The sequence below is a fragment of the Panthera leo genome, chromosome B2 (assembly GCF_018350215.1).
Source record: "Panthera leo isolate Ple1 chromosome B2, P.leo_Ple1_pat1.1, whole genome shotgun sequence".
In the NCBI taxonomy this organism is placed as follows: Eukaryota; Metazoa; Chordata; class Mammalia; order Carnivora; family Felidae; genus Panthera; species Panthera leo.
This window is the reverse complement of record NC_056683.1, coordinates 25,256,796-25,473,019: the sequence shown is the minus strand read 5'-3', so window position 1 is coordinate 25,473,019 and position 216,224 is coordinate 25,256,796. Positions and strand designations below refer to the sequence as shown.

General features: G+C 41.8%; 6 protein-coding genes, 2 long non-coding RNA genes, 1 other non-coding gene and 3 pseudogenes across 23 annotated transcripts; 7 read left to right on the top strand and 5 right to left on the bottom strand.

The window, feature by feature from the left end:
* The first annotated feature begins 27,895 nt into the window (after window positions 1-27,895).
* NQO2 (N-ribosyldihydronicotinamide:quinone reductase 2) lies at window positions 27,896-43,695 on the top strand. 4 transcript variants are annotated; one of them, XM_042938074.1, is made up of 8 exons: window positions 27,896-28,074; window positions 31,710-31,814; window positions 32,882-33,024; window positions 35,204-35,368; window positions 37,492-37,622; window positions 40,028-40,141; window positions 41,114-41,215; window positions 42,919-43,695. In XM_042938074.1, the coding sequence occupies exons 3-8, from the start codon at window positions 33,018-33,020 to the stop codon at window positions 43,093-43,095; spliced, it is 696 nt and encodes a 231-aa protein (XP_042794008.1). In that variant the 5' UTR covers window positions 27,896-28,074; window positions 31,710-31,814; window positions 32,882-33,017; the 3' UTR covers window positions 43,096-43,695. The 4 variants fall into 4 exon arrangements, with proteins under 4 accessions (XP_042794008.1, XP_042794007.1, XP_042794010.1 ...); XM_042938073.1 differs by lacking the exon at window positions 31,710-31,814; XM_042938075.1 differs by lacking the exons at window positions 27,896-28,074; window positions 31,710-31,814 and adding an exon at window positions 28,149-28,211.
* Window positions 43,696-43,962: 267 nt separating this feature from the next.
* On the bottom strand, window positions 43,963-48,326 carry HTATSF1 (HIV-1 Tat specific factor 1). The gene is given in 10 exon segments (XM_042940357.1): window positions 43,963-44,087; window positions 44,138-44,208; window positions 44,340-44,506; window positions 44,557-44,721; window positions 45,021-45,274; window positions 45,277-45,353; window positions 45,355-45,459; window positions 45,461-45,547; window positions 45,549-45,896; window positions 48,181-48,326. Coding segments are annotated over 10 exon segments (1,545 nt in total).
* An 11,088-nt stretch (window positions 48,327-59,414) lies between these two features.
* On the top strand, window positions 59,415-134,633 carry RIPK1 (receptor interacting serine/threonine kinase 1). 5 transcript variants are annotated; one of them, XM_042938069.1, is made up of 11 exons: window positions 59,415-59,718; window positions 106,180-106,400; window positions 107,445-107,601; window positions 111,210-111,347; window positions 112,701-112,932; window positions 114,967-115,116; window positions 125,756-125,832; window positions 127,201-127,291; window positions 128,158-128,724; window positions 130,129-130,281; window positions 131,877-134,633. In XM_042938069.1, exons 2-11 carry the CDS (start codon window positions 106,249-106,251, stop codon window positions 132,161-132,163), a joined length of 2,004 nt encoding a protein of 667 aa, XP_042794003.1. In that variant the 5' UTR covers window positions 59,415-59,718; window positions 106,180-106,248; the 3' UTR covers window positions 132,164-134,633. The 5 variants fall into 5 exon arrangements, with proteins under 5 accessions (XP_042794003.1, XP_042794006.1, XP_042794005.1 ...); XM_042938072.1 differs by lacking the exon at window positions 59,415-59,718 and adding an exon at window positions 91,908-92,474; XM_042938071.1 differs by lacking the exon at window positions 59,415-59,718 and adding an exon at window positions 91,908-92,770.
* Window positions 95,335-96,203, top strand: LOC122219620 (annotated as a pseudogene).
* Window positions 115,711-124,975, bottom strand: LOC122219621. Its single transcript, XR_006202494.1, has 2 exons — window positions 124,441-124,975; window positions 115,711-115,858 (listed from the first exon to the last, which is right to left on the bottom strand). It is a non-coding gene; the product is annotated as an uncharacterized LOC122219621 (long non-coding RNA).
* Window positions 134,634-136,767: 2,134 nt separating the features above from the next.
* BPHL (biphenyl hydrolase like) lies at window positions 136,768-175,676 on the top strand. 8 transcript variants are annotated; one of them, XM_042938064.1, is made up of 8 exons: window positions 136,768-136,876; window positions 140,679-140,822; window positions 145,218-145,321; window positions 148,638-148,804; window positions 150,113-150,266; window positions 160,886-161,017; window positions 164,512-164,635; window positions 175,365-175,676. In XM_042938064.1, the coding sequence occupies exons 2-8, from the start codon at window positions 140,818-140,820 to the stop codon at window positions 175,450-175,452; spliced, it is 774 nt and encodes a 257-aa protein (XP_042793998.1). In that variant the 5' UTR covers window positions 136,768-136,876; window positions 140,679-140,817; the 3' UTR covers window positions 175,453-175,676. The 8 variants fall into 8 exon arrangements, with proteins under 8 accessions (XP_042793998.1, XP_042794000.1, XP_042793992.1 ...); XM_042938062.1 differs by lacking the exon at window positions 136,768-136,876 and adding an exon at window positions 137,426-137,512; XM_042938065.1 differs by lacking the exon at window positions 136,768-136,876 and adding an exon at window positions 137,434-137,512 and having other exon boundaries at window positions 140,699-140,822.
* On the top strand, window positions 141,393-141,499 carry LOC122220801. Its single transcript, XR_006202983.1, has one exon. It is a non-coding gene; the product is annotated as a U6 spliceosomal RNA (small nuclear RNA).
* An 889-nt stretch (window positions 175,677-176,565) lies between the features above and the next one.
* On the bottom strand, window positions 176,566-180,538 carry LOC122219617 (tubulin beta-2A chain). The gene is made up of 4 exons (XM_042938057.1): window positions 180,379-180,538; window positions 178,986-179,094; window positions 178,520-178,630; window positions 176,566-177,833 (listed from the first exon to the last, which is right to left on the bottom strand). Exons 1-4 carry the CDS (start codon window positions 180,433-180,435, stop codon window positions 176,773-176,775), a joined length of 1,338 nt encoding a protein of 445 aa, XP_042793991.1. The 5' UTR covers window positions 180,436-180,538; the 3' UTR covers window positions 176,566-176,772.
* A 1,210-nt stretch (window positions 180,539-181,748) lies between these two features.
* LOC122218968 lies at window positions 181,749-183,257 on the top strand. The gene is made up of 3 exons (XR_006202201.1): window positions 181,749-181,829; window positions 182,399-182,461; window positions 182,835-183,257. It is a non-coding gene; the product is annotated as an uncharacterized LOC122218968 (long non-coding RNA).
* Window positions 183,258-191,607: 8,350 nt separating this feature from the next.
* LOC122220638 (tubulin beta-4B chain-like) lies at window positions 191,608-192,767 on the bottom strand. The gene is made up of 3 exons (XM_042940356.1): window positions 192,718-192,767; window positions 192,467-192,606; window positions 191,608-192,111 (listed from the first exon to the last, which is right to left on the bottom strand). The coding sequence occupies exons 1-3, from the start codon at window positions 192,765-192,767 to the stop codon at window positions 191,993-191,995; spliced, it is 309 nt and encodes a 102-aa protein (XP_042796290.1). The 3' UTR covers window positions 191,608-191,992.
* A 439-nt stretch (window positions 192,768-193,206) lies between these two features.
* On the top strand, window positions 193,207-213,197 carry LOC122220637 (annotated as a pseudogene).
* A 2,160-nt stretch (window positions 213,198-215,357) lies between these two features.
* On the bottom strand, window positions 215,358-215,870 carry LOC122220636 (annotated as a pseudogene).
* Between the last annotated feature and the right edge of the window lie 354 nt (window positions 215,871-216,224).

Here is a 216,224-nt window from a genome sequence, read left to right as displayed (position 1 = left end):
GACATTGCTTTGGTGATTTTGGCATATTTTTTGTTTTTAATGTAGTCAAATTTAATGATTTTTCCTTTATTGCATCTAGATTTTTGACTCATAGTTAGAAACTCGTTCTCCAGATTATACAGTTCACCAATGTTTTCTTCCAGTATTTGTATAGTTTCAATTCAGTCCCAGCTGATGGCTGGAGGAAGAGAGGGCAGTAAAGTGGAAGGCAAGAATATCCCAGACCATTTGCCAAAGGCTAGTTGCTCAGGAGTACTCAGTGATTCATTGGTGTCTAATGTTTAGAAAACTCAGTTCAGATACGGCAATGATGTCAACAAATAGATCTGGCTCCAGAGAATGTCTTTTTCATTCCAATCCCAGTTTAATTGCTCTCTGTTGTTAACCCTGCCTGAAACCATATAGCTCTGACTCTCAGCAACAGCATGGCCTTTCATCTCCCAGGACTTCCCTGGATGAGGACTGGGACTTTGGTACTCCAGGTAAAATAAAAGTCAACAGAACCTTTTAGGTGTTTATAAAGCAGTCTGAATTTACAATCAGTAAATTGGAAATAAAGATTGACCAAGAATCTTGATTATGATACTAACACAGCTCATTTTACTTAGGAATCTGGGACTGTCACAGGTAAATATTTTGTTTGGTTGTGTTTTATTTTTGAAAATAATTCCCCTTTTAAATGTTGGAAATAATAGATTGACAAAAACCCATTCAAAAAGCATTCAGCAACTTGTATTCAGCTCATTGAACACAAGTTGGTTTTGACATTAGCACAGTAACTCACCCGTGACCAGAACAGTGACTAAAACATCACCCTGAATAAATTCATTCTATTCTGCTGACGTTTCAACCCTAACACAAAAAGAGAAGAAAGGATGCTCCCCTTTTAACTGGGAACATTTCACCGTGACATTTATGTTATGTAATTCTATTGTTCTTTATGTATATTCTCAGTGTTATGTAGGCTAACTGGAACTAATTTCCATAAAACTGGAAGAGCATTTCTACCTTGATCTAAGCAGTAGAGATGGATTCGTATTGATTTAACTATACCTTTTAAAAATCAGATCACAGAAAATGAGCCAAATGTCTAAATAGACACCTGAAGCCTTAAGTGATTAAAAAAAAAAAAAAAAAAGAACCCTAATGGATGGAACTATCCCGGATGAGGTCAATTGCTTAGCAAACTCAATTTAATTAAATGGATATTTACCACACATCTGCAATGCAAAATTCTGAGACTAGCCCAGAACTAGAATCTCTGCCCTTCCATTAAAGGCCATAAAATAAGTTCCCAGGCAACTATCTAACATCTATTTGGTTTTCGTTACAGATAGTAAGCATTGCGATGTTTCCTATGAACAACATTATTCAAATGACATGGCAATCCTGTTAGCAATATTACAGTACTTAATGGTTCTTCATATCTAATGTTCTTTCAAAGAAATTGTAGCCACCTCTCCCAGACATTCACTGGACAAACAGGTTGGGTTCATGAGTCACTTCTGAAAGACAGACCAGGTAGGTAAGACACTGAAATTGGGGTGCCTGGGTGGCTCTGTCGGTTAAGCATCTGACTCTTGATTTCAGCTCAGGTCATGATCTCACGATACATGAGATTGAGCCCCGAGAGTGCAAGCCTGCTTGGGATTCTCTGTCCCTCTCTTTCTGCCCCTCCCCCCCCCCAAATAAATAGACTTAAAATAAAATAAGACACTGAAATCAAAACTGCAACGAGACAACCTCACACCTGTCAAAATGGCTAAAATCAATAACACAAGAAACAACAGGTGTTGACGAGGATGTGGAGAAAAAGGAACTCTCGTGCACTGTTGGTGGGTATGAAAACTGGTGCAGCCACTCTGGAAAACAGTATGTTTGAGCAGGTTCCTCAAAAAGTTAGGAATAGAACTACCCTATGATCTGGTAATTGCACTGCTGAGTACTTTCCCAAAGAATACAAAAACAGTAATTCAAAGGGATATATGCACCCCTATGTTTACAGCAGCATTATTTATAATAGCCAAGACATGGAAGCAGCCCAAGTATCCATTGATTGATGAATGGATGAAGAAGATGTGGTATATATATACAGTGGAATATTATTTGACCATAAAAAAAGAATGAAATCTTGCCATTTGCAATGACATGGATGAAGCTACAGTATAATACTAAGCCAGATAAGTCAGAGAAAGACAAATACCATATGATTTCACTCATTTGTGGAATTTAAGAAACAAAACAAAGGAAAAAGAAGAGACAAACCAAGAAACAGACTCTTAACTATAGGGAACAGTCTGATGGTTATGGGGGGGGGGGGGGAGGGGAGAGGAGGTTGGCTGGGGATGGGTGAAATAGGTGATAGGAATTAAGGAGTGCACTTGTGATGAGCACTGAATGATGTATACAATTGTTGAATATATTGTACACCTGAAACTAATATAGCACTGTATGTTAATTAACTGGAATCAAAATAAAAACTTAAAAAAGATAAGACCCTGCTCAAAGTGGGCAAAATGTGAGAAGCAGAGATCCAATGAGTCTGCAGGTAGTGGGTGGACAAAGGATGCATACTCCCTCCCTCTGGGAGGTGGTGACACTCCCAGGAGGAAGCCATTTGGAAAACTGAGGTCTTGATTTTTTCTACCCCAGAAAATCTTCTGGCACAATATCTAAGAAGCTGAAAGGTAGATGCCAGGCTTTTCTGGGTTTTCTCTTTAAGGAAAGTTTGGGGAGTATCCAAGACTCTGAACCTTGCACAATCCAGCTTGTGAGGGCTGGCCAGCAGTGCTCCCACCATTCTCCCTGTTCCTGCACTCACTGCAAAGAGCTGGGCCTCCTCCCAGTGCTTTCCAGGTACCTGGGACTGGGGCAAAGAACCTGTCTTAGAAAGGGGAAGGAAGGGAGGGAGGGAGGGAGGGAGGGAGGGAAGGAGAAAGAAAGAAAGAAAGAAAGAAAGAAAGAAAGAAAGAAAGAAAGAAAGAAAGAAAGAAAGAAAAGAAAGGGAGAAAGGAAAGGAAGGAAGGAAAGAAAGCAAGAGAAAAAGAAAAAAAGAAAGGAAAGAAAGAAAGAAAAAGGGAGGGAGGGAGGAAGGAAGGACCTACCTGCCTTCTTTTTTCAAATACCTTAGTGGAGGTTTGGGCGCCAACACTGGGACATGTTTCTGGGTGATCACCCCCAGATTTCCTTCCAGACTCATAGGGACCACGTGCTAGAGAAGATTCCTTATCACACTGGCTTTCCTTCCCTAAAATGCAAGGTAAATCCATGGTCATTCAATATAGACCTAACACTGACTTTTCTTTGCCCTTACTGGAATTCTTGGGGAAATCCAGCATGGATTTTCCTCTTTTACTCTCACAATTAAAATAACTCATTTATGAGGGTAAGGCACCGAGAGATGCAACCTGGCAGGGCTCTCCTACTCTACTTTACACTTTTTTACACTTTACACTTTACACTCTACTTTACACTTTACACTTTTTTATCTTACGATTTTTAAAAATGAGAAAGGTGACTTTTTTTTTTTTTTTAACCACAAACCATTTTCACATTCAGATGCTTGGGTTTTGTAAATCTTCCCTGGCAAATTCACACCCTCAGAGCCACACTAGATAGAAGAGCTGGAAAGCCCCAAACTTCTTTTATTAAACATTTATTCTACTGAGTGTGGGACTGTGCACTAAAACTGCAATAGGTAACTGGTCACAGGAGGTTACAGCCTCCAGTAACTGACCTCAATGAGAAATCAAAACTGGGAAGAACTGGAAAACCAGTCAAGCAGAGGCAGGCAAGCAACATTGTCAAACAATCATATATAACAGAAGTATAATGTATTTAGATGACCTAAGGGTCTTTCTCAGGTCTACATGTAAATCAGTAAACCTTACTTTTTACAACCATAGCAAATTATACCTTGTAATGTGCAAGTATTTGGAGTACTGATTGAAAGCAGGTCCCCCTTTCCTCTTGTAACAAGCTTTGGAGCAGCTCTTCAGAGCAATCAGAAAGACCACCTCCCAAACTATAGTCCTCAGGAAGACAATGAATAAAGCATTCACTAACCTACTTTGAGGTTGGTTTTCTTTCAGTGGACAGGATCAGGTCTCAAAGAAATGGAAAAATAAAACTGAATAAAACATGGCCCTTCCCTTTTTTTTTTTTTAGCAGTTCAGATGGATGCAAAAGAGAGATTGTGTTTGCAATATTCAATCGTGGGGAGATCTGTTCCAAGATCCCCAGTGGATGCCTGAATCTGTCTAGTACCAAACCCTATGCATATTATGTCTTTTGCTGTACATACATGCCTATGATAAGGCATAATTTATAAATGAGGCACAGTAAGATATTAACTAATAATAAAATAGAACAATTATGGTAATATATGTAATAAAAGTTATGTGAATGTGATGTCTCTCTAACAGAATAAGTACAGTTAAATGGGCAAGTTAGGGCTGGCCTGGAAAGAGTTCTTACACCAATCTAAGGAGTTTGGGATTTATTGGTCAGGCAATGGGGAAGCATTGTAAGATTTTAACTAGAGGATTAACCTGATTCATTCATTCGCTCCTTTCCCTACTTTCCCTTCCTCTCTCTTCCTCCCTCCCTTCCTCCTTCCCTTTTTTTCTGACTTTAGCATCAGCCTTCAGGATGGTTTGGATGCAGAAGAAAGTGCCCAGGGGTTGGTTAGTTAAGGAGTTGGCTTTAGGCCATTTGGGCCTAAGCCTAAGTAGTGGCAACAGTGAAGCAGGGAGCTAATCAGGAAGCAGAACCCATAGGATCTAATGTGCAAGTGGATTTAGGGGGAAGGGACAAGGAAAAGAATGGAGTTCCAGCGATGTTTCAGTATTCTAACTCAAATAATTAGACACAAGATGATATGATTAACTCAGAGAATATGAGAAGAAGAGGATAGGTTCGGGGTCAAATAATTAGTTTGAGTCAAAAGCGCTTTATAGTGCTTGTAACACATTTAGGTGAAGATGTCCAGGACACAAGTAGAAACAAAGACAAAGCTATGGGATACAGGAGCTAGAAGCCAGAAGAGGGATGCACTCAGCCCAGTGGAGCTTCCTGATCAGGAAGGCATCCGTCTGATGACAGAAGCCCAGGCAATAGCAACCAACATTCTAAAAGGTTGCTAGGGAAAAAAGCACAAAAGCAGATGGAGAAGAGCAGAAACTGGACAATGGAGAGCAGCTCGCGTTAGAGGAAGTGGAGAGTTAAAGCAGGGAGAGTCCATTTGACATTCCCACGTCAACACTTACCTTGGTGACAGTTAAGACAACCATCAAAGTGAGTGGGATTTAGGATGAAAAGAGACACGTGGACGTGTCTAAGAAACTCTTTGAAGAATCTTCACTGTGATGAATAAGAAGGCTAGGTAGAACTGGAGGTCAGCTAGAAGGACTGTGTTTTAAGGCCTGAACAGAGTTGAGCATGCCATTTGCTTTCTGCATAGTCACAGTCAGAAGCATCCAGGAAAATACTAGGAAATTGTCTGATTTAAAGGAAAATCTAATCTTTGTCAAGAGTATGATGGTGAAGCAAAGCAATGTTGCTGCTATCTTAATGGTTATTCTTTGTTATTTTAGGCCATCTGTAATCCAGGGGCTCAGGTGAAATTTGCACTTTCTGGCCCAGCAGGTTAACCTAGTACCTGAAAGCCAGGTGTCCATAGGAAGAGGCTTAGAGCTGGTTCTGTGTGAACACAGAAGGTGTTTTCCAGAATCTATGTTTGTTATTTTATTTCATGCATTTTTTTATTCACTTATTTCTTTTGAAACCATGCTCTCTTATTTAAAATCTGAGTTCAATTAAGAGAATCTTATTACTCTGGAGATTTTTTTCATATTCATGATCATATGATTTTAAGAAATAGCTAAATCACTAAATAAAGGTTCCTCTCTCGCTTTTTTTCTCTTTCTTTTCCCTCATCAAGAGAAGCTTGTCTTATTTGATCTGGAATCACGTGGGTGGTCCATTTCAGAATGCAAATAAAAAGAAACGTGAATGGAAACCCATCTTCCTGGGATAGGGTGCCGCCAACTCTGGGCCGTGTCACCCTGAGGTCCAGGCCACTGCTGAAGCGAGCTGGATGAATTTACATGAGAAGCCCAAGGAAACTGTTTCCCCAAATGCAAAGTTAGAGAGACTTAGTGTGCTTGACCAGATCAGTCCTGACCAGGGCCCTGTGGTAACGAAACTCCTAAAACTTAAAAAAGCAAGCAAACAAACAAAAACTGTTGAGAGAAGGGCTCAACCATCAGGAGGCTAATTTCAGTCCGTCCATGGCTTGTGCTGAGATGTAAAAAGTCCCTCCAGACCCTACCATTCTGTCTCTCAGAAGGTGCTAAGGGAGGCAAGGGGCTGAAGCTAGGACTCACAACACTGAGTGGTCACCTTGGAAACCCAGAAGGGTGCCTTCTTGGCCAAGCTTAGTGCTCAAGGAGTGCGAAACCCTTGGTGATGCACTAGATTTTGCACAAAGGGCATGAGTTTTAATTTCAAAATGCAGGCTTGGGTATCGTAGAGTGAAAGCAAACAGGGACACACGACGTGCATTTTCAATACTCCTACTTAGTGAAAGCTGGTGAGAACATTTTCATTCTTTTTAAACAAAGGCAAGCAGTTCAACTACTTTCTGGGTGTCCATCCACCTCAAGGTAGAGAACCTCAGTCCCTCATGAGGGAGGGAACTATTCATTAAGCCCTGAAAACAGCAAGGGCTGAGGGCGGGGCTCTATCACCTGGCCACTACTATGCAACATATACACTTTCTCCCCGGGCCATCATGGATTCCAAAGGCAATATAAGATCCTCACAAAGACAGGGAGTTCTTATCTTGTGAGTTATTTAAGCAATATGATGAGCAAAGTCTTTCAGATCATTTGCAATGTTATTCTTGGATAACTTGATGTTTGTTCATCAGCCTTAATAACTTTATTATATGAACTCCTGGCATTCATGAAATGGTGCGTGACCTCCTAACCGGTGGTATGACCAATTATTTCATTCACGCCACGAACTTTTATTGACCACCTACTACAGGCCAGGAGCTACACTAGGGTCTGGCAATATAATGATAGAAGACAGGTCCCTGACCTCAAGATACCTAATAGATATTAAGAGATAATAGAAAAAATATATATTGGTCTCTGCCCCGGCTCCTGACGCAAGGCTCCCGAAACCTTTGTAATTTCCTAAGTGATAAGAACACTAGGAACTTCCTTTGTTGTAATATTTGGTCGTTGACTTGAGCTACTGACATAGGATTTCTGAAACCCTTGTATTTCCTCGGTTAATAATAGTGTCTTTTTTTCTCCGTGGGGTCCTGGATGGCTCCTGGATGAGAGCTGGTATTGGAAAGAGCAAGCTGTGATTAGAAACTTGGAATTTTCAGCCCTTCCCCTCCCCCATTCTCTTGAGATGGAAGAAGGCTGAAAGTAGAATTAGTGACTGATTATGCCTATATTATGAAGCCTCCACAAAATCCCAGTAAGATGGGATTCGGGGAGCTACTCCATTGGCAAACACATCCACCCTGGGAGGATGGTGAACCTCCAACTCCAAAGGACAGAAGCTCCTGCACTCAGGACCCTCCCAGACCTCGCCCTATGTATCTATTCATCTACATCCTTTATTTATATTTTAATAAACTGATAAATGTGTTTCCTTGAGTTCTGTGAGTCACTCTAACAAATTAATCAAACCGGGGGGGGGGGGGCATAGGAATCTCCCATTAATAGCCAAATTGGACAGAAATTGTGGGTAACCTGGGAATCCTATTATTTGCAACTGGCATCTGAAGTTGAAGGTGGGTGGGGAGCAGCCTTGTGGGACTGAGCCCTTAACCTGTGGGACCTGACATGGTCTGTAGGTAGAATGTGCTAGAATTTAATGAAATTATAGGACTTTAGCTGGTGCTGTGAAGACCTGCTTGATGTGAGAAGTCCCCCACATACATTTGGTGACGAGAAGGGTCAGAAGTAAAGTGTTTTGCATGAGAAGTAAAGGAGACACATGGGAGAGAAACACAGGAGAAGGAAAGGACTGAGTTTTTCTCTATTCAAGAGAAATACTGAACTGTGGCTTTTCCTTATACAGATATGCAAACAAATGAAATAGTGATATGTGCTCTAATGGCCCTTAGTATAGGGGTAAGAAAAAGTAGAAGCAGCAACAAGGAGTCTGGCTGGGGAAATCAAGAAAGGTGTCACACACTCTGTAACACTTGAGCAGAGATCTGAAGAATGATGCTGAGCTAATCAGAGGACAGTATTCCAAACCAGGAGTCAAAGAACTTTGCAAAAGTATGCCTGTTGGAGGAAACAACAAATATTGCAATATCATAAAATATGAGGCAGTTTAGACTAGACATCTATAAAGGGCTTTATATGTCATACCAGTAAATTTTTATTCTATCTTATAAGCTGCAGAGACTCTCTGAAGAATTCTGGACTGTGGGTCACATAAGCAGTTATGTACTGGGAAGACTGCTCTGCAGGAATGCAGACAAGTGGGATGGGAAAAAACAGAAGTATCAGAGCTGCGATACTTGAAATGAAAGACCCCAATCAGGGCAGTGGCAGGAGGGGTAGAGGGGATGGAAGTATTAAAAAACAAAATTCAAGTGAGTAAACCTGAAGATCTAATTGGCTGTGTTAAATGATTCCTGAATCAGGCAGCATCCCATCTAGCAAACAGAGGGGCTCTCTGAGGAATTGTACAAAATGAAAACTCTCAAAAAGGAGTTGTTTTTATGGCAAGGAGGGTAGGGCCAGAAGGTTACAAGCAAAAGAAAGGGATCAATCTGGACAAGGTCACTCTCCCTTAGGGGGAAGCACAGGGAGTTTTATCAGATTTACCCACTTCTTTGTGGGAGGGGCGGGTCATGGAGAGGGCCATATGACAGACTCACTGACACCCATCAGAAAATTCCAGATCGACCTGTTAAGACAACATTTCTGGGGGAGTTTGAAACTGCAACTGTATTAAGCTGTGTTTCGGTAACCTGGTCTGGCCTAAGTAACACCATTTTGGGCCTATGGTTTTCTTTTTAACAGAAAGAAAAGCTGTTCAGGGAGAAGGTAGGACAGGACCTGGAAATTGTTGGATGAGTGGACGAAGGAGGAATCTTCGCTGATTTTCAGATTACACTAGGAAGAGCTAGTGAATGGCAACGTCAGTGAACAAGATTGGAAGTTTGGAAACAGGAAGGCAAATGACTTTGGAGAAGGGAATGAATTTTGCTTTGGTTAGGGTAGGTTGAGTTTCCATGGAAGGCTCAGGTGAGAGGTCTAGGTGCCAGAGGTCAATGTAGGGGTCATCAGCAAATGGATGTCAGTGCAGTTACGGGCTGGAGAGGTTTGCCGGGGACAGAATCCAACCCTCAGGAATACCAATACATAAGGATGAAGAGAGGAAAAGAAGAGCCAAAAAAAGACAAAGGGAAGCCAGAGGCATGAAATGAATCTGGAAAGAGAATTACTAAAAACAAACAAAAGAGAAGAGAGTTTTAAAGAAGGAGGCTAACGGTCTGTGGTTGAGTGGCAATGTCGTCGTTAGAACTGAGTAGGTGTACAGATAAACACAAGGGAAGGGAAGCAAAAATAATATAAAAACAGGGAGGGGGACAGAACATAAGAGACTCCTAAATATGGAGAACAAACAGACGGTTACTGGAGGGGTTGTGGGAGGGGGGATGGGCTAAATGGGTAAGGGGCATTAAGGAATCTACCCCTGAAATCATTGTTGCACTATATGCTAACTAACTTGGATGTAAATTAAAAAAAAAAAAAAAAAAAAAAAAAAAGAACAGAATAAGTATAGGGTCTGATGCAGACCCTAAAGGCTGCAGAAGTGTGAACTTGTGATCCTAGAGGGATGGGTCGTGAAGAAGGTGAGTCAAATGCTGAAATGCTCAGCCTGTGGGGATGTGGGGACTGAAAGGAGGGGGTAGGTTGGTAACACTTGGTGGCTTGGGAGGGGCCCCATCCGTTCTTCCCCAGCCTGGGCTGAAGGGATCAGAACCTGCCGCGTCTGCAAGAAAGGCTGCAGGGAAGGCCAGGCGGGAGGGGGTTGGGACGCCTCGGTTATGGGTAACCGAGAAGGCGACAAAGGTGAGTCAGCGGGTGGAACTCGGGGTTGAGTCATCGAGGGCTGATCACGATGCTCCCGGAAAAAGAGGAGACGCAGGCTGGGAAGGGCTCGAGTCGGCCTGGGAGCTGAGCTGGACTGGGCGATAACGGAGGTCTGAGTTCCGAAAGCTGCAGGCAACTGCCCAGCCCCCTTGGCGACCCCAGCCCGCTTCCTCCCCCCCCCCCCCCGCCTCTCTCGCCCGAGAGCAGAGCGTGCGAGGCTGCGAGGCTGAGAGGCCGGGATCACTTGCCTGCCGCCCACTCCCGACGCGCCCCTTCCTCCCCGCCACGCCCGTGGCACCCCCTGCACCCGCCGAGCCCTTCCGGCCGGCCCTCCCGGGTTCGCGTCCGGGAGAGCACATCCCGGGGTCTCCGCCGCCCTGCGCCCAGTTGCAAGCCGAGCTCCCAGAGGTCCCGCTCACCGCGCCTTGGAGGGGCCGGGGGATCCCAGGCGGAACCCGGCTAGGGCCGAGGGTTGGAGGGGAGGACCTGGGACCAGGGGGAGGCACTTGGGCGCCGCTGCAGCAGGGCCTGGAAGGAGGATCACATGGGGTGACTCACCTGGGGCCCAGGCCAAGTAGAGGAGGGTCAAGTGACACGTCATACATCCTGAGGAGGCCTGTTAGTTTCTACCACAGCTCCCTGTGTATTTCCTACACGGTACTAGCCACCGTCTGTAATTAGTTGTATTCGCTCGTTCTTGGTTTCTATTAGAAGGTAATTTCCAGGAGAGGCGGCCAGGTCTCCTCGAGTTCTCCGCGGCTGCAACCGCGCCAGAGGTGCCTCGGCCAGGGGGGAGGGGAGTGTGGTCAGGCCGGGGAAGCTGGAGTACCCGCAGAAGAGGAGGAGACTGGCGTTCAGAGTGAGCTGAGCTGACACCTGCCCTGACCAAGGGCGGCATGGGGTGCTGGCATTGACTGTGTCCACCGTCCAGCCTAAGGGGAAGACTTCCACACATTACGCCAGAGGACTCGCGGGTCGACCTTGATGCCTTTCAGACCTCTGCCAAGGTCACGTCCTGTGTGATTGTATAAAATTTCGTTCCTGGACAGGAACGACTCCGTTTTGAAGCTCTATTTCCTTTCTAACTAATGAATTCTTGAACTGTACCAGAAGCGGTGATTGTTTTACAAGCAGTTGCTCATAAAATCCAACAGAATAACTGGCATTCGGGCCATAAAACTGTTAATATGAACTTTATGAAGACATAAAAGTTAACGCATACCAGGTATAGTTCTTTTGATAGCAGCAATAAAATAATTGATTAGATAATAATCAAAATTAGCACCGAATTGGGGGTTTGTCTTCTTTTTCTCTAAATCATAAAATGACCCCTTCTTTCTTTCTCATAAAAACCCCTTGCTTTCCCACAGGAGCAGGACACTTTTCTGATTACTCCAGAATCGGTTCTCCCCAAATTGCAATTCTGAGACCCTAAATAAAGACCTTGTTCTGTTTTAGTTTGACTTCTTTTCTAAGTTAACAGCCCATAGACCATCAGGTCCTCTCCCAAGTCGCAGGGCGACTGGGACTGAGTGTACAGTCTGTTCATGGAAGTCCTGAGGCCCAGCTTTATATTGTCGCTCTAATTTCTAATTTGATATTTGAGATCTTAACTATACCTTAGACTGTTTTTATGGCACTTTCCAAAACAAAAACAAGGTATAAATAATTGAACTTCAACGCAAAAGTTGAGTTTCCATTATCCTATGCAAATTCTTAAAATACTAGATGAATCTTGCTGGTCACTTACCTTAGTGTACTATGCTCAAAGTAGCCCAAATAGGAATTGTAAAGTTTTGCTATTCACGTGGGTGGGCGAACAGCACTGTTGTTCAAGAGCTGATCTTCCTGATTTCTCCTGCTGGGGTCCCTAAATCAGTCACCTGAAGTGAGTTACCTGAGATTCAGGGTACTGTACCTGTATCCCTGTCCCCCTCTGGGGTACAGGGCAGGCCTGGGGCTTTCTTGGAGCTGTTCCTACCTTCTATAACCAGATGCTCCTGTGAATGTTTTTATCAGTGGTCTTTGCTAATCCCAGATTTCTTTTTTTTTTTTTTAAGAGCTTTTTCTGATCCACCAAGGGTTCTCTTGTTTTCCAGTGGGACTAAGGATTTATTCGTTTTTGAAATATTTTTTTTCTATTTGTAGGGATGTGGATGTGAAGACCTCAGCATGAGCTCAGTTTGCCCTCCCCCAACAGAATGTTTTCATCCTATTTTAATTCTGCAAATGTTAGCCTCTCCCCTTCCACTCCAAGTTCAGCCCAGATTGTTCTACATACACTTTACCTCTGTAAAGTTGCAAAAGCAACATGTCTCTATAACAACATCAAGCAATCCAGGTAAATAGAAAGTAAAAAATGAAATATTCCTCTCCTTTCTCCCACAGACACCCTTAGGTATATTAAAATATGTATATGTGGAAACATCTACATTTATATAATATTTTTACAAGAATAGAACCATACTATCAGTAAAAGGTAATATGCAAAAAAACAAAAACAAAAAAAACCCCCAGAAAACAAAAAAAAAACCCTAACAGAAACTGAGACCCCTTCTGACACTACTATGAAATTGTTTTATTTTTCCCTGGGAACAAATGAGGTTAGCAGATCATGAATATTATCTGTTCCTAAGGTCTGTGAAAAAGACAGACTATATACATTTGCACTTAGGGAAAACATGTAATATCAGCAAATAATTCCTTCCTTAAAGCCTCTTTTAAAATCCTGACATGAATTAAAAATACACATACACACACATGCATACACACATTAATTTCTTTTGCAATCATTCTTTGTATTAGCTCCTGTTCCAATCCATTACCCCATTGGTTTGTACACTAGGGTACCAGGGAACCAAGGGATCAGTTGTCTGTTTTTGCTCAGAATTGAATCCCTCATGGTGACTGACACAGAAAAGGTGGATAGTAAACACTTTTTGAATGAATGAATGAATGAATGAATGAATGACTATTACCAATATGAAGCTTCTAGAGTCAACCTTTACTTTTATTGTTTTTTTTTTTTTTTAATATATTATGTTTAAGATCTAATTGTCAGCCTTTGAGATAGTGTTGTGCTCGTCCTCCTTTACTCTGCTTTGGTTTCTATGTTCTCAGTTCACTTGTTATCTACTTGTTTTTTGAGTTCACAACAATATACAACAGTTAAAGACTTTTAATTTACTAGAACACAAAAATAAAAGATTTCTTCCATTGATACTTAATGTGAGATATTATGATAGAGGCAAACTGTTTCATAAAGACATGATAAAATGCCATAATTTTCTACCTTTGGTAGTAAGGCATAACACCATTCTTTAATTCTGTATTACAGGACCAAGATATGATTCAGAAAACAGATTTTCTTGTACTAATTCATACACTGTTCGTGTCAGATTTGATCTTTCTTTTTATTAGATAAATATGGGAAAAAAACCAACCTAGAATAACAAACCAGTCTCTAAAATTAGAATAATGGCTGCTAAGCAGCTGTGGAGTAGGGGTTTCAAAAGAAATTAGAAAAACACATTTTTTGGAGATCTTAGTATTACTAATAACATCTTCTTATAATTTGTTTCATATATTTGTGAAATTTACTCTTCTAGCCCATAAGATTTTTTAAAAGCAGGGATGTTAGTATGTGTAAACTTTTACATATAATAATTTTAAATACAAATTTTATTTTGATTCACAAAAAAGTTGCAAAGGTAATACAGAGAGGTTTCCATACACCCCCAACACAGTTTTCTCTAATCAGTCTTAAATTACCATGGCACATTAGTCAAAATTAAGATACCAGCATTGGTACCTTACTATGAACTAAACTCCAGATATCATTTGGATTTCACTAGTTTTTCCATTAGTGTCAGTATACATATTTTAAAAATAGGTAGCAGAGAAGGGGGATTTAATTTTATTTCCTTTTTTGAAAATTTTAAATGTTTAATCATTTTTGAGATGAAGAGAGAGATAGAACGCAAGTGGGGTAGGGGCAGAGAGAGAGAGAGGGAGACACAGAATCTGAAGCAGACTCCCGGCTCTGAGCTGTCAGCACAGAGCCCCACACAAGGCTCGAACTCACAAACTGTGAGATCATGAACTGAGCCAAAGTTAGTTGCCCAACTGACTAAGCCACCTAGGCTCCCCAAGGGAGACTTAATTTTAGAATGGTAATTTATAAACTATCAAATATATTCTTGAGAAACTTTAATAGCATACCTTTAGCTATATATTATATATTTTCTTTATGATAAAACCAGTAAGTTTGGGGTTTTTTTAATGACACATTTGTATCAACATGAATCTACATGAATCTACAAATCCAAGAAGCTCAATGAACTTCAAGTATGGACTCAAAGAGACCCACACTGAGACACATTATAGTAAACTGATTATATGACAAAGAGAGACTCATAAAGACAGCAAGAGATGCAACTTTTCCCATACAAAGGAGTGTCAATAAGATTAACAACCAATTTCTCATCAAAATTATGAAGGCCCAAAGGCAGTGGGATAACATATTTGAAGTGCTGAAACAAAAGCTGTCACTCAATACCCAGAGGCTCCTGGGTAGCTCAGCCATTTAAGAGTCAGACTTTGGCTCAGGTCATGATCTCACGGTTCATGAGTTTGAGCCCCGTGTGGGGCTCTGTGCTGACAGCTCAGAGCTTGGAGCTTACTTCAGATTCTATGTCTCCCTCTCTTTCTGTCCCTCCCTGCTCACACTCTGTCTCTCTCTGTCCCAAAAATAAATACACATAAAAAAAAAAAAAAGAATTCTATATCCAGCAAAACTGTCCTTCAAAACTGAGGGAGAAATTAAGACATTCCCAGATAAACAAAACCTGAGGGAATTTGTTACCACTAGACCTGCCATAAAAGAAACACTAAAGGGAGTCCAAGTTTAAATGAAATGACATCAGGCAGTAACTCAAAGCTGTATGAATAGAGATTACAGTAAAGGTAAATACATGGGCAAATATAAAATCAAGTATTGTATTTTTATTTTGTAATTACACTTTTTATTTCTACATGCTCAAAAGACAAATGTATAAAATATAACTCAATGTTATTAGGCCCAAAATGTATAAAGATATAACCTATGACAACAATAAAGGACAGAGCTATGTAGAAAAGAGTTTAACTATTGAAATTAAGTTGGTATCAACTCAAATTATATTGTTATAAGTTCGGATATTAAATGTAATTGCCACAATAACAACAAAATATCTAAAGAATATACACAAAAGGAAATGATATGGGAATCAAAATGGTTCAGACAAAAAAAAATCAACTAAATGCAAAGGAAGACAATTACAGAGGAAATGGGGGACAAAAGCCTGTAAGACATACAGAAAACAAGTAGCCAAATGGCAGAAGAAATCTTTCCTTATCAGTAATCACTTTGCATGTTAATGGATTAAAGTCTCTAATAAAAGGCAGAGGTTGGCAGAATAGATTAATAAAACATGATCTAACTGTATTCTATCTACAAGAAATTCAACCTATATCCAAATACACAAATAGATTGAAAGTGAAAGGTTACAGAAAGATATACCATGGAAAATGTAATAACAGAGATCTGTGGTGGCTATACTAATATGAGAAACAATAGACTTTAAGTCAAGAACTGTAACAAGACAATGAAAGACATTATATATTGGTAAAAGTTTCAATACAGCAAGAAGATACAATCATTTAAAACATTTACACACCTAAGAACAGACCCTCAAAATATAAGAGGCAAAAACTGACAGAATTTAAAGGAGAAATCGATTATTGTATATTAAGAGTTAGAGACTTTAATACTCCACTTTCAGTAGTAAATAAAACATCTAAACAGAATATCAATAAAGTAGTGGACATGGGGCACCTGGGTGGCTCAGTTGGTTAAGAGACGGACTTCAGCTCAGGTCATGATCTCATGGTTCATGGGTTCAAGCCCCACATTGGGCTCTGTGCTGACAGCTCAGAGCCTGGAGCCTGCTTCAGATTCTGTGTCTCCCACTTTCTCTGCCCCTCCCCCACTCACACTCTGTCTCTCTCTTTGTCAAAAATAAAATAAAAACATAAAAAAAAGTAGTGGACATGAACAAAACTATAAACTGACAAGACCTAATAAACATACTGTACTCAACAACAGCAAAATATATATTCTCTAGGATAAGCCATATTTTAGGGTACAAAAACAAGCCTTAATAAATTTTAAAAGATTGAAAACATACAAAGTATATTCTCTGACCACAATGGAATGAAGCTAGAAACCAATTTTCTTTAAAAAGGAAATTGAAAAACACAGTCTTAAACAGAAGAAATCACAAGGGAAATTAGAAAATACTTAAAGATGAATTAAAAAAAAAAATACCAGGGCACCTGGGTGGCTCAAGTCAATTAAGTGCCTGACTCTTAGTTTCGTCGCAGGTCACGATCTCATGGTTTGTGGGTTTAAGCCCCACATTGGGCTCTGTACTAACAGTGGGATTCTCTCTCTCTCTCTCCCTAAAAATAAATAAATAAACTTAAAAAAAAAAGATGAGAGATCTTAAATCAAAACCTTAACTTTACACAAATGTTTTCTAGTTGAGGAACTAGAAAGGAAAATGAAATTAAACACAAAATTAGCAGAAGGTAGGACTTAATAAAGACTAGAGCAGAGATATATAAAATAAAAAATATAAAAACAATAGAATCAATGAAACTAGAAGCTGGTTGTTTGAAAAGAACAACAAAATTGGCAAAACATTACCCAGACTGACAAAGAAAAAAAAGAGAGAAGATATAAATAACTAAAAGCAGAAGTGAAAATGGTAACATTACTACTGATTTTATAGAAATAAAAATAATGGCAAGAGTGTACTATAAACAATTGTATGCCAACCAATGTAATTACCTACGCAGGACAAACTCCTAGAAGCTCAAAAAGTACATAAACTGACTGAAATTAAAAATAGGAAATCTCAACAGATATATAACAAATAAAGAGATTGGATCAGTAATTGAAAACCTCTCAACAGGATGCCTACTCTCACCACTTCTATTCAACATCATATTAGGACTCCTAGCCAGAGCAAATAGGCAAGAAAAAGAAATAAAAGACACCAAAATTAGGAAGGAAGAAGTAAAACTGTCACTATTTACAGATGGCATGATATTATATATAGAAAGTTGTAAAGACTTCACCAAAAAACTGTTGGAATAAATAAATTCAGTAAGATTGCAGGATGCAAAATCAGTGTACAAAAATCTGTTGCATTTTTAAACACTAATAATGAACTATCAGAAAGAGAAAAAAAAACACTCCCATTTACATTTGCATCAAAAACATATGTAGGAATAAATATAGCCAAGGAGGTAAAAGACCTGTACACTGAGAACTATAAAGACATTGATAAAAGAAATAGAAAAAGACAAATAAATGTAAAGATAATCTATGCTCATGGATTGGAAGAATATTGTTAAAATGTACATACACCCCAAAGCAATCTATAGATTCAATGCAATCTCTATCAAAATTCCAATGGCATTTTTCACAGAAATAGAATAAACAAATCCTAACATATAGATGAAACTCTAAAAAGCCCTGAATAGCCAAAGTAATCTTGAGGAAAAAGAACAAAGCTGGAGGCATCATGCTCCCTAATTTCAAACTATATTACAAGGTATGGATATCAAACCAGTATGGTATTGGCATAAAAACAGACACATTGATCAATAGAACAGAATAGAGAGCACAGAAATAAATCCACACATATATAGTTAATTAAGAATATACAATAGGAAAAGAACAGTCTCTTCAATAAATGGTGTTGGGAAAACTGGACAGCCACATGCAAAAGAATGAAATTAGACCACTATCTTACATATTACACAAAAACTAACTTAAAATGTATTAAAGACTTGAATGTAAGACTAAAACCATAAAACTCCTAGAAAAAAAACATAAAACTCCTGGTAAGCTCCTTGAGATAAGTCTTTGCAATAAGTTTTTGAATCAGACACTAAAAGCAAGAGCAACAAAAGCAAAAATAAACAAGTGGGACTACATGAAACTAAAAAGCTGTACAGAAAAGGAAAGCATCAACAAAATGAAAAGACAACATACTGAATGGGAGAAAATATTTGCAAATCATATGTCTGCTAAGAGGTTAATATCCAAAATATATAGGAACTCATACAACCCAACAGCAAAACAAACAAATAATTAAATCAAAAAATGGGCAGAAAATCTGAATAGACATGTTTTCAAAAAAGACATAGAGATGGTCAACAGGTATGAAAATATGTTCAGCATCACTCATCATCAGGGAAGTATAAATCAAAACCACAGTAAGATATATCACCTCACATCTGTTAGAATGGTTAGTATCAAAAAGACAAGAACATAGTTCTAACTGCAGTAGAAGCAGTTATTTTATTTTATTTTATTTTATTTTATTTTATTTTATTTTATTTTATTTCATTTCATTTCATTTCATTTCATTTATTTTTTAATAAAATTAACATTAATAATTTTTTAAGTTTATTTATTTATTTGGAGACAGAGAGAATGGGGAGGTGCAGAGAGAGAGAGAGAGAGGGAGAGAGAAAATCCCAAGCAAGCTCTAAGCTTTCAGCACAGAACCCAAAGTGGGGCTTGATCCCACAACCCTGGGGTCATGACCTGAGCCGATGATATCAAGAGTCTGAAGCTGGACCTACTGAGCCACCCAAGATGTCCCAAAGCAGTTTAGTTTGGAGCTTGGGTAAGAAATAGCCAAAGCGAATATTAAGTGGAAGGCTAAAAATTTTTTTTAAATCATTCTCTAAGCAATAGAAAGACATCCAAGCTTTTTGAGTATTGTGTGACAGGGAAAAGCAATGATTTAGAAAACTGAATTATCCATGATATTTAGAATAGCCAGGAAATGGGAAAGTGTATCACAGGGAAGTAAAAATTAAGACTGTAACTTATGAGGTGGTGAGGACCTGATTCAAGTATATAAGTTTCTTAGCCCCTCTCTTGCCCCTTGACTACTCCCCACAAACCAAATATCCCAATTTAATGTTAACTTAAAAAAAAAAAAAAAGAAAGAAAACCTCTCAACAAAGAAATGTGCAGAACCATATGGTCTCACTGGTGAATTCTATCAAACACTTAAAGAATTAACACCAGTCCTTTTCAAACTCATCCAAAAAATTAAAGAGAGAACATGCCCAAACTCATACCTTGATACTAAAGCAAGATAAAGACATTGCAAGAAAATAAAATTATAGACGAATATTCTTATAAATATTGATACAAAAATCCTCAAGGAAATACTAGCAAACTGCATCCAACAGCATATTCAAAGGATTATATATCATGACCAATTGAGATTTAATCCAGAAATGCAACATGAAAAAAATCTCTTAATGTAATACATACATTAATAGAATGAATACAAAAGAAACCACATGATTATCTCAACTGACACAGAAAAGGCATCTGACAAAATTCAACACTCTTTCATAATCATTTTAAACACTCAGAAAACTAGGAGTAGAGGGAACTTCCTCAAAATGATAAAGGGAATTTATGAAAAAAAAATTTAAATCATTCTCTAAGCAATAGAAAGACATTCAAGCTGTTTGAATTTATGAAAAACCTATTTCTAGCCAGAGCAATTAGACAAGGGAAAGAAAACTCATCAAAATTGGCAAGGAACAAGTAAAACTACTGCTACTCACAGATTACATGATCCTATACATAGAAATATATAGAATATATAAAATATCTAGAAAATCTCAAATATATAGAAAATTCCAAATACATAAAATATATAGAAAATCCGTAAGAAAGCTACTAGATCCAATATACAAAATTTAGCAAAGTTGCAGGATACAAGATCAATGTGCAAAAATCAGTTGTGTTTCTATACATATGTAATGAACAATATGAAAAAGAAACTAAGAACGATATTCTATTTGTAATAGCATCTAAAATAATAAAATACCTAGAATAATAAATCTAACCAAGGAAGTTAAATGCTTGTGCATTTAACTGAAAACTACAAAATATTTCTAAATTTAAAAAGAGCTAAATAAATAGAAAAACATCTTATGTTAGTACATAAGAAGACTTTATTGTCAAGATATCAGTACAACTCAAAGCAGCCTACAGATTCAATGCAATCCCTAACAAAATTCCAACAGCATTTTTAAGGTTTTTGCAGAAATATAAAAGCCAGTTCTCAAGTTCATATAGAATTAATTGCAAGGGGCTCTGAATAGCCAAAACAATCTTGAAAAGGAGAACAAAGTTGGAAGACTCCCACATCCTGATTTCAAAACTTACTACAAAGCTACAGATATCAAAACAGTGTGGTCCTGGCACAGGTACAGACATACACACTAATGGAATGGTATTGAGACTCCAGAAATAAACCCAAACATCTATGGCAAATTGATTTTGATAAGGGTGCCCAGTCCATTCAATGGGGGAAAGAGTAGTTTCTTCCATAGATGATGCTGGGACAACTGGATTTTCTCATGCAAGGAAATCCCTTACTTCATACCATATATAAAAATAATCAAAGTCAATCAACAATCTAAATATAAGAGCCAAGACTACAAAACTGTTAGAAGAAAACCAGGAGTGTTTTTCATGAACGTGGATTTTGCAATAGGTTCTTAGCTATGACACCAAAGTCCAAGGCCAAAACAACAAAATGAATAAAACAAGATAAATTAGATTTCATCAAAACTAAATTATTTTTGTGTATCAAAGGACATTATTTAAAAAAGTGAAAGACAATGGAAACCAAGCTTGAATGAAGAGCCAACCATGCAGACATGGATGTGCAATATACTTACACCACACAATTACTTTGAATCAGGTTAAAGGCTTCTGGGGCATAGAGGTTGATGAGCTCTTTTTATGGTTGCTGTTGCCCTAAAAGGTGAAAAGTTAGAAGATATAAAGAGTTGTCTTCAATTCTCAACTCCTTTGGAAATAGACTCCATTTTTATAGGGTTTGTGGTTCTGATTTTTCTTTGCTTTAATCTTACAAAAAATGAATAACCTCCTACTTTCCCACAGCTTCCTTTTATCCCATTGGGTATACTTTAATTCATTATCATCATAAAAGATGGGCTCTGGATCCAGGCAGCTTTGCATCTTTACTAAACTCTTTGGACCTTAGTTTTGTCATCTGTAAAATGGAAATTATAATAGAAACTGCATCCTGGGTGCTGCTGTGAGGATGTAACACACAGTAAATAACCCTGCATACTGCCAGTACATGGTAAGCCCTCTGCAAATGCTAATGATTATTATCACACACTATTCTTATTTCTAATAATTACGCAGAATATTAAGTTGCTTTCTCAGCTTAACTTTAAATAGCAGGGAGCACTTACTGAATTCACATTCCCTCATCCAAGTTTCATTACTCTGAGTCATGAAGAAAGTGGGAAAAAAGTCATAGAACAGAATTTTGGCCTAATTATATTTGCAATTCCAATGGTATAATCTTTAAAGTACCATTTATCTCCAATGTTTCATCAAAATTTTACCCATTATACATCAGTGTGTACTGTGAAAGCCTAATACCTCTATTCATACAATTGCCAAAATGTTCTGATTGATTTGGGGTAGTGATAAAATGTTGAAGATTTGGTTGGGTCCAAGTATATGCAAAAGTGATTTCTAAAGGCTTATTGAATTTGCCAGTATTTGGCTGTCAACTAAATCCTTAGTTAAAATAAGATGAAAGGTTTGTGTTCTCATATTTGAGTAGTCAATTATGCACGGTATGAATGGCTACTTAACATCAAAAACCTATTTAATAACAAAATGTGAATCTAGTCTCTACCATTTTATCTAGAGCTATCCACTTGACACATTATTAATGCAAAAAGCTAATTCATACCATGTTGCCATTAGAATTCTACCCACAGCTTTTGAGGAATCAAGACTGACCACTCTTGACAAACAGCAGACCTTTCCAAAGTACCATAGGGAGAGAACCTTCTCAGAAATCAGGGGTATTATAAGGAGATGGATGTAATGGCTCATTTCCCAATGAAACTGGCAGGGATCAATGACTTCCAGTTATGTTTGAGGAAAAAACCATTAGATTTCCTCATGACATTTCAGAGTTTGGATGATCTTCAATTAGAGACAAAAAACACCCTGAAAACTGTAGCATCTGCTCACCCCGAAATGTCCCAAGAAACCTGAAAATATTCAAAACTACCAGTATGTTCATTGAACAAATGTTATACCTCCATCCTACCTGCAAGATTGATTTCCTGAGACCTCAGCAGCAAGGTAGAAATAACAATAAAAGGGAATTAAGAAAAAGAATATCTAGTTAATTGCTTTCAGAGGAATAGGACTCCCCCACCAAAAAAAGTGAAAGACAATGTACAGAATGGGAGAAAACATTTGCAACTTCTTTACCTGCTAATATAGAGAATATATCAATAGCTACAATTCAACGAAAAATAGACAGACAATCCAATTAAGTAATGGGCAAAGGACATGCACAGACATTTCCCCAAAGAAGATATATAAATGGCCAATAAGCACATGAAAAGATGCTCACCTTTGTTAATCATCAGGGAAATACAAATCAAAGCAAGGAGATACCACTTCACACCTATTAAGATGCGTGAAAATTAATAAAGGGGAATCTCACTAAGAGTCCTGAGGCTAGAAAGGGGAGCCATACTGAGGCACTATGGGGAAAATGAAAAGGACTTAATTCCTGCAAAGTCACTGGTGGGAAGCAAGGGTGAAAAGTTTCCATATGCTTGGAGATAAATACCTCCTTCTCTGAAAGAGAACAAAGGAGAGAGAACAAGTCATCAGGGAGTAATGCTTGTTTGAGCAAAAACCGAAGAAACAGTTTGCACAGAAGTAACAATATTAAGCCTGCCTGAACAAGTATTTGTCTTTCAGGCACCCTAAAAATGTCTGCCAAGAAGAAAAGCATCCTGTGATTGTCTTGTGACCTCTAAAGAGTAATGACCACAAAATAATGATCCCATGACTGAAGGACATTGTCCCACTCCTAGCCCCTCACCCTTTGCAAAAGTACCTTTTTAAGCTATGCACACCTGCCTCTTAGGGGAGAAACATTCTTCTTGTCAGGTCCCTGGTATACAAGCTTTCTCTAATAAACTCCACTTGCTTGCTTTCTCCTGAGTTCAATGTTCATTTCTATGACATTGAGACTCAGAACCTGGTCTTGGGGTCCCCTAACAATACCACTCAATGCCAATTACAGGCAGAATTATCAAATACAGACCCCAAAAGAATAATCATCAATTACAAGCTCCCAAAGGGGAAAGACATAGATTGCATCTCCTACAAGAAATTGACCACCCCTGCAAATTCAGCCAATGAGAAATCGTCATCACCCTGAACTCTTGTTCTTCTGCAGTGGCTTTCATTCAAAATAATCCCCCCCCCCCAAAATAATAATAATCCCTCCCAATTTTCTCCTTCCTCTTCATAAAATAACATTCCCCTCCTTCATTTGTTGGACTTGCCTATGGTTTTGCCATCACTTCCATGTCCCAAATTACAATTCTCTGCGATTCCTAAATAAATCCATTTTTGCTGGTAAAATAACTGACTTTTATTTTTAAGGTTAGCAGATGGTTATTATAATCATAATTTTTCAAAGGGACATAACAAATGAGGTGAGAATGTGGAAAAATCAGAACCCTTGTACATGGCTGGTGAGAATGTGAACCAGTACAGTCACTGTGGAAAACAGTTTACCAGTTCCTTACAAAGCTAAACAGAATTACCGTAAGAGCCAACAATTTCACTCCTAGGTGTATATCCAAAAGAATTGAAAACAGGGACTCAGATACTTGTACACCAAAATTTTTAGCAAGATTATTCACAACAGCCAAACAACCCAAGTATCCAACAGATGGATAGGTAAACAAAATGTGTTACATATGCAAAATGCAATATTATTCAGTCATAAAAAGTAATGAAGTTCTGGCTGGAGCTGAGACCTTGCAGAGAGGGCATCGGGAGCCCACGCCTATCATGAAGCTTTGGCCTCAGCTGGCCTCTTGCTTGGTGACTCATCCTGTGACTCATTACTGCCTCAAGTACTGCCTTAGTGCCTGCCAGTGTCCATGGATCACAGTTCATCAAGCCACATGCACGTTCCATCCACGTAGCACCCTTCAAATGCCCCTTCTCATCACGGTAGTCAAGGGCAGGAATATCATTAAAAAAAAAAAAAGTAATGAAGTTCTGATATGTACTATGATATGGGTGAACCTTGAAGATAAGATAGAGAAACTGAGGGGACTCCAGTTTTAGAAAGGCTCCCTCTCTGCTGTTTTTCTGTTAGGCCCCTCTTACTCTTGTTCTATATTTTGCATGTAAGTGAACCAAAGAAGCTACGTTCCCACTCCAAGGGGGAAGCAAAAACAGTTAATCATTCTCTGAGTTTTGCCTAGGCCCCCAAATATCTGATAACATCTAAGAAGAACCATGTCCCAAACATGATTCAGGACATTAGATTGAAACAAATCCCAGCCATCAATAGTCCCTACCTTTGATGATTTTTGAAATAACACTTATTACTCACCTGTCATTCCTCTTTGATCAGACCATACTCTGGACCCCTTTCCAGTATAAACCCCTAACTCCAAGCAACAACAAGACTCATTCTCTTTTCCTTTACCAGTTTCCCAGACATTCCTTCTGTCATAATCTATCACTATTAAATAAATTCTGCTTTTACTTTCTCTGACTCATATTTGGTTTCTATCCTGTGGAAAGCCAAGAACCTCTTGGCTGGTCCTGTGGGACCCTCCTCTGTGTCCTCAGACCCAGCTTGCCTGCATCAAAAGCACTATGCTAAGTGCAAAAAGCCAGACACAAAGGGCCACATATTATATGACTCCACTTGTACAAAATATCTAGAACAGGCAACTTCATGGAGGCAGAAAGTAAGTAGGTTACCAGCACCTGGGCAGAGGGGAGAGTAGGGAGTTATTGCTTAGTGCTTATTGAGTTTCTGTTTGGGGTGATTAAAAACTTTTGGAAATATATAATGGTGGTGGTTACACAACATTGTGAATATAATTAATGCCCCTGAATTGTGTGTTTGCAATGGTTAAGATGGCAACTCTTACATTTCACTACAATAAAAAAAAAAAAAAAAAAACCTATTTATTAGGAAGAATTTGTTTCCCAAAGGAAAAGGGATGCTGTTAGCAGAAAGAAAAGTCATTAAATAAAACCAAAGGTAACTACTCCCCTAGGAGAGAGTTCAAGCTGCTTATATTAGCTTTAATGAAGCCCTCGATATTCATTTTCATCCGAACTGGGGACAAGAGGAAGCATATAACTGGCTTAGCTGCCTCTTTGCCTAGAATGCCTAATTCGATTCTTGCATTTCTTTATAGCAAGGGGTGAAATGAACATGGAAATCTGAGAACCCCTAGAGGTGACGTTTATTGTTTCTGTTAAGTGTATTTATCTTGTTTTAATAGCACCACCTCCTCATTAAACTCGGAATACAAATATGGTCACATCTTACTTGTTTGCTATAAATGCTCAGTCCTCAATACCAGATTAGCAGGAAATTCTGTTATTTCCTCTTTGCAGATGGGCTCTTCCTGAACTGTCCTAGAATCCACCTTGGGTATACACACTGCTCAAAAGGGCAAAGGGAGGCCCCTCCATTCTCTAGGGAGTGGTTTGCTCAGTCCACATCTGTGATTGCTCCTCACTACCACAAGATGGTGCTGTCAGATCACACAGATGCCTAACCAAGGCGCAGCTGCCAATCCTCCCCTCTACCTAATGTTTTCAGAGATGTGTCGGTCTCCCTTAGAGCACAACTCTTTCAGTTCCTACACCAAGGACTAAGCCTGCTCCTAGACAAGTGCTTAGTCTGGCACTTGCTATTCCACAGTTCGCTGACCTTCCCACAGGATCCATACAACCCAGAAGTCTCAGAAGTCCTCATAGCACAAGACACCTGACAATAGTTATTTGCCCTCCTCCCAGGGAAGTATACCTTGAATTATTCTAGAGGGCCTGCCACCTACCTTTTTAGGATGACTCGTTTCTTTCTGTGACACAAAGATGATTGGAGGACATCCCTCTGGTGAGTCTCAACAGAAAGGGGGATAAAACAAAACAAATTCCACCTTTGGAGACATTCTAGTACATTCGAAAATGCCTCAAGCACTTTTTCCTCTGACAAAGGTCATTCTAAAATGAAAACTGCCTCCAGGATCTCCTGGGCTCACAAGACATGGTGGCTCTGTTTCCTGCTGGCATGAGAGCATCTCAGAGAGACCATATTCTCACTTTTTTTAAAATTTATATTTATTTTTTTGTTTTTTTAATGTTTATTTATTTTTGAGAGAGAGACAGAGAAACAGACAGTGTGAGAGGGAGAGGAACAGAGAGAGATGGAAACACAGAATCCAAAGCAGGCTCCAGGCTCTGAGCTGTCAGCACAGAGCCCAACATAGGGCTCAAACCCACAAACCAGGAGATCATGACCTGAGCCAAAGTCAAATGTTCAACCAACCCACTGAGCCACCCAGGCACCCACATATTCTCACTTCTGAATACATCAACAGCAGAAAACATCAATAGCAAGCCAACACATGGGTCTACAAGCAGCTGTGGTTGTTTTCATTAGGAACATTGTGAACACAGAGGAAACCTTCCTTCTGCTTTATATGGTCATCTGAGGACACCAGAAATCAAAGCAGAGTTTGGGGAGAGCCCTTGGGAAGGTCACAGTGGAAGGGAACAGGTCCCTGTTGCCCCTATAGCCATAGCACAGAAAGTGCTGGAAAAAAAGAAAAAGAGATAATTAGCCTAAACTGCTCTCTAGCACCTCTCTCTCTCTCTCTCTCTCTCTCTCTCTCTTTCTGTCTCTGATACACACACACACACACACACACACACACACACACACACACACAGGCTCTGGTTCATATACCTTTCTGACTTCTAAGGGCTATCCTAGGCCTTAAATCTCCTCAATCTCCTCCTTGTTCTCCCCCCCCTCCCCTTCCCACCCATCTCTCTCCTCCCCATCCCTCCTCCCCATTCCCCCTTCTCCTTTTTTTTTTTTTTTATTAAACTTTTTCTTTTGAGAAACATGCAGACTCACATGCAGTTTAAGAAACAACACAGAGACATCCCTTGTGTCCTTTTTGAGAATCCTTCAATGAAAACATCTGGTCAAACTACGGTACAATATCACCGGATGTTGGCAATGATACAGAGAACATTTCCATCATCACAAGGGTTCCTGTTGCCCCTATAGCCACTCCCTACCTAAGCCCTGGCCAGCACTAATCTGTTCTCCATTTCTATAATTTGTCATTTCAAGAATGTTACATAAATTAAATCATGCAGCATGGAACTCTCTTGGGATTGGCTTTTTTCACTCGGCATAATTCTCTGGAATCTCACAGGCTGTTGGGTGTTCATTGCTTTTATTGTTGTGCATGACGCCATGGACCTTCATGTTTTACTTGGATACTTGCCTAGAGATGGAGAAAGGAAGGGACACAGGGCAGGAGGGCTTTCCCGCCACCTACTACCTACGTCCAGTTCGGAAGCCAGAGGTCTTCCGAGGGTGGGGAGGGGCACCCGCCTGGGCCATCCAGGCGGGGCCCGGACGAGGGCGGGGCCCAGCGTGGGGCGCGCGGGGCGGGGCGCCGGGAGAGGGCTGGGATGAGGGAGTGGCGGGCTCGGGTGAACTGCGGGGCCCGCTCCAGTCCACGCGGTCCGGGCAGCACAGAGCGCAGCCGCGACTCTCCGCCCGGCGGGCGCGTGCAAGTGCGAGTGCGTGGCCCCACGCAGCCGGAACCTGGGCGCGGAAGCCCAGAGCTTCGCTCCGGGAGGCGGAGGGCTGAGTCCTGCCGCTGCTTCTCCGAAGTCTGCGCTGCCCGCAGAGTGAGTTGCCTTCACTCGCCGGGGTGCGGGTGTTTGGGAGGGGCACTTTACAGGGTGCTGCTGTCGGCTTCGCAGGCCGTTCCTCGTTTCCACCCTGGGATCGTACGAACCTCTTCCTGAGCCCTACTGCATGATAGGTCCGTTTATAAATGCTTAGCAGAATCGTTTTATATAATCTCTCCTCTACTCGAGGAGGTCCGTGGTGTGATTACCTAAGGGTCCCAAATGAACAGGGTCAGTTTGGACGGGGGAGGGGGGAAGGTGCCATCATTTAGGCCAAAGGGGCGCCGCCTGGGGCTGTGCTGGCCGCAGGGAGCCCGCCTCTATTTTGGCTTGGCCTTTGCCAAGGGTTTCTTGGCAGTCTGTAGCAGAAACTATTAAAGTAATCTTTAACTTTTTGTTTTTCTGAGATTAGCCAGAGAAGTGCGTGAAGAAGAGTGTGTATGAAACAATACCTCGGCTAGCAGTGCTATTTATAGTTGGGGTGAGGGGAGGTAGGAGAAATTACTTAGGTGCCCAGGGAGAGAAATAATCACAAATAGGCATGCATACATAATGAAATGTTATGTAGCTGTTTAACAACCGGCGCTGGAGCCTGTCTAAATGGAAAGAGGCATGTAGGAAATACTAAGTTTAAAAAGAAACATGATAGTTATTTTACCAGCAAAATCGCCTTTGGAGGCGCCTGGATGGCTCAGTTGGTTAAGCTCCCGATTCTGGCTCAGGTCATGATCTCCTGGTTGGTGAGTTCCAGGGCTGGTAGTTGAAGCTGCTTCTGTCTCCATCTCTCTCTCTTTCTCTCTCAAAAATAAATAAACATTAAAAAAAAAGAATAGACTTTTAAAAAATGGGTTTATTTGGGAATTGCAGAGAATTGCAATCTGGGACAAGCAAGCTTAGGCAAAGTCATAGACAAGTCCCCAGAAGAAAGGGGAGGAAGGCTGGGAGAGCGCAGGTTGCCAAGGCTGTTAGAAACAGAAAGTCCATTGGCAGAAAGTGGGAGGTCCAAGAATACTGGCTTCTCATTGGCTGGGCTGTTGCGGGGGCAGGAGGAAACCTTTCTTCCTCCTGCTAGGGCAGTAGATACCTGTGCAAGGTTCATCGCTTCCTCTTAGGTCTGCAGTTGCCCCAGCCTTAGGTGTGAGGGCTACTCCTGCTGGCTTCCAACTGCTTTCTAAATGACGTTTGCTTTTATTAAACATCTCAAAAATCAAGTGAAAACATTATCAAATAGATTCTGGGTGCTGATTAAAGTGAAATAATATACACAAAAAATATCAGAGGTGGGTATACCTAGTTTTATAACGTGTTAGCCTAAAAAAGAGCTAGTTATTTTACCAGCAAAATGACTTTATTCGGGAATAGCAGAGGAATTGCAATTTGGGACAGGCAAGCTGTGGCAAACCATAGGTCAGTCTGGAGAACAAAGGAGGGGCATGCTACTTTACAAAGACAAAGGAGGAAGTTGGGACGGGCTGCTTTTCCTCTATTGGAAGAAAGTGAAGAGTTCAGGATGGCGATGGTTTCTCATTGGCTGAATCGTAGCAGTTTCTCACTGGCTAGGCTGTTGCTCCCCAAAGAGAAAGAAAATCATTCTTCCTCCTGCTGGGTTGTAAAGAGAACTTCTTCCTGTCCAGGAATGTAAGCTGTGAGGGAAAGTTTGTGGGTGAGAGGCCCCTTTATAGGGTGTCCTGATTCCATTTTAGATGAGGTTTCCCTTTATTAATTTTCACAGACCACAGGGTTCCTTTTTCCACTTGGGTAAGTGCATCATTCCTAACAAAGGAGAATGCTACTGCTGTTGAGGGGGGTGTTAAGGGAGTTGAGTGAGCCGGGAGTAAAGAACACTGACTAGCTAGTAAAAAGTCTGGTTTTGAGTCTTTTCTGTAATTTGGGACAAGTTGCTTACTTCTTGGGCCTGTTTCTTAATCTGCACAAATAGGAGAATGGATGAGAGGAAGGTCACAAACAGGTTCCTCAAGTGGCTGGGCATGTGATGTAAATACATAAACTGGGCCAAGCAAAACAGCAGGGAATGGTGAGGCCTGGGGATACAGAAGAAGGGATGCCTTGCCATGGGCATTGAAATTAAAAGCATTTTATCCAGACCAAAATGAGATCTCAGCATAAGGTGTTCCCTGAGCTTACAGTGACACAGATGACCTTGTAAAAGGTACTCAGTTCCAGTCATTCTCCTGCTTAAGGTGCTCTGATGGCTTTCTGTTAGCCTTAGAGTACAATCCTTGCCCCTGGTCTACAGACCCTACCCCACCTCTTTGACCATGTCTCCAACTCTTCCTTTCTTTTTTTTTTTTAAACCACAGATGAACACTCCAGGCCATTTCCTACTTCAGGCCTTACACTTGCCATTTCCTCTGCCTGAACCTCTGATCTTTGCATGACTGAGTCCATATCACCATCCCTGTTCAGAGATACTTTCCTGGACCATCCTATCTAAAATAACAAATGTACCCCTGCCATTTTAACCACAAAAGTACTTTATTTTCTTATCGCTGTCACTTAGCATTATTATTAGTACTTACCACCATCTAGAATTTTATGGTTGCTTTCCTTGCCTGCTTTTTTTTTTTTTTTTTAATGTTTGTTTATTTTTTGAGAGAGAGAGAGAGACAGATCATGAATGGGGGCAGGGCCGGGGAGCAGAGAGAGAGGGAGACAGAATCTAAAGCAGGCTCCAGGCTCTGAGCTTCAGCACAGAGCCTGATGTGGGGGGTTCAAACTCACAAACCACGAGATCATGACATGAGCTGAAGTCGGATGCCTAACTGACTGAGCCACCAAGGTGCCTCTCCTTGCCTGCTTCCTTTGTGTGCCCAGCCCTCCCCCCCCCCCCAATAAAGTTCCATTCTCCTCACCTATGTTGTTCACAGCTGTAGCCTCAGCACCTAGTGCAGTACCTGGCCAGAGGGTAGGTCCAAGCTGAATGAATGCATATGCTGGAATTGTGTCCCATTCACTGCTATTAATGGAGAGTTAACTCCAACGGCTTAAACAGGATTCAGAGTTTGATCTCCCATGTCTGAAAATTGGCAATTCAGAACCATCTCGTGGCTCCAAGAAAGGATCTGGAATCCAGGTTCCTTTCCTGTTTTTCTGCTCTACCATCCTTAGTCTATAGCTTCTACCCCCATGTACCAAGATGGCTAATTGAGCCCTAGCTGTCATTCCACAGTCTAGCTCAGATGAAGGCCAATGGCAGGGGCAGAAATGGTACCTCCACCCTCCCCACCCCTGAGGCAGCCCCTTCAAGGATATGTCCTAAGAGCCACCCCTAATGGCTTCTGCTTCACCTCTTTCGCCACCCCTAAGTGGAAGACCGGGACATGTAGTCATTAGCTGGGCACATTGACACATGACTAAATTCAGGGACTGTTCTTAAAAAAACAAGAGGGGATGTTGGGTAGCCAAAGAGGCAGATTTCCAACTGTTCAGTCAGCAGTCAATTTAAGAAATGGGCAAGGATCAAACTTACCATTGAGTTTATGATGGTGTTTGGAGTTCCCACCCTCTGTCTGATCAGAGCTGTTTGCCCACTCTCCAGTTTAAGTGCCCTGCCTGCCCTCAACTCACCTCCAGCCACAATTATTTAAACTTCCTTTCCTTTCTGTCCCCAGGACACCCAACCTGGGGCAGAGTTCATCCCCCTGCAACCCACTTCCACTTCTTCACAGTGTTCTGCATATCTCAGCCCTTTACCTGGGGCTCCTGGACAGCTGAAGGTATGGTATGCAAGGGCCGGGAAGAAGCTAATTCAGGCTCTGCTCCAGATTCCAGTTGTAGCCATGGATAAACCTGATTTCTGTCTCTCTGTTCTTTTTGTTATACTATAAAGATGCACTGAGGGGCACCTACGTGGCTCAGTTGGTTAAACCTCTGACTCTTGATTTTGGCTCAGGTCGTCATCTCCGGGTTTCGTGAGATTGAGTCCTACACCAGGCTCCGTGCTGACAGTGCAGAGCCTGTTTAAGATTTTCTGTCTCCGGCTCTCTCTGCTCCTCCCCCACTCATGCTGTTTCTGCCTCTCTCAAAATAAATAAATAAACTTTAAAAAAAAGATGCACTGATATGTTAAAATTGTCATGTGGATACAGCACGTATCATACAGCATCTCCACACTGACCTTGACTCACAGGCTGTGGACTGTTTGTTTGTTTGTTTGTTTGTTTGTTTTTTGGGGGCAGAGGGAGTAAGTTTGTTGGAGATACCTTGTCTCTCCCAGAGTGAAGCCAGTTATTTCAGAGTTGGCTAGCCAGGAGTAGGATTCAGGTCTCTCTTGTGCCTTTGAGGCTCTCTGGGGAGAACTGACATTTTTCCACAGTCTTGTTCTGTGCTGGCCACCATGTGTGTGTACTGTCTGTCTGGCACTTTGCAGACCACGGTAGACATGGTAGCTGTGAATTTCTCACCTGTACTCCTGACCTTTGTCTGTTCAGCTGTATTGATTATTTGTAGTAAGTGGAAATGTGGGAGAGGGGGAGGGAGGAAGGACACAGGGCCCGGCCTCCTGCTTCTTGTCATTCTCATTTTCTAGGACCCGTTCATTAGGGCTGCCTTCACGGAAGGTTCTGGGTCCTCTCAAAAAAAAAAAAAAAAGTACTGGTGTTGACACCCTGCATGATTTGTCCTCTGAGGCCTAAATCTCCAGGTGGCCCCCTGCTGAGAAGGCTTTTTTTTTTTTTTTTTTTTTCCAGACACATTTGCATGTCCTTCATGAGGCCTGGAGTTGGTACATGGACCTCACCACTACCTCTCCCCATGTCCTTCAAGTGTTTGTTTTCTCTTCCAGATTGTCGGGGTCACTGAGAAGAGTGACTACAGCTGAAAGCCTGGGGCTTGCCACAGTGAATCCTTCTGTGCCCAGGATTAACAGCAGACCCTCCCTTTGGCAGTGGTCAGAGGGGAAGAATCCAACTTCTTAGAACATGGCAGGTGACTGTTAGTTATGGGGGAATTAAACATTTTTAAATACAAATTTTAATTAGAAATTGAATATGTATAAAAATCCAAACAAGACTGAAATGTATAAAACTTGTTTCATGTTTTAACATGAATCACTATTTGGAATTATCTTGTTTTGTATTTTCTTCCTCGTTTTACTGCCCATTTCAGCCCCACTAGAAGTGAGGGCCATGTTTATCTTGTTTACTCTGCTTCTAGCCTCTGGAATGATCCCCAGGCTGTAGTAGGCTCAATAAATACTTTTTTAAAAATGTATTTATTTAATTTGAGAGGGGGAAAGAGGGGGAGAGAGAGAATCCCAAGCAGGCTCCACACTGTCAGTGCAGAGCCTGACACGGGGCTTGAACTCATGATCTGTGAAATCATGACTTGAGCCAAAATCAAGAGTCAGACCCTTAACTTACTGAGCCATCTGGGACCCCTCAATAAATACTTCTTGAGTGAATGAGCCCCAGGAGTAACTGTGGTTTAAAATGCAATATGACCAGGGGCACCTAGGTGGCTTAGTTGGTTAAGTGTTTGACTCTTGATCTCAGCTCAGGTCATGATCTCAAAGTCCATGGGATTAAGCCCCATGGGATTCTCTCTTTCTCTCTCTCTCTCTGCCCCTCCCCTCCTCAGTCTCTCTCTCTCTCTCTCTCTCTCTCTCTCTCTCCCAAAATAAATAAATAAGCACTAAAAAAGTAAAATAAAATTCAGTATGACTTAATTTTTACTTTTGTCCCTGCTCATCACACGCAGACACACACACACCATTCTGCAACTTTTTTTCTGTCAACAGTATGACTACAAATCTTTTCAGAACGTAAAAATTTACCTTATTTTACATCTTATGGCATAGATTAGGGTTTCTTAACCTCAATACTACTGACATTTTAGGCAAATAATCCTTTGGTGTGGTGCTTTCCTGTGCTTTGTAGGATATTTAGCAGCAGTTTCAGTGTCTCTCTACTACATGCCAGCAGCACCTTCTTCCCTCGCTGTGATGACACAGAATGTCTCCAGACATGGCCAACTGTCCCCTGGGAGCCAAACCTGCCCCTACTTGAGAACAGCTGATGGAGATTATTTTGTTTGGATCCATTAGTAGAATTCCTGTGTAACAATAATGTTAACCATTAACCTAACTCATGGAATTCAACCTTTACACCCAGTTAAATGCCCCCAAACTGTCTGCTTCAAATAACATTTGTATCTGCTCCTTAAGGGCCTAAACTGAAAAACTTAAATCAGGAGTTCAAACATTTTTGTCTTAGACATTACCAGGCCAAAGCTGTTTCCCAGAAGAAACCAGTACCTAATCTCACAGAATCTTCTGAATGAAGGAAATATTGCTTCAGAGGGTATTGGTATTAATGACACATCCAGGACCTTTAAGACCTGACTCTCCTTCGAACCTTTTTGTCATCAGTTTAGCCACCCAGAGCAGATTCCATATAGGCCTTGCCTCCCTCTGGGATTAGGGGTCCGATTTCCATACCTTGTTTACATGTCACATTTCAGTGGCCGTGGAGGAGAAAGAAGCAGAACTGTGTGTCAGTAGCTGATGCCAGCCCAGTAGGGTTAGCGTGAGAGGTTAGTTATGGTAGCTTTCTTCTTTTTTTTTTTTTTAATTTTTTTAATGTTTATTTATTTATTTTGAGAGAGAGAGTGAGCAGGGAGAGAGGTAGAGAGAGAGAGAGAGACAGAGAATCCCAAGCAGGCTCCTCACTGTCAGCACAGAGCCTGACTCAGGGCTTGCTCTCACGGATCATGATATCAATACCTGAGCTGAGATCAAGAGTCGGCACTCAACCCATTGAGCCACCCAGGTGCCCCCAGTTATGGTGGCTTTATTTTGATGTTGGAAAATAGGGCTAAAACCTCTTATAGAGGATAACCACAGTAGATTGGGCTTTTAAATTTGTGGTGTTATTTTTGAGGAATCATGACCCATTTTATATCTATGTATTAGCAAGCTCAAGCAATGACGTTAAAACTGGATTTTTTTAAAAAATGTTCATTATTTTAAAACTGTCATCCATTAAAAAAGGTTGGTATTTCTTAACTTCAGCCTGTATTGCACATATACATTTCGTTTTTGTCTTAGTCTTCATGGAATTTTGACAAAGAGGAATTGTTCTTCAAGAGAAACCCTTCTCCAATTTAGGCAAGAAAGTTCTCATTGTCTATGCGCACCAAGAACCCAGGTCTTTCAATGGATCCTTGAAGAAAGTGGCTGTGGATGAACTTGGCGCGCAGGGCTGCACTGTCACCGTTTCTGACCTGTATGCCATGGACTTTGAGCCGAGGGCCACCAGGAAAGATATCACTGGTGAGTCAGGGGCTAAACGTTTTAACTTTCTTCTATTTTGTTAATTGAAAAAATGTTCTGAAAAAACTTACCATTGCCCATGATACCCAATTCTCAAGTCTAAAGAGTCCATGTGGCAGGTCTTCCCATCCCTGGCCCTGACCCACCTAGTTTCACTGCCCTCAAGGTCACCAGTGTACCCACTTTTCTCTGTATCCCTCCAGAGATGGTCTGTCCTGTATAAGGCAATTACGGGCATATTCTCCATTTTCTCATTGACTTGTCTATAAAATCTTTTGAATTAATTTTCCAGGTTCAAAAAGTAATCAGATGATATTTTCATTGAGATCCCAATCCAGTTACAGGTGAACTTTTATTTATCCAAGAGAATGGTGTGCCTTTTCATTTCCTCACATCTTCTTTTTCAACCCTACAGATCTCTATAAGTTTTCTTCATACAGACCTTGCACAGTTCTTGTTAGCTGGTTTTTGTTTCTCTGCATGAAGAAAGTGTGCCTCTCTGTGTGCCTCTGTGGTGTGTATCCAACCACTACTAATTTTCTCGCTCTTTGTAGTAGATTTTATTCTCTGGAGCTTTCCCAATATACAGTCAAATCATGTGCAAATAATAATTTCACCTCTGTTTTTCTAGTAGTTAATATTAGAATATATTTGGCCTGTGCACATTTTATCATCTCTGTTTACCGTTATCAGAACCGCCCCAGTGTCTGCTATAGGTTCCACATACTGTGAGTGGCCAAAACCCTACCCGGAACCTGCCTGAGAGAACACAATCTCTTCACTAATAGCAGTTACCATCCTTGGGTTTCTTGTCAATACAAAACCTTATACATAGGACACACCCAAAGTGTGCTTTTTAAATGAAAATCAAATACAAGTAGGTTAAAAGAGGAAACAAAGAACACTGAAATATTTCTGAATTACAAATCTGTTGGAGGACTGTGGGTTCAGTTTTCTTTCTGGTTCTTTTCCACACGGCCAGGGGTCTGTCTGCCGCTCTCCAGACTCCATGTGGTGGAGTGGTTCACACCTGGTCTCGTCATCCTACCTCTGCTGGCTGCTAAGACCTCTGTAGTGTTGAACGAGTCGCTCAGCCTCTCTAAAGTCTCAGTTTCCTCTCTGGTAGACTGGGAATTACACTTAATGGTTATTATAAAGATAGAAAAGGTAATGTGTGTAGAGCACACCACTTGATAGGTAGGAAGTCCTCAGTAAATGGTAAGCTACTGTTAATTCTGATTCATGCCTCCAATGAATCTTTTTGGCTGCCAGATTTCAGCTGAAGGTGTAGATCAGAATAACTCCTCCTTCATGTTAGCTGTCACGGGCAGTGCTGTAAGTTCTAGCCCAAGGCCCCTCCTCGTACCCACTGCTGCTGCCCGACTGCCTGCTGCCCACCACACTTGTTCTTGAATCGCTGCTGCTACAGTGAGCTTTTCCAAACTGAATTTGGAGTATTTATTTATTTTCCCTGCTTAAATTGTATGGCCTCCCGTGTGCAGGAAAAAGTCAAGCTCCTTAGCCAGGCTTACGAGAGCTGACCTATCTCTCCATTCAGGTTACCTGCAGCCCTCCTGGCCTCTCACCCATTTCCCGAGAGGTGCTCCTGGTGGCCCTTTTCTGGGCTGGTGTGGTTTTTGGACACGCTGATTTCTCCCTGTCTTTTGCCCAGAGTGTCCTCTGTCTTCCCTCCAGTGCTCCAGACTGCCTGGTGAACTCCTACTCCATCTTCAAAGCCCTAAACCGGGCTCATTGACAATGCACCCAAGGAAAGCCAGCCACTGCTGTCCTGAGTTAGACCACGTACATCTTGATTATAAGATGTGAGGCTTATCCTACCACAGCTTTAGGCTAAGCCAGCTAACTGTTGTTCTGTGTGTTGATCATTTGGTTATTTATCTACTTCTCTTACTGGACTTTGAGTCCCCTGAAGGTAAGAACAGTAGCTTCCTCTCTTTTTATTTCCATAGCCTGGTCCCAGGGCCCAACGCCTATTGGAGTCTCCGTAAATGCCTGGTGACTTGCTTTGGGGAGTCCAGGTGGCAGTGATGCTGGTGGGATTGGCCAGGATGGGCTGTGGGTGCATACATGAGAGCAAGAACATATCACCTGTTCTTCTCCAGGTGCTGTCTCTAATCCTGAGTTCTTCAATTATGGGGTGGAAGCATATGAAGCCTGTAAAAAGGGGGCTCTGACCAGTGACATAATTGACGAGCAGAAAAAGGTTCAAGAAGCTGATCTAGTGATATTTCAGGTTTGTGTTTCGTCTAATTATTATAATGAATTAGAGTCCTTCTGTGTACAAGCTCTTTCCAGGTATGGAGTTTCACACTCCTAGAAATGGTATTAATGTTTTTAGCACATTCACACACTTATTTATGTCTAATTGGGTAAGGACATTCATGTAGCCACTATTGGTCACTCAAAATCTCGACTCCCAAGTAAATAGTAATTTCCCGTTAGCCCGGTGGCCCAAGAAATGCCTGCATCATGCAGGTGGCGCTGCCTTCCTTCCCTTCTGATGCCCACCTTACACGTGCAGAGGCTGCGTGAAAACAAGATTTGTCTACATGAGTGTTTGTCAAGGTAGTTCAAGCCAAATGCAAGTCCTGCCTTAAACATCCTGATTATTAAGAGGAAAATCTTTTAGTTCCTTCCTGTCACTGGTTGCCTCACCCACCCACCTTCCATGTATTCACTCACAAACTGTCCCCAAGCCATGACTCACTGCAGACAGAGCCAGGACACTGCTTCTGTGGGCTCTCACTCGTCAAGGCTGCTGCCCACCACAGCCTGACAGGCATGCACTCGTGGAGCTCACCAAGAGCCTGGCAGCAAAATAAACCTGTGCTTTCCTGGAGCTGTTGGGTTGACAGAAATCCAAGTCCACTAGAAAGAAGGAATTTATTCTAAGGGCCCTGGTCATTCGGGTCTCCTGGAACTCAGGGACAGGCAAGCCAACTGGGCTTCAGGGGCGGTGAAACTGGGTGCTGGGACCCCTCTGGCCTTTCCCTCTGATTCTTATCTGCTGTTGTGTGCATGCCGCCTCTGTTCTCCTCTCTCACTGCACATCAGGACTGAGGTCTCTAGATCCAGAATCTCCAAGATGGATCTGATTGGCCCACATTGTCTCTGTTAACCCTGCTTGAGGGCGAGGAGCAGGCGGGAGAACAAGACAACCATGTGAGGGTGAGGGGCAGGGATGTGATCAGTTTGCAGGTGAAACAGCATGTCCTTTATAAAAATCACCCTGCACATATGGGAGGAGGGGATGCTTTACCTGTCCCCTTCCGCCCTGCCCAGGCTGCCTCCATCCACCCCTTCCTGGCACCGTCCCTTCCTTTACTGGGCAACCTGGAGCTGCTAATCTGGTCAAAGTGCAAGATGTTCTTCCATCCTAATTGCATATGGCTGGGTCCCAGTGCCATATACTTCGGTTGCCATGTGCTTTAGCTTCCAGAGTAATAGCCTTGCCAGGACAGGAGGGCTCTATCACAACTGGCTGAGCAGTCTGGGCACATGGACTAGGCGGAACCATACTTGGCTCTCGCTCTTCTCTTCCTATCTCCCTGGAATCGGGTAACCACACAGAGCCCGTTTCCCCTCCCCCGTCTCCTCCACTCCTGTAGCTGGATAGCTAAAGCAGTCCAGAGCTTGTTCTTTCTGTACTGGTCTTTCTTTTTCCCTACTGCATCTCACCGCTCTTTTCCCTCTGCTTTTCCTCTTTCCTGATAGTTGGCCCAGAGGGTCTGCATTGTCATTCAACACTGAAAAAATTTCATTCATCACTACTGCTTAGTCATGATCTCAACTCCCCTTCACTCAGCATTGACTCTGTTCAGAGCACTGTAATGAGTCATTGAATCCTTCCCACAATGCTGTGAGCTAGTAACTTGTACTAGCCCTATTTGCCCATCAGGAAAAGGAGGCACAGAGAGATTAAGTAACATGTCAGCATCACACAGCAGTGGGCTATGGAGCTTAAATTTCAATGTCAACTCCTGTGTTAGACTTACAGCAAAAGTGCATGAAGCATGGGCTTCCTTCTGCCTTTGGTAACAGATTATTATCTGTGTTCATCTCCTTTCATTGATAATGATATTGGATATAGTGTTAGGGCTTCCATGAGGACCAGAGAGGACTTTAGGGACATCTTACCACCGGTGTGTAGAATCTAAGGATAAAGCTTTAATTTGTATCAAAATCCGAAGCTTCTCAGAACTTAACTCAGCGTGACTCCTAGACGGCAGCAATTCACCCCCAGCACATAAAGGGACAAACTCTTCTCCACACCCTCTTGTGCCCCCTGATTGGGTCGGTCACAGGACAGCTGCCACAGAGCCAGTGTCCATCAGCGCCCCAGTGCCTCCCCACCTGCCTAGGGACCAGCCCAAGGGTCTGTCCCTGGGGACACAGAGCCACCTGTTAACAGCAACCAGGACCCTTGTCAGCTCTGGCCTGCTCCACCCCACCATCATCCTGTCCACACTGGGTGCGTCAGAGTGAAAGGGAAGAAACACCCTGCCTGTGCTGCCCTCTTACTACACTCGCCTGCCCAGCCATCTGGGAAGAGGAAGACAGTGGGGTTCCTTCTGAAGCATCAAATATGAAGCCCGAGACTGCCCGAAGCATTCGTTTCTCCCCGTGTTGTGTCCCCAGTTCCCGCTGTACTGGTTCAGCATGCCAGCTATCCTGAAGGGCTGGATGGACAGGGTGCTGTGCCAGGGGTTTGCCTTCGACATCCCAGGATTCTATGATTCCGGTTTCCTCAAGGTATGTACTCCGGGATGAGGACCACTGTGTACTGCTGGGGGCGCGTCTCATCAGGTTCTATTTCTAGTTTGCTTTTTTGTAAATAAACACTGATTGAGCACCAAGTATGTGCAAAACCCTATGTCCTGTACCTGGGTAAGAAAAGCAAAGTTTGTGAAGTCACAGGGCTTCGTCTAGTGAGGGGTACATGCGTGGCCAAGAAGGGCCTGGAATTAGTGTGGCGGGAGGGCTGGAGGACTGCACGGTGGTCAGCTCTGGCTCAGGAGAGGGCGTCTTCTCTGTGCTGCAGAGGTGAGCCATGACCTCACACCAGTTCACCTCTCTGAGCTTCACATTCGTACCACGAAAAACAAGATGATGTAACACCCGTGTTACAGGGTGAGGATTGCATGGAACCTAGTAGATGCGCAGTGCACGGTAGCTATGAATTTCATACTAAATAATTTACTGAAATTAACGATGTTTTAAATTCTAAAAGCCTCAGAAGATGCTTTTATAAGTGTTTATAAAGAAAACATTGAGTCACAAAGATTCATCTTAGTTGGAAATAGTGCACCATTTAGTGAATGGTCCTGTAGGTCAGGGACCTCTATGTCAGGGTCCGGTGTGCCAGGATCCCTTGTGTCAGGGCCCCAAGTGTCAGGGTCCTGTGTGTCAGGGACCTCACTCGCCCTCACAGCAGCCCCTGATGTTGGCAGGTGGGCCTTACCCACCTCCCACACGGTGACCCAGGCCTGCTCTCTACCAGAAGTCAGGTCATATCCAAGCCCTGTGTCCATGTGGTCCACTCCATCCCTGTTGGACATGGTTGCCACTTGTGGCTGGGCTTGGCAGATGAGAATGTTATCATTTGTCCATCCCTGCAGGGAACTGACCTCAGGCTTTCTCTCCCAGTGGTTATGAACCTTGGTGCTGGGGTCACATTTGTCTCCTCTGGAGGCCACACAAATGCATTTGCTTTCTCTTCCACAGAATAAGTTGGCCCTCCTTTCATTAACCACGGGGGGCACAGCCGAGATGTACATGAAAACCGGAGTTAGCGGAGATTATCGATACTTCCTGTGGCCCCTCCAGGTACCTGCTGCACCCCCACTCCCCTCCGTTCCCCCTACAACTCCCCCAGATGTAGAATAAGATGTGATGTAAGCCTGAAACCCGGACCATTTTATCTACCACCTGAATACAAGAAGTTACAACATTTTGCCCTTTTCAGTTTCTTACTTAGCACTGAAAAAGTTGGCCCGTGGGGAAAACACATAATGATAGCCTTTGATACTGTTGGGTAGAAGCTAAGCCAGACCTGGTTAGCTCATGTCTGCTCTATGGTAAATAGAACTGCCCCAAGGTGGCCCTGTGTGTGTGCGGAGCACGGATGGTGGGGGTGGGTAGCTGTCCACACTGACTGGCAGTGCATTGTGAAGGGGGCATCAACCTTGAACCCAGGCAAGAGGTGCCCCAGGGCCAGCATTCCAAACAGCCTCACACCCACCACAGGTGATGGGTCCATGAAACCGGGGGCTGTGCCCTATCCCCAGAGCCCCACCCTTCTCCAGGTTTCCAGGACTCTGGGCCTGCCCTCCCAGGTAGACATCATCCTGCCTCCGCACACCCCTGGGCAATCTGTGAAGGGGAAGGCAGGGGGCAAAGCATAAGCAGATGAGGCACAGAGCTGGGGTGAGGAGGAAGAGAGCAGGCTCTGGGTCAGGTGGCTACATCCTGGCTCTGAGCTCCCAGGAGACTGAGAAACCTAGATGCAAACCATTCTTCCAGGATGTTATGAAGGGACCTTTGTCTCTTTGTCCAGGGAGGAGGAGATCACATATTCAGCAGTTTGCAAGCTTACTTTAAAAATGTAGACAGGCGTGTAGGCCCCTCATCCCCTGACCTACCCCTGATAGGGCAAGTCTGGACAAAGGTAGGGTTTTAAGGGAAGGAATGCAGAGGGGGGAGAGTGATATTTCTAGAAAAAAGTTGTCTTCTTTGAAAGACAGGATAGTGATTCCATTTAGTGATGCTTTGCTGAAGAAAGAGAGAACTTAAGGCCTAAACTCTAATCCACAGGTCAACTGGTCTCTTAGAGGTTATTAGCCAAGCTTAAATTCTTCTTGTTTTTAAAAAATCTTTGTATATGCTTTCTCAGTTTTCAAAAGTACATATTATGAAAAAAAAAGATGAGACTATAAAATATAAAACAGAACATCCTCTTAATCCGCCTCTTAAAAATAATTTCTTTTAATAATTTGATATATTTCTTTATGGCCCATACATATTTTTATATGTATGCTTTTTATTGTGAGGGTTATTATGCTTATGTTTTTTACATAAATGGTATACTACAAATACTGCTACAAATTTCTCATTTTTATTTAACACATATCTCGAGCAACCATCCATGATTATACACTATAGCTAGAATAATGTCACATCATTCTAGAATAATCCATTGTATGACTATACCGTAATTTGCCTAATCAATCAAAACCATAAAGTTTACTATCGGAGTCAGAAGCAAAGATTACAGATTAACCTCAATTAGGATTTGAAACTTCCAACCATCCACCAAAGTTCTTCACATCACTTGTAAAGGCCCACGTTGTAAGGTTATAGGGCAGCTCAGTTGTTTTCGGCTACCTGATAGTATTAAGTTGTTCTAATATTTTTTGAAGGCTTGTTTCAGGCCATCAACCCCCCACCTCCCAGCCCGCCTTTGATTATTTAACTGAATGATACGTAAAGGGTGTCTTCTAATCACTTCCTTGCTTTCTTTGTGGCTGTAGCATGGTGCCTTGCACTTCTGTGGATTTAAAGTCCTTGCCCCTCAGATCAGTTTTGCTCCCGAGATTGCATCAGAAGAAGAGAGAAAGGCGATGGTGGCCTCCTGGGCCCAGAGGCTGAAAACCATCTGGGAGGAAGAGCCCATTGACTGCACGCCTCCGTGGTACTTCGGGCAGTAATGCTTCGTGCCACGTCCACATCACAGGAACAGCACACGGGGAGCTGCAGGCATATGCACAGGGAGCAGGGTCCTGTAATAAAACAAGGTCACAACCAAGCGAACTGGATGTATTGAAAGACGGGCAGGACCGAGTGTCGTAGCCAGATCTAGCATTTCAGCCATCAGCAGGCTGTACTTGGGGGTGCTCTCATGGATGACATTATTCACCCAGGCTTGCTTTTCTTTGCCAGTAGCTTTCCATCTCCCTGTTTTCAACCTTCATGGGTATCCTTGTGTTCAAACAGTTCTCCTGGAATGGCATAGTTTTTTTTTTTTTTTAATTTCATAACTCAACTTGGAAATTTCTATTTTTTCATACGAAAGTTTAATCTTTCATAGCTAGTGTTTTAGTGCTGCGTTTGGACTTATTTCTTCCTTTTTTTTTTTTTCTTTTTACTTGCATGCATGATGGCTATGAAGTTTTCGCTGAACAGCTGTTTCGCATGCATTTAAAATCATTGAGTGCAGGTTACAATGAAAATCTCCAAGGAGCACTCCTGGGTGACTCAGTCAGTTAAGCGTTGGACTCTTGATTACGGCTCAGGTCATAATCTCATGGTTTGTGGGATCAAGCCCCAAGTTGGGCTCTGCACTGGCAGTGTGGAGCCTGCTTGGGATCCTCTCTCTCTCTCTGCCCCTCTCTTGTTCTCTCTCTCTCTCTCTCTCTTTCTGTCTAAATAAACTTAAAGGAAAAAAAAAAGAAAATCTCCAGGTGTCACTCTGAGCGCCCTACCCCTGTGCACGTGTTATGTAACACTACTAGTGATTACCCTGAAGCGTAGGCACATGTAGCTGGAGGGGTCTCCCTAAAAGCAAGTTGAAGAGATTAAATCTCTTCCTCACTTCTGAGGACCGAGCTACTGCCTATGCACAGGGGCCCTCCCTCCTTAGCGTCCCCAGTCCCACCCACAGTCCCCACATCAGACTCCCCACACCACTCCTCACCGGACTCTCCTCATCACACTCCTTGTTGGCACCCTCATCTCTGAGCAGCCTGTCACCTGCTCCGCCTCTTTCTTCCTCAGCATCTTCAGACCCTTTTCCATCTGCATTTTCTTCTTCTTGTTTCCGTCTGGTCCATCATCAACCAAATTCTCCGTGTGTGTCTCCTTTCCATCTGAATCTTCACACACAGCCTTCCCCACCAACCACTCAGAGCCGCCATCCCCAGATTCTCATTTCTCAGGATGGTTCCTTCCTAACTCCTTCTCAACACCATTTTCTGCTCGTTATTTCTTGGAGTCTTCCTCAAAGCCCTTTTCAGAGCAATCTTCAGATTCTCTTTCCAAGACGTCTTCCTCTTCAGTTTGCTTTTCAGGGTTGCCTGCAGACTTTTTTGTTTTTTTCTCTTCAGAGTCTTTTTTGAAGGTCTTCTTTCAAAACTGTTCTCTTCAGACTTCTGGAACTGCCTTCTGCAGACATTTTGGGGGCCATGTTTTTTAGCATCTTTTTCGGAAGCATCTTCAAAATCTCTCCCGTCTTCCCATTTTTCGAATATCTTTCCATGGATAGATTCTTCAAATGCCATGTTAGTTGTGGCTTCTTGAGCATTCATCTTGGATGTGCTAGGGTGCTCTGGAAAAGCCTTACCTTAGAAGGCCTTGCTTTTTGAAGCAAAGGTAGTATTTGAACATTGAACACCTCTGTAGGTCTCAGGATATGGAAGGAAGACTTCCACAAAGCTGTTCTGCTCTTACACTTGGGGTCTTCTCAGCCTGGTCATCTATACCCCCACCCCATGTCTGTATAGGAATCCCATGGGTCTTCTCACCCTGGCCATCTGTAGCCCCATCCCATGTTTAGACGGGTCCTGTGACCATCACACCACCTTCCATCGAAGGTTTGAGTACAAAGATAGCTTCCTCAAAGACACCGAGGTTATGCCATCTGGTGTCTTTTAAAGAGAAGGAGATTCCTGATTGACCCAAGCTTTGAACACTCTCAAAGGTTTTCTCTGACCCTGATCAGCACCAATGGACCATCCTCAAAATCCATAGGATGAAACACTTTGGTGATGACCATTCCCTCATGGGGCACTAAACTAAGGATGTTCCAGCAGTCCAGGTGCTTTTATTCTAGAACCAGATCCTTCCTGTGGGGCTTGCACCTCTTCCTTTCTGATGCCTCATATTCCCCTCCAGTTGAAACTTAGCTACCTCAGTATGTGATTTCTAGCTTCTAATTTCATCTTCATGCAAAAGCATTATTGCACAATCCAGATTCCCTCTTCAAATAACTGCAAAGCCCATCTGCTTTAAGATTTCCTTGTTATCTTTGTAAAACTTGACCATAAAGTCTCTCTGAAGATCTCAGAATCATGCCAAGTCAGAAGTTGTATAAATGCCTCCACCATAATGTTTGTAGGCAAACCAGTTGCATTTATATTTATAGCTCTGTCTTCCACATGAAGGCTTTCTTTTTTCTCTCCTTTTTGAGATTGGTGGATTGGGGGTGTTTCTCTGCAGAGGTTTTTTTAGCATTGGTGACAGATTTGCCATCACTGAGAAACCGTCATTAGCCTGATATGCAGGCATGAAGTCTCCAGTGATCTTAAACCAAGCCTTCTTGCCTGCAAGGATGTCAGCCAGCTGCTCCTCGAAAGGCTGGGTTTCTCCACTGGAATTCTTGGTGTCTCTGTATAGTTCTCGAATTTGCAGTTGCTCATTTGCAGATTCCTCATCCAAGCACAGCTGACCCTTGAACAACACAGGTTTGAACTGCACAGTTCCTCTTACACGTGGATTTTGTTCAATAAATATACTGGAAAAATTTTTGGAGATTTACAACAATTTGAAAAAACTCACAGATGAACTGTGTAGCCTAGACCTGCTGAAAAAAAATTTTTTGAAGTGATACCTTATTGTTTATTCTTTCTTTTTATTTTAAAATTTATATCCAAGTTAGTTAACATATAGTGCAACAATGATTTCAGGAGTAGATTCCTTAATGCCCCTTACCCATTTAGCCAATTCCCCCCTCCCATAACCCTTCCAGCAACCCTCTGTTCTCTATATTTCAGTCTCTTATGTTGTTTTTAAATTTTTGTGTTTAGTGTTACTTATTTTTGAGAGAGACAGAGACAGAGTGTGAGTGGGGGAGGGACAGAGAGAGAGGGAGACACAGAATCCGAAGCAGGCTCAGGCTCTGAGCTGATAGCAGGGCTCGAACCCATGAACCATGAGGTGGTGACCTGAACCGAAGTCAGATGCTTAACCAACTGAGCCACCCAGGTGCCCCTAGAGTCTCTTATGTTTTGTCCCCTTCCCTGTTTTTATATTATTTTTGCTTCCCTTCCCTTATGTTCATCTGTTTTGTATCTTAAATTCCTCACAGGAGTGAAGTCATATGATACTTGTCTTTCTCTGACTGACTAATTTCGCTTAGCATAATACCCTCTATTCCATTCACATAGTAGCAAATGGCAAGATTTCGTTCTTTTGATTGCTGCATAATACTCCATTGTATATATATACCACATCTTCTTTATCCATTCATCCGTTGATGGACTTTTGGGCTCTTTCCATACTTTGGCTATTAGACATACTGAAAATTTTAAGAAAAATGTATTATTGTAAGAATGTAGTAAATACAGACAGAAAATGTGTGTTAATAGACTATATTTCTGGTCAACAGTAGCCCATTATAGTTAAGTTTGGGGGGTCAGGAGTTACACGCAGATTTTTGGCTCCCTGGGGGTGGTGGCTGGTGCCCTAACCCCTGCATTGTTCAGCTGTACTTGCTGCCCATGCGTCCTGCCTAGATTGGGAGCAGCTCCAGACGAGCAAGGAGGGGCTGGCTTACTCCGCCCGGACTCAGTGTCGCCAGTTAAGGTCCGAGGCCTGGCATCATTTTTGTATTTTCACTGTGCCTGGCTTTCTTTCGTGGTGCTATTTCCCAGTCAGACTCTGCCTCCAGAATCCCTCAAAAGTTTCTGATGCTTGGAGAATTCTACTTGATTGTCTTCCAGGCACCTCCAATTCAACAGTAATCAAGTCTCCTTCCCACACCCCCTCTACCACCTCTTACTTCAGTAAGTGGCAGGAACATTCCTCCAATGCTTGGGGCCCAAACCTGGGCCTCACCTGGGCTCCCACTCAATCAAGCTTCATGTCTTGCTGACTCCAGCTTCTACCTATATTTCATTTGCCCAGTATTTCCATCCATGATTCTACCATGCTCATCCAGGATGCTGCTTTTTCTTGCCTGGATTATTGCAACAACCACCTAGATAATTTTCCCTTATTCATGTTTGTCCCTTAGAACCCATTTTCTACAAATGCTTAGAACATTCTTTTAGTACACACACATACACACACACACACACACACACACACACACAGCTTGTGCCACTCTTGAGGCCTATTAATCCCTCAAGGGCTTCTCATGGCTCTCAGAAAACATTCAGAATCCTTGAGCTAGTCTATGAATACAGTATGTGACCCTGTCTCCTTTCCAGGCACTCTGGCTACTCTGTGTCTCCATCCCAGCCATACCTGACTTCTTACTCCCACCAAGAGCCCATCTCCATCTTATGACACAGGCTGCTCCCTCTGACAGGAATGCTCCCCCATCTTGTCACCCAGGCCACCTCCTGTGTCACTTGATTAAGGAAACCCACCACAACCTCTTGCATGGAGTTGGATATCCTGTCTGATACCCTGTACTTCTGGCTTAAAAAAAAAAAATCTCTGTGGTGTTTTGTTTACTCGGGAAACACATGAGGATATTTTCACATACACGTCAAACACAGGGACCATCTGATTAACGTTTGTGTCCATCACTAGGCTGTTGGCTCCATGAAAGCATGGATGGGACCAGTCTTGTTTAAGCTGCGTCAGTATGGGGAGCCCCCATCCCAGGAGGTATTCCCTAAGTATTTGTCAGAGGAACAAGGTCTGTACTGCACCCACTGGGGGCCCCAGGCTTGGTCACAAGCAGCAGTTTGGCTCTCTGCAAGGCTGTGGTTTCCCTGTGCTAAGAGTATATCCCTGTGCACGCCAGGTGGACAGAAAGTGTGGACACGTGACTGGACCTTATTGCTCACTTCCTGGTTTCTCTCCTGGTCCCGTGCTTGCTGAAACTGGCCCCTGGCACTTGATGGGGGCTGTAGTTTGGGGACAAGAGGCAGCCCACGGAGAAATTCCCTGAACAGCTGTCTTCCTTCTTTTCACGGATCCCTCTGAGATCCATTTAGGCAGCATGAACTCTGCTCCTCCTCCCTCCTGCCCAGCGGACTGCAGCTGCCACAAGTGTGACAGGTGGACAGGAAGCACAGCCGCCTTTGGAGCCTCATCCTGCAGTCCGTGTGGGGTTGCTGGGCCCCCTCAAGGCAGGAAGCAGGTGCCACATCGTGTGGTCTATGAAGTCACCAACTCTTAAATGTCACAGGGGTGGAGTGTCTGACCAGCCAGGGGATGCTGCCTCTTCCCACAAGGGAGTTAGAGGACCGAAGTTAAAGGGGATGACTCCTCACCGTTTCCCGAGTTCCTGAAGCCCAACTTCCATGAGAAAACTTGGGTTTCCTGTATGCCAAAGATGTTAATTCTGCCTTCCAACCAAAGTTGTTTGTACTTCAAGGGCTAGGACCTTATTATAGCTCAGTGTAGCTCCCATAGCACTGAGTACCCTTGTACATTGCTGAGATTTAAAATCTCATTGCCAAGGGGCTCCTGGGTGGCTCAGTCGGTTAAGCATCTGACTTCGGCTCAGGTCATGAACTTACAGTTCATGGGTCTGAGCCCTGCATTGGCCTCTGTTCTGACAGCTCAGAGCCCGGAGCCTGCTTCGGATTCTGTGTCTCCCTCTCTCTCTGCCCTTCTCGGCCCACCCCCCCAAATAAACATTAAAAATAATTAAGATATCATTGCTGAAAAACTTAAAATGAAAACAGCATTGGCAGGGCTGCAGGAGTTGCTGTCAACAGAAAAAAAAAAAATAATAATAACTGCAGTCACATGTAAGGCAATGACAACATTTTTCTTAGGAGCATGAAGCCTATTTTGGATTCAGAAAGTTCTCTTTGGTTATGTAGTTAGGTCCCGCACCTAGTTTGGGTGGAGGTTAGTAAAGACGAAAGAAACTTACGTTGCTCAATGTAAGAAAAGTCTCAGGATATTCAGGGTAGTTCCTGGCAGCTGGAGAGTGTAGGAGAGGGAAACAGGCACAGGTCTCGAGCGGGCATGGGCCCCAGGATACCGTGGCAAGATGGGGAGGTAGGAAAGAGATGGCTTATGAGCATTCAGTTTGGGGAAGACGCAGGAACCGTGGGTCAGCCCGGCCAATCCCAGTCAGCCTTCCAGCTATCTGATGTGTGCTCCAGATATTTTGTTTTGCCCTTAAAGGAAAGTGCTACTCCAGGCAAGACTAGAGGGCTTGAGATCACTAGGATTGCAACAGCACCAGGACACTCTGCCTGTGACACTGTTCATTGGCTCTGTACTGCTGAGAGCGCCTGGAGGTAAATAACAGGAACTAGAAACACAGCTGGAGCTTTGCCCAGGAAATTCCAACTATGGGAGGAAGTATTCTAAGGAAGTGCCTGAGAGTGAATGCCATTTTCTAAATTAAATATTTGCTTTTTTAGTAATGCTAGTTATGATGGTGAGTAATAATAGCTAATGTGCTGGATGTAATATATGCCAGGGACTGATATAAATTCATCACGTGTATTAGCTCCTTTAATCCTCCTAACACCCCTGTGAACAAGTCCTATTACTGTCTCCACCTTACACATGAGGAAACTGAGGCAGAGTTAGATTAAAACACTTGCCCAAGGGTCACAGCTACAGAGAAGCAGATGTGGAATTTGAACCCAGAGCATCTGGTTCCTCTCTGGGCAACCTAAGTGCCTGTGATGGGGGTAATGACAGAATGCCATGGTCATTCACTGAGCTATTAGGATGGCAGGGGTTGTGAACAGCCACCTTTGCTGTCCCACATCTATTTCTGTTTCTTCTGATGGTAACACCCGGATTTTCCTTTGGGAATCATGCCCTTTCACCAAGCCATGTGGTTTTGATAGGTGTGACATATCATTAGTACCCAGGAGTGGCACTTGACAGACCTGATCAATCAGTGTTCCATGCCTCACACAAGCCCAGCCCAGCAACTCAGGAATTCACTGATCTGCCAGGAAAGGAGACACTTGTCTGGACCTGGAGCTGTGACCATGTGACATGGCCAAGTGCCATGACGGAGAGAGCATTGGCCTGCAGGGAAAGCCAACACTGAGGAAAGTTCATCCACACTATATAAAGAGACAGCTTTCCGATGACATCCTTTGAACATCTGGAACCATCGTTGCCTGATGGTTCCTTTCTTCAGTTCTTCAGCCATACAAGGCAACATATCACCCTTTTTTGTTTACATGGTTTTATAACAATTGCAATTAGAGCAATCCTAAATAATCCAACAAGCACAGTTAGTATCTCCATGAAAACACAAAATACTCCAGGGAAAACAAAACACAAATTCCTTTTGAAATCTGATTGTGATCACATAGGAACATACATAGAGGTATATAAGATTAGAATAAAATTTATACTAATATATTACATTCTTTTTCTCACCAAATGGGTTAAGTATATAGTGTTCAATGAACAAAGGAGGAGAAGGTGGAAAATCTGACATTATGGAGATGCAAGAGAGGCAGCAGAGGTCAGTACAGAGACTTGAGTTCAGTCCCAATTCTGCCAGTAATTGAGTGATTTTTTTTTTTTTTTTGGACTGAGTAACTTTGAACAAGCTGATCAACATGTTTGGGCCTCAGTTTCCCCATCTATTAAATAAGGGGAATCTGGCTTCCATAGTTACCCCACCTGATGTGCAAGATTCCAATAGACCCTTAGCCTTGTCATATTGTAATTTTTTTTCCTAAGGTCCCAGAAACAGTCTGAAATACTATCTGGGCCCAAGAGTCCTGGGGCTGATCCAGACTCAGAATGGTATGTCTGATTTCTATTCATCTCTTACTGTTTCGTTCTGTAAAGTGGGATGGATGCATTGAAGTATAAATTTATTAAAATGAATTAAGGACAAAGTTTATCAGGAATCTGATCACATGTCACTTGAATTCCTATATCATTGATGAGAGAACTGCATTTTGTCTGATTCCCCCCAGCAAGAGCTGGTAGTATAGAAGATTTTCTTATTATATCCATTTTACAGATGGGTAAACTGAGACTTATAGAGTTGAAGTAACTTGGCCAGGGTCCCACCACTGCAAGGGCAGAACTGAGGCTCAAACCAAAGCAGCCTTTTTCAGACTTTATGATCAGAACCACTTAGGTTAGGGACCTCTGCCCCAGGGGGTGGGGGTGGGAGGGAAATCAGCTCTGAACAGAAGCCATTTTAAAGAAATAACCCTCAAGACCCTATAGAGAAGATCATAGTGGAAAAAGAAGTCTGAGCTGAGGCTGCTTGCTCAATAAGGGCCTAATGTTTTTTGGGTCAAGGATTCTTTTGCTAAGATTGAGGTTGAAAACCCCACTGAGGCTTTCATTTCCTGCTGTGTGGCAGATAAGATGTCTGAAGAACCCTCCTGCAGCAAAAACTTCTAGAGGCCAGAAAAATCATGACAAACTTTTCAGTGCATTGCTGAGATCATAAGAAACTAAGGGAAATGTTCAAGTGTGTCCCCAGCCCTTTCTCCCTGCCCCCACCAACTTTGCCCCACAGCAACAAAAGACCTAACTAGTTGCTAAAAGCAGAATGATAAGCAAAGGCAGAACCTTAGGCTGCCTCAGGGTCAAATGCTGCTATCAATACTCTAGCAAGAAGGAGCAAGAGACCAGAGTTGGGGCTGTGCAATGCAGGCAACTGAACTGAGACCTAACATAAACGGGGCCACTTGTGAGAAGATGGGAAGATTACATCTGCCCTTAAAGGGACACAGGAAACAAATCTGTCTATCTCCATCGCAGCTCTGGGTAGGAGAAAAAAAACAAAACAAACAAAAAACAAAAACAAAAAAACTCTCCTGTACTATAGAGTTTGGGAATGAAATTTACTCTACCCACATTTACAAAGTAGGGGAAATCCATATAAATAAGGTGGCCCCAAATGATGACAACCCTCAGTTCAGGAAGAAGTAAACATAAATTTGCTCTGTAGAAAAAAAACATCTCATGCCCATCAGGATACTCCCTGATTCAGCCTAATACAAGCCCCCCAAGTTGCCAAACACATGAGGAAACAAAACATCATGACTGAGAACAAGCAGAAACACCAAGCAATAGATTTTACCGCCTGTGAGTTTCAAACATTAGTATTATGAGATACATAATGTAAAATGACAATGTATAAAATCTTTAAAGAAATAACAATGGAATCAAACACTGAACGATATATAAAAGGCATTCAAAAGTGACTAGATAGATTGAAAAATAACTCATTGAAGAGGTTAAACAGTAGATTAGACCCAGATGAAGAGAGATTAGTGAACTGAAAGATAGATGTGGATGAATAAGGAATGAAATGGAAAGGATGAAAGATACATTAGAAGGCATAAAGAATACAAAGACCTGCTGTATTTTTACTCGGGTTTCTAGAATGAGAAGGTGGGAAAGTGCCACATTTCAAAATATACAATATCTGGGAGTGTCTCAGAATTTATGAAAGATATTAGAGCCACGGATTTAATAAGTACCACACATCTCAAACAGGATAAATAAAAGAAAACCTATACACCGAACAGCATCATGAAACTGCTTGACACAAAAGAAAAATGGAAAGAATAGACAGATCACCTATAAAGGAACAATAATTTAAGTGACAATTGATTTCCCAATAGCAGCAACCGAAACCAGAAATCAGTGACATTGTATCATCAACACATTGCAAAAAAGATAACTATAAATCTAAACCTTTATTTCAGTTATTAGAGTAAAAGAAAGACATTTTACAAAATCAAAAAATATAGTTTGCTGTGCATAGACATTACTGGAGGAATTTCTGAAAGCTGCATTTCTTTCAGAAGGACAATGACTCCAAAAGGGAGGAAGACCTGAAATGCAATAGGAAATGGGAGCAAGGAAAATGTAAACATGGGGGAGTCTAGACAAACAATGACTATATAAAACAGTAACTATACATACAGTTAGTTCATAGAGTTAAAAAGCAAGTAGAACTAAAATTCTTGGCAAAAATAGCAAATAGAGACTATAATCTAAATTAAAACAGCCAACTTTAGAAAACTCACTGTGTAAAATAGAGCATTTACTCATTTTACTACCCATTAAAAAATTAATTACAGGTACCCACATCAAGGTGTATACATTTCATAATCATAAACTGAGTGGGGGAAAAAAACCAGGTCACACTATCACTTAAACTAAGTAAAAAAACATGCCAAATAAATTATTTGGGGACACATACTAAAGTGGTAGAATTATAATGAAATATTCAGAATAGTAATGTAGTGGAAAGGGACACACAAGTCTTTAAAGGCATGTTAATGTTTGTTAAATTACATGGTGGGTACTTGAGTATTCATTTAATACATATTTATTTAACATTTACTTTTACATATGTGAAGTTGTTTGTTTTTAAAAAGGAATAACACAGTAAATCTAGGTGCCAACCACTCTCGCAGGATGTTCTGCTTTGGGGACAATGGCTGAGTGAATGAAAGCTGAAAGAGTTACCCCTCAGGAGCCCACTGTAGGGAATCTGAGGACCATGAATGCTCTGATCCATCTAGGGCATGACTATCCCAGTGAACAAATATCGGTGAGGGCTGCAGGCCATATACTCTACAGTAACCCCCAAACATCAGGGTCAGAAAAACACCGGTCCTGGTAGAGCAGACTTTTCAAGTCTCTCACATCTCAAGGTTTGGAAGAAAAAACCCTGCGAAAGCCCCCAGGGTTCTTGTGCAATTTAAGGGTAGTAGGGGGGAGCCCGACTAAAAAAGGTATTTAGGGACCCATGGATTAACAGGAAGAAAATGAAGGCTTTAAATGTGACAAGCCGGTGCCGCAGATGACTACTTAGGTGCGGTTGAGGTAGGGCTGACTCTATGGCGCCCTCGCGCGGGCACGGGCAGCAGCTGCAGCAGGGCCACCCACAACCTCTGGACCTTCTGCGCCTCGTTGCCCGGGAAGGGCCACGTCAGGATTGAGGGGTTAGGGCTGGCAGATAATCCGGAGCTATGACAGGATCCTTGTTTTTGCAATATCCAGGTTGGAGCCATAAAATCTTCAGGAAAACATAAAAATAAAAAGGACACCTTTCCAAGACATGACAAGTAAGAAACACGGGTGTTAGGACAGGGTTATAAACCTCAACAATAACATTGCTTGATTCTCAAATTCCTATTCTTGGGAAAATGACCTGAAACCGATAATTTTAGCATTATGTACATATTCTCTTTTTAGGGCTTGAACTAGTCATTCAAAGTCAAGAGTTTATAATTTTAATTGTCGTTGCCTGGCTCACACTTCAGCATTTGGCTTTTGTTGAAACCCATCCTGCACAGAAGGGATCTGCCATTTTGCCTTCCAGAAGGGTGAAAACTCTCACAGGGGCTTCTAAAATGCTAGCACCCCATACCAAGGGTGGTGAGGTGCAGGACATAAGCAAAGCCTGTGAGTCATTACCAGTTTGGATTTCTCTCTGCAACCTGTATCACCATCCAAAGCATAGGCGATCTCAGGCTTGCCGGATCTTAAGTCAGTTCTTTCCACTGTGGGTTGAGTGTGGCTTGGAGAAGAAAACATAACTCCATTCTTACAATCAGGTTGATATTTGTCAGGGTGTGGCCATGGCCGAAGGCCCCTGTCATTCAGCATACAGCATGAACTATTTTTATTTTCACAAGAACAGGGTTAAAACCTCTCACCTAAAATAACTGAAATATATGAGACTTTTTGATAAAGTTTGCTTGCTTCCTCCTGAGAAGACATGATTTATTCCACTGTATTTTCTAATTGTAAAATCCTATGAATGTGAACCTTGCAAATACCACTTAAAAGAGTGTAAACTGATCACTATTTTCTTTTTTTATTTTTTTTTAATTTTTTTTTCAACGTTTTTTATTTATTTTTGGGACAGAGAGAGACAGAGCATGAACGGGGGAGGGGCAGAGAGAGAGGGAGACACAGAATCGGAAACAGGCTCCAGGCTCCGAGCCATCAGCCCAGAGCCTGACGCGGGGCTCGAACTCACGGACCGCGAGATCGTGACCTGGCTGAAGTCAGACGCTTAACCGACTGCGCCACCCAGGCGCCCCATGATCACTATTTTCAAAAATTATGCACTAAAAATCATATTTCTCTGCTTTGAATGTGGTGCTGCACTTAAATACAGTATTTGCTAATAGTTTTCTTCTTCCTTGAATCATGCCCAAGAGGATTTTTTCCCCAGAAAGTTTTATTTTCTTCTTCAGATTTAGGTGAGAAAGTGCCCACCAGTGGAATTAATCATGGGGATGAAAGGTCCAGCATAGGGAACAGAATCAATTGTATCATCATAGCGTTGGATGGTGACATGGTAGCTACATTTGTGGTGAGCATAGCATGACATACAGGGTCGTTGAATCACTGTGTTGTACACCTGAAACTAATTAACACTGTGCCAACTGTACATCAGAAAAAAATAGGAAAAAACAGACAGTGCTCACCATCTATGTGCATAAGAACCCGGGTCTTTCAAAGGATCCTTGTGGCAGGGGATGAACTCAGCAAGCAGAGCAAAGTCATCACTGTTTCTGATCCATATGCTGTGGATTTTGAGCTGAAGATCACAGGAAAGATATTACTGATGAGTTACTAGATCAGTGCTTTAATCCAGTGTTTAAAGGTTTCCTTTTTTTTCTTCATAAGAAGTCAACTATGACCATATATTGAATGGCAAAATAAGGTTAAGGAATGGGGCTTAGGGAAGGGAACTAGTGGTACCCCCTTAACATGTCAAAGTTATAAACAGACACCCACAGTCCAAGTGCAGACAAATGAGCCCTTTGAGCCACTGCCCAAGAGATGACCAGATGAGTTTATGAGCCTGAGAAGAGTTTTCAACATTACTAGACTATAACAACCCCATTTGGCCCCAAAATTTGTATTGGTTTTGGCCTTTCTCAAAGATTCTCTCATTGTCTAGTAGAGATATCTAAATAGAATAAGTGCACAAACATTTTTTTGATTGACTAATGCGACATTATCTGACATCATTAGCTAATAAGTCATAAGTTACCTAAAGCAATTACACTGATGGGTTTTCTCATAAATATGCTCTTATATACCATTGCTCTCTCCCTCTCTCTTTTCCACCCAAACAATAGTAGGTTAAGAGAGAGAGAGAGAGAGAGAGAGAGAGAGAGAGAGAGAGATGGCAAATAAAGTTTGAAAACAGTTATGACACCAGGACATATTGCTAATTTTTCTTCCCTCAAGACATCAGTATTTGAAAACTCCTCTTCTTTTTTCTACAGTTTATTTTTATTTATTCTGAGAGAGAGAGGGAGAGAGAGGAAAGCGAGAGCAAGCAGGGGAGGGGCAGAGAGAGAGAGAGACCGAACCCCAAGCAGGTTTCTCTCTGTCAGTGCCCAGCCCGAATCAGGGCTTGAACTCATGAACAGTGAGATCATGATCCAAGCTAAACTGAAGAGTCAGACGCTTAACCGACTGACCCAATTTGAAAACTCTTAAATACTCTGTAGCTTAATGGTTTTGATCTCTGACACTGTACAGCTTTGCATTTGAGTCCCAGTTCTGCCACTAATTCTGTGACATTAGGGAAGTCACCTATCATCTCAGTGCCTCAGTTTCTTCATCTGTAAGACATAGATAACAGCGACCTCACAGGGGTTATGTGTATGATTTAAAGAATGTTTTGGGGGCACCTGGCTGGCTCAGTTGGTGGAACATGTGCCCCTTGATGTCAGGGTTGTGAGTTCAAGCTTCACGTTGGGCTCATTTAGCTGGCCCAGAGGCATTATTGTAGTATACTGCCTGGCATGTATTTATGCTGGGATTCATGGTGGGTAATTCTATTACTAACTTTTGTGGCCACATATGTGGCCATATGTGTTCAGGGAATAAATCAGAGTAGTCCTTCTTTTAGTCATGACGACACTCCAGCTTTCTAGTCTACAGGGAGGCAGAACTGCAGAAGCTTCTCTATAACATTGGTCCTAGCCATTCTTGCTTTCCTCTTCATTACCAGTGCCTGGGTTTAGGTCCTCATCACCTCTCACCTGGAATATCTTTCCTGGGACGGACACATAAATCATTTATTTAAAAAAATTTTTTTAATGTTTTTATTTATTTTTGAGACAGAGAGAGACAGAACACAAGCAGGGGAGGGGCAGAGAGAGAGGGAGACACAGAATCCAAAGCAGGCTCCAGGCTTTGAGCTGTCAGCACAGAGCCCAACTGGGGCTCGAACTCATGGAGTTTGAGATCATGACCTGAGCTGAAGTCGGATGCTCAACCGACTGAGCCACCCAGGCGCCCCCTCATTTATATCTAAGTGTTCTCGGCCTCTTTCCCACAAAAGGATCTCATCTTTATCCTCAGAGCTTTACATCAGCCTCCAAGCAGAGCAGACTGTTAGGTGAGTTCCTAGGCTCATGAGGTGCAAAGAAAGGAAGCCGGAAGAAGGACACAGGAGTCAAGAGTGGGAAGAACTGGCTTTGGAGTGTGAGAAGCTCTGCAGCAGAGTCAAAAACTACCGACACAGTGTCTGTGAAGCTCCAGATGCTATTCTAAAAACCATGGATGCAGAGAATAAAATGGATAGACTCCCTACTCTCCAGATGCTCACATTTAAGGAGTGTGAATTGCTAAAGCAGAAGAACTACCCACATGTGTTGCTATGTGCTTTGAATTGTATTCCCTTTAGCAATTTTTTAAAGCATAAGGAAAGACTGGAATTGCTTTCTGTTGTTGTTCCTTAGACTATGAAACCCTGAGGTTTCACAAGGTTGGGCCATACATTGCCCTGGAATTTTTCATTATTATATAATCATCTCTGGACTGGTTGCCAGACCTCCCACCTTGCCCTTTTCTACACTGCTACCAAAGGTTGTCTTTAAAACACAAATCTGATCATGCTCTAAGTTAACCTTGCAGCTTAATCACCTCCAGTGTTGCCTCTTGCCTCCAGAATAACGTGCAAGACATTATGTGATATAACCCTACTTCCCCCAAGTCTGCTTTCTTGCCAAAGCTCCCTACCCGTCCCGTGGTTGCCACAACCTCAGGCATAGCCCAGCCCTGGCACACACGGACCTCATGCTCCAGCAGAGATCTCTCAACACAATCAAATGCTTTGCCCACAATGACCTTGTTCTGGCAATCTCTCGGACTCTTCTCTCTGGAAAATCCTAGGCATCCTTCAAAATTCCATTCAAAAATGTCCTGTTTGAGAAGTCTTCCTGGCCCACCCCAAATGGGCCCTCCTACACTTGCTGTACCTGTTAAATACACATATTATTGCCTTGGATTTTGATTATTGATTGTGAATGATTCTGGCTGAGAACTCTGTTTTCCAGGGTTGATTGGGCAGATCTGTTCCCCCTAATACATTGTGCACATCACGAACATGGGAACCAGGATTGGAAATCCCACAGTGCCAAGCACATACTAGAACTCCAATGAATGAATGTATGTGGAATCAAAGAGACAGGATTATTCTAACCCCTGTCTGATGGGGATGATCTCTGATTTGCATGAGCTGTCCACTAGGCTTGGGAGTGAGAAGACCTGGGCAAGGCATATTTCTCCCCAGGATCTCTCTGGAGCCCCAGACTCTTCAAGTATGAGTTGAAGCAGGTGGAAGCTATAAGAAGAGGTCTCTGGTCAGAGCTGTAATTGAGAAGGAAGAGAAGATTCGGGAAGCCATTCTGGTGATATCTCAAGTTTGTTGTACCTTCTGATTGCAGTGTAGTGTAAGACACATAGAAATGGTACTCACACAACTGACTGCTGTAGTCAGAACCACAAAAGATCACAAATTTTAAATTGAGACTCCAGGTTAAATATGGCTAGAGGGTCTTTTGTCCCCTGTGGCTATCTTCATGTTATCCCTGCTCCTTCCATGACCAGGCTGCAAACCAACTTGGACCTGGCACTGCCAAGACAAGATTATCAAGGGTCATTTGAGTTCACAGCAAGCAATCTACATGACGAGTCTGGAGAATGAAAGGAAAATCTTCACTGTCTTTGTTTACTCTGATGATTGTCACATGCTCCTTTTTTTGTTGTTGTGGCCTGAGTGAGTCAACACTTCCCCAAAGTATTGACTAATCACATGGCTTGGCCGGGTCTGAGCGGTGAAGCCACGCAATGTATACTGCAGGATCCTCGAGCACTGTGTGTGTGTGCTTGCAGAAAGTGAACGGGGCCCCCAAGCCCTTCTCCATCTAAACCAGCACCTGGTGAAGCTCCTAGAGCTGACAATTTGATGCTCTCAGGTACTGTGGTCTCAACTGGATCTGCGAAGACAGCAGGCTGTGCATTTGCTTCCCTCTGGTGGTAGGTCCTGGAGTGAGCCTGGGGACTCTGTGTCTTCCTCTAACACTGGATGAATGGGTGCCTTCCAGCTTCACTCCCAGAGGGTTCCCAAACACCTAGCCCAGAAGGTAAGCTCATTGTTTCATTGGCCACTGTTCATAACAGTGTCTAACATTTATAGAATGCTACTCAGTGCTCTACGCTGTGGTACAGACTCTATAGAAGTGTGTCATTTGAGCCATACAACAGGGTTAGGAAGTAGGGACTGTTAGTAGTATTCCTGTAGACAGAAGAGGGGTGGGGCCATGCTAGAGAGAAAAAAAATAGCCCAGTTAATGAATTTGGGAACTAGGATCACACCCTGGGTCTGCTGCCAAAGGGCCCAGGCTCTTAACCTCTGTGCTGTGCTGCCTCCCACACTGCAAGTGGAGTCTGAGATATGTTCATATCCACACACATGGCCCTCACCCACAAACAGAGTACCTTGCATGACCGACTCCCAGTATTGAAGCTGTAGGCTGGTCAGTGTGAATGCTTAGGTGGAGGCATCTGTGGGCATACAGGAAGGTCTCATACAAGTATATAAACCCAGTATAGGAACATAGCCTTTAACATAGCACTTTAGAACCTTACTCAGATCAAGTCCAGGATAGCCAGCCACCTATTATTCCAGGCATGGAAAAGGAAAGACCATTTTGCACTCTATTGTGGTCCCTCCCTTGATGGGATCCTTGATTTGTCCTGTGCTTGAGCAGAGGACAGCCCCCCCCCCCCCCCGCCGGCCCAGAGCCAGTGCCCAGCGCCAGTGCCCAGCATAGCTACCGACAGCCTTCCCTGAACATCTGATAAAGAGGCTCTTGCTAGGGAATCCCATTACTATGACCACATTGGATGTGGCCCCTTTAGAACAGGGGGAAGGGAAATAGCCTAATTTCTGGCAAATCTGTCTGATCTGCTTGGTGGAAGAGGATGGCTGGACTGATTCCGAATAATTATCAGTTCATCTTTAGATAAAGTAAAGATGAGCTCTGTGTACAGGGTTTCCACCAAACTCAAGTGTTCATATCTTTTTGGTTAACTGGGTCTCTTTGGTGTTGCCATTGCCAGGGCTTGTGGGCTTTCTTGCTCTCGCTCTCTCTCAGAAATAAATAAATAAACATTAAAAAAAAAAAAAAAAAGCTGATTCTGAATATAGAGATAAGACCAGGTTTGGGAGATGATAGCCTGTCCTGCCCTAATTGTTCTCTTTCTGGCACCTGTGAAAAACCTTGATGCTCCCTGACAATGCCTTCTAATGAGGTCCCTAAGAGCTGACTCATTGAATCCTTTTGGATGGAGTGGAAGGCAAACCTTTTGCACTGTGTTTTCTGCTGTATGGCAACAGGATATACCCATGCTGAGGTTGCAACCCAGGCGATGGATACCAAGGAGAGTCTGGTCCCTCAGGGGATCTAAAGCAAAGTGCACTTATCCTACAATTGCTTTCAGGAAGGCTGGTCTTCACATACACAAGGTAGAAGACAGGCATTCTTTCTAGGAGGAGAGTATGCATGCTTAGAAAGGAGGTTGGTTAATGGTTTTAAGAACTGAAATACAGAGTGAAGAGCCTTAGGCTTCTCACCATAGAACAGTCCTCTCTCTTTACTAATACTTACACCACAATTTGTCCCTGCCACAATCAGAAATCAAAGCCGTAGGTGTCTTAATTACAGGAAACATTGTATATCCAGTGCTTCTGACCTTACACTGAAGGGGAGTTTATTTTTAGCTAACAGGCATTTAACCTTTCTGGAACGTCTTTGGGGTGTTTGTTTCTCAGAGGACATGTGAGGAGTGGCTTCTAACCAGTTATTTTCTGACTGACTTTAGCACCATGTGCTGCACTTGCATGGATTTGAAGTCCTCACCCCTCAGGTGTTGCTCCTGAGGCCACATCAGACAAAGAAAGGCAAGTGATGGTGGCACTGCGGGCCCAGAGACTGACAGGCATTGGGAAGGAAGCGCCCGCCCACGGGACACCTCCCTGGTACTTTAGGTGATAACCTGCAATGCAGTCACCCCACCAAAGAGTGGTGGACGGGACTGGAGTTAAATAAAACTTACAGAAAAGTTGGTTGAATATACTTAATGTGTCAGTCATCAATTTATTGCCTCTTGGCCACAAATGCCACCTTTAACATCTGCAGCATGATGAACAGAATCCCTTTAAGCATTTCTCCTTTAAAGCAAGCTTCCGGGGTAGAGGGCTCTGGGATGACAGGCCAGGACAGGGGAAGAGGCTCTCGGGTGGTTTATAGTGACGGCCGACTCTATGCTGGGCTGGCGGGAGCCCTGCCACAGGCCAAATAAGCTGCCATAGTTCTCTCTGCAGGGAAAGCAGAGCCCCCTTTTGCAGATGCTGCCCATTTGCCTGCATCCCCCAGGGGCCTACTACTCACCCAGCAACTTCAGTCCAACACCAGCGTGAACAAACCAGCAAATTTCTTTGCCATGTGTGGGCTGAGCCATACTTTCTCCAACAGGTTTGAACCAACCACTGTCTGTCCTTCTGTGGCACTCTCTCCCTCAGCCTGAAGGAACCTTAAAGAGTTGTCTTATATCTTGTGGTCACTCTTTTCTTGTAGTTAATAGTTCTTTATATTATACTCCTGTTTGCGCTACTGTGTGCTCTCTGTCTCCTGATTAGAATCAGACCGCTACATTTAATGATGTGGGTAAAAGTTTCATAATAAATAAGTAGCCCAAGGGCACCTGGGTGGCTCAGTTGGTTAAGCGTCCATCTTCAGCTCAGGTCATAATCTTGAGGTTCATGGTTTTGAGCCCTGCACCGAGCTCTGTGCTGATAGCTCAGAGCCTGGAGCCTGCTTCAGATTCTGTGTCTCCCTCTTTCTCTGCCCCTTCCCCACTTGCACTTCTGTGTCTCTCTCAAAAAAATGGAAAAATGTTAAAAAAAAAAAAAGAAAAGAAAAAATGTTTAAATGAACAACTTAACATGACACTACAAGGAACTAGAAAAAGGAGAAACTTAACTGAACTTTAGTAGAGGAAGGAAATTACAAAGAAAAATCAGAAATAAATAAAATAGAGACCAGAATAAACAATAACATAACATTGAAGGTAATGATCAGTTTTTCCAAAAACATAAATTGGTAATGCTTTAACTATATTAACTAAGAAACAAAAGAGAGAAGACCCAAAAACCAAAATGAGAAATGGAAGAGAAAACAATACAACAGATAACCAACCACAGAAATATACAGTGTGGTAACTTACTATAAGCAATTATATACTAACAAATCAGATAAGTTAGAAAAAAACCCACATAATTCCTAAACACACACAAGTCACCAAGACTGAATCATTGATCTTGAATCCAAGAAATAGGAAATCTTCTTAGACCAATAACATGAATGAAAGTTGAATTAGAAATGAAAAATCTCCCAGCACATAAAAGCCCAAGACCACATGGTTTCACTGGTGAATTCCACCAAACATTAAACAAAATAATGAAAATCTTTATCAAAATCTTACAAATAATAGAATAGAGGAGACACATTCAAAATCATTCCATGAGGCCAATACTATCTGATACCAAAGCAGGATAAAACAAAAACAAAAAACATCTAGTTTGTCTGATATAGGTATTGCTACTCCAACTTTCTTTTGACATCCATTTGCATGATTAATGTTTCTCCATCCCCTCACTTTCCATCTGCAGGTAGGTGTCTTTAGGTCTAAAATGACTCTCTTATGGGCTATATTTTCTATTACTAATTTTTTCTTTCAGGAAGTAATGGGACAATTTGTGAAGAAGATATTCATTACATTTAATACTTTAACTTCATTCTTGAGAATTTATCCTAAGAAATTATTTAAAAAATACTGTTATAGATTTTTTAATGAAAAGAATCATAAATATGCATTTGATTAAGCAAATTATGTTGTATCACTTTGATGTAACATTATAAACTTAACAGGAAAATTATATGTCCTTATGCACAACCTATAAAACCTGGTCATGGAAAGTGTTGCACACAAGAAATAAGTAAACCAGGGCAATATAATTGTCAAGAGTTGTGCAAGTTCTAGGATTTTACCTTACTTACAAACTAACAAATTATTTGTCTGTTACATCCTATTTCATGGATGCTGGCAGAAGACATTAGACTTTTGGCCAGAGACAGAGGACTTCATTACTGACAGAAAAAGCAGTAGGTAGAGCTTATCATATTCTTTTGTGTTGGTTTCCCATGCCACCCGTGTCCTATGAAGGCACTGCAAAACGTACTTCATGGATGCCTTCACAACCAGAGCGTTGAAATTTAGGAGAGGAACACTGAGCTTGGGGGATTTAGTGCTTTTACAAAAAGCAGATACAAGCTTGCTCTTTCTTGGGGAGAGATGTTAACTCATCTATTGAAGCTGCCCACTGCAAACACAACCCTGAGAAATAGCCCAGGCAAAGGGCATTCAAGCATTCTTGGCGTACTCAGAAAGAACGTGCAGGGAGCAATCCACCCTTGATGGATTGCCTTTCCCAACAACAAAGTAACAACTAGGCATAAAGCATGAAGACTTTAAAAAGGCATGAAAAAATAAATATAATTTTGTTAGTGTGGCAATGTTTTCTTTAGTATCGTTCTGTGCTCTTGTCGTTTATGTATGTATGTTCATATATTCACAGATAGGCACTGGGCAGAAAACACATTCCAATATCAGTTTTTGGAAATTTAAGGAGGAGAATTCTCCCCTCTTCCTGCTGGTTTATTTCCTCTGTTGGCTTCTTTCCTTTGTCAGAGATGCCTCCCAAATCCTCCCATACTTCCTACAAATCACAGGGAGTGCATTGGGAGCTTTTATATCCATTAGGCATCACTTGTCTGTGAATAATGATCATTTGTGTCTTTTTTCTCAATTCTTGTCCTATTTTTGCCTTTTTGTGTAGTAAGGGATACCTCCTGTATAATAAATGGTCACCCTTACTTATCTTGTTACTAATCTTACTGTGAAAACTTTTGAGGACTCACTATTAGTATGAAGAATGGTTGTTGACTTTATCAAATACTTGTAGGCATATATTGAAATAATCATGTTTTAATTTTTATCTGTTGATGTTGTAAATTTTAGTGATTGTTTTCCTAATTTTAAATGAAACTTGCATTCCTAGGAAACTTACTTTGGCCATTATGTATTATCTTGTTTTCATTTTGATGAATTCTGTTTGCTAGTAGTTGGCTTTGAAGTTTTACATTTATGTTGATGCATTAGATTAGCCTGTAATTTTCTTTCTGCTTCTGTCCTTGTCAGATTTTAATATGAAGCTTAATCTCAAAAAAGTGAGTTTGGGAGTGAAGCCTCCTTCTCTACACTATGTATTAACTTGATTAAGAATGAAATCATTTGCTCCTTGAATGAAATCATTTGTTTGGTAAAACTTTCTAGTAAAACAATCTAGACATGAAGTTTTGTTTGGCTTTGTGGTTTTGGATTAGATAAAATAAGCATGGTCCACCCTGTGTCTCCCACTGAATGTAGTATAAAGCCTGGAAAAATGCTTAAAGCAACTATTACAGGAGTCTAAAAAGTAAACAGTAGCAGGTGGAATGGGGAAGACCAGAATTCAAAGTACTACCAACCTGACAATGTTTTGTCCTTTTTTCCCCTTCAGTATCTCTCAGCCTGAACTCAACACAGCCAAACATTCTGAGTTGTCGGTTGAAGACAGAAACATCTCCAGGGGAAGCCCTCTAGTTCTGGCTTGATTGGAAGGATAGGGAATTGTTAATGTTCAGGGAAACTGCGAAATCTCCCATTTTTTTCTTTTCTTTTTTCTCTGACATTCCAGCCTGCAAGCAATCCTGAAATGGCAACAAAAGGAGCTTGCAATTGCCCAAACCCTGAAGAAATAAACCCTTCCTGTCAAATCAGTGACTCTGTGGTACCAAGACACAGGAACCAAATCCTATCGCTTTCTTCTTCTCCCTGTTCTCCCATTTCTTGGCTCCAGACAGGGGTGCACTTGGAGAAGCATGTGGCAGAATGGGGCAATTAAAGTGCCAGCTTTCTGCCTGAAGTCTGGAAACAGAAGTCCTATAGAAACAGAAAATACTGCGGAGGGCATGGAGAGGGAGAGGGGAGTGCAGGGAAACCACACCGTAAAGTTGTGTTTGAACTCCTGGGCTCACCTTTAAGCTGCAGACCTGGGGATCTGATCCCAATCAGCATACCAAATACTTTGGGAACTGAACTATAGATAGACAATTGCTCAGATCACAGATTGGTCATGGGTGGCATACACATGAGACAAATCCCAACAGCGTTGCAAAGGATGTGAGAACTGAAATGGCATAGAAACCACAACCCACTGAAAGCATGTTGAAACAACTGGCCCGAACCTAACTGGGTTGATTACCTGCTAAAACAAAAATAATAACATTCTTGATGAAATTCAAATAAAACCCAGAGTTTCATAACATAATCTTCAAAGTAGCCGGAATAGAATCCAAAATTGAATATTGGGTATTCGAAGAACCAGAAAAATCTCAACTTGCGTGGGAAAAGGAACTCAAGAGATGCTAACACCAAGATGACACAGATGTTGGAGTGATCTGACAATGACTTTATAGTAGCTCCAGTGACCAGTCACAAATACTCTAGAAAGAGGTGGAAAAGTAAAAAGTCTCAGTAAATAAATGGAAGACAAAAAAGAAACAAATGGAAATTTTAGAACAGAAAAATACAAGAGCCAAAATACTATCTCAGTATCAGAATGGAAACACAAGGGGGAAGGTCAGTGACTTTGAAGATAGATCAACAGAAAGTATCCAATCTGAATAACAGATAAAATGATTTTTTTTAATTGTCAAGTTAGCTAACATACAGTGCAGTCTTGGCTTCAGGAGTAGATTCCCATGGTTCATCACTTACATACAACACCCAGTGCTCATCCCAACAAGAGCTCTCTTCAATGCCCATCACCCGTTTTCCCCACCCACCAATCCCCCAGCCCTATCAATCCTCAGTTTGTTCTCTGTACTTAAGAGTCTCTTATAGTTTGCCTCCCTCTCTGTTTTTATCTTTTTATTCCTTCCCTTCCCCTATGGTCATCTGTTAAGTTTCTCAAATTCCACATAAGAGTGAAATCATATGATATCCATCTTTCTCTGACTGACTTATTTTGCTTAGCATAATACCCTCCATTCCATCCACATTGTTGCAAATGGCAAGATTTCATTCTTTTTCATCACTGAGTACTACACACACACACACACACACACACACACACACACACACACACACACACCAGTTCTTCTTTAGCCATTCATTGGTTGATGGACAACTGATTTGGGCTCTTTCCATAATTAGGCTATTATTTATAGCGCTGCTATAAACATTGGGGTGCATGTGCCCCTTCAAATCAGCACTCATGTATCCTTTGGATAAATTCCTACTAGTGTTATTTCTGGGTTGTAGGGTAATTCTATTTTTAATTTTTTGAGGAACATCCACACTGTTTTCCAGAGTGGCTGCACCATTTTGCATTCCCACCAACAGTGCAAGAGGGTTCCCCTTTCTCCACATCCTCACCAACATCTGTTGTTTCCTGAGTTGTTAATTTTAGTCATTCTGACTGGTGTGAGCTGGTATCTCAATGTGGTTTTGATTTGTATTTCCCTGATAATGAGCAATATTGAGCATCTTTTCATGTGCCTGTTGGCCATCTGGATGTCTTCTTTGGAAAAGTGTCTATTCATGTTGACAGGGTCCTTGAGCAAACAGCTAAGAAAGAATTCTTGAGATGTCTTTGGTGCAAAAAGGTGATTTTATTAAAACTTGGGGACAGGACCCATGGGCAGAAAGAGCTGCACTGAGGTTGTGAGGAGTGACTGATTATATACTTTTACGTTAGTGGTGGTTAGGGATAGGGTAAGTCTCTAAGGAATTTGAAAGCAAGGCTTTTAGAACCTTAAGGGGCTAGATACTGTTAAGATAAGGTTACTTTTAGTCTTTAATGAAACAAAAACATTAAGGAAGTAAGCCAGCCATGAGTTTTTGAAGAAGGTCATGCTCTGCAGGTTTCAGGTGTGTATCAGTGGGCTGCAAGCTGTAAAGAGATTTAATTTAAGCTACATTTCTCTTCCCTTTGTTTCCCTCATCAATATCGTCTGCCCATTTTTTACTGGATCATTTGTTTTTCGGGTGTTGAGTTTGGTAAGTTCTTTATAGATTTTTGATACTAACCCTTTATTTGATATGTCATTTGCAAATATCTTCTCCCATTCCATCAGTTGCCTTTTAGTTTTGTTGATTGTTTCTTTTGCCATGCAGAATCTTTTTTATCTTGATGAGGTCCTAATAGTTCATTTTTGCTTTTATTTCCCTTGCCTTCAGAGACAGGTCAAGTAAGAAGTTGCTGCAGCTGAGATAAAAGAGATTGCTGCCTGTTTTCCCCGGTAGCATTTTGATGGCTTCCTGTCTTAAATTTAGGCCTTTCATCCGTTTTTAACTTATTTTTGTGTATTGGGTATAAAAGCAGTCCGGTTTCATTCTTCTGCATGTTACCGTCCAGCTCTCTGCACCATTTTCTAAAGAGACTATTTTTTTCCATTGGATAATCTTTTCTGCTTTGACAAAAATTAGTTGGCCATATATATTTTTGGGTCCATTTCTGGGTTCTCTATTCTACTCTATTGGTCTATGTGTCTGTTTTTGTGCCAGTACCATACTGTTCTGATGATTACAACTTTGTAATACAGGCTAAAGTCCAGGATTGGGATGTCCCCAGCTTTGGTTTTCTTTTTCAACATTACTTTGGCTATTCAGGGTCTTAAATATAGATTTTAGGATTGTTTGTTCTAGCTCTATAAAGAATGCTGGCGCTATTTTGATTGGGACTGCACTGAATGTGTAGATTGCTTTAGGTAGTATTAACTTTTTAACAATATTTATTCTTCCAGTCCATGAGCATGGAATGTTTTTCCAATTCTTTGTGTCTTCTTCAATTTCTTTCATAGGCTTTTTATAGTTTTCAGCATATAGATCTTTTACCTCTTCGGTTAGGTATTCCTAGATATCTTATGTTTTTGGTGCAATTGTAAATGGGATCGATTCCTTGATTTCTATTTTTTCTGTTTCATTATTGGTGTATAGATATGCAACCGATTTCTGTACATTGATTTTATATCTTGCAACTTTGCTGAATTCATGGGTCAGTTCTAGTAGTTTTTTGGTGGAGCCTTTTGGGTTTTCCATGTATTGTATCATGCCATCTTCAAAGAGTGAAAGTTTGACTTCTTCCTTGTCAATTTGGATGCCTTTTATTTCATTTTGTTTTCTGATTGCTGGGGCTATGACTTCCAATACCATGTTAAACAACAGTGATGAGAGTGGACATCCCTGTTGTGATCTCAGGGGAAAAAACTCTCAGTTTTTCCCCATTGAGTATGATCATTAAGTGTGGGCCTTTCAAATATGGCTCTTATGATGCTAAGTTATGTTCCTTCTATCCCAACTTTTTTGAGGGTTTTTATTAAGAAAGATGCTATATCTTGTCAAATACTTTTTCTGCATCCATTGACAGGATCATGTGGTTCTTATCCTTTCTTCTACTAATGTGATGTATCATGTTGATTGATTTGAACCAGGCCTACAGCCCTGGAATGAATCCCCTTGATCATGGTGAGTAATTCTTTTAATATACTGTTGAGTTAGATTTGCTAGTAACTTGTTGATAATTTTTGCATCCATGTTCATCAGGGATATTGGTCTGTAATTCCCCTTTTAAGTGGGGTCTTTGTCTTGTTTGGGAATCAAGGTAATGCTGGCTTCATAGAATAAGTCTGGAAGCTTTCCTTCCATTTCTGTTTTTTGGAACAGTCTGAGAAAAATGTTAACTGTGCTTTAAATGTCTGGTAGAATTCCCCTAGGAAGGCATCTTTCCTAGTACTCTTATTTGTTGAGAGATTTTTAATAAATGATTCAATTTCTTTGCTGGTTATGGGTCTGTTCAAATTTTCTATTTCTTCCCGTTTGAGTTTTGGTAGTGTCTGAGTGTCTAAGAATTTGTCCATTTCTTCCATATTGTCCAGTTTGTAGACATATAATTTTTCATAGCATTCTTTTTTTAAAATTTTTTAATGTTTATTTATTTTTTTGAGAGACAGTGAGTAAGTGGAGAGGGGCAGAGAGAGAGGGAGACACAGAATCTGAAGCAGCCTCCAGGCTCTGAGCTGTCATCACAGAGCCCGACGTGGGGCTTGAACTCAAAAACTGCAAGATCATGACCTGAGCCAAAGTCGGATGCTTAACTGACTGAGAAACCCAGGTGCCTCAATTTTTCATAGTATTCTTAATAACCATTTGTATTTCTGGTATTTCTATGGTGTTGGTTGTGACCTCTCTTTCATTTGCGATTTTATCTAATTGGGTCCTCTCTCTTTTCTTTTTGAGAAATCTGGCTAGGGGTTTATCAATTTGATTTACTCTTTCAAAAAACTGGCTCTTAGTTTCATTGATCTGTTCTACTATTTTTTGGATTCTATATTATTTATTTGTGCTCTAATCATTAATATTTCTCTTCTTCTCCTGGCTTTGGGCTTTCTTTGCTGCTGCCTTTCTAGTTCCTTTAGGTGTGGGGTTAGGTTGTGTATTTGGGATCTTTCTTGCTTCTTGAGATAGACCTGAATTGCAATGTATTTTCCTCTTAGGACTGCCTTTGCTGCATCCCAAAGGGCTTGGACTGTCATGTTTTCATTTTTATTTGCTTCAATATATTTTTTAATTTCTTCTTTAATTTCCTGGTTGACCCATTTATTCTTTAGTAGGATGTTCTTTCACCTCCATGTATTTGGGGGCTTTCCAAATTTTTTCTTGTGGTTGATTTCAAGATTCATAGCATTGTGATCTGAAAGTATGCATGCTATGATCTCAAACTTTTTATATTTTTCAAGGGCTGTTTTGTGACTTAGTATGTGATCTATTTTGGAGAATGTTCTATGTGCACTCAAGAATGTGTATTCTGCTACTTTTGGATGAAATGTTCTGAATATATCTGTTAAGTCCACCTGGTCCAATGTGTCATTCAGAGCCATTGTTTCCTTATTGATTTTCTGCCTAGATGATCTGTCCATTCCTGTAAGTGGAATATTAAAGTCCCCTACAATCACAGTATTATTAACTATATATTTATTTATGTTTGTGATTAATTCATTTACATATTTGGGTGCCCCACATTGGGGGCATAAACATTTACAATTGTTAGCACTTCTTGATGGATAGACCCCTAATTATATAATACCCTTCTTCATCTCTTCTTACAGTCTTTGTTTAAAAATGTAGTTTGTCTAATGTAAGTATGGCTACCCAGCTTTCTTTTGACATCTAGTAGCATGATAGATGGTTATCTATCCCCTCACTTTCAATCTTAAGGTTTCCTCAGGCTGTCTCTTGGAGGCAGCATACAGATGGATCTGTTTTTTTATCCATCCTGATACCCTATGTCTTTTGATTGGGGCATTTGGTCCATTTACATTCAGAGTGATTACTGAAAGATATGGATTTAGTGTCATTGTGTTAACTGTAGGTTTTGTGCTTGTGGTGATGTCTTTGGTCCTTTGTAGTCTTTGCTGCTTTCCACTCAGAGTCCCCCTTAGGATCTTCTGCAGGGCTTGTTTAGTGGTCATTAACTCCTTTAGTTTTTGTTTGTCTCAGAAAGCCTTTAGCTCTCCTTCTATTCTGAATGACAGCCTTGCTGGATAAAGGATTCTTGGCTACACATTTTTCCTATTCAGCCCATTGAATATTTCCTTCCACTCCCTTCTGACCTGCCAAGTTTCAGTGGACATGTCTTTTATTGCTCTTATGTGTCTACCCTTGTAGGTTAAGGTCTGTTTGTCCCTAGCTGCTTTCAGAATTCTCCCTTTATCTTTGTATTTTTCCGGTTTCACTATGATATGTCATGGTGTTAATCTGTTTTTGTTGATTCTGAAGGGACTTCTCTATGCCTCTTGGACTTGGATGCCTGTTTCCTTGCCCAGATTAAGGAAGTTCTCAGCTATAATTGTTCAAATAAAGCTTCTTCCCCTTTCTCTCCCTTCTTCTTCTTCTGGAACTCATATGATATGCATATTATTTTGATTCATTGAATCTCTTAGGTCTCTAATTCTCCCCTCATGGTCTAGTAATTTCCTTTCCCACTTTTTTCAGCTTCATCATTTTCCATAATTTTGTCTTCTATTTCACCTATTCTCTCCTCTGCTTCTTCCATCCTCACTGTCACTGTATCTCGTTTATTTTGCACTCATTTATAACATTTCTTTATTCATTGTGACTATTTCTTAGGTCTTTGATCTCTGCAGCAATAGATTCTCTGCTGTCCTCTATGCTTTTTTCAAGCTCAGCTATTTGTCTTATGACTGTTATTCTAAATTTGTGTTCAGATATATTGTTTATATCTGTTTTGACCAATTCTCTGGCTGTAATTTCTTCATGGATTTTCTTTTGACGAGAATTCTTCTATTTCATCATTTTGGCTAGGTTTCTGTCTTTTATGTGTTTTAATAGCTTGTTATGTGTCCTTCACCTGCAAGAACTACTATACTAAAAAGCAGTCATATAATGTCCAGGGCCTGGCACATCAGGAAGTGTTTTTTGGAGTGTGTTGTAGGCACTCTGTTGTTGCATATTTGGCTGCACTAGCCCACTGGTTAGTGTTCTACAAAGCTTCTCCTTGCTCATATTGGTGGATTCTTTGGACCTTCCACCAAGAGTACTTTGACTTGTTTGTTGAAGTAACCCTGGAAAAAAAGGAAAGGGCAGGGCACCTGACACCATACAAAGAGAAAAATGAAAGGGGTGGGAAAAAATGACCAAATAGAGAATCAAAGAAACTATAAGGATTAATCCAGAGAGACAGAGAGAGTGAAATGAAAATAAAGAAGAGGGAGATACAGAAAAGGTGTAAAAAGAATAGAGTAAAAATGCCTGATTAAAGCAATAAACAAACAAAACAGAGAAAGAAAAACATACCAAAAATCAAATCAGAATCTATGAGCCTGATTCCAAAGGGGGAAGGAAAAAAGAGGAGGATAGAAAGAAAAAGAAGGGAAAAGAGAAGACAAGGAAAGGAGAGAGAGAGAGAGAGAGAGAGAGAGAGAGACACTAATATATAAAAAAACAAAACAAAACAAAACAAAAAACCACAGGACAGTTGTCTCTTGGTGCCTGGGACTGGTGGCTGTGCTGGTCGGGAGGAGAGGCTGTCTGGTTGGGTCAGTGACAGTCCCACTCCGGTAGATAAGCAGTTACCAGGCACAGAGGGGCTGGGGTTGGTGTAAGCGGTCCTGCCTCCACTGGGAGCTGCTGTCCTGTTCCCTGAACCCTGCCTTCTGTGTTGGTGATGGGGAGAAAATGGCGACAGCCCTATCTCTCCTCCCCTGACAAGTGTCTCAAACCATGTTGTTCAGGCCGCCCTCACAGAATAGTGCTGGCGGTCAGTCTGCCCTGCTCCACAGTCTCCCAGTGCCTCCTAGACACTCAGCTGGGATTCAATACTGATGTGTTAAAGGATACCACACCTCACAGACCCGGATCTGGGGTAGCACCACTCTGTCCTGCCAATAAAGGACCACAATGGGCTGGTGCCTGTAGGGTCTTTTGTCCTTGTGGGGGCAATATACCCTTGTTCCACAGTACTCAAGGGAAGGGACTGTTCTCTCCCAGTGCCCCCCTGAGATTGTTATTGAGCCCTGGGCTCGTTCCCCTCCCTTCCAGGCATGTGCACAATGGTGGCTTCGGTCGGGAGAAAGTTGTGCACTTTTGAAAACTCCAATCTTGGCTCCTAAGGCTGTTTGCAAAGTAGAACTTGGCACTCTTCATATTTCTTGTTCTCCAGTCCATGGTCCGGAGAGTGTTTTCTCTTGTCCTAACACAATACTGCACTTCTACAGCCTCTCTTTCTCTCCCTTTTGTCTCTTCACAGAAGGGGTTTCCTCCCCTCTGTGCCTTCTGCCACCATTGTCTCCTCCAATTTGCATACATGCACCTCTGTCCCACCAAGCTGTTTCCCTCCACCTGTGGAGATTTTTCTATCATTCCTTAGACTGATTTCCTGGGTGTTCCAAGTGTTCTGACCTCAACACAGCTGTGTTTGAAGGACGATGGAAATTCACATCCCTCTACTTCTCTACCATCTTAACTTCCCCAAGAAAAAATGATTAAAAAAAATGAACACAGCCTCAGCAACACAACCACCTATGACACAATAACAAAAGGTCTAAGACTGGTGTCACTGGAGTCCCAGATGAAGAGGAGAATGAGTGCACTGCCAAAAAATATTTGGAGAGGGGCACCTGTGTGGCTCAGTCAGTTAGGCATCTGACTCTTGATCTCAGATCAGGTCTTGATCTCAGGGTTATGAATTCAAACCCCATGTTGGGCTCCATGCTGGGCATGGAGCCTACTTAAAAAAATTTTTTTAGAGAAATAATGACTGAAAACTTCCCAAATTTAGTGAAAGACATAATGCAACTAATTCAAAACCAAACAGCATACACTGCAATTCATACCCAGATATACCATAATGAAACCATTGAAAACTAAGGAGAAAAAAAAATCTTGAAAGCAGCCAACAGAAAAAAATGTATTACCTATAAGGGAAAACCATTTCAAATAATTGTAGATTTCTCACCAGGAAGCATTTATCTCAGTAATAGAACTAGAGTTTGAAAATCAGCAAGATGAAATAAATGCAAAATACATCAACCAACTAGATGTAATCTACACATATAACACTCCATCCAACAACAGCAGAATACATATTCTTTTTGAGTATACATGGAACATTAACTGAAATAGACCATATCCTGAGTCATAACAAATTTAAAATAATTGAGGGGCACCTGGGTAGCTCAGTCGGTTAAGTTTCTGACTTTGGCTTAGGTCATCATCTCATGGTTCATGGGATCAAGATCCGAGTCAGGCTCAGGCTCTGTGCTGGCAGCTTGGAGCCTGGAGTGTGCTTCAGATTCTGTGTCTCCCTCTTTCTCTCCCCCTCCCCCACTCATGCTCTGTCTCTGTCTCTCAAAAAAATGAATAAACGTTTAAATTTTTTTTTTTAATTTTAAATAATTGAAATCGTACCAAAATATTCTCTGACCATAATGGAATTAACTAGAAATCAATGAGTCCCTAGGTGGCTCAGTCAGTTAAGTATCTGACTTTGGCTCACGTCATAATCTTAGGGTTCGTGAGTTGAAGCTCCAAGTTGGGCTCTGTGCTGACAGCTCAGAGCCTGGAGCCTGCTTCGGATTCTGTGTCTCCCTCTCTCTGCTCCTCCTCTGCTCATGCTCTGTCTCCCTTTCTCTCTCAAAAATAAATAAATGTTAAAAAAACTAGAAATCAATAGAAGAAAAAAATAATAAATCAATGCTTTGAAATTAAATAACGTTTATAAATGATTCATGATTCAAAGAGAAAGTCTTGAGAGAAATTAGAAACTATTTTGGACTGAGTGAAAATGAAAACACAACATATAAAAATGTGTGAGATTCAGTTACTGAAGTGCTTAGAGGGAAATTTTTAGCATTCAATTCTTATATTAAAAATTAAGAAAGGTCTTCAGTCAATAATCCAAGCTTCCACCTTAAGAAATAATAAAAAGAAGTACAAAATATACCCAACAGAATAGAAGGAAGAAAATAATAAAGATAAGAATAGAAATCTATGAAATTGAACACAGAAAATAATGGGAAAAATCAATTAAACTGCTTCTCATGAGGCAGAAAAGGAGAAGAAAAATCATTGATATAATTAGTAAAGAGGAGAGATCACTACAAACCTGTAGCTATTAAAAACTAGTATAGCAATAACATACTACAAACACCTCTGCACGCATAAACTTTAAATGAAATGGCCCAATTGTTTGAAAATACAAACTACTAAAATGTGCCCAAACTGAAATAGACAACTTGAATAAAATTGAATTTATAGTTAAAAGTCTTCTGAAAAAGAAATCTCTAGGCCCATGTGATTTTACTGGTAAGTTCTACCAAGTATTTATATGATAAAAAAAAAAATCTCTCCATGTCTTTCTGTGACTTGATAGCTCATTTCTTCTTGCTACCAAACAATATTCTATTGCATGGGTATACCATCATTTATTCTTCACCTATTGAAGAGTATCTTGGCTGCTTCCAGTTTGGGGTAATTATGAATCAAGCTGCTATAAACATCCCATGAAGGTTTCTGTGTGTATATAAGTTTTTAATTCATTTGGGTAAATAAGTAGGAGAATGATTAATGAATCATAGGTGAGACTGTGGTTAGTTTTTTAAGACACTGCCAAAGATTTCAGTTGTTTACCAGTGAGTATCATTTTCATGTGGGCTTTTCATAAACACAGTTTATCATGTTGAGGAAGTTTCTTGCAATTTCTAATTTCTGGGTGTTTTTGTCATGAATTGGTGCTGGACTTTTTCAAATGCCTTTTCTACATCTATTGATATGATTACGTGGTCAGTTCCCCCCATCTTTCATTCTATTAATGTGTTGTGTTCTGTTGATTAATTTTTAAAATATTGAACTATGCTTGCATTTCTGGGCAAAATACCACTTGGTCATGGTGTATAATCCTTTTAACATCCTGTTAGATTAGGCTTGCAAATATTTGTAATGATTTATGCATCAATAGGTATAATGATTTTGGTCTATAGTTTTCCTTTCTTGTGATATCTTTGTTTGGTTTGGTACCAAGGTAATCCTGGCCTTCTAGAATGAGTTAGAAAGTGTTCCTTCCTCCTCTATTTTCTGAAAGAGTATGAGAAAAATTGGTGTGTGTTTTTTAATATGTTTTAATTTTTTTTCTTTTTCAAGTTTTTATTTAAATTCCACTTAGTTAACATACAGTGTAATATTAGTTTCAGGTGTAGAATTTACTGATTCATTACTTACATACAACATTCAGTGTTCATCACAATATTTAATACCCATCACCCATTTAACCCATTGCCCTGCCCACCTCCCTCCCAGGAAACCTCAGTTTGTTATCGATACATAAGAGTCAATTTTCTGGTTTGCCTCTCCCCCCACCCCCATGTTCATCTGTTGAGTTTCTTAAATTCCACATATGAATGCAATCATATGGTATTTGTCTTTCTCTGATGGACTTGTTTTGCTTAGCATAATACACTAGCTTTATCCACGTCATTACAAATGGCAAGATTTCATTATTTTTTGTTGCCAAGTAGTATTTCATTATAGATGTGTGTGTGTGTGTGTGTGTGTGTGTGTGTGTGTGTATACACATATTGAACCACCCCTTGCATCCCAGGAATAACCACCCCTTGCATCCCCTTGATCATGGTGGATGATTTTTTAATATACTGTTGGATTTGATTTGCTAGTATTTTATGGAGAATTTTTGCATCCATCTTCATCAGGGATATTGGCCTGTATTGGCCTGTAGTTATCTTTTTTAGTGGAGTCTGTGGTTTTGGAATCAGGGTAATTTTGGCCTCATAAACTGAGTTTGGAAATTTTCCTTCCATTTCTGTTTTTTGGAATAGTTTGAGAAAAATAGATATTAACCCTTTAAATGTTGGTAGAATTCCCCTGGGAAGCCATCTGGCCCTGGACTTTTGTTTGTTGGGAGATTTTTGATTGCTGATTCAATTTCTTTGCTGGTTATCAGTCTATTCAAGTTTTCTATTTCTTCTTGTTTCCATTTTGGTAGTTTATATGTTTCTAGGAATTTATCAATTTCTTCTATATTGTCCAATTTGTTAGCATATAATTTTTCATAATGTTCCCTCATAATTGTATATCTGTGATGTTGGTTGTGATTTCTCCTCTGTCATTTGTGATTTTATTTATTTGGGCTCTTTCTCTTTTCTTTTTGATAAGTGTGGCTAGGAGTTTAACAATTTTATTAATTTTTTCAAAGAGCTGGTTTCACTGATCTGTTCTGCTTGTTTGTTTTTTAGTTTCTAGTTTCTGTGTCTTTTATCTCTGCTCTAACATTTATTATTTCCCTTATTCTGCTGACTTTAGTCTTTGTTGTTCTTTTTCTAGCTCCTTTAGAGGGAAGGTTAGTTTAGTTTTGTTTTGTTTTGAGATTTTTCTTGCTTCTTAAGGTAGACTTGTATTGCTATATACTTCCCTCTTATAAAAGTTTTCATGGCATTGTGGTCATAAAATATGCATGGTATGATCTCAGTCTTTTTCTACTGGTTGATGCCTGATTTGTAACCTAGTAAGTGATCTATTCTGGAGGATGTCCCATGTGCACTTGCAAAGAATGTGTATTTTACTGCTTTAGGATGAAATGCTTAAAAAATTTTTTTAAATGTTTTTAGTTATTTTTGAGACAGGGAGAGACAGAGCATGAGCAGGGGAGGGGCAGAGAGAGAGGGAGACACAGAATCCGTAGCAGGCTCCAGGCTCTGAGCTGTCAGCACAGAGCCTGATGTGGGGCTTGAACTCATGGATGTGAGATGATGACCTGAGCTGAAGTCGGACGCTCAACTGACTGAGCCACCTAGGATGAAATGTTTTAAATATATCTGGTCCAATGTGTCATTGAAAGCCATTGTTTCCTTGTTGATTTTCTACTTAGATGATCTGTCCATTGGTGTGTTACAGTCCCTTACTATTGTATTATTATCAATAAGTGATTTTATATTTGTTATTAGTTGTTTTATATATTTGGGTTCTTCTAAGTTGGGGACATAAATATTTACAATTGTTCAATCTTGTTGGGATAATCCCCTTTATTATGATATAGTGCCCTTTTTCATCTCTTTGGTCTAAAATCTAGTTTGTCTGATACAAGTATTGTTACTCCAGCTTTCTTTTGACATCCATTCGCATGATAAATGTTTCTCCATCCCCTCACTTTCTATCTGCAAGTGTCTTTAAGTCTAAAATGAATCTCCTGTAGGGAGCATACAGATGGGTCTTATTTGTTTATCCTTTCTGACACCCTTTGTCTTTTTATTGAAGCGTTAAGCCCATTTACATTCAGAGCAATTATTGATAGATATTATGTAGTGCCACTTTATTACTTATGTTGTCATCATTTCTGGAGTTTTACTCTGTTCCTTTCTAGTCTTTGTCAGTTTTTGTCTTTCCTTCCCACTCAAAGTGTCCCCTTTAACATCTCTTGCAGGGCTGGCTTAGTGGTCACAAACTCCTTTAATTTTTCTCTGGGAAACTATCTCTCCTTTTATTCTGAATGGTAGCCTTGCTGGATAGTTTTCTTGGCTGCATATTTTTCCCATTCAGCATGTTGAATATATCATGTCACTCCTTTCCGGCTTGACAAGTTTCTGTGGAGAGATCTGCAGTAACTTTATAGGTCTTCCCTTGTAAGTTAGGAACTTCTTTTGTCTTATTGCTTATAGGATTTTTTTCTTTATCACTATATTTTGTACTTTTAACTACAGTATGTCTTCGGGTTGGCCTGTTTTTGTTGATTTTCATGGGAGCTCTCTGTGCCCAATGGATATGGATGTCTGTTTCTTACCCCAGATTAGGGAAGTTCTCAGCTATTATTTCCTCAAATAAACCTCCTTCCCTCTTTGCTCTCTCTTCTTCTTCTGCAACTCCCATGATATGAATGTTATTACTTTTGATGGTGTAACTGAATTCTCTAAACCTACTCTTGTGACCCATAATTCTTTCTCTCTTTTGTTCAGCTTCATTATTTTCCATTACTGTATCTTCTATAACACTTATTCATTCCTCTGATTCTTCCATCCTTGTGATCATTACATTCAGTCTATTTCGAATCTCAGTTATTGCACTGTTTATTTCTGCCTGATTTTTTTTTTTTTACTTCTTTCTGTCTGTGGTAAGGGTCTCCCTGATGTCTTCATTGCTTTTCTCAAACCCAGCAAGTATCCTTATGATTGTTGCTTTATTATTTATATCTGTTTCAAGTAGATCTTTGGCTGTGATCTTTTCTTGTTTATTTGGGATGAATTCCTCCATCTTGGATTTTGTCTAGGTCTATGTGTTAGAAAAGCCTGCTCCTATGTCTCCTGCTCCTAAGAGTAATGGCTTTATGAAGAGGTCATATAGTCTCTAGGGTCTGGCATTTCAGGGAGTGTCTCATGTGTGCTGCATGCACTCTGCTGTTGTGTTTTGGCAGCTCTATCCCAGGTCAGTCATCCACAGAGGCTCTTCTTGCCTGCGGTGGACAGTGTTTAGACCTAGGCCAGAGTATGGTGAGTTTTAATTAGGTGTGCTCTGGTCTACTTGTTAAATGAGACTTGATGATACTTCCACTAGAACTGAAGCCTTGCAGAACTCTATGGTCGGTGGATGTGGTGCATGCAGGGTTTTTTGCTGGTTTTCTGGGGAAGGAACTCACTACTTCACTTGGTCTTAGGCACATTTGCCTAAGAAAAGAATTACAAGCAGAGTGCAAGGGGATGGGGCTTGGTGTAAGCAGGTTAGGAAGCCAGCGTGCTATTTACTGAAGTGGGTTTATACTGCAGGGTGGGGAAGAGACATGGCACCAGCCAGCTCCCTTGTCCCCAGAGAGGGGACTCCATGCTTGCTGCTCTCAAGGATCCACTCTCAGAAGAGGGAATCATTTCCCCTCATGCATCCCAGCATTTTTCAGATCACTGTTTTCATGCTGTCTCCAGGTTGCTTGCCTGCCTGGAGCAGTGCAGTGCTCTTTGGGCTCTATCCCAACCAAACTTGCTGACTTTTAAAACTCCAAATTTTAGGGACTTGATGTGGTGTGGACTTGCACTGGTCTTCTGGGGGAGTCTTGCCATGCAGGTTTGACCCAGAAAGGCAGTTGCACCAGAGCACAGGGGCATGGGACTTGGAGCATGGAATTTTGAGCAAAGCAGGCTAAACAGCCAATGTGCTGGTTAGCGACCCTCAAAAGGTGTCTCTACACCTATGCTGAGGAATGGGGGATGGAAATGGAGCTCACTGGCTCTTTTTTCCCTGGAGAGGCAGCTCTGTGAAAGCCATCTCTAATAGATGTGATCCAAGAAGAGTGAACAGTCTCTCTTCATGCAGCCTAAGTGATCCTCAGATCATGCTGTCTGCCCCAGGTTTGTTTGTATGCCCTCTCTCCAGGAGTAGGGCAGTGCCCTCAGTTCACTATTCTAGCCAAGCCCACCATCCTCTAAAATTCCAGGCTTTGAGTCCTGCTCATTGCAAAAACTCATGAAAATCAGCCCCTCTCATCTTCCAAAGCCAATGTTCTCCTTGTGCATATCTCTGTGCACTCCAGTATCTCTCACCTTTCTCCAAGATCAGGTCTCCCTCCCCTCCATAGCACTCAAGATCTCTTTCTCCCCCAGACCATATATCTACATTTCTTACATATGGCCTTCTTAGAGAAGATATGGCCTCTTCTCTCCCTCTAGTTGTAGAGTTTGTTCTGACAGTCCTCAGGTTGATTTCTTGAGTATTTAGAATGATTTGACAGTGATCTAGCTGTTTAAGTGACAAGACACACCTAGGGTCCTCCTACTATGCCACCATCTTAGCTGCCCCTCATTAATCTTTTCTATCATTTTTTAAGTCTATTTCGTTTATTTATGCTCTGCTCTTTACTATTTTGTTCCTTCTACTAACCTTAGGTTTTATTTCTTCTTTTTTTTTTTTCTGGTTCCTTTGGATATAACGTTAGACTGTTTCAGATTTTTCTTATTTCTTGAGGTAAGCCTATATTAATATAAATTTCCCCCTTAGAACTGTTTTTGCTTTGTGCCAAAGATTTTGGACCATTGCATTCTCTTTTCTTCTTCTTTTTTAAAAAAATATTTATTTAGGGGCGCCTGAGTGGCTCAGTTGGTTGAGCGTCCAGCTTCAGCTCAGGTCATGATCTCACGGTTTGTGAGTTCAAGCCCTGCATCGGGCTCTCTGCTGACAGCTCAGAGCCTGGAGCCTGCTTCGGATTCTGTCTCCTTGTCTCTCTGCCCCTCCCCACTTGTGCTCTGTCTCTCTGTCTCTCAAAAATAAATAAATGTAAAAAAAAATTTAAAAAAATATTTATTTCAGAGAGACAGACAGAGTGCAGGCAGACAGAGAGAGACACAGAATCCGAAGCAGGCTCCAGGCTCTGAGCTGTCAGCACAGAGCCCGACGTGGGGCTCGAACTCACAGACTGTGAGATCATGATCTGAGCTGAAGTCGATGCTTAACTGAGCCACCCAGGTGCCCCGTCACAGCCCACTGCTGATGGAAAACACTTTTATCTGAAATTTAACTTCATTTTGTTAATTGTTTTCTGGTTGTTTTGGTAGTTTTCTGTTCCTTTCTTCTTCTCTTGCTCTTTTTCTTTATGATTGATGGCTTTCTGTAGTGTTAGGTGTGGCTTTCTTTCTCTTTATTTTTTGTGCATGTATTATAGGTTTTGGATTTGTGGTTACCATGAGGTTCATATATAACATTGTAAATAGGTAGCACTTTATACTTAGTCAATGGTCACTTAAGTTTGAACCTTTCAAGGTTTTCATTTTGTCTTTGTTTTTTACATTTGAATATTATATGTGTATGTGTAATTTTTGGAATTCTCTGAGCTTCCTGGATATGTGGTGTGGTGTATACAATTAACTTTGGAAATATTTCTGTCATTATTAGTGAAAATATTCCTTCTGATTTTTTCTCTCTTTTCCTTCTGGTGTTCCAATTACATATATATTACAACTTTTATCATTGTTCCACAATTCTTAGATTTTTTTTTCATCTTTTTTTTTTCCCTCTTTGCATTTCAGTTTGGAAAGTTTCTATTGATAGATCTTCAAGCTCACTTTCCTTGGTCATGTTCATTCTGATGAGCCTATCAAAGGCATTCTTCACTTGTTAGTGTTTTGATTTCTAACATTTGTCTTTGATTTTTTTCATAAAGTTTCCATTTCACTACTTAAATTACTCATCTGTTCTTGCAAGTTGTCTACTTTACCCATTAGATCCTGTAACATATTAAGCATAGTTATTTTAAATTCCCTGACTGATAATTCCAAAATGTTTTCATATCTGACTCTGGTCCTGCTGTTTGTTTTATCTCTTTGGACTGTCTTTATTTTTGACTTGTAGCATGCCTTACAATTTTTTATTCACAGTGCACATGATGGACCAGGCATAAATTATGGACAAGAGGAAATTATGTAATCAGGTCATTAGTAAGAGGTTTTATGTTAATCTATAAATTGGGCCATGTTTAATGCTTGCTATAGCTGTTAAGTTCGAGAGGCTTCAGCTTCCTCTAGTTTCCTTTTTTTCCCTTTCTTCTATTGATTTTGGGTTTCCCTAACTATTCCATCTCAAATTCACCAGTGAAGTCATTTGGGTGTGGTGTTTTCTTTGATTTTTAAAGATGCATTCAACTTATTCAACAGATATAGGACTATTCCAATGTTCTATTTCTTCTTAGATCAGTTTTGGCAAGTTGTGTTTTTCAAGAAATTTGTGCATTTCATCTACACTGTTGAATTAATGGCATATGGTGGTTAATAATAATCTGTTATTTTCTTTTTAATGCTTTAAAATTCTGTCTTGATGTCATCTTTTTTCATTTCTAATCTCTCTCTCTCTCTCTCTCTCTCTCTCTCTCTGTCTCCACTGGGTCAATCTTGCTCAGGGATTATTGATTTTAATCTTTATAAGGGATCAACTTTTTTCTTGATTTCCTCTTTTGTCGGTTTGTTTTTTATTTCAATTATTTATTCTTTTATACATATTAGAACCTTACTATATTTTCTTTAATTTGCTGTTGTATTTTTCAGCTTTTTGAGATGAAACTCAAGTAATTGATTTTTAACCTTTCTTATTTTATAATGCACACATTTAGAGGCCAAAATAGTCCTCTTAGCACTGATTTATCTTCATCACATACATACAAAAATTTGTTGTATATATTTTTATTATTATTTAGTTCAAAACATTTTCCGATTGTTATTTTAATATTTTCTTGGTTCATTAGTGATTTAGAATTGTGATGCTTAATTTCTGAATATTTGGGGATTTTCTAGTTATCTTTCTGTTAATGATATCTAGTTTAAATTTTACTGTGGCCAGCAAATATATTCTATATGACTTCAATCCTTAGTAATTTGTTGGGACTTGATTTATCATGCAGGATATTGTCTGTTTTGGTAAATGTTTCATGTGAACTTAAAAGAATGGCTATTCTGAGGTTGTTTAGTTTTCTATATGTCAATTGGGTCAGTTTGTTTGGGTTATTTACATAGTTCTAGATCTTTACTGATCTTTTGGTCTGCTTTTTCTATCTATTACTGACAAGTTTGTTAAAATAACCAACTATTAATGTGGGTCCATTTCTTTTTTTTGTTCTGTTAATATCTTCTTATGTTTGTTAGGCACAGATTTAGAATTGTGATATAATCTCATGGAATTGACCATTTTATTGTTATGCAACATCTCTTGCCTTAAATTCTACTTTGCTTGGTATTAGAATAGTTAGGCCAACTTTTTTCTAGTTGGTATTTACACTACATATCTTTTCCATTATTCTACTTTCAGACTTTTATTCCATATATTTAAAATGTGGGTCTTTTGAACAATGTATAATTGGGTTTTGTATTTTTCTTCACATGGCATGTCTTTTAATTCCAGTGCTCTGTTTACACGTAATACTATTATTGACATAATTGAATATAAGTCTTTTACATTGTTATCAGCCATCTATTTGTCCCATCTGTCTTTGTTCCTTTATTTCTCCTTCCTTGCCTCATTTTGGATTAGTCAAAAGTTTTATATTATTGTATTTCCACCATAGTAATTTTTTTTTAAGATTTTATTTTTAAGTAATCTCTACACCCAACATGGGGCTTGAACTCACAACATTGAGATCAAAAGTCACATGCTCTTCTGACGCTCTTCTGACTGAGCCAGCCAGGCACCCCTCCACCATATTAGCTTTTTACTTATGCATTCTTTTTTTTATTATTATGTTTATTTATTTTTGAGAGAGAGTGATAGAGTGTAAGCAGGGAGGGGCAGAGAGAGAGGGAGACACAGAATTTGAAGAGGGTTACAGGCTCTGAGCTCTCAGCACAGAGCCTGACACGGGGCTTGAATTCATGGACTGTGAGATCTTGACCTGAGCTGAAGCTGGATTCTCAACTGACTGATACACCTAGGCACCCCTTTCCTTATGCATTCTTATATTAATCTTGTAGGAATTAAACTATTTATTTTAGGGTATGTCTTCCAGAAATTAGATTTTTACCACTTCACAAACATTGCTAGAAATTAAGGAATCTACTCCTGAAATCGTTTCACTGTATGCTAATTTGGATGTAAATTTTAAAAAATAAAAAAATAAATTAAAAAAAGTTTAATTATATTTTCTGAAGTCTTGCCCTTTTGTACTAATTATCACATATTTTATCTCTACATAGATTTAAATTTTTTTAATTAATTAATTTTAAGAGTGAGAGCACAAGCAAGAGAGGGACAGAGGGAGATGGAGGGACAGAATCCTAAACAGGCTGTGCACTGTCAGCACAGAGCCTGACTCGGGGCTCAGTCTCACAATTGTGAGATGCTGACCTGAGTCAAAATCAAGAGTAGGACTCTTAACTGAATGAGCCACCAGGCACCCCTCTACACAGATTTTAAAGCCCACAAGTAATCATCATAATTGTTTTTAACATTTAATATTTATTTATATTTATGCACAGTTATTTACCCTTTCCAGTTTGTTTTCCTTTGTATCATTCTATGCTCCCTCTGAGATCATTTTCCTTCCTATAGAAATTCCTTTAGTATTTCTTGTAATGCAGTTCTCTGGCAAGAAATGCTCTAAGATTTAGTTGTCTGAAAAAAAATGTGTATTTTCTTTCATTTTTGAAGGACACTTTAGTTAGCTACAGAATTTTAGGATGGGATATAAATATTGTTTTCCTATCAGCACATTTATTTATTGAAATTTATTGTCAAATTGGTTTCCATACAACACCCAGTGCTCATCCCAAAAGGTGCCCTCCTCAATACCCATCACCCACCCTCCCCTCTCTCCCACCCCCCATCAACTCTCAGTTTGTTCTCAGTTTTTAAGAGTCTCTTATGCTTTGGCTTTCTCCCACTCTAACCTCCTTTTTGTTTTTTTCCTTCCCCTCCCCCATGGGTTTCTGTTAAGTTTCTCAGGATCCACATAAGAGTGAAAACATATGGTATCTGTCTTTCTCTGTATGGCTTATTTCACTTAGCATAACACTCTCCAGTTCCATCCATGTTGCTACAAAGGGCCATATTTCATTCTTTCTCATTGCCATGTAGTACTCCATTGTGTATATAAACCACAATTTCTTTATCCATTCATCAATTGATGGACATTTAGGCTTTTTCCATAATTTGGCTATTGTTGAGAGTGCCTATCAGCACATTTAATGTTCCTCTTAAGAGGACAATTCACTGGCTTCAATTTCTGCCGAAAAACCAGCCATCTGTATAGCTGTTACTGTCTTTAACATGTCTTTTCTCTCTGGCTGCTTTTTTCTTTTATTTTCAGCTGACTCTTCTGTGTCTAGGTGTGGTTTTCTTTGTATTTATCTCGTATGGGTGTACAAAGTTCTTTGTTTGCTTGTTTTGTTATTAAAAAAAATTTTTTTAATGTTGATTTATTTTTGAGGGGGGGGAGGGGTAGAGAGAGAGAGGGAGACAGAATCTGAAGCATGCTCCAGGTTCTGAGCTGTGAGCACAGAGCCCAATGTGGGGCTCCAACTTGTGAACCATGCATGAGATCATGACCTGAAGTTAGATGCTTAACTGACTGAGCCACCCAGGCACCCCATTTACAAAGTTCTTTGAATGTGTTGTTTAATGCTTGGTATCAAATTTGGAAAATTTTTGGCCAGTAATTTTTCATATATTTTTCGTCCCATTGTCTCTGGTATTTCAATAGCATAAATATTTGACATTGTCATCATGTTACATATATCTCTTGTACTCTCTTTTTAAAATTAAAAAAAAAAATTATGTTTATTCATTTCCTGAGAGAGAGAGAGAGAGAGAGAGAGAGAGAGACAGAATGTGAGCAGGGGAGGGGCAGAGAGAGAGGGAGACACAATCTGAAGCAAGCTCCAGGCTCTGAGCTGTCAGCATAGAGCCCGACGTGGGGCTCGAACTCATGAACTGCGAGGTCATGACCTAAGCCTAAATCGGACACTTAACTGACTGAATCACCCAGGTGCCCCCTCCCCCTGCCTTTTTTTTTTTTTTTTAATTCTATTTCTATCTATTTTTCCTTCTGTTCTTTACTCTGGATATTTTTTACTGCATTATCTTCCACTTCCCTTAATCCTTTGCTCTTATCTAATATCAAACCCATCGTTTGATTTCTTCAAGTATATTTTTTAGGTTCTAGAATCTCCATTTGGCTTTCTTTAAATAGCTTTCAGATTTTTCGTGAGATTCTTCATTTTTTCATCAATTCTGTTTAAAACATTAATCATCGTTTTTTTAAGTTTTTAAATTTATTTTGAAAGAGAGAGAGCAGAGGAAAGGCAGAAATAGAGAGAGAGAGAGAGAGAGAGAGAGAGAGAGAGAGAATTCCAAGTAGGCTCTGCATGGTCAGCATAGAGCCCTAAGTGGGACTTGATACCCATGAACCACAAAATCATGACCTGAGTCAAAAGCAAGAGCCAGACACTTAACCGGCTGAGCCACTCAGGCACCCCTCAGAATTATTTTAAGTCTCTGATTATTCAGTATCTGAATCATCAATGATGCCATTTCTCTTGTGTTTTTTCCTGTTTTTTTGATAATTTCTATTACTTTTAAAGCATGTTTCATAAAATTTTATTAGATGCCAGATATTATGAAAGAGTGTAGAGGTACAGAATAGTGTTGTTTACCTTCAAAAAGTGTTGTTTCCTCTGTCAAGCACATAGTTTACCAGCAGATTCCTGTGGTCCAGTTTAGGTGGGTTAAAGCTGTGCTTTATTAGGGCTGGGTTATTATTTTTTTTAAGTTTATTTATTTTGAGAGAGAGAGAGAGAGAGAGAGAGAGAGAGAGAGAAAGAAATCCCAAGCAGGGTCTGCACTGACAGCAATGTGAGGCTCAGTCTCACAAACTTAGAGATCATGACCTGAGCCAAAATCAGGAGTTGGATGCTTAACCAACTGAGCCATCCAGGAGCCCCTAAGCTGGGTTATTTCAATTTTGACCTGATTCTTGGGTCATGTTCTTACTTCAAGGGCATTGCTATAGACTGAGTTGTATGTTCCCCACCCCAAATTCATATATTAAAGGCTTAACCCCCAATCTGATGGTATTTAGAGGTGGAGCTTTTGGGAAGTAATGAGGTTTAGATAGATCATGAGGATGGAATCTTCATGATGGGATGTGTTCCCTTATAAGAAGAGACACCATAGAGCTTGCTTTCTCTCCACATGTGCACAAAGAAGAGATCATGCAAGCACGCAGCCAAGATGATGCCCACAAACAAGGCAGGAAGAGAGATCTTTACCAGAAACTGACCATGGTGGCATCCTGATCTGACTTCCAACCTCCAGAACAGTGAGAAAATAAATGTGCATTGTTTCAGCTACCTGGTCTAGTTATAGCAATCTGAGCAGGCTAAGGCAAGCATAGCCTGACTCCTAGGGACTGTCCCTTCTAGGAGATATACCTAGGGTATTTTCTGAGGCCCAGTTTGGCAGAACTTGAACTCTAACCTCCACCTCCTTAATAGTTTTAAGTTGCTGAAAATCCTGCTCAGCTTTTTTGCCTCTGGTCTGCTCTTGCCTGCTGGGTTTCTTGGATTCTGTTCCTACATATGCATGGTTTAGTCATCAGCCAATCACTGGAGTGTAACATCTTTGGATAATTTTGGGGTCACTTTTTTTATAGTTCCCTCCTTTCTGAGACTTTGCTCTTCAAGTTCCAAACTCTGATGTCCTCAGCGAGACTGCTACTTTCTGCTTAGGTTCTATTATCCTTTGCACAAAATTAGAAATACCCTCAGTGAAAAAGGAAGGAAATTAACTCTCTAATACCTTAAGTCATTTTATATATTTTGCCCATTTTCCATTATTGTTTTCAATGGAAGGGTTCATTCTGGATGTTCTGTAAAAACCAGAATACAAAGTTCTGTACTCATATTTTGTGATTCAACCTAAATGTGACTTCCTTTGTGAAGTTTTTCCTGATTCTTTTGCTCTAGAGTAGAATTACACTCAAGTGGAACTTTCTCTGGTTGCCATAGAACCTGGCACATACCTCTATCATTACCCTTACTAGATAATGTTCCCATTTTTATGTAACAGTTGTCTCTCTAAGGGACTACCCTATTAAGTTCATTACCTTTTTCTGAAAAATTCTTTAAAGACCTAACTATACTCAGTCTCTCATTTTTCTCTTCATCTCCTCCAACTTTTCCTTGAATCTACTCCAAACTTGCTTTTGCTCTCACACCATACCACTAAAACTTACATTATCGTGCCCATTGACAATTTCCATGTTTTCGAATCCAATGGTGAACACATCTTACTTGACTTATTAGCCACAACTAATGTGACTTAGCCACAAGTAACTAACTAATGTGACTCAGGCCACATCTTACTTGACTTATTAGCAGCAATTGGAACAACTGATCACTCTCTTAAGGATCCCCCCCTGACCTGGTTTCCCTCTACTTTCTTAGTGGCTCCTCTTCATCTCATCAACATCTAAAAATTGTAGGACCTCAGGGCTCATTCCTCAGATCTCTTCTCTTTTCTATCAACATTCCCTCCCTTGAAGATCTTGCCTTAGTTCTAGATACCATCCATGTGTTGATAACATTCTAATTTATATTTCCCATCTGTACTTCTTCCCTGAACTCCATACTCATATATCCACCTGCCTACTTGACATCTCACCTGGATGTTTAATAGACCATCTCAAATTTTAACATGTTTAGAGCTCCTCATATTTCCACAAATGTGCTTTGACACTACTCTTTCCCTTCTCCATCAGCAAATCTGTCCTTCCAATTACACTGAGAACAGAAAACTTCTGGTTTCTTCATTTCTTACATCCAGTTTCTGATCTACAAGCTAATCATCACTTCCACCTTCATATTTTACCCAGAATCTGACAATTCCTTGATATCCCCATTGCTATCACTCTCATTGAAGCCATCCTTACTTATCTTGTCAACATTGCTGTAATAACCTCCAAACTTGTCTTCCTACTTTGTTCTTGTTCCTTTTAGTGTATTTTCAACTCAGCATCCAAAATGATCCCAATATAAGATAATTTAGAACATGCTTCTCTTCTGCACAAAATCTTTCAATGACTCCCTAATTCGGAGTAAGAGGCAAACTTCTCTAAATCACCTACAAAGCCTCACATGATCTCCCTGCTCCCGCCTAACTTTTCTGACCTCATCCTCTATTACTACTACTTTCTTGCTCCTTCCACAGGCACCTCCTTGCCGTGCCCCCATCTCTGAGCCTTTGTCTTTGCTTTTCCCCAAAATACCTCATTGCTTCCTCTCCCCAAAATATCCTCATGGCTTCATCCCTCACTTCCTTTAGTTATTCACTCAAATATTACCTTTACAACCAGTCATCCATCTAATACTGTGATACACTCCCCATACATACATGCACATCTCCTATCTAACATCGGTGCTTTTTTCTCTTAGCACTTACCACCCACTAACATACTACATAGTTTCCTCATTCATTCATTCATCTTCCTCACTAGCATGTAAGCTCCATACGGGTAGGCATTTTTGATTTCTTCACAACTGAGTCTTTAGTGTCTGGAACAGGTGCTGTGCAAGTATTTATTGAATGAATGAGTGCCTATTTGTATCACTTGTATCTACCATCAGATATTTTTGTAGCTGGTACCTGCTTACCATACATTAGTCAGAAATGTTTGTGAATGAACAGGTACCCCGTATATATACATATTTTTAAAATAAAGAAAAATTTTTAACAGTTTTAGTTTCAAAGCAAAATTGAGTGGAAAGAGAATACTCTCACATATCCTACCTGCCTCCCAACCCCAAACACACAGCCTTTCCCACTATGAACATCCTGCACCAGTGCGGTACATTTGTTACAATCAATCAACCAACACTGACACATTATCAACCAACACTGACACAAGCAAAGTCCCATTCACATCTGGTCTCACTCTTTGTGTTGCACATTTGTGGGTTTTGACAATGTATAATGTATTCATCATTACAACATTATACAGAATAGTTTCCCTGCCCTAAAAATCCTCTGTGCTCCACCTCCCTACAAATCTGACAACCATTGATTTTTTTTTCCCACTGACTCCATACTTTTGCCATCTCCAGAATGTCACATAGTTGGAATCAGATGTAGCTTTTTCAGATTGGCTTTCACTTAGAAATAAATAATCATTTAAGGTTCTTCCATTCCTTTTCATGGCTTGACGGCTTTTTTTTTTTTTTTTGTGCTGAGTAACATTCCATTGTATAGATGGACCAGTGTTTTTGTACATTCACATACCAAGAAGAACATCTTGGTTGCCTTCAAGTTTTGGCAATTAGGAATAAATGTGCTATAAACATTCATGTCAGATTTTTGTGTAAATATAAGCATTCAACTTTTTTGGGTAAATACTAAGGTATGGGGTTTCTGGATCATATAATAGGATTATTTTCAGTTTTCTAATGCCCAACTTTCTTCCTAAGTGGCTCTACCAATTTGTGCTCACAGCAACAATGAATGAGGATTCCTGTTGCACCACATCCTCATCCACATGTATTCTCAGTGTTTTAGATTTTAGCCATTCCAATAGGTATGCAGTGGTATTTCATTGTTGTTTTAAATTTGCAATTCCCTAATGACCTACAATGTTGAGGACCTTTTCATGTGCTTATTTGCCATCTGTATGGTGAGGTGTCTGTTCAGATCTTTTGCCCATTTTCTAATGGGGTTACTCCTTTTATTGTTGAGTTTTTAGGATATTTTGGATAACAATCCTTTATCAGATGTTCTTTGCAAATACTTTCTCCCAATCTGTGACTTCCCGTTCTCTTGAAGAATGCATTTGACCCTTGAATGCAGAGGTTAGGGGCACCCCTAACCCCACAGTTGAAAATCCACATATAACTTTTGACTCCCCCCAAAACTTTACTAACAACCTACTGCTGACTAGACGCTTTACTAACAGTCTATTTAACATATATTTTACGTGTTATATATTGTATTCTTACAATAATCTAGGTAAATGTAAATGTTCAAAATATGAGGAAAATATTTACAGTACTCTATTGTATTTATTGGGGGAAAAAAATCCACCTATAAGCAGTACCCCCATAGTTCAAACTCCTGTTCTTCAACGGTCAACTGTGTATCTTTTTACAACATGTAATCATAGCTATGAATAATTGCTTTCTAATATAGCACTATAGCACTTCCCATTTTGCGTGATCACCATTCTAAAAGTCTGCAAGATAAGTATCACATTTCTTCCACCACAGAGAGGATTTTATTATCCTCACTTCACGTGTGAAGGGAGATAAGAGAATGGTAATTTGCCTAAGGCTGTAGCGCCGATAACCCGCAGAGCTCAGAGTGGGAGTTGGAAGGAGCGGTGTAGTGCTTACCCCTAGGCCAAGGTGCCCCTCCCCGACCGCGGAGGTTTCTATGACTAGGTAACATTTCCTCTTTTGGCTTCCCACCGACTTTAAAAGCCAAGATTCTCAGGGTGACAACTCCGGGATTTAAAATCTGGGGGCAAGGCCAGTTGGCTGCGGGGCGGGCGCTCTCCTCCTACACGGCTTTGGAGCCCGCGGAGGCGGAGCGAGCAGTCCACGCCCTCTCGCCGGTCCCAGCGCACTTAAGTGACACGCAGAGGGCGCGGACACCGGACCTAGCCTGCAGGAGCACGGCGGTCCTGCCGGGCCTACATCTCCAGGTGCGCGAGCCCGCTGTCCCGCTGGGGCGAGGGAGCCGGGGCCGCGCGGCAAGACGCGCACTGACCAGCGGGACCCACGGCGCCGGGCGCGGCGAGCCACTCCGCGACCCGGCCTCCCCGAGTCTGACGGGCTTTGTCCCCGGTGACCACCTTTGTCAGGCTCGGGCGTCGGCTCCCTGCTCGCCCCGGCTAGACTGTCGCGACGTCGGAGTAATTCCGGAGTCTCCCACCGCCGCTTCTTCCCTTACCCAGGCCTCGGGAAATTTGCCGCGGAAACGAAAGTAAATTAAGTCTGGGTGCGTCTGCGCGGAAGGAGCGGCTGCCACATCCAGGTTCTTTGGTGAGAGAGGCTTGCAGGCGGGGGCGGGGCTTCCTGATTAGGCCGGCGGGCGGCGGGCGGGGTCGGCGTGCACAGGAAGTCGAACTGTGAGTGGGCCTGTCGGGTGGTGGGCGGAGCTCGCGGCTGTCGAGGAAGTAGAGCTGTTTGCAAGCCTTCCGTATTCCCTGAAATTGGGTGGTGGGCAGGGCCCGCGGAATTTTCTGGGGTCCTGTGCAGAATTGTCAAAGGCTCTGGACCTTTTTCATCAGATGTACTCGGTACAAGGGCGGAAACCTGCCCTCGGGCCAGGATGACGGTGTGGCGTTGCGTTGTTGCTATCATTTTGTAGCGTTGATGGGTTTTTATTGCAGTATCCTTAAGGTACAGTGGTGCATGCTCTGGTCACTATAGGATTACGTAGCTGTTCCAGGGTGGGACTGCTTACCAACCCTTTTACTCTTGCCCTTGGGGCTGCGCTGGTTGCAGAGATCATCAAAAGCATTTCCGAATAATCTTAGACGTGAGCTTGTAAATGGAAAAGAAGGGCCAACTGCCATAGCGACAAAAGGGACGAATATCATAACCTTAGGAGACCTCTTAGGTAGTCATGGCAAGTTTGCTTTTACGAAGTACTGCAGAATCTCTTAAGGATTTTGAAGAGGTTAAGCTACAACCTCCTTTCCTAAGCATTTGACAAAACCTCAGGGATTGGAGGAGGAGCAGTTATTTCTTTATTTCTTGCTGATCTTTGGCTCTTCCTTGTCCAGAGCTCCAGTTTATCTTGGGCAAAGCCTGAGGCTGTTACATTCAACCACTCTTCTGAAGTCCTTTGGTAAATAGATAGGTGACAGAGTAAGGAGGAAATTGTGATCAAGTAAAAATGTAGAGGGGCGCCTGGGTGGCTCAGTGGGTTAAGCATCCGACTTCTGCTCAGATCATGATCTCACAGTATGTGGGTGTGAGTCCCGCATTGGGTTCTGTGTTGACAGCTCAGAGCCTTGGAGCCTTCTTCAGATTCTGTGTCTCCCTCTCTCTCTACCCCTCCCCCGCTTGTGCTTTCTCTCTCTCTCTCTCTCTCTCTCTCAAAAATAAGTAATAAACATTAAAAAAAAGTTTTTTTAAAAAAAGTGAAAAATGGGGGAGCCTGGGTGGCGCAGTGGGTTAAGCATCCAACTCTTCATTTCGGCTCAGGTCATGATCTAAGAGTTGGTGAGATCCAGATCAAGCTCCTCTTGCCTTCCGCTATCCGACTCTGCAGTGACAGTGTGGAGCCTGCTTGGGATTTTCTCTGTCCCTCTCTTTCTGCCCCTCTTTCTGCTCCTGCTCTCCCTCTCTGAAAATAAATTAAAAAAAATTTTTTTTTAATGTTGAAAACCGCAGCTCTTCTAAACACAAAAAGTGAAGACCAGGTTTATTTAAAATTTAGGATGTGTCATTATTATTGCTAATAAAACAGCAATAGTGATTAACTTTAATTTTCATTTTCCTCTGTCTGTACTATATTGAGCACCAGAGATATGTTACACTTTTAAGAATGTGAATATTAATGAGGTTAAGAAAAATGCCTTAAATATCAACTTCCAAAATGGCAAACTATTATGTGGTGCTTATTAATCCATAATATATCAATACCACAAATATGATCTGGAATTTGAAAAAATATATGTGGATTCCTGTGCTTTGGTTGGATGTTGTACTCTGGCAAAAATGATTCCATCAGCCTGTAGAGTATTGATTTTGAATCACATATTTTATGTTCTAAAAATTTAATCTGTGTTTTCCCTATTTCTGACTGTAACATACTCATTTAATATAGGTGAACAAGGCTACAATATTAGGTTTTTGCATGGAATTTTAAGAAAGAGTATAGTTTACTATCTAGAGAAGTAGCATGTGTTAGTGAATTGATGGTGGAGGTTTGAATGAAGAAATGAAAGTTCAGTTCCAGGATCTGCCACTTTAGGTGAGTCATTTAACTCCAGATTTTAGTTTGTTTATTTCTAAATTGGAATGATAAGAATAAAACGTACTCATGGGGTCATAATGTGCTAATGTACGTGATAATACTTGGTTAAACACTTTCAGTCTTGTCCTTTGCTTTTCATTTGGTTCTTCCTTACTCAGGGCTTTTGTTTATCTGGGGCAAGACATTAAGCTGTTATAATTATAAGAACATTAGAGAAGTCCATGTTGGATACTTGAGTAAAATCAGAGTTCTATTAGCAGGGAAGAGGGGGGCAATGATAGGTAGGCAGCTGACATTTTCTGACTCTTTATGTATGGTCATCATTGAAAAATTTTTAAAAAATAGTCTTCTACCACTGAAAGGTAAATATGAGTATTTTTAAGTCTTTTTAAAACTTAAAAAAATTTTTTTAACGTTTTTTATTTATTTCTGAGAGACAGAGAATGAGCGGGGGAAGAAGCAGAAAGAAAGGGAGACACAGAATCTGAAGCAGGCTCCAGGCTCTGAGCTCTGAGCTGTCAGCATACAGCCCGATGCAGGGCTTAAACTCATGAATCCCCAGATCATGACCTGAGCCGAAGTCTGATGCTCAACCAACTGATCCACCAGGCGCCTCTTTTTAAAACTTTTTTTTATTAAAGTGTAACATTAAATGTGAAGTGAACATTTCATAACTGAACAGCTCTATGAAGTATCACAAAGTGAACATTACACAGATTAAGAAAAAGAACATTGCCAAGGCACCCTCACGATGAAGCTAAACATCTCTTTCCCAGCTATTGGCTGCCAGAAACTCATTGAGGTGGACGATGAATGCAGACTTCGTACCTTTTATGAGAAGTGAATGGCCACAGAAGTTGCTGCTGAGGCTTTAGGGGAAGAATGGAAGGGTTACATGGTCCAGATCAGTGGTGGCAATGACAAACAAGGCTTCCCCATGAAGCAGGGTGTTTTGACCCATGGCCGTGTCTGCCTGCTGCTGAGTAAGGGGCATTCCTGCTACCGACCACGGAGGACTGGAGAAAGAAAGCACAAATCTGTTCGGGGTTGCATTGTGGATGCCAATCTCAGTGTTCTCAACTTGAACATTGTGAAAAAAGGGGAGAAGGATATTCCTGGACTTACTGATACTACTGTGCCTCATCCCCTGGGGCCCAAGAGAGCTAGCAGAATCCGCAAGCTTTTCAATCTCTCGAAGGAAGATGATGTCTGCCAGTATGTTGTGAGAAAGCCCCTAAACAAAGAAGGTAAGAAACTTCGAACCAAACACCCAAGGTTCAGTGTCTTGTTACTCCACATGTCCTTCAACACAAACGTCGGCGCATTGCTTTAAGAAAGAGTGCATGAAGAAAAACAAGGAAGAGGCTGCAGAATATGCTAAACTTTTGGCCAAGAGAATGAAGGAGGCCAAAGAAAAACACCAGGAACAGATTACCAAGAGACCGAGGTTGACTTCTCTGAGAGCTTCTACCTCAAAGCCTGAGTCTAGTCAAAAATGAGATTGTTGTAAGAGGAACAAATAAATAAGATCAAACATCAAACCAAAAAAAAAAAAAAAAAAAAAGAACATTGCCATGATTCTGAAGTAAGAGGTTCACTGTCTCCTATCTTCTGTCATAGTGATCACTGTCCTGCCTGTTAATATCATGAATTAATTCTGCCTTTGTTTTTGGCATTATTATTTGTTATTTATTTGTATTTCCCCCAGTTTTAGTGAGGGACAAAATTGAGTACAGAATATGAGTATTTTCATATAAATATATATAGATTTATTTTGCTTTAGGAGAAATTTTAGAAATTTGTGAAATTCCTTGAAATTTTCAGTTAATCTCAGTGGACAAAATTTGCTTTCCTGAGTCCGTGAATTAACATCTGTTTATGAAAAAAACAGTAAGAAATTCCATTAAAATGGACATAATTACATTATTAGTTGAAATTAGTTATCATCAGGTGATGTAAGAGGGCAGTGTGCTTTCATTAGTTACTCTGTAGCATGGCCTTATAATGTGGTTTTCTACCTGCCTCCATTCAGTGTTTTTGTGACTCTTGGGTATCTAAACTACTCACAAGACCTTTCTAAGATATTCAGTGCTTATAAAGTTGAATTGTTCCATGGAAAAAAAGGAGGAAAAAAACCCAACAACAGTGAAAACAAAAGAAATGCCTGGAAACCATGCAAGAGGTGCACAGGATTAAGTAAGGCCAGACCAAACCAACAAACTGCAAGACTGGAAGGAGAACTGACTTGGGTCTGGAGCCGGCCTCACAAAGGGCGGTGGAATCACCTGGAGGCCTCCTTCCCCTAAGATTCATCATGCTTGCAGGAGGCACTGCAAATCCTAGTTGGTTCTGGCAAATTTGAGGAGACAAGATCTTGGCTGAAGGAGAGAGAGCTAGTAGAACTCAAAAGAAGTTGAAATCTTATACCCAAATGGCATATTTCAGGGTTAATAATTCCTTCCTGTTTCTTTACTCTGTGAGCCTTTTTTTAAAAAAAATTTTTATTAAAAAAAATTTTTTTAACATTTATTTTTCAGAGACAGAGCAAGACAGAGCACAAAGTAGGGGAGGGGTGCAGGGTGGGGGGGGGGGCAGGCAGGGGCACACAGAATCCAAAGCAGGCTCCAGGCTTTGAGCTGTCAGTACAGAGCCCGATATGGGGCTTGAACTCACCATGAGATCATGACCTGAGCCGAAGTCAGATGCTCAAATGACTGAGCCACCCAGGCACCCTGAGCCTTTTTTTTTTTTTTAAGGTTATTAAATATTCATATACATTATTTTTGAAAACTGCTAGATATATTTCAGAGTATGGATATGCCATTATTTATTCTTTCTTCTGTGTGTGTAAATTGTTTTGTATGCTTTTGACATTCTATGTAATGTTGCCAGGAACATCCTTGTAAATAATCTATCTCAGCAGCTCTGATTTAATTAAAGAAATACTGAGTGAAGGAATTATTCTCTTTAAGAAATACATTTTATTGGGGCGCCTGGGTGGCTCAGTTGGTTGAGTGTCTGACTTCTGCTCAGCTCATGATTTTACAGCCCATGAGTTCGAGCCCCACGTCGGGTTCTGTGCTGACAGCTCAGAGTCTGGAGCTTGCTTTGGATATGTGTGTGTGTCTCTCTTTCTTCCCCTCCCCTGCTCACACCCTCTGTCTCTCTCAAAAATAAATAAACACTAAAAAATTAAAAGAAATACATGTTGTTATAAATGTATTTCATGTTTATTGAAGGAAATTTGGAAAATGTAAGTGTACAGAAGAAAGTAAAAATCACCCTTCTATCCAGATATAATCCTTGCTAACATGTTGATGTCTTTTGTTGTCTTTTTTTTCTGTATGTGTATCTATATATCTATACATCTACCTGTATGTATAGATTTTTTATTTTTACCTGTAATTTTGAATGATTATATAATAGTCCATCTTATGAATGTCCTGTAATTCATTTAACTGTATCTTTTATTTTTGGACAATTAAATAGTTCTTTTTAAAAAATAATCATCCATTTAATGATCAACTGCCATATGCTAGGTTTTGTCCTAGACATTGCAGATGGTGTGCAAGGTAGTTTCCTGCCTTCTGTGAAATTAATTAGAAATAATTCTCAAATTAGAGCTGTCTTAACTGTTTCAAGGGAGAAGTAAAAGGTGCTGTGAAAATGTCTAATGGGAAGACCTAGGATGGCTTCCTTGAGGAAATGACATTTCATTGAGACCTGAAGGATGAATAGGATGAGCCAGGAGAAGAATACGCCCTAAGAGGGTTATAGGGGAGAGTGGAACAAATTACTCTGTCTCCTCCCACTCTACCATTCTTAAAGGGATGGGTCAGTAGAACACTGCTGAGCAGAGGATCTCAGCTGCACCCTGGCATTCTCAAAACCCACTGAAACGGGTTAAATATGGATAAATGTGGGTGGCTGGGCCAATCATAGCCAAAATCATAAAGTAGGAAATGTGTTTTCCTTTCAGAAATGAGGAAATTGAGGCTTATGTAAGTTACCCAAGTCACGGGACTAACAAATTTTAGAGCTAGAGTTCATACTCACAAGAGAAAGGTCTGTGCTCTTTCCACAGCATTTATGGCTCTGCTACCTCTCCTTCTATGCCTGCCCCAGCTCCATCACCACCCTCTACCCCTGGTCTTCATGCCCTTTATTTAGGTAGCCTCCCCCACTCCCTGTCTACCTGATAGATGTGCATCTTTCCAGAGGGTGCTTCCTCTTGTTTGGGGATGTCTTATGTTACAGAAATAGTGTTGTCTACTGTGCTGCTATGTGAGCTATGTGGCATGGTCTACCCACAGCCTTTGTACAAGGTGTAGATGGTAACCTGAAGCAGATGACCACAGGCCACTATACAAGACCACTATCAGCCTAGGCATTTTCAGAAACACCTGAGGTAATTTTTTTTTTAAATTCTCTGCCTCACAATATTCTATTATGAAAAATTTCAAAGTGTAAAGTTAAAAAGATTTTACACCCACAGCTAACATAATATTCAATGGTGAAAAGCTGAAAGCTTTTTGTCTAAGATCAGGAATAGGACAAGGATGCCCAAACTTGCCACTTTTATTCAACATGATATTGGAAGCACTAGCCACAGCAATTAGGCAAGAAAAAGAAATAAAAGCATCCAAATTGGAAAGGAAAAAGCAAAGCTGTCACTATTTACAGAAGACATGATATTATCTATGGGAAACCATGAGGATTCCATAAAAAAACTGTTAGAAGTAATAAATGAATTCAGTAATGTTGTAGGATACAAAATCAATATAAAAAATCTGTTGCATTTATAGACACTAATAATGAACTATCAAAGAGTAATTAAGAAAACAGTTCTGTTTTTCTTTCTTTTTTTTTTTTTTTAATTTTTTTTAACGTTTATTTATTTTCGAGACAGAGAGAGACAGAGCATGAACGGGGGAGGGGCAGAGAGAGAGGGAGACACAGAATCGGAAGCAGGCTCCAGGCTCTGAGCCATCAGCCCAGAGCCCGACGCGGGGCTCGAACTCACGGACTGTGAGATCGTGACCTGAGCCGAAGTCGGACGCTCAACCGACTGAGCCACCCAGGTGCCCCAACAGTTCTGTTTTTCAATTGCATCAAAAAGAAAAAAAAGTGCCTAGGGGGGGTCACCTGGGTGGCTCAGTTAAGTGTTCCACTTCCACTCAGGTTATGATCTCACGGTTTGTGAGTTCGAGATCCACATCAAGTTCTGTGTTGACAGCTTAAAGCCTGGAGCCTGCTTCAGATTCTGTGTCTCCCTCTCTCTCTGCCCCACCCCTACTTGTGCTCTGTTTCTCAAAAATGAATAGATGTTAAAAAAAATTAAAGAAAAAATGCCTAGGAATAAATTTAACTGAGGAGCTGAAAAATCTGTGTACTGAAAACTATAAGATATTTTGGAAAGAAAATGAAGAAGATATAAGTGGAGAGATGTTCCATGCTCATTGGAAGAACTAATAACGTTAAAATGTCTGTACTACCCAAAGTAATGTACAGATTTAATTCAATCTCTATTAAAATTCCAATGTTAGTTTTCACAGAAATAGAACAGGCAACCCTAAAATGTATATTGACCCACAAAAGACCCTGAATCAGCAAAGCAATCTCCAGAAAAAATAAAGCTGGAGGCATCGTGCTTCTGATTTCAGACTCTATTACAAAGCCATAGTAATTAAAATAGTGTGGCATTGGCATAAAAAGAGACTGATCAATGGAACAGAATAGAAAACCCAGAAATAAACTCACACCTGTATGGCCAGTTAATCTGCAACAAATGAGCCAAGAATATACAATGGGAAAAGGACAATCTGCTCAATAAATCATGCTGGGAAAATTGTATAGCCAAATACAAAAGAATGAAACTGACCACTATCTTATACATACAAAAAAATTAACTTGAAATGGATTAAAGACTTGAACATAACATCTGAAACCATACAACTTATAGAAGAAACCATAGGCAATAAGCTCCTTGACATAGGTCCTGGCAGTGACTTTTTGAATCTGACACAAGTAAAAGCAACAAAAGCAAAAATAAACAACTTGGACTACATCAAACTAGAAGCCTTCTTCACAGCAAAGGAAAACTGTCAACAAAATGAAAAGTCAACCTACAGAATGGAAATCAATATTTGCAAATCATGTATCTTAAAAGCTTGATATCCCAAATATATAAAGAATGCATAGCAACTTCATAGCAAAAAAAAAAAAAAAAAAATTCCACTAAAACATGGGCAGAAGATCTGAATAGACATTTTTCCAAAGAAGACATACAGACAGACAACCAGTAAATGAAAGATCAACATCACTCATCATCAGGGAAATGCAAGTTAAAACCACAAAGGAATATAACCTCCTACCTGTTAGAACTGCTGTTACCATACAGACAAGATAACAAGTGTTGACAAGGATGTGGAGAAAAGGGAACCCTTGTGGACTGTTGGTGCGAATGTGACGTGTAGTCATTATGGAAAACAGTATGGAGCTTTCTCAAAAAATTAAAAACAGAACTACCATTTGATCCAGTAATTCCACTTCTGGGTATTTACTCAAAACAAAAACAAGGACACCAGGGTGGCTCAGTTGGTTAAATGTCTGACTTTGGCTCAGGTCATGATCTCATGGTTTGTGGGTTTGAGCCCCATGTTGGGCTCTGTGCTGACAGCTGAGACCCTGGAGCCTGCTTCAGATCCTGTGTCTCCCTTTCTCTCTACTCCTCCCCCACTCACACTCTGTTTCTCTCTCTGTTTCTCAAAAATAAACATTAAAAAATTAAAAAATAAAAGAAAACAAAAACACTAACTCAAAAAGACATATGCAGTCCCATGTTCATAGCAGCATCAATTGCAATAGCCAAGGTATAGAAATAGCCTAAAAGTCCATCAATAGATGAATGGATAAATAAGATGTGAGATATATATATATATATATATATATATATATATATATATATATATATATATCTTTTTCTTCTTCTTAGTCTCATCATTATTCAGTCATAAAAAAGAAGGAAATCCTGCCCTTTGTAACAACATGGATGGACCTTGAGGGCATTATGCTAAGTGAAGTGTCAGCAACACAAATACCGTATGATCTCACTTATATGTGGAATCTTAAAAAAGAAAAAAAAGAAGAAGAAGAAGAAGGAAAAGAAGATCATAGATACAGAGAACAGATTGGGGTTGCCAAAGGCAGGGGCTGGGAGAAATGGGTGAAGGGGGTCAAAAGATTTTTAAAAAATTAAAAAATCAAGAGCTACAAAAGGCAATGTGGTATTCTGGATTGGATCCTGGAACAGAAAAATGTCATTAGTTAAAAAAAAAAAAAAATGTGTTAATCAAGTAGGGTGTTTAGTTAATAGTAATGTACAAATTTGGTTTCTTAGTTTTGTTATCTGTACTATTAGAAACTGGGTGAGGAATATATGGGAAAAATTAGTAAAAATAGAAATGTAGAAACAAATTTAAAAAAATTTTACACTGAACTTTCGTGTGTCTACCATGAATATTATTTTATTCTGCCTGCGGTATCACAGACCAGCTATTTACCACTCTTTCTACCCACCAGTTTGTCTGCAAAGTAAATTACAGATACCAGTACACTTTTTTCAGCATGCACTTCATTAACAAGATAGACTTCAGTATGTTTACAGATTTTTCTTTTGTTGTAAGATTTACCTAGAGTATATTTACTGAGTATTGACAAATGCTTATGCGTGTGTAACCCTAACCCCCAATGAGATGACAGAACATTACCATCACCCACAAAGTTTCCTCATGCCCCAAACCATTCAGTCCTCACCCTGCCCGCGGGCAACCAGTGTTCCCTTTCCAGTGTAGATTACCTTGTTCCAGAACTTAATATAGATGGAATTATACAGTATGTATTCTTTTGTACAAGGCTCCTTTTACTTACCATGTTTTGTGACTCATTCACATTGCTGTGTGTATTAGTAGTTCATTGCTTTTTATTACTGAGTAGTAATCCATAGTATGAATATACAATCCTTAAAAAAAATTTTTTTATCTTTATTTATTTTTGAGAGAGAGAGAGAGACAGAGTGTGAGCTGGGGAGGAGCAGAGAGAGAGGGAGACACGGAATCTGAAGCAGGCTCCAGGCTCTGAGCTGTCAGCACAGACAGAGCTGACGCAGGGCTCAAACTCACAAACCACAAGATCATGACCTGAGCCAAAGTTGGACGCTCAACTGACTGAGCCACCCAGGCACCCCTACAATCCTTTTTTAAAAATCCATTTCCTATTGATGCATAACCGTTTCCAGTTTGGGGATAACATGAATAAAGCTGCTGTGAACATCATACTAGTCTTTGGGGACATAGGACGCATCTTCATGTAGTGGAGAGAGAGAGAGTGAGAACTCTCATATCTTTTATAAGGACCCTGATCTCATTCATGAGGCCTCCACTTTAATGACCCAATTACCTCCCAAAGACCCCACCTCCTAATATTATCACAATGGAGTTAGAGCTTCAACAAATGAAGTTTGGGGCAGACACAAACATTCAGTCTGTAGCAGCCACCATGTGGGTCATTGCCCTGCGGCCAGTGCCCTGTTCTTTTTTAGTCCCTGGAGTTATTTTCCTTTCCATGGGCCTACCTATGCATTTGAGTGTATATTTGTGTTATGCTATCCAACACACATAGGTCTTTTTCAGCAGGAGGGTTTTAAAATTTTTCTAGTCCTCCATGTTGCCAGAAATGGAAGTCTAAAGGAATACAAATTGTGGTTTTCACATGAAAAGATGCTCAACATCACTCATCCTCAGGGAAATGCAAATAAAAACCACAATGAGATACCACCTCACACCTGTCAGAATGGCTAAAATTAACAACTCAGGAAACAACAGATGTTGGCAGGGATGCAGAGAAAGGGGAACCCTTTTGTACTGCTGATGGGAATGCAAACTGGTACAGCCATGCTGGAAAACAGTACAGAGGTTCCTCAAAAAGTTAAAAATAGAACTACCCTATGAGCCAGCAATTGCACTACTAGGTATTTGTCCAGAGGATAAAATACAGATTCGAAGGGGAACATGCATGCATCCCAGTGTTTATAGCAGCACTATCAACAATAGCCTAATTATGGAAAAAGCCCAAATGTCCATCGACTGATGAATGGATAAAGAAGATGTGGTGTACACACACACACATATATACACACACACACACACACACACACACACACACACAATGGTATATTACTTGGCCATCAAAAAGAATGAAATCTTGCCATTTACAACAACATGAATGGAACTAGAGTGTATTATGCTAAGTGAAGTAAGTCCATCAGAAAAAATATATGATTTCACTCATGTGGAATTTAAGAAACAAAACAGATGAACATAGGGGAAGGGAAAGAAAAGAAAATAAGATACAGAGAGGGAGGCAAACCATAAGAGACTCTTTTTTCCCCCATATTTTTAATGTTTATTCAGTTTTTGAGAGATAGAGCATGAGTGGGGGAGGGGCAGAAAGAGAGGGAGGCAGAACCGAAGCAGGCTCCAGGCTCTGAGCTGTCAGCACAGAGCCTGACTCAGGGCTCAAACCCACGAACCTTGAAATCATGACCTGAGCTGAAGTCAGACGCTTAGTCAACTGAGCCACCCAGGTGCCCCAGGAGACTCTTACATATAGAGAACAAACTGAGGAGCTGGAGGGTAGGTGGTTGGGGGGCTGGGCTAAATGGATGATGGGCATTAAAGAGGGCACTTGTTGGGATGAGCACTGGGTGTGTACATATGTTATGTGTAAATTCTAAAACCAATACTACACTATATGTTAACTAGAACTAAAAAAAAAAAAAAAAAGTAAAGCTGGAAAATGAGATTGGTAGAATACCAGTAAGAGCTTTAAATGTGAGGGTGAGAATTCTATGCTTAATTTGGTAGACAGGGTTCAGTTATACATGGCCACACAAACCTTGTAGGTCTAGAGTTTTTGAATTATATGACTAAATATGAACTCTCATAAGATTAATCTGGCATCCTGTATGTTGGATGGCTAGGAGAGAAGGAAACTTATTAGAAGTTTTCTGTAAAAGTCTGGACAAGAGGCAATGAAAGTCTTTATTAGGAGAATGTCTGTGGGCATGGAAAGGAGTGGGTGAATCCAAAAATACGAACTGTCTGACTTGGTAAATGATTAGTTTTAGGTTGGAAAAATCAAAGAGGTAGCCAAAGGTAGAGTGGAGGAACAGATCACATTTGTACATTAGCTAAAGATTTAACCTTTGTAGATAAAGTTTATTTTAACTTCTGGGTGCTTTTTGGAGTGTTTATCATTTCAGAAAGGGCTCAGCAATGTTTAAAATAAGTTGGGGGTCCATTTAATCCATGTATCTATGCGTATGACCTTGTTCAGTTCAAACATGTTTATCGAGCATCTGTTATATCCTAAGCAGCCTTCAAGGCACTGGGGCTAAAATTCTGAAGGAAAATAGGCATGGTTCCTGCTCCTAAAAGCAATAGTGTTTTGAAATATAATAATAAATTAGTTATTGATTCAATATTAATATAAATATAAAGATGCATATTGTGTAATGAGTGTGTACTTGTTCCATCTCTGTTCTAAGTGGTGAAAATACAACAATGAGCAAAACAGACAAAAATTTCTACCTTCATGGAAGTTATATTACAGTAGAGGAGACTGACCCCTTGAAAGTAAACATATAAATGAGGTTATTTCAGATAATGATAATTGCTACAAAAGTGGAACTAGGTTAAAAAGTAAATATATATTGACAGAAGGGGCTTACTTTAGACCAGGAGGCCAGTGACGGACTTTTTGAGGAGAGAGCAAATCATGCAAAATATCCAGGGAAGAGCACTCCAACCAGAGGAAAGAGTAAATGCCAAGGTCCTCAGAAGAGAAAGAACATGGCAAGTTCAAGACACAGAAACAAAGCCAGTGTGGCCAGAGTCGAATAAGCAAGAGGAAGAGAGGTAGGCAGGGGCAGGCTCTTGGAGGGTTCTGTAGGTCATGGTAAGGAGTTTGGTCTTACCCTGAGTGTGTGGAGGGTTTTAGAAGTAACACAATTTAGTTTACATTTGTAAAAGGATCCTTCTGGCTGCTGTGCTGAGAGTAGAGGAATAGGGATAGAATCAGGGAGACCCATTAGGAGGCTATGGATACACATGTCTGTCCGTATATATGTCTCTTGTCTTTTAATGGCAAAACACAATGTTTCTCCCTTTACAAAAAGATAACCTATAATATAAAGACTTTGTCATCACTCATCATTTTTTGTTCCAATATTGGTCAATAAAGCAATCTTTTAAAGTAAAAAAATGTGGTTTTCTGTGATTCCACCGAACATATGGTAGAATTTCATATGTTTTTTGAATAATGATTTTGTGCACTAAGATGTCTTTTTGTCTTTCTTACAGGGCACATCTCCGAAGGGGGAAAAAGTGGTGCATTTTTGGACATTCTGAGGATTCACAAGGAAACCAGACATGTCCTTGGATGACATTAAGATGAAATCTAGTGACTTTTTGGAGAAGGAGCATCTTGACAGCGGGGGCTTTGGAAAGGTGTCTTTGTGTTTACACAGATCCCATGGACTCGTAATCCTGAAAAAGGTGTACACAGGCCCCAAGCGTACTGAGTGAGTTGGGATCAGAGGTGGGTGGGCCAAATTACAGGCTGGCCATGGGAAGAGTTACCGTGGAGGAGCAGGGCAAGGCAGTGGATATGCCATGGCCCAGGCTTTAGAATGAGACAGACTGTGGCATATCAGCGTGTGGGCTTTATGTCAGATAACCCTGAAAGCTGGTTATTATTATTCTCCCTGTGCTGCTGATGAGGATTCTGAGGCTGGTTAGCAAAAAGCTTGCAGTAATAAATGATGAAAGACAAAGAGAAGGAAATAAAGAAGGGGAAGGAGATTAAGGGTAATGAGGGAGGCAATGAGAAGAAAATGGGGAGGGGTCCTTGAGATAGACTTAAATACTTGCTTCACCATTTTGGTAAGGACCAGCCCTAAGTCTGGGGGTGGGGGAAGTAGCCTATTAATTAGAAGTTCCAGAAGCCCTCTCTTTAAAGCAACTGGTGGACTTGTTTTACCTCCCTTTGTTCCTGCCAGAGTGGTTACCAAGAGAGGCTGCCTTATTTTTTTTAATGTTTATTTTTGAGAGAGAGAGAGAGACAGAACGTGAGTGGGGGGAAGACAGAAAGAGAGATGGAGACACAGAATCCGAAGCAGGTTCCAGGCTCTGAGCTATCAGCACGGAGCCTGACGCGGGGCTCTCATGAACCATGAGATCATGACCTGAGCCCAAGTCAGACGCTTAACTGAGCCACCCAGGCACCCCAAGAGAGGCTGCATTTTTAATTATCCTGTCCAACGCAGCCCTTTTCTCAGGCTGCTTCTCCTTGCTGCTCTTCATTTCCTCTGCATTCATTCGTTATTGACCTACTGCCTCTTGAGCACTCACTACCTGTAACTGGGAAGGAGGAATATGAAGATGAGCAGGAAACGCCTCTGCCTCTGGAAGCTTGTAGCCTGGACCCAGAAGGGATCAGTACATACACAAGTACCAACACAAGCCTATGTGATGTGATGCATTGGAGCCATATGCTGTGTTTCTTGGGGGAACAAGGACAAGGGCACTAACTGTGCCCATCTTAACAGCACCTTTCTCTCCTGCAGGTACAATGAGTCCCTCCTTGAGGAGGGCAGGATGATGCACAGGCTGAGACATAATCGGGTGGTGAAGCTCCTGGGTGTCATCTTAGAAGAAGGAAACTACTCCCTGGTGATGGAGTACATGGAAAAGGGCAACCTGATGCACGTTCTGAAAGCGGAGGTAAAGAGGGCTTTGCTGTGCACCGTACAGGCACAGCGGCTCGGGGGCTGCCTGTCTGTGATGGTTATTGCCACTGTGTTCTTTTGTAGCTTGTTGGTGTCAAATAACCCTTGTGTGAGTGGCTAGATACTTTGGATTTTCTGAAGTCAGTCCCCTTGTTAAAACATCCTGGACTTTCCCTGCCCCAGAAGGTGGTCTTGCCTTCCCGTCAATCCTTGCAGACAGCTGTCTGTACCCCTCACCTGGGGAGGTCCCCCCCACCCATGTCTTAGTCTTATAGTAGGTTTTTGTCAGCCACCCGAGCATCCACTGTTCAGGGACAAGCACTGTCTTCATGATGTGAAGTATATGCCTAATAGGTAACAGTAAACACTGACTGATTGGTTAAAGGATGTACACTCTCAATAACTGTGTGTGGAGATGGGATATTGATGATTGCCCTTTGATACCATTTAAGAAACTTACAGGCTAAATGTAGAACACTAGAGGCAACAACACTGGATAAGTAAGACTTAAAATAGGAAAATAAAAATTGATTTATGAAAACCAAATCACATTGATAAAACATTTTGTAGAGTTTATGTTAATGTTAATGTTAATGTTATGTTAATGTTTATTTATTTTTGAGAGAGAGAGACACAGAGCACTAGCAGGGGAGGGGCAGAGAGAGAGGCAGACACAGAATCCGAAGCAGGCTTCATCCACACTGTCAGCACAGAGCCCGACATGGGACTCAAACCCACAAGCCATGAGATCATGACCTGAGTCCAAATCCTGTGCTTAACCAACTGAGCCATCCAGGCACCCCATAGAGTTTATTTTTCTAAAGGTATTTCATTTTGTTTTGTTTTTGTTTGTTTTGAGAGAGAGCTCAGGGGAGAAGGGCAGTGGAAGAGGGAGGGAGGAAGGGAGGGGGAGAGAGAGAGAGAGAGAGAGAGAGAGAGAGAGAGAGAGAGAATCCCAAGCAGTCTTCACGCTGAACTTGATCTCACGACCATCAGATCATGACCTGAGGTGAAAACAAGAGTCAGACACTTAACCGACTGAGCCACCCAGGTGCCCTGAGTTTATCTAACTAGTAAGAGCAAGGTCTTGTGCTAGTTAATCAAGAAGCAATAGCAAATATGACACACATAAAAGGGACAGATAAGGAAGTGAACAGTATGGTGCAATTGTGTTTTGATAGACATCCTCCTAGTGTGCTGTGGGAACACAAAGGAGCAGCAGTCACTTTAGTGTGTGATAAATAGGAAGGGATTCCAGGAGGATGCTTGGGCCAAAGCCCGAATGACAAGCAGATAATTAGGGAATAAGGGTTCCAGGCAGAGACAATGGCATGTGCAAAGGAATGAGAGTATGCCATATCTGGGAAACTTACAAGTAACTGGATTTGGCCAAAGCGTAGATTGCATGAGACAGTGGTGGGATGTGGCTTTCTTTAGGGCAGATGTTCCCCCTTTTCCTGTCTTCTCCCCCCGACCCTACATCTGCCCAAAATTATGTCTGTTCTTCAATTCTTTTAAGTCCCAGACATCTCTCACAGATACCTGTGGGAAGGGGTAAGAGAGGTTCACCTATACACATTGTGTTGTAATTTGATCAGATTGCTCTTCTCCCCAAAACTGGGTAAGATCAGCTGCTGCATGAAGTAAATAGTCATTTTGATTGGGAGGTAAATCTTTTGGGACAAGGGGGCATTCTCCCGGATCAGGCAAAGATAAGGTAGACTAGTTTGGGCTCCAGAGGGAACTCAAGAGGACATGAGGGAGAAAATCAGGAGGGGGAATAAGAAGGTCTTTCCTTTCCTTGCTCAGAACTTTTTCCTAAGTCCAAAGGTATATCAAGGAAGAAAGGAAAATCTCTGGCTATTTTTTGTATGCTGGTGATCAGGTGACTAATTCATCTCCATTGTGGGTTTTAAATATGATTTGGGGGGTTGACTTGGGAATCTAACTTCCATCATTTAAATTTTTTTCCTTGGGGCGCCTGGGTGGCTTGGTTGGTTGGGCGTCCCACTTCAGCTCAGGTCATGATCTCACGGTCTGTGAGTTCGAGCCCCGCGTCGGGCTCTGTGTTGACAGCTCAGAGCCTGGAGCCTGTTTCAGATTCTGTGTCTCCCTCTCTCTCTGCTCCTCCCCTGTTCATGCTCTGTCTCTCTCTGTCTCAAAAATAAATGTGAAAAAAAAAATTTAAAAAAAAAAAGAAAAAAAAAGAAAAAAAAAAAAAAAAAAAAAAAGAAAAAAAAAAATTTTTTTCCTGTTTACCAACAACCAACATATATCTAAATTTTTAGGAATCAGCCTAAACAGCCTTGTTTGTAAACTAGAGACGGTGCACATATACACGTACACACACATAGAAACAGTTTGCGTTTTTCAATGTTAAGCAAAACTAATGTTTAGCTGCCATCATAGAAATTGGAGTTGTCTGTATTAATGTTGGTATTTATACAACTAGAATACAGTCATAAGTAAGAGTGACTTGAGAATTTACAAAGATCTAAAATAGATGATACCAAATCACCAAATAGATACTAAACCCACTTCAGCATTGTTTTAACATCATGTTATCCCATAGATTAGTCTTTACATATTTGTAATAAGTGTGAGCATGTTCTCTTATATTCTTTTTTTCTCAATGTTCATCTACACATTTCTGTGACACTGTTCACCTATTTAATATATAGTAGCACATAGTAATGTACTATAGAAAAATACTTGTTTTTTGTTTATTTATCCATCATTCAACAAACATTCCAGGCACCATGCCAGATAGTCAGGATGCATTCTAGAATGATGATGATGATGGTGGTGGTGGTGGTGATGTTTTGCTCTCAAGGAGCTTAATTTTACAGCATTTTAGTATATTGCCATATTGGCATGAATATTTTATTTTTACATGACAGAGCACAACATTAGTACCCTTAGCACCTGGGATGAGATCTTTCTTTAAAAGGGGACTTCTTTTAAAATGACAGCAGTGCTGAACAGCATAATAGAAGGAATCCTGGTAACTGCAGATGGTCCCCAACTTATGATAGTTGGACTTACCAATTTTTTGACTTTATGACAGAGCAATAGGCATTCATTGGAAATGATACTTTGAATTTTGAATTTGGATCTTTTCCTGGGCTAGTGACGCACAGTACCAGCCTGTCTTATGATGGTGGGCAGTGGCCATGAGCCGCACCTCCCAGTCAGCTATGTGATCACAAGTAAACAGCCGATATGCTCACAACCATTTGGTTAGTCACACAGCGATTCTGTTTCTCACTTGCCATTTCGTATTCAGTCAGTTACATGAGATGTTCAATGTTTTATTATAAGATGGGCTTTGTGTTCAAGATTTTGCCCAACGAGGGCTAATATAAGTGTTCTGAGCATTTTTAAGATAGGCTAGGCTAAGCTATGATGTTCACTAGGTTAGTTTAAAACACATTCAATTTAACGATATTTTTAACTTATGATGGGTTTGGGATGTAACCCCATTATATGTCAAGGAAGATCTGTCTGTTCTAAGGTTCAGACCCCAGTACTCTTGAATAAAACAGTCGGTTTGGCCTGTTTGATTACCTTTCCATTTCATAGACTTAACTATCACTGTTTTAGATCAGTATCCCCCTTTCTGTAAAAGGAAGGATAATTATGGAAACCATTGAAGGAATGTGCTACTTACATGGAGAAGGAGTAATACACAAGGACCTAAAGCCTGAAAATATCCTCGTTGATGATGACTTTCACATTAAGGTAAATCATAATCTAAAGGTTTCTAGAAGATTGGGGTGATTTTAGTTTTAATTCTCCACTATAGATCCATTTTTTCACATGGTAGACCTTAAAGGAAGACCTCACTCAGCTTATAACTGGTGGTGGTGGTGCTGGAAGGTTCTGCCAAGGATTGAAAAGAAAGATACGGACTTGATGGAGTCCATATTATTTATTTATTATTTATTTATTTACTGACTTTAATCTATATTTTGTATCAGTTTGTTTGTTTTTTTTTAATTCTAACTTTTTCCATTGTAGTAAAGGGAACAAAGGGAAAGGATTTTCCTTTTGTTCACTCAAGAGCAAGATTTAACTAGATGGAACATCACGTCTAATTGGCTTTGGCAACAGGAATCCAAGTGCGAGAATCTGAAAGGGGAAGCAGCTTTTGGGGGAGAACTCAGGAACTGCTTATGCAGGCATCCTTCTACTACAAGATTGTGCTTCTAACACTTCCTTCTAATCTTGGACAGATTTTTAATCCTACGACTTTAAAGGAAGGTTCCTTCTTTACAATAATAACTTACCTCTAATATATCTCTTATGTTAGAATCTCTGGATTTTAGACAATCCCGTGCTGGAATTCATACCTATATGCTTGGATTCCTAGAGGCAAAAGTAAAACTGTCACCTTTGATTTCTTCTTAACCGTGTGGTTCTGTAATTTTATCCGGCCATCTCCCTCTTCGTTCTGTGTCTGACCTTTGTATTTTTCTCTTTGCTTTCTTGTCTGTTTTTCTCCTCCTTCCCATCCTGTCATCTCTTAGGTTCAGACTACCAGCTCAAAACAAGTAACACTACCATCCTTTTCCTCAGTGTCTTTGGAATCCTTAGACTCTCGCATCCATGGGCTTTGGAACACCGTTGGGGAAAATTGAAGGTGCAGTACCTACTCACCATCTGCTCTACAAATCTGCTGGGAAGAAAATACCTTGTATTCCTAGCCCCAGAAGTCGTTGAAAAAAATATGCAGAGTAAATGAGGAATTAGAATAAACATGTTTTACTGTAGTTCATGTCAGAAATGACTTCTGCTTTTCCTCTTTCCTCCCCCTCCCCCAACCCTACTAGCAAATTCCCTGGGTTTATTGCATAAGAATTGAGATACCAGAATTTCACATGAACATTTCTTAGGGGAGATTTTCTTAGATGGCTGAAGAGACACAAAATTTCTGTGAGTCTGTTCAGAAGTAGCTGTTTTAAACCTATCTAGTGTAAACACTTCAGGAAATTCACTATAGCTTGCATCTATTAGATAAGCCCCAGAGTTAAAGACAAGTCTGATTTGCTTATAGCTTTCACAGAACACTCCCATTGGCTTGATCTCTTGCAGATAGCTGATCTTGGTGTGGCTTCCTTTAAGACGTGGAGTAAACTGACTAAAGAAGAAAATAATGAGCAGAGAAAAATGAATAATAGCGCCCCCGAGAAAAATGGTGGAACCCTCTGCTACATGGCCCCTGAGCATCTGAATGACATCAACGCAAAACCCTCAGAGAAGTCAGATGTATACAGCTTTGGCATAGTACTTTGGGCAATATTTGCGAATAAGGAGCCATATGAAAGTAAGATGTTTATAGAGGAGTAAAATCTGTGTGTTAATCAAAACTGCTGAGTGAAATAGTGGCCTTCAATGACATCAGTTAAGATTTATAACGTCTTTTTACCTACTAGACCATAAGCTATACCAGGGCTGGGATGGTATCTGATTGAGTCAGTGCTATTTCCCCAGTCTCTACACACACAGTGCCTGGAACACAGTTGGTGTTCAGTACATTTGTGGTGAATGAATGATTAATCTCAGTTTAGGAATCAGGGATCACAGGAAAAATAGGAGCCTTGATGATGTATCTGAGCTTGGAAGGTATTGTAGAATTCCAGGATTTTTCCTGGACAGGAAAGCTTGCTTGCTTCTGCTTAGGAGACATATGCCTCATACTTTCATTCATTTGCTTGCTCCTTCACTCAAGAATTACTTCTTTTCGGGGCACCTGGGTGGCCCAGTTGGTTAAGCTTCTAACTCTGGAGATTGTACATCTCAGGTCATGATCTCATGATTCGTGAGATCCAGCCCTGTGTTGGGGCTCTGTGCTGTTAGGGATCCCTGATTGGGATTCTCTCTGTCCCTTCTCTCTCTGCCCCTCCCCTGTGTACACTCACACTCTAAATAAATAAATAGACAAACAAGCAAATAGATAAGAATTATATCTTTTCAGTACTTACTATGGGCACTTTAATTGGAATTAAGAATAAAAAGATGAGAAAGACATTCATGCAGGAGAAGATACAGTACTCATTCCTCAGTTTGTTAAGTGCCTAAATTACTGGACATTTCCTGGTCCCCTTTTCTTGGGTGATTATTGGCTCCTCTGGTTTAATGATCACCACTTTGCCAAGGCCTCTCAAATCTCTTATCTAGAGCCCTGGCCTGGATATCCACTTATCTGTTGTATCTATTACACATACCAGAGGAACCCCAAAGCAACATGCCCTCAAACAGATTCATCTACATGTTCTCTGTGTAGTCCACTTGGCTCTGCTCTTCTCATGTTCAGAAAATGGCATCACCCTCTCTCCTCCCACCCCCTGTACCCTACCTAGTTGTTGGGCCAGAAGCATTTCACGTCTAAGTCTTAGCTTTGCCTCTTGTCTCCCACATGCAATCCCACATTTAAACCTATGAACTCAAGATTATATGTGATTCAGGCTACATCTTGAATCCATCCACTTCTCTCTATCCCCACCAGACTCTATGTAGTTCAGACCCTCCGTATTTCTGCTGATGGCTGCTCATGCCATTCCCCATTCACACTTCAGCCACGCTGGTTGTCCTAAAAGGCAAGTATGACCATCTCACTCATATTTTTGAAATCTTTCCAAGGCTCACTGGGCCTTCAGGATAAAGTTCAAATTCTTCAGTATGGAATACAAAGCCCTCTCTGATTTAGCTTTTCCATCTTTCTCTAGCCTCATTCCTTACCTGTCTTTCTTTAGTCATTTTGCCCAGTTATGGTGAGCTACTCATAATTCCTGGGCTACATTATGATTTGGGGGACTTCCAGTCTATTCATATCCTGCTTCCCTAGCCCAGAATCCTCCTCTCTGAGTCCTCCTTCCTGATTCTTTACATGGATAAATCCCACTTATGTTTCTAGACTCAGCAAATCCTTCTCTGACCCTCTAGTCATGGTTGTGTTAGCAGAAACCTTTGTGCTTACTTTTTAAATAGCAATTATCACTCTATATTTTATGTTACTCTCAATAAACTGAGCTCCTTACAGGTAAGAGCTGTACCTTATTTGTCTTTATAGTAAAATCTGAAGTATGCCATTGGTTTTAGTCACATATTCTATTTGTTCTACCAGGAGACCTCTTTGGTGTGAATTCTGTCTTTCATCTCCAGAGGTTAAGATGTTGTTTGATCATCTGGGCGGTGGACCATGTCAGAGGGTCATTCTGCCCCTAAGGAATGAGACAGCCCTACTGAAAACACACCCCAGGCAGAGAGACATCCAGCCTTGTCCAAACCCTGTGATCTTCCTGCCTAAGACATTTAGGACCTGAGAAAAAGTCAACTTAAATCCCTCTTTGCTTTATAGATGCTATCTGTGAGCAGCAGTTGATAATCTGCATTAAATCTGGGAACAGACCAAATGTGGAAGACATCATTGAGTACTGCCCAGAGGAGATTATCAGCATCATGAAGCAATGCTGGGAGGCAGATCCAGAAGTTCGGCCAACATTTGCTGGTAAGAGCAGCTTTTATGGCTATATACATTGCCTACGAGGCCATTTTCTTAGTAAGACGTTATCAAAAAGTTGCTCTAAGTTTTTAAAAAACTGAGCTCTACTTGTGATTTCAGATTGCTTTTCTAGATTTCAAACATTTTGTTCAATTAAAAAGGCCTCTCAAAAAGCATGAAGGCATATAAGGCCCTCATTTCTTTTTTTTTCATAGAACTTTTAAAAAAATTATGTTAAAATATACATAACACATAATTTACCATTTCAACCTTCTCTAAGTGTACAGTTCAGTGGCATTAAGTACACTCACAGTGTTGTGCAGCCATCACCACCGTCCATCTCCAAAACTTTTTTGTCTTCCCAAACCAAAGCTCTGTACCCATTACATACCAACTCCCCATTCCCCTTCCCCCAGCCCTTGGCAACCAACCATTCTCACTTTCCATCTCTAGGAATTTGACCTCTCTGGGTATCTCATATAAGTGGAATCATACAGTATCTTTTTGTACGTGGCTTCTTTCAGCATAATGTCTTTAAGGTTCCTCCATGTTGTAGCACATGTCAGAATCTCCTTCCTTTTTCTTGCTGAATGGTATGTATATACCACATTTTATTTATCCATTCATCTGTTGGTGGATACCTGGGTTGCTTCCACTGGCCTTCTTATTTCGTAGCTTCTTTTCTTTCTTCTCCCTCCCCTTGTGTAGCTGACATATTTGAAGATGTATGTTGTCATTTTGATTGGGCCTGTAGTGGAGGGAGAGGGCAAGGGATATGGATGTTTGCCACATCTTGTACCTCCTCTCATACCCCTAGGTTACCTAGGATCTTGCTAAGATCCTAGAGGCAGAGGAAAAATGGAAATCAGAGGAAAGAAAATCAGGTGAGGACAAAATAAATAGTAAGAAGTCACTTAGGAGCCTACAAAGCATTTTACTTTCATATTTCTGCTATGAGGAAACAGAATTAAAGCCTCATCTACCACTACTACCAAGGATTAGAGTGGTACTTTAATTTACTTGCTTGTTTTCTTATTCTCTTAGTCAGCCTGAATTTTCTCCTGGCTTGGTCTCTTCTCTTCTTCCATGCCTTTTTCTTTTTTTTTTTTTAATTAAATTTCTTGAGGCAGCTCATTCTTTTAAGCATCCGACTCTTGACTTCAGCTCAGGTCGTGATCTCATGGTTTATGGGTTTGAGCCCTGCATTGGTCTCTGCATTGACAGTGTGGAGCCTGCTTGGGATTCTCCCCCTCCCCCCCTCTCTCTCTGCCTCCCCACCCTTAAAATAATTGAATAAACTTTAAAAAATGAAAATTAAATTATATTTCTTGTTTTGAGATAATTATAGATTTATGTGTGGTTGTAAGAAAAAGACAGAGGGGAGTCTGGCTTTCTCAGTTGGTAGAGTGTGCGACTCTTGATCTCGGGGTTGTAAGTTCAAGCCCCAGGTTGGGTGTAGAGATTACTTAAAAATCTCTTCTTTTTTTAATGTTTATTTTTTAGAGAGAGAGAGAAAAAAAAATCACACAAGCGGGGGAGGGGCAGAGAGAGGGGAACAGAGGATCTGAAATGGGCTCTGGTTTTGACAGGAATGAACCTGATGTGGGGCTTGAACTCATGAACTGAACCATGAGATCATGATATGAGCTGAAGTCAGATGCTCAACCTACTGAGCCACCCAGGTACCCCTACTTAACAATCTTAAAAAAAAAAAAAAAAAAAAAGGAAGAACACAGAAACATCCCTTATGCCTTTTACCTAGTTTACCCCAATGATAGCATCTGGCCAAACTGTATATAGTATAGTATCACAACTAGGATACTGACATTGATACGGTCAGATATGGAACATCTCCATCACCATAAGGGTCTCTTATGTTGCCCTCTTATAGCCAACCCTACTCTCTCCCCAGCCCCACCCCTCTCCTTCACATTCTGGTGATCATGAATCTGTTCTCTATCATTTTGGTCATTTCACAAATATTACATGGATAGAATCATAAACTACTTTTTGGGATCCCTTTGGATTGGCTTTTTGCCACTCACCATAATTCCCTAGAGATTTGTCCAAGTGGTTGTTTGAATCAATGATTTGTTCCTTTTTGTTGCTGAGTAGCATTCCATGGTGTGGATGTACAACAGTTTATTTATTCACTCCTCAAAGGAAATCTGGTTTGCTCCTAGTTTTTGGCTGTTATAACTAACAGTGCTGTAAATATTCATTGTTACATGTTTTTGTGTGGATATATGTCTTTATTTCTCTGGAATAATACCCAGGAATGAGATAGCTAGGTTGTATGGTAGTTTCATGATTGCTTTTTTGTGGGTTTTCTAATGGCTAAGGACATTGAATATTTTTTTATGTGCTTTGGTGCTTTATGTCTTTTGCCCATTTTCTCATTTGATTGCTTTGTTTTTTACTGTTGAATTTTGAGTGCTCCTTATATATTATATATAGTATTTCTTCATTGGATACGTGGTTTGCAAATATTTTCTTCCAACGTATAAGGGTTTCTTTATCCTCTTAGCAGCATCTTTCATAGAGTAAAAGTTTTTGAAGTCTAGTTTATTGATTTTTCCTTTTTATGGATTGTACTTTGATGTCAAGCCTAAGAACACTGTCAGTGTTAGATCTCAAAGATTTTCTCATGTGTTTTGTTCTAAAATTCTTACAGTTTTACATTTAATTCTGTGTTAAGTATATTTTTTTTCTATATATTTTTTTTCTAATTGTCCAGGAAAATTTTTAATTGCTAACCAAAGAACAGTAGCACAGAACTAAATATTTGGTTGTCCTTCTTGGCAGTTTTCAGTTTATATTTTATTGGAAAAATACCACATCCGTTTTGAATTAATTTTTGTATAAGGTACATGGCTTAGTTTGAAGTTCATTTTTTGCTTATGAATATCCACTTGTTCAGGCACCATTTGTTTGAAAGTCTATCTTTCCTCCATTGAATGGCTTTTTCTTCTTTGGCAGAAATCAGTTGGGATGTTTGTATGGGTATATTTCTGGGTTCTGTATTCTGGTGTATCTCTATTCCATGCATCTCCCCTCTGTCAGTACCCACAGTCTTAATTAATATAGTGATATAAGTCTTAAAATTTAGTAGAATTAAATAAATTCTTTATTTAAAAAATTCTTTCAGCTCCTCTAGTTCCTTTGTCTTTCCATATAAAATTTAGAAAAATCTTGTCTGTACCTACGAAAAAAAAAATCTTACTAGAATTTTGATAGAAATTGTGTTAAATCAGTATATCAATTTGGGGAGAACTGAGGTCTTTACTATATCAAGCCTTCAAATCCACAAACACAATATGTCTCTTTATTTATTTATATCTTCTTTGATTTATTTTATCAGGGTTGTATAGTTTTCAGCATGCGAGTTCTATATATTTTCTTTTTTGACAAATTATAAATAGTTTGTATTTTATTAAAAAAAAATTTTTTTTTTTAACATTTATTTATTTTTGAGACAGAGACAGAGCATGAACGGGGGAGGGGCAGAGAGAGAGGGAGACACAGAATCGGAAGCAGGCTCCAGGCTCTGAGCCATCAGCTCAGAGCCCAACGTGGGGCTCAAACTCACGGACCGCGAGATCATGACCTGACTTGAAGTTGGACACTCAACCGACTGAGCCACCCAGGCGCCCCTAAATAGTTTGTATTTTAAATTTAGGTGTCCATTTGCTCATTGCTAGAATATAGAAATATAGTTGATTTTTTTTTTGTATGTTAATCTTGTATCTTATGACTCTGTTGAACTCACTTATTAATTCCAGGAGTTTTTTAGAGATCTTTTTTTAGATTTTCATGTCATCTCCAAATAGGGACAGTTTTATTTCTTCCTTTCTGATCTATATGACTTTTATCTCCTTTTCTTACTTTATCATATTGTCTAGAATTTCTAGCATTATCTTAAATAAGAGCAGTGAAATCAGATATCCTCATCTTTTCTCAGTATTTGGGGAAAGCATTTGGACTTTCACTATGAAGTATGATGTTAGTTATGGGTATTTAGTAGATACTCTTTATCAGTTGAGGAAGTTCACCATATTTGTTCTTATTTTTCTGAGAATTTATCATGAATGGGTTTTGAATTTTGTCAACTGCTTTTTCCGCATTGATTGATATGGTCATTATTTCGCTTCTTTAAACTGTTAGGATGGGGCATTAACACTGATTTTTGAGTACCAAACCAGCCTTGCGTCTCAGGAATAAAACCTATTCAGTAGTGGTGTATGATTCTTTTTATTTATTGCTAAATTCCATTTGCTAGTATTTTTTAAGACTTTTGCATGTATATTGATGAGGATATTGGTCTATAGCTTTCTGGTTTTTATATTGTCTTTTTTTTTTTTAATTTTTAAAATCTATTTATTTTGAGAAAGAAAGCACAAGTGGAGGAGGGCAGAAAGAAGGGGAGACAGAATCCCAAGCATGCTCCACACCATCAGCACAGAGCCCAGTATGGGTCTTGAACTCATGAACTATGAGATCATAACCTGAGCTGAGATCAAGAGTCAGACGCTTAACTGACTATGCTACCCAGGTGCCCCCCTTTGTCTGGTTTTGCTATCAGGGTCAATATTGGCTTCATAAAATAAATTGACAAGTTTTTCCTCCTATTTTCTGGAAGAGAATGGATGTAATTGATGTCAATTCTTTAAAAGTTTGATAGAATTCTCCCATGAAACCATCTGGGCCTGGAAATTTCTTTTTTGGGAGTTAAAAAAATTTTTTTTAATGTTTATTCCTTTTTTGAGAGAGAGAAAGAGAAAGAGAGTCTGCATGTGCGTGTGTGGGGGAGGGACAGAGAGAGAGAGGGAGACACAGAATCTGAAGCAGGCTCCAGGCTCTGAGCTGTCAGCACAGAGCCCGATGTGGGACTTGAACACATGAACCATAAGATCATGGCCTGAGCCGAAGTGGATGCCCAACTGACTGAGCCACCCAGGCACCCCTCTTTTTTGAGAGTTTAAAATTGTGAAGTTAATTTCCTCTAATAGTATAGGAGCTATCCAGATCTGTTTTACATCAGAGTAGTATGTTTTATATCAGAGTAGTATACCAAGTAGCTTGGTAGTTCTAGTTGTGATAGTCTGTATTTTTTGAGGAAATTATATATTTCATTTAAGCTGTCAAATTTATATATGTAAAGTTGTTTGTAGTATCCCTTATTAGTATTTAGATATCTGCAGTGTTTGTAGTGATATGCCCTGTTTCATTCCTGGTACTAGTTATTTATGTCTTCTGTTTTCCTTTGTCAGTCTTCCTAGAGGTTTATCAATTTATTGATCTTTTCAAACAACCAGCTTTGTGTTTCATTGATTTTCTCTATTGTTTTTATGTTTTCTAACAGACCCCTGTTCCTTATCATTTCCTTTCTCTACTTTTTGTTTGTTTTGTTCTTCTTTTTCTAGGTTCTTGAGATGGGAAGTTAAATTATTGATTTGGATTTGAGACCTTTTCTTTTTTCTAATATGTATGTAATGCCATAAATTTCCTTCTCGGCACTGCTTTAGTTATGTCCCCACAAGTTTTGATAAGTTCTTTTTTACTTTCATTTATTTAATTGCATTTAAAATTTTTCAAGACTTTCTCTTTGATCTATGCATTATTTAGAAGTATGTTGTTGGGGAGCCTGGATGGCTCAGTTGGTTAAGCGTCCAACTTTGGCTGAGGTCATGATCTCATGGTTTGTGCGTTCGAGCCCCACATTGGGCTCTGTGCTGACAGCTCAGAGCCTGGAGTCTGCTTCAGATCCTGTGTCTCCTTCTCTCTCTACCCCTCCCCTGCTCACACTGTCTGTCTCTCACTCAAAAATAAATAAAGATTAAAAAAAAAAAAGTATATTGTTTAGTTTCCAAGAGTTTGGAGATTGTCCTGTTATCTTTCAGTTATTGATCTTCGGCTTGATTTCATTATAGTCAGAGAACACATTCTGTGTGTTTCAACCTTTAAAATTTATTGAGGCTTATTTTATGTCCAGGATATGGTGTATCTTGGTATATGTTCTGTGGACACTTGAAAGAAATGGGTTATTCTGCTGTTGTTGGGTAGGGTATTCTGTAGATCTCAATTAGATCCTGTTGATAATGTTGAGTTCTTTTATACCTTGGCTGATGTTTTTTCTAGTACTTTAAATCGTTGAGAGAAATGTTCAAATCTCCAACTAGAATTGTGAATTTGTCTATTTCTGCTTTTCGTTTTATCATCTTTTGCTTTATAGATTTCACATCTCTGTTGTTTGGCACATGTATATTTAGGATCGCTGTGTCTTGATGGATTGATCCTTTATCATTATATAAATGTCCCTTTTTGTCTCCAGTAGTCATCTGTGCTCTGATGTCTACTTTTTTGGATATTAATATAGCCACCCTTCTTTCCTTTTATTAATGTTAACATGATACATCTTTCTCCATCTTTTTACTTTCAACTACCTATAATCAATTATATGTGAAGTGAGTTTTTTGTGACAGCATATACTTGGGTCATTTCTTTATTCTGCCAATGTCTGTCTTTTGATTGGTGTTTTTAGACCATATACATTTAATGTAATTATTGTTATGTTAGAGCTCATGTTTGCCATTTTGTCTTGTTTTCTGTTCTTTCTGTTTTTCATTTCTCTGTTTTCTTTTTGCTATGTTCCTGTGCATTCTTAAACATTTTTAGAATCCCATTTGAATTTACTGACAATATTTTTGAGCATAGTTTTCCTAATGGATACTCTAGGTGTTATACCATCTGTACATAATTTATTGCAGTCTACTAATGTTATTTTACCAGTTTAAATGAAGTATAAACACTTTACTTCCTTTACTTCTCTTTACTTTCCTCTGTATATAATTGCCTTAAATATTTCCTCTACATACATTTATAATACTTTGACATTGTTACAGTTCTTCTTCAACTATCAATCATAGTCTAGAAGATTCAAAAGGAGAAGGAAAGCCTATTGTATTTAGCCATATTTTTTATCACTGTGTTGTGGGGTATTTTTTGTAATACTAGTTCTGACACCAAATGAGTCACAACTGGGTACTCTAGAATTCAATTAAATTCTGACAGTGACTACCTGGAGTTATTGTCAGATTCCACAGGTTTAAGGGCTTAGTCCTGCTGTAAGATTGTCCCCACTTTATATACCAGATGCAGATAGGGTGCCCAGGCTACCCACATTTCTGCCCCATCAAATACAAATCTGAAGGTCCTCATACTACCCCCTGAGGTTCGGTAATTCACTAGAACAACTCATAAAACTCAGGAAACATTTTGCTTACATTTACTGGGTTATAATAAAGGATACAACTCAGGAACAGCCAAGGGAAGAGATTTCATTAAGCAAGTTATTGGTGGTGGGAGTGGTGTGCCATGAAGCTCTCATGCCCTCTTTGGGCATGCCCCTTTCCCAAAAATGTACCCACTCAATGTATTCACTAACCTGGAAGCTCTCCAGACCTTGTTGTTAACAGGTTTTCATGGAGGCTTAATTAGGCATTATTGATTAAATCATTGGTGGGCTCAATCTCCAGTCTCTGTCGGCTCACTGTAGGTCAGGGAGGTGTAATGAAAGCTCCAAGCCTGTAGTAATAGCTAGGTCTTTCTGGTGACCAGCTCCCATCCTGAAGCTATCTATCTTCTCCTCCCCATGCCTCCAGCCTGAAGCCATCTCATTAACATACAATTCTTACTGCCTAGAATATCTTAAGGATTTGAGGAAGTTCCCTGCCATGAACCGGCTGAAACTGGGAAAAAGAACACCTATTTATTTTTTAGTTATACCATATGTGTTCTTTCTTCCTGATATACCAAGTATCTTTTTTTTTTTTTTTTTTTAATCATTTCCTTCTTGTTTAGGAAGTTTCTTTAGCCATTCTTTTAGAGTGTGTCTGCTAGGGACAAATTACTGTAGTTTTTCTTCATTTGAGAATGTCTTGATCTTCCCTTCATTTCTGAAGGATATTTTTGCTGGGTGTGGGATTCTGGGTGGACAATTCTTCTCTTTCAGGACCTAATAAATACTGTGCCACTTCTTCTGGCCTCTATGGTTTCAGTTAAGAAATCCTTTTTTTCTTTCTTTTCTTTTTTTTTTTTTTTAACTTACAGGTAAGGTATTTTCTCTGACTGCTTTCATGATTTTTTCTTTATCTTTCAGAGGTTTAATTATTATTCGTTTTGGTATGAATTTCTCTGGGTTTATTCTGTTTGAGTTTTGTTTTGATTTTTGAATCTGTTAGGTCATGTGTCCCTTGCCAAATTGGAGAGGCTTTCAGCCATTATCTCTTAGAGTACTTTTTTCAGCCATGCTCTCTTTTTCCTTTCTTTCTGAGATTCTGTTAATAGAAATACTAGAACTTTTGTTAGAGTTCCACTTGTCACTGAGGTTTTGTACACTTTTTTCTCAGTTTATTTTCTCCCTCTTGATCCGATTAGTATATTTCTATCATTCTGGTCTTTCAGTTCACTGACTTTCCTGTGTCCCTTTTATTCTGCTGTTGAATTTATCCATTTTGGTTTATTACATTTTTCAGTTCAAAAATTTCATTGAAATTTATTTTATATCTTCTCTTTCTTTGTTGAAGCTGTTTTTTCATTTGTTTTAAGCTTGTTTGTAATTGCTTATTGTTGAAGCTGTTTTTTCATTTGTTTTAAGCTTGTTTGTAATTGCTTATTGAAGCATTTTTATCATGGCTGTTTAAAAATCCTTAAGCAGGTAATTCTAATATCTCTAATATCTTCGTGTTGGCATCTATTGATTATGTTTTTTCCTTCAGTTTGAGATATTCCTGGTTCTTAGTATGATGAGTCATTTTTCTATTGAAACTTATACATTTTCTTACAATGTTATGAGATTCTGGATCTTCCTTAAGCCTTCTGTTTCAGCCAGCCTTTTCTGACATGGCTTTGGCAGTGGAAGGATGACTGTTACCTTTTTGTGACAGGTAGAGGGAAGTCCAGGTTTTCTATTGAGCCCTGTTGACACCTGGGGTGGGGGGTGGGGCTTCTTTTTACTGGTGAGGGTGGAAGTTCCAATGGAGTCCACCTGGTCTCCATGGACACTGCAATGGAAGTGAAAGTTCTGACTCCCACTAGCCCTTTTCTGACACTTCTCCATTGGAATGAATAGGGGCACCTTACAACTACAAAGTAAGGGTGCAAGTCCAGTCTTCCCTGGTAGTCCATTGACACCACTGAGTGGAGTGCTCATTACCATCTGGCAAGAAGGAAAGTCCTGGCTTCCTTTTTGGCCTTCTCTGACATCACCCCGGTAGGGGTGTTGGTATACCCTGTTACTGTCTCATGAGGTTGGAAGTCTCAGCTACCTACCTGGCCTTTGCTGGTGAGGTTGGGAATGGAGCTACAGTATTTTCTGTGATGTTTGCCTGGAGAGTGGTTATTGACTAAAGGTCTTTTGTCTTGCTAGGATGCTCTTTGCTTAGTCCTTTGGCTCAAAGGATCAGGCTTTATTTAATTAGGATTTTTTTTTTTTTCCATTGGGTTGCCAGCTTCTTTAAGCCCAAGTCTGGGATCTAAGAGGCAAAAAGAAATCCTAAATGAACACATTGTCATGTCTTTCCTCAGATCCCAAAGTCCCTAGTTTGTCAGCCTTTGTCTTTCCTTCTTTCAGACTCTTTTTATGTTTGTTTCATATGTGATATCTAGGGGTTCTTGTGCTTAGAGGGAGAAATAAGGAAAAGTATGCCTACTCCATCTTCCTGGAAGTGAAAGTTGCCTTTTTCTTTTAAGGCTGACAGCCTTTAACTTTTTATATCAAATCACTATTCTGAGTATTCTATAATAATTTTTTTTAAGTGTATTTATTTTGAGAGAGAGAATGTCAGCAGGGGAGAGGCAGAGACAGAGGGAGAGAGAATCTCAAGCAGGTTCCACGCCGTCAGCGTGGAGCCCGATGTGGGGCTCAGATCCATGAACCATGAGATCGTGACCTGAGCTGAAATCATGAATCGAATGCTTAACTGACTGAGCCACCCAGGTGCCCCTATCCTAGAATTCTGATACCAGGGAGACAGAAACAAGGAGTCCACCCATCCTTGTTCACTTGGAGATTAATTTATACTAGATAGGGCTTTGTGCTGCAGTGAGAGAAACATGCTATTAGGCAATAGCCCTTGGTTTCTTTTTTTTTTTTTTTATTAAAAAAAATTTTTTTTAATGTTTATTTATTTTTGAGATGGGAGCGACAGAGCATGAGAAGGGGAGGGACAGAGAGAGAGGGAGACACAGAATCAAAAGCAGGCTCCAGGTTCTGTGCTGTTAGTACAGAGCCTGATGCGGGGCTCGAACTCACAAACTGTGAGATCATGACCTGAGCTGAAGTCAGACGCTCAACCAACTGAGCCACCCAGGCACCCCAATAGCCATTGGTTTCTCGTGTTACCCTGTTCCTTCTTCTTCCACCTAGTTATTAGTCTTGCTAGTCTCTTTGGGTAAGTCAGAGATTTGGCATTTAAATTTTTATTTTACTGCTTTGTCCACAGATTAAGATAAGTAATTCAAAGATAATAGATTACTAATACTCAAATTTTACTTTAGGGTTGGCGTTAGCTCAAGCGGTTATTTCGCATATGGTTATTACTTTAGAAAATACTTAAGAAATTTATAGTATTATTTCTTTATATAGGTATTGAAGAAAAATTTAGGCCTTTTTATGTAGATCAATTAGAAGAAAATGTAGAAGAGGATGTGACAAGTTTAAAGGTAGGTAATGCTCAAAACATTAACCTATCAAAGCATATATATTATCAATCTTGAAATTCAAAGCAATATAACTTGTTACTAAGATTTGAAGTAGGCTAGCTTAGTTAGTAATCACATGAAACAAAATTAGCGATTTTATATAGATATCATCAAGTTGGCATACTGGACCCATTCCTCCATCGAAACTAATGAAATGAGAGAAATTATATATAGCAATATGAAAACAAAAGCACAGCATCACTGGAATAGAATGGAAAGTACCACAGGTGGATCAGTCGTTCTGAGGAATTCTTGAAAGATAGAAAGCCAACAGAATTAAATTTGCTAAGACATACAACAGAAAAAAAAAAAAACAAACAAACACTACCCCTAAACATAATGCTGAAAAAGTAGTGGAGGAGCGAGCCTTGTGTCAACGTACCGAAGAAACAGCACGGTCACCTGGGACATCAACGATGAGATCTTTACTTGGGAACCAGGTTGTTGCAGTTTCAAAAGTTGGCTCCTCCCCCTGATAACCTTGTGCTAAGCAAAGGAGCAGCATCCACTTCAACCTGAAGCAATGAATTTGGTGTCTGGGCTATGACAAGGATTGTTACCAACAAGTAACCAAGGGAAACAAAGACCTTCCCTACATACACACCCTCAGGAAATAAGCTGCTAGCATAAGTCTTACAGCAACATACTATAATCATGAAGGCAAGACTACAGTAAAGAAAATAGGCAGGCATAAGGAGGTTTTAAGATAAAGATAAATTAAGAGAGTCAATATCCAGTGTTCCCCCACTGAATGGTCTTAGCACCCTTTGTGAAAATCAATTGCTCATACAAGGGTTTATTTCTGGGCTCTCTGTTATGTTCCATTGGTCTATGCTTATCCTTAGGCTAATACCACATTTTTTTTTATTAAAAAATTTTTTTAATGTTCATTTTTGAGAGAGAGACAGCGTGAGCAGGGGAGGGGCAGAGAGAGAGAGGGAGACACAATCTGAAGCAGGTACCAGGCTCTGGGCTGTTAGCACAGAGCCCAATGCGGGGCTTGAACCCACGGACATTGGGATCATGACCTGAGCCGAAGTTGGATGCTTAACCGACTGAGCCACCCAGGTGTCTTGAATACCACATTGTTTTGATTTCTGTAGTCTTGTAGTGAGTTTTGAAATCAGGAAGCGTGAACCTTCCAAATTTGTTCTTTTTTTTAAGATTTTATGGCTATTTGGGAAAAAAGATTATTTTTAAAAAATATTTATTCCTCGTAAGAGCTATATGAAATTTCTACCTTTTGAAAAGACTCATTTTTCTTATAATAATTTTCTGGAACTATTTTCTACTGTTTACTAAAGTGTGCATTTACGCTCTTAATTATAGAAAGAGTATCCAGACCAAAATTCATTTGTGAAGAGAATGCATTCTCTCCAGATTGACTGTATAGCAATACCTCCAAGCAGGTCAAATTCAGGTAACATACTATGATTGAAAGTACTTTATTCAGTCATTCATTCATTCATTCATTCATTCTATTTTCTAAAGTAACTATTCATGACCGTATAAGAAACAGAAGACGCTATAATATTTAACCCCTGCCATAAGGGAATTTATAATATATTTGGGAGGGAAAATACATGTATTTGAAATAGTAAGCAACCTTGCGTTCACCAAAATCATAAAGCATCTTGAACATATATCTGATAGGGCGAAAGTGACATCAGGACAAAGAGAGGACATACGTGGAAGCATAGTCCTTGAGAAGGTCAGGGATGATGGATTCAGAGAACAAGCAGGGAGGTTGGTCTCAGATTCAAGGAGGTTACTTTTTCCCATTATAACAAAAGGGAAAACAGACAATAGGATATTGAAACCACTTAATTGCTATCTATTCTGGGGCAAGTTAACCTCTTGTAAACTTCATCCATCAAATCATGATAATTGATCCTATTCTTACAGGGCTTTTAAAGAATAAAAGAATCCATGGAAAGTGCTTAGCACCAAGCTGTTAACTATTCCTTTTGTCCAGCCCTGCCTCATACCAAGGAGACACCCACCTTCTCTGTTGCAATACAAGTCCCTTTCTTCCTTGGTCATTCCTGTGACACTCATATTTCTGTTGCTTGTTAAAATTTCTCTAGTGCTCTCTCACCACCAGGCAGTGGCTTCATTTTATTACCTATATAACTTGTAGGAAGAGGACCATCAAGTAAATGCTTTTTGATTTGTTCTCAAAGTTTTCAGTATGTTCTGAGGTACATATTTATGATGGTGCTCAGGTTTTATTTTACTTCTTACTGCTTTATGAAACTCTTTCCAATGTTGATCTTTTGTTCTCAGCCCCAGAACAGCCCAGTTCTCTGCACAGTTCACAAGGACTTGGGATGGGCCCTGTGGAGGAATCCTGGTTTGCTCCCTCCGTAGAGTACCAGCAGGAGGAGAATGAGCTCAGCTTGCGGAGTAAACTCCAGGAGGAAGCCAACTACCATCTTTATGGCAGCCGCATGGACAGGCAGACAAAGCCGCTCAGACAGAATATGGCTTATAATAGAGAGGAGGAAAGGAGACGAAGGGTCTCCCATGACCCGTTTGCACAGCAGAAACCCTATGAGAATGTTCAGAACCCAGGAGTAAAAGGCATTCCTTATTCCAGTGCAACCAGTCATGGTAATGCAGTACACCAACCAACAGGGCTAACCAGCCAACCTCAAGTACTATACTGGAACAATGGATTGTACAATCTGTATGGTTTGGGAGCAAGACCGTTGGATCTGGGAACACCAAGTCCAAGAGTTTGGTATGGACCAAATCCAAGCCATATGCCAAGTGTGCATAAAACTCCAGTGCCTGAGACCAACCTACTGGGAAACACACCCACCATCCCATTCAGCTCTTTGCCATCAAGAGGTAAACAGTTTTTTCAGTTACAATCTAAACAATTAAAATTTCTGAAAATAAAGCAGCCATTAGCTCTGTTGTAGACTACCAGGTAACAAGGGTGAGTTGTTTGCAGTCTTCAGTTGCCAGATGCAGTTTGTAGCCATGGAATAGTCTCCATCAGACCATTTGACCTCAGTCTGGGTAGAATTCATTGTACCTGCCCACAGGTGTTGGGTTACAGGTCCTGATAACTGGTAGGCATCTTCTGCTCTAACGTTCATCACAGTGGTCCCATTATCCTAATCCCTGATGGAAGTGAAGGTCACTGCTTGTGTTCTTTTTCTTGCTTGCTGTTTTCTGAAGGTTAGAAGTCTTAGATATTTTTGTTTCTTATCTTATATAGGCCAAAGACAACCATTTGTGGTGAAAACCATAGTGTTGGGCTACCGTCACCACCATTTATCTCCACAACTCTTTTCATCTTCCCACACTGAAACTCTGTACTCATCAGGCATTAACTCCCCATTCCCTCCCACCCAGCCTCTGGCACCCACCATTCTACTTTCTTTCTCTATGAACTTAACCACTCTAGGTACTTCATATGAATGGAATCATACAGTATTTGTCCTTTTGTGACTGCCTTACTTCACTTAGCACAATGTCCTAAAGGTTCATCCATGTTGTAACCTGTGACAGAACTTCCTTCCTTTTTAAGGCTGAATAATATTCCATTGTCTGTATATAACACATTTTGTTTATTTGTTCATCTGTTGACAGACACTTGAGTGGCTGCTATAAACATGAGTGTGCAAACATGTGTTTGAGGCCCTGCTTTCTATTCCTTTGGGTATACTCCCAGAAGTGAAATTGCTGGATCATAGAGTAATTCTGTTTTTAATTTTTGAAGAACCTCCATACTGTTTACCACAGTGGCTGCACCATTTTATATTCCCACCAGCAGTACACCAGGGTTCCAGTTCATCCACATCCTTACAAACACTTGTTATTTTCTATTTTTTGTTTTTGTTAACAGTAGCCATCCTGATGGATGTGAGGTTGGTTCAGCTACATTTTAAAGAAGAAAATTTCAAAGAGTGGCATAGGATAAATAACTTATACATCTGGAGTAAAGCCCTGCCCTCTTACCATATTGTATCTATTTCTCTTGCTTGCTTTTTTTTTTAATGTTTATTTATTTTTGAGAGAGGGAGAGAGAGAGAGCGTACCTGAGTGGGGGAGGGGCAGAGAGAGGGGTGGGGCAGAGGATCTGAAGTGGGCTCTGACTGTAGAGAGCCCAATGCAGGGCTCGAACTCATGAACTGTGAGATCACAATCAGAGCTGAAGTTGGACACTTAACCAACCAACCACTCAGGTGCCCCTCTCTTGCTTTCAATCTAGATATACTTACCTGTATATTTCTCTCTATTCAGATGAGTCTATAAAATGTAACATATACAACAGCGCTGGCATTCAGGTTGGAGACCATAATTATATGGAGATTGGGGGATTGAATTCAGCACTACTGGAAAGCACACACGTGAACTTGAAAGAAGAGCCAGCTTCTAAGTACCAAGATATCTTTGGTAAGATGCCCTTAAGGATCCATTGCCTAGCAACCTTGAACTTTCTTCCTTGTTTAGAAGGATCTAATGGAATCCGGAAATTTCTCTGATTATTCTCTCTGAAAATTGCCCCGTGTTTTCTCTGTAATTTCCATATAATTCCTTTGTGATTTATTTATATTTAATATGGGGATGATTACAATATCTAACTCATGGATTTGTTATGAAAATTAAATGAGTCAATATGGATAAATAGCTTAGAACACTGCCTGGCACATAGCTAGGTCAAGTGTTAAATACATCATATCAATATTACTACTCAGACCTAGGAGATAGCTCCTTCAGGTCTTCATCAAGAGGGATTCTGTAAAAGAAAGAAGACTATGCCTTCAATAGCACCTCTGTAATAAAAATAATAGGGCTTTCTCTTAACAGCTTTCCACTATGCAGGCTCATAATATTAATCCCAAAACACAACCTGGGAAAAGGAGTCACAAGGCTAAAACAATGGGATTTAAGAACGTAGCTTAATGATTAACTCTAGGATTGGCAAAACTTTTCTATCAAGGGATAGATAGTAAATATTTTAGGCTTCACTGGTCCTGAGGTCTCTTTTGCAACTACTCAAGTGACACTGTAGTACAATAGCAGCCACAGATAATATGTACACGGACAGGTATGGCTGTGCTCTAATAATAGGAGGTTCCTAACTTTTGGGCTGACAGAGGTACCTTTGAGAATCTGATGAAACCCAGGATCCCTCTCCCAGAGAGGTATTGACAAAATTTGACAAATATCTTGGGAGGTTTTGGACTGCTGATGTCCAGGGATGATGACAGAAGCTGCATTGTGGGAAGCTGAGGAAAGAACAGGAGTTGAGGGGTAAAAAAATGAGATGTCTTTTTCCTTATGTTCAGCTTTTTGAGGTAGGGTGTGGATCAAGGAAAATGTGTGTGGTGGTTATTTTATATTTTAGCCTCCTTTTGTTATTTTTATGAAGGACAAGGGGAAAGAATGAGTAGAAAGAGAGGTTGTGGCTGTAGAAGAGAAGACAGACTTAGGGTAGAGGAGAAATGAGTCCCAAAATAGACCTTGAAAAGTAGATCCCTCATTCCTTAAAAGACCAGGGAAGTCACTGTAATTGAACGAATTCACACTTGATGGTCTGTGTCCTTAATAAGAGAAAAGTTAACTGTTGGGTGCAGGGGATTAGGAGTTGAATGACCTTAATTCTGGCCAAATGTAAGTGGAAAATGCCAAAAGGAACAAAAGTGGTGTTTTCCCTCGTTACATCAGGAAGGTCTGATATTAATATGGCCGCTGGCTAAAGTTGTATATTATAGCCTAGTAGCCAAGCAGGGGTTTCATTCCCAAAGCCATCAGCTGTGGCTCAGTGTTGCATGTGCTATGAGGAAGGGGTTCTCTATTGTATTCATATCAACACTCCAGATAGGCTTCCAGACATGGAAAGCATCACCCAATGAGTCAATAACTATATAATTTAGAAGTTATCTTTTTTTTTTACTGTCTCCTGGGACTCTTTCTACAGGTTTTTGAAGCTAGAATGTTCCAAATGGGTTAAAGCTTTATGTCTTCTTCTCTTTTCTGTTTGGCAGATAATATCACTAGTCTGACTGATAAACATCTGGACCCAGTCAGGGAAAATCTGGGAAGGCAATGGAAAAACTGTGCACGTAAGCTGGGCTTCACTGAATCTCAGATTGATGAAATTGACCATGACTATGAGCGAGATGGACTAAAAGAAAAGGTTTACCAGATGCTCCAAAAGTGGCTGATGAGAGAAGGCAGTAAGGGAGCCACAGTAGGAAAGCTGGCCTATGCACTCTACCAGTGTTCAAGAATAGACCTTCTGAATTATTTGATACACATCAGCCAGAGCTAATTCCAGAAAAGGCTTTGGCAGCATAAGGTAATCTCACTTAGTGAGTAACACACTGAAAATGTGCTGCCTCAGAATGTTCAGAATTCTTTCCTTCCTGATAGAGGTTCTATGTCTGCATAAAATTCTCCTGCATCCCATAGCTGGAGCATGGGAAAGAAATCTACAGCAAACATCCCACTAACCAGGAAGACCTATTAATGGTCAAGCACCAGCCCCCCCCCCCCCCGCAAAAAAAAAAAGCCTAATTGGGTTTTGAAAGGGAGAGGAGAGGTATTTAAGGAAGATAATTTTCTTTCAGTATATTCCATAACCTTCAGTGATGCTATTCATTTCATTTCCTGGAGTTTTGTTTGAGAAGGAAAAACAAATTCAGAGAAATGTAAACTAAGTCAACTTTCTTACCTTATGCTCTCTTCTCCATGTAGGCTCCAATTATAACCAGAGTACAGTGAAATTGAGAGTTCTCTTCAAATAGTTTTTTTTTTTTTTTTATTAAAACTACAGTTCATTCCAAAGCTATAAGGTCTGTTAACTTCAGTATCAAATGTTGTATCAGTCACTACAGGCTTTAAAAATTACATGCAATCACCACTCCATAAATTAGCTGAATGGATTTTAAGGAGTAAGGAGAAAAAAAAATAGAGAACAAAAATATCAGAATTTTCCAGTTGTTGCAAGGAATTGCTACTAATTGTGGTTAACTACAAAAATTCTTGACTAAGTTTTTAAGTTCTTTCCTAGCATTCTGATACCTTATGTATTTTCTCAACCTCTGCCCTGAAGAGGGAGCATGTATGCTCTGACTGGAGCTTTGGGGCTGATCACTGTTGAGCAGCTTCCTCAGTTTACCCCAGGATTCTGTAGAAATTTCTTCTTTTTGTGTGTGTGTGAACTGTGATGTCAAAAAAGGACTGCCTCAAAGCTTGGTCACCGTGCCTTTAGCTAGCATCATTCAAAGTCCTCCTGAAACTCAGGAATGAGTGAAGGAACCAGAAGACCAGAAGACTGAAGCCAACCAGGCCATCCAGTATCACTGTCTGCACTTTGATAAACAGAGAGGGTATGTCATTGTGCTTAGCCCTTCCAGGAGGGAGAGAAGGATGCAGCGTGGTGACTCCGGCTGTCAGAACAGATTCTAGGAACTGGTGATTGATAACAGTATTGTGGTTCTGGTTCTAAATCCCCTCTGGCCCTAAATGATATACATACACACACACACCCCTGAGGTGGGACTGTAAAACAGGATTTCTCAACTTCTGCACTATTGGGATCTTGGGCCAGGTAATTCTTTCTTGTGGGGGCTGCCCTGTGCATTGGAGGATTTGGATGTTTGAAAGTGCCCTCTACCTGCTAGAAGCCAATAGTGCTGTTCTCCCCTACTCTATCTTCAGTTGTGACAAGACACTGCCACATACATGTTCCCTGCAAGTGCAAAACCGCCCCGGTTGAGAAGAGCAGTGCCATAAAGTAATGAACCTCAGCCCCTTATCCACAGATATCCAGGCTCGCTATTAGTTGCCACATAGCATTCGATCACATAGACCAAAAGGAAAATTGAACGGGGCAAGAGTCCCAGGCTTTGCTGGGGTGGGGGTGGGGGTGGGGGTGGATCATTGCTTTTCTAAATGTATCCCTTGTACCTCTGTCCTCTAACAGTATTTAAATTCTCTAAATTCCCAAGAGATTGAATGATCAATGTTTTAAGAGGCAAAAATGGAATGTATTTTTAATGGCCTTCTAAAAATAAAATTTTGTACCTCAAATATAAGTAATTGAAATGATGTGTTTGTAAACGAAACTGTTTGGGCTTCTCCACGTAGGTTGACATTTCCTGTATGAACTCTCCTTTTCACCCTCCTGCTATTAGCAGGCAAGAGGAAGTGATGGTATAAAGGGGAAGCTTCTGGACAGCGCTATTTGTCTCTCAGGATGAAAACTTGCTGCCTTGAGAGCCTGCAGCATTGCTGTCCTTCAAACATGATTCAGAAGTCCTTCCTCCAGCCCCCACTCTGTCAAAACTGGGCTGAAAAGAGCCAAATTTGTATCTAAGGAGTTTCAATACAAGAAAATCAATTGGGTAGAAAATCACTTAAGTGAGGTGACACAGACTACAAGATGAGAGAGAAGCCTATCCATACCTTTGTTCCAAAAAAGATATTCAGACCCTAAGGTTACTACTGGTAAATAACACCTCCAGCTCTCACAGCTTTGTGATATCAGTATATTTTCCACTTGTTGCTGTGGTTTCAGTATTTGTTTTGGCTCCATAAAATGAAATTAGGTCTTCAGGAATAGTTCTTTCTTTCTCAGAAAATGGTTTAAGTAATATTTTGATGTACATTTTAATGTGCACTACTTCTAAAAGTCTTTTTTTATAATAATATAAATAAAACTAGGTGTTTACTAAGATAAATGGCTTAGCCAATTTCAGATAAAAGTGTTTTCCATCAGAAGTGGGCTGTGACGGGGCACCTGGGTGGCTCAGTCGGTTGAGCATCCGACTTTGACTCAGGTCATGATCTCACGGTCTGCCAGTTCCAGCCCTGCGTTGCACTCTGTGCTGACAGCTCAGAGCCTGGAGCCTGCTTCGGATTCTGTGTCTCACTCTCTGCCCCTCCCCTGTTTATGCTCTCTCTCTCTCTCTCTCAAAAATGAATAAACATGAAAAAAAAAAAAGTGGGCTGTGACACTACAGTGGAAAACAAGCTCAAGCTGACTTTATGAATGGTAAAAATTTCCTTGCCACAATGTGCAAAAGTAGATGATATTAATTCTAATTTCTCTCGATACAAGGGTAACCATGTCAATGAGATCAATTCTTTTTGTCACATCTGTTGTAGGATAAAAAATATCTACTAACCGCCAAAACTGAATTTAATACAAAATCATGGTTTAATTTTTAAATTTACTTTATTTAGCCCATTGGGTTTTAATTTTTTAGGAGGAGTAAGAAGTGAAATATTGATGGTTTTTGCCCATTGCAATCAGCCAGGGTTAATGTGCAGTTTCACTAAAAAGGACTAAAGTGAAACAAAACTAAACAAAACAGAACAAAATGAGGAGTAAGAAGTGAAATACTGATGGTTTTGCCCATTGCAATCAGCTAGGGTTAAAGTGCAATTTCACTGAAAAGGACTGAAGTGAAACAAAACAAAACAAAACACTAGGTATTTATATGTTCAAGATCTTAGAAGCATCTGAAAATGTTTTTATATTTTATTTTTCCTTTTTGTATTATTATTTTTAAAGTAATCCAACCTGGGTCTTGAACTCCTGACTCCTAGATCAAGAGACCAAGAGTCTCAGGCTCTACCCACTGAGCTAGCCAGGCACCCCCAAAGAAGCATCTGGTTACAAAGAAATCATTGAAGGCCTAATGCTGTTACAGTGAATTCCACAACACATAACAATCCAAATACAGGTTCTGAAACCAAGCAGGCTTAAATTCTCCTCTGTACTGTAGCTATGTACTCAGGGCCTGCTTTCTAACCTCTCTTAATCTCAGTTTCCTCATTTTATAAATAGGCCAATAAGGTTGATGTGAGGATTAAAATAATGCATCATAAGGTGCCTGGCACAAAGTTACTCTTTAATCAAAACTGCACAATAGCGTTATACATAAAGGACTAGTTCTCAAGTGTACACTTAAAAACAAATTGTAACCAATAACTTAAATCTACCATTTTTCACAGTGCTACCATTTTTGCTGATTTATCAGTGGGATAACGTATTAAAAATTGTACAGACAACTATTTTTAACTCTCATGATCTCTGATAAATCCCAGTCAACCTCTCAGGAAAAAATAAGGAAACGTTGACCCACCAAAGATTTCTGAAAGTCAGATGATAACAGCTGAACTGTATTTCTCGTTCCTTCTATGCAGGAAATTGATGTAGTAGATTTATGTTGAGAGAAATTTTTGCCCAAGAAACTCAAATGGGCCAGTGAGGATACTGCAGGTATCAGAACCCCCATGGCTGTAACATGTTACATAATGTCTCAAAGTTCATATTATGGCATGTGTCAGAATTTTCATCCTTTTTTTTTTTTTAATCTTTGAACGTTTATTTTTGAAAGGGGGAGGGGAGGGCAGAGAGGGAAGGAGACAGAATCTGAAGCAGGCTCCAGGTTCTGACGTAACAGCACAGAGCCCATGTGGGGCTGGAACTCACAAACCCTGAGATCGGGACCTGAGCCACAGTTGGTGGCTTACCCAACTGAGCCACCCAGGCGTCCCTCCATCTTCTTTAAAGAACAACATTCCATTACATGTATACACAGGTATAATAAACCTTCATCCCTCCATTGACATATGGGTTGCTTTCCAATTTTCCACTTTGGCTATTGTGAATAATGCTATGACCATAAATAGCTTTGAGACACTTATCAATTCTTTGGGGGTATATACCCACAGGTGGAATTGCTAGATCATATAATTGTACCTTTAATTTTTTTGAGCACCCGCCACGCTATTTTCCACCACCACTGCACTATTTTGTATTCCCACCAGCAGCACACAGGGTTCCAATTTCTCCACATACTCACCAACACTATTTTTTTTTTTTTTTACAATAGCCATACCAAACAATGAGTATGAGGTAATATGAAGGAAAAAAAAAATAATGCCATCATTCCTAGAAGCAAATGCATTTCACTCCACCGACGGCAGCCAGTCTTGAAGCCTCCTTCTCCGTCCACAGGTCCGTCCACAGGTCCGTCCACAGGTCCCTCCTCACCACCCACTCCCTGAGAAGGGCGGGATGGGGGAGGGGTGCAGCCTCGCCTCTCTGGAGGGACTGGTCACCGCGGCGGTGGGAGGGCAAAGCCGACTGGGACGTACCCCTCGTGAGCCAGAGCTGGCAGCAGACGATCTGTGTTGCGGTACCACTGGGACTTCGAGCCCCGTTTCTGACAAGGGTCACAAAGAGCCCGGCGGGCTCTTAGCGGGTCCTAGCATCCCGGCGTGACAAGCCGAAGCGGGCGACAGGCTGTGGCCGGAAGTTCAGGAGCAGCGGGGTTCTGTCGGGGCAAGGCGGAGGGTGTTGAGGGCGGCCGCTAGACCTAGGCTCTTGCATGTTTCCTGGCGACGGGGCTTAGCGGGACGTAGTGGGGCGGGGCGCAGTCTTGTTCTCAGAAGGTGCTGGCGGTGGGGTGTGCGGGGGGGGGGGGGCGCGGGGTGGACGCGGGGCGGTCGGTGGAGCCGGCGCATGCGCGCTCCGGGGCTCAGCGGAGCCTGTGACCATGGCGGAAGTGCTGGGCGGCCGCGCAGTGCGGCAGGTGCGGCTACTCCTGTCGGTGCTGAAGCCAGGGAACCACGTCCCGTATGCTGGGCCTGCAGCCGCATTCGGGTAATGATGCCCTCTTCCCTCCGGGGGCCCCTGCGGCCAGGGTTGCGTGCTGGGGGGCAGTGGGAGGGCAACGCGCCAGCCAGGAGGCGGGCGGGCAGGGCGGTGCGGGCTGCTGCCGTGGGCGCAGCCTCGCTGCCCTCTCGCCCTTTGCTCCAAGACCCGAGCCTGTCCCACGTGGGTGCGCGGGAGGCGGTGGAAGTAACCACTTATGCTGCTCCTGGCCTTGGCACTGCAGCCGTGCGTCAGCTTCAGTTCTGTGACTCGAGAGCCCTAAAGGACTTGGGTGATGGAGTCCAAGCCCCTCGTTGTGTGGACGAGAGACCCAGGGAGGTAACGTAATTTGCCCATAGTCACAGACACACTCATGACCGAGATTAGAATCTCAAACCCTTCATTCTTGGCTGCTCTGCCCTGTGTCTTCACACCCTCAGGGCTCCAGTGTCTCCTGCTTCTTATATCAAAAACCAGCCTGAGAATCTCCTTAAGCTATGAGCTGTTGTAGTCAGGCCCAAGCCCCTGAGTCATCGTTGTCACCTTCTTGTTCTTCTTTTTTCTTTTTCTTTTTTTCTTTTTTCCCCCTTATTTTGAACTGTAATGTGCAAAAAAACCACCTTGGGAACCTGGGAAAATTCACAATCCTTGGCCTGACTCTCAGAGCTTATGGTGTAGGTGGAGAAAGCCAAGAATCTGCCTTTTTCTTTTCTGACCCTCCCTATCCCTCATGCATATTTCGAGATAAAACAACAAAAACAGCTAGATTAAGCTCTGACCTACCGTCTTTTTTTAAAATGTTTATTTATTTATTTTATTTATTTATTTTAAGGGAGAGAGGGAATCCCAAGCAGGCTCCACGCTCAGTGCAGAGCCCCACTTGGGGCTGGACCCCACAACCATGAGATCATGACCTGAGCCAAAACCAAGAGCCCCAGGCTTAATGAACTGAGCTATCCAGGCGCCCTCCCCCTTTTTTAAATGTCTGACCTACTGTCTTAAAAATGGGTGCCCTTGGCCCCAAGAGATACTAAGAAGAAAATGTAGTTAGAGCAGCATGAAACTTGCTTTACTTTATTCTCTCTACCTGTACACAAATGTACACAGGATATGTATGCAATTAACTGCTGATGGATCAGTTCCATTTATAGGAAAAGTCAAATGCTAGATGGGTACCTGGCATTCAGAATTTGAGTTGATCTGGGGCGCCTGGGTGGTTCAGACGGTTAAGCAACTGACTTAGGCTCAGGTTATGATCTCACGGTTTGTGAGTTCGAGCCCCACATTGGGCTCTGTGCTGACAGCTCAGAGCCTGGAGCCTGCTTTGGATTCTGTGTCTCCATCTGTCTCTGCCCCACCCCTGCTTGCACCCTGTCTCTCAAAAATGAATAAACGTTAAAAAAAAATTTAGAATTTGAGTTGATCTAATGTGGAAACTTCTCATTTGAAAGTTTGATTTGGAAGGAGAAGGGAAAAATCTGACCAGCTTTACATTTTTATGTTGTGATTAACTAGTTCTTGAATTTCATATTTGATTTATTTAAATTCTTTTTAAATATTTTAGAACTTTTAGAAGACTTTTGGGACTATTTTAATACAGATGGAAAAATATGTCAATGTTCACAGCTGTATAAATCTACATGGAAAAATGGAAATTTATCCAGTTTCCAATTTGCAGAAAGAGATTGAAATAAGGTTACTATGTGCCAGTACCCAAGTTAAGATAGGTTATTTCATGGTTGCAGGAAGGCCCCATCCATTTAATGTTAATCGTTCTTCCTAAAACATCTCTGAAAAACCGGTTTCTCTGGATTTCAAACTGCCATTTCATAAATGCACTTGCAAGTTGATATTACATGTAATCAGAGAAAACCAGCAGTGGTATTCGTTAATCCTGAAATGAGGCTGCAGCCCAATGTAAGCAGGTGAAAGCTCTGCTTTTAAAACCTTTGCCTCAGAACAGCCGGTGCCCAACCTACACTTGAGTTGTGTTCCAAAAGCTTGTTTTTGTAAGTCTGTTGTTTGGAACTCTCTTTTTTATTTTGTAGTCTGTAAAGTGGTTTGTTCCAGGACTGGGTAAGAAGGCTTTTCTACCTGCAGTTGTATGTTACGTACAGTTACAGTATTAGTAATTTATAGAACCTAATAACCTGTCGGCAGAAAACTGTTTTCTGAGTTCAACCTTGGGATGATCTGCCTGAGAATCAAAGACCCTCCTTTCCCTGGCACTGCCTTGTTCCTTCTGTCTGGCAGTCCGGGTGAGTGGCCCCAGGGCTAGAGCCCTGTTGGGGACTTTGTTCAGCTTCCAGGTTACAGAAAAAACAAGGCCTCTGGTGTTTACAAGGCTGCATTGCTACTTCCTAGCTGCACAAATGTAAGCAAGTTACTTAACCTCTCTGAGCCAAGTGCCTTGCACTTCTGAGGATTTGAGACAATAAATGTAAAAGTCCTGGGATATAATAATAATTCACTAATTAGTTGCTACAATTAATAATGATACAGATAAGAATATCTAATAATGCAATGTGTAAAAGATGCAAAATAAGTCCTCAAAATTCATTTAATTCCAAGCCCTAGGGGGTAGCTAATTATTAGAGTTAATAGTTACTTTGGAAAAAATATACAACAGAAATAGCCGAACATAAGAGATACAGAGAACGTGTAGGACTTTCAAAGTGAGGATGTGTTTTATTAATTGACCCCATTTTTCTTTTTTTTTTTTTTAAATTTTTATAACATTTATTTATTTTTTTTGAGAGACGGAAGGCGGGGGCAGAGAGAGAGGGAGACACAGAATCCGAAGTAAGCTCCAGGCTCCAAGCTGTCAGCACAGAGCCTGATGTGGGGCTCAGACTCACAAACTGTGAGATCATGACTTGAGCTGAAGTCAGATGTTTAGCCGATTGAGCCACCGATGTCTCCCTACCCCATTTTTGTTTCTAAGCAAAGGGCAAAATGCCAAAGGCTCTGATGTCATACACTCAGGTATAAATAACTAGTAATGTGACTGGGGCAAGTTGCCTAAACACTCCAATCTTCAGGTTCCTCAAAGGTAAAATTAGGGTAAATATAATGTAAGCTCTTAGTAGAGTTCATTATTTAGCTTAATAATGAAACTAAATGTGAGTTTTAGTTTATTTTCCGCAAGCTGTTAAATTCTTGCTTTCCACCACAGTAAACTTTCCTTCTTTGAAGGGAGCAACTCAAGCCCCCTCAGTCCAGAAGATATTGTGTTGTATTGCTCCTGACCTCCTTCTAACCCTTTCACAAAATTGCCTATCCAGCCACCCAGAAAAAGAGAGTCAAGGACAAATATGAGGTAAGATATAGGCTATTCTAGGTGAGCGTGCCTTCCTATATAGGCTGTTTTCAATAGGGAGATAGGATTTTTTTTTTTTCCTTCTACAAGAAATTAACTCAGTATAGTTGTTCTCAACCTTGGTTGCTTATTGGAATGTCTTGGGAAATTAAAAAAAAACACAGATGCTTGTATCCCACCACAGAGATTTTGATTTAGTACAGTCTGGGCATCTGGAGATTTAAATTTGCCAGATGATGCAAATCTAAGTTTGACCCTCACTGATGTAGTGGGAAGTTGGAAATATTCTCATAAAAAGAGGCTGATTAGCAGCTGTGTAGATGTTGGTTAAGGTGTGGGGAACTTAGTGTCTGATGTCTGCACCCTCAGAATCTCCTGTATCCCCCAACTTCTCTGTCATAATACTAGGCAAACTGCATAGTACCTGCTAGTTGCAGATTTAATTATCTGTCTTTCCTGCCAGCCTCTAAACTACATGGAGGGCCCAGAGCAATAGGAGTTTAGGAAGTACATGAATGAATGAATAAATAGTACAGTAGAGTTTTGGTGTTATTGACAGCACATGTCAGTGTGCTCACTGCAGCAGCACACATACTAAAATTGGACTGATACACAGAAGATTAGCATGGCCCCTGTGCAATGATGACACGCAAATTTGTGAAACCTCTCATATTTAAAAAAATAATAGAGGGGCGCCTGGGTGGCTCAGTCGGTTAAGCGTCCGATGTCGGCTCAGGTCATGATCTCACGGTCCGTGAGTTCGAGCCCCGCGTCGGGCTCTGTGCTGACAGCTCAGAGCCTGGAGCCTGCTTTGGATTCTGTGTCTCCCTCTCTCTCTGACCTTCCCCCGTTCATGCTCTGTCTCTCTCTGTCTCAAAAATAAATAAACATTAAAAAAAATAATAAAAAAATAATAGAAAAAAGGAAGCACCTGTCAGGGTTCTGCCCCAGTCATTGAGTGATAGTCTCTCCCAGGATTGTCCTAGGCAGTTTATATATATATATATATTTTAAATGTTTTATTTATTTTTTTGAGAGAGTGCAAGCAGGCGAGGGGCAGAGAGGATCCAGAGTGGGCTCTGCATTGACAGCAGCGAGCCTGATGTGCGGCTTGAATTCCTGAACTGTGAGACCATGACCTGAGCCTAAGTCAGAGGTTCAGCCGACTGAGCCACCCAAGACACCCACTAGACAGTTAATGGTTTTAACTCTCCACAGGTGATTCCAATGAGCACACCTGCTTAAGAACACCTGGGTTAGAGAAGCAACGTGATTATTAGGGAGAAAGTGGTGGTAAAGATGGATTGACACCTGAAAGATTCATTTTTGGTCTTTATAAATTTTCTGAAGTTTTGTATCCTTTTTCCTATGTGAGAGTTTGATTGTGGTTCAAGTAATAAGCACATTTCAGGGCCATCAAAGGCCTGGTCTCTGCAGCCTGATTTTTCTTTCAACACACATAACGTGAGGCCTGAATTACTGTCCAAGAGCCCCTTGATAAGCTGGAGAAAAAATGCTTTACTCATTTCATTGGTCTTATATTTATGTGAAAATAAATCATTCAATAATTCTGTTTTTTAATAAAATGCTTTTTCTTGTATTTGTAATTGATTTGCTTTGATTTACTTTCATTCATAAACAGTTCTCTGCCCTGTTTCCTCCACCTGGAGATTGATAAAAGGTTTTTGGCAGCCTCCATTAACCCCAGTGGGTGGGCTGATGTGATAGTGGCATGTACCTCTGGTGTGGTGACATACAGGATGTTGATGACAAGGCACTAGGGGCATTTTCTTTCCCCTCAGCCTAGCTTCAAGCCCCCTTGGCATTTGGCCCCAACCTTTGCTCACTCTTTGCCCCTGTACCCCTGCCAGACTGAACACTGCCTTTCCCCCGACATATGTCCCTTGCTTCCGGGCCTTTGATCATGCTATTTCTTCTTCTAGGAGCACCCTCCCCACCACATTCTTTTTTTCAAAATTTTACTCCTCTTGGAAGTTAATTCAAATGCTACTTTTTCATTCCTCTTCAGATACCTCTATTCAACCCTGATAATGGTCTCTGTCTCCCTTCTTTTTTTTTTTTAATTTTTTTTTAATGTTTGTTTATTTTTGAGAGAGAGACAGAGCCTGAGCAGGGGAGAGGCAGAGAGAGAGGAGAGACAGAATCTGAAACAGGCTGCAGGCTCTGAGCTGTCAGCACAGAGCCCGACGCGGGGCTTGAACCCATGAACAGCGAGATCATGACCTGAGCCGAAGTCAGACGCTCAACCAACTGAGCCACCCAGATGCCCCCGTCTCCCTTCTAAAACCATCTTCTGCCTTAGTAAACCCTTCCCTGACATTGAGTTCCATTATGCCAAATCTAGACTACATGGTTTTTACATTCATCTTAGGCAACCAAAAGATGGGATGGGGTTAATTGAGAGGAAAAGTTTGGAACAGGGAATCCAAACACAGGTATAGCAAAATGCAAAGGGAATTTAGAGGTTTTTTGCAGAAGAGACTTCAGAATGATCATGAAAGCTGAAGGAAAGGAAGCCCCTGGAAGGCAGTGCCCTTGTGGGGGCCCCTGAACAGATGCACCTAGTGAGAGCACACCCAGCCATGAAAACTTGGACATTGAGAAAGATATTGTGCATAACCTCCTCACGGCACAAGATGATTCTTACAAGCATTCTTGAATACCACCAAGGAAGGGAGACCCTCAAAGATCTTTAGGGCATGAGGTGTAATAAAGGTACATGTTATCACTAACATGAGCCATGCAAATGCTAGTCACCTCTAGTTAGGGAGCTGCATCATTCCTGTGTGGTGAATATAGGAAACACTAATAACTTGTTCCAACCGGGCTCCTCATGCTTCTTGTCTCAGTCATAACCTACGCCTCCCTGACAGATTGCAGAGCAAATCTCTTGTGTCTTATCTTCTCTCCTACTAGATTGTGGGCAAAACAGATGTGTCAATAAATGTTTGTGTAAATGAATCATTCTTACTAGAGTGTTATTTGCTTTTATCTGGATCCTAGAGCCATCTGAACAGTACAAATGAATGACTCAGAAGAATAGGACATTGATAAGTAACATGGCAGTGTCAGTATGACAACACGCTTGTTCAGTGGCTTTGTTACTGCTCCTCATAATTTTCCTATAGGTAATGAGCTTATGGTTATGTCCCGGCTTTATTACCACCCAATTCTGTCCTATTTGCAGAAGTTGTGTTAAGACTTGGTGTACCTGCATTCAGCACATCCGTTTCTGCATGCTCATTTTAAATGGGCGATGACATGAAACCCAAAGAGGAAAGAGCACCTCATTTTGTAAAAAGTGCTTCATTTCAATAAGCATTTTAACTAACTGCAGAAATAGGAGTAAAGAGTATGTAAAAGAAAAAGAGAGGCAGCGGTTAATTTAAATTCCTTAATATTCTGTGTGGAGAAGAGGAGCACCTCCTTCTCGCATCTGTCTTGGCATACCAAAATGTCCCTTCCATGTGTCACTCAGCTGTCTGGGAAATTGGTGGGGAGGCTGTTAGGGCCTGATGCAGGAGCCATGTATGTGTTCCATTGCTATATATCCCTGCATAGTTGTTCTAGAGCTTCTGGAAGAGCAGGAGAGGACAGCTTCTTCAGAGAAGGACCCTTGGTAAGGTACACATGTGAGTCAGAACAGACCCTGGCCTTGATTCTGGCCCAAGGTGCACTCCTGTGCCAACATGTCCAGTTAGATCCTGTGTCGGAGGTTTTGGGCCAAGGAGGGTCCACGGTACAGGGGAGGGCTCTTGGGATGGAAGCTTATGGACCTGGCTATTTAACAACACAAATATTTCAACATGTTAAAAACCGGTCTGGCCATAGCAGTGCAGACAGGCATTCCTGCTAAGAATGCTTCTGTGGCTGGCTAGAGAACATGAGAGGCCATACTCCTAAAGGACTGCCTGGAGACCCCTGAGACCATCTCACCTTTAGGAACTCTGTCGATGCAGCTGAAGTTCAGGTAATCCCTTTAGATCTGTTCTAAGGTCTGCCCTGTTGTTGCTGACCCTAATGTTCCATTGTGTGGAGCTCCTGTGTCAGCCTGCACACTGGCCCCCTGGCTTCCAGCTCACCAGGCCTGTGCCCATGGGACCTGTGTGGCCACTGGTTGCAGCAACATGTCAGTACTTTTGTAGGGTAAGTCCTGGGCTGGTGTTGTAGGATATTCACATATGAAGGCACAGTTCAGATCTGCAGTCTAGAAAGGTCCCTTTTCAGGTTGGAAAAACTTAAGCACACATCAGAGTAATCCAAGAAGCCTGAGGAGGGTCCTGGAGCTGACGCGGGTATGTAAAAGGACAATTTTGTCATATTAACATTTGTGCTAAGTAATTTTTCTTTGGGGATGGGATTTTTCTCTTCCAGCACCTCAGTAACCTCTGCCAAAGTGGCTGTGAATGGTGTCCACTTGCATTATCAGCGGACTGGAGAGGGAGAGCATGCGGTCCTGCTGCTTCCTGGAATGTTGGGTCTGGAAGTTTTTTCATGGAATTTGCATGCTGTGTAGTCTAGGATGCATTCACAATAGTAGATGCCAAATGTTGATTATTAACTTTAGTGCTTTGCTGAAATGCTTTAAGCGTTTTATTTATTTATTTGTGAGAGAGGGAGGGAGACGCAGAATCTGAAGCAGGCTCCAGGCTCTGAGCTGTTGGCACAGAGCCCGACACGGGGTTTGAACCCATGAACCATGAGATCATGACCCGAACCAAAGCCAAACGCTCAACTGATGAGCCCCCCAGGCACCCCTTAAATGCTTTAATATTTGCTACAAATTTAAGTGACTCAGAAAAGAAAGGCAACCTTCTACTCTATGTAGTCTTTATTCCTTTAAATACCCGGGTTTTTTTCTCCTACAGACATACTGTGTAGTTGCCTACAATTTGGGAAGATGATAGGAGTTGAGGAAAGGGGTGTGGGAAGAAGGGATAGATGAAGGTAGAAGATGAGCTAGTGACCAACCATCCCAGTGTGCCTGGAATTGAGGGGTTCCAGGATACAAGACTTCCAGTGCTAAAACATGGATTGCCCTGTTGCAGTTGATTATGTGCTCAATTAAAATAAGAGCTAAGAACAAGCTTAGTTTAAAGCCTTTTTGTAAATCAAAATTTAATTGGCATGAATGGAGCATGGTGAAGCCAACTGAATCTGTCTCATTTTCCAGATAAGTAATTTACATGTAGACAGTTTAGGGGGATAATTTCCAGCAATCCCAGGACATCTCAGATTTGGTTTTAAGGGCTTTAATATTGTTTTGACTTAAATAATCCCAATATATACTATTTCCTTATGACTTTTTTCTTCTAAAATAAAATGCTAAAATTTTCAATTACTTGATGGTTCCACTTGACTGAGCCTTAGCTGATTGTGGTACTATTGTAGCTATTGAAGCATCTTTGTCTAGATAGTATTTAGTATTTTTTTTTCCTCCTAAACTTTTGTAACAAAGGAGGAGATTTACTCTATTGACTGGTGTAGGTCTAAAGGTATCTGTAAAGTAGTGAACAAGTTACCGACTTAAATTTCCATTATTTCAGTATTGTGATCGTGATCCAGGTATAAAACACTTTCATAACTTAATTTCTTTATGTAAAACGTTAACCTGATCCCCAAATTAAAAACAGTGAGATTCTCTCTTCCAGTCCTCTGTCACCTAGCACCCAGTACCCTTCCCCACAGGCAACCAGTATTGTGTTTCCTTCTTAGGTATCATATACTGGTAACTATTCCTTAAAATAACTTTTTAAAGGTTTTAGTATTCTTTAGTATTTAGTATTTGGTATTCAGATGTATACCTGTGTGCCAGAAAAGAAGCGTCTCATCATTTCTGAAATTGGTCTTGAGATAAACTGTTCCCTTTTCCCACCTTCTCACCTCCTGCACCTCCTTCAGGGTGGTTCCCATGTGGAAGTCTCTTCAGTCCAGGGACCACAAGAGATGCTTTGTGTGTCAGAATAGTAGACATGCGCTTGAAATCCATTTATATTTTTGCCTTAGGTTTCCTGAATGATTTATTTACCTGATGGTGAGAAAGATAGATCTTTCCAGGAAGAATGGTAGTCCTATAATAATTAACATTATCCTGTAACAGAATCCTGTAACATCTTGAAAGACATTTTCTAATAGTAGCTTGTTTATCAAGCAAGATGTTCAGTATCCATGTGTGGCCTGAGCTACAAGTTCTTAGAAAGTAAGCAGACTTTAAAAATGAAATGCTGGGGCGCCTGGGTGGCTCAGTCAGTTAAGCGCCCGACTTCGGCTCAGGTCATGATCTCACGGCCGGTGAGTTCGAGCCCGACGGGGCTCTGTGCTGACGGCTCAGAGCCTGGAGCCTGCTTCGGATTCTGTGTCTCCCTCACTCTCTGACCCTCCCCCATTCATGCTCTGTCTCTCTCTGTCTCAAAAATAAATAAACATTTAAAAAAAATTTAAATAAATAAATAAATAAATAAATAAAAATAAAAATGAAATGCTGACTGGTCCCTAGACTGGGCTCCTTGAGAGTCTGGCCTTCTGGGCCACATGCAGTAGGTGTGTGCACACAGTGGCCGTGACCTCGCAGGTGGGCTGGGAATTGCCAGTCAGGTCCACCACAGGCTCAAGAACATAGTTCTGCTGGTTAACGTTTGCTGCTGTTTTTTTTGGGTTTTTTTGTTTGTTTTGTTTTTAAATTTTTTTTTAACTTTTTATTTTTTTTATTTTTTTTATTTTTTATTTTTGAGACAGGGAGAGACAGAGCATGAACAGGGGAGGGTCAGAGAGAGGGAGACACAGAATCCGAAGCAGGCTCCAGGCTCCGAGCGGTCAGCACAGAGCCCAACGCAGGGCTCAAGCTCACTGACCGCGAGATCATGACCTGAGCCAAAGTCAGCCGCTTAACCGACTGAGCCACCCAGGCGCCCCGCATTTGCTGGTGTTTTAATGAAATAATTAATTTGATTTCCTCCCTCCACATCCTGCCCTCCCCCTGATGTCAGTGTCTTCGTTGAGTTTTCTGGTATTTATTTATAACCAGAAAATAAAATCTTCAGGGCTGTTCACATTTGCTTAGTAAAAAACACCTGGAAATTTAGAATTCTCCTTTGAATAACTTGTACCAAATCTCATACATTTGTTGACAGATAATATTGGGATCTCTCTCATTTATAAGTCATTTTTTTTAATGTTTATTTTTTTGAGAGAGAGAGAGAGAGAGCGAGCGTGCATGCACACAAGTGGGGGAGGGGCAGAGAGCGAGGAAGACGCAGAATCTGAAGCAAGCTCTGAGCTGTCAGCACAGAACCTGATACAGGGCTCGAACCAACATATCGTGAGATCATGACCTGAGCCGAAGTTGGATGCTTAACTGCCTGAGCCACCCAGGTGCCCCTATAACAGCCAGTTTTTTAAAAGGAAAGAAAAAATAACCCAGAAACATATCATATCAATAAGTCAATTTCTATGCAATTTCATGAATTCCCTTTTTTTTTTTTTTAAGGAAGATTAATTGAAAAAGTATCAAAAATGCTGAAATGATACAGGGCCAAGTGTATTGGAGCCTCTGTCCTCAAAGTAGCCACTGGGAGGAGACAAAAGGCAGGTCTGAACTCTACCAGGAAAGGAAGTCAGCCTTCCAGTAAATGGATTTCATCATCACAAGACTATTTTGCTGACTGCATCCCACTGTCTAACTTTGAGTAGAAACTAGTTACTTTGTTTTAAGATTGTAGTTGTTTCTGCTTTTACTGTAATGTGTTTGAAATAATGAAATCCTTCACCTGAGGGTAACCAAGTGGCTGTTTTTAGGAAGTGGAGAGACTGATTTTGGACCTCAGATTAAGAACCTCAATAAAAAGCTCTTCACGGTGGTTGCCTGGGATCCTCGAGGATATGGACATTCCAGACCCCCAGATCGAGATTTCCCATTGGACTTTTTTGAAAGGGATGCAAAAGATGCAGTTGATTTGATGAAGGTGGGTCTCTCAGGGAAGAGCCCAGAGGAGGGAGGATGACTGGGCCTGTCTTCATCTATTTTGTTTTTGTTTTTTATTTCTACAAGGGTGATGCCATGTGATTCTTATAGAAAATTCAAGTTCAATCAAATAGGTGTGAATGAGGAAGTAGAAATATCCCACAATCCAACTAGAGATATCATTGTTATGACTTTGAGACTCCCTTTCCAGCCAATCTTCTGACACATATAAATACACAGGATTGTATTGATGGCATCATACTATATCTAATGTTTTTCCAACTTACTCTTAGAACAGTTTGTCGAGGAAATACTTTCAGTTAATAAATATAAATTTACATAAATATTATAATAGTCATATAGTAGTCCATTGTAGGGATGTACTGTCTTATTTCATATATCTCTAATGGTAGATAAATAACTTAATCTTTAAGTTCCTTTTTTGTGTGTGTGGTTATGAGCAGCAGGGCAGTGAACATTGTTTTGTCCATGGACGTTTTAGTTCCTTTATAAACACCGTTGGTGTGGACACCCTACACCTGTCTCCTGGTACACATGTGCAAAAGTTCCATACATATCTAGGGGATGATGCCGGGTTATAGAAGATGCAAATGTTCGTTGGACAAGATAGTGCCAAATTATTATCCATGCGACTTCTAGCAATTTATAGTCCCATCAGTATCTTGGACTGATATTTGTTAAATCTTTAATTTTCCAAGTCATTCTAGTTTTACTCCTAGGCAACATCTGTCAGATGTAATCTTTGTTCAGTTTCCTTGTCAAACACATTTTCAGAGCCTGGTTGATATAAGGACTAGCATAACCTCCTGTGACACCATTCTTCTCCAGCCTGTCTCCAGACACTTCTTCCCGCAGTTGCCCTCAGTGGTTTTATCAGATGCAGTGACTTCATTTCATCCAGTAAATATCAAGTTCCCCTGTCTAATCTACATTACTAGTCTCAAAATCTTTGCTGAGGTGTGGGTGTGCATGCACATGTGATTTGTCATTTCTAAGGACAGCTGATCTCCACTGTTTCCAGAGATTTTATCCAAACAGAAGATGTCATTCTCTCATAATTCAAAACAATACTGTGTACTTAGGTTTTTATGATACTTACATTTACACCAGAACTAAATGAGAAAAAAACATTTCTGTCATCAAATGCTGGCCTCTAGGACTTTTCTTTAATTATCAAGTGATGCTCCAAACCCCACACTGTACTCATTTGGATGATTGTTAATGATCAGATGCTTCTAGCAGAGAGGAGCAATCACCTGTGCTGTGCATTTCTCTGTATTTATCACAGACATTGAAGTTTAAGAAGGTGTCCTTGTTGGGGTGGAGCGATGGTGGTATTACAGCACTCATAGCAGCTGCAAGATATCCATCTTACATCAATAAGATGGTGATCTGGGGAGCCAATGCCTATGTGACTGAGGAAGATGAAACCATTTATCAGGGTAGGTTTCACAAGCGGGCGATGTCGTGACAAGTAACATCTTTGCCCTCCCCCTCTCATGTCTTACTATGACGTGTACTAACAAGGCCTATGTCATCTGCTTCCACTTCTCAGCTCTGCAGTAGGAAGAGTAACAAATTCTTGGAAGTAATATGGTTTAACCAGTCTGTGTTTTGAATTTTTTTTTAAGTATGTTTATTTTTGAGAGACAGAGTGTGAGCAGGGGAGGGCAGAGAGAGAGGGAGACACAGAATCCAAAGCAGCCTCCAGGCTCTGAGCTGTCAGCACAAAGGCTGTCGTGGGGCTCGAACTCACAAACTGTGGGATCATGACTTGAGCCGAAGTTGGACACTTAACCAACTGAGCCACCCAGGCACCCCTAACCAGTCTGTCTTTCAATGCTTTCTATTTCCAAAAGTAACACTTTCATGACTCTGGAAAAGGTTTTATAAAACTCAGTGTTCACATTTCCTGCACCTGATAGTGAACTTCAAGGAGGGAGGGGTTGATGTAAAGTCTCATTTAAAATAATGTGAGTGTAAAAATGCACATTGTATTCAAATATGAAACCTTATATTTTGATAAAGAAATTTTTTGCGATTCACATTTCATTAGGTTGTCCTTCAAGCTTATCTTTGAAGTTTTTAGAGGCAGAAGAACGGGGGCCAGCAAACCTGGCAGCCTGTGGGCCAAATCCGGCCCACCATCTGTTTTTGTAAGGCTGGGCACTGATCGAGAAGGCTAGCGCTTTAAGACCTGGAGATCAATCTGGGGTGTCCCCTCCATCCCTGTTTCCTCCTCCGCTCCCAGTGTTGCTACCCAGGGCCTGTGCTGGTGGCCATTTACACACTGGTGACTGTTGGCTATTACCAGGCACTCCGTGGTGGAATTTCAGTCAGCGACTCAGGAGCCTAGCCTCCAGCAAGCTGACCAAACTGAAACTGCTTAGCTCTCAGGAGAAGGGCACACTGGGATCTGGGGGTATCTGAGGCAAAAAGCAAAAGTGACCTGGTCCCCACCAACGTCTGCCTGACCCACCAGGACCCTCTTCAGTCTGGTAGCTTTTTATCCTGGGTGTGTTTCCATTGGATCCCAGATGGCCCACCCCAGGCAGTCAGGGTCAAGCAGGTCAGAGGTTTCTCACCTTTAACCTACCTACCTGGTAACTGTGATTTTACCTCTTAGCTTGCAAAGCTAAAATAAGTTACTCTCTGGCCCTTGACAGAAAGCATTTGCAGACACAAGCCCTGGAATATCACAAGTCTGCTTTTATTCAGCTGTTCTGCAATTCACATGATTTAAGGAAGCTACTTCATGGCAGTGCTCTGTTGTAGAATCTTAGCCCTTACACTGTTTGGTAATGAACTATGAAACTTTTTTTTTAATGTTTACTTATTTTTGAGAGAGAGAGAGAGAGAGAGAGAGAGAACGTGCGAACACCAGCAGGGGAGGAGCAGAGAGAGAGGGGAACAGAGGATCCAAAGCAGGCTCTGTGCTGACAGCAGACAGCCTGATGCGGGTCTCTAAAACTCACGAACCTGACCTGAGCCAAAGTTGGACACTTAACCAACTGAGCCACCCAGGTGCCCCAGAACTATGAAACTCTTAAGTGATGAGTCTGATCTAGTGACCCATCCTAATTGACACTCTTGCCTGTCCTTGTTTTACCCCTACTGGGTTCAGAGGAGCAAAAATATTTTAAACTGAATGAAATGCATGTGATAATGCCTGCCCTGAGGTGTTTGTGTGATAATTCCAATATCTGGGTCATTTTGGGGGTCGGCATTTGTTGGCTGTCTTTTCGGTATCATCCTGTTAGAACTCTGAGAAATATTGTTTGTTTGTTTGTTTTGCTCGTTTTGTTTTTCCTTGGCATGCAGTCAACCTGGTTAGGTTCATACTACAAATTCTGTTTAGCCTTCTGCGGGTGGTAGTTCCAGCATCAGATCAGTTCTCAAAGCTTCTTCATGTCTGCCCCACACAAGCCCCACTCAGGCTATGCTGGGACTTAGACGGCAGTTTATATGGTAGTTTAGTTCTTGAAGTTTATGCTGTATGCTTTTTTTTTTGCATCTTCCCCATGCATGCAGAGCCTAGGGGTGAATCACTTCATCGGTTCATATGCAGACTTAGAAACCCCCTTCAAAGCTCCTATGACCAGAAAGACAGATTTCTCTCATAAAGACAGGTTTTAGTAACCCCCTCCTCTGTTGTACAGTTCTGTGCATCTGGAACCGTCTTTAGGGCAAAGCGGCCAGAAAAAAGAGATGGACAAAATAATAGGGATTTCACCTACAGTCTTCAGATACAAGGGGTCCCTTTTTCTGGTACCTTTGGTCAAAGAGCCAGCCTTGTCTTGGGGTTTTAGGTAGCTGCCCCGACACTGTACTAGGAGTGCAGGCCCCTGGCTGTGTACTTTCACAGCTTGGACTAGGGTGAGAAGAAAGAGAGAAAGAAAAAGCAGTCTCCCTCATGCAGGGCAACCTGGTCCTTGTCCTCTGGCTACCTCTAAGGGTCTTCTTCAGTTTCTGTTTTTAATGCCTGCCATGCAGTTGTGTGATTCACCCCGTACCCCATATTTCAAAATTGGGACTCGAAGAAAAGGAAAATGAAACTCATCCCTTTTATGGGTCATTATTCAAGTTTTGTCTCCGTTCAATCTCTTACTCTTACACCTTGGCACAGTCCTCAGGTAGTTGCTTGTGGTGTATTCTACCTGGGGTCTAGTTGTAATCAGTGAGAGAGGAGCTGCTCCAGCTGAGCCAGCACCAAAGCCCAAGAGATCGGTACTCGAGCAGATGTCTTAGGGCTTCTGCTATGACTAGGGGGTGATATGTTCTAGACTCCTATTCAGCCAGACTCCCCCTGAGGCCTAGAGCCATATTTCTATCTACTTGCTGAGCACCTTCCTCTTGATAGCCTGGAAGTTAGTCATAACTAGTGTGTCTACATTGAACTCATTGCCTCATGACTCTTCCCACACCCCAGCTCACAATCTCTGTCTCATGCAGTGGTCCACGGTCTACCAGGTCATCCCTGGAGCACTAAGCCCTCCTCTCTGCCCTCTTCATTTAGCTGTGAGTGGACTCTGATAATACCACATTCCTAAGACCTTTAAAGGTAACCCCTCCTCCTCTCTTCCTGCCCACTCTTTTCCTGCTTCAGACCCTTGGCCTCCTAGGACAGTTTGTCTTCCATATGAGTTTCCTTGCTAAGGCAAGAACCTGGTCATTTAATTCTGCTACTTAAAACCCGTCAGTAACCTCACAGTGATGTTCAAGCACCTGGGCTGGCCCGGGCAGCCTGGCCCTAGCCAGTCCTTGTAGCCAGCCCCTCCTTTCCCCTCAGCCTTTCTGTGTGTCCTCCACATTGAATAGCTGCCATTCCTGAAGCAAGCTTCCTCCTTTGTGCCTCTCTGCCTTGGCATCTGCTGATGTGCTCACCTGCACTGGCCCCCCTTCTAGCCCAGTGTCCTCACCAAACTCATCTTCATCTGCCATTCCCAGCTCCCACAGCACTGCCTTTGTCGGAGGTCCCTGAGTCCTTGGGGCTGGGGTTTGGTGCTAGAACACTTTGCACACTTTCACGATGGCCGTGTGTCCTGGGCAATGCCACCTTTCACAGCTCACCTCAGTCAATACTGTGTGAACTCACCATGTTTGGTGACTCTGACTTCCCTTCCTTTTGTAGACACACCAAAAAGTCTCCCTCTTAACCCCATACTCCCCTTTACTTACTGTCTGCTATGTCTCGGCTCCGTTTCCCAGCCATCAGTCCCACCTCCTCATGCCCCACTCTCTCCCTAACTTGTGTCAAGGTGGCTTCCAACCCATCAACCCCATGAAAGCAGTGTCTTGTTGCTGCCAAGCCTGTCGGATGCTTTATTGCCCTTTGTATTCCTTGGTCATGCTGCAGCATGTGAAAATACACACGTGGGGCACCTGGGTGGCTCAGCCTCTTGATTTCGGCTCAGGTCATGATCTCCCAATTCGTGGGATCAAGCCCCACGTGGGGCTCCGCACAGACAGTGTGGAGCCTGCTTGGAATTCTCTCTTTCCCTCTCTGTGCCCCTCCCCTGTTCTTTCTCTCAAAAACAAACAAACAAACAAAAAACAAATAAACTGAAATAAATAAGCTTAAAAAAAGATATTTGAAGGGATGCCTGGGTGGCTCAGTTGGTTAAATGTCGGACTCTAGATTTCTGCTCAGGTCATGGTCTCACGGTTCATGAGTTGAGCCCTGCTGTCCGGTTCTGTGCTGATAACGTGGAGCCTGCTTGGGATTGTCTCTCTCCATCTCTCTCTGACCTTCCCACATGCATGCTCTCTCTCAAAATAAATAAGTAAACTTAAAAAAAATTTTTTTTTGTAATTTTAAATAAATAAGTAAACATAAAAAGAAAGAAAATGTACACATGATGTAAGATCAATCACACCCCTCTTCTTGAAGTTTTCTCTGCCTTGAAGTTCTTGCCCCCATGTTCTCAGCTTGCCCTCCTATCTCTGCTTGTTCTGTGGCTTAGACACATCCCCACTCTGCTGGGCCCTGTGATGTTGGGCTCCTCCGGACGCCATCCTTAGCTCTCTGTTCCTCTTCTCTTTCTTACACTTGAGGAACTTCTCACATGCCTTGGCTTCACCAGACTCCCAAATTCCAGATATTCAGCTTCTTACCTGGTTGCCCCACGTGCACCTTATGTTTACTATGCCTAAAGTCTAGCTCATAATCTTTCCTCTACACCCCTTCTTCCTGCTACATTTCTCATTTTGGTAACTGATGCTCAGAAATATGCTATTTCTTCCACAAAATAATTTGTGATAAGTGAATCGATAGTTATGATTTATTGAACGCCTACTGTGAGCTAACACTGACATAGCCCTGTATGACTTCAACCCAGGGCACAGAGAAGTGAAGGAACCTGTCCTGATGGTACAGACGTGTGGTGGCTGTTCCCCTCTGCAGTCTAGTGATCCAGCCCCATGTTCTGCCTGCGCTCTGCCTTTGCTGTGCCTGGAATCCCTCCCAGCTTTTCCATTCCTCCTGCCAGGTCTCCATCTGTCCCCACTTAGATTGACCAGCACTTTCCAACCTGTCCTCTGTCTCAGCCTCCTTTCAGTGTGCTTTCCAGACTGCTTAGATTGGAGTTTGCTAAGATGTAAATCTCATTGTATCTTACTTTGAAGCCCTTAAAGGTCTCCCATAGCTTTCTAGGTAAGTAGAGTTCAAACTCCTCTGCTTTGCCTACAAAGTTTGAGGAAACCAGGACCCCGGGCCTTTCTGGGTCCATCTCCTGCCACTTTTGTCTCCTCTACCCCCACACACCCATCGTTTTCTTCAGGTACCTGAAAACCCCTGAAGTTCCAGCAGTAGGGGGCACGGCTTACTGTCTCTGCCAGTGTACTGCTCCCATACTTGCTTGCTGGCTTATGTTCTCACGGACTCAGATCCTGCAGTGCATCCTCCGGGAAGCCCCCCACCACTGCCACTCCCGCTCATTGACCCCACCCCCTCCCCTGTCCTCCCCCAACTTCTCTAGGGACATTTATTCTATTCCACTCCTCTACAGAGGTCAGCGGTCGGTTACAACTCTCTAGACCATAAGGCCCTTGAGGGCAGAGACCTTATCTCATTCAGGTTTGTATCTGCTGTGACTGGCACTCAACAGGCTTCAGATAATGTTTACCAGAATAATTCACTAATTAGTGGTGAGCGAATGAGTTTTCTTCTGGTGCTTAGCACAAATTATATGCTCAGAAAGAGAAATGTATCAGTTTTGGGGGGAATACAAATCATATCTGTTTTGCATCAGCAAACAGTTTGGTTCAAATGGTTTTTTTAGGAACTAAAACATAATTACTGCTTTTAAATTTTTTTTTGGTGGAAATTATGCTTTGGGGAAAAACTGGCTTCCTCTTGGAAAAAAATTAACAGAAGTAAGTAAATATACAGAATATTTTTGAATGTTTGTTACATGCTGGGTACTGTTGCTAGCACATTCCATGTCTGACTTATTTACTCTTTATCTCGGAGTGTTATTATAATTCTCATTTTTCAGATGAGGAAACCAGCACAGAGGTTAAGGAACTTGCTCAGGGTGACACGGCTAGCAGGTTCAAGTGCTGGCATTCAGACCCAGCCAGCTTGACTTCTGAGCTGTGTGTTTAACCACAGTGTTTGATGTGAACATCTGGCTTGCCCCAGCTCAGCTGGATACCCCTGTCCCTCGATATTTCGGTAATATTTCCCATTAGAGTCTAAAGCCTTGCCCCAGATTTTACATGCTCATAGATGCCTCTTCAAATGCCTGGTTTTACTGAGTTAACTCACTTTGAGAATCTCTCACTATCCCAAGAGGAGGAATTTACATTTTAGCAAGAAAAACATCTACACATTAAACATTAGCCAACTTGGTTCTTAAAAGATCTTGTCCTTCCTGTCACAGAGGAATTTTTTTTTATTTTATAAAAATATAGATAATTTTATAAAATATATAACTTTAAAACATTACATTTAGAGTATATATTAATAACATAGTAAAAATATAGTAATAATAAAGTAATAATAATATATCACATCTTCAAATTAAACATTAAATATTTAAATATATTTATATATCTTATAAATATGTAACATAAATATCATGAATAATATATACTATATATTAAAGTATATGATATATATTTAAATTTTATTCTGTAATTATATATTTAAATTTTTAATTCAAATTTATTTAATTGTATAATATTTGGTACATATAATGCAATACATGTGACACTGTGAATTATAGACACCCATGAGCCCACCATGGAACATAAGACTGATCACTGTTTGTACCCTCACTGTATGCATATGCTTCCTCCCCAGGCCTCCCCTACCTCTAGCCTGAGTCCTACAATCATCCTTATGCCTTTTTGAAAACACGCCTGTCACATATGTTTATATTCCTAAACAGTATATAATTTAATTCTATTTGGTTTTGAGCTGTACAAAGTGACTTCATACTATATACATCATCTTCTATGACTCACTTTTTTTCAGTGAACGTTGAATTTCTAAGATTCATTCATAATATTTCTGTATTATATTCCATTGGGCAAATGTATTTTATTTTTCCTCTCTTTTATCAATAAACTGTAGGTCTGTTTTCACTGTTGCCGTGAACATTCTTATAAATGTCTCCTGGGGCATCTGGGCAACAGTGTCTGTCTAGGGGTATATGCCCAAATGTGAAATTTGCTAAACATTGTGGTATGCAAATACACCATGTGACAGGTGACCAATTATTTTCCAACTAAATAAATTTGCGTTCCCACCACCAGTGTATAAGATTCCTTAACTTGCATCCTCAAAAAATACTTGAAATCATCAGATTTCTTAATCTTTCACCAGTCAAATGGGCAAGAAATGGTATCTTACTGGGGGACTTAATTTTCCTTTTCCTATTACTAGTAAGATTGAGAATCTTTTTTTATGTACTTATGCATCATTGGGGTTTCTTTTTTTGTATTGTACCTATTCATGTCTTTTCATTTCTTTTTGTTTTAAAACTTTTATGTAATATTTGATAAATATAAAACCTTGTGTTTAACAGGGATACCTTATGAAGTCTAGCAACAAAGCAAACACCCAAGGACTCTCCACCCGCTCAAGACTAGAACACTTCAGTGTTATTATGACGTTATTGATTTGCAGGGTTTTTGTTGTTTAATAATATGATGACTATCCCCTTATGGTTAGTAATTGTGTCAGTCGTGGTACACAGCTTGTTGCTTGTCCTTTTGCTTTCTCTATAGACAGAACTAAATTTAATGTAAGAAAATGTTACAGTGTTTTATTTTCTCACTTGGAAAGTTTTGTTGGTTTTTGCATTTACAAACACATTCCTCAGTTTCTTTACTCACCTTTCCTTCTTTCGTCTCAGATATTCCTTCTAGGATCACTTCTCTTTCTCCTCAAGTTATTTTTTACGAGTTTTTTTTTTTTTTAAGTTTATTTATTTATTTTGAGAGAGAAAGCGTGAGCAGGAGGGGCAGAGAAAGAGATAGGGAGAGAGAGAATCCCAATCAGGCTCCATGCAGTGAGCACAGAGCCAGATGCAGGGCTGGAATCTCACCAACCGTGAGATCATGACCTGAGCTGAAATCAAGAGTCAGACACTTGACCGACTGAACCGCCCAGATGCTCCTGGAAGTTCTTTAAGGGGAGATCTGTTAAGAGTCAACTCAGTTTTTATTTCACTCTCATTCTTGAAAGATTGTTTGGCTAAGTACAGAAATATAAATGGGAAATTCTTTTCTCCACTGCACACTGTCTGCATTCCTTAACCACTGCTGTGAAGTTTTGCCAGCGAGCTTTCCTCCCTTTGGAGAGATGTGTCTTACCTCTGGCTGCTTTTCAGGTTTTTGCTTTCTCTTTGATTTACTGCTATTTTGCTCTTCTGTGTCTAGATGCAAATTCCTTTTTATTTATCCAGTTTGGGTTACACTTGAGTTTTGTCTGTGGACTTTTCTCTGATCAGTTCTGAAAACCTTTCTCAGCGGTTTCCTTCTTCCCATATTTCTTCTTCTGCATTCTCCTCCTCCTCCCCTCCTTCTTCGGGGACTGATTGGACTTTGTGGGCCTTGTCTTTCATTCTGCTCTGTCTCTTGTTCATCTTCTTGTCTCTCTGTGTGGTGGTCTGCATCATATCTTAAGCTTTCTCTTCCAATGTTCTAGCTTTTTCATTAGCTTTATAAAGATTCTGGTCGTTTTGTGATCTTTGATTAGGAGTGAAATTTGCTTACTCTCAATCTGAAAACCCACAAAAAAGACCGTGAACACAAATTGATAATGTTTTCCTTCAGAGAGGATTTACATTTGCTATTCTTGGGAGCCTGGGAGCCATGGGATAATCACAGCCTGGGGCCATTTTAATCTCAGTTTAATCTAGGAATCTCAGGTTCAGCTCTACCCACTGCCCCCAGCTAGTAGTTACATTTCCCCCAAAAGCAACCCTGCCTTTTGAGTAGTCTTACCACCCTTTGCTCTGTTTTCTGGTTCTCTTCCATCTTACACACACACACCCTAGTTTGCATTAATCACTGCAACTCCAGCAATGCAACAAATCATGTTTTGTGAAAGGTCTAGTCCTTCCACTGCAAGGGCACTTCGCAGAGGGTGCTGTCTACAATAGTGCCCAAAGTAGAAATGTCTACAGGGGATTTTTTTACTGACCATCTTCATGACATCTTACTGGCTCCTCTCTCCTTTCCTCTCTTCTAACTCTTTTTCTTCTTCCCAGATCTCCCTACCCTCTTAATTTCCAGACTTCTCTGCACCCCTCTGTGAAGTCTTTTCACTCCTATGCAGAGCAGGTCAGCTCTCCTCAGCTTCCATATGCACCTCTGGGCTTACGTATGCAGATTTGAACCAGTCCGGCAGTCTGCCATCCTTGGAAGGCAGTTGTAGTTGTAAATAGCAATTTTTCCTTCACTCTGTTATTTCTGTTCCCTGAGTACACACTGGGTGCCTGGCACTGTCCAGAGCACTGTGGAGGGGTTATTGTGCAATATGAGTTCATGTCATTAGTAATGTGTTGTCTTTGAGGTATATTGTGTACCAGAAGCACTGTGTTAAAAGCTGTCCATAAGCCATATATAATATGCTCAGAAACATTAGAATTATCAGTGTGTTTAAAGAAATATGGACACAACTGGGCTAAGTAATTGAATTTGTTCATGCATTTTATAAGTGGTTTTTAGCTATTATTTCCTAAGAGTGAATCATCTGTACTTGTTTCAAGTTCATAGTTAGCCTTTTACAGTCATATTTCATCAGTAACAGAAACTAGAATGAATAATTTGTGTTTTTCAGTGTACCTGAATGCAATTCAGAAAATATCTTCTCTCTTTTTTTAAATTTTTTTTTTAATGTTTATTTATTTTTGAGACAATGCGAGAGACAGAGTGCAAGCAGTGGAGGGGCCGACAGAGGGAGGCACAGAATCTGAAACAGGCTCCGGGCTCCGAGCTGTCAGCCCAGAGCCTGACACGGGGCTCAAACTCACAAACTGTGAGATCATGACCTGAGCCGAAGTCAGACGCTTAACCGACTGAGCCACCCAGGCGCCCGTAGAAGATACCTTCTCTTTAATAAATCATGTCAGTTTTACTCAGACAACCCTAATTTCAGGAATATCTTCTTATATCTTATACTTTTAACAGAAAGCATTAAATGCAGATCTAATTTCACTTAGTAAAAATTTATGTTGTGCCTCTTTTGTGCCAAGCTCTGGCCGAGGCTCTGGGCATAAGTGGGAGACAAAACAAAGCCAAGTCCCTTATCTGGAGCTTTCATCTTCCTGGGGAGACAGGCACTCAGCCATGGACACAGAAAATGCTACAAAGCACTGAAAGATGCAAAACAGAGTAGATGGAGGGGAGGGTGCTCTAAGAGGATGGTCGGGGAAGGCCTCACTGCCCTGGACAAAGTGAGGAGTAAGCCAGGTGGAAAGCTGGAGAAACATTTCAGGCAGACAGAAGAGCAAACAGGATGACTCTGGGGTGGACTATGTTTGCAATATTTAAAGATAAGCCTTAACATTAGACTAGACTTATTCTTGTCACTACTTCTGTTTTTCAGGTATCAGAGATGTTTCTAAATGGAGTGAGAGAACAAGAAAACCTCTAGAAACCTTATATGGGTATGACTACTTTACCAAAACCTGTGAGAAGTGGGTGGATGGCATAAAACAATTTAAACATCTTTCAGATGGTAGGTTGTGTGAACTGTTTTAGCTGTTCCTTTGCTGATCAGAGAGGCTGCTTGAGTTCCTCCCCTGGTGTTCCAGAATTCCCTGGTGATTAGCACATTCACCCACTGTTTTCATGCTGATGTGTGAACAGAGGATGCTAGTGACTGTACACAGTACAAGCCCTTGTATAATACATCTGCCTTAAACTGTACTAAATATATAGTTGTATCAAGGTTCACATAGTTAAGTCTTTAATAGAAGACTGTTCCTTTCTCCTTCTAATCCTTGTGTGTATGATGACAAAATAATTCTCTAGAAGCCTCAGATAGTGTATATGTTCTAATTCTGGAATGGATAATCAGAAAACAAGCCACCACACAGAGCATATTTTTTTTTTCATGTGTTACCTGCTACATACTCTGTTACTAAGACAAACAAGAAAGAAGGACCTTTTTGTCATGACCTTCAGCCCCAGTGAGCATGAGGAAGAGTGTTCAGTTCACTTCCCACCTTCAGAACTTAGTTAAATGACTATAGCTCCGTCTTTATCTGAAAATTTAACACGATTTCCAATAACAGTAAGAATTGATCTCTTTAAGAAAATTCTGAGTTAAAGTCTGTTTTTAAGTAGCTATTTACATTTATACTCTCTCACTCTTCTATTTTAACTGTAAAAGAATAGAGGGTAGCTAAGATCTAATCTGGGAGCACAATTCAGTTACAGAATGGCTGCAGTTGAAGGGCCAGTTTGATCTACTAGGTAATCATTTCCAGAGTGAGTCACCTATCAAAACTTTCACAATGAAAAGGGCATTTGAAAATGTTACTTTTTTGGTTTAAGTTCAAAACAGTAAATATATCCTGTTCAAATGAAGTACCCACCCATAGAAATAGGTCTTGGAAATGTGTTTCCCTCAGCTCTTAAAAATGCCATAAAAGATGTCTAAGACAGTTCTCCATTAAAGAAGGCAAACTTTTGAAATGTAAACTTTTTTGCTTTCCTGACAAGAGAGCTGAAGGGGTAGGAAGATTCGAAGGTAGAAGCAGAATTAAATCAGCAGTTCAAAACTATGCCCTGTGTTTGTTAAAATTTAAACCTTCCACTCTGTGAAAAACACCATCAAGAGAATGAAAAGACAAGCCACAGACCTGGAGAAAACATTTGCAAAAGACACATGTGATCAAGCACTGTTATCCAAATGTGCCAAGAACTCTTACAACTGAGCAATAAGAAAACAAACAACCTGATTAAAAAGATGAGCCAAATAACAGGATCCCACTGCTCACCTATTAGAATGGCCAGAACAGGATGTTGAGGGCAGTAAAAATACTCTGTGACACCATAACGATGGATGCATGTCGTTATACATTTGTTCAGACCCACAGAATGTACAACAACAGGAGTGGCCCCTAATGTAAACTCTGGACTCTATGGTGGGGGATGTTGATAGTAGGGGAAGCTGTGCATGTTGGGGGGGGTGGGCAGGGGGACAAGGGAAATCCCTGTACCTTCCACTCAATTTCGCTGTAAACCTAAAACTAAAAAAAATTAAATACAGTTTTTAAAAAAAATGAAAGAGAAGGGAGGGGAAATGCCAAAATATAGAGGAGCTAGCAGTATGTAAATGATCTTATAGCAAGACCGTTAACAAACCACGTATCTCCCTTCCACACTCACTAATTTGACAGGAGCCCTTTTCTTCCTACTTGTATCCTCATGTTTATGGACGCTCAGTTTAGCAGAGGAGTTAACTGCACAGATTTGGAGTCAGATGGTGGCCTTGCCACTTGGCTTGCTGTTAGAATGAATTGGGCAGATTCATTCATTTGAGCTTCTCTCAAAGCTGCAGTTTCCGGGGCACCTGGGTGGCTCAGTCGGTTAAGCGGCCGACTTCGGCTCAGGTCATGATCTCGCGGTTCGTGAGTTCGAGCCCCGCGTCGGGCTCTGTGCTGACCGCTCAGAGCCTGGAGCCTGTTTCCGATTCTGTGTCTCCCTCTCTCTGACCCTCCCCTGTTCATGCTCTGTCTCTCCCTGTCTCAAAAAAAAAAAAAAAAAAAAAAAAAATTAAAGCTGCAGTTTCCTATCTGGGAACTGGAGATACTAACAACTACCTCATAAGGTTGTTGTGAGGATCCAACCAGGTTCTGTACGTTCAGCTTTGGTGCGGTACCAAATACAGAGTAAGTGCTTAATAAAAGGTTATTATTACTATCGTTAGAAAAGTGCTTGGTTTACAAATAATTGTATGTACTAAATGAGTTAAAACACGTGACGAAGTGTTCCATGGGCATCAAACCACTTGAACAGTTTCTGACACATAGTGCTCAGTAATAAGTGATTATACTATTGGTGGGTGTGTGTCATTTCAGGGGTAGGAGAGGGAAGCTTCTGAGACCTAGGGAAATACTTCCCTGGCCAACCCACCACCTTCTCATTTAGCAGGCAGTGACCCCCAAGTGAGGGGGAGGGACAGGCCAGGTGCCTGGACAGCTTTCTCAGAGCCCCAGCACTTTCTTCTCAACGCAGGCAGAGGCAGGGAGGAGGCAGGAGAGGAGGGAGCTCCCTTTATGGAGTACCTGCTGGGTGCCTAGAACCTTCAATATGACATCTCTTTTTAACCTCATGGTTAACCCCAGAGAACTATAACTATCCCTGTTTGACCAAGGAGGAGGCTAAAACTCATAACTAAGGAACCACCAAGATTTCATAGGCAGGCAACAGCAGGACAGGACCAGAACCAGGTTGTTCCACATTCACCTTAGAAATGTTGTTACAAATGGGGGTGAGGACCTCATAATCTCCGAAGTATGTCAGTCAGGAATGTCATGGAAGCAGGAGGGATGAAGAGAAACTGGTTTGCCATGTGTAAACTTTAACCTCACAGTAAGGTATGTAAGCTTTAAGGGCTAGCTGGAAGCCCAAGAACCATTTAAGACATTATTTCAAGGGAAAAGCTTTCACATGCCAAGCATCTACCATCACTTTGCAAATTGGAGACTGCTCTATATAATATAAAGAATTGTGGGGTTTTTTGTTTATTTTTCCTATTTTACATGAATTATGACTATAAATCAAGTGAACTTCTTGTTTACTAATAGAGGTTCCAAAGCAGAGGGGAAAAAAATAGAGAAACAGGAAGACACCTCAGACCCATCTTTTTTTTTTTTTTAATGTTTATTTTTTTTTTTTTGAGAGAGAGAAACAGAGTGGGAGCAGGAGAGGGAGACACAGAAACCAAAGAAGGCTCCAGGCTCTGAGCTCTCAGCACAGAGCCCGATGTGGGGCTCAAACCCACGAACAGTGAAATCATGACCTGAGCTGAAATCTGAGGCTTAACTGACTGGGCCATCCAGGGCCCCCACCTCAGACCCCATCTAAGGCAAACCACCTCTTCTACAGACAGGGACACTGAGGTCCAGAGAGAGGCATGATTTGTCTCAGTTCTCTGCTTTTCTGACTCACCTCCTGGGATGGTCCCGTTGAAGCAGATTATCCTTGCTATTTGTCTTTCAGGGAATATCTGTCGGCACTTGCTGCCCCTGGTTCAGTGCCCCACCTTAATCGTGCATGGGGAGAAGGATCCTCTGGTCCCACGTTTCCATGCCGACTTCATACACAAACATGTGAGAGGGTCACGGTAAGTCCAGTCTCTGCTTCAGCGCTCTGCCTCACCGCCTTAGGAAATGCGTGGAAGAAGCCTTGTAAGGAAAGGAAGCATGAAGATTGGGGTTTTTTAAGGTATTACCCGCCCCCTCATTTTGCCCATGTCAATAAATAGTACTGCTCTATTTAGGGTTCCAGGGAAACATGGCGCACACAGAGCCCTGATTTGTGGGTAACCAGTATCCGGAGGGAAAGAAATTCTTGGGTGGATTATTTTAATGTTGCCGCAAAGACATATCTGCTAATAGGTAGTAAGCCCTGTAACACTGCAGACAGTTTAGATTTATAGCAATCATTGTTAATTAAAACACTTTTATATATTTGGGAATTTTTAGGTTAGTTTATCATTATAAAGGTACTATCGACCCTAGGGAAACTATATTAATTCCAGAGATGCTGTCATTACTCTGGACTTCTTTGGAATTCTTTTGGAATTGGCTTTAGTAATGAGAAAATCCTCCCTCCCTTCCTCTTTGCCTCCCTCCCTCTTTGCCTCCCTCCCTCCCTCTTTGCCTCCCTCTTCTTCTTTCCCTCCATGAGCCTTGTTTGTTTGTTTGTTTGTTTTTTTTTATTTATTTATTTTTGAGAGAGAGACAGCATGAGCAGGGGAGGGGCAGAGACAGAGAAGGAGACACAGAATCTGAACAGGCTCCAGGCTCTGAGCTGTCAGCACAGAGCTGAACACGGGGCTCGAACTCAGGAATGGAGAGAATATGACCTGAACTGAAGTCAGACGCCCAACCAGCTGAGCCACCCAGGCTCCCCATCCATGAGCCGATTTCTGATGTCTACTGTGGACCAGCGCTGCTTGGCATGGTCCTTGCTGACCCCTGCCCTGGGTGCATACAACAGCCCATCAGGGAAAGCAGACTCAGAAACAGTTCCACAACTTCTTTTTTTAATTATTAATTTTTTTTGAATTCCAGGATAGTTAAATATTAGTCTCAGATGTACTGATTTAACTGTGCTAAATATTAGTTACAGGTGTACAATATTGTGATTCAACAATTCTACACATTACTCAGTGCTCATTATGACAAGTGTACTCTTAAACCCGTTCACCTATTTCACCCATTCCCTACCCACCTCCCCTCTGGAACCATCAGTCTGTTCTCTGTACTTAAGAGTCTGTTTCTTGATTTCTCTCTCTGTCTCTCTTTTTCCACTACTCGTTTCTTAAAAATCACATATGACTGAAACCATATGGTATTTGTTTTTCTCTGACTGGCTTATTTCACTTGGCATTATACTCTCTAGATCCATCTTGCAAATGACAAGATTTTGTTCTTTTTACAACTGAACAATACTCCATTGTGTATATATACCACCTCTTCTTTATCTGTTCACCAGTCAATGGACTCGTGGGTTGCTTCTATGATTTGGCTATTGTAAATAATGCTACTATAAACATAAAATGCATGTATCTCTTTGAATGAGTGTTTTTGTATTCTTTGGGATAAATACCCTGTAGTGTGAATCCTAGGGTGGGGTAGTTCCATTTTTAACTTTTTGAGGAAACTCCATACTGTTTTCCAGAGTAGCTGTATCAGTTTGCATTTCCACCAACAGAGCAAGAGAACTCCCCTTTCTCTACATCCTCGCCAACACCTGTTGTTTCTTGAGTTGTTGATTTTAGCCATTCTGACAGGTGTGAAGTGATATCTCCCTGTAATTTTTTGATTTGCATTTCCCTGATGGTGAGTGATGCATCTTTGCATGTCTGTTGGCCATCTGGATATCTTCTTTGGAGAAATGTCTGTTCATGTCTTCTGCCTTATTTTTTAATTGGATTATTTGTTTTTTGGATGCTGAGTTTATAAGTTCTTTACATATTTTGGATACTAACCCTTTATCAGATATATCACTTGCAAATGTCTTCTCTCATTCAGTAGATTGTCTTTTTGTTTTGTTGATCATTTCCTTTGCCGTACAGAAGCTTTTTAATTTTTTTTTTTTTAACATTTATTATTATTGAGAGGCAGAGAGACACAGAGTGTGAGCAGGGGAGAGGTAGAGAGAGGGGGAGACACAGAATACGAAGTAGGTTTCAGGTTCTGAGCTGTCAGCACAGAGCCCGACGTGGGGCTCGAACTCATGATCTGTGAGATCATGACCTGAGCCGAAGTCAGTCGCCCAACCAACTGAGCCACCCAGGTGCCCCTGTGCAGAAGCTTTTTATCTAGATGTAGTCCCAATAGTTTATTTTTGCTTTTGTTCCCTTGCCTCAGGAGACATATTAGTAAGAAGTTGCTATGTCCATGTCAGAGAAATTACTGCCTGTGTTTTCTGCTAGGATTTTATAGTTTTAGGCCTCACATTTAGGTCCTTAATCCATTTTGAATTTATCTTTGTGTGTGGTGTAAGCCATCCACTACTTCTTTTTTTTTTTTTTAATGTTTATTTATTTTTGAAAGAGTGAACGTGGGGTAGGGGCAGAGGGAGGGGAACATAGGATCTGAAGTGGGCTCTGCCCTGACAGCAGAGAGCCCAATGTGGGGCTTGAACTCACAAACTGCAAGACCATGACCTGAGCCGAAGTCAGACGCTCAGGTGGCTGAGCCACCCAGGTGCAACAGCCATCCACTGCTTCTTAATCATATTATTCCATGATACATTTCAACAAACAGATTTCTTAAAGAATATTTAAATGTAGGGGACATGCTTCTTATTCTAAAATAACATATAATTATTATAAAACTGTATAATTTTTACATCCATATAGCATTATATATTTTAAAGGGCATTTTACATACAATATCTAATAACTCTTCATAACAAACTTATGAAAAAATATTGTCCCCATTTACAGATGAGAAAAATCAAGGCTAAGAGATGTTAAGCAATCTTCTAAGGTTGCATAGCTAGTAAATGACAAATCCTAGATTTTTTTTCCCCCTCCTAATATAGCACTTTTCCCCCACAGCACAGCTGCCTCTCATAAACATACTCTTATTTTAATATGATGGTAAGATGCCTGGATTATATACTTGCTGACCTGGTTAATTATCTTTTAGCTTCAGAAATGACAGGTTTTGCACACTGACGCTCATGGTAAATGCAGTGTGTTCCCTCAGAAAACCAGGTTCAATAAAAGTCTGCAAGAAAGTTTAATTTAGGAATTCTGTTCTAAACCCATCTCCTAGCAACAGAATACATCAATATGGGAAAAAATTTTTCCCTTCCCGTTCAGATGTTAATTATTTCAGTGGACTATTTTGTGAAAGATCATTTTTTTTAGAGCAGTATTCTTTGGAACAAGTGAGTTGAAGGTGAAGTGTTATTGGCAATGATTGTCTTCAACTGGTTTGCATTTTATACCTCTTACCTTCGTCTGCTAAAAGACCCCTTTATGTTGGACATGAATATGAACCCACCTGGAACACAGGTGGTTTATTTTGGACCCCACAAAAGGAAAATGGGTTCTTTGAGCACCAGAGTCCTTTGAGATTCAGCCATTTGACAACAGGGAAGCAGGTTAGAGTGGCAGGTTTCCAGTGAACTTAATATTTCATTATCTTGCTACGTACATTTATAATTAAATTTAAGGATACAGTCTATCCCTTCAGAGATTATATCAACAGGTATTACATATGAAACAAATGCCTTTCTCTCAGAAGGAGGCCAAATGGAGGGCGCTAGGTGGCTCAGTAGGTTAAGGGTCTGACTTCAGCTCAGGTAATGATCTCACAGTTTGTGAGTTTGAGCTCCGCATTGGGCTCTCTGCTTTCAGCAAAGAGCCTGCTTCAGATACTCTGTCCCCCTCTCTCTCTCTCTCTCTGCTTCCCCCCCCAACCCTGCTCTCTTTCTCTCTCTCTCTCAAACATAAACATACATTTAAAAAAAAAAGGAGGCCAAAGGAAGGGCAGGATTGTTCAGCAGGCCCGCTTCCTATGTCAATTTGTCTCTCTTTTTGTGTATGTGTATGTGAGGAACAATGGTAGACTCTCTTGGAAGCGAAAAGGCCTTAAAGATCATTCAGGTTCAGTGGTTTTAAAATTTGTTTTTAGCTGAACCGTTCCTCCTAATAAACTCTGGTGCAGGAGTCCAAGATACAAAACATAAATAAGAGCTATTCTGATAATAGCAGCGATGGGGAGCAGACCTGCCCCTTTGATTCTTCTTGTTCTGCCTCAGCCCCTGTGCATTCCCTGCTCATCCAGCCCTCCCTCCTAGACTGAAAAGCCCTGATGTCGCTCACCACCTCCCTGGCTAGCTAGCTTCTTCTTGGGCATCACCCTCAAGGTCAGCCCTGGCTCACTTTCGGAGGATTTGTGTTGAGCAGAGGTTGGCGCCCATCAGACCCTTTGGGGTTGCAGTGGATGGGCCCCAGGAGGCAGTGGGGCTGAGCCAGCTCAGAAGAGGATGTGACTACACAGCTGAGTGAGCTACATGTGTGCTTACAGTGTATACTGGTCAGCTGGGGCCGCTGTAACAAGTATCACACTGGGCGGTGTAAACAGTAGAAATCTATTCCGTCAGAGTTCTGGAGGCTGGAAATCTGAGATCAGGGTATCAGCAGGGTTGATTTCTTCTTATGCTTCTTTCCTTGGCTTATAGATAGTTCTTCTCCCTGTATCCTTACATGGTCTTCCCTCTGTGTATGTGCCTTCATCTCCTCTTACAAGGATACCAGTCACATTGGATTGGGGCCCACTCATGTGATCTCATTAATCGCTCTTTAAAGATCTTCTATCCAAATAGGTCACACTTTGAGGTCATGGGGGTTAGGACTTCAGCATATGGATTCGTAGAGGGTGCAGTTCAGGGCATAATCCTATGTTTCTGTGGAGGTGCTCCGATCTTGGGAATGAGAGGACCAGCGGAGACGAGGGTCTGGGTTTCAGACCCAGCTGCAGATGACCAGCACCTTGCCTGGAATCCCCTTCCAGCCCTCAGCCCCTTCTGTGGCCTGGCCAAGTGTGCTCATCCCTCAGGTAGCAACTCAGATGTATCCTCCTCCAATTACTTATCTTTTTGGGATCACCTGGTCCTTTTTTACCGCTGTTAGCGTGTAAATTTAATATTCCTCCTGCTGAGCATGTCAGCACCAGTCCCAGGATGTGGTCTAGTGCATTTTAAAGTGCTTAGTACACTTTGAAAGAAAGAGACCATGAGAGGCACACAAGGGCCATTGACTGGTGACTCAGTCCCAAAAAGTGTGGTGCAGAGTCCCAACTGCATGTTCTGAGACCAGGGCCAGAGAGCCAGGTCAGGTGGGAAAGAATGATGGGTAAAGTGTGCAAAGAGCTGGGGTTCAATGTCAACGAAAGGGGAGAGGTGGAAAATGGAGTCTTGCCTGGAGAGCAGAACTGGTGTGTTGGAGTCCTGGAACCCTTCATAGCAGTGGTTACATGCCCTGGCAGGGAAGGAGATGGACCCAGGTCTGAGTGCTGGCTCTGTCACTAAGTGTGTGCCCTTCAGCAGTGTGCATCTGTTTCTATACCTCTGTTTCCCTGTGTGTAAGATGGTGATGATACCTGTCATTTGTTTGTACATTTAAGATTTAATAGGAGCTCAGTATGCAGTAGCTGCCGCTTCTGTGGGTGGAATGCTACTGTGGGTTCAGGTGATCAGGGGCCCGAGGAGACAGCTGGGGTGTGGCTTGTGAGTAGGTCAGTGGCAAGCTGCCCTTGACCCGATTTTCAGCACCATTGTCAGTACAGGTGTGTGGGTGTATTAGCGTTCTCCAGAGAAACAGAACCAATAGGATACACATAACACACACACACACACAGGGGCTCCTGGGTGGCTCAGTTGGTTGGGCGTCTGACTTCAGCTCAGCTCATGATCTCACAGTCCGTGAGTTCGGGCCCCGTGTCAGGCTCTGTGCTGACAGCTCAGAGCCAGGAGCCTGCTTCGGGTTCTGTGTCTCCCTCTCTCTCTCTCTGCCCCTCCCCTGCTCATGCTCTGTCTCTCTCTCAAAAATAAATAAAAACATTTAAAAAAATTAAAAAAAATAACACACAGGTTGATTTACTGTATGGGATGGGAATTGGCTCGTGAAATTATGGAAGCTGAGAAGTCCAAGATCTTCAGTGGGCAAGCTGGAACATCTAGCAAACTGGAGACCTGAGAGAGCTAATGGTGTGTTTCCAGTGTGACCGAAGGCCTGAGAACCAGAAAGAGTCAGTGTTTCAGTTTGAGTCCAAAAGCAAGAAAAAGTTGATGTCTCAGTTTGAAGGCAGTCAGGCAGGAAGCATTTCCTCTTAACTGGGGGAGGATCAGCCTTTTTCTTCTATTCAGACCTTCAGCTGATTGGATGTGGCCCACCTATATCAGGGAGGACAATCTACTTCACTGAATTCTAATGATTTAAATGTTAATCTCATCCAAAAACACCCTCACAAAAACACCTGGAACAATGTTTGATCAAATATCTGGGCATCCACAGCTCAGTCAAGTTTACACATAAAACCAACCATCACAGTGGGGAGGGCAAAGGTACAGGCATTCTCCACAGAGGTCTTGGCCTGTGGTAGGTTCACTGGAGGATGTGTCAGCAGGCTGGCAGTGAGGGTACACGTGATTAGGTTGTCTAGGCAGTGGGCCAGGTTCTGTCCTCTGACTCATGGAAGGGAAGAAGAGAGGAAGGGACTTCTCTCTGTAGCTTCCTGGGCTCTTCAAGTCTGGCCATCAGAGGTCAGATGGCCCCAGACCTCCAGTGCAGGCCAGGAGGAGATGCACATGAGCGGGGGTGAGATGAATTGACCTAGGTGACAGAGATTCATGCTGAGGACAAAGGTTTGTTTTTAGCTCTGTGGTAAAGTGAGCCAGGTTACTGGGAGTAGGTGGACAGTAAGCAGGGATGGCTGCCTTGGCTTCCACTTCTAGGCCAACCCCAAATTTGTGACAGGGGAGGGGAGATGTGCCCTCCCCTCTAACTGCCTCGGATGACTTTCTCTCTAGCTCTCCCCATCCCTTCCTCCTGCAGGTGCTCCCTCTAGTGCCTCATCTCTAACTGCTTGCTGCTGGGGTTGAAGGGAAAGCAATCAGCTCAAGATCCCACTTAGGGTCAGGTTACAAGATTAACTCCAAACAGGATTAGGCTCATCCTTACAAAGCTGAATCCTTTGCATTGTAGCGAGAGTGGGGTCTCATCCTTTCTAGACAAGACTTACCATGACATGTTGTAAAATCTCTCCAACTGGAGTGGATTGTGTTAGCCAAATGTAAATAAATTATGCTCCCAAGTCAGAGCATTTCATTAATATGCCATACATAATTAGAACCTTTGTAAGGACTTTTGCACATTGTAAAGTACAATTCAATAAGAATAAGAAAATAATAGCAAACATTTATTGGTCACTGTGTGCCCAGAGATCCCGTACTATGAGCCTCATATACATTTTGTCATCAGAATAATCCTATGGGGGTAGATGCTGTTACTCATCCCCCTTTTCCAGATGAGGAATTGTGGTTTCAGGAGATGAAGTAACTTGCTAGTATAGATCCCATGTTGATTAGACTGGACATGTCCTGACCCCATACTGCCCATACCTTTAACCCTATGGTATCACCTCCAATAACATGCAGCTGTGACCCAAAGAAAGCTCTCAGTCCAGTCAGAAGGCCCCTACTTGGCCCTTGTAATCCCAATCCCCCAGGTTTGGCAAGGCTTGTGTCTCCACACACGAGTTACAAGCATCCATCTGGTAGACCCTGATAGCCCAGAGGGGTCTGTTCCTAGCTGTGGCATTACTAGAAAAACAGCCTCTGAGGAAGTTTTGTTTCTTTCTAATGCTTGAGACAAGGTTGCATTTGAGAGAAGAAACTTCTCAGCAAGACCTCTACTTCCACCTTTCCCAAACATCTACTTGGGCCTGGCCGCCCTCCGGCTGAGAGGAGAGAGCCTGCTGGGGAAGATGCAGGCTGGGAGGCCATGCTCTACACCCCTGCTTTACCAGCTTGAAGGGAATTATGGCCCATCCATTATCACCCTTTTCTTAGATGGGCTCTCTAAAAGGAACAGAGAGGGCGCCTGGGTGGCTCAGTCGGTTGAGCCTCTGACTTCGGCTCAGGTCATGATCTCATAGTTTGTGAGTTGGAGACCTGCATCAGGTTCACTGCTGTCAGCACAGAGCCTGCTTCGGATCCTTTGTTCTTCTCTCCCTGTGTCCCCCCCCATGCTCATGCTGTCTCTCTCAAAATAAAGAACATAATAAATAGATGGATAGATAGATCGATAGCAAGCAGAGAATAAAGAATTGAAAGGGGATGTTGTTGGCAGCCAGGTTTGGATGGCCTGGGGAGGAATGCCTGAAAGAGAGAAGGCCTCCCTGTGAGTCACATTGCTCTCCAGTTTTCATAGGGGAAGAGCTCCAGGTACAAAGAACGACTACTTTGGTTTTTGGTTAAAACAGAAATGCTCAGACTTAACTAACAACTTTATGGGTTCATATATAATGTAGAGGTTTATCATATCCAAAGTGAAGGAAAAAACTATAGTGCATTACTTATTGCCTGTTCCTGTCTGTAGCTCTCCGAGCTTAACTTGAAAGCTGTAGAAGGTTAGACTGAGGAAGGAGAGGTAATATAGTGGGGCCAGCATGTTTCTCCTTCGTCACCTCATCTGTGAAGAGCATCCTGGAAGGAGTGTTCTCAAGCAGAGGTAAAACCACCACTGAATTTACACTGTGGGATTAGACACATTTCTGTTGCTGAGAAGATCTAGAGTCACATCTCTTTTTCTAAAGGAGCCAAATGCAGGCAGGAGCCGGCCCCAGCAAGCAGGAGGCCCCTTCATTTCCAGCTGAGCCATGTGTTTGATTGTGGGGGACTTGCTACTGATTTTCCTGGAAAATGTGGTTGTTTGAAAACACAGAGCATGGGATTCGTTCCTTTTGTTATTTGGGTGAGAAGCTCCCTCAGCAGTACACTGCTACGTTGCCTTGACATCTACATATTTATGCCTGTCCAGGTGACTGTTCCCAAAGAGGTACACTTGGTAAGTGTTAAGTGTAGTGAATCCTGTGTCAGACCTAAAGGCCAAGGATATACTAAGGATCTTGAAATGACCTCCAAAATGTATCAAGGAGAAGAGCAATTTTCTTCATAACCCCATCCATCCACCCACCTATCCACAGTCCAGTGCAGTTCTGAATGTAGATGCCTCAAAACAGGCCTCCACTATTTTTAATGAAGGGGACCTAGTTTTTCTTTACCTGAGACCTATAGAGATTACCAATGAATAGTGCAGGAGCACTGAGGCTAAAAAAAAGAAGAGATTCACAGTAGGTGTCTCTCCTTCCTTGGGAATCCTGAGAAAATTGTAGCAACAGGGCAGAGCATATGATAACCAGCTTGACTACCCACGAAGGAAAATGTCCAGCTTTGGCAGGTCGGGGTCCCTCTGCTTCAGAGTTCAGTTAGCATACATTCAGTTTAGCCTAGACATGTCCTTCTATGACCTTTCAGTATCCTTGCAGTTTGTTATTTTCTGCCTTCTAAAAATGGAGACCCTGAGCATCCCTGCAAGCCCTTGTTCCTTGTGTAGCACAACTGGGGTCCTGTCTTTGGGGTTGGTGCAGCTTATCCTTTATTTCCTGAACCACATTAAAATTGAATTTGGAGTGTTCTGGCTATTAATGGCATTATTAGCTTTCCCCATGGCCTCAGAAAGATGCCAACAATATATCCTTTTTCGAGTAGATTATCATGTGTATCTACATACACCTACCTCACACCCAGTGTGGTGGAGTTGCAGGGGGCCCAACATTGTCCAAGGACAGCTCTATTCCCCAGCTCCTTTTCCCTGCAAATCCTCCTTAGTGCTCACTGAAGTTCTTAGAGCTCTCAAACCCCAGTTGTTGAAAGGTCAGAGAATTAGGCAATGTAGTAACTGGCATTTTGCCCCAGTATGACCCTTTTAATGTCCCTATTGTTACTGTATATAAAATAGCTTGAACTTTTGCTTATATCCTAAAAGCTTTGTTTAAAACTTTTATTATTTCTGCGCTTTTATAGCCAATAAATGCAGAACTCAGAGAAGACTGCTTTTATTAAAGAAATTGCAACCAGCCACATTTGACCAAAAGCTTATTGAAAGAAGTCTCATGAGCACAGTGAGGTTTGCCACAAGACATGTTGTGACAGCTGCAGAACAAAGTGTTGCTGATGCCGCCTCCAGCTGCCCTCACAATCCTAAGGAACACTTAACTTGCCCTTTGTCTGGTGGCTTGTATCCAGACTTAGTCAATCCTCCAAAAATGACTGGGTGATTTTGAGCCTTAAACAACAGTCTGGTGGGGGCTGTGATTTCTGATTTGGGCTTTCACTGTAGGAAACCCCAAGAAGCTCACCTGTTCCAATCCAGTGGAGTCTGGACATTTCGTATTTTTATCATCTCCTCAACCTTCTCTCTTAAAGTCAACCTTATTAAAATGGATTTTTTTTCTCCCTAGGTAACGACCAAATCACATCCCCCACTCTCATCAGATTTAAAGTCAAACTCTTTGTTACAGGATACAGTTCCAAATTCCAGTTGCCATGTGTGTGCTCTGTTAAGTCAACGCCCAAGAAGCTTTCACCCTTAAGTCTATATTCGGAGAAAGTTTGTATTACGTATCTTATGTTTTCTCCCCAATAGTAGTCATGAAAAGAAGGGGCGGTTTTCCACTTCAGATTTTCATGAAATGTTAGAAAGGGTAAGAGTTTGACTAAATTGTGTGCCATTAATCATAAGTGCTTTTTTTTTTTTTTTTTAGGTTGCATTTGATGCCAGAAGGCAAACACAACCTGCATCTACGTTTTGCAAATGAATTCAATAAGTTAGCAGAAGACTTCTTACAATAAAAATGCCCACTGCTGGGAGCTGGGCATTCCTTAGTGTGGGGCTTCAGCCTGTTGCCACCTGTGAAACACACCCGTCACACCTCACCTCCATGCTTTCTACTCCCTGCAAAGTACTCTCAGACATACACAAATAATGACCTATTAAAACGTCTTCTAGGGGCATCTGGGTGGCTCAGTGGATTAAGTGTCTGCTTCTGGATTTCAGCTCAGGTCACGATCTTGTGGTTCATGAGTTCGAGCCCTGCATCCTGCTCTGTGCTGACAGCTCAGAGCCTGCTTGGGATACTTTCTCTCTGCCCCTCCTCCCCTCATACTCCCTCTAAATAAATGAATAAACACAAACAAACTTAAAGTCTTGTAGCTATAAAGCCTACAAAAATTAGATCTGATTTTTTAAACATTAAGTTGTGAATTCTACCATTAGTTAAAATAAATTCTGGTTGTGATTTACTTTCTCTCGTATCTTAGGTGAAGCATTTGGAGTATTTATCACTGTTATTTCAGGGTACATTGAATCTTGAATTTATGCTGTACTTTTTATCTGAGAGGTACAAGTTTTCACTGGTCTTTTTACTTATGTTTATCACATTGTTCAAAGCAGAGAAACACGACCCTCCATACTACGTTTTCACAAGGGTTGCTGGAACTACAGCAAGTAAGGTAGGAAGGTTTGCTTTGTCCTTAAATCTCAATTCACTCCTGGACATGTTTACTGGATTCATTTACTTTAATACTTGGGGTCAGTGAAAATGAAAAATATGTCTTTATATCTGTCTTTATTAAAAGAGCAGAGAAGCCATTAACTTAAAAATACTTAACAAAAATCCAATTTTGTTAAGATGACTAAACCCAGAAGCATTTACTGGAAGGGCACCTGGTGGCTCAGTCATGAGCTCACTGTTCTGGGTGTTGAGCCTGGTATCCAGTTCTGCACTAACGGTGCAGAGCCTGCTTGGAATCCTCTCTCCCTCTCCCTCTGCCCCTCCACCACTTGTGCGCACGCTCTCTCTCAAATAAATATTAAAAAAGAAAAAAAAAAAAAAGATAAGATATAGTGAGTTAAAAACCAAAAAAAGCATTTAGTGGAATAAAAATTACCTGAAAGGAAAAAAGAGACCACAAAGTTTTAGACACATGCTTTTTTATTAGTATAGATATCTTAGACAATACTGTAATTTTTAGGAGTTCCACATTATTACATCAACAGTGTGAATTTCTGACAGAGGCAAAACTGAGCACCATAGTATACAAATAGAAAGACCATGCTTGATTGAGGACAACAGAAGTTCACTAAAGATGCACGATGTATTTGAGAAGTCCTTAAGCCTCGTCCTCGCCCTCCTCCTCCTCGAACTCGCCCTGCTCGTCGGCCGTGGCGTCCTGGTACTGCTGGTACTCGGACACCAGGTCGTTCATGTTGCTCTCGGCCTCGGTGAACTCCATCTCATCCATGCCCTCGCCCGTGTACCAGTGCAGGAAGGCCTTGCGCCGGAACATGGCCGTGAACTGCTCCGAGATGCGCTTGAACAGCTCCTGGATGGCCGTGCTGTTGCCGATGAAGGTGGCCGACATCTTGAGGCCGCGCGGCGGGATGTCGCACACGGCCGTCTTCACGTTGTTGGGGATCCACTCGACGAAGTAGCTGCTGTTCTTGTTCTGCACGTTGAGCATCTGCTCGTCCACCTCCTTCATGGACATGCGGCCGCGGAAGATGGCAGCCACGGTCAGGTAGCGGCCGTGGCGCGGGTCGCACGCGGCCATCATGTTCTTGGAGTCGAACATCTGCTGGGTCAGCTCGGGCACCGTGAGCGCGCGGTACTGCTGGCTGCCCCGGCTGGTGAGCGGCGCGAAGCCGGGCATGAAGAAGTGCAGGCGCGGGAAGGGCACCATATTCACGGCCAGCTTGCGCAGGTCGGCGTTCAGCTGGCCCGGGAAGCGCAGGCAGGTGGTGACCCCGCTCATGGTGGCCGACACCAGGTGGTTGAGGTCGCCGTACGTGGGGGTGGTCAGTTTCAGGGTGCGGAAGCAGATGTCGTACAGCGCCTCGTTGTCAATGGAGTAGGTTTCATCTGTGTTCTCCACCAGCTGGTGCACCGACAGGGTGGCGTTGTAGGGCTCGACCACCGTGTCTGACACCTTGGGCGAGGGCATGACGCTGAAGGTGTTCATGATGCGGTCGGGGTACTCCTCCCGGATCTTGCTGATGAGCAGGGTGCCCATCCCAGACCCTGTGCCGCCCCCCAGCGAGTGGGTCAGCTGGAAGCCCTGCAGACAGTCACAGCTTTCTGATTCCTTCCTCACCACGTCCAGGACCGAGTCGACCAGCTCAGCTCCCTCTGTGTAGTGGCCCTTTGCCCAGTTGTTTCCAGCACCGCTCTGGCCTGCCAGAGGGAAAGGAGAATATTAGACACTAAAACATAAGGATATCTGAATTCTTTCATTTTGACTATAGACTAATCTTGGAATTGCAGATTCTTCTCTTTTAGATATGCTTTCTTACAGAAAATTTTCTATACATCCATGATCTTCAAAAACACTGGAGATCATAAGCAAGTTTATTCATATGGAGTTATTAACTGATCAAGAAGACGGTTTAACAAAACCCAACTGGTTTTAAAATTAGGAACAGGAAGCTTCTGTGAATAGGTTTAATAAACAGGCAAGGGCAAGGGTACAATATGATCCAAAAAGAAGATGGGCTCCAAGCTGCTGTCTCCACTTCTGGTCACAACCTGTGCCTTTGGCCTTTGGCTTCCTGAAGTGGTTACCTGCTGTCTCAGGCCCTCTGACATTACCGGCAGCCTGTTAACCTTCCCGTTGGAAGGTTCATCACTGTTCAGTATTCTTTACTGCCACGGGCTGCTCTGTAGTAGGAGCACCATAGAAGCCCTCTGCAGGCTGACAGCTCTTTGAGCTGCCCAGAGAGGGGCCAGAGAAGTGGCCAGGACCCAAGGCTGTCCATGGGCACACAATCTCCACCTTAGCATTCAGCACCAAGAACGATGATTTCCACAGTGTTGAGAAAGGAGACTCACTGAGCCATTTGCCATGGATCAGGACTACATACCGAACACGAAGTTGTCTGGCCTGAAGATCTGGCCAAATGGTCCAGACCTGACCGAGTCCATGGTGCCTGGCTCCAGATCCACCAGGATGGCCCGAGGTACGTATTTGTTACCTGTGGGGAACAGAGCCAGACTTAGACCTGCAGTGGGCAAGAGAATCACAGGCAAGACTGTGCTCTATGTGCCTTTCACGGCAGAATCATTAGAGAAAATTCTAGCATCTGAGGCAAAAGTGAGCAGAGGTGCTTTTCTGCTTTAAAAGAGATGATGGCATGCTTAGTCATGGCAAACATGCAGGAGTCGTAAGGAACCATAAAGTGTATTTTTGCCAGTTGACATTTAAAATGAATGCAAGAAGCATGTCTTTGGCATTTGTATGTTCCTAGCACATTCCGTCTGCCACGGTATGCAAAGCAAGGTTGACTGGGCAAAAAAACAAAACCAAACAAAAAACACTGAAATAATCACCAGCAGCTTCGTTGTAGTACACATTGATTCTCTCCAGCTGCAAGTCACTGTCTCCATGGTAACTGCCAGTGGGGTCGATCCCATGTTCATCACTGATGACCTCCCAAAACTGGGGAGAAAAAAAAAAACCACATGATGGCCTAGCATCCTAAACATCAAGAAGGATGGCCCTTTTCTCCCTGTCATGTCCTTGGAACAGTGGCCATTGTGGTCAGACAGTGGAGGAGTCCTATGGCCGCAAGCCCCTGTACCTCCAGCAGCTGCTGCAGAGGGGCTTGGAAATCTGCAGAGCATCGGCCATATTATGGCGACAGACTGCAAAGCTGGGAAGGGCACTGAACCAGGAGGGTGAGCCCAGCAGATCCCCTTCTAGGGAAAGCTATGGATGCTGGGGAGGCCATCACCCCCAGGCAGGGCTGAATGTCACAGCATCCCAGCTGATGGACGGGTCCTGCCAGCCAGGACCAAGGACCTCTTGGACCCCGCCCTGAGAGACTGCCTCCAGGGATCAATGTCTCCTGGCGCAAACCCCACCCAGCCCTCCAGGCAGCACAGTTTTCTACCACTGACATCCTGTGGCCTGTCGCCCCTGCCCCCAGCAGGGGATGGTTGGGGAAGGGCAGGCAGGAGGAATCTGGGAGCCCGATTGGGGACAGTGGCCAGAGCAGGGCACGCTGAGGGCACAGGCTCCATTGTGAATTTGCAGCAGGAAAGGGGGCGGGGAGGTTGGGGTGGGCAATATGGCGGTTCTGAAAGAGACCACGTCCTTGTCCAGGCGCCCGCCCACACCCTTGCACCACGCTGGCTCCTGCCTCGCCCACTGCGGTGGGAAGTCCCAGCCCCAGGACGGTCACCTGCCGCCTTCCAGACAGGAAGTCAGACTCTGACATTATGTATCATCACGTCCAGATGGTGCTCATATTAGGGAAATTATCTAACATCCTCGTCTTTGTAACCCGACAAGAAGTCTCTCTAGCTTGTCACCCCAATGACATTGCATTTTTTTCATTCAAACTATAGAGGAAAATAAACAAATTGAATTCCACATGAGGCCACTGGATTAATAAGACCTCTGCCCCTGCCCAAATTTCAGAGAGTAATACATCCAGGGTAATGTCGACAACGTCTGGCAGAAGGGCCGTGTCCGAGGAAATTTCAAAAGGCCTTGATTAAAGGCACACACAACTGCGTCGCCGCGCGCATCGTGGCAGGTTGTGTGGCTTCCTGGGCCCCACCCGGCGGCCGCGCCGAGAATGCGCCACCGGGCCGGCGGGCTACCGCCGCCTCCCCCCGGCCCCTGCCCTGCACCCTGGGGTCCCGCCGCCCCTGACCCGGGTCCGCACCCTCGGGGCCTGCCGCCCCCTGCCCAGCCCCTGCCGGGCGGTGCGCCCACCTTGGCGCCGATCTGGTTGCCGCACTGGCCCGCCTGGATGTGCACGATCTCGCGCATGGTGCCGGCTGCGGAGAGGGTGGAGGCGCTGGCCCTCGGAGCTGTGCACGGCGCGACCGGCGGACTCCGCAGCAGAGACCAGTCGCCGCCCCCCAGGCCAGCCTTTTATATGGGGGGACTGGTCCCCTCCCCGGTCTGGCCTGCGATGACGTAATGGAGGGCGGGGCTGGGGGCGGCGCCGCGGGGACTGCGGCACCGCGAGGGGGAGCTGGGGCGCGGTGCGAGGTGCGGGGGCGCTCCGGCCTGACTGCTGACTGCAGGGAGGGCGCCCGGCACCTTCGTCTGGCGGCCAAGGGCGGTGTCGCGGCATCGGGCCCAGCCAGCCGCGGTCGGCTCGATCCACGGACGCTGCCCCACCCTTGAACTGGGTCCTTCAGTAAACTGCATCCACACCCACCTTTCCACTCTGGATACCCGAGAGGGGCTGGAAACCTGGGTCGCGGAACCAGGGGGAGGGGCTGCCTCCAAAAGGGGTCCTCGCCTCCTCGGAAGGGTGAGAGGCAACGAGTACCCTTTGGAGTAGGGAGACTAGAAGTGATAGTGGGCTCTCGGTCTGTTCGCTAAGCTTTCCTGCCTGCCTCTCTAGGCAGGGTCCCCGAGTCCCGGCCGCGTTCTCTTTCTATTTAGGGTGGAATTCGCAGCTAGTCTAAACGAGGGGAGGGGGCGCAGGGTGGGGAAGAGTGAGGGGTTTCTCGGTGAGAGCAGATGGGAACTGTGTTCAAGGAAACCAAGGATGGCAGGGTGGCATTTTCCTTCTACTTGTGAGGAAGGTGGTTGGTTTGGGAGGGTGCTGGATTTGCCTCAGTCTGCTTTGGGTCTTCTTCATAAAAACCACTTAAATGTGGAAAATTCTGCGTGTGAGAGTGCGTGTCAGAGAGGGTATTCTAGCCACACATCAGCCCAGGTATGTGTGCCTTGCATTCAGTATGTCACCTGGAGCTCACCGCAGCCTTATAGAGCTGCCCAGTCTGGTTCAAAGGCCACCAGCCACGTGTGACTACTAAACACTTGAAATGTAGGTAGTTTAAATTGAGATGTGCTTTAAGTGTAAGTATTCACTGGATTTCGTGGACTGGGCACGTTAAAAGGCTGTAAAATATTCCATTACTACTTTTGTATATTGATTACATATCAAAATATTGTGGATCTATTTTTAAAATTAATTTCACTCATTTTTCTTTACCTTTTTAAATGACTGCTGCACTAGTAGTGACTACTGGAAAAATTTGTTACCTTTGTGACTCATGTGGTATTTCTATTGAACAGCCCTGTTCTAGAGTAAATGTAATGACTCTCCCAATTTCGCAGCTTGGAAAAGGAGGCTCAAAGAGCTGACTAGCTACAAAGCTAGTAAGTGAGAACATCTAGATTCCTTCTACAAAGACAAAGCCCAGGTGAGTTTTAAAGGCTTGGTCAGGTTGACGTAACACCCAATCTTAATTATTCTCAAAGATGATCCTGAACATTGGGCTAGGTGAGCAGGGACCTGGGGACTGTTTTTGTTTCCCTGCACATACTCCTTTTCCTCTCTGGGGCCAGTTTCTCCAACTATAAAATGATGATAATTATAGGTGCCCTGCAGCCAGCTTTGTGAGTAGGAAATGAGAAGCTCTATATGAAAGCAGGTCAAGTTTATGGAGCAAAACTGCCCCCCATAAAACCAAGCTGATGCTGTCGTTATAAGTAGGAAGCCTGCTTGCCATGTTAATAGTGGGCATATATCAGAGGCGGGCAGTGCCATGGCTTCATCACGCCTGCTTTAAGAAGCCAGTCCTTTGGGGTCCTCTCAGAACCAGTCAGGTGCCTGATGCCCTGTCTCAGAAGGGGATGGGTTTCCTAGGCTCTCTCCTCCCCTCCCTCCCCTTGCAGATGGGCCCCCAGTACACAGTCCATCCCACTGATGCTGTTGCCAGGTTCCTAAGGCCTGGCCTCCTACCTTCTCCCCATGTCTGCCTCCAGCTAGGACATCTTGGACTCTTCATGACCAGCCAAGCTTGGTCCCCTCCAGAGAATGGCCCTGCCCCAGGTAACTTCACCAATAGCACAGTGCCACAAAGATTTTCAGGAGATAATTGCCTCTGGCCTTGTTGTTGCCTTCAAGATGGGGACTTGGGGCCAAACAGCAGAAGATGTGACCTGATAGGACCTTACTGGGGACATGGGACCCTGACAGGGGTGCTTTTCCCTACCTGTGGAGGGCTAGATCACCCTCACGGATGGTGCCCCCTCTGCTTTGTTTTGGTTGGGTCCTTAAGCACATCACCTACCTTCTCTGAGCCTCTGTTACCATATCTGAAACATGGAAATCTGTTTTTGTTATGTTGTGTATGTGAGACACAATGTGAGCTGGACGTTTAGTGAACATGCAGTCAATAAATAAATGACAACATTGATTACAGCAGGCCCAGGCACATGAGGACTGCCCATGGATTACTGGCAACAAATGTCCTTGGCCGAGGCTCCCTCCTCCCGCCACCCAGTCTGCACCCAGCCTGCTTTCTCCTCTGCTCACTCCTCCCCCAGTCCCCGCCCCTGTTGTCTGTTGGAATATAATCAAAGAAGCACACAGGCAGATTTTTAAATAATGCCTGCCCAGCCTCAGGTGACTCATCCGATGGCTGTGAGCTCCAACTCTCCTCCATGTGGGCGTCGCCAGCACCACCACATTGGCACACAGCAAAGCTATGCTGCACAGCACCCATGTAGATGATAACAGGGGGAAACGAGGCCCACTGATCCTCCCTTTCCCTGGAATAGGCTTTTGGCAAGCTTTGGGGAAAGGTGGTTTTCTCCCCTACGCTCCTGTATAAAAAGGAGCAGATCTTCTGGCTGTTGGGCAGGGTGGTGGGGGAGGAGAGCCAACATCCTCCTGCCACCTGTCATTTCCTGCTTTGGACTTGATGTCACTGTCGAGTGTTTGAGCCATCCCTGCCCTGAAGGCACTTTGGGGTGATGATGACAAAATTCAGACTGGAAAGGAAAGGAATGAATTCCCAGTAGAAGGCTGGGCCGGGCCTGCATTTTACAGAGGGACTCAGGATCTCACGTTTCGCTCTGCTGGGCTGTTCTTATTTCCTGCCTTCCATGAGAGGAGTCTTGTGAAAGCACCCTGGAGATGTGGGATGATGATGAACATTGCTCTCAGTGGATGCCATCTCTAACGCGACACATGTGATCTGGTTGAGAGAGATTTAATTGGGATTCTGAAATTTTGAGCATCAGTAGAATAATGAAAACCCAAGAGCCATTCCAGCAGTAAAGTTGTATGAATTATTCTGGAACAGCCTCACAGTGTATTTGTTTGTGTCCTCAGAGGAGGTCCAGGGGACAAAGCACTTCCACTTCTCTTTCCTGTGAAACTCGTCTAAAATAGCCTTGCCTGCTATATGTGTGCTGTGAGCACACATCTTCAAGCTTTTGAATAAAAGCATTTCTTTATGAAGATGGAGGAAATTTACTTAAAGCACCTAAAGTGCTTCCTCTTTATAAAGACCACCTAGGTGTCAGTTGATCATCCTACTCTTGATTTTAGCTCAGGACATGATCCCAGGGTTGTGGGGTCCAGCTCTGCACCTAGTGTGGAGCCCACTTAAGATTCTCTCTCTCCCCCTGCCCCTCTCCCCTGCTCGTGCTCTCTCTCTCTAAAATAAAAATAAATAGGGGCACCTGGGTGTCTCAGTCGGTTAAGCATCTGACTCTTGGTTTCCTCTCAGGTTATGATCTCACGGTTTGTGAGTTTGAGCCCCGTGTCAGGCACCGCTCTGATAGCATGGAGCCTGCTTGGGATTCTCTCTCTCTCCCTCTCTCTCGTCCCTCCCCTGGTCACTCTCTCTCTCAAAATAAATAAATTTTTTAAAATTAGTAAAATAAAAATAAATAAAATAAATAAAAATAAAAAATTAAAAGACTGCTTAAAGTATAAATAGTCTGAGCCCCAATTTAACTTACTTTGAAAATGTCATTTCCACCACATTATAGTTTATAAATGTTTGCGCCAGATAATAATAATTTGGAGTAAATATATGGCAATGTTTTTTAGCCCCTCCTAGAATGTTTCATTCCCAGTATGTGTTACTTTTACTAGAATTGTCAATCTGGACCTTTCAAAATAGAAAACAACAAATATGTGTGTGTGTATGTATGTGTGTGTGTGTGTGTGTGTATAATATACACATACATTATATACACATATAGATTTTATTATGGTAAGAAAACTTATTTTACATATTCATATTTTCTGACTACAAAATTAGAAATTTTAGAAAATACTAAAGAACATTGAGTGTCTTTCTACCCTTCTCTGTATGTGCTTTTCTTCTTCCTTTTCCTGGTCATTCGGGTGTTTCTGTTTGTTCTTTTTTAACATCATTTCAGTTACGTTCCCCTTGGACATTAGAAATGAAGAAATACTATATTTTCTTATGCCACGACCTAAATCACAGTCTTACAAATTCTCAAACATATGTAACCTTCTCCCAACTGTTACCATTTTCCCCATAATCTAGAGCATCTGGAACATACCAGATTCTCCAAACAAACTCTGCTTCACACACCCAGGGCTGTTCACATGACTGGAATGAATTTCCCCCCATTCAGCCCACTCCCACATTGCCTGGATGGAATTAAGAGCACAGGCCCTGGATGGAGTGGGTGCAAATCCTTACTCTAACACTCATTAGCTGTGTGACTGAAAGTTACTTAACCTCTCTGTGCTTCAATTGCTTCATCAGTAAAGTGGTAATCATAATAGCACCTACTTCTTAGAGTTGCTACAAGGACCAAATGAATTAATATGTGAAAGCAATTAGAATACACCTGCCCCATAGTGTTATATAAATATTAGCTATTATAATTGGTATTATTTCCTTCCTTCCCTCTTTCCTTCCTTCCAGGGAGCTCCTGTCCATAAATCAGGGCTCACCTCCAAAGTCACTTTTTCTGTGATGCTCCTTCTTTTGTACCTCATAATATTGTGTACACACCTTCATGTTATCATCTTGACCATTAGTCCCTGAGATGAATTACAGCAAGGAAAAGTACTATTGCAGAAATAAACACACAGAAGGACTGGGCAAGCAGTGAGCTGAGGCACCATTCAAATGCTGTTTCCCTTCCCAAACCCCAAGAGCCTACAGGTCAACGGGTGTTACCACACCGTGCAGGAAGCTCTGAGCCTGAGCACCCCCACAGGACACTATCAGCTCCTAGAGGAGGCGTGGAACACAAGAGAACCTATTCTCATCATTTCCAACTTTCTGGCTCCCTCGCCACCTGTTTTCTGTATACAGACTTTTTTTCACACCAAAATCTGAGTTGCAAAGAATCTGGGCGAGGCCAGCCATGCTGACTCCCATGGGGCCAAGCCGGGTGCACAAAAGGTGCTGGTCATTTTCTTGGAAGCTCCAGGGCTCAAGTTGTGCTCTGTTTCACCATCAAGGCAAATGGTGATTACGGAAAGGTTGACATCAGCATTTTCCTCCCTGTGGTGAGAAAGCCATTAAGTTGTGCAGAACCTAATAATTCTGCCTTCTGCTGAAAGCGTGCTAGGGAGAGGCTTCCAGAGCTCATAGGCGGGGAGTGCCAGGAGCTGTTGCCCTGGTGTCCTTGGCCCAGTGGCTGCAGCTCTGGCCGGGCTTTGCCGTCCTGGAAGGTGTTCCAGGCCTTCTCAGTGCCTCAACGCAAACTGCCAGTGTTTTAGCCCATAATGTAGGAATCACCCCCTCTCTGCCCACCACCAACATGGGCTGTACAGCTGTCTCAAGAATGGTCTCTGGGGGTGCTTGGGTGGTTCAGTCGGTTGAGCGTCTGACTCTTGATTTTGGCTCAGGGTATGATCCCAGGGTCATGAGATCGAATCCCACACAGGGCTCTGTGCTGGGCATGGAGCCTGCTTGGGATTCTCTCTCTCCCTTTCTCTGCCCCTCCCCCACTGTCTCTCAAAAAGATAAATAAATAAAACATTTATATATAAAATAAAACACTTCTAAAGAATGGTCTTTGCAAGCAACCGCCACCACTCAGAAAACACCTAGGGGGAGAATGCACTCAAAATACAAAGTGCCTTTTGTTTTTAACTATAATATTGAGGTACATTTTTTAAAAGCTTTATTGGACCTAGCGCATTTAAGTTACAGAATAGTATAGTCGCGCAGGGCCCCCTCCATTGTACAGCCAGGAGTCTTCAGAGAAAACTCTAAACTGTCTCTCATCATGATTTCCCAACTAATTCCCAGAAATACTTGCTATGACTGAGTAGAAATACTACTACTTTTTTGTAATCAATTTTGTTTTGTTTTATTTTTACTGGAAGCCTGTATGTCCCACTCCCCATCTACCCTCTGACAACCATCAGTTTGTTCTCTGTATTTATAGGTCTGATTCCGTTTTTAATTTATTTGTCTTTTAGATTCTCCATATGAGTGAAATCATGTGGTATTTGTCTTTTTAGTCTGACTTATTTCACTTAGCACAATACCGTCTAGGTCCATCCATATTGTCACAAATTACATGAACTCATCCTTTTTATGGCTGCATAATATTCGTGTGTGTGTGTGTGTGTGTGTGTGTGTGTGTGTATGTATGTGTGTGTGTGTACCACACCTTCCTTATTCATTCACCTATGGATGGACACGGGGTTACTTCCATATCTTGGCTATTGTAAATAATACTGCAATAAACATAGGGGTGCATATATCTTTTAGAATCAGTATTTTCATTTTCTTTGAGTAAATACCTGGTAGTGGAATTATTGAATCATACAGTATTTCTATTTTTAATTTTTTGAGTATCCTTCATACTGTTTTCCACAGTGGCTGCCCCAATTTACATTCCCACCAACAACGCACAAGGGTTCCTTTTTCTCCACATATTTGCAAACATTTATTATTTCTTATCTTGTTGATTTTAGCCATTCTGACAGGTATAAGGTGATATCTCATTGTGGTTTTGATTCGCATTTCCCTGATGATGAGTGATGCTCATCTTTTCATGTACCTGTTGTCCATTTGTATGTCTTCTTTAGGAAAATGTCTATTCAAGTCCTCTGTCCATATTTTAATTGGATTGTTTGTTTGTTTGTGGTTTTTTTTTTTTTTTTTGGTGTTGAGTTGTGTCAGTTCTTTATACATTGTGGATATTAACCCCTTATCAGATATATAATTTGCAAATATCTTCTGCCATTGAGTAGGTTGTCTTTTAGTTGATTTCCTTCACTGTGTAGAAGCTTTTCATTTTGATGAAGTCCCAATAATTTATTCTTGCTTTTTTTCCCTTGCTTTAGGAGACAGTTCTAGAAAAACGTTGCTACAGCTGATGTCAGAGAAATTACTGCCTGTGCTCTCTTCTAGGAATTCTATGGTTTCAGGCCTCACATTTAGGTCTTTAATCCATTTTGAATTTATTTTTGTGTATGAAAGAAAATGGTCCAGTTTCATTCTTTTGCATGTAGCTGACCAATTTTCCCAATACCATTTATTGTCATGCTACAGGACTATACTGTCTTCGCCACTGTATACTCCTGTAATCAGTTATTCTTTATGCCTAATTGTCATGTAGTACAAAAATAGTAATAGGCAACATTTCAAATATGTGGTAGATGAAATTTGTTAAATTTATTATTTAACTATACCAAATTTTGTTGAACACTCATAGTCTGATGCTTGTGTAACATGCTACCAATAGTCTTTTGTTTTTCTTAATTATGAGGAATATTTGTTATTTCCACTCTTTTAATATTACCAGTAAAGCCAATTTTGCCCATTTTACAAGTTTACCACAATAAGTATAGCACTTACTAGTTTTCAAGACCTAAGAAAATGTTTGAGATGGGGTGGGGAGGAAAACTCCAAAATATAAAAAGAATACTACAATAGTAATATTCATAAATGTTTAATTGCATACCTACCAAACATAGCAGTCAATTAGTCAAATGTAACGTAACTTTTATATCATAACATAAAAATATTACAATTAGTGTAAACATGAAATAATTAGATTCTTTTGATAACCAGAAGAAAGAAGGAGGTATGGGGACAAATATGTTGGGAAAGGCATCCTCTGAGAGAGATTTAACAGAGCTGAGAATGTTGAAAGAGGAAAGGGAGGGGCACATTGTGTGCACAACTACCTTGGTGAAAATGAAAGGGGAGGAGAGGTCTTGGACCAGTCATTTCCCCTCACTGGCCAGCAGGGGGTGCACTGGCCAAGCACAGCTTTGTTGCTCTGTGTGTGTTGGGGGACTAGGGGAGGGTTAGGCCTTTGGGTGAGTTTTAGGATAGAGGAGCAATGTGCAACCAGACATAACTATGTACTGGGTGTTTAAGAGTCAAATTTCTGTTAACTCAGGGAATACTGTGTTGATTCACAGATGACTTTTAAGGTTGGATAGTTTTGCAATGAATGAGGCATTTGGATCCTGTTGAGATGCCAATACTGATATTGGAGAAATGAAGCTGAACATAGTGCACAGGCTGAGGCTTTCCATAGTGGGGAGAGCCCACTATACACAGAGTACAGGAATAGTAAGAGAGGGAAAAGGCCCAGCAAGATTAGGAGCTGAGTCAATAAATGAACTGTCAAGTCTGATGAGATATTAACGCTGGGACCAGAACCTGCTGTCCAATCTTATTTTGGAGTTGAAAGGAAGTGATGGAAAAGCAAGACAAGGAAAACAGGAAGTACATGTAGAAGGAAACTTAGAATGGGCCCTCAACCCTGCAGGGCTCCCTCAAAAAATCTTATGTTGCTACTCAGAGCCCAGCCTAAGCTAGCAATTTCCACTATAGCCACCTGTAGTTGCAAATTTAACTTACTGAATTGGGACCAGTCCTAAGTAAAATTGTAATGGTGGTTAAATTTCCCTTTTAATTCTTTTTATCACCTCTTGCTACTCTTCCTGAAATTTGAGCACACAAGCTCTATCCCCTTATGAAAATCTGTACCAAAAAAACAATATCAGTCAATTAAGGTCTTATTTTTTTTTTAAATTTTTTTTTAACGTTTATTTATTTTTTTGAGACAGAGAGAGACAGAGCATGAACAGGGGAGGGGCAGAGAGAGAGGGAGACACAGAATCTGAAACAGGCTCCAGGCTCTGAGCTGTCAGCACAGAGCCTGACGCGGGGCTCGAACTCACGGACCGTGAGATCATGACCTGAGCTGAAGTCGGATGCTTAACCGACCAAGCCACCCAGGCGCCCCAATTAAGGTCTTATTTTGATAAGTATATTAGCTTTTCCAAGAACATTCACATTGATCCATAGACTTCTGTGGCCAAAGGGGATCTGAAAATCATATTTTCTAAAATTAAAAGAAATTCCAAAATAAATCTATCTTGGTCCCTGCCCCCTCTTTGCAGAATTCCTAGCAAGAAGTCATATAGCCTGTCCTTGAACACCTACCTGCCTTAGTAGGATGCTCACTGCAGCACCAACTGTTGCACTATTGTGTGACAAGTACTATACATATGTCATTTCATTTAATCCTTGCAATAACCCTCTGAAGTACATACTGTTATGATCACTTTCTGGAAAAAGAAGCTAAGGCTCAGAGAGAATGAATACTTGCCCAAGGCCATACAACTAGTAAGTAGAAACATCATTTACTCTGTGAACATAGATTCAAATGTCAGAACCAGACGTTTCAAAGACCATGTGCTTTCCATTCCCCAAACTGTCCATTTGGAGAGGGCAGAATTCTAACACAGCCCTGAGAGCCACCTGGCCCTGGGGTGTACACAACCTTTTCCCAGTTACTCAAACACTAATCTAGGTACTACTGTGAAGGGATTTTGCACATATAATTAAGATTCCAGTCAGCTGACCTTAAAATAGGGAGATTATGTGGGTGGGCCTCCTCTAATCACATGAACTCCTTTAAAGCAAAGAATTTTTTCCAGCTGGTAGTAGAAGAAGACATCAGAATTTTGAAGCAGTAGAGACACTCTCCTGCTGGCCTTGAAGGAGCTGCTACCACATTGTGGAGATGTCCAGGTGGCAGGCAACATCAGGCAGCTTCTAAGATCAGAGAGCGGTCTCTGATCAACAGCCAGCAAGCAAACAGGAACCTCAGACCTATGAGTGCGAGGAACTGGCTTTTGCCAATCACCCAAGGCCATGGAAGAGGGCCGTGGGTTCTAGATGGAGCTGCCCAGGATGGTCAGTTGAGGACATGAGCAGAGACCCATGACTCTTGCCCCCAGAAACTATAAGATGATTATGATGCTTTAAGCCACTGAGTTTGTGGTAACCTATCCCACAGCAATAAAAAACGACAGGATCTCCGCTTTGGTGAGTGTCTTAGGTCAGTCCCCCATAAGCCAACCTGAGACAAGGTTCTGAGTGAAGTTTACTAGGGAGGTGGTCCCAGGAAGCAGCAAGAGGGTAGTGAGGAACTGAACCAGGAAAGGGAAGTCCCCAAGCTGCATTTGCAAGCAGGTTACTGGGGTGGGCACAGGGCTCCACACTGGGGGATCTGTAAGGGACCAGAATTGTCACACCAAGAGCCAGGAAAGCTGGCCTATTTTGCCTCTGGTCTGTCCTTTAACAGTCCTCCTTCCAAAGGGGCATTGTGGGCAGGACATGCAGTAGGGGTTCTGGGAAGAATGAGGGTCACAGGAACATGGCCTGGTACCAACAGTGTCTGCTACAAAGTTCCTTAGAAAGTTCCTTCCTATCTATTGACACATACCATTTAGCCATTGGTTCAGGTTTGGTTCGTCAGCTAAAGATGTGTATCTTCTCCACACTTTTCAGATACGCGCAGTTTTCATACTCCTAAGGTATTGCCTCACTGGCTAAACATTTCAAGTTCCTTCCTGGACTCCCTCCCCACAGCCCCATGAAACAGGATTTTGAGTTCAGAACTAGTTCGATTGTTCTTGACTATGAGCTATGAATGCAGCTCGGACCACATCAGCTTCTGGGCAGCCTCATCATACTGGTGACTCATATGAAGCTGTCCTGATTCTTTGCGGAGTTGCTAAGATCTCACTCTTCCTGTTCCTCTGCTGTTAGTATTTGGATTGCAGGGAAGGACATTTCATCTGCGGGTGATCTTGGGCACCATTAGGGGCTGATAAAGGCACCATGTTCATGACCTGTTTGTACAGGTCTGCATTCAGTATTTAATGTACTTAATGTAGGTACAATCAATAAACAAGCAAGGGCAAGGGTACAATATGATCCAAAAAGAAGATGGGCTCCAAGCTGCTGTCTCCACTTCTGGTCACAACCTGTGCCTTTGGCCTTTGGCTTCCTGAAGTGGTTACCTGCTGTCTCAGGCCCTCTGACATTACCGGCAGCCTGTTAACCTTCCCGTTGGAAGGTTCATCACTGTTCAGTATTCTTTACTGCCACGGGCTGCTCTGTAGTAGGAGCACCATAGAAGCCCTCTGCAGGCTGACAGCTCTTTGAGCTGCCCAGAGAGGGGCCAGAGAAGTGGCCAGGACCCAAGGCTGTCCATGGGCACACAATCTCCACCTTAGCATTCAGCACCAAGAACGATGATTTCCACAGTGTTGAGAAAGGAGACTCACTGAGCCATTTGCCATGGATCAGGACTACATACCGAACACGAAGTTGTCTGGCCTGAAGATCTGGCCAAATGGTCCAGACCTGACCGAGTCCATGGTGCCTGGCTCCAGATCCACCAGGATGGCCCGAGGTACGTATTTGTTACCTGTGGGGAACAGAGCCAGACTTAGACCCGCAGTGGGCAAGGGAATCACAGGCAAGACTGTGCTCTATGTGCCTTTCACGGCAGAATCATTAGAGAAAATTCTAGCATCTGAGGCAAAAGTGAGCAGAGGTGCTTTTCTGCTTTAAAAGAGATGATGGCATGCTTAGTCATGGCAAACATGCAGGAGTCGTAAGGAACCATAAAGTGTATTTTTGCCAGTTGACATTTAAAATGAATGCAAGAAGCATGTCTTTGGCATTTGTATGTTCCTAGCACATTCCGTCTGCCACGGTATGCAAAGCAAGGTTGACTGGGCAAAAAAACAAAACCAAACAAAAAACACTGAAATAATCACCAGCAGCTTCGTTGTAGTACACATTGATTCTCTCCAGCTGCAAGTCACTGTCTCCATGGTAACTGCCAGTGGGGTCGATCCCATGTTCATCACTGATGACCTCCCAAAACTGGGGAGAAAAAAAAAAACCACATGATGGCCTAGCATCCTAAACATCAAGAAGGATGGCCCTTTTCTCCCTGTCATGTCCTTGGAACAGTGGCCATTGTGGTCAGACAGTGGAGGAGTCCTATGGCCGCAAGCCCCTGTACCTCCAGCAGCTGCTGCAGAGGGGCTTGGAAATCTGCAGAGCATCGGCCATATTATGGCGACAGACTGCAAAGCTGGGAAGGGCACTGAACCAGGAGGGTGAGCCCAGCAGATCCCCTTCTAGGGAAAGCTATGGATGCTGGGGAGGCCATCACCCCCAGGCAGGGCTGAATGTCACAGCATCCCAGCTGATGGACGGGTCCTGCCAGCCAGGACCAAGGACCTCTTGGACCCCGCCCTGAGAGACTGCCTCCAGGGATCAATGTCTCCTGGCGCAAACCCCACCCAGCCCTCCAGGCAGCACAGTTTTCTACCACTGACATCCTGTGGCCTGTCGCCCCTGCCCCCAGCAGGGGATGGTTGGGGAAGGGCAGGCAGGAGGAATCTGGGAGCCCGATTGGGGACAGTGGCCAGAGCAGGGCACGCTGAGGGCACAGGCTCCATTGTGAATTTGCAGCAGGAAAGGGGGCGGGGAGGTTGGGGTGGGCAATATGGCGGTTCTGAAAGAGACCACGTCCTTGTCCAGGCGCCCGCCCACACCCTTGCACCACGCTGGCTCCTGCCTCGCCCACTGCGGTGGGAAGTCCCAGCCCCAGGACGGTCACCTGCCGCCTTCCAGACAGGAAGTCAGACTCTGACATTATGTATCATCACGTCCAGATGGTGCTCACATTAGGGAAATTATCTAACATTCTGATCTCAGAAAGTTGCAAGCATCCAATGTCCATCAGAACAGACTTGTCTTTTATAGGGGGGAGGTGGGCAGGATCAGCAGGGACTATGTAGGTGAGGAGGGAAGATGGTGGGGCTGCAGGTGTAAAATCAGGTTGTGCAGTGGGGAATATTTTTCTCCAAAGTCAGCAGATTCTCACACTGAACTGTTCGGGAGGTCGGTGTTCACCGGTGTGCTTGTTTAAACTTGGGGCAAGCCAAATTTATGGGTTGTAGGTAGGGGAAAGCCTGCATAAGTTTGGGTGAAGCAAAGTAGAGGGTAAGAAGTGGAAAATTGTGAACACTTGGTCATTTACTCCTTTTATTCATGCATACAATCTGCTCTGGGGGATGGAATAACAGTCATTGTGAGGTTGGTGTTGGTTCAGTTGGTTGTCAGAGGTGGGCTGGCTTCCATGTTCTTGCTGGCTCAGAAAGACTAGTTGTTATCATCTGCTGGGCATGTCCTTAGACTGACAGGTGTCAGAGGGTCTTTGAGATCAGGGGTGTCACAGAGGTATACTTTGGAATACACTAAAAGAATAATTATTAAGGATTAATTTAGGGAGTACAACCACAATTTGAAATTTGAAGGGAGTTAGCTGAGAAGGCTCTGAGATGTTGGACTTGAAGCATACTTAATGGCAGAAGGAAGATGACAGTGGCAATTTGATGGATTTCTGGGTGTGCAGTGAATATTTCTGGTGGTGGCATAGACGTTATGGGAATACATGCCCAGTAGTACTTCTGACCACTGCCCAGGCACCCTTTTGGCAAGCCAGAATCCTGTCCAATGCCAGACAATTGTTAAGGACTATTCACTGGAGTTTCCCCTGGTTCTCTGGTGATGATGTTGGTGTCTTTGGTAAGATTGTCCATAGTTCTGGTCATTTCCTGTAGCAGAACATGGAACATGTAGGAGTTCTGGCACACTTGTCATTGGCCCACACAGCTGCAGCTCCAGGTGCAAAAATCTTCCCTGTGTGATCTGCTGTGACAGTCAAACCTTCTGAGAGTCCTTCAATCCCCTAGACTCTTGTTCTAAGGCTTCTTCATAACCTGGCAAGGAAGGAAGGTAAAGCCTCTTTGTCTGGGACTGGGATTCCACATCTAGGCTTGTAGATATAACATGCTTTTGTAAACCTTTTTGATCAATTAGTGCCTCAAGAACTGAAATCAAAATTTTATGGTGATGAAAGCAGGCAGTCTAGCTAAAGATTTGATATGGGTTAATAAGATTAGCTCAATAACAGGATCTATTCCAATTATGGGCATTCTTTTCTTCCTTCCTCCCTCCTTTCTTTCTTCCTTTTTCTTTCTTTCTTTCTTTCTTTCTCTCTCTCTTTCATTCTTCCTTTCTTTCTTTCATTCTTCATTTCTTCCTTTCTGCCATGCACCTCCCCATGGGAGACACTTGTAGAACCAAGAGGTCATATCCACCCAAAGCTTGCACCCCTCTTTTGGATCATGTCCCAAATCCCAGAATGTCTGAAATTCCTGCCCAAATTGCTCTGAGCCCACTTGTAGTACATGTATAAGTCTCTCTCCCTTTGTCTCCCTGAGGGCAGGCCATGCCTTCAGTGTGCACCCTTAGGACCAAGGGGAGACTGCATGTAAAAAGGGGATGATGGGGTTTGGATGTGTGGGCTGGGACATCCACATGCACATGAGGCACAATAAAAACTCTGAACACTGAGGCTCAGGTGAGCTTCCCTAGTGGGAAGTACCCCTTGCATATTGTTGCACATCAATGCAGTGAGAGTGACATGTCCTCATTCCATAGAAGGACAACAGAAACTCTGTGTATAGTTCTCCTCTGGACTCTTCCCTTTGTGCTCTTCTCTTGCTTAATTTTAATCTGTATCTTTTATAGACTCCCTTTAAAAACAAATCTCTAACTGTGCGTATAACAGCTTTCAGTGAATTCTGTGAGTCCTCCTAGTGAATAATCAAACCTAAGGGTAATCTTGGAGACTGTTGACCTTGCAGCTTGTGTCAGAAGGAAGGATGTTTTTGGAGACTGTTCCCTCTGACTTCACAGTTGGCCCAAATGCTTCCCTGTTTGTGTCAGAAGTGGGATTCACTAGCCTGACCCTGACTCATGGAAACATTGTTCAAGAAAGAAGAATGAATGGGTGGGGGGTGGTGAGGCTTTGATTCCTGGGTAGCCACGGGGTCACCTAGGATACAGAACTGGAGCTGTGCCACAATTTGTTACTGGAGGTAAAAGTTACCAAAAGAATTTAGAAATTTGGCTCCAGCTCCTGGAGAAGTTGTCTCACTGGATGCATAAGGAAGTGCAAAGTAACAAGAAACAAGCAAATATCACTCCCTTGGTTGTTGTTATCTGTAATAACCAAAATGAAAGGTAGAGTGTTGGGATGGATCTTGATGCTGAGCCAAACTTTGGAATCAGTCTGTTCTGTCTGTCACCAAAGGAAATAGTTAAACTGAAGCCACAGATAGTTAAGATTTGCAAGATAATGGGGGGAAAAGACAAAAGGGAGAGTCTAGAAACCCATCCCAGGAAGATAGAAACCTTTAAACAGTTACTGGATAAATAAAGCAGACATAGATGGGACCAAAATAAAGGTCTTACTGCAGCAATCTCAGAAACTGGACAGACTGATAAGAGCCACTGCAGGACCCCACACTGAAAGGCCTTACACAAATCTGCTTTATTCACCCTAGTTTGAAAGAATTTCAAAAGTTGGATGGCAAAGATGAAAATGGGAAAGTCTCCCTAGAATTTCTTGAGGTGATGGTTCCACAACCTAATCAAGTTAATGATTGGCAAAAGGGCCCAAGGGTTTGTGCACATGAGTGGGCAAAATAGCTGAGGAGTCTAAGAATGATGTTTCTGGGACTCCTTGACATGGGAGCCCTGTGCACCATGATGCCAAAGCTTGAAAGTAAAGTTCTGACAGTGGCTACTGTTAGATTGGGTAGAGATGAGAATGAAATAGTGGGATTCAGGTGAAAAGTTGGATGAATGTTTGAACAGACTATGAGAAGTGGTTGTGTCTCTGTTACCTGAATATATTATGGGGGTGAATATTGTGTCTAATTGAGGCATGCTTCCCCTACCTAGTATCATCATACAGAAGTCATGTAAAGCCTCCTTTCAGCCATTATTAATAAGACAGCTAAATGGGAGTCAAAAACATTGCCTGAGCCCACACAGATTGTTAATTCGACTGGGGTGCTGGTACAGACAGATTATCTGTACAATAACCCTATGTTGGGTGCAGACTGGGGCTAATGGCAAAAGCCTGTGAGTGCCACCCAGCAATGACCACTGGGATTTCCATTTGAAAATTCCAGAACATTCCCATTTGAAAGACAATTACTAGCTTGCTATTTGACATGAGTTGAAATTGTTCCTATGACTGAAAGACATAGAATAATATTGAAATACCTATAATGTCTTGGATAATGTCCTAAAAATATTATAATGGAGAGGGGAGTGCTCAAAAGAGTTCCATAATAAAAAATAAATTATTTATATAGGAAATGGTGCTAAGGGAAAACAAGGAGATATATTCCTGAGCAGGGAGCTTCTTTTTCTCTGGGTCTGACTTTGTAACCACCTGAGGCGCTGCTAGCCCCTATGTCTACTTGAGTAGACATTGACCACTCTCTATTGACCAACTCTCTATTGACCAACAAAAAGCCTCTTGGTTTATGGATAAGAATTCCAAAGTGAACAGTTCCAAGCCATTCTTATTGAAGAAAAGAAAAACAATTCAGCTCAGTGGGCTGGAATGCCTGCTATTTGCCTCTGTGTTTGGGTTTTTACTGACTCATGGTGGTGGCCAATGGCCTGGCTGTGGGGTCAGGCAGATAGACAATGGAAAGCTGGCCTATTAAAGGGATATCCATATGGGGTACAGCCTTATGAAAATCATTATGGGAATTTTTATTATTTTAAAACTTTATTATTATTTATTTATTATTTATTATGATTTTATTATAATAATTATTATAGTAATAATAATAATTATTATTAATTTTGTTGTTTAAGTAGTCTTCATGCCTAGTGTGGAGCCCAGCACAGGGCTTGAGCTCATGACCCTGAAATCAAGACCTGAGCTGAGATCAAGAGTCAGACACTTAACCAACTGAGACACCCAGGCACAACAAGAGGTACATTAAAGTAGGACATGTCAATGCCTATGAGAAGAACCTTCTCCTGGTATCAGGAAGTAGCTGGAATTGGCCAGTGGCAATCCTTGTGCACTCACTTGAGGTGGCCTCCTGTGTTGTCCTATAGCAATTCAGAGATGGGCTAAATTTAGACATATTCCTCCTGCACCCTATGAAGCACAAAATACCAACTGTACAGTCTGCCCACAAGAAAGAGAGAGGCTGCAGATGGCTCTGGGGCAGTCTCCAAGGGGAAGGCCATGCACATAGCTGTCAAATCGAGCTGATGCTCCTAGAGATTACAACTAGGTTCCTGCCATAGTAGACACTTGCTCTGGATTAGGTTTTGCATACCTAGTGATAGAGGTGAATGTTCAAAATACTATGAAAGGACTGAACTAGAAGATATTGTACCAAGTTGTGCCATCAAGTCACATGTCTTCAGCTCAAGGAACATAACTTTGATCCTGATAGTTTGATAGATAACTAGAACAGTCAATGATTAAGGCATGAAGGGCTGGCTTACATGCCTTCATGAGTATGTGCTCACACTCAACATAAAGAGGGCCAATGAAGTGTACCCATCAGGCAGATTTCTCCATTTTTCTATGAGATCTGGGGAATGAGGTAGGAGGGGATGCTATTACTCTACAATTCTTCCCCATATAACCTCAACTTTCTTTTTTCCTACCTAATACAGTGGTACTGGGAACAGAGCAACGACCACAGGTGCCAGTAGGAGGGATGATCCCTAAGCAAGAAACTGTCACCATAATTTTGAATCTTATGTCAGAATTACTAAGGGTCTGATGGAGTGGGTGGTGCCTTTATCTCATCTTGCAATACTGAGGTTAACAGTGAATGCAGCTACACTATCTAGAGGTCAAGAAAGTCCTATCTTACATGAATGAGAGGATTGAGGGAGAGGTACTTGCTAGATTAGTATTGCTGCTGGCAATCTAGACCAATACAGTAGCCAAACATAACATCCTTTCCAAAAAAGAAGGTGGAAATGCTTGGTAAAATTAAAATGGTAAATGTGGAGAAGGAGGAATGGTGAGGATAAAAGGTGAGGATAAAAGGAATGAATAAATGGTTTACACAATGAAGGAAATGCACTATTATATTGGGGCCTTGAGAGAGACTTGGACAAGAGATGGTATTGTCTCTTAGCCCAATTACACCAGATGCCTGAAAGGGTGGAGCCATACACTTTGGTGGACTACTCTTGCCTTTGGAACCTTGACACAGGCAAATGGAAGCCTACAAACCGAGTGACATGACTCAGAGAAAAATCATAAGATTTGATGATGGACTGGACTAATTGATAATGACTCAGTGGGGCTCTGGTAATGTGGCAGATCTTTTGACTCTTATTTTTCAGGTTGCTGTGCAACCTGATATGGTGATATGGTGTAACACTGGCCTTGTTGATCAGAGTTAACCACCTTAAGTAAACAGGTCTTATGGTAATACTGATATTGATAATCAAATATATTGAGAAAATGATTAAGGCCTCATCAGGATTAATAAAATGACTGGCTTGAGGAACAACTGGATTTAACTAACCATCACCTAATTTTTATGCTAAACAGTTCTGTACAAGATTATCATAAAGTACAAATATGGGGCGCCTGGGTGGCGCAGTCGGTTGAGCGTCCGACTTCAGCCAGGTCACGATCTCGCGGTCTGTGAGTTCAGGCTCTGGGCTGATGGCTCGCGTCAGGCTCTGGGCTGATGGCTCGGAGCCTGGAGCCTGTTTCCCATTCTGTGTCTCCCTCTCTCTCTGCCCCTCCCCCGTTCATGCTCTGTCTCTCTCTGTCCCAAAAATAAATTTAAAAAAAAAAAAAAAAAAAAAAAAAGATTATCATAAAGTACAAATAGCATACATTGAGAAGGGAAAAGAGTAATCAACCCAGTACAATAATATGAACATGTATGTCATGGCTTTATAGGGTGAGTTACTATTGCTTTGTGTAGTAAATACTATATTAATTATAGATGCCCAGACAAAGGTAATTGTTTTGCTGTAACAGAGTCTTGGCCAAAAGCTTGGGGGGTGACCTGTATAGTGAAAACTTATTCTTTTTTTTTTTTTTTTAATTTTTTTTTTTTTAACGTTTATTTATTTTTGAGACAGAGAGAGACACAGCATGAACGGGGGAGGGGCAGAGAGAGAGGGAGACACAGAATCGGAAGCAGGCTCCAGGGTCTGAGCCATCAGCCCAGAGCCCGACGCGGGGCTCGAACTCGCAGACCGCGAGATCGTGACCTGAGCTGAAGTCGGACGCTTAACTGACTGAGCCACCCAGGCGCCCCGTGAAAACTTATTCTTATCCAAGGAGAGGTCTGGCCTTTGCTCTTGGCTCCTGGGAAGTGATTTCTAGGGCCCTGGAATGTCTAATAGGAGCGTTTTTATTTGCTTGAGGGCTTTAGCCACCAGTCTGTCAATGTGCTTTATGATAAGGGCTTTGGTACTAGTTTAGATCTCCCAGGAACTAGAGACTGAAGGTATCAGAAGGGGCTGGAGACTAAATGTTGGCCATGTGAAGAGTATGTGTCCCTGATGGCAGGAGATAAAAGCCCCAACAAAAATTCTGGACCCCACAGGCTCAGGTGAACTTCCTTGGTTGGGTGTGTTTCATACACATATCCTAGGGATTAACATTGTCCTTGATTCCATGGGGACAAGATGACTGGAATCTCTACATTTGGACCCTTTAGGACTCTTCCCCAAGTTTCTCCTGTCTTGGTTGATTTAAAAAAATATATTTTTTAATGTTTGTTTATTTTTGAGAGAGAGACGGACAGAGCGTGAGTGGGGGAGGGACAGAGACAGAAGGAGACACAGAATCTGAAGCAGGCTCCAGGCTCTGAGCTGTCAGCACAGAGCCTGATAGCTTGATGCAGGGCTAGAAACCACGAACCGTGAGATCATGACCTGAGCCAAAGGCAGATGCTTAAACTGACTAGGCTGATTTTAACCTATATGCTTTCTCCATAACAAACCATAACCATGAACATAACAGCTTTCAGTGAGTTCTGTGAATCCTTCTGGCAAATTACTAAAACTGAGTGTGTTTCTGGGGGCCCCTTGAACTTGCACTTGTTGTTAGAAGTGAGGGTAGTCTCCTGTGTGAACACCTTATGTCCTCTAAAACTTCATAGTTGGCCATACTTTATTCAGGGGACTAAATGAATATTTACATTATGAATGCTCAAAACTCCAGCCTTCTACTCATCAGTTGGAATGCTGGCAGCCAGGCAGAAGAAGCAGGGTATTGGTGGGGATAATCTGAGCCATATGATCATTTTAAGAAGAAAGACGTAATAATAATGATTATATATGCTATCTTTCGCTGCATAAAGATCCACCACCAAATTTCGTGGGTTAAGACAAAATATTTACTACTAATTATAGGCTTGAGGGTTGGCTGAGTGGTTTTGTTATGGGCCAGTTCATTTAGGGCTTGATGTTCTAGGGTAGCTTCACTCACATATCTATTGGTTGGCAGGCTTGTTGGTCTAGTGAGGGACTCACTGTCATGTTTGGCAGTTGGCTTGATGTCAGCTGGAAAAACCATGTGTCTTTTGTCATCCATCAGGTTGATCCTGCTTGTTTATGTGGTGGCAAAATGGTCCCCAGTGGCAGGAGAGGGCAAGCCCCAATCCATAAGTCCTTTTCCTACCCTTCCTTGTATCACACTTTTTAATGTCCCGTTGGCAAAAGCAAATCATGTGGCCACATCCAGATTCAAGAGGTGGAGAAATAGACTCCACTTCTTGATTGGTGGAGTAGCAAAATCATATGGTAAAGGAGTATGTATCAGTCAGTTTCTCTAGAAACAGAACCAAGAAAGCCTGAAATCTGCAGGGCTGGCCCACATGCTGGAAACTCAGGCAGGGTTTCTATGTGACAGTCTGGAAGGGATTCATCTCTGGGAAACCTCAGTTTTTATTCTTAAGGACTTCAACCATTGGATGAGGCTCATCCATATTATAAAGGGTAATCTGTTAATAAAACAGTAAATTGGTTGAAATGTGAATCATGTCTACAAAATACCTTCACAGCAACATCTCGACTATTGTTTGCCTGAACAGCTGGGTTCCATAGTTCAGCTAAGTTGACACACAAAATTTCACTATCAAAGAGCAAATATTCAGCTATTGTCCAATTTGTACACTGCCACTGACAGTTCTCCAAGCAAACAACAGGACAGATCACCCATAATTCACCTAATGAATCTTATGCTCAAAACGCTCTACCCATGGGCTCGGAGGTCCCGATTAGCTTCTTAGTGATTCTGTCTTAAAAATGAGCACACAGGGGGCCTGGGTGGCTCAGTCAGTTAAGCATACAATTCTTGATTTCAGCTCAGGTCATGATCTCGCTGTTCATGAGCTTAAGCCCCATGTTGGGCTCTGTGTCGACAGTGAGGAGCCTGCTTGCGATTCTCTCTCTCTCTCTCTCTCTCTCTCTCTGCCCCTCCCCTGCTTGTGCTCTCTGTCTATGAAAAAAATAAATAAATAAACTTTTAAAAAATGAGCATACAACTAAAGATTACCAGATACTTATAAAAAGCTTCTATCATGAAAGACAGAGGCTCAAACAAGTAAACAAGGATTAAAAAGAAAGAAAGAAACATGGAGAAAATTACGAAGGGAAAAGAAAACGTCTTTTAAAAGTTTCATGAATCTCCTCAGAGAAGGGATGATATAGTGTATCCATGAAATAAGAATAGAACACATATAAGGTAAAATTAAAGAATTGAGAAAAATTCTTAAAAATTAGAAAATATAAGAACATAATTGAAAACTCAGTTGAGACCCTGGAAGATATAAGTCAAGCAAATCTAAAAGGGGTAGGGGTATGGAAAATAGGAGAGAATTTGCTGAAAAAAAATTAGAGGGCTAGCCAGAGGCCCAACATCAGATGAATAGCAACTCCACAGAGAAGCAGCTGAAGAAAAAAAAAAACTGGGGAGAAATATGATCGTATAAATATATGAAGAAAATGACAGAAGAATGTGAGTTTCCAGATATAATTCTGTATGGTAGAGTCTATCACCTCCTTACAATCTGGATACATGATCTAGTTAATTGAAAATTACTTGTCTCCCAACGGTCCCTCGGGAAACAGACTTGGAGAGATTTGTCCAAGAAGCATATTGGAGTCCCAGGGGATGCCCTGGAGATGATCCTTCAGGGATGTCCCAAACTGAGGCAAGGGGGCTAAACCTTCATGCCCTCTTCAACATGCAACATGTCCCTGAGGAAGGGACCATGCGTGTGGGTGAGGCAGCTTTCTAGCTGAAGGCACTCGAAGACAGGGGCTCAGCTAAGTTTCCACTGGTGGACCAACTTCCAGGAGCCTCGGAGTCCCGAAGGGGGAATTCATTTCCTTAATTCAATTGGAAACGTCTAGTTTTAACTCCTTTGAAGTCCTTAAGGCCCACATGGTCCGCAACCTCTAATTACACTGCGTTGCTTGGATGGTGGTCTGCCTGCCGGGAGAGGGTGCTGTGGGCGGCCTGCACCAGGACGTGAGGAGGCCCATCCCTGACGGGGAGTGCTAACTCGTGGAGGGGCCACAGCCTGGGGTGGGAATGTGAAGTCTTTCCAATTCTAAGGAGCAGCATCAAAAGGCCCATTGTTGTTGCTTGGTCAGTACTATGGGTTTTATCGGTAATAATGCTGCCATTTCGCCATTGATATTATGTCCAACTCCTCCAGCCGTCTCTCATTTGGTCTGAATTCATGCAGAGCAAAAAAAAGGGAGTGCTATTTATGAGGCTCATCAAACCCCTACTAATTGCAGCTGTATTGGCTTAAGGAGCATCTAAAACATTACGTTTTCAAACTTTCAAATTAATAAAGGCGATAAACTAGAAGTAGTTGCATTTCAAATGATCTTTCAATTTACAAAAGATTTACCACCTAACACCAAAACTAAACTTTCTTATCAAGTGTTAAGTATCATTCCAATTACAGAAACTGAATTAATGTCTCGTTCGTTACCAAAACTGTTTCTATATCAGATCTCTATCCCATTTATTCAGTGGTGCCTACTGAGTGCAACATGTTTGTGAGGTGAGTGGGAAAGAAGGGAGATCCACGCTGAGCTCCTTCTGTGTTCTAGTGTCAGTTCAGGCACTTACACACACACACACACACACACACACGCACATGCACACATGAGGTAGAGATGATCTCCTCCTGGTGCAGGATGAAACTGTTCAGAGGGGTTAAGAAAATGGCCTGGCATCGTGTCACGCCAGTAGAAAATTCAGCAGTTGCATCTCCTGCCGCCTGACAGCACATTTTCTGGAGTTTCACATCCACAGTTGCCTAGGTAACCACTACACAGCCTCCAGGACTGTCTGCATGAAAGGGAAAAAGTGGGGGGGTAGCCATCTACTCTTCCCTTCACTTCCTGCATCAACAATGCTGCAGCCCTTTGTCAGGGTGTTAATGTGGCGAAAACAGAAAGCCCAAAAGCCTGCCCATGGGATTACACTTCAATGAGATATTTCTACTCACTGAAGGACCAGATTCACTGAGAATCTTGCCTGCCAGAGCATTGAGCCTGTTTCTATTTTTATTCACTCCTAGGCTTTTTCCTTTTCTCTTGGGCTTTTTGTCCCTCCAGCAAGTTCCCCTTCCTAGTGGGCAGGAGTAGGGAGTACTCCTTATTCAAATAAGCCCGTGCCCTTGAGAAATGCTTGCATCTCTCTGCCATGGGCAAAGAGCTCTGCAGAGTCCTCCCTGTTCTCTGGACGTGCAAGTGACCAGGACAAGAGCCAGGGCTGGCAAATGTGTGTGTCACCTGACCCATTCATCCTTGCACGGAATCTTTGCTAATTGTGTTCAGTCCTGTCACGGTCTTTGCAGATGGCCACTGGGACTTGAAGAGTTTTTTTCTCCCTGCCCTGCTACAAGAGACAGGCTTAGGCTGAGAGATTAAATAAGCAAGGGGAATGAGAGTTGAAGCAGTTCACTTCACCACCGTCAACAATTTGGTCTTCATCGGTCCAAGGCATTCCTTTCACTAAGAAGATGAAACTCACCTTGCTTTTATGAGCAACTCTCTTTTGACATAAATATTAATGAGATTTAAGTCATGGGTGTTGCTGCTAAAAGCCATTTTGTTTTAGTAGCGTTGTGCTCAAGAACAAGTTGGAAATGTCTATGGCCAGTCCTATTACATATGATTAACATCTTCACTTGCCATTTGAAATGTCAATGGACAGCTACTGAATGGCCACAGGTCAAGGTCAAGAGGCATCAGCCTGGCTGCAGGTCTAGCCCACAGGGATAGGGAACAGTGAGCTCAATTATAAGGGTGTGGGAAGGCATCGGCATCCAGAGGTCTGTGCTGGTGGATGGAGGTGACTGACATAGGCTCTGGGCAGTCCAACATAGTCTCTGCTCCAAGTCAGACTTCCAGGTTTGGACAGGCAGGGGACAGGGCTGGGACAAGGCTCAGTGCCCAGGCAGCAAGGCCTGCAGGAAGATGGGCTGAGCCAACTCACGATCCTGGGAAGTTGTGGCTGGCATTTGGATATTAGGTGACACTAATGAATTAATGATAAGTTTCTTGGTGGTAGTAATGGCCTTGTAGTTATATAAGAGAATGTTTTTGGGGTGCCTGAGTGGCTCAGTTGATTGAGCATCCGACTTAGGCCCAGGTCATGACCTCACAGTTCATGAGTTCAAACCCCGCTTTGGGCTCTGTGCTGCCTGCTTCAGATTCTGTGTCTCCCTCTCTCTCTCTGCCCCTCCCCTGCTCTCTCTCTCTCTCTCAAAAAATAAACTTTTAAAAAAATTATTTAAAAAAAAAGAGAGAACGTCTTTGTCCTTAGGAGGGGTATACTGAAACTTTTAAGGGTGAATTGTTATGATGTCTATAATCTACTTTCAAATAATTCAGAAAAATATATATATAAATGTATATCTATACACAAGCAAATGCCAGAAAATGGGCAAAACATGAAAAACTGTTGAAATTAGAAGAAGGGTATACAAGAGTTGACTGTGCTATTCTTTCAACTTGGTAGTTTTAAGTGATATTTCTTAAACAAATTTTTTAAAAGTTTTTTTTAAAAGGGTTAATGATTAGTTCTAGGCCTGAAACATAAAACAATTTTTTTTTAATACCAGGTGGTACCGTTAGTTAATGTTTTGCTGACTTCCTCTTTATAGATGCAGTGTAGTCCACAAAGGATAGAATAAGCTAAAACTGTTACCTTTAAATCCACCAGTTAAAAATGTGTTTCATAAAGCAGACTGGTGAGTTCTATTTTTATCTGGTGTTTTCTTGTTCTCACATTTTCAATGCTTAATTGTTTTTCTCATTCAGAAGAACGTTTTATCTGACTACCCATCCTGTGGCAGGAAGTAGAAGGGAGTGTTGTCTGGAGATTAAACCACAAAAGTGGACAGAACGTCTTCCAGATCCCTGCCATGGTTCTGCTTTTATAGTCCTGAGGAAATAACTCGATCAACCAAAACACACAGAGCTGCCACATATCAGTCCACTTGTTCATAATTAGTGAGATCATTTAAAAAAAATGGGCATTCCTATTTTGATGCTTGTGCAAATATAACATGAATGCAAGGCTCAAATGGGTAAATGCATGAAAATCACATGATGGTATCTATCTCCCTTTCTAGACTGTAATATCCTTAAGAGCAGGAACAATGTCTCTTTTATTTATATTTGTACCTGCATTGCCTAGCACCATAAATATTTTTTAAAAATGTTCATTTATCATTATTTTGAGAGAGAGAGAGAGAGAGAGAGAGAGCTAGCATGAGCAGGGGAAGAGCAGAGAGAGAGGAAGACACAGAATCCAAAGAAGTCCCCAAGCTCTGATGTGGGACTTACACCTGTGAACCGTGAGATCATGACCTGAGCAGAAGTTGGACACTTAACCAAATGAGCCACCTAAGCACCCCTATATTTCTTGAATAAATGAGTAAATAAATAAATTAATTTAAAATGTAGAATAAAGAGAGGTGATGATATTTGAATTTCACAACAGCCAAGGACTGTGAAAATCCATAATACAATTGTTCTTATGTTTTATCATGTTTGTAGGCTAAATATAGCAGACTGATAACCAATGCTTAATGACACAGCATGATAAATATGTAAAATATCTGTGTAGTTAAACAATGATTAAAGCTAATATTAAAAAAGCAAATAACTGCTATGTTAGAGAAGTGGGATTTCAGGGAATCTTCTTTATCCTGTGTACCATTTTTTTAAAAAGTTGTTTTATATATTATTTATTTTTGAGAAAGAGAGTGTGCAAGCAGGGGAGGGGCAGAGAGAGAGAGAGAGAGGGAGAATATCAAGCAGGATCTGCACTGTCCGTGCAGGGTCAGACGTGAGGCTCAAACTCACGAAACTGAGATGATGACCTGAGCCAATGTCAAGAGTTGGATGCTTAACCTACTGAGCCGCCCAGGCGCCCCCCAGTTTGTTTTTAATCAAAGTAATTTATAGATGGATATTACCCTTGCAGGCAAGCAAACCAAAGCTGTTTAATATATATAAGAAAATTGCACAACACGGAAAATTACTTGCCTGTCATGAGGAATGTAGATTCAAAGAAGTATACGATTATTTTTATTAGAATATTGCGAAAGAGAAGAGAGATTTGGGAAGTAACAAAATCCTGAATCACGCAGAGCCTAGTGCCCTGGCCTTGTTTCCAGAAGCCAGTCAACAGAGTTGAGTGCAAGGCATAGCAGGGAAGTGTATATATGAAAACAAATGGAATTTCCATGGTAAACAGCATCAACATACAAAAAGGGCAGAAAGTCAACTTGAAATGGAGCAATATGTCTTGTAAGTGGTCTATTTAGTCCTTGACAAATGGTTAAGTCTACTCACTTTGAAGATAAAAGTAGGGGCACCTGGGTGGCTCAGTCATTTGAGCATCTAACTTTTTATTTCGGCTCAGGTCATGATCTCAGGGTCATGGGATCAAGCCCCGAGTTGGGTTGTGTGCTGGGCATGGAGCCCTCTTGGAATTCTCTCTCAGTCTTCCTCGCCCTCTGCCCCATCCTCATTCTCTCTCTCTCCCTCTCTCTCAAAAAAAAAAAAAAAAAAAGGTAAAAGTAGCAGCACCCATTTCTGTGCACATAGGTTTGTCTGCAGATTCTAAACTGTAACGTTAACTGCCCTGAATTCAAAAGCACTGTGGGGGATTCAAAAATAGTGCCCCCAATAACATCTGAATGATGCTTTTCCTCACTGATAATTAAGAAATAGAAATGGGGGTGTCTGGGTGGCTCAGCCAGTTAAGCATCTGACTCTTGACTTTGGCTCATGTCATGATCTCATGGTTTGTGAGTTCGAGCTCCGCATCAGGTTCTGCCCTGACAGCGCAGACCCTGCTTGGGATTCTCTCTCTCTCTCTCTCTCTCTCTCTCTCTCTGCCCCTCCTGCACACACACTCTCTCTCAAAATAAATAAATAAACTAAAAAAAAAAAGAAGTAAAATGATAGTGGGATATTTCTCTTCATCAGGTTGGCAAAATCTTTGAGTCTGATGATGTCCATTGTTAGGAAATATGAATTTTTAGTGCTTAAACAAAGGCATATAAAAATTTTTAAGTCCTCCTAAAATTGATCTTAATTTCTATCTCAAGAGCCCCTATTCTGTTTGGCAGAAATGACAATGCGAATGTAGTCAATGTAGATTAATACTTGTCAATTTAGGAGACCCTCAGTCAACTCAGAGTTTTCACCCTCTCCTTCTGCTCCCTGAGGTTGGTTCTAAGCAGTAGGAGGCAGATGTGATGCTGGCACAGGGACCTTATCAGACAGGGGTGTCCTGTTCACTGTCCTCCTACATGCTCACACATTTTCAGACACCCGCATTCCCCTGTAGTCTGACATTCTAAAGTTCATGCTGACTTATCCTGCCTTGTCCTATTGTGATAGTTACTTTTATGTGTCATCTTGACTGGACCATGGGGTGTCCAGATATTTGGCTAAACATCATTTCTGTGAGGGTGTTTCTGGATGAGATTAGCATTTAAATCAGTAGACTGAGTAGAACAGTTGCTCTTCTCAGTGTGGGCAGGTGTTATCCAATCCACTGGAGGCCTGAATTAGAACAAAGAGGTGGAAGAGGAGGGGAATTTGCTGTCTGCCAGACTGTTTGGGCCGGGACATCCACCTTCTGTTCTCCGACTTGGACTCACACTAACAGTTCTCTGGATTCTCAGGCCTATGGACTCAGCCTCGAACTACACCTGAATGTCCAGCTTGCAGAAACCAGACCACAGAACTTCTCAGTCTCCATAATCATGAGAGCCAATTTCTTATAATAAATGTCTTTATATATAAATCCTATTGGTTCTGTCTCTCTAGAGAATCCTGACTAATATGCCCCTTGTCTAGATAATGAGGACTCTTTGGTTACCTCCGTTCTTCCCAGTGAAAACGTGAAACTTTCTGAAGCTCTCTGGCAATGTTCCAGGGCACTGTGAGGCTCCCAGCGGGCTCAGGACCTCTCAGTCTGGACATGCAACTTGCTATTCCCATTCTACTGCCCGCACACCAAACTGGCAGGAAGGAATGCGGTTGGGTTTGATTTGCCATTTCCCACAATCCAAAATAGAAACTTAGTGTGCATATTTCTGGCTTGAGAAACCACCCAGGAATGTATCACCTAGGATGCTTTTGGCTGCAAGGAACAGAAGATCCAACGGAAAATGCCTTTAACAATAAGAAATGTTTGACCTCATATAACAAAAATATTACAGTAGTAGTTCTCAAAATGTGATCTAGTGACCCCTGAAGGTCCCTAAAACCCTTTCAGGGCCTTGGCATGGTGAAAAACATCCATCCCAAGTGCAGGATAGACCGATGGATTTTAATTTGTAATAAAGCAGAAGTCAACAGTTGTTTACAAAAAGTTTATTTCAAAAAAGTTTCTGTAAATAAAGTTTTATTGGAACACAACCATACTCATGTGTTCACATATCATCAATGGCTGCTGTCAAGCTACACTGGCCAACCTCAGCAGCTGTAATGGAAACTTCAAGGCCTGCAGAGTGGAAAATATTGACTGTCTGACCCTGTACAGTAAAAATGTCCTGAGTCCTGTAACAGAGTATAAGTATTTTTGGAGATCCTTTCAGAGCCCACATTATAAATAACCTGTAAATAACTGCAACTTGTTAAGTTTTTGGTGTCTACTAAAGAAGAATATCCACAATTCTCTCAACACGAATAAAAATATTCCTGCCTTTTTTCACTACATATCTGAGTGCGGCCAGATTTGTTTGTTTGTTTGTTTGTTTGTTTTTTCAACCAAAACAACAGATAAGAACAAAATGAATTCAAAAGAAGTTATGAAAATCCAGCTGTCTGGTATGAAGCCAGACATTAAAGGGATTTGCAAAAACAATGTAAAACAATGTCACTGGTATCCCTAAGTTATTTTTTGTTTTATAAGACATTATTTTTCATAAAAATGTTAGTTGTGGTAATATGTCATGGGTTTTAGATTCTCTAATAGATTAATTATCTACTTAAACACTTTTTTATGTTTATTTTTGAGAGAGAGAAAAAGAGAGACAGACTGTGAGCCAGGGAGGGGCAGAGAGAGAGGGAGACACAGAATCCAAGCAGGCTCCAGGCTCTGAGCTGTCAGCACAGAGCCCAATGTGGACCACGAGATCATGACCTGAGCTGAAGCCAGACACTCAACCAGCTGGGCCACCCAGGTGTCCCAATTATCTATTTAAATTAATAATAAATACATGTTTTGTGATGTTCTCAATTTCAATTAATAATATGGTAAACATTGATAGCTATAACTCACACATACAAAAGTTCGTTGGGATCTTCAATAATTATTTTTTTCTTTAATTTTTTTTAAATGTCTACTTATTAAAAAAATTTTTTTAATGTTAATTTATTTTTGAGACTCAGAGAGACACAGCATGAGCAGGGGAGGAATAGAGAGGGGGGGTACACAGAATCCAAAGCAGGCTCCAGGATCTGAGCTGTCAGCACAGAGCCCTACGTGGGGCTCAAACTCACAAACTGCGAGATCATGACCTGAGCAGAAGTAGGACGCTCACTGACTCAACCACCCAGGCACCCCTATTTACTTATTTTTGAGAGACAGAGAGTGCACAAGCAGGGGGAGGGACAGAGAGACAAAGAAGAGAAAGAGGGAGACAGAAAATCCAAAGCAGGCTCTGTCCTGCCAGCTGAGAGCTCAATGTGGGGCTCAAACTCATGAGCCGTGATGTCATGACCTGAGCCGAAGTTGGATGCTTAACCGACTGAGCCACCCGGGTATCTTCAATAATTGTTAAGACTGTAAAGGGGCCCTGAGACTAAGTGTTTGAGAATGGCTAGTTTAAAGCTAGGACAGATTCAGGGTTGGTCATCTCACTGATGTTATCACAGACCTAGGTGTTTTCTAGAACTGTTATTGTCAACATCCTGTTGGCCTTCCCCTTAGATCAGCTTCCCTCATGGGTGCTGCTGCAACCCTTTGTGGCATCACATGTCTTCAGAGGCAGAAAAGGTACCATTTATTTTTACCCATTTATTTTCTAAGAGTGAGGAAAACCTCTCTTAGAGCCAGTATACTGGTTTTGTATTTGTATTTTTTTAAAACCACATAATAACCCCCCCCCCAAACCTCATTAAAAGAGTATATAGGAAGTAAATTGATTCTAGACCAATTCTTGTGCCATAAACAATGAGAGCACTGGACAGGATATAAGAAACCACTGTTTCCAGTCCTCAGAAAACACACACCTTTTGAAAAAAAGGGGAAATGAGCTGAACCCTACAATCACTTGTGCTTTCTGCCTGAAGAACCTTCTAAACCATGGTGCAGAGAGAAGGAATCCAAGCAGAGCACAGCAGTCTTGCTGAGCTGAGAAGACAGAGACAGACGTTTGGAACGCTGAGGGAGGCTGAGGTTGCAAAGCAACGCAAGGAAATAGCTCCATAAATCTGCATGACACTTTTGAAGGTTCTGGCTGAAGGCTAGCTTCTGTGATATACAGGGGAGATTCCACAAGGCCAAGCAAAGAACAGCTACCAGAGAAAAAAAGAAACTATTTAGTAATTATAGCTTGCACAGCACTGGAGACATTTGAGTTCTGACCAGCCACACCCAGGATATTCAGTAGAAATCCCAGAAAGGTCACAACCTGAGGAACAGAACTTAAGTAGCACTAAAGTAAAGGCTACTCCAGATTCACCCAACAGAGCTTAGAAACAAGCCTGGGAAGGACCCTGCTGATCTGCAAGTAAGAGAACTACCTGCAAGAAGGAAGCCCAGCACTCTGTCAAAGAGGACAACAAAATCCAAATGCTCGAAAATGAAACATTTGCAATATCCTAAATTCAATCAAAAGATAGTAGACATGAAAAGAAGTATGAAAATGTGACCCATATTTCGGAGGTGCGGAGATCAAGGCAATAGAAAGAGAGCCAGAAATGACAGATTTTTTAAATGTCAGGATCAGACAAGGATTTAAAAACAGCTTTTATGAATATATTGAAGGATTTAAGTGGGAGGCGGAGCAGGGCTTGGGGAGGAGGACACGCTGGGCTGAGAGAACTGTCTGGGAGCAGTTCTGACAGAGGTGGGCGAGCAGCCCGTGGAGGGGGCGGGGCCGGGCGGCCCCCCCCCCCCCCCCCCCCGGGGTAGCAGCCGGCCTGTGAGCTGTGCGTTGCTCATCGCTCATGGAGCGCTTTGTGCTGCAGGTGCACGTGTCCACGTGTCGCTGCCTGGCCACCGTGGGATGCCTTCCACCGAGGCTTCTTCCTCTTCTGCTACCAGAGCCACCAGGCTAAGGCGGCTGTGAGTTTTTAGGAATCAGGAAAAAGGAGTATTACTCCTATGAGCCACCTTCTGAGGATCCTCCCCACAGACAGGAGAATCCTTGTGCCTCCAGCTGGAGTCTGGAGCTCCCCTCTTCAGGGCCTGCGGCTAGCTGGGCCCCCAGACCTGCTCCAGATGTCCCAAAGCACATTACCGCTTTGGATAGTTGAGTTCCAGCCTCCCACTTCCTCTTTTAAGGATTTGAAATTGTAATAGAAACAGAAGATGGCATTACACCTGAAGTCGTGGGAAAGGATGATGTTGCAGAGATCATAGGAAGCGTGGGTGAAGCGCACGAGAAAGAATTGGATTCCACAGCAAAACATGAGTCCAGGGAAGATAAAATCTTCCAGAAGTTTAAACCTACCATAGCTTTTGAATCTGGACAAGATTCTCAGAGATTGGCGGAAGTGTTGTCCTGATCTGGATTCCTGGTGAAAATATCCCCCCAGAAAAGGGTATTCCAGATTGCCCCTGTAGTGCCAAGAGAGTATTTGAATTCCAAGCCATGCCTCAGCAGCTCAGTTACCTTGAGGCAGACATACTAGGCAGAAGTGTTGACTAGGCCGCCCGGCTGGCCTCCCTGGTGCTCAAAGCTGTAGACTGGGCTCTGGATACACAGAAGAATTTGTATGAAGCAAGATGTAACAGATACACCTTATAGACATCGTTGTAAAGCCTTAAAAATGCTGCTAATCTCTCAGACCTTGCAGTTCTGTGTCTTGGACTTTATCCTAAGGAAATAATTATACCAGAGACACTAGTACAAAAATGTTATTTTAGGCATTGCTTACAATGTCCAAGAAAAATGTCCAGTGACAGGGAATTAAATAAATTTTGGTACATCCATGCAGCGCAAGACTATGCAGTCTTAACAGTACAGACCTATATGGACACCAAACAAGATCTGGCTCTAAACTGATCCATCCCAAGGGGCCATTATAAATGGTATTCACAGTATGATCATATTTTCACCAAAATATTTGTACATGTGTATGTGCACAGAAATAAATCTGGAAAGACATATACCAGGTGTGAACTGGTTACCTATGAATGGTGAGACCAAGTGAAATGATCCTTTTACTTATATGTATATGTCTTTCTACAATAAAAGTGGATAATATGCCTAAGTAAGGAAAAAGAAGTTTTGTTTTCTGTTAAGAATGGATTTTTAGCAATCCGATGATGTAAAGTGAAATGGTTACAAAACTGTCAAATTAGGAAAGATTAGCCGTGCCAAACATTAGGTGAAGCAAGATAGAACTAGTTTTAGAAGGCACAGAACATTTGGATTCCTTTTCCATTGCATTATATCCAAAGTTGAGATTTCCACGGTGGGAGCAGATCTAAAATTCCTGACCCACTCTCCCTCTAGAGTGGTAACATGCTTGGCCAGAGACATCAGCACCAAACCCTCCTGCCCTTTGCTTGCCTACTTCATATTCTCCTCACCCTGTGCTGACAGGGTTTTTATTGATTCTGGCCCGACAGCTGGGCTGTAAAATGTCACATAGCACGGATGATGCACGTTCACCCTGGAACATTTTTCATTCCTCAGCAGTCTGTAGCCCAGCCCTTTGCCAGCAGCTGTGAGGCCAAAACTAATGACTTGGAAGCAGGTTGAGGTCCATGGGCATCTCAGATGGGAAAACCACCAGGCAGAGGTTCCTACCAGGGGGCATAGTACTTATAACAAAACGCAGTTCAGCAAAAATTGGCTGATGGAGAAGTGATTGAGACCATTCTCTACACTTAAGAAACTTCAAGTGTAGCAGAGAGAGAAGCAGAATTTCAGTGTAAAATTGTCAGAACCAAGGGGGTGCAGGAAATCCACGTGGGCGTTCAGAAAAAAAGGATTGGGGAAGGGGAGCCACATCTGGAAATGGATGGGTGAGCAATGAATGTCTACAGGAAGAGGGATGGAGCAGGTGCCAAAGGTCAGAACTGCTCAGCAGGAGATTGTGGGGACAGAAGTATAGTACTGGGCAGGGCTGGAGGTAGGGTGAGCTGTCCCTGAGAGGGTAAGTCTGCTTTCAGCAGGTATCAGAAGTGCCATATTAGGGGGGTTGCACTTTATACTGTGTGGAAGCAGAACTGTAAGAGAAATAACAGAGGGTCAGGTTTCATTTCCAATAATGACTCCTGCCACAGTCCAAGGCGTGGGTGGGAATTTTTCTGTGTTACACAGTGCCTCATGGTAGACATGGTAGGTGCTCAGTAAATACCTGTTGAATGAAAGATCAGTGAATAAAGGAAAAGAAAAAGTTCCTTTTTAATAGGCTTAGTGGGTTTGCAGCAAAAAAAGTAGATTATGAAATTCTCCAGACAGGTGGGGTGGGGGTGGGGGAATGTGACACCGCTGTCACAGGCACAACCAGGTGCAGCTTTGTTTCATTTTGTTTTTAATATGCTAATGTTGCCAGGGAAAGGTTTATCCTGGGAGCTCCAGAGCTAGAATGTGTCAAAACTTTACCGACATTATCTAGAGCCCTGCTACTCACAGGATGGTCTGGGGGCGGCAGCAGCATCCACTGGGTGCTTGTTAGAAATGTAGGGCAGCCAGCCCTGTCCCTAGCTGAGTCAGAATCTGCATTTTAACAAGTGCCCCGGTGTGGGGGTGGGGGAGAGCAGGCAGTCTAAAGTTTGAGGTGTCAGTCTGGGTGTGGAAGCTATGCCCTACATGAGGAGTCATCAGGAGGACCTGGGAGAGGGGAGAAGAGTTAGAAATCCCCATTTCCCTACTTCTCCTCTCCTGAGGCTACAAGTGGGACCTAACAGGAATCTATGAGTTTCTTCCCAAACCCCAGCAACTTCACACAGTTCAACCTCACACTTGCCTGTTTTTTTTTCCTTTTTTTTTTTTTGGCCTATGAAAATGTATTACTGTCGTGTGTGCACCATCAAACTTAAGATCCTGGTCTTTCCTTCTTGCCTTTTATACAAGCAAAACAGAGACTTTGGCTACTTTGACATCCTTAATGTCTCTAGGAATGTCACTGACAACATGATCTTTGCGACCAAATCCAGCCACCAGAACTTCCATCATTTTCTTCAATAAAATTCAAACAACCATCATTGGGTACAAAGGCTGTGATTATTTATTTATTTATTTCTTACCTTTCTTGATCACCTGGACCCTGACGCACTTTCTGATACAGAATTTGGCTGTTTGTCTTCAACCCCTACTTTTTCCAACACAATTCCTCTTGCAGAGGAAGCACCTCCAAAATGGTTGGCCTTTGAGGCTGTGCCCAAGCTCGCTTGTGCTGTTCATCACACCACCTCTGATCTCAACGGTGGCTATGGAGCTCCCTGGCAGTACAAAGCCCCCAACACTTGCCCGTCCTGCTGGCACCATGGGCCTGAGCCAAAGAGCTCAACCTTACACTTTGGGAGTGCCCACAATGAGGCTCGTCCATGCCCTCTCCTCACTCAGCTACTGTGTGTGTGTGTGTGTGTGTGTGTGTGTGTGTGTGTGGTGTCACCATCCCTCTGCTCTTTGACTTGAGTACCAGCCATGCCTCCTGAGGACAGACAGGTAGGAGGCTTGGCTGGGAGAGCACTCTGTTTAAGAGATGACAGTTCTGGGGTGCCCGGCTGGCTCAGTCGGTTAAGTGTCTGACTCTTGATTTCGGCTCAGGTCATGATCTCACGGTTCATGAGTTCGAGCCCTGCTTGGGATTCTGTCTCCCACTCTCTCTACCCCTTCCCCACTTGTGCACGCTCACTTGCACTCTTTCTCTCTCTGTCTCTCTTTCTCAAATCAATTAAGT

Excerpts from the sequence above, each read along its gene's own strand:
- LOC122219617 (XM_042938057.1), bottom strand. The coding sequence starts at position 180,435 with ATGCGCGAGATCGTGCACATCCAGGCGGGCCAGTGCGGCAACCAGATC. Across the intron at positions 178,631-178,985 it reads GTACTACAACGAAGCTGCTG|GTAACAAATACGTACCTCGG; the intron begins GTGATTATTTCA and ends TGTTCCCCACAG. Across the intron at positions 177,834-178,519 it reads GCCAGACAACTTCGTGTTCG|GCCAGAGCGGTGCTGGAAAC; the intron begins GTATGTAGTCCT and ends TCCCTCTGGCAG.
- LOC122220638 (XM_042940356.1), bottom strand. The coding sequence starts at position 192,767 with ATGGCCGATGCTCTGCAGATTTCCAAGCCCCTCTGCAGCAGCTGCTGG. Across the intron at positions 192,607-192,717 it reads CTCTGCAGCAGCTGCTGGAG|GCCATCATGTGGTTTTTTTT; the intron begins GTACAGGGGCTT and ends TTAGGATGCTAG. Across the intron at positions 192,112-192,466 it reads GTACTACAACGAAGCTGCTG|GTAACAAATACGTACCTCGG; the intron begins GTGATTATTTCA and ends TGTTCCCCACAG.
- NQO2 (XM_042938073.1), top strand. Across the intron at positions 37,623-40,027 it reads CTGATCTAGTGATATTTCAG|TTCCCGCTGTACTGGTTCAG; the intron begins GTTTGTGTTTCG and ends TTGTGTCCCCAG. Across the intron at positions 41,216-42,918 it reads ACTTCCTGTGGCCCCTCCAG|CATGGTGCCTTGCACTTCTG; the intron begins GTACCTGCTGCA and ends TTGTGGCTGTAG.
- RIPK1 (XM_042938069.1), top strand. The coding sequence starts at position 106,249 with ATGTCCTTGGATGACATTAAGATGAAATCTAGTGACTTTTTGGAGAAG. Across the intron at positions 107,602-111,209 it reads TGCACGTTCTGAAAGCGGAG|ATCAGTATCCCCCTTTCTGT; the intron begins GTAAAGAGGGCT and ends TCACTGTTTTAG. Across the intron at positions 130,282-131,876 it reads TAAGTACCAAGATATCTTTG|ATAATATCACTAGTCTGACT; the intron begins GTAAGATGCCCT and ends TCTGTTTGGCAG.
- BPHL (XM_042938058.1), top strand. The coding sequence starts at position 137,406 with ATGGCGGAAGTGCTGGGCGGCCGCGCAGTGCGGCAGGTGCGGCTACTC. Across the intron at positions 161,018-164,511 it reads ATTTAAACATCTTTCAGATG|GGAATATCTGTCGGCACTTG; the intron begins GTAGGTTGTGTG and ends TTTGTCTTTCAG. Across the intron at positions 164,636-175,364 it reads AAACATGTGAGAGGGTCACG|GTTGCATTTGATGCCAGAAG; the intron begins GTAAGTCCAGTC and ends TTTTTTTTTTAG.